The 286,565-nt window shown below is 44.7% G+C and overlaps 9 protein-coding genes and 1 non-coding gene across 20 annotated transcripts in view; 4 read left to right on the forward strand and 6 right to left on the reverse strand.

The window, feature by feature from the left end:
* Positions 1 to 5,395: 5,395 nt before the first annotated feature.
* Positions 5,396 to 11,215, reverse strand: LOC101615883 (serine/arginine-rich splicing factor 1-like). 2 transcript variants are annotated; one of them, XM_045140618.1, is made up of 3 exons: positions 11,197 to 11,215; positions 10,530 to 11,017; positions 5,396 to 5,868 (listed from the first exon to the last, which is right to left on the reverse strand). In XM_045140618.1, exons 2-3 carry the CDS (start codon positions 10,903 to 10,905, stop codon positions 5,456 to 5,458), a joined length of 789 nt encoding a protein of 262 aa, XP_044996553.1. In that variant the 5' UTR covers positions 10,906 to 11,017; positions 11,197 to 11,215; the 3' UTR covers positions 5,396 to 5,455. The 2 variants fall into 2 exon arrangements, with proteins under 2 accessions (XP_044996553.1, XP_004668820.1); XM_004668763.2 differs by lacking the exon at positions 11,197 to 11,215 and having other exon boundaries at positions 10,530 to 11,094.
* A 94,369-nt stretch (positions 11,216 to 105,584) lies between these two features.
* On the forward strand, positions 105,585 to 105,675 carry LOC123456951. Its single transcript, XR_006634809.1, has one exon. It is a non-coding gene; the product is annotated as a small nucleolar RNA MBII-202 (small nucleolar RNA).
* Positions 105,676 to 109,132: 3,457 nt separating this feature from the next.
* LOC101616175 (calcium-binding mitochondrial carrier protein Aralar2-like) lies at positions 109,133 to 111,140 on the reverse strand. The gene is given in 2 exon segments (XM_045139859.1): positions 109,133 to 109,514; positions 109,516 to 111,140. Coding segments are annotated over 2 exon segments (2,007 nt in total).
* Positions 111,141 to 124,825: 13,685 nt separating this feature from the next.
* Araf (A-Raf proto-oncogene, serine/threonine kinase) lies at positions 124,826 to 139,445 on the forward strand. Of its 3 annotated transcripts, none has more exons than XM_045140003.1 (16): positions 124,826 to 124,935; positions 126,528 to 126,682; positions 126,851 to 126,954; positions 128,402 to 128,504; positions 128,589 to 128,746; positions 128,865 to 128,963; positions 130,959 to 131,106; positions 131,209 to 131,236; positions 131,338 to 131,480; positions 131,555 to 131,757; positions 135,932 to 136,108; positions 136,197 to 136,243; positions 136,975 to 137,093; positions 137,348 to 137,479; positions 138,562 to 138,696; positions 138,881 to 139,445. In XM_045140003.1, the coding sequence occupies exons 2-16, from the start codon at positions 126,587 to 126,589 to the stop codon at positions 139,013 to 139,015; spliced, it is 1,827 nt and encodes a 608-aa protein (XP_044995938.1). In that variant the 5' UTR covers positions 124,826 to 124,935; positions 126,528 to 126,586; the 3' UTR covers positions 139,016 to 139,445. The 3 variants fall into 3 exon arrangements, with proteins under 3 accessions (XP_044995938.1, XP_044995940.1, XP_044995939.1); XM_045140005.1 differs by having other exon boundaries at positions 128,592 to 128,746; XM_045140004.1 differs by lacking the exon at positions 124,826 to 124,935 and adding an exon at positions 125,801 to 125,913.
* On the reverse strand, positions 139,424 to 214,277 carry Syn1 (synapsin I). 2 transcript variants are annotated; one of them, XM_004668815.2, is made up of 13 exons: positions 213,764 to 214,277; positions 202,069 to 202,126; positions 201,875 to 201,966; positions 200,769 to 200,925; positions 199,792 to 199,881; positions 146,458 to 146,520; positions 145,451 to 145,593; positions 145,291 to 145,365; positions 145,093 to 145,195; positions 142,617 to 142,763; positions 142,200 to 142,287; positions 141,518 to 142,109; positions 139,424 to 140,487 (listed from the first exon to the last, which is right to left on the reverse strand). In XM_004668815.2, exons 1-13 carry the CDS (start codon positions 214,138 to 214,140, stop codon positions 140,460 to 140,462), a joined length of 2,013 nt encoding a protein of 670 aa, XP_004668872.1. In that variant the 5' UTR covers positions 214,141 to 214,277; the 3' UTR covers positions 139,424 to 140,459. The 2 variants fall into 2 exon arrangements, with proteins under 2 accessions (XP_004668872.1, XP_004668871.1); XM_004668814.2 differs by having other exon boundaries at positions 139,424 to 140,525.
* On the forward strand, positions 150,917 to 156,390 carry Timp1 (TIMP metallopeptidase inhibitor 1). The gene is made up of 6 exons (XM_004668813.2): positions 150,917 to 151,068; positions 151,919 to 152,047; positions 154,250 to 154,329; positions 154,509 to 154,635; positions 154,889 to 155,013; positions 156,126 to 156,390. The coding sequence occupies exons 2-6, from the start codon at positions 151,927 to 151,929 to the stop codon at positions 156,294 to 156,296; spliced, it is 624 nt and encodes a 207-aa protein (XP_004668870.1). The 5' UTR covers positions 150,917 to 151,068; positions 151,919 to 151,926; the 3' UTR covers positions 156,297 to 156,390.
* A 6,096-nt stretch (positions 214,278 to 220,373) lies between the features above and the next one.
* On the reverse strand, positions 220,374 to 226,699 carry LOC101607490 (complement factor properdin). 2 transcript variants are annotated; one of them, XM_004668818.2, is made up of 9 exons: positions 226,531 to 226,699; positions 226,290 to 226,440; positions 224,213 to 224,388; positions 223,635 to 223,805; positions 223,326 to 223,517; positions 222,942 to 223,115; positions 222,546 to 222,737; positions 222,290 to 222,401; positions 220,374 to 220,594 (listed from the first exon to the last, which is right to left on the reverse strand). In XM_004668818.2, the coding sequence occupies exons 1-9, from the start codon at positions 226,595 to 226,597 to the stop codon at positions 220,429 to 220,431; spliced, it is 1,401 nt and encodes a 466-aa protein (XP_004668875.1). In that variant the 5' UTR covers positions 226,598 to 226,699; the 3' UTR covers positions 220,374 to 220,428. The 2 variants fall into 2 exon arrangements, with proteins under 2 accessions (XP_004668875.1, XP_044996550.1); XM_045140615.1 differs by lacking the exon at positions 222,290 to 222,401.
* A 7,969-nt stretch (positions 226,700 to 234,668) lies between these two features.
* Positions 234,669 to 255,620, reverse strand: Elk1 (ETS transcription factor ELK1). Of its 2 annotated transcripts, none has more exons than XM_004668819.2 (6): positions 255,502 to 255,620; positions 242,326 to 242,569; positions 238,171 to 238,599; positions 237,101 to 237,532; positions 235,721 to 235,822; positions 234,669 to 235,634 (listed from the first exon to the last, which is right to left on the reverse strand). In XM_004668819.2, the coding sequence occupies exons 2-6, from the start codon at positions 242,533 to 242,535 to the stop codon at positions 235,536 to 235,538; spliced, it is 1,272 nt and encodes a 423-aa protein (XP_004668876.1). In that variant the 5' UTR covers positions 242,536 to 242,569; positions 255,502 to 255,620; the 3' UTR covers positions 234,669 to 235,535. The 2 variants fall into 2 exon arrangements, with proteins under 2 accessions (XP_004668876.1, XP_044996257.1); XM_045140322.1 differs by lacking the exon at positions 255,502 to 255,620 and adding an exon at positions 245,361 to 245,480.
* A 1,270-nt stretch (positions 255,621 to 256,890) lies between these two features.
* Positions 256,891 to 286,565, forward strand: part of Znf81 (zinc finger protein 81) — an 81,207-nt gene continuing 51,532 nt past the window's right edge. The window contains exons 1-2 of one of the 4 annotated variants that reach the window (XM_045140801.1): positions 256,891 to 256,910; positions 282,737 to 282,938. In XM_045140801.1, the coding sequence (XP_044996736.1) occupies positions 282,813 to 282,938 (126 nt within the window). In that variant the 5' untranslated portion in view covers positions 256,891 to 256,910; positions 282,737 to 282,812. Of the gene's footprint in view, positions 256,911 to 267,460; positions 267,573 to 276,031; positions 276,117 to 282,736; positions 282,939 to 286,565 lie in introns of those variants that run through there. The other 3 variants (XM_045140798.1, XM_045140800.1, XM_045140799.1) reach the window with 3 other exon arrangements.
* Positions 258,364 to 267,450, reverse strand: Uxt (ubiquitously expressed prefoldin like chaperone). Of its 2 annotated transcripts, XM_004668822.2 has the most exons (7): positions 267,303 to 267,450; positions 267,030 to 267,136; positions 262,547 to 262,628; positions 262,324 to 262,391; positions 261,943 to 262,050; positions 258,650 to 258,713; positions 258,364 to 258,459 (listed from the first exon to the last, which is right to left on the reverse strand). In XM_004668822.2, exons 2-7 carry the CDS (start codon positions 267,128 to 267,130, stop codon positions 258,406 to 258,408), a joined length of 477 nt encoding a protein of 158 aa, XP_004668879.1. In that variant the 5' UTR covers positions 267,131 to 267,136; positions 267,303 to 267,450; the 3' UTR covers positions 258,364 to 258,405. The 2 variants fall into 2 exon arrangements, with proteins under 2 accessions (XP_004668879.1, XP_004668878.2); XM_004668821.2 differs by lacking the exon at positions 267,303 to 267,450 and having other exon boundaries at positions 267,030 to 267,289.

Raw genomic sequence — 286,565 nt, forward strand, 5'->3', positions numbered from 1 at the left:
TCTTGGACTGCTGAAATGTGGGGTACCCCCTTCTGGGGCTACTGGTTCTAAGCCTGCCCTTGGCTAGAAATCTCTCTTTGCTCCTTCATTTCAAACTCACATGTAAACTTTTTCCTTACATTGGGTCTACAGCTTTACAAACAAGCACCTTTATTTAGCTCCTGAGCCATCTCTCCAGCACGTGAATATTATATGAAGAATATTATATGAAGTCATATATGTCAGGTACTTGGAATGATGTTAGGCACATAGGCAGCTCTCTGCAAATACAATTTAATGACAATGGTGACTTGAATGCAAAATGCCCTCCATGTCTTTGACACTCAGTCACCAACAAAATTACGCTATTTGCAAAGGTCCTGTAAATTTTAGGAGGTGGAGTCTTGCTGGAGGAAGCTTGCCACTAGGCAAGCCTTGAGCCTTTATGGTACAGCCTGCTTCCTGTTCTGTCTTCCTTCCCGCTCATGTGACTACGTGACAATGGTTTCTGGCTCCAGCCATGATGAACTCCACCCTCTGGAACTGTAAACCAAAATAAAATCATCTTTCCTTCCCTAAGCTGCTTCTTGTTATTTTGTCCTGCAATGAGAAAATAAGTGATATAATAATTTATGATTACTTAATAATGTTACCAATGATGTATAAATTGAAATAATTGATAATGCTGAAAAATACAAAAAAAAATCTTAGCAGTAATTTCATGTAGACGGTCAACTTCAATTTTTTTTGGGGGGGGCACCAAACATGACTTTTTAAAAAAGTTTATTTGCGCCAGGCGTGGTGGCACACACCTTTAATCTTAACATTTAGGAGGCAGAGGTAGGAGGATCACCATGATTTGGAGGCCACCCTGAGACTAATTCCAGGTCAGCCTGGGCTAGGGTGAAACACTACCTCAAAAAAGAAAAAATATTTATTTGCAAGGAGAGAATAAGAAACAAAGAGAGACTGGGCACGCCAGGGCCTCTAGCCACTGCAAACAAACTCCAGGAGCATGTGCCACATTGTGCATCTGGCTTCTGTGGGTCCTGGGGAATTGAACCTAGGTCCTTTGGCTTCACTGGCAAATAGCTGTTAAGTCATCTATCCAGCTCTTACCCATGATTTTGACAAGCTCTAATAAAGCTAGTATACATGTGTTCACTTGTAATGTTTTTTTTTAATTTTTATTTATTTATTTATTTGAGAGTGACAGACACAGAGAGAAGGACAGATAGAGGGAGAGAGAATGGGTGCTCCAGGGTTTCCAGCCTCTGCAAACGAACTCCAGACGCGTGCACCCCCTTGTGCATCTGGCTAACGTGGGACCTGGGGAACTGAGCCTCGAACCGGGGTCCTTAGGCTTCACAGGCAAGCGTTTAACTGCTAAGCCATCTCTCCAGCCCACTTGTAATGTTTTTCTTCTCCTTGGAATTCTTGAGTCTATACTGTTTAGTTCCTCTCACCAAAGAAACCAACCAAACCTGGTGTCTCAACATTTCAAAGACTTCTGAGGATGCTTATTCCCCCAGCATTCCTGTTTTTTAAAATTTTTTTATTCATTTTTATTTATTTATTTGAGAGTGACAGACAGAGAAAGAGGCAGATAAAGAGAGAATGGGTGCGCCAAGGCTTCCAGCCACTGCAAACAAATTCCAGATGCGTGTGCCCCCTTGTGCATCTGGCTAATGTGGGTCCGGGAGAATCGAGCCTCGAACCAGGGTCCTTAGGCTTCATAGGCAAGCACTAAACTGCTGAGCCATCTCTCCAGCCCCCCTCCCCTTTTTGGAGGTAAAGGTTTTGGTCTAGTCCAGGCTGGCCTGGAATTCACTATGTAATCTCAAGGTGACCTTAAATTCATGGCGATCCTCCTACCATTGCCTTCTAAGTGCTTGGATTAAAAGTGCATGCCACCATGCCTGGACTCACATTCATTTCTGCTAGTAAGGCCACATTCTGAAGTCCTGATGGCTAGCATTTCAGCACCTCTGCCAGTAGAACACAATTCAGCCCACAACAGTTCCTCAATGTGCAAGTCTCCATGTTTCTAAATATCTACTGTATTAGGGTTCTCTAGAGGAGCAAGGCTAATAGAATAAGTCTGTATTATTAATACTTACTAGATTGGCTTACACAATATAGGTTGGGCAGTGGACAATGATTGCAGGAGAGTCTGAATGCCTCAGCAGTCAGTCCCAATGATACTGAAGGCCTGGAGAGCTACTGGTCTTCGGTTAAACAACCAATCTTGGAAGGCCAAAAAACTGGGTTCTAAGGACTGGAGAGATGGCTCAGTGATTAAAGGTGTTTGCTTACAGAGCCTGATGGCCTGGGTTCAATTCCCCAGCACTCATATAAAGCTAAATGCAGGGTGGTGTATGTGTTTGGAGTTCACATGCAGTGGGCAAGAGGCCCCAGTGTGCCCATTTCTTCCTCTCTCTCTGCCAGGCATGGTGGTGCATGCCTTTAATACAAGCACTCAGGGGGCTGAGCTAGGAGGATCACCATGAGTTCGAGGCCAGCCTGAGACTACATAGTGAATTCCAGGTTAGCCTGGGCCAGAAAAAGAAAAAAAAATGAAGAGCTATAGTTTGGCGTGGTGGCATAAGCCTTTAATTCCAGCACTTGGGAGGCTGAGGTAGGAGGACCACTGTGAGTTCAAGGCCACCCTGAGACTATATAGTGAATTCCAGGTCAGCCTGAACTAGAGTAAACCCTATCTTGGAAACAAAAAAGAAAAAGAGCTAGGCGTGGTGGCACACACCTTATCTTTTGGCACTCAGGAGGCTGAGGTAGGAGGATCACTGTAAGTACAAGGCCAGTTTAGGCTAGAGCAAAACCCTATGTTGAAAAATCAAGTATGTGTCTGAAACAAGGAGGCTCTTATTTTTGAGAGAGAAAAAGGGCACGTGAGGGATTCTAGCCACTGCAAAAGAACTCCAGATGCATGTGCCACCATATATATCTGGCTTAGGTGGGTTCTGGGGAATTGAACATAGGTCATTAGGCTTTGCAGGCAAGTGCCTTCACCATCTCTTAGTGATCTCTCTAACCCAAAATACGTTTTTTAAAAAAAATTATTTGATAAAAAGAGGCAGAGAGAGAGAATGAGCACACCAGGGCTTTTAACCACTGCAAACAAACTCCAGATGCATGTACCCCTTGTGCATCTGGCTTACATGGGTCTTAGAGAATTGAGCTGGAATCCTTTGGCTTTGCAGGCAAATGCCTTAGCCACTAAGCCATCTCTCTAGCAACCAAAGCACTTTTTTTTTTTCTTCGAGGTAGGTTTTCACTCTAGCACAGACTGAATTGGAATTCACTACTGTAGTCTCAGGGTGGCCTCAAACTCATGGCGATCCTCCTACCTCTGCCTCCCATTTTGAACAATCCCCACTTTCCCCTTTAAATGTTTACCATCTACTCATGCTGACTCCTGCCAAGCAGACTGCTTCAGCATATATCTCCGGGTCCTTGTTTTGCTCCTTTCACCAAAAAAATGCAAAACAATTCCATCATGTATCATAAGGCCTCCAGTCTCCAAAAGGGGGAAAAAAATCCTTGAAATCCGCTGTGGGGGCAGGATTCCTGTGTTCCTGGTTATCTGTAATTCATCCTCCCTATTCATCCACATTATTTGAATTCAATGATCCAGCTCCAAGGATTGGTATCCAGTGAGCCGTCTGCAATCCAAACCTTTATAACCAACAAAACCAAAAAAGGAGGCGAAATGTTAGATATTGTTATCAAGAAAAGGTTGCTGGAGCATGATGAGTTATGTGTCAGTTTTATAGATGTACATCAGTAATTACAAATTCCCCCAAAACAAGCTTCTGTATGGTGTTTAGGTTTTAGAAACTTAATCATTATAGACACTAATTGGAAGAAGTGTATTTTATTTATAATTCAACTGATAATGCCAACACTTGTTATTATATAGTGTATCACAGGTTTTGTGGTTGCAAAAAAGAGCTAATGTAATTGAAGTTGACATATTGCTCCCACTTGCAATTTACGTTGCAAATAAAAGTGTTTTAAACAGGAGTCAATCATGGATACTAAAGAGGAAGGTGAGACTTAAAATGTACTCCCAACTAGATTACCTACATTACTAAATTGGAATTCTATAGTTTGCTGTCTTTTAAAAATGAAATAGCAATGCTCTATCAGTCACACAGAGGGCATGCAGATTTAACAGAATTTTTTGGTTTTTTGAGGTAGGGTCTCACTTTAGGCCCAGGCTGACCTGGAATTCACTCTATAGTTTCAGGCTGGCCTCAAACTCATGGCATGCACTACCATGCTTGGTGACAGATATAATTTTTAACCCTTGCCTTTTAGCATAAGGTCAATACTGCTAATTTTATTTGTGACAATAGCACTAGGAATCATACCATTGCCTATATTACTGATCTTCCTCAATCCTCCTTTTGACAATCCTAAAATGGTTGAAATGTGTTCTACAATCCTTAATCCATCTCTTCAGGTATGTCTACAGAAAGAGATTGAAAGCAAGATAAATGTTAAGAACTTTCCCAGGTAAGATAACCACAAACACCCCCAAACATCCCAGTTCACACAAACCAGAGCAGAATAGACATTTACATAATTATCACAGGCTGAAGAGCATGGAAGTTAACTAAATTTAAGCAATCCTGTCTAAGATGTTACTTAAGACTATAATTTACCAAGGACATGAGGGGAATGTAAATGTTAAGAGCAATAGGATTTTACACAAGAATGCAATGCAATACTCTAACCCATTCTAAACTAAACAGTTTGAGTTAAAAAAAATGGAAAAAAAAAGGGCTGGCATAGCTTTTAATCCCAGCACTATGGGAACACTGAGTTCAAGGCCAGTTAGGAAATACTGTGAGCTCTAGGTCAGCCTGGGCTAGTGAAACCCTACCTCAAAAAGAAAAAGAAAAAAAAAAAGGAAAAAATGCCAGGCATGGTGGCACACACCTTTAATCTCAGCACTCTGGAGGCAGAGGTAGGAGGATTGCTGTGAGTTTTAGGCCAGCCTGAGACTATAAAGTGAATTCCAGGTCAGCTTGGGCTAGAGTGAGACCCTATCTCAAAAAAAGAAAAAAAAGGGGGGGGGGGGAGCTGGGCGTGGTGGCGCACCCTTTAATCCCAGCACTCAGGAGGCAGAGGTAGGAGGATTGCCGTGAGTTCGAGGCCACTCTGCAACTACCTAGTGAATTCCAGGTCAGCCTGGGCTAGTGTGAAACCCTACCTTGAAAAACAAAACAAAACAAAACCAAAAGCAAAAAAAAAAAAACCCTAAGCTTGGTGGCACATGCCTTCATCTCAGCACTCAGGTGACTGAGAGGTAGGGAGGATCACCAAGAGTCAAGGCCAATCTTGGCTAGAGTGAGACCCTACCTTTAAAAAGAAAGCAAGATAAAGATTGTACTGGGTAAAGGAAAACTTTATTACAACAGAAATTCTACAAAAAGCGTCACCGGTCATCTTATGTACGAGAGCGAGATCGATGACGGCGAGAAGAGCGCGGAGATCCGCCGCTTCGCCTTGGGGAGTAGCTGGGACTTCGGCTGTAGCTCCGGCTGCGGCTGCGGCTCCGGCTCCGGCTCGGACTACGACCTCTGCTGCGACTGCGGCTCCTGCTGCGGCTGCGGCTCCGAGACCGAGATCTTCCGTAACTTGGACTTCGGGGCCCATCAGCCTTCACGCGGATGTAGGCAGTTTCTCCCTCATGAGATCTAAACTTGGTGTTATCCAGTTTTCGAAGCGCATAGGTCATATCTTCTTTCCGCACGAATTCCACGACCCCAGTGCCATCTCGGTAAACATCTGCATAACATACATCTCCTGCTTCCCTCATGTGATCCTTTAAATCCTGCCAGCTTCCACTGGGAGGCAGTCCTGAAAAAAGATTTTTTTCCCCTTTGTTAAGATCACTTTTACTGTTTCACATTGTTTAAAAAGCATAGAACAGGGCTGGAGAGATGGCTTAGTGGTTAAGCGCTTGCCTGTGAAGCCTAAGGACCCCAGTTCGAGGCTCGGTTCCCCAGGTCCCACGTTAGCCAGATGCACAAGGGGGCGCACGCGTCTGGAGTTCATTTGCAGAGGCTGGAAGCCCTGGCGCGCGTGCCCATTCTCTCTCTCTCTCCCTCTATCTGTCTTTCTCTCTGTGTCTGTTGCTCTCAAATAAATAAATAAAAATTTAAAAAAAAAGCATAGAACAGGGCTGAAGAAATGCCTTAAGGCGCTTGCCTGCAAAAGCCTAAGTACCATAGCCAGCTTTGGTGGTGCACTCCTTTAATCTCGACACTTGGGAGGCAGAGGCAGGAGGATTGCCATGCGTTCGAGGCCACCCTGAGACTACACAGAAAATTCCAGGCCACCCTGGACTAAAGTGAGACAAAAACCACAATTTTAAAAAAAGGGCTGGAGAGATGGCTTAGCGGTTAAGCGCTTGCCTGTGTAGCCTAAGGACCCCGGTTCGAGGCTCCATTCCCCAGGACCCATATTAGCCAGATGCACAAGGGGGCGCACGTGTCTGGAGTTCATCTGCAGTGGCTGGAGGCCCTGGCGTGCCCATTCTCTGTCTCTCTATCTTTGTCTGTTGTTCTCAAAAAAAAAAAAAAAAGCCTAGGCTGGAGAGATTTCTTAGCGGTTCAGGCACTTGCCTACAAAGCCAAAGGACCCAGGTTCAATTCCCCAGGACCCACCTAAGCCAGATGCACAAGTGGAGCATGTGTCTGGAGTTCGTTTGCAGTGGATGCTCTGACAAGCTCATTCTCTCCCTCTCCCTCTTAAATATTTTATTAGCATAATTTATTTATTTAGTGACTTAGTTAATATAATAAAATAATAAACTTTTTCTTAAAGCCTAAGGACCTAAGTTCAATTGGTTAGGACCCACGTGAGCCAGGTGCACAAGGTGGTATAGGCCTCTGGAGTAAAATTTGCAGTGGCTGATAGGATCTGCCAAGACCATTCTTTCTCAAATTAAAAAAAAAAAGAAAGAAAACTTGAGCCAGGTGTTGTGAGTTAGAGGCCAGCCTAAGACTAATTCCAGGTCAGCCTGGACCATAGCAAGACCTTGAAAAACCAGGAAAAAAAAAAAAAAAGTTTTTTTTTTTTTTTTAAAGCCTAGAACAAAGATCATTATTTGTAGTAAACATACTTGAATTTTTCCAGGTAAAAAGCTGGTAAGATTGAGAGTCCAGAGTTCTTTGCAAAGAGCCATCACATTCTACTATGGCCACCTAATTTGGGTAAATCCCACCACAGTAACTCATCCAAAGATTTTAGTAACTTAAGAACCAGATGGCCCATGGAGACATGTTTTCCTAAAAATTTTTAAAAGACAACAAATAAATTGTGTAAGTCCTGAGCACTTCTATCTCCTTGACCTGAACATATCTCCTCATAAATCCACATTACAATTTTATTTACTAAGATAAATCCTTTAACTTTTTTTTTTTCAAGGTAGGGTCTCATTCTAGTCCAGGCTGACCTGGAATTAACTATGTAGTTTCAGGGTGGCCTTGAACACATGGTGATCCTCCTACCTCTGCCTTGCGAGTGCTGGGATTAAAGGCGTGTACCACCACACCCAGCTCAATCCTTTAATTTTTTTAAAAATTTAATTGCAAGCAACAGACAGAGAGAGAAAGAGGCAGATAGAAAGAATGGGCACACCAGGGCCTCCAGCCACTGCAAACTAACTCCAGACACTTAAGCCCCCTTGTGCATCTGGCTAACGTGGGACCTGGGGAACCGAGCCTCAAACCGGGGTCCTTAGGCTTCACAGGCAAGCGCTTAACTGCTAAGCCATCTCTCCAGCCCCCGATCCTTTAATTTTTAACCTCGCTATGGATTGTATTGTAAATGCTACTGAAGAGGTGATTTCTTAGCAACCTTTTTTTTAAATTTAAATTTTATTTATTTATTTGATAGAGAGGCCAGAGGACAGAGAAGGCAGAGAAAGAGGTGCACCTGGGCCTCCAGCCACTGCAAATGATCTCCAGATGCATGGGTCCCCTTGTGCATCTGGCTTACATGGGAATCGAACCTGGGTCCTTAGGCTTTGCAGGCAAGTGCCTTAACCACTTAGTCATCTCTCCAGAACCCCCCCCCCTTTTAATGGTTTTTCGAGGTAGGGTCTCACTCTAGCCCAGGCTGACCTGGAATTCATTCTGTATTCTCAGGGTGGCCTTGAATTCACCGCTATCCTCCTAACTCTGCCTCCTGAGTGCTGGGATTTAAAGGCATGGGCTCCCATGCCTGGCCCTAGCAACCTTTAGTGATATAACTTTAGAATCACCAAATCCCAGGGCTGGAGAGATAGACTGTCCAGTGGTTAAAGGTTCTTGCTTGTAAAGCCTCATAGTAAGTGTTCAATTTCCCAATACTCAAATAAAGCCTGAATCACAAAGTGGTGCATGTGCCTGGAGTTCTTTTGCAGTATCAGGCAAAGTAACAACTTTCTCGAGCCTGACATGGTGGCGCACGCCTTTAATCCCAGCATTTGGGTGCCAGAGATAGGACTGCCTTGAGTTCAAGGCCACCCTGAAACTACACAGTAAATTCCAGGACAGCCTGGGCTAGAGAAAAACCCTACCTCAAAAAAACAAGAAAAAACAAAGAATTTTTTCTCTCAAAAAAAAAATATTTTTAAAAATTCAAGCCAGGCATAGTGTCACACGTTCTTAATCCCAAATCTCTGAAGGCAGAGGTAGGAGGTTTGCTGTGAGTTGGAGGCCAGCCTAGAACTACAAAGTGGCAGATCACTTTGGGCTACGGTAAGATCCTATCTCAGAAAACAAGAAATACTTTGGGCTGGACAGATGGCTTAGCGGTTAAGGCACTTGCCTCCAAAGCCTTAAAACCTGGGTTTGATTCCCTGGCACCCTCGTAAAACCAGAGGCAAAGTGGCACATGCGTCTGAATTCCTTTGCAGTAGCTAAAGATCCTGGAGCGTCTTTACTTGTAAATAAAAAATAAATAAATAAAAGTACGGACTGGAGAGATGGCTTAGCAGTTAAGGTGCTTGCTTGCAAAGCCAAAGGACTCAGTTTGTATTGCCCAGGACCCACGTAAGCCAGTTGCACAAGACAGCGCATGTGCCCAAATTCCTTTGCACTGGTGAAGTCCATGGCGCACCCATTCTCTCTTGGCCTTTTTTTTTTGGTCTCAAATAAAAACAATAGCAGGCGTGGCCATGAATTAGAGACCACCCTGAGAGACTACATAGTGAATTCCAGGTCAGCCTGGGCTAGTGGGAGACCCTACCTCTTAAAAAAAAAAAAAAAAAAGGGCTGGGGAGATGGGTTAGCGATTATGGCACTTGCCTTCAAAGCGAAGAAAGGACACAGGTTTTATTCCCCAGGACCTATGTAAGCCAGATGCACAAGGGGGCACATGCGTCTGGAGTTTGTTTGCAGTGGCTGGAAGCCCTCCTGTGCCCATTTTCTCCCTCTCCCTCGCAGTCTCTCTCTGCCTCATTCTAATAAATAATTAAAGATAAAAATATTTTAAAAATAAACCCAATACAAAAGATCCATCCAGGCATGGTGGCGCACTCCTTTAATTCCAGCACTCAGGAGGCAGAGGTAGGAGGATCCCTGTGAGTTCGAGGGCGCCCTGAGACTCCATAGTGAATTCCAGGTCAGCCTGGGCTAGAGCGAGACCCTACCTCTTGGGGAGATGGGTTAGCAGCTAAGGCGCTTGCTTTCAAAGCGAAAGGGTCCAGGTTTGATTCCCCAGGACCTACATAAGCCAGATGCACAAGGTAGTACATGCGTCTGGAGTTCGTTTGCAGTGGCTGGAGGCCTTCCTGTGCCCATTTTCTCCCTGTCCCTCGCTGTCTCTCTCTCTCTGCCTCATTCTAATAAATAAAAATATTTATAAAATAAAAATAAACACAAAAGATCTAGCCAGGCATGGTGGTGCAATCCTTTAATGTCAGCACTCCGTAGGCAGAGGTAGGAGGATCCCTGTGAGTTCGAGGCCATCCTGAGACTACACAGTGAATTACAGGTCAGCCTGGGCTACAGTGAGACCCTACGTATTAAAAAAAAAAAAGGCTGGGGGGGATGGGTTAGTGGTTAAGGTGCTTGCCTTCAAAGCGAAAGGACCCACGTTTGATTCCCCAGGACCTACGTAAGCCAGATGCACAAGGTGGCACATGCGTCTGGAGTTCGTTTGCAGTGGCTGGAGGCCCTCCCGTGCCCATTTTCTCCCTCTCCCTCGCAGTCTCTCTCTCTGCCTCATCCTAATAAATAAAAAAAAAAATATTTTAAAAACAAAAACAAACACAAAAGATCCAGCCAGGCATGGAGGTGCACTCCTTTAATCCCAGCACTCCGGAGGCAGAGGTAGGAGGATCCCTGTGAGTTCGAGGCCATCCTGAGACTCCATAGTGGATTCCAGGTCAGCCTGGGCACACTGCCTCGATTAAAAACATCAAGAACAGCCCCCCCCCAAAAAAATCCAGCGTGGAAAAACGTGGCCATTGTCCTAGCAGTCATGCAAGAAAATTATTTGTTTTTACCCACGCCGCGCCGTCAACTCACCGGAGACGATCACTCGGTTTTCAGAGCGTCTGAATGGCGGCCCATAGCGGCCTCGAGAAGCTCCGCCGCCGCCGCCGCCGCGGCCGGGGCCGGCGCCGCGGCCGCTTCGAGGAAACTCCACCCGCAGACGGTAGCCATCGTAGTCGTAGCCGTCGCGGCCCCACACCGCGTCCTCCGCGTCTCGCGGGTCCTCAAACTCCACGAAGGCGAAGGGCGGTCCCCCGCGGCGATTCTTGAGGTCGATGTCGCGCAGCGCGCCGTATTTATAAAAGACGTCCTCAATGTCCTTGGTTCGGATGTCTGGAGGTAGGTTACCCACGTAGATGCGGCAATCGTTGTTCCCGGCCGGGCCACGAATCACACCACCTCCCGACATGGCGGCGACGACAACGCGGACTGGAGACAGAGGCCTTCCCACCAAGCCTTGCAGAAGGCAGAGGGAGTCGACAGACGCACCACGTCTCCCAGGCAGACTTTTAACTGCGCTCCTGGAACAGCAAAAAACAAGTTAGAGCTGGGCGTGGTTCCTCACACCTTTAATCCCGGCCCTCTAGGGGCTAAGAGGATCTCGGGAGTTTGTAGCCAGTCTGGGGCTACCTAGTGAATTTCAGGTCAGCCTGGGCAGGGGGGGGGGGAATGAAAGCCCTGCGTGGGTGGTGTTGCTCACCTTTAAAACCCAGCACTTGGGAGGCAGAGGTAGGAGGGTTGCTGTGAATTCAAGGTCACCCTGAGAGAACATAGTTAATTACAGGTCAGCCTGGGCTAGAGCGAGACCCTGCCTCAAAAAACAAAAACAAAACATTGTGTCGGGTTTGGCGGCCCCCCGCTTTGAGTCTCAGCACTTGGGAGGCAGAGTAGGAGGATCGCAAACATTTCAAGGTCACCCTGAAACAATATAGTGAATTCCAGGAAAGCCTGGGCTAAAGCTGAGACCCTAGCTCAGGGGAAAAAAAAAAAAAAAGAAAAGAAAAGAATTTTTTTTTTTTTTTTTTAAATATGAGCCTGGCGTGGTGGCGCGCGTTTTTAATCCTAGTACTCAGGAGGCAGAGGTAGGAGGATCGTCGTGAGTTCAAGGCCAGCCTCACACTACAGAGTGAATTCTAGCTTGGGCTAGAGTGAGACCCTACCTTCAAATAAAAAAAAAAATGAAAAAAAATATGGGAGCTGGAGACATGACTTAGTACTTGCCTGCAAAACCAAAGGACCCATGTTCGATTCCCCAGGACCTATGTAAAGCCGAATGCACAAGGGGGGGGGTGCATGCATCTGGAGTTCGTTAGCAGCGACTGGAAGCCCTGGGATGCCCATTCTGTCCCTCTCTCTTTCTTTCCCACACATAAATGAATAAAATACATACAAAAATAAAAAATAAGTAAACCAAAGGAGCTGGACAGATTGCTCAGTGGTTAAGGTGCTTGCCTGCAAAGCCTAACAGCCCAACAATGCGGGTTCGGTTCCCCACTATCCACATAAATCCAGATGCAGAAAGTGCCACATGTATCTGGAGTTTGTTTTCATCAGCTAGAGGTCCTGTGGCATGCTCATTCTCCCTCTCTCTCTCTCTCTCTCTCTCTCTCTCTCTCTCTCTTATATCTCTCACTCTCCCTCTCTCTCCTTCCTTGTAAATAAAGACAAAATTTTTAAAGTAAACCAAACTGAGCATGGTGACACATACCTTTAATCCAAGCACTTGGGAGGCATGAGTTCAAGTTCACCCTGAGACTACATAGTGAACTGCAGGTCAGTCTGAGCTAGTGTGAAATCCTACATTGAAAAACCAAAAATAAATAAAAAGTAAATCAATAGCTGAACACTGCTTCCTCACTGTGGACTTAATGTGACCAGTTCCTGCCTCCGTGGCTTTCCCCACCATAATGAATTATAATCGGGAAATGTAAAGCTGGAATAAACCCTTCTTCCCTTAAAGTATTTTTTTTTTTTTTTTGAGGTAGGTCTCACTGTAGCCCAGGCTAACATGGAATTCACTATGTAGTCTCTGGATGGCCTCGAATTCTTGGTGATCCTCCTACCTCTGCCTCCCTCCTGCTGAGATTAAAGGTGTGTGCCACCACGCCCAGAGCAATTTTTTTTTTTTTTCCCCTTAACCTGGTTTTTGTCCCGACAATGAAAATCTTGGGTAGCTCCAACTGTGCTGCTGTAGCCTCTCTCATGGGCAAAATCTGCCCTGAACTCACAGCTTTTCGTGGCAGATGTCCCATGATCCTTGATTCTCTATAGAATACTAGAGTCTCCATTGCAATTTATAGCTATTTTTACAGCCTAACACAGTGGCCTACCATAGTTTCCATATAAAGACTCTGACTTTGCCTCATATTGCCTCAGTTGTTCTCAGGACCGAAGGTGAAATACTCCACGTCTCCCTGCACCTTGCATCTTTCATTCTTCTAAACCAGTACCATGGTGAGCAATGCAGCAACGTTCTGTTTGTTACCTCAGGCTAACCTGGAATTCACTATGTAGTCTCAGGCTGGCCTCAAACTCACAGCAATCCTCCTGCCTCTGCCTCCCAAGTGCTGGGATTCAACACCCAGCTCATGGACACTATTTTGATTATGCTGTCTATCTATGATGGTAAGTACTCTTTTATTTATTTATTTATTTTACTTTTATTTATATTTATTTCTTTGAGAGAGAGAGTGAGAGAAAAAGAATGGGTATACTAGGGTCTCCAGCCACTGCAAACTCCAGACACATGCACCACATTGTGCATCTGGCTTATGTGGGTCCTGGAGAATCGAATCTGGGTTCTTTGGGTTTGCCGGCAAGTGCCTTAACCGCTAAGCCATCTCACCAGCCTTCCTTTAACTTCTGAGCCAACTTTACAGCCCCAGTTTACAGTCTTGAGGGGAAGTTTTTATCACAGAAAAAAAAGCATGACAGGGCAGGGCGTCACTTCTTGCACAGCAGCAGCTGGCAGACAGTAGCAAAAGTAAGCTGAGCTACTTCTGGCAAAGAGAACTGGGCTCTAACACCCCTAAACCCACCCCCCAAGCAACACACCTCCTCCAGCAAGGCTCCACCTCCAAACTTGCCACCAGCTGGGGACCAGACATTCAAAACACACAAGGCTTTAGGGGGTATCTCATTCAAACCACCACAAGTCTCAGAAAAGTGGCTGACTACATGTGCTACCTTGTGCATCTGGTTTATGTGGGTGCTGGGAAATTGAACCTGGGTCCTTAGGCTTGGCAGACAAATGCCCTACCTTCTGAGCCATCTATTTATTTAATTTTTTTGGTTTTTCAAGGTATGGTCTCATTCTAGCTCAGGCTGACCTGGAATTCACTATGTAGCCTCAGGGTGGTCTCGAACTTGTGGTGATCCTCCTACCTCTGCCTCCCGAGTGCTGGGGTTAAAGGCGTGCGCCACCATGCCCAGTTATTTTTATGTTTTTTTTTTAATTTATATTTTTATTTGAGACAGAGAGAGAAGGATACAGAGAGAGAATAGATACACCAGGGCCTCTGGCTACTGCAAATGAACTCCAGAGTCATGCACCTCCTTGTGCATCTGGCTTACATGGGACCTGGGGAATGGAACCTGGGTCCTTAGGCTTTGTAGACAAGCACCTTAACTGCTAAGCCATCTCTCCAGCCTTCACTGATATATTTTGAAAGGGAAAGATGGAAAGTCATAAGAAACCAGAAATAATACTAATATTCTTTTCTGAACCCAAATACATGACATGCTTTTGTGTGTGTGTGTTACTAGTGCACATATGTGGATGCACATGTACATGTGTGTGCATGTTATGAAAGCCAGAGGACAACCTCAGGCACTGTCCAGTTTTTTGTTTTTTTTTTTTTTTTTTTTAATCGAGGTAGGGTCTCACTCTGGCCCAGGCTGACCTGGAATTAACTATGTAGTCTCAGGGTGGCCTTGAACTCATGGAAATCCTCCTACCTCTGTCTCCTGAGTGCTGGGATTAAAGGTGTGCGCCACCATGCCTGGCTTGTCCATTTTTTTTTTTTTTTTTTTTTTTTTGAGACAAGCTCTCTCATTGGAACTTGCAAAGTAGGATCCTTTTGTCTGTCTCCCTAGGCCTGGGATTACCAGTGTGGGCCCAGGATTATAAGCACATCACTTGGCTTTTAATTTTTTTGGGGGGGTGGTTTCAAGGTAGGGTCTCACTCTGCTCAGGCTGACCTGGAATTCACTATGGAGTCTCAGGGTGGCCTCGAACTCACGGTGATCCTCCTACCTCAGCCTCCCGAGTGCTGGGATTAAAGGCGTGCGCCACAATGCCCGGCTTAATTTTTTTCTTAATATTTATTTGTGAGTGTGCATGTATGGGTGTGGGTGCATGTGTGCACGGTGGATATGCGGAGGTCAGAGGACAACCTCTAGGTGTCTTTGCTCTCCTTCTACCATCCCTGAGACAGTCTCTTGTTGCTGCAAACACGATGGCCCACGAGCTTTAGATTCTTCTGGCTCCCTCTCCCACAGTCTAGAGGCAGTGGGATTACAGACACATGTGTCACTCTGCATCTGGCTTTATGTGTGTGCTGGGGAGGATCAAAGTCAAGAATGCTGGCAAGGGCTGGAGAGATAGCTTAGCGGTTAAGCGCTTGCCTGTGAAGCCGAAGGACCCTGGTTCGAGGCTCGGTTCCCCAGGTCCCACGTTAGCCAGATGCACAAGGGGGCGCACGCGTCTGGAGTTCGTTTGCAGAGGCTGGAAGCCCTGGCGCGCCCATTCTCTCTCTCTCCCTCTATCTGTCTTTCTCTCTGTGTCTGTCGCTCTCAAATAAATTAAAAAAAAAAAAAAAAAAGAATGCTGGCAAAAAACTTTAGGAGCAATCAGGGAAGTACAAGTACAGTTACTGTTCAAATTAGCCAATCATGTCAGAAAAGACTAAGCCCAGCAAAATTCCCCTAGCTGTGCTTAACAGGGGCCTGCAAGCTCCTATCGGGGTCGCTTTTTTGCATGAATGGTCGACCCCTGCATACTGGCTGATTCTGTAGAACAAACGCTCTTGGCTTTTACATTAAAAAAAAAAAAAAGAATGCAGGCAAATACCTTTAGCTGCTGAGCCATCTCTCCAGTCCCTAGCTATTTTTTTTGTTTGTTTATTTACTTTTATTTATTTGAGAGCGACAGAGAGAAGGAGGCAGAGAGAGAGAGAAGGAGAGAGAGAGAGAATGGGTGCGCCAGGCTTCCAGCCTCTGCAAACGAACTCCAGACGTGTGTGCCCCCTTGTGCATCTGGCTAACGTGGATCCCGGGGAATTGAGCCTCGAACTGGGGTCCCTAGGCTTCACAGGCAAGCGCTTAATTGCTAAGCCATCTCTCCAGCCCACCTAGTTAATTTTTTAAATATTTTTAAAAGTTTTTTTATATTAATTATTTATTTATTTAATATTTTTTAAAAATTTTTATTTATTTATTTGAGAGCGACAGACACAGAGAGAAAGACAGATAGAGGGAGAGAGAGAATGGGCGCGCCAGGGCTTCCAGCCTCTGCAAACGAACTCCAGACGCGTGCGCCCCCTTGTGCATCTGGCTAACATGGGACCTGGGGAACCGAGCCTCAAACTGGGGTCCTTAGGCTTCACAGGCAAGTGCTTAACCGCTAAGTCATCTCTCCAGCCCAATTTTTTAAAATATTTTTTATTAACAACTCTCATAATTGTAAACAATATCCCATGATAATACCTTCCTTCCCCTCCTACTTTCCCCTTTTAAACTCCATTCTCCATCATATCCCCTCCCCATCTCAATCAGTCTCTCTCTTATTTTGATGCCATGATCTTTTCCTCCTATTATGATGGTCTTGTGTAGGTAGTGTCAGGCACTGTGAGGTCATGGATATCCAGGCCATTTTGTGTCTGGGGGGAGCACACTGTAAGGAGTCCTACCCTTCCTTTGGCTCTTACATTCTTTCTGCCACCTCTTGTGCAATCCTGAGCCTTGAAAGGTGTGATAGAGATGTTGCAGTGCTGAGCACTCTTCTGTCATTTCTTCTCAGCGCCATGATACCTTCTGAGTCATCCCAAGGTCACTGCCATCTGAAAAGAGAAGGTTCTGTACTAAAAGTCAGAGTAGCATGGTAAGTACTCTTTTTAAAAATAGTTTATTTTAATTAATTTTTTTTTATTTTTTTGAGAGAGAGGAGGAAGCTGGAGAGAGAGAATGGGCACACCAGGGCCTCCAGCAACTGCAAACAAACTACAGTTGCATGCACCACCTTGTACTTCTAGCTTGTGTTGGTTTCTGGGAAATTAAACCTGGGTCCTTTGGCTTTGCAGACAAACACCTTAACCACTAAGCCATCTCTCCAGCTCTGTGTGGTAAGTACACTTACACAGCCTTTGGTGATTTGGTGCTGGCAGATTTAGCACTTAGCAGCAGCAGCTAAAGCCAGGTCAGCCTTAGTGGGTAGAAGTCAATGTTGTTGAATCCATGCTTAGCTTCCATCACTTTGACCATGGCCACTTTGTTCATGGGCCCACTGGGCAATGACAGGGATGGCCAGGGAAAAAGGTTGATTGCTATCCACAGAATGGGTCATGTCATCTTCCCTACCTTGAAAGCACCCCCCCCCCAAAAAAAAGTTAAAGTATTTATCTTGCTAAATAAAATTGTAAGGTGGATTGATGAGGGGTATTGTTCAGGTCAAGGAAAGGAAAGTGCTCAAGACTTACAGATTTTTTTTTTAAAATATTTTATTTGGTTATTTATTAAAGAGAAAGAGGCAGATAGAGAATGGGCATGCCAGGGCCCCTAGTCACTGCAATTGAACTCCAGACATATGCACCACCTTGTGCATCTGGCCTTACATGGGTACTGGAGAATAGAACTTAGGCCCTTTTGCCTTGCTGGCAAGCACCTTAACTGCTAAGCAAATTTTCCAGCTACTTACAGATCATTTTGTCCTGAAGTAAGCCCAATGTATTTATTGTCTTTGAAAAGGTTTTTGAAAAACATCTTGGGCTGGAGAGATGGCTTAGTGGTTAAGCACTTGCTTATGAAGCCTAAGGACCCTGGTTCGAGGCTCGATTCCCCAGGACCCACATTAGCCAGATGCACAAGGGTCACACACTTCTGGAGTTCGTTTGCAGTGGATGGAGGCCCTGGCGTGCCCATTCTCTCTCTCTATCTGCCTCTTTCTCTATCTGTCTGTGGCTCTCAAATAAATAAATAAAATTTTAAAAAAAGAAAGAAAAACATCTCCATGGCCCATCTGCTCTTATTATCTGTGCTGTTATATCACTGGCACCTGATGTTTCTTGCTCTTATCAGCAGAGAGGGCAAGTCAGACCACCAGGAAGGTGTTTTTTTTGTTTATTTATTTTTACAATGGCAACATAATTTCTCCCTATTTTTCTATACTGCCTCAATACCAGGAGTGGTTCTAAAGAAAGAGAATTGTTGGGCTGGGGATACCGCTCTGCAGTTAGAGCAACAAAATCGTCATGATCTCACAATGGCTACCTATACAAGACCTGCATAATATGGAAAAATGATGGCATCAAAAAAATCCACACATTGCTGGAGGCCCTTGCACACCTGTTCATTTTCTCACCCTGTCTCTCTCTCTCTCTCTCTCTCTCTCTCTCTTTCTCTCTCAAATAATAAATAAATAAATGAAAATGAAAATAAAAGTGAGAACCTAAATATCTATCTAAAACCACAATTCTCATAGCCATTTCACTTCTAAGAATTTATTTATTTATTTATTTTTTGGTTTTTCAAAGTAGGGTCTCACTCTAGCCCAGGCTGACCTGGAATTCACTATGGATTTTCAGGGTGGCCTCAAACCCATGGCAATCCTCCTACCTCTGCCTCCCGAGTGCTGGGATTAAAGGTGTGCGCCACCACGCCCGGCTAAGAATTTATTCTTAAAGGTGTATATGCACGTGTCTGCAACAATGTCTGTACAAGACTATTCATTTGAATCACGTAATAGCAACCTTAGGTGGAGTAGTATCACTAAGATGCTGACTAAATAATACATCTTTTTTGTTTATTTTTATTTATTTATTTAAGAGCAACAGACCAAGAGAGAGAATGGGCACTCCCAGGCCTCCAGCCACTGCAAATGAACTCCAGACACGTGTGCTCCCTTGTGCATCTGGCTAACGTGGGTCCTGGGGAATCGAGCCTTGAACTAGGGTCCTTAGGCTTCACGGGCAAATGCTTAACTGCTAAGCCGTCTCTCCGGCACCTAAATAATACTTCTATACAAAGAAACACCATTGCATCTCTAATAAGAACAGGAAACTTCTTTAGGGACTAAAATACACTGATTTTGAATGTGTACAAGTTAAAGCAATTATGAAAATGAAATAAGGCACAGAATGGGGGTATGATGTTTCAGTCTTGATACAGAAATGAAAACATAGCTGTCCCACCTCATATACTGGGGACACATTCTAAGATGCCCGGTGGATGTCTGAAACAAGGATAGAACTGAACCCTTTATATATTCCATTTGAGGACTGGGGTAGATTATGTGCTTAGTATATGATCAATCTCCTGTGCCAACTCAATAAAATGGTTTCCTATATCTACAAAAAAAAAAAATCCTCTCATTGGTTCCTTTATCTTTGGAATGGAGGCTGTTGTGGTTGGAAAGGTCAAATGGAAGCCATTAGGGCTGCTTCTGCAAAAGAAAATAGTGAGTCAAAAATAATATCACAGCCGGACATGGTGGTACACACCTTTAACCCCAGCACTCAGGAGGCAGAGGTAGGAGGATTTCTGTGAATTCAAGGTCACCCTGAGACAACATAGTGAATTCCAAGTCAGCCTGGGCTCAAGTGAGATACTACCTCAAAAGACCAAAAAAAAAAAAAAAAAGTAATATCACATCCCTAGAAGAATTGCAAAGTTTAATGCCACCATGAAGGACTTAAAAGATGTAGGGGGGGCTGGAGAGATGGCTTAGCGGTTAAGCGCTTGCCTGAGAAGCCTAAGGACCCCGGTTCGAGGCTCGGTTCCCCAGGTCCCACGTTAGCCAGATGCACGAGGCGGCGCACGCGTCTGGAGTTCGTTTGCAGAGGCTGGAAGCCCTGGCGCGCCCATTCTCTCTCTCTCCCTCTATCTGTCTTTCTCTCTGTGTCTGTCGCTCTCAAATAAATAAATAAAAATTAAAAAAAAAAGATGTAGGGGTGGTGATTCCAACAACATCTCCCTTCAACTCTCCTATTCGGCCTTTTCAGAAGACAAATAAATGGACCATGAAAACTGACAGTTGATTGCTGGAAACTTAATCGGGTAGGTGCTCCAGTGGTAGCTTCTGTTTTTATCTTTTTTTAAAAAATATTTTATTTATTTATTTGAGAGAAAGAGGCAGAGAGAGAGAGAGAGAGAGGGAGGGAGGGAGGGAAGGTGGGTGTGCCAGGTTCTCTAGCCACTACAAACGAATTCCAGACGCACGCGCCCCCTTGTGCATCTGGCTTATGTGGGACCTGGAGAGTCGAACCAGGGTCCTTTGACTTTGCAGGCAAGCTCCTAAACCGCTAAGCCATCTCTCCAGCCCCTAGCTTCTGTACTAGATGTGGTAACCTCACTTGAACAGACTAACATGTCTCCTGGTATCTGGTGTGAAGCTATTACTGATCTTGCAAATGCTCTCTTCTCTATACCTGTCCACAAGGACCACCAGAAGCATTTGCTTTTAGCTGGCATATCTAGCGCTACACCTTTACTGCTTTACCTCAAGGTCATATTAGTTCTCTAGACCTGTGTCATAATTTCTTTCTCAGGCATCTTGATCACCTGTTATTTCCACAAGGTAAGTTAAAGGCCCATTATATTGATGGTATTATGCTTCTTGGACTAAATGAGCACATGTAGCAACCATTTTGGAGTTATTGGTACAGCATATGTGCATTATGGACTGGGAAATAAATCCAACCAAAATTCAAGAGCCGGGCTGGAGAGATGGCTTAGCGGTTAAGCGCTTGCCTGTGAAGCCTAAGGACCCCTGTTCGAGGCTCGATTCCCCAGGACCAACGTAAGGCAGATGCACAAGGGAGTGCACACATCTGGAGTTCATTTGCAGTGGCCAGAGGCCCTGGTGCGCCCATTCTCTCACGCTCTCTATCTGCCTCTTTCTCTGTCTGTCACTCTCAAATAAATAAATAAAAATAATAAACAAAAAAAAAATTCAAGAGCCTTTTACCTCAGTGAAATTTCTGAGTCCAGTGATTTGGAGCATGCAGAAAATTTTCTTTATTTTTTTAAAAGATTTAATTAATTTATTTATTTGTGAGAGGGAGAGAAAAAGGCAAAGAGAGAGACAATGGGCACATCAGGGCCTTTAGCCACCACAAATGAACTCCAGACATATGCACCACCTTGCGCAGCTGGCTTACATGGGTATTGGGGAATTGAACCTGGGTCCTTAGGCTTCGTAGGCAAGTACCTTAACTGCTAAGCAATCTCTCTAGCCCTATTTTTAATTTTTTTTAAAAAATATTTTATTTATACTTTTTCTTTTTTTTTGTTTTTTTGTTTTTTTTCAAGGTAGGGTCTCACTCTGGCTCAGGCTGACCTGGAATTTACTATGTAGTCTCAGGGTGGCCTCAAACTCATGGCGATCCTCCTACCTCTGCCTCCCGAGTGCTGGGATTAAAGGCGTGCGCCACCATGCCCGACTTATTTATATTTTTATTTGAGAGAGAGGGACAGACAGAGGAGAAAGAGGCAGATAGAGAGAAAGAGAGAGAATGGGTGCACCACTGCAAACAAACTCCAGACACATGTGCTACCTTGTGCATCTGGCTTACATGAGCACTGGAGAATGTAACCTGGATCATTAGGCTCTCCAGCCCAGAAAAGTTTCTTTTAAGGTGAAGAATAAATTATTTTACCTGGACCCTCCTACCACCAAGAAACAAGCACAATGTCTAGTGAGCCGAGTTGTTTTAAAAATCAGATGTCATAAAATGAATCAAATGTCACCCATGAGCTGTGCATGATGGCACATGCCTTTAGTTCTAGCACTTGGGGCTGCAGAGTGAGTTCAGGTCAGCCTGGGCTACAGTAAGACATTGCCTTGGGAAACACATACAAACACACACACACACAACAAAACAAAGCAAAACAAAACAAAAAATACCTATAGCCTCAGGTATTTGTGATTAAGCTTATTCCTTGGTCCTCCGCTAGAGGAGCCTTAGGAAGGTGGAGTCTTGCTGGAGGAGATGTATTGGTGGGTAGACCTCCGGGTTGGTCGGTCCAGTCTACTGGGTGCTCAGTTCCAGCTTGTGCTTGCTGTTCTTTCTCTGCTAGGAACGTGTGTTGTTGTGAGCCGATTGCTTTTAGCTGGCAAGGTGTAAAACAGCACGATGAAGCTTGCCTTTGAAATAAACCATCTCCTTCCATAAGCTGTTCCTAGTTGCGTGCTTTGTCTCCGCAATAAGAAGCTAACTGATACCTGGGCCAAGTTGGATTGTGGAGGAAGCACATTCCTCATTTGGGTGTTGCTATTCCTGCCCATATATACCAAGAGTCTCAGAGAACGTCCAGTTTTCCGTAGGGCCCAGAAGAGGAGAGGGCTTTTCAACAGGTCCTGACCACAGTGGAGGTTGCTCGGCCACTTGGGACATATCCAGCAGACCCAATGGTACATGAAGTGGCAGACAAGGATGCTGTTTGCCCCAACAGGTTAATCACACCAGAGGCCCTTGGGATTTTGGAGCAGGAACTGATTGTCATCTACAGACAACTATTCTCCCTTTGCGCGACAGCTCTCGGCCTTTACTGGAAACTGAATGCTTTATGAGAGACCACCAAGTCACCATGTGAGCTGAGCTGCTCCTCATGAGCTGGGTGTTTTCTAACCCGCCAAGTCATAAAGCAGCATTCCATCATCAAATGCAAGTGGTTCATAGGTAATTGGATCCAAGCAGGTCCTGAGGGCACAAGTACATTACATAAAGAAGTGGTCCAACTGTTTATAACTCTTATTTTTGTTACAATGCCTTGTGTCCCCAACATGCATCATGGAGTGTGCCCTCTGATCAATGCACTGAGGAAGAGAAAACCAGGTCTTAGTTTACAGATAGTTCTATACACTTTGCAGGAACAACCAAGAAGCGGGCAGCAGAGGGCTGGAGAGATGGCTTAGTAGTTAAGGCACTTGCCTGCAAAGACAAAGGACCCAGCTTTGATTCCCCAGGACTCACGTAAGCCAGATGCACAACATGGCACATGCATCTGGAGTTCATTTGCAGTGGCTAGAGGCCCTGATGTACCCATTCTTTTTCTCTCTCTTAAATAAATAAATAAATAAGAAAATAAAATGTTAAAAAAGATTTAAAAAAGAAGTGGAGCCGGGCGTGGTGGCGCCCACCTTTAATCCAGCACTCAGGAGGCAGAGGTAGGAGGATCACTGTGAGTTCAAGGCCACCCTGAGGCTACGTAGTGAATTCCAGGTCAGCCTGGGCTAGAGGAAGACCCTACCTCAAAAAACCAAAAAAAAAAGTGGACAGGCACAGCGTCATAACCCCTTTCTGGGACATTCTTTTTTCTTTTTTTGATTCCCCAATAACATTTTTCTATTTAGAAATACACAAACATCTGTTTTTTTCATTTTATTTATTTTAAATATTTTTTTAATTTTTAATTTTTTTTTGTTTTGTTTTTTTGAGGTAAGGTCTCACTCTAGCCCAGGCTGACCTGAAATTCACTATGGAGTCTCAGGGTGGCCTCGAACTCACAGAAATCCTCCTAATTCTGGCTCCTGAGTGCTGAGATTAAAGGCATACGTCACCACGCCCAGCATTTTAAAATATTTTATTTATTTATTTAACAGAGAAAGAGGGAGAGAGAGAATGGACATGCCAGGGCCTCCAGCCACTGCAAACGAACTCCAGACTCCCCCTTGTGCATCTGGCTAATGTGGGTCCTGGGGAAATGAACCTGGGTCCTTTGGCTTTGTAAGCAAACGCTTTAACCACTAAGCCATCCCTCCAGCCCATTTTTTAATATTATTTATTTATTTATTTGAAAGAAAGAGAGAGATACAGAAATAGACAGGCAGAGAGAGAGAGAATGGATGTAGCCTCCATTTTATTTATTTACTTATTTTTCTTTGAAGTAGGGTCTTGCTCTATTCCAGGCTGACCTGAAATTCACTATGTAGTCTCAGGGTGGCCTTGAACTCATGGCGATCCTCCTACCTCTGCCTCCCGATTGCTGGGATTAAAAGCGTGCGCCACCACGCCCGGTGAATCTTATTTATTTTTAAAAGAGAGAAAGGGATGGAAGGAGAGAATGGAAGCATCAGGGCTTCTAGCCACTGCAGACAAACTACAGATACGTGTGCTACTTTGTGCATCTGGCTTTATGTGGGTAGTGAGGAATCAAACTTTTCATTAGGCTTTGCAGGCAAGTGCTTTAATCATTGACTCATCTCTCCAGCCCCAAGGGACATTCTTTTCTTTAAATATCTTTATTTACTTGCAAATAGAGAGGAAAAGAGAGAGAGAATCTGGCACTGCAATGAAACTCCAGACACATTTCACACTTTGTGAATCTGGTTTTAAATGGTGTTGCAGTCAGGTTGGCAATGCTGGCAGAAATCACTTGACTAAAAGGAGCTTGTGGGGAAAAAAAAAAAAGTTTAATTAGGCTTACAGATTTGAGGGAAAGCTCCATAATGGCAGGGGGAAATGATGGCATGAGCAGAGGGTGAACCTCACCTCCTGGCCAACATCAGATGGACAACAGGAATAGGAGAGTGTGCCAAACACTGGCAAGGGGAAACTGGCTATAACACCCATAAGCCCGCCCCCAACAATACACTGCCTCTGAGAGGCATTAATTCCCAAATCTCCATCAGCTTGTGTTGCAGTTGGGTTCACATTGCTGGCAGAAATCACCCGACCAAGAGCAGCTTTGGGAAAAATAGAGGTATATTTTGGCTTACAGACTCAAAAGGAAGCTCCATGATGTCAGGGGAAAACAATGGCATAAGCAGATGGTGGACATCACCCCCTGGCCAACATAAGGTGGACAATAGCAACAGGAGAGTGTTCCCAACATTGGCAAGTTCACTGGCTTTAATACCCATAAGCCCCGCACCCAACAATGCACCGCCTCCAGGTGGCCTTAATTTCCAACTGCCACCAGCTGGGGAGACTAGCATTCAGAATGCCTACGTTTATGGGGGACACCTGAATCAAACCACCACATTCTGCCCTGGCCACCATAAACTGATAACCATACATGATATAAAATGCAATGCATTAAAAAAATTCAATGCATTCATCCAACTTTTAAAAGTCCCCATAGTTTTTCACTTCCAATGACGTTCATGCATCCCCATAATCCAAGGTCTTTTAGCTGAGACATTAAAAAAAAACAAAACAAAACATAATGGGCCAGGCATGGTGGTGCATGCCTTTAATCCTAGCATTTAGGAGGCAGAGGTAAGAGGATTGTCATGACTTCGAGGCCACCCTGACACTACATAGTGAATTCCAGGTCAGCCTTAGCTACAGTGAGACCGTGCCTTGAAAAACCAAAATAATAATTATAATAACAATAATAATGGCACAAAATAAACACTCATACTGGCATAGCAAAGAAATAATTAGGCAACGCAAGATTTAAACAGAGCAAACACCAAACTCTGTAGCTCAAGTCCAAAAACTCTAGTCAGTAACAAATCTCCAAGTCTGATAATTCTAACCAGCAACAAGTCTCTGGAGTTCCAGTTCCAATTCCATCCCTCCAGCTAGGCTACTCACAGTCCTGGAAAACTACATTGGGGTTGGCAGCTTTCCTTAGCCACTATCTCGTGGTCCTGGCATCTCCACTGGGTCTGCACTGCAACCCACGGTTCATCCTCATGGCTCCATCGGCTCTCCATGAAGGCATCCAGCAAACCTGCTTCACACTGCCCATGGCCATTTTTTTAAAAATTTTTATTAGCATTTTCCATGATTATAAAAAAATATCCCATGGTAATTCCCCCCCCCACACACACACTTTCCCCTTTGAAATTCCATTCTCCATCATCCATGGCCATTTCTAAAACACAACACCGTGTTGCAAACTCAATGACCCTCTTTCCTGCATTTCTTATACTCCATAATACAGGTAGAGTGCCAATTTTTTAAATTTGGGGGGGGGAAGAATAAAGCAGACTTTGAAGAATGGAACACTCCTTCAGCATTCAGGCCCCTTCAAAAAAGTCTACATTCTGGCTAGACGCCTTAGCATACCCACTCTCATTCTCTCTCTCTCTCTCTCTCTCTCTCTCTCTCTCTCTCTGCTTGCAAATAAATAAATAAAATATTTTTAAAAATTAAAACATTACCAAGATGTAGCAAGTCAAAAAGCATCAGAGGCCAGGCATGGTGGCACACACCTTTAATCCCAGCACTCAGGAGGCAGAGGTAGGAGGATCACCGTGAGTTTGAGGCCACCCTGAATCTACATAGTGAATTCCAGGTCAGCCTGAGCTAGAGTGAAACCCTACCTCAAAAAAACAAACAAACAAAAAATCATCAGAGATAAAAAAAAAATAATAATTTATTTATTTGAGAGAATAAATAATAAATTATTTATTTGCGAGAGAATGGGCATACTTGGGCCATTAGCCATTGCAAATGAATTCCAGACGCGTGCACCACCTTGTGTATCTGGCTTACATGGATCCTGGGGACTCAAACCAGAGTCATTAGGCTTTGCAAGCAATTGCTTTACCCAATAAGCCATCTCTCCAGCTCTGAAAAAAAATCTTTTTTTTTTTTTTTTTTTTTTTTGGTTTTTCAAGGTAGGGTCTCACTCTAGCCCAGCCTGACCTGGAATTCACTATGGAATCTCAGGGTGGCCTCAAACTCACAGCGATCCTCCTACCTTTGCCTCCCAAGTGCTGGGATAAAGGTGTGTGCCACCACGCCCAGCTTGAAAAAAAAAATCTTTTTTTTTTTTTTTTTTTTTTTGTTTTTCGAGGTAGGGTCTCACTCTGGCTCAGGCTGACCTGGAATTCACTATGTAGTCTCAGGGTGGCCTCGAATTCTCGGAGATCCTCCTACCTCTGCCTCCCGAGGGCTGGGATTATAGGCGTGCGCCACCACGCCCGGCTAAAAAATCTTAATAGATTTGATGTATGTATTTTAATTTTCTTTTTTGGGGTAAATCTTTGGCCTACACAGATTCTGGTGTGAAAGCTCTGGAGCACACCACGTCTTTACTTAGTATTAATAAAGGAGCAATTCTTCTGATTTACATAAAAACAAAAATTAAAAAAAGTCTACAGTCTTCCTTTTGCCCCAGTGCAGGTCAGCTGACCCAATCTCAAAGGTTGTAATCTCAATTGCAGCTGAAAAGGCAGCAGTTCATGCAGAGATTTCTTTTTCTTTCTTTCTTTTTTTTTTTTTTTTCCTTCAGTTTTTCGATGTAGGGTCTCACTCTGGTCCCGGCTGACCTGGAATTAACTATGTAGACTCAGGGCGGCCTCGAACTCACAGGGATCCTCCTACCTCTGCTTGCAAGTTCCTCCTTCCTGCTTCTCAACACTGGCTCGGTACTGGGGAAGGTACTATCTTCCAGGTTTGCTGGTATAATTCATCTCCCAGTCTCTCTGGTCTCTTTGTTTAGCTTGACTTAGTTTTGGTTCCATATTCTAAGAACACAAGGTCTTGTCTATTTCTTCCTGGCTTAATGATTCAAAATTGTACCTGTGCCTGTTCATACAGGCAAGCTGTCAATAATTCTTATTTCTGGGACTAGACAATGGAATTTGGGTAGAAGGAGACTTATTGCTTTCTGCTTATATGTACCTTTGTAGTTTATAAACTCAAATCTTTTCCAGGACATTCTTTTTTTTATTAAAAAAATATTTATTTATGGGGGGGGGAGTATGGTATGACTAGTGCCTCCTGTCACTGCAAACAAACTCCAGACACAAGTGCCACTTTGTGCATCTGGGAATCGAACCTGGGCCAACAGACTTTGTATGCACGCATTTTTAACCATTGAACTATTTGCACATCTCTAGGGCATTTTTTTCCAGGTAGGGTCTCGCTCTAGCCCAGGCTGACCCGGAATTTACTATATAGACTCTGGATGGCCTCAAACTCACAGTGATCCATCTACCTCTGCCTTCTGAGTGCTGGGATTAAAGGCGTGCGCCACCCTGAGACTACACAGTGAATTTTGGCTCAAACAACCAAAAAACAAAACAAAAAAAGCGTTAATATGTCTCCCATAATAAGAAGGTGGATATAGAGCTTGAAAAACATAAAGGCTAAGGGATCTTGACATTTGTAGAGATGAGTAGTCAATCCCATGGAAGAGGTAAAAAAAAAAATCAAAGGCAGGTTAGATATTGATACAATATTTTGGGGTTCAGGAAGCCTCACAAATTTATGAACCCAATTTTTTTGTCTTATTCTTTTTTTTCAAAGAAAATTATTAACAATTTCTGTGATTATAAAAAAATCCCATGGTGACCCTCCCTCCCCCCCATTTTCTCCTTTGAAACTCCATTCCCCCCATCTCAATCAGTCTCTCTTTTATTTTGATGTCATCATCTTTTCCTTCTATTATGATGGTCTTGTGTAGGTAGTGTCAGGCACTGTGAGGTCATGGATATCCAGGCCATTTTCTGTCTGGGGGGAGCACATTGTAAGGAGTCCTGCCCTTCCTTTGGCTCTTACATTCTTTCCGCCACCTCTTTCACAATAGACCCTGAGCCTTGGAAGGTGTGATAGAGATATTGCAGTACTGAGCACTGTGGTCACTTCTTTCCAGAACCTTGAAGCTTTATGAGTCATCCCAAGGTCACTGCCATCTGAAAAGAGAAGATTCTCTACCAAAAGTGAGAGTAGCATTAATATAAGGGTATGAACATTAAGAGAAGTGCTTACTGGGCAGTTTGATAAGCATAGTATATACATTATGATAGACAGCAGCAGATGTTACACCCCTAGGGCTCATGACTACCCCTGTTTTAAGTTTTCACTATCAGGGATGTATTCCCTCCCATGGAGGGACCTCCAGTTCAATTATAGGGCAGTTGGTTTCCACCATGACAGATGTGCCACTATTGCACCCGTTGGCTCATTTGGCCTGGCTGGCTAAATATAAGGCTTGCAGTGTCCACTGTCGAGTATCTTCACTGGTAATTTCTCTTTCTCCCATTGAACTGCATGCAGAATGACTTCTTTGAGCTTTCTGTCAGCTGGTCTACATGGAGGAGGTTATCAGCTCAGTTCCAGCAGGATTTCTCAGTGGCCTTGCAGCCCAAGTATGTGGAGTCTTCAGCAATAGGGTCTTACCACCTATTCCTGGTGGGAAACCAAGGGCCTCAGCAATGGCCTATAATGTTTTGGGGACATCAGGGACCTCCCTGGCCAACAGCTCACTGGAAGTTATCCCCTCCCTGGCACTGAAAATTTTCTAGCAACAATCTAAGGCTCCTGAGTATTCCATTGTCCAAAAAAGTAGATTTCCATATAACTTTTTTGTATCCTCTTAGATTTTGATTAGCCCTCCCTCCGACTTTCTTTACTCAGTCTCTTCCCCTGACCTCACTTGGGACTTTTCACCCCCATTAATCTATTCTTCTACTTACATATATACAATATCATTCTATTAAGTACTCCCCTCCCTTTCTTTCTCTTCCCTTTATATCTCTTTCCTAGCTTACTGGCCTGTGCTAAGTCTTATTCTTTTTAAACAAAGTATTGATAAAAATGGACTTAAGGTGGATAAGTTATGAATTATTTATAAGTTATAATATAATAATATAAACTTATAAGTTTATTTAGGAAGAAATCATATCATGAGGTTCATTTAAGAGAAACTGGGATCTAGGAAAAGGCTGGAGTAGAGTCACAAGCACATAGAAGATGGATCTAGAAGCCCATGTAGAGAGATTTAGAAGAAATAAGCAGTCATGTGGGAGGCACAGCATCCACCCTGAGTCTCCCCATGTAAGAAAGTTAAGAGAGTGGGTGCAGGGCGTGGCGGTGCACACCTTTAACCCCAGCTTTCATCTTGGAAAGTGGAGGTAGGAGGATTGCTGTGAGTTCGAGGTCAGCCTGAGACTACATAGTGAATTCCAGGTCAGCCTGGGCTAGAGTGAAACTCCATTAAAAAAAAAAAATCAAGCCGGGAGTGGTGGCGCACGCCTTTGATCCCAGCACTCGGGAGGCAGAGGTAGGAGGATCGCTGTGAGTTCGAGGCCAACATGAGACTCCATAGTGAATTCCAGGTCAGCCTGGGCTAGCGTGAGACCCTACCTCATAAAACAACAACAAAAAAAATCAAGAACAGAAAAGAGAGTGAGTGGTGATGGCTTAAGGAAAAATAGCAGAGGGAAAGTACTACAACAGAGTCCAGGAAATTCAGATGTGAAATGGGTAATCGAGACAGCTACACCCATCGTTACCCAGAGTTTAGAGAAATTACACATATAGAAGGCCCAGAGTTTAGAGGAAATAGCCACATGGTAGATCCAGAGTTTAGAAGTATCCATGTGGTAGACTCAAATCGGAGAAAAATCATACATGGAATCAAAGTGAGAAGGTACCCCAAAAGATAATGCAGGTAGAGACAAGGACAAAACTACCCAGGTGAAGAAGCAGTGCTCTGCTCTCCCCTACCCAGGCTTGGGTGGGAGGAGCCAGGCTCATTGTGTCCTTGCAGAGATCACAGGGCAGAGAGAGGACTGAGATCAACATATTTATAGTCAATTAAAAATAGATTCTCGGGCTGGAGAGATGGCTTAGCGGTTAAGCGCTTGCCTGTGAAGCCTAAGGACCCCGGTTCGAGGCTCGGTTCCCCAGGTCCCACGTTAGCCAGATGCACAAGGGGGCGCACGCGTCTGGAGTTCGTTTGCAGAGGCTGGAAGCCCTGGTGCTCCCATTCTCTCTCTCTCCCTCTATCTGTCTTTTTCTCTGTGTCTGTCGCTCTCAAATAAATAAATAAAAAAAAAAATTGCCAGGCGTGGTGGCGCACGCCTTTAATCCCAGCACTCGGGAGGCAGAGGTAGGAGGATCATCATGAGTTCGAGGCCACCCTGAGACTCCATAGTGAATTCCAGGTCAGCCTGAGCCAGAGTGAGACCCTACCTCGAAAAACCAAAAAAAAAAAAAAAATTAAAAATAGATTCTTCTGGCCATGGTGGTGCACACCTTTAATCCCAGCACTCGGGAGGCAGAGGTAGGGGATAGCAGAAAGTTGGAGGCCATCCTGAGACTACATAGTGAATTCCTGGTCAGTCTGGGCTAGGGTGAAATCCTACCTCGAAAAACAAACAAACAAAAAAGATTATGGGGCTAGAGGTATGGCTCAAGTTGCCTCCAGAGCCTAACAACCTGGGCTTGATTCCCCAGTACCCACATAAAGCCAAATGCATCTGGAGTTTGTTTGCAGCGGCTAGAGGCCCTGACACCCCCATTCTCTTTCTCTCTGCTTGCAACCAAACATATAAATAAGTAAAACTTTAAAAACATGGATTTTTGGGGAGGGGAAATGATGGAGAATGGAATTTCAAAGGGGAAAGTGGGGGGGAGGGAGGATATTACCATGGGATATTTTTTATAATCATGGAAAATGTTAATAAAAATTGAGAAAAATTAAAAAAAAAACATGGATTTTGACAGGCGTGGTTGTGCATGCCTTTATTCCCAGCACTTGGGAGGCAGAGGTAAGATCACTGTGATTTTGAGGCCAGTCTGGAACTAGAGTGAGTTCTAATCCAGTCTGGGTAGAGTGAGACCCTACCTTGAAACACCAAAAAAAAAAAAAAAAAAAAAAAAAAGATTCTTTCCTTAGACTCTGGTATGTAAGGGGAAGACCAAATTTGTTCTGTTTTGTTTTCTAAGGTAGGGTCTCGCTCTAGCCGAGGCTGATCTGGAATTCACTATGCAGTCTCAGGATGGCCTCGAACTCTTGGCAATCCTCCTACCTCTGCCTCCCGAGTGTAAATGGGCATTATTCTCAGTAAGTGTCCTTCACAGGTTGGGCTATTCTCAGGCTTATCCCAGGCTACACCCCTCGCCCACTTCTGAGCACCCCAGGTCTCAAGAAAAATGCACTCTCAATACCTCAGGTCTCTCTTTCTCTGGACTACTGAGCCCTAAGGGGTGCTTTTTGTCTTGGTTTTCTAGCTTCAGGACACTTTCCTCCTTCCTTCTCTGCTTCTTTCCTTCCATCTATGCTTTCCTCCTCTCCTGTCTTCTCATGATGTCTGCGCCCTCTCCCTCTCACATGAGATGGGAAACAAGGCCTATAAATCAGTCCCCATCACCCCCATGGCTTGTCTCATTAAGAACTTAAAATGGGGCTGGAGAGATGGCTTAGCGGTTAAGCACTTGCCTGTGAAGCCGAAGGACCCAGGTTCGAGGCTCGATTCCCCAGGACCCACGTTAGCCAGATGCACAAGGGGGCGCATGCCTCTGGAGTTTGTTTGCAGTGGCTGGAAGCCCTAGTGTGCCCATTCTTTCTCTCTCTATTCCTCTCTCTCTCTCTGTCTGTCACTCTTAAATAAATAAAAATAAAAACTAAAAATATTTTTAAAAAAGAACTTAAAATGGATTGAGAGGGGGAGGGGATATGATGGAGAGTGGAGTTCCAAAGGGAAAAGTGGGGTGAGGGAGGGAATTACCGTGGGATATTGTTTACCATCATGGAAGTTATCAATAAAAAAAAAAAAAATAAAGAAAAAAGAGAACATAAAACAACTGGGATTACAGGGTGATATTAAGCCTCACCAACTAATTTGTTTTACTGTAATACAGCTTGGCCACAATATAAATTGGACAAGGGGTGTATATGGCTCAAAAATGGTACTTTCAATTTCCAAATTCTTATTGATTTATAGTTAATTTCTCCCACTGCACAGGCATATGGTCCCAAATTCTCTATATTCAAGCATTTTTTCGCTCTAAGTGCCCGTCCTTCTCTGTGCTCTGCTTGCCCGAATCACCAGATTCTTCTGGTCAAGGTCGCAGGGACAAAATCAAGTTCAATACCACCCCCGCTTATTCTTCTGCACCTTCAGCTCTCCATCCTGATGCTATCAACAACCTGACTCTGCTGCTCCTCCTCTTCCTCTCTTTAGCTGCCAACTCATTTTCATCCTCTCTGTACCCCACTTCTCAATGCACTCGCTCACACCCAGATGGGGTTTTTCCTCTATTGGAGGTGGCAGGGACATACAGAATTGTACATGTCCCATTTAATATGCCTGACCAGTCTCAAACTGAAGTGTATCTAGGATCATTTTCTTCTGACCCTGTCCACTATACGAAAGAATTTCACTACCTGGGCTGGAGAGATGGCATAGCGGTTAAGCGCTTGCCTGTGAAGCCTAAGGACCCCGGTTCGAGGCTCAGTTCCCCAGGTCCCACGTTAGCCAGATGCACAAGGGGGCGCACGCGTCTGGAGTTCGTTTGCAGAGGCTAGAAGCCCTGGCGCGCCCATTCTCTCTCTCTCTCCCTCTACCTGTCTTTCTCTCTGTGTCTGTCGCTCTCAAATAAAAAAAAAATAAAAAAATTTGTTTAAAAAAAAAAAAAGAATTTCACTACCTTACTCAGGCCTACAACCATCCCTGGCATGTTTTCCGTCATCCTTTCTACCTCTCTCACCCCAGATAAACACAAGCACACAGTGGTGGCTGCCCAGGCCCACACCAACTATATCCATCTATCTGAACCAACCTGTCTAATCTGCACTGTGGTAGTTCCCAAGGAAGACCCAAACTGGAGCTGCCAAGTCCCTGTCCCTTACTACTCAAAACCCACACCCCAACTTCCACAGGGAGGGTGCCCCAGGACTTGACTGTTGTCTGTCTCTTAGAGGGCCTCCAGAAGGCTTCCTACAAGGTGGTTAACTTTAATAAACTCCTCTCAATAATTCAAAAACCTGATGAAAACCTGGCAAAGTTCATGGGATGCCTAAAAAAGGCATTTAGGGTTTCTTTTCTTTCTTTTTTTTTTTTTTTTTTGGTTTTGCAAGGTAGGGTCTCACTTGAACCTAGGCTGATCTGGAATTCACTCTGTAGTCTCAGGGTGGCCTTGAACTCAGGGTGATCCTCCTAACAGAGGCATTTAATACACCCATCTCAATTTCACTTCCCAGGAAGGTATCTTGATTCTTTTTCCTTTTTTTTTTTTTTGGTTCCTCGAGATAGGGTCTCACTCTAGGAATTCACTATAGAGTCTCAGGGTGGCCTCAAAATCACAGCAATCCTCCTACCGCTGCCTCCCCAGTGCTGGGATTAAAGGCATGTGCCACCACACCCGGCTAGGTATCTTGATTCTTTTTTTTTTTTTAAATAATTTATTATTTTTTATTTGAGAACAACAGACAGAGAGAGAAAGAGGGGGAGAGAGAGAGAGAATAGGCCTGCCAGGGCTTCCAGCCACTGCAAACGAACTCCAGACGCGTGCGCCCCCTTGTGCATCTGGCTAACGTGGGACCTGGGGAACCGAGCCTCGAACCGGGGTCCTTAGGCTTCACAGGCAAGCGCTTAACCGCTAAGCCATCTCTCCAGCCCAAAGGAGGGACTTTTTAAACGAAGAATACTGCTGTTATATTAACCAATCAGGCAAGGTGGAACTTGAAATTAAAAGAAAAACAAAAACAAACTTAAGCTGGCCGTGGTGGTTCACGCCTTTAACCCCAGCACTCTGGATTCAGAGGTAGAGGATCACCATGAATTCTAGTGAAACCTTACCTCGAAAAAATAAAAAAAAAGTTTAAAATCTGGTAGATAGATTTCATCACCCACTGCAGGATCATGGAATATTTTTAGATTGGATTGGCCCTCGTTCTGCAACCCTTGATTGGAATATGTCTACTGTTCCTCCTGGCCCCCTGTGGCCTGAAGCGCATCTAAAATCACGTAGGCAAACTCCCTCATCAAGAGTTTAACAAACTGCCAGGTGTGGTGGCACACATCTTTAATCCCAGCACTTGGGAGGCAGAAGTAGGAGGATGACCGTGAGTTTGAGGCCACCCTGAGACTACATAGTGAAGTCCAGGGCAGCCTGGGCTAGAGTGAGATTCTACCTCGAGGAAAAAAAAAAAAGGAAGTTTAACAAACTGTTACTGACCTCTCCCTCTCCTATGACATTACATTAGCCACCACGGGAGCTATCTTCCCATTGCTGCCTCTGAGGTGACCCATCAACTGCAGGATCCTGCATCCTTTAGAATACTCATCACCCTCACTCGGCAGGAAGTAGATACTGAAGCTTGAATGACACACCATTATCAAGGGTGGAATGTTAGGTTGGACCAGGTCCTAAGATGGAGTCTCCGGGGAGGACAAAATGTGATGAGAAGAGGCCTTATGGGAAAATAAAAGAATCAAGCTGGCCAGGCAAGGTGGCACAGGCCTTTAATCCCAGCACTTGAGAGGCAGAGGTAGGAGGATTTCCGTGACTTCAAGGCCACCCTGAGACTACATAGTGACTTCCTGGTCAGCCTGAGGAAGAGCGAGACCCTACCTCAGAAAACAGAAAAAAAAAAAAAAAAAAGAAGAAGAATTAAACTGATTACATGCCTCAGAAACCACCCCACCCTTTGTTTTTCCTTGTCCCTAGGACACAGTTTCCTGTTTACTTTATCTCAACAGGCTCTGTTTTGGTGCTATACCCTAACTGCCTGACCATAATCTTGGGACTCACAGGAAAATTTACCCTGAAGAAACCCCACTAGTAACTTCATAAAGAAACCACCCATTCCCCCATGGTCCACCCAGCAGATAGGCCTTATAAAACCTAACCTTCCCAAACCCAAGGTGGTGTGCTCTGCTCTTATGAGGCAGCCTGACCTGTGCCTTCCCCAAAGAAAACTTTTACTTTGCTTTAGAGCAGTCTTGCATGGTCTGATCATTCCTGAACCATACAACTTCCAATTCACAAAAAACCCCCATCCCTCTGTCAGAGTTTGGAGAAGAAAGGGACTGTTTCAGAAGCTGCAATTTCTCGGACTATAAAGACATGGCTTGAACTGCAACAAGAAAAGACTCCAGCAAGGAACAACCAGGGAATTACCCACACCCAGGCACTCAGATCCCAAGAAAGGGAAGTTCACAACTGTGTGCCATGGCCTGACCTCATAACTAACACTCCAAACTGGGGAACTGCCTGTCCCAGACAAGAGAGGAGGTCCCAGCACAGGAGTCACTATTCTAGGAGCTGGAGAAACTCTAGACCAGAGCCAAATACCAGGCCACTCAGTTTGTAATTCCTGTGTCTTCACCTGCTCTTTATGTATACTCATCCTGTTTCCAACACTCATTGTCATTTTAGCAGGCCAGTTTAGCCCGTATGGTACTGTTACCCTTCTTTGGTTTGTGTGAGTGGGGGGATTGAGGGGATATACTTTGCTTTTGTTTTCTGTGTGGTGTTTAGATTTAGTTTTTTTTCCCCCTTATTTATTTATTTATTTATTCTCAATTTTTATTAACATTTTCCATGATTATAAAAAATATCCCACAATAATACCCTCCCTCCCCCCACTTTCCCCTTTGAAATTCCATTCTCCATCATATCCCCTCCCCCTCTCAATCAGTCTCTCTTTTATTTTGATGTCCTGATCTTTTCCTCCTCTTATGATGGTCTTGTGTAGGTAGTGTCAGGCACTGTGAGGTCATGGATATCCAGGCCATTTTGTGTCTGGAGGGAGCATGTTGTAAAGAGTCCTACCCTTCCTTTGGCTCTTACATTCTTTCCACTACCTCTCCAGCACTTGATTTTTTTTTTTTTTGTTCATTTTTTGTTTATTTATTTGAGAGTGACAGACACAGGGAGAAAGACAGATAGAGGGAGAGAGACAGAATGGGCGCGCCAGGGCTTCCAGCCACTGCAAACGAACTCCAGACGCGTGCACCCCCTTGTGCATCTGGCTAACGTGGGACCTGGGGAACCGAGCCTCGAACCGGGGTCCTTAGGCTTCACAGGCAAGCGCTTAACCGCTAAGCCATCTCTCCAGCCCCCCTTGATTTTTTCGTGTTAGGATTTCATCTCACTGTACAGCTCAGGCTGGCTCTGAACTCCTAATCATTTTACCTCTTCCTGTTGTTTTTTAAACATTTAATATAATTTATTTGGTTAGTTATTTGAGAGAGGGAGGAAGATAGAGAGGGAAGGGAAGAGGCACATAGAGAGACCGGCCACTACAGATGAACTCTGAATGCATGTGCCACCTTGTGCATCTGGTTTATGTGAGTTCTGGGGAATTGAACTGGGGTCCTTCAGCTTCTAGAACAAGTGCCTTAACAACTAAGCCATCTCTCCAGCCCCTCTTTATTTTATTTTAAAGAAAGATATAGTTGGTGCACCAGGGCCTCAGCCACCGCAATTGAACTTGATGCTTGTGCCACCTAGTGGACATGTTCAACCTTGCACTTGCCTTGCCTTTGTGTGTCTGGCTTAAGTGGGATCTAAAGTGTTTAACACAGGTCCTTAGGCTTCACAGGCAAGTGCCTTAACAGTTAAGCCATCTCTCCAGCCTTCTACCTCTTTTAATTTTTTTTTTTTTTTTGGTTTTTCGAGGTTGGGTCTCACTCTAGCTGAGGCTGACCTGGAATTCACTATGTAGTCTCAGGGTGGCCATGAACTCATGGCTTGTGATCCTCCCATCTCTGCTTCCTAAGTGCTGGGATTTTTTTTTTTTAACAGAGAGAGGAGAGAGAGAGAGAGAATGGGTATGCTAGGGCCTCTAGCCACTGCAAATGAACTCCAGAAGCATGTTCCACCTTGTGCATCTGGCTTACATGAGAATGAGCGAATTGAGGCTGGGTCCTTAGGCTTCACAGGCAAGTGCCTCAACCACCAAACCATTTCTCCAGCCCTACCTCTACTTCTCAAGTGCTAAAATTATAGGTATGTGTCCCCATACACAGTTTTATACTAATTTTGTTTGTTTTTCAAGGTAGGGTCTCACTCTAGCCCAGGCTGGCCTGGAATTCACTATGTAGTCTCAGGGTGGCCTCAAACTCACAACAATGCTCCTATCTCTGCCTCCCGAGTGCTGGGATTAAAGGCGTGTGCCACCACGCCTGGCTTCCTTTTCATATTTTAAAATCAGGTTATTAGGCTTTTTTGCTAGTTCATTTGTGAGCGCCTTATATAATTTGTATTTTGTCCCTTTATCAGATATTTGTTGTAAAATAGTTTTCCCAATCCCCAAATTGCCTTTCCATTTTTAAATTTTTTTATTTATTTGAAAGAGAGAGGCAGATAGAGAATGGATACACCAGGGCCTCCACCCACTGCAAACAATTCAAGAGATGGCTCAGCACTTATGGCACTTGTGTGCAAAACCTAATGACCCAAGTTCAATTCCCCAGTACCCACGTAGAGCCAGAAGCACAAAGTGGCACATTCATCTGAATTTTTTTTGGCAGCAACTAGAGTCCCTGGCATGCTCAGCATGTCTCTCTCTCTCTCTTCTTGCAAATAAATAGAAAAAATACTTTTTTTGTTCATTTTTTATTTATTTATTTGAGAGCGACAGACATAGAGAGAAAGACAGATAGAGGGAGAGAGAGAGAATGGGCGCGCCAGGGCTTCCAGCCTCTGCAAACGAACTCCAGACGCATACGCCCCCTTGTGCATCTGGCTAATGTGGGACCTGGGGAACCGAGCCTCGAACCGGGGTACTTAGGCTTCACAGGCAAGCGCTTAACCACTAAGCCATCTCTCCAGCCCGAAAAAATACTTTTTTTTCTTTTAGTTTTTCGAGGTAGTTTCACCAGCCCAGGCTGACCTGGAATTCATTATGTAGTATCAAAATGGCCTTGAACTCACGGCAATCCTCCTACCTTTGCCTCCCGAGTGCTGGGATTAAAGGCCTGAGCCACCACGCCTGGCTATGGTACATGCCTTTAATCCCAGCACTGGCAAGGCAGAGGTAGGAGGATCGATGTAAGTTAGAGGTCACCCTGGTACTACGTAGTGAATTCCAGATCAGTCTGGACCAGAGTGAGACCTTACCTCAAACCCCTTCCCCCCCCCTAAAAAAAAAAAAAGATAAGTGGGCCAGGCATGTTGGCACACCTTTAATCCCAGCACTTGGGAGACAGAGGTAGTTGTATTGCTGTGAGTTTGAGGCCACCCTGAGACTACACAGTGAATTCCAGGTCAGCCTGGGCTAGAGTGAGACCCTACCTGAACCCCCACCCCCGCAAACGTAAATGAACTAAGAAAGTAGAAAAGGACAAAACATTTGTGAGAAGCACAATAGAGGCAAATAGGAAATATATACATGCATTTATGACACCTGTATTGATATATTTTTCAGGATGAAAATGGACTGTGAAGTGCTCAAAGTGTAGAGATGATCAAAATAACTTAATAAAGAAAAAGTTCTTGGGCTGGAGACATGGCTTAGCGGTTAAGACGTTTGCCTGTGAAGCCTAAGGACCCAGGTTCGATTCTCCAAGTCCCATGTAAGCCAGTGGCGCATGCGTCTGTAGTTTGTTGCCTGTGGCTAGAGGCCCTTGTGCACCCATTCTCACTCTCTCACTCTGTTTCTAATAAATAAATAAAAAATAATAAAACATATTTAAAAAGATAAAGTACTATGTGCAGCTCTGTGAAAACATAAAATCCTAGCAAACATAAATTACCAAAATTAATTTCCTCAAAACTAGAACTCTGTAAAGGCCAGTAATCAGAGTAAAGAAAATAAAATTTGGGCTGGAGAGATGGCGTAGCGGTTAAGCGCTTGCCTGTGAAGCCTAAGGACCCCGGTTCGAGGCTCGGTTCCCCAGGTCCCACGTTAGCCAGATGCACAAGGGGGCGCACGCGTCTGGAGTTCGTTTGCAGAGGCTGGAAGCCCTGGCGCGCCCATTCTCTCTCTCTCCCTCTATCTGTCTTTCTCTCTGTGTCTGTCACTCTCAAATAAATAAATAAAAATCTTAAAAAAAAAAGAAAAGAAAATTTACCATTAAAAAAGGGGGGAACACACTCTCCTGTCCCTGTTGTCCACGGGGTGATGTCCACCCTCTGCTCATGCCATCGTTTTCCCTTGTGTTTTGGAAATGGCCATGGGCAGTGTGAAGTGGGTTTGTTGATGTCTGCATGGAGACCCCATGGGGCCATGAGGATGAACCGTGGATTGCAGTGGAGACCCAGTGGAGATGCGGGACCACGAGATGGCTGTCAAGGAGCTGCCGGCCCTGATGAAGTTTCCCAGGACTGTGAGTAGCCTAGCTGGAGGGGCGGAATTGGAACTCCAGAGACTTGTTGCTGGCTAGAATTATTGGACTTGGAGATTTGTCACTGGCTAGAGTTGTTTTGTTTTTTGTTTTGTTTTGTTTTTGTTTTTGTTTTTCGAGGTAGGGTCTCACTCTGGTCCAGGCTGACCTGGAATTAACTCTGTCATCTCAGGGTGGCCTTGAACTCATGGCGATCCTCCTACCTCTGCCTCCCGAGTGCTGGGATTAAAGGCGTGCGCCACCACTTGAAGCTACAGTTTGATGTTTGCCCTGATTGTTCTAAATCTTGTATTGGCTGAATATTTCTTTGCTATGCCCAATGCCATTTTTTTTTTGCAGTGTGTTTATTCTGTGCCATTATGGGTTTTGGTGCCATTTTTTTTTTTTTTTTTGCAGTGTGTTTATTCTGTGCCATTATGGGTTTTGGTGCCATTTTTTTTTTTTTTGCAGTGTGTTTATTCTGTGCCATTATGGGTTTGGGGAGATTTTTTTGGTAATATGGCTCAGAAAATTTTGGACTATGGGGATGTATGAACATTATTGGAACTGATAAAAACTATGTGGACTTTTAAAGTTGGATCAATGCACAGCATTTTACATCATGTATGGATATCAGTTTATGAGGGCCAGGGGCAGAATGTGGTGGTTTGATTCAGGTGTCCCTCAAACTTAGGTGTTCTGAAGGCTAGGTTCCCAGCTGATGGAGATTTGGGAATTAATGTCTCCTGGAGGGAGTGTATTGTTGGGGGCGGGCTTATGGGTGTTAGAGCCAGTTTCCCCATGCCAGTGGTTGGCACACTCTCCTATTGCTGTTGTTCACCTGATGTTGTCCAGGGGGTGATGTCCACCCTCTGCTCATGCCATTGTTTTCCTTGCCATAATGGAGCTTCCCCATCAAGCCTGTAAATAAGAGGCTGGAGAGATGGCTTAATGGTTAAGGCATTTGCCTGCAAAGCCAAAAGGATCCTTTTTTGATTCTCCAGGACCCACATAAGCCAGATGCACAAGGGGACATATGCATCTGGAGTTTGTTTGCAGTGGCCAGATGCTCTGGTGCTCCCATTCTCTCTCTCTCTCTCTCTCCCATTCTCAAATAAATAAATAAAATTTAATATTGTCCCAGAAATGCTTGCATTAATGTTGCTTAAATAAAAGCAAAGCGCTGAAAAAAAAATAAAAAAAAAATTAAAAAATAAGGGCTGAAGAGATGGCTTAGTGGTTAATCACTTGCCTATGAAGCCTAAGAACCCTGGTTCAAAGCTCAATTCCCCAGTATCTACATTAGCCAGATGCACAAGGTGGCACATATATCTGGAGTTTGTTTGCAGTGACTGGAGGCCCTGGTGCACCCATCCTCTCTCTCTCTCTCAAATAAATAAAATAGAAAATAAAAGCTGGGCATGGTGGTGCACGCCTTTAATCCCAGCACTTGGGAGGCAGAGATAGGAGGATCACCATGAGTTCGAGGCCACCCTGAGACTCCATAGTGAATTCCAGGTCGGCCTGGGCTAGAGTGAGACCCTACCTCGAAAAACAAAACAAAACAAAAGGTAAGGTCTCACTCTAGCCCAGCCAACCTGAAATTCACTATGTAGTCTCAGGGTGGCCTTGAACTCACGGCAATCCCCCTACCTCTGCCCCCCCATGTGCTGGGATTAAAGGAATGAACCACCATGCCTGGTTTACCCTACCTTGAGAAACAAAAACAAAAACAAAGAAATAAAAACCACTAGCCAGGCATGTTGGCACACACCTTTAATCCCAGCACTTGGAAGGCAGAGGTAAGAGCATTGTCATGAGTTCAGGGCCAGCCTGGGACTGCAGTGTGAGTTCCAGCTCAGCCCAAGTTAGAGTGAGAGCCTACCTCAAAACAGTGACAATAATTGCAACAAAAATTCCCACCAGTTCTAGCCAGGCATGGTAATAGATACCTGCAATCCCAATCCATAGAAGGCTAAACCAGGAATTTCATGAACTAGCTTGGACTACATGGCAAGTTCAAAGCAAGCTTGGTTTATTTTATATAGACCCTGTCTCAATTCACACCCTGAAAGCAATTTTCTTGTAGTGGTATTTTTTTTTTTTTTGAGGTAGGGTCTCATTCTAGCCCAGGCTGATCTGGAATTTACCATGTAGTCTCAGGGCAGCTTTGAACTCGTGGTGATCTTTGACCTCTGCCTCCCAAGTGCTGGGATTAAAGGTGTGCACTACCACACCCAGCTCCTGACAATTTTTTTTTTATCTTCTTCTTGAATTTTATAGTCCATGTTTTTTCCACTCCAGATAACTCATGCCTGACAGCATTTACACATATCTGACTCACAAAGTAAAAACGTTTGAAAAATAAGTTCTATTTTCAATAACCATTAGGCACACAGTAGAAGTAGAAACAGAATGCAAAAATGAGTGTGTACATGCTTCCTACCAAAGCTTCACCTTAATCACCTAATAAGAAATGAAAAATAAAATCAGGCTGGAGAGATGGCTTAGTGGTTAAGGCAGCTGGATCTAGGTTTGATTCCCCAGGACTCACATGAGCCAGCTGCACAAGGTGGTACATACATCTGGAGTTGGCAACGACAGAAGGCCCTGGTGTGCCCATTCTCTCTCCCTCTCCTTCTCTTTCTCTCACTCAAATACATAAGTGGTACATGCACTTGGAGTTCCTTTGCAGAAGCAGGAAGCCCTGGTGCACCAATTCTCTCTGTCTCTAATTCTCTGTGTTCATGGATTCTTTTTAAATTTATTTTTAAAAATATTTTATTTTTATTTATTTGTTAGAGAGAGAGAGAATGGGCACACCAGGGCCTCTAGCCACTGCAAATGAACTCCAGATACATGTGCCACCATGTGCATCTGGCTTATGTGGGACCTGGAGAATCAAACCTGGGTCATTAGATTTCACAGGCATGCGCCTTAAACACTAAGACATCTTTCCAGCCCATGAATATATATATATATATATATGTATGTATGTATGTATGTATGTATGTATGTATGTATATGTATATGTATATGTATATGTATATATATTTTTTCGAGGTAGGGTTTCTCTCTAGCACAGGCTGACCTGGGATTTACTATGTGGTCTCAGGGTGGCCTCAAACTCATGACGATCCTCCTACCTCTGCCTCCTGAGCGCTGGGATTAAAGATGTGCGCCACCACACCCAGCCATCATGAATATTTTTTAAAACAAAATATATTTTTTAAATGTTTAAACAAAGATATTTCAGGCTGGAGAGATGGCATAGCGGTTAAGGCATTTGCCTGCAAAGCCAAAGGATCCCAGTTCGATTCTCCAAGACCCACGTGGCACATGCATCTGAAGTTCATTTGTAGTGACTGGAGGCTCTAGCATGCCCATTCTCACTCTCATTCTCTTGCCTCCTTCTGTCTCTCAAATAAATAAAATATTTTTAAAAATGTTTAAATAAAAATAGGCTAGGAATGGTGGCACACAGCCTTAGTCCCAGCACTTTGGAGTTAGAGGTAGGAGGATTGTTATGAGTTTGAGGCCAGCCTGAGACTACGTAATAAATTCCAGGTCAGCCCAGATTAGAGGGAGATCCTATCTCAAAAAAATAAAAAATAACCAAGCATGATGATGCATGCCTCTTTTTTAAAAAAAATAATTTTTCTTTTTCTTTATTTATTTGCGATAGGGAGGGAGGGAGGGAGGGAGGGAGGGAGGGAGGGAGGGAGGGAGAGAGAGAGAGAGAGAGAGAGAGAGAGAGAGAGAGAGAGAGGGAGAGAGAGGGAGAGAGAGAGAGAGAGAGGGAGGGAGGGAGAGGGGGAAGGAGAGAATGGGTGTGCCAGGGTCTCCAGCCAGACACATGCACCACTCTGTGCATCTGGTTTACATGGGTCCTGAAGAATTGAACCTGTGTCTTGGTTTTGCAGGCAAGTGCCTTAACTGCTAAGCCTTGTCCCCAGCCCAGTGCATGCCTTAAATCATAGTACTTAGAAGGCAGAGGTAGGAAGATTGCCATGAGTTTAAGGCCAGCCTGATACTACATAGTGAATTCCAGGTTAGCCTGGGCTAGAGTGAGACCCTACCTCGAAAAACCAAAATAAATAAATAAAATAAACAAGATGAAGGATTTGAACACATTGTTTTCCAAAGAGGATATACAAATGGTGATAATGAGAGGGGTCAGGTAGCTTTGTTAGGCAGTTAGGGTGCCCTGAAATGAAAGTAAAGTAAAAAGGCAGAAAAGGTCTGCTAGAGATCAAAGGATGATCTGACGTTTTTGTTTGTTTGTTTTGTTTTGTTTTGTTTTTCAAGGCAGAGTCTTACTCTAGTCCAGGCTGACCAGGCTGACCTGGAATTCACTATGTAGTCTCAGGCTGGTCTTGAATTCCCACGGATCCTCCTACCTCTGCCTCCCAAGTGCTAGAATTAAAGGTGTGTGCCACCATGCCTGGACTGACTTCTTATTTCTTGCCTAAAGGAGATCTGTTTTTCCTTAAACAACCTGGGTCTTGGCTGGGAGGGAGGTCCCCTTTCCTAATCCTGACATTGTGGTTGGTCAACTTTAGCCTCCAGAACTTGGCATCATGGCTAGACTCTTCCTGAGATAGCATCTAGCCGAGACTAATCAGTGACTCTTTGGTTCACCTGAGCTGGAAGGTAGGACCCAACACCATAAGGTTCTAAATATGTTTGCAGGCTGGAGAGACAGCTTAGAGGTTAAGGTGTTTCCCTGCAAAGCCAAAGGACCAATGTTCAGTTAGCCAGGACCCACATCAACCAGATGCACAAGGTGGCACATACATCTGGAGTTCATTTGCAGAGGCTGGAGGCCCTGATGTACCATTCTCTCTCTGCCTCTTTCCCACTCTCTCAAATAAACAAATAAAAATTAAATAAATAGGGCTAGAGAGGTGGCTTAGTGGTCAAGCGCTTGCCTGTGAAGTCTAAGGACACAGGTTCGAGGCTCGATTCCCCAGGACCCACGTTAGCCAGATGCATAAGGGGGCACACACATCTGGAGTTCATTTGCAGTGGCTGGAGGCCCTGGCACGCCTATTCTCTCTCTCTCCTCTCTCTCTCTCTCTCTGTTGCTTTCAAATAAATAAATAAAAATAAACAAAAAAATTTAAAAAATGTTTGCAAGCAGAGGGCAAGCTCTCTGTGCTCCCTGAGTTTTTCCTCAGAACCCCTGAAGCCCTTACTTTCCTTCCACATGGGCTCTTCACCCCTCCTGCTCTCCACATGGCAGAAACTCATTGCACTTTCTTTTCTGTCCTCTCCACAGTTTTTCTCAGGCCCTCCATGTGGGATCTCAAGCTATGTGGGTGTCCTTCCCCGTCTCTGTACTTCCCTAAAATATAATAATTAAATAATTATCCTTCTCAGTCTTATTTAATTCTTTGGTTAAAAGTAGATGTGAAGCTAGGGTTTAGAGTTCAAGGTCTGGGCTGGAGAGATGGTTTAGCGGTTAAGCGCTCACCTGTGATGCCTAAGGACCCCGGTTCGAGGCTCGGTTCCCCAGGTCCCACGTTAGCCAGATGCACAAGGGGGCGCACGCATCTTGAGTTCGTTTGCAGAGGCTGGAAGCCCTGGCGCGCCCATTCTCTCCCTCTCCCTCTATCTGTTCTTTCTCTCTGTGTCTGTTGCTCTCAAATAAATAAATAAAAATTGAAGAAGAAAAAAACATTTTAGAGTTCAAGGACTTACCTTAACCCCTATAGCACCGTGTTATAATATATACAGGAAAGATGCTCATGCATCTATCTGTATATGAATGAAATGAAATGAAACTATGAAATGAAAACTATGGCGAGGGGCTAGTGGAATGGCACATTGTTTATAAGTCCTTGTTATACAAGCCTGATGACTGAGTTTGGATACCTAAAACCCATGTAAAGCCAGAGGCCAGTAGCTCACATCTGTAATCACAAAACACAACAATGGGACACAGAGCCAGAAGTATCGCAAAGCTCATGGGCCAGCTAGTCTGGCGTTAACAGTGGCAAAACAAACAACAAGAACAACAAAACCCTTTCAAACAAGGTAGAAAGTCAGAAGCCATAGATTGTTACTAGAAAATTTTCAGTGCCAGGGATGGGATACCTTCCAGTGAGTTGTTGGCCAGGGAGGTCCCTGGTGTACCAAAAACATTACAGGCCATTGCCAAGGCCCTTGGTTTCCCAATAGGAATGGATGGTAAGACCCTATTGCTGAAGACTCCACATACTTGTGCTGCAAGGCCACTGAGAAATCCTGCTGGAACTGAGCTGATAAACTCCTCCATGTAGACCAGCTGACAGATAGCTAGAAAAAACCATGTTGCATGCAGTTCAATGGGAGAACAAGAAATCACCAATGAAGATACTCAACAGTGGACACTGCAAGCTTTATATTTGGCCAGCCAGGCCAAATGAGCTAATGGGTGCAATAGTGGTACTTCTGTTATGGTAGAAACCAACCACCCTCTAATTGGACTGGAGGCCCACTCCTTGGGAAGTGAATACATACCTGATGCTGAAAACCTACAATGGGGTAGTCACGAGTCCTAGGGGCATAACATCTGCTGCTGTCTGGCTAAATGTACATACTATGATTATCAAACTGCCTAGTAAGCACTTCTTTTAATGTTCATACCCATATATTAATGCTACTCACTTTTGGGTAGAGAATCTTCTCTTTTCATATGGCAGTGACCTTGGGATGACTCCGAAGGCACCATGGTGCTGAGAAGAAGTGACAGAGGAGTGCTCAGCACTGAAATATTTCTATCACACTTTCCATGGCTCAGGGAACATTGTGGAAGAGGTGGTAGAAAGAATGTAAGAGCCAAAGGAAGGGTAGGACTCCTTACAACGTGCTCCTCCAAGCACAAATTGGCCTGGATATCCATGACCTCACAGTGCCTGACACTACCTACACAAGACCATCATAAGAGGAGGAAAAGATCATGACATTAAAATAAAAGAGAGACTGATTGAGAGGGGGAGGGGATATGATGGAGAATGGAGTTTCAAAGGGGAAAGTGGGGGGAGGGAGGAAATTACTATGGGATATTGTTTACAATTATGGAAGTTGTCAATAAAAAATAAAAATAAATATTTTTTTAAAAAAAGAACAAGGTAGAAAGTAAGAATCAAAGCCTAGAGGTTGTCCTCTGACCTCCATCTGTGTGTTGTGGTACAAGCATGCCCATACACACAAATATACACAGTTACATATAAACATATGCCACACACACACACACACACACACACACACACACACACACACACAGTGAGGGCTATCTGTTATAGCTATATGGTAGAATAATGAGATAACATTTCACACCTACTAGGATGGCAGAGATACAAAAAATAACCCAACAATACAACAGTCAGAGAATCATTCCATTTATATGTTGAACCTAAAACAGTCAATCTCATAGAAGCAGAATGGTAGATGCTAGGGGTTCCACTGAAAGATGGGGTAAAGGAAATGGGGAGATGTTTGTCACAGGGAACAAAGGTCCATATATGCAGATGAGAAAGTTCTAGAGATCTAACAAGTTACAGCATGTGATTAAAAAATATACTACACTATGGGATGGGCATGGTGGCGCATGCCTTTAATCACAGCAGTTGGGGCAGAGTTAGGAGGATCGCCATGAGTTCAAGGCCACCATGAGACAACATAGTGAGTTCCAGGTCAGCCTGGGCTAGAGCAAAACCCTATCTTGAAAAAAAAATACACACACACACATACAGATAGGGGAGTGAGGTGATAGGTGTGTGGTGTGTGTATATGTATAGCTAACTTATTAATTGATTGATTTGCAAGCAGAGATACATAGAAGAGAAACAGAAAGTATGGACATGCCAGGGCCTTCAGCTGCTGCAAAAGAACTCCAGATGCATGTGCCATTTTTGTGCATCTGGCTTTACATGGGTACTGGGGAATCAAACCCAGGTTGTTAGGCTTTGTAGGCAAGCACATTAGCCACTGAGCTATTTCTCCAGCACCAATTTTGAACTTAAGAAAGTAGAATTAAAAAAGAGAGTCCAGGGCTGGTGTGCATTCTCTCTCTCTCAAATAAAAGTACTATATATAAAGAAAGTACAAGCAGGGCATGGTGGTTCATGCCTTTAATCCCAGCAGTTGGGGGGCAGAGATAGGAGAACTGCCATGAGTTCAAGACCACCTTGAGACTACATAATGAGTCCCAGGTTGGCCAGGGCTAGAGTGAGACTCTGTCTCGAAAAACCAAAAATAAATAAATAAATAAATAAATGGCAGTACAAAAAATAGCAAGGGTTAGCAAGGATATGACAAATTGGAACCACCACACATTGCTGGTGGGATATAATGCAGTGTGGCCATTTGGCAAGTTTGGCAGCTCTTCAAAATGTTAAACATAGAGAAACCATGTGATCTCCTGAAGGAGTTAAAAATATACCACTCTTGGCATGGTGGAGAGATGGCTTAGTGGTTAAAGCGCTTGCCTGTGAAGCCTAAGGACCCTGGTTGGAGGCTCAGTTCCCCAGGTCCCACGTTAGCCAGATGCACAAGGGGGCGCACGCGTCTGGAGTTCGTTTGCAGAGGCTGGAAGCCCTGGCGCGCCCGTTCTCTCTCTCTCTCCCTCTATCTGTCTTTCTCTCTGTGTCTGTTGCTCTCAAATAAATAAAATAAAATAAACTATTAAAAAAAATAAAGACAAACAAACAAACAAAAAAACCCCAAAACAGGTAGTAGTTGTAATGTACACTTGTAATCTCAGCAATCAGAAGGCAAAAGCAGAAGGATTAAGCATTCAAAGCCAGTTTGGGCAACATAAAATAAATTTCAGGTAACCAGGGTTATGGGCTACATATTTAGACCTATCTCAAAGCCATTACCCCAAATAGCAAGGCACACAAAAAAATCAGAAAAAAAACCTGACTTTAAATTAGAAAAATGAGTCAATCAAAACTGGCTCAGGGCTGGGCATAAGTGGTGCACCGCTTTAATCCCAGCATTTGGGAGGCAGAAGTAGGGGGATCACTGTAAGTTCGAGGCCACCCTGAGACTACATAGTGAATTCCAGGTCAGCCTGGGCTAGAGCAAGACCCTACCTCAAAAAAAACAAACAAAAAATAAAACCTTAAAGACCCAAATAGAACTGTATAAAAATGCATTGGACGGCATGAACAACAGATTAAATAATACAGAAGAAAAGATTAAGGAACTTGAATACAGTAATAGAAGCTATACTGAAATGCAGAAGGAAAAAAGACAAATATTAAACAGAATATCAAGTTGGATGACTTTTTTAAGACTTAGAGAGGCCTTTATTAAACTAAGAGAAGCAAGAACAGAGAGAGCCCCTGCCATGTGGAAAGGCAGGAGCGGGTAGAGAGCCCACGTGGGAATTAGGGACCCCCCATCTCATGAGCAGGGCTTTCTACAGCAGGAACCTGGAAGTTCAGGAGAGGTGAAGTGGGATAACTTTCTTTTTGCTTGTTTTTTTTTTTTTTTTTTGATTTTAATGAAAAGGCCTTTAATTATTTGATAAATTATAATGATTATGTTACATTAGTAATCATATCAGTAATCTGCAACTTTCAAACTTCCTCAATAGACATTTACAGAATCTACAATAGCAGTTTCAAGTGATTTTGATCTATTGGATCATTGACCTGAAATATACTAAGTTGTTAAATGCATATTTACATAACAAGCTAGCAAGCTCTTCCTACAAGCCAATGTTCTGTCTCATAGGATAGCTTAAATGCACATTTACATGAAAGACCCTAGTCTCTCTTTTATGTCAACAGCTTTCAGAATGCATTTCCTTTAAGGCAGAAGGGTTACCATGTCATGTCTTTTCCTTGTCCATGTATTGTCTACCTGGTCTTGTTTTGAATGAGAATCTCTTTTGATTGTTTCTGATTCTTGTGGGGGCCTCAGAAATTCTCGTCTCTGCTCTCCTCGGTATTGGGGTTACAGGCCCTCATGGCCATGCCCAGCTCATTTTCATAGCACTGAAAATTTGAATTTAGGCAGTTTGAGGCCCCTCAGGCCTTTATGCTTACATTGAAAGTGCATTGAACTGCTGAGCCATGTTTCCAGCCCCAGATATCGCAATGTTTAAATAAACAGGAAGGTATATATTTGCTTATCAAGCATATTTGCATATACCCTTTTTGTCTCATAATGTATTTCACCATAGCATATTATCTTGCACCTGTATACTAAAATCCTCAGTCAATTCCACAAAATTACATAAAACTTCATAGACATTTTTATTAAGTTGCATTTTCCTCAGAAAACCCATTTACATTTTATATTATTTTAATTTTTTATGTTCTGTTTAATCATGACTTATCAGTGGTTATTATGCTATTTCTATTAAGTTATTTCCTTTTTTTTTAATTTAATTTATTAGTTTTCTTTTCAGTAAATACAGGCAGTTTGGTACCATTATTTAGGCTCATCTGTGATCTACCCCCTCCCATTAGACCCTCCTTGTTATTGAAAATGGGTCGTGCATTGTGGAGTTAGCCCCCAGTTATTAGTATGATAAATGTCTCTGAAAATCATGACCCAACATGTAACTCTGACATTCTTTCCGCCCCCTCTTCCGCAAGATTTCCCTGAGCCATGTTGGGTTCATTTTTGGTCTGCTTCAGTGCTGAGGTGTTGGGGGCCTCTGAGGCTCTGGCTCTCTGATTTGGTAGGAGTTGATTTTTCTCTGCATTGATCTCCTTCCCCTTTGTGCTGGTATCCAGTTCACAGGAAAACATCACCCTTGCTTATTTCGCCAGTTGTCCTTAGTTTCAGTTGGGCCCCTTCTGAGGTATGTTGGGGCAGCTCTCTTCTTAGGATCTGCATCTATCTGGAAAAGAGAAGCAGAATCTCCAAAGGAGAGTAAGTTAGCACCCAGAAAATTGAGATAACACTTACTTTTTTGATAGACAGTTTGATAGGTGTAGGCCCTCTTATACCCCGTGATTGATGGTAGCTTGATATTGTAGAGTGGGCTTGTGTTTGGGTATGGTTCTGACTTGTTTCCCAGCTCCAGCTATGGGTCTAGTACCACTGAGGGGATCAGTTAGCCAAATCAAGAGCAATTGATTCCTCACCATGGCTGTGTACCACTATTGCACTTGTGTGGGTATCACATCCGGTTAATTGTTGCTACTTAGGTTAAACAATGTGTTGCTTGGACAGATCTTGGTCACTTCCCCCAGTCGCCTATGTAGCGCCTTCTGGCACTAGACACGCTGACTGTCTGGGGACTGACTCTCTCCTGGCTTCCAGCCATGTCATTCCATTTTACGTGCCAGCTGCGTATGCGTATGCGTATGCTTGTTTTTTTTGAGGTAGGATCTCACTCTAGTCCAGGCTGACCTGTAATTCATTATGTCTTCTCAGGCTGGCCTCGAACTCACAGCGATCCTCCTACCTCTGCCTCCCCAGTGCTGGGATTGAAGGCATGCACTACCATGCCTGGCTGAAGTGAGATAAATTTAAGTAGTGTTTCTCCTTTTATTCTTCTATTTCTCTGTTTTTTTTTTAAATATTTTTATTTATTTTGGTTTTTCGAGGTAGGGTTTCACTCTAGCTCAGGCTGACCTGGAATTCACTATGGAGTGTCAGGGTGGCCTCGAACTCACAGTGATCCTCCTACCTCTGTCTCCCCAGTGCTGGGATTAAAGGCATGCGCCACCATGCCCAGCTATTTCTGTCTGTTTTTATTTTTACAAAGTAGAATCTCAGCCAGGCGTGGTCACTCATGCCTTTAAGAAGTATATTATTGGCATCTTTAGGGTGTGGGGCAGGAACAATATTTGAGAGCGTATATACCATATACCTGAGAATAGACTACTCACCCAGAGTGACCAACAAGAAGTAGAATTCTCATCAATTTTTAGAAAACTAGGCCATCATCAGATTTGACAGAAACCCTTTGTGCCAGAATAAAGTGGTTATACCAGGAAAGAAAATGCGAGCCAAGGAATTCATATCAAGCAAAACTTTTTCAACTTTAAAGGACCCAAACTATTCCCAACACGCAAGAACTCAAGGACTGTTGTCCTTATAAGTCCTTCCTGGGGAAGCTATTGAAGAACAGGACATCAGGACTGAGGGTGGGCAGCAGACCAAGAGCTAAGCCAATACAAATTGAAAAGGAGATGTGGGGCTGGAGAGATGGCTTAGCGGTTAAGTGCTTGCCTGTGAAGCTTAAGGACCCCGGTTCGAGGCTCGGTTCCCCAGGACCCACGTTAGCCAGATGCACAAGGGGGCACACACATCTGGAATTCATTGGCAGTGGCTGGAGGCCCTGGCACACCTCTTTTTCTCTTTCTCTCTCTGTCTGTCACTCTCAAATAAATAAATAACAATGAACAAAAAAATTTTTTTAAAAAGGAGATGTGTAGGGCTGGAGAGATGGCTTAGTGGTTAAGCGCTTGCCTGTGAAGCCTAAGGACCCCGGTTCGAGGCTCGGTTCCCCAGGTCCCATGTTAGCCAGATGCACAAGGGGGCGCACGCGTCTGGAGTTCGTTTGCAGAGGCTGGAAGCCCTGGCGCGCCCATTCTCTCTCTCTCCCTCTATCTGTCTTTCTCTCTGTGTCTGTCGCTCTCAAATAAATAAATTTTAAAAAATTTTAAAAAAAGGACATGTGCATATAATGGCTCTGATATGGTAGCTATTGTACAGCTTTGAAAGCCATTGGGAGATAATGATTTTAAGCTATTCTCAATAATTCTATCAATGGTGTTAGTATTGCTATTCTGAGAATGAACTATGTGGGTGCCCAGAAGAAGGTTGAGAGCAGACTTGAGATTGATATTGGCACAAGTCCTGTCCACAAGGTTGGCCCCTCAGCCAGCATCTGGGAACGTGGACTTGTGGATGTTTTGACCCTTTCTTAACTGATCAGTGTGGCCCAGTGTGCCTAGCCTGTGCTGACAGTACGCTTTATACTTGCATCTACTTTCCTCCTAGGGGTCTACATTATTGGCACATACAAGGCAAAGGGTGCCTATCGAGTAACTCCTAATAACAATTGTGGACATGGAGTCTGTAAAGGGTTTGTTGTTGCATTTAGTTGGGATGGGGTGAGGTATTCTATATGAAGGTGTCAGCATGAAGATGCCTGCGCATGGATTCCTTCAGATTTTTCTTGTTTTTGTTTTTCTTTCTTTTTTTAAAAATTTATTTTATTTTTATTTATTATTTGAAAGTGACGGACAGAGAAAGAGGCAGAGAGAGAGAGAGGATGGGCGCGGCAGAGCCTCCAGCCACTGCAAATGAACTCCAGACGCGTGCGCCCCCTTGTGCATCTGGATAACGTGGGTCCTGGGGAATCGAGCCTTGAACTGGGGTCCTTAGGCTTCACAGGCAAGTGCTTAACCGCTAAGCCATCTCTCCAGCCCTTTCTTTTTTTTTTGTTTTTTTTTTTAATTTTTATTAACATTTTCCATGATTATAAAATATATCCCATGGTAATTCCCTCCCTCCCCACCCCCACACTTTCCCGTTTGAAATTCCATTCTCCATCATATTACCTCCCCATTACAATCATTGTAATTACATATATACAATATCAACCTATTAAGTATCCTCCTCCCTTCCTTTCTCTTCCCTTTATGTCTCCTTTTTAACTTACTGGCCTCTGCTACTAAGTATTTTCATTCTCACGCAGAAGCCCAGTCATCTGTAGCTAGGATCCACATATGAGAGAGAACATGTGGCACTTGGCTTTCTGGGCCTGGGTTACCTGACTTATAATACTTTCCAGGTCCATCCATTTTTCTGCAAATTTCATAACTTCATTTTTCTTTACCGCTGAGTAGAACTCCATTGTATAAATGTACCACATCTTCATTATCCACTCATCTGTTGAGGGACATCTAGGCTGGTTCCATTTCCCAGCTATTATAAATTGAGCAGCAATAAACATGGTTGAGCATGTACTTCTAAGGAAATGAGATGAGTCCTTTGGATATATGCCTAGGAGCGCTATAGCTGGGTCATATGGTAGATCAATCTCTAGCTGTTTTAGGAACCTCCACACTGTTTTCCACAATGGCTGGACCAGATTGCATTCCCACCAGCAGTGTAGAAGGGTTTTTTTTTTTTTTTTTTTTTTTTTTTTTTTTCGAGGTAAGGTTTCACTCTAGCCCAGGCTGTCCTGGAATTCACTATGGAGTCTCAGGGTGGCCTCGAACTCATGGTGATCCTCCTACCTCTGCCTCCCGAGTACTGGGATTAAAGGTGTGCACCACCACTCCTGGCTAAAAATATTTTAAGTAAATATTTTATTTTTATTTATTTATTTGACAGAGAGAAAGATGGAGAAAGAGAAGAGAGGGTGTGAGAGAGAGAGAATGGGCATGCCATAGCTCCAGCCACTGCAAACTAACTCCAAAAGCATGTGTCCCCTTGTGTATATGGCTTATATGGGTCCTGGGGAATTGAACCTGGATCCTTTGGCTTTGCAAGACAAACGCCTTAATTGCTAAGCCAGCCCTCCAGCCCTTGTTTTTGTTTGTTGAGGTCGGGTCTCACTGTAGTCCAGGCTGATCTAGAATTCATTACATACTCTCAGGGTGGCCTCAAATTCATAGTGACCCTCCTACCTCTGCCTCCCAAGTGCTAAGATTAAAGGTGTGCCTGGCTCCTCCAGATTTCTTTTTTGAAGATTTTATTTATTTATTTAAGAAAGTGAGAAAGAGGCAGAGAGAGTGAGAGACAGAATGAGCATGCTAGGGCTTCCAGCCACTGCAAACAAACTCCAGACACATGTGCCACCTTGTGCATCTGGCTGGGGAATTGAACCTGGGTCCTTAGGCTTTGCAGGCAAGCACCTTAACCACTAAGCAATCTCTCTAGTCAGGATTCCTCCAGATTTTGCGTTTTTCTTCTTCAGACAAGGTCTCATTACATAGTCCAGACTGGCCATAAACAGATGATCTTCCTGCCTCTGACTCCCCAGTATGGAGATTACAGGCATGGACTACCATGCCCAAATGCCTAGGTCTTTTGCTTCACTAAGTCTGTTGCATATCCTTTATGTGTTGTGAACCTAATGTCCTGAATCCTATAAATCCTTGTAGTGAGCAAATCATCAAATGTGGGTGCGAATTGGAATCCAGTGACACAGTGGTGGTGATGGGATTCGATAGGTTTTCTCCACCTCATTGAAATGAGGCTAAACTGTTACTTGGAAGGGAGAGAGATGAAGGAAGGATGGGCAATGAGAAATTCCTGGTGACTTAAGTGGCCATGGGTTACCCATAGTATAAGGTAGCCACTAAATTGCTTACCTCTCTTTTTGAGAAAGGGCCTTGATGTGTTGCCCCAGCTGCCTCTAACTTCTGTGCTGAAGGGTTCCTCTTGCCTCAGCCTCCCAAGTAGCTGCCATTAAAGGGCTGCATTACCACACTAAGCTCTTATTTATAGAATATCAAAATGAAAGCCACGGGCTGGAGAGATGGCTCAGCGGTTAAGCACTTGCCTGTGAAGCCTAAGGACCCCGGTTCAAGGCTCGATTCCCCAGGACCCACGTTAGCCAGATGCACAAGGGAGGCGCATGCATCTGGAGCTCGTTTGCAGTGGCTGGAAGCCCTGGCCTGTCCATTCTCTCTCTCTCCCTCTGTCTCTCTCTCTCTCATTCTGCCTCTTTCTCTCTGTCTGTCACTATCAAATAAATAAATTAAAAAAAAAATGAAAGCCAGGCGTGGTGGTGCACTTGGGAGGTAGAGGTAGGAGGATTGCCATGAGTTCAAGGCCAGCCTGAAACTACATAGTGAATTCCAGGTCAGCCTGGGCTAGAGTGAGACCCTATCTCGAAAACAAAAACAAAAACAAAAACAAAAACAAAAACAAAAACAAAAACAAAAACAAAAACAAAAAAAAAAAAAGAATATCAAAACCAGGGCTGGAGAGACGGCTTAGCAGTTAAGGCATTTGTCTGCAAAGGCTAAGGACTCATGTTTGATTCCCCAGTACCATAGGCTTGACTGACGGGAGGAAGCAGATCAGTAAAGCTCGTTCAGGTTTATTGGCACAGCTGTCAGGTGAGGTTCACCGAGCCAGCGAAGTTGCATCCAGGACCTAAGAAGGAGGTCTTTTAAAGGAGAGGGTGGGGGAAGATGATGTGTTAGTTAGGAACCAGGGGCAGGCAGAGGAAAGTAACTATTTCAAGGATGGGAGTGCTGGAATTAAGGGCATGTGTTACCACGCCCGTCTCTCTCTCTTTTTTAAATGTATTGATTTTTTTTTTTTTAAATAACAACTGTTGCACAAGCCGGACATGGCCACCCTGAGACTGCATAGTGAATTCCAGGTCAGCCTGGGCTATAGTAAAACCCTACCTTGAAAAACAACAACAACAACAAAGGTCACACATATAACACCCCCTCTCCCCTGCCCCAATTCTGCTGAGGGTCACTGGTGGGGTTATCAGTCAGTCTCTGCAGGGATGGGGGGAAACACGGTGTCTCAGGCTATTCTCAGCAAGGCTCTTACAATCTTTACACAGCTTGGCAGCTGCCTTTGCAACATGACAGCCCCTGTTTACACTGCAGCCTGGAAATGCTGATTTTATAGCTAGGATTTGAAGAACAGAGGGGAATCGTTTTACAGGCCTTGTAGTTTGTGTCTGTGGTAACTGTGTCTATAATAAAATTGATGTAAAATGCTCTATGGATCATATCATCAATATAAGATGGATCATTCTGAAATCTGAACCGAAACAAAGCCAGTATAGTGGCTCAGAGAGCCAGCTCCCTAGCTTCCTGCCATCTGTGGGAGGATTGCAATTTCAGCTGAAAATTGGAAGCCCAGCAGGTCTTAATAAGTCATGATTTTTGTCTATTGCAGCCTGTAGGAAAAGGAAGGCCACATGAAAAAAGTGATCTCTATGATGGAATGCACTTAGGGAGTCTTCAAAATTGGCTTTTCGTTTGCTAATGTGCTCCCGTCAGAAAATGCCCGGCCCCGGTGGCTGATGGGTTTTCAGCCCCGTATGCATCCGTTTTGAGTGTATCTATTGGTATTATCCACCGGGCAAAAGAAGTTGTAGGGGAGTCTACTTTGCTGTTTGAACTTGGAACACAAGGGTCCGATCCTTCCTAGCCTCAGCTTTGCTGCTATGGAAGAAAAGCTGCTGGCTTTTCAAACGATCTTGGATTCCTAAATGCAACTCCCTGGCCCTTGACTCAGAGCTGCAACCTGACAGTGAGTTTCCGCCTAGCTGCGGCAATGCGGAAGCCGTTTCAACAGCGCACTCAGCTTCAGCCAGACTCTGTGGGGCCATAAACTATGAAAATACGAATGCTGACGAAAATATGGATGCTGACGGAACTGTCTGGGTCACAGACAGATGCTGACGGGAAAGGGCATGCTCCCAGGAGATCATTTGAAATTGTGCTGCCAAATGACTGTAGAATTCTGCTCCAGAGACAAATTGCATTCCTTACCTCTTTTTTTTTTTATTAGCATTTTCCATGATTATAAAAAAAATCCCATGTTAATTCCCTCCCTCCCCCCCACTTTCCCCTTTGATATTCCATTCTCTATCATACTACCTCTCCCTCACAATCATTGTACTTACATATATACAATATCAACCTATTAAGTACCCTCCTCCCTTCCTTTCTCTTCCCTTTATGTCTCATTTTTAACTTACTGGCCTCTGCTACTAAGTATTTTCATTCTCACGCAGAAGCCCAGTCATCTGTAGCTAGGATCCACATATGAGAGAGAACATGTGGCACTTGGCTTTCTGGGCCTGGGTTACCTCACTTAGTATAATCCTTTCCAGGTCCATCCATTTTTCTGCAAATTTCATAACTTCATTTTTCCTTACCGCTGAGTAGAACTCCATTGTATAAATGTGCCACATCTTCATTATCCACTCATCAGTTGAGGGACATCGAGGCTGGTTCCATTTCCCAGCTATTATAAATTGAGCAGCAATAAACATGGTTGAGCATGTACTTCTAAGGAAATGAGATGAGTCCTTTGGATATATGCCTAGGAGCGCTATAGCTGGGTCATATGGTAGATCAATCTCTAGCTGTTTTAGGAACCTCCACACTGATTTCCACAATGGCTGGACCAGATTGCATTCCCACCAGCAGTGTAGAAGGGTTCCTCTTTTTCCACATCCCCGCCAACATTTATGATCCTTTGTTTTCATGATGGTGGCCAATCTGACAGGAGTGAGATGGAATCTCAATGTAGTTTTAATCTGCATTTCCCTGATGACTAGTGACGTAGAACATTTTTTTAGATGCTTATATGCCATCCGTATTTCTTCCTTTGAGAACTCTCTATTTAGTTCCATAGCCCATTTTTTGATTGGTTTGTTTGATTCCTTATTATTTACCTTTTTTTTTTTCTTTTTGGCTTTTCAAGGCGGCGTCTTGCACTAGCCCAGGCTAACCTGGAATTCACTACGTAGTCTCAGGGTGGCCTTGAACTCACAGCACTCTCCCATCTCTGCCTCCTGGATGCTGGGATTAAAGGCGTGCGCCATCATGCCCAGCTAAGAGACTAATTGCATTCCTAACCTATGATTTGTTTGTTTGTTTTGAGGTAGGGTCTCCCTCTAACTTAGGCTGACCTAGAATTCACTATGTAGTCTCAAGCTGTCCTCGATCTCATGGCGATCCTCCTACCTCTGCCTTGCTTGTGGTGGGATTAAAGGAGTGCTCCACCATGCCTGGCATAACCTGTGATTCTTGACAAAAGTTAAAGGACACATCATCAGGAGAGTGGCCCATGTAACCCACTCCACACAATTCTGACTTGGGCCCCCTCTTAGAAATGTTTATTTGCTGTTGATGAGTTCACTTTCTAGATTAGTTGCAGCTTGTCCTAGATTACTTCCTTCCTCTCTACTGGGGTATACACCTTATGTAGGCAGTTTGATTATCCCAAGCAAAGACATATTTTTTTCCTGAAAATTTATTTATTTATTTGGAGAGAGACAAAGGGGATGGGTGCACCAGGGCCCTTTGCCACTGCAAACGAACTCCAGATGCATGCACAGCTTTATGCATCTGGCTTTATGTGGGTACTGGGGAATTGAACCTGGGATGGCAGGCTTTGTAAGCAAGTGCCTTTTACCGCTGAGTCACCTCTCCAGCACCAGTTTCAATTTTTTTCTAGGTTACCCATTTGGTAAATGATCTGTACAAAAGCAATGGGAGGGCTGGAAAGACCTTACCTAGAAAACCAAACCAAACCAAAACAAAACAAAATAAAAAAGCCTGGCGTGGTGGTGCATGCCTTTAATCCCAGCACTCGGGAGGCAGAGGTAGGAGGATGGCCATGAGTTCAAGACCACCCTGAAACTACATAGTGAATTCCAGGTCAGTCTGAGCTAGAGTGAAACCCTACCTTGAAAAAAAAAAAAAAAAGAAAGAAACTGTAAGGAAAGTGTAAGAGAAAAGCAAAAGAAAGCATTGGATTTGATCTCTACAGCCAAGACTGATTATTGAGAGAAACAGCGAGGGGCCTCAGCTTTCCCACGGGGTGAAGGCTGAAGCACTGGGCCAGGCTGGGGTGCAAGTTTATAAGGAGGATCCTAAGAAAAACAGACTGGACCATGTGAAGTTGATAAGAAAATTGTAGCTGTTTGTGTCCTTGTTCAGAATAGGCTTCTTCAGCCAGGAGTGTCTAAGGGAGGATACTCAGATGGTCTCTGGTCCTTCAAGGCCATCTAGGCTAAGGGGAGTGCATCAATCAGGAAAGGGTGCCAACTTCTTTATTGCCCACAAGTTTTCTGGATAGTTATTAACTCTTTACTTTGCTTTAGTTTTCAGGGAAGGCTATTAACCCTTCACAAACAAACAAATAAAGTGTGGGAGTTTATAGAAACCCATTTTGAAAAAAAAAAAATCAGAACTCTTTCTGACCAATTCCTGAGCACAATTTGTTTTTATTTTTCCACAACTGTTCCTGTAAGTTCTTCCTATAGAAAAAAATGCCTTATACTTTTTTCCCAAACTGCTCACCTTTGGATTAAAACTAACTAGCAAGCTGCTCATCATATCTGGCAGCACAGACTATAAACAGCTGGGTTGGCACCTGCTCCTACCCTTGGCACAGAGCACCTCTCAAAGTCACCCACACATGTCGGAAAGATGCGCTGAGGTGATATAGAACGTGTGCACCTTTGGGCAGTCACTCTGAAACCAAGGACTAAAATGAAATTGTTGGAATTGAATTACATAACAGGCTCCACCAGTTAGTACCTAACTGGGGGTTATATCATGCTGGGAGGTGCTCTCCAAAATTCTGCTTGTGTGTACACTTGCTTATGCCGGCCCTGCCTTGCCACTTGGAGAACATACAGGTCAGCTTCCTTTCTTTCCTGTCTTTTTGTTGTTGTTGTTCATTGTTATTTATTTATTTGAGAGTGACAGAGAGAGAGAAAGAGGCAGATAGAGAGAGGCGCCAGGGATTCCAGCCTCTGCAAACGAACTCCAGACACGTGCGCCCCCTTGTGCATCTGGCTAACGTGGGACCTGGGGAACCGAGCCTCAAACCGGGATCCTTAGGCTTCACAGGCAAGCGCTTAACCGCTAAGCCATCTCTCCAGCCCAGGTCAGCTTCTTTTCATTGGCCAGAGTTGAACTGTGCTGCAATTGATGCTTTGAGCCAGGCAAAAAAGCTATTTAAGAGGGAAGGACCTGGCTTTCTGAAGTAGAGTTTGGTGGCTAATGAAAATTTTAAATCCCTTGGGGATATAATGAAGGTCAACACCGTAGGTTGGTCTCATCCTGCTACTGGGTTTCTAGTGATAATGGTGCTGTCAAGATGCCTTGGTCCTCTGGACATGGTGCAATGCACAACTGTAAGCCCAGTTACTCTGCAGGCTGGGGCAAGTGGATCTCTTAAGGACTTTGGGGCCAGCCTGGGTTGACCCTTATGGCAAAAACAGCCTTTTCCATCAGCCAAGGGATGGGATTTTCACAAACGGGTTAACATGGCAGTCCTGGCCAAGGTTGGCATTTGGCTGGCAGCTAGGGAATTTGGCTTTCATGAATATTTCCAGTGTCCCTCCACTGATAAGGATGGATAACTGTGCCTAAACTGCTGGTGAAGATGGTGGGTTATGCTGAGCATTGGCTTGCATTCTGGAAGCCCAGCATTTTTATTTTATTTTATTTATTTAATTTGTTGTTGTTGTTTATTTTCGAGGTAGGGTCTCACTGTAGTCCTGGCTGTCCTGGAACTCTCTCTGTAGTCCGAGGCTGTCCTCAAACTCACAGTAGTCCTTCTACCTCTGCCTCCCAAGTGCTGGGATTAAGAGTGTACCACCGCACCTGGCAAGGGGTATTTTTGTTTGTTTGCTTGTTTGGAGGTAGGGTCTCATTCTAGGACAGGCTGATGTGGAATTCACTATGTAGTCTCAGGGTGGCCTTAAACTCTTCATGACCCTCCTACCTCTGCCCCCCCCCCCCCCGAGTGCTGGGATTAAAGGCGTGCGCCACCACGCCCAGCTGAAGCAACTTGTTAATAGTCTCGTGTCTCAAAAGGAGAACTGGAATTGAAACTGCCACTGACTTTACCCAGAATTTCACTGGTAATTCCAGTATTTGTGCATGATTAATGTCAACAGTTGTTTCTTACTAAGGTTTAGATATTGCATTATTCTAACACAGTGGCCTATATCAATTATCCCTAAGATATCTTTGCCAATCAAATCTTTTTTAAAAAATATATTTTTTTTAGGGCTGGAGAGATGGCCTAGCGGTTAAGTGCTTGCCTATGAAGCCTAAGGACCCCGGTTCGAGGCTCGGTTCCCCAGGTCCCACGTTAGCCAGATGCACAAGGGGGCGCACGCGTCTGGAGTTCGTTTGCAGAGGCTGGAAGCCCTGGCGCGCCCATTCTCTCTCTCCCTCTATCTGTCTTTCTCTCTGTGTCTGTCGCTCTCAAATAAATAAATAAATAAATTTTAAAAATATATATATTTTTAAAATTTAAGCCGGGAATGGTGGCACATGCCTTTAATCCCAGGGCTCGGGAGGCAGAGGTAGGAGGATCATCATCAGTTCGAGGCCACCCTGAGACTACATAGTGAATTCCAGGTTAGCCTGGACTACAATGAGACCCTACCTCGAAAAACAAAACAAAACAAACAAACAAACAAACTATATATATATATATTTAGAAAGACAGAAACAAAGAGACAGACCAAGAGTGAGTATGGGCACACCAGGACCTCTTGCAACTGCAAATGAACTTGAAGTGCATGTGCCACTTTGTGCATGTGCCTTTATGTGGATACTGAGGAATCAAACCCAGGCCTATAGGCTTTGCAAGCAATTGCCTTTGGTCACTGATCCTCTCTCTAGCTCGCCAATTAAGTCTCTCTCCATTCCAGATCTTAAAACATTTAAAACATGCTTTGTGACAAAACACACATAAAATGTACCTTAAACCAGGTTTAATTGGTTAGCTCCCTAGTGTTAAGTACTCACATTATACAATCTCCATAATTTTGTCATCATGCTAAACTAAAATTCTATATTCATTAAATAACATCTACTCATTTATTTCTTCCTTTCTTTAGTCTGTGTTTTCTATGAATTTGACCACTCTAGAGACCTCACATAAGTGGAATCCTATAGTATTTATCTTTCTTTGACTAACTTATTCATTTCCATAATTGCCTAAAGATCCATCCCTGTAAAATAATTTTTGGGAGGGAGTTATGAGGTAGGGTATCACTCTAGCCCAGGCTAACCTGAAATTCACTATGTAGTCTCATGGTGGCCTTGAACTCTTGGTGATCCTCCTACCTCTGCCTCACAAGTGCTGGGATTAAAGGCGTGCGCCACCACATCCAGCTTGTTTTTGTTTTGTCTTACGGTTTTTGGTTTTTCAAGGTAGGGTTTCACGGTAGCCCAAGATGACCTAGAATCCGAAAATATTTTTTAGGATTTTATTTATTTATTTGAAAGAGAGAGAGAATGGGCACACCAGGGCTTCCAGCCACTGCAAACGAACTCCAGACACGTGTGCCTCCTTGTCCATCTGTCTTACATGGATCCTGGGGAATTGAACTGAGGTCCTTTGGCTTTGCAGGCAAATGCCTTAACCACTAAGCCATTTTTCTAGCCCTGAAAATATTTTTTGAAATCCGTGTAAATTGGAATCCTAAATGCTTACAATATAAGAGATATAATTCCTATGAAGTATTTGTTGTTTTTGTTTCATATATCTTTGATTTTTTTTTTTTTTGAGGCAGGATCTTGCTGTAGCCCAGGCTGATCTGGAATTCCTATATAGTCTCAGGGTGGCTTTGAACTCATGGCAATCCACAGCAGAATTAGGCAGAGAGCCTCAGTGTGAACATGGCAACCAGTGAAGATTATCCCCAGAGCTTCCTGAATCCAGAGAAATATAATTGCTCACAGGCAGAGACAGAGAACCCAGGGGCAAGAGTTCATCCTGGGAGAAGATATCCTTGGCCAGGCTTCTGGGCATCTAAATTGCATGATGCAGAACTGATGTCTTTGCTCAGAATCTTTTTTTTTTTTTTTTTTTTTTGAGGCAGAATCTAGCTCTAGCCCATGCTGACCTGGAACTCTGTAGTTCCAGGCTGGCCTGGAATTCACAGCGATCCTCCTACCTCTGCCTCCTGAGTGCTGGGACTAAGGATGTAAGCCACCATGTCAGGCTTGCTCAGAACTTTTTTTTTTTTTTTTTTTTTGGTTTTTTGAGGTAGAGTCTCACTCTAACCCAGGCTGACTGGGATTCACTATGGAGTCTCAGGGTGGCCTCAAACTCATGGCGATCCTCCTACCTCTGCCTCCTGAGTGCTGGGATTAAAGACATGTGCCACCATGCCCATCCAGAATTTTTTTAATTAATCAATTTATTTATTTATATGGGCACTCTGGGGCCTCTAGCCACTGCAAACGGACTCCAGACACATGCACCCCTTCTGCATCTGGCTTACATTGGTCCTGGGGAATCAAACATGGGTCCTTTGGCCTTAACTAAGCCATCTCTCCAGCCTCAGAATTTTTTTTTTTATTTTGTTTTTTCAAGGCAGGATTTCACTCTAGCCCAGGCTGACCTGGAATTCACTATGTATTCTTAGGGTGGCCTTGAACTCATGGTGATCCTCCTATCTCTGCCTCCTGAGTGTTGGGATTAAAGGCATGCGCCACCACGCCCGGTTTAGCGCCAGAATTTTTAATTTTTATACTTAAGGCTGGCTTTCAAGGGTTCACACTATATTGGCACAGCTTTGTGACCAGCCAGAGATTTTGATGAAAGGTTGAGCATGAACATGTGAAGTCATGCTTGACTTGGAAACACATTCAACCCTCACGCCTTTTCTTTTTTCTTGTTTTGGTTTTTTGAGGTGGGGTCTCACTTTAGCCCAGGCTGACCTGGAATTCACTATGGAGTCTCAGGGTGGCCTCGAACTCACGGTGATCCTACCTCTGTCTCCCGAGTGCTGAGATTAAAGGAATGCGCCACCACGCCTGGCCCTTCATGCCTTTTCTGAGCCTGACTTGGCTTTTGCTTTTCTTTTTTTAAAATTTTTATTTTATTTATTTATTTGAGAGCGACAGACACAGAGAGAAAGACAGATAGAGGGAGAGAGAGAGAATGGGCGCGCCAGGGCTTCCAGCCTCTGCAAACGAACTCCAGACGCGTGCGCCCCCTTGTGCATCTGGCTAACGTGGGACCTGGGGAACCGAGCCTCGAACCGAGCTCCTTAAGCTTCATAGGCAAGCGCTTAACCGCTAAGCCATCTCTCCAGCCCGCGTTTTACTTTTCACTAAGCATGCTTATGTCTTCTCCATGCAAGCAAATGCGCAATAGGTCAAGGCTAGGCAGACGGCTTGGGTCCGCTCTGACTTCTACGCATGTGCATACTCTGCTAAAGCTACAGCAAAGTTAGGAGAGTTTAGCAAGAGCCCAATGGATCTCTTGCCTTCCAGGTATCTGCATTCAGTTGACTGCTTGCATCACAGCGCCTGTAAGGTCAGGCTAAGGGCAATGCTGCTCCTCTCCACTGGCTCTAAGATAGTGACTGACAATATCCAGGGGCGACAACAGCAACAGTGACACTGGGGAAGCTGGTTCCCATGGGCTGCCCTTGTTTGAACTGTGTCATCACAAAGCTGGAGAAAGGATGGAAGCCCTGCTGCGAAAAACAGCACAGGCTGCACTGTTTGAGGCAATGCTGAGTCATTTTGGTGAGCAAAGCACTTCTCAATTTGTAACCTGCTTTTAGTTGAATGCCAGAGTACTAAGTCAGTTGCTTTTGACAGACCCCATCCCCACCCGCAATATTTAAAGTTACTTTTTTTTTGGGGGGGGGGTTTCGAGGTGGGGTCTCACTCTGGCCCAGGCTGACCTGGAATTCACTATGTAGTCTCAGGGTGGCCTCGAACTCACGACGATCCTTCTACCTCTGCCTCCCGAGTGCTGGGATTAGAGGCGTGCGCCACCACACCTGGCTAAAGTTACTTTTTTTAAAAAATATATTTTATTTTATTTATTTATTTGAGAGAGAGGTACAGAAATAAGCAGAGAGAATAAGCAGAGAGAGAATGGGCACGCCAGGGCCTCCAGCCACTGCAAACGAACTCCAGATGTGTGCACCCCCTTGTGCATCTGGCTTACATTGGTCCTGAGGAATTGAACCTGGGTCCTTTGGCTTTGCAGAATCACCTTAACCACTAAGTCATCACTCCAGCCTTTGATATTTAATTTATATGAGTACTCATGAGTCAATGTTATAAAGTTACTTTTTCTTGAGGTAGGGTCTTGCTCTAGACCAGATTGACCTGGAACTCACTCTATAGTCCCAGGCTAGCCTCAAACTCACAGTGGTCCTTCTACCTCTGTCTCCTGGGATTAAGGTGTGCACCACCACACCTGGCTATAAAGTTGATTTTTTTTTTTTTTTGTGAGAGGATTTGTTAAGTTCCTTCCTCCATCATGCCTCAAGTTTTCTACAAGCAAAAATAATACAAGAAGGCAGCTCATCTGCCCCATTCCTAAACTTCAATTAAATAAATAAATTAATTAATTTGTTAGAGAAAGAGAGAGGGAGACAAAGGAAAAGAGAGAGAATGGGTGTACCAGGGTCTCTAGCCACTGCAAATGAACTCCAGATGCATGAGCCACCTTGCTCATCTGGCTTACATGGGACCCAGAGAATCGTTTCCAGCAATGCCTAGAGGCCCTGGCATGTCCACCCCCCCACTAATAAGTAAGTAAATAAAAATAAGATATTCAGCTGGGTGTGGTGGAACATGCTTTTAATCCCAGCACTCGAGAGGCAGAGGTAGGAGGATCACTGTGAGTTCAAGGTCAGCCTGGAACTATAGAGTGAGTTCCAGGTCAGCCTGGGGATAGAGTGAGACCTTACTTTGAAAAAACAAAACAAACCAAAAGACATAAAATATTTAAAATCAAAACAAGACCTGTGCATGGGAAGTAGAAGCAAAAGGATCACAAGTTTCAGGACAGCCTGAACAACTTAGTAAGACTCCCCCAAAAAACAAACCAATAAAATTAAAAAGATAAAATCAAGGGCTGGAGAGATGGCCTAGCAGTTAAGGCATTTGCCTGCAAAGCCAAAGGATCCTGGTTTGACTCTCTAGGACCCAAGTAACCCAGATTCACAAGGGGGTGCTTGCATCTGGAGTTCATTTGCAGTGGCTGGAAGCCCTGGCACACCCACTCTTTCTCCCTTTCTCTCTGTCCCTCTCTCTCTCTCTCAAGTAAATAAATAAATAAATTAATTAATTTTAAAAAAAAGATAGCATCAAGACAGTCCTTAGAGGCAGGGTTGTTCACAGGCATCCTCGGAATGATACCACTACTGGCCACATGACCAAACTCCATCAAAAGTACACTCTTCCTGAATACTCTGCCTCACCATTTTCTTTTATATCCTAGAATTTAACTCCTGTGATTTCTAACTTCTAGACATTTAGTCACTTCCACAGAGCCGGGTGTGGTGGCTCACTCCTTTAATCCCAGCACTCAGGAGGCAGAGGTAGGAGGATCGCCGTGAGTTCGAGGCCACCCTGAGATGACATAGTGAATTCCAGGTCGGCCTGGGTTAGAGCAAGACCCTACCTCGAAAAAACTAAATAAAAAAAAAAAATTCATGTAACAGGGAATAGCAAACTCTATAACCAGATCTAATGTTTACAAAATATTTTTCATTGTATTATTTAAAAAAATTACTTTTGGGCTGGAGAGATGGCTCAATGGTTAAGGCACATGCTTGTGAAGCGTAAGAACCCAGGTTCAATTCCCCAGTACTCACGTAAAGCAAGATGCACAAGGTGGCGCATGCCTCTGGAGTTAATTTGCAGTGGCTAGAGGCCCTGAAGTGCCCATTCTCTCTCTCTCTCACCTCTTTCTCTCTATATATATGTCTCTCTGTCTCTCATAAATCAATAAAATATTTAAGCTGGGCGTAGTTGCGCATGCCTTTAATCCCAGCACTTGGGAGGCAGAGGTACATAGTGAATTCTGTTTCGGCCTGGGCAAGACCCTACCTCAAAAAAAAAAAAAAAACATTAGTAAATAAAATATTTTAAATTATTTTTATTTATTTGCATACAGAGAGAGAAAGAGGGGGGCGGGTGAATAGGCATGCCAGGGCCTCTTGCCACTACAAAGGCACTCCAGATGCATGGTACCACATTGTGCACCTGGCTTTACATGGACACTGGATTTGAACCAGGACCATCAGGCTTTGCAAACAAGCACCATGACCACTGGACCATCTCTCCAGCCTCCACTGTATCATTTTACACTTTCCATTTTGTTTGAAGTGTTTCCATTTTATTTTATTTTTTAAAATTTTTGTTTATTTGAGAGTGACAGAGAGAGAAAGAGGCAGAGAGAGAAAGAGACAATGGGCATGCCAGGGCCTCCAGCCACCGCAAATGAACTCCAGATGCATGTGCCACCTTGTGCATCTGGCTTATGTGGGTCCTGGGGAATCGAGCCTTGAACCGGGATTCTTAGGCTTCACAGGCAAGTGCTTAGCCACTAAGCCATCTCTCCAGTCCCTGTGTTTCCATTTGAAAATGGATATAGCTGTGCATCACTCATATCCAGTCTGAGATTCGCTGCCCTTGATAGGGAAGTTTAATTACTTATAGTCAGTGTGATTCTTTAGTCTCTTTAGAGAGAGCAGTGAGCCTCAACAGTGGTCAGTTTTGCCTGCTCCTCAAAGGACATCAGTAATGTCAGGAGACATTTTGTTTTTTACAGTGAAGGAATGGAGATACCACAGACATCTAGACACATGATCTAGGCCATAAACACTACCACATGTCCCTCACTGCGTGGCCTGGTCCCCACGAAATTTTAAATATTTATTTATATTATTTTATGGGGCACTTCACATGTTCATATGTATGAAAACTACTTTCAGGGGCTGGAGAGATAGTTGAGCAGTTAAGGCGCACGCCTGCGAAGTCTAAGGACCCAGGTTCAATTCTCCAGGTCTCACGTATGCCAGATACACATAATGGTGCATGTGTCTGGAGTTCGTTTGCAGTGGTTAGAAGCCCTGGCGCGTCCATTCTCACTCTCTCTTTCTCTTCCTCTGACTGTAATAAATAAATAAAAATAAGATCTTAAAAACAAAAAAACACTTTCAGGCCCATCCTTGCTGGTCTGTCTCATTTGAAGCACAGTTTATCTCAATCTTCCTCTGCTGCTCTTTTTTTAGAGGGGCCGGAGTTGAGGCAGTCTCACTGTAGCCCAGGCTAACCTAGACAGCCAGGGGACTAACTCACTATGTAGCCCTGGCGACTTCAGCCTCCCAAGTGCTAGAATTAAAGATGGGAACTGCTGCCGGGCGTGGTGGCGCACGCCTTTAATCCCAGCACTCGGGAGGCAGAGGTAGAAGGATCGCCGTGAGTTCAAGGCCACCCTGAGACTACAGAGTGAATTCCAGGTCAGCCTGGACCAGAGTGAGACCCTACCTCAAAAAACCAAAAAAAATAAAAAATAAAAAAATAAAAATAAAGATGGGAACTGCTGAACCTGGCTCTGCAGTTCTTTTTGCTGCCATTGCCAAGAGATTCCCCAAAATTCTCTACCACCCATTTTTTTTCTGTCAGAGCGCTGGGATTACAGAAGCCTGGCACGGCTTCCAGCTTTCCAGCTTTAGTTATTTATTTATTTTGGTTTTTCGAGGCAGGGTCTCACTCTCGCCCAAGCTGATCTGGAATTCACTATATAATCTCAGGGTGGCCTCGAACTCATGGCGATCCACCTACCTCTGCCTCCCAAGTGCTGGGATTAAAGGCATGCACCACCACGCCCGGTGGCTTCCAACTTTTTAATGTGCTATCTGGGAACTTCCAGTTACTCAGGCTTGAGCGGCAAGGGCTTTATCCACTGAACTGGGCTGTGCATCATTGACCCTCTTCACAATCAATAAACAACCGCCACAGAATGTTCCTTTTGCTTATCTCTAAAGACTTCTAATTGTTGCTCACAAAACTCAGCAACACTGGCCCCAGACTCTGGTGTTAAGTAACAAATATTAAGAGTTGCCCGCATCTACTGTCCTCTAGGAAACGCCCTATAGCTTGACCCACAAGCCCCTTGCCGATCTGTAATCACTAAGAGACTAAAGCTCCGAGCTGACCATGGTGGCACATGTCTTTAATCCCAGCACATGGGGAGGCCAAGGCAGGAGGCTCACTGTGAGTGAGTTCGAGGCCACTCTGGGACTATGGAATGAATTCCAGGTCAGCCTGGGCTAGAGGGAAACCCTACCTGAAAAAAAATTAAATTAGCCGGGCGTGGTGGCGCACGCCTTTAATCCCAGCACTCGGGAGGCAGAGGTAGGAGGATCGCCGTGAGTTCAAGGCCACCCTGAGACTACAGAGTTAACTCCAGGTCAGCCTGGACCAGAGTGAGACCCTACCTCGAAAAAAAAAATTAAATTAATCAAAACTAAAGTTCCAAGCCAGGTGTGACAACTCATGCCTATAATCTTAGCATTTGGGAGGCTGAGGTAGGGGGATTGCCATGAGTTCAAAGACAGCCAGGGCTAGAATGAGACCTTGCCTCTAACTAACTAACTAACTTACAAACTAACTAACTAACTAACTAACTAACTAACTAACTAACTAACTAACTAACTAACTAACTAACTAACTAACTAACTAACTGGGGCTCCTCATAGATTACACAGAACATATGTCACTAGTCCTATAGCCTTGAAGCATTCATGGGGCATCCACGTCCCACTCACTCACCAATTACTACCTTGTAGCTTGTAACGAGTTGTCACATTTTTTCTCACAATAAAAAAATGCTAAAAATGGGCTGGAGAGATGGCTTAGCGGTTAAGCACTTGCCTGTGAAGCCTGAGGACCCCGGTTCGAGGCTCAGTTCCCCAGGTCCCACGTTAGCCAGATGCACAAGGGGGCGCACGTGTCTGGAGTTCGTTTGCAGAGGCTGGAAGCCCTGGCGCGCCCATTCTCTCTCTCTCCCTCCCTCTGTCTTTCTCTCTGTGTCTGTCGCTCTCAAATAAATAAATAAAAAATGAACAAAAAAATGCTAAAAGAAAGAAAGAAAGAAAGAAAGAGGCATGTAGAACCAGCAAAAAAAAAAAAAAAAAAAAAAATGCTAAGAAAAAAAAATTGGGGGGGGAACCCAACTCTTTTGGAAAGACAAAATCAGAACAGCACAATTTACCAGGAATAGAAACTGCAAGAGTCACAGAGCAGCAGAAAAAGTTAAACTTTAATGAGTGAGCTGAACTGCTGAACTTGGAACTGATCTGCTTGCTGGGTATGGACTTCCTCTGTCGCTCGTTTCCATCCACACTCCAGTTTGGGATAATTTAGCGTCTATATGAGTGATGTATTACTGTTGCTTTAAAGTTGCATCTCTATGACTATTAATGAGTTCAAACATCTCATCTGGGTTGCTTTTTTTTTTTTTTTTCCGAGGCAGGGTCTAGCCCAGGCTGACCTGGAATTCACTATGTAGTCTCAGGGTGGCCTTGAACTCACAGTGATCCTCCTACCTCTGCCTCCTGAGCGTGTGCGCCACCACACCCCACTTAGGTTTCTTTTTTTCTTCCTTTTTATAAATATTTTTATTTATTTGCAAACAGAGAGAGAGAAAAGACAGATAGAGAATGGGTGCACCAGGACCTCCAGCCACTGAAAACACTCATGATGCTTGTGCCACTGTGCATCTGCCTTGACCTGGGCACTGGGGAATCGAACACATGTCATGAGGCTTTACAGGCAAGCGCCTTAGCCACTGAGCCATCTCTCTAGCCCTCGTCTGGGTTTCTTAGTATCTCACTTGTGAGCTACCTGCCATATGCTTTGCCTATTCTTTTTTTTTTAAGATTTATTTATTTATTTATTTTATTTATTAAGGACAGAGAAAGGGTCCTGGAGAATTGAACCTGGGTCCTTAGGCTTTGCAGGCAAATGCCTTAACCATGAAGCAATCTCTCCAGCCCTTGCTTTGCCTATTCTTCATTTGGAGTTTCTGCCTCTTTGTTTTGGCTGCAGACTTGCAGGAGTTCCTTGCATACTCTTAGTTGGTGTAAAGCATTTAGAATATCTTCTGGTTTTTCATATGTCTATTAAGTTTGCCCAAGGTTTTCTTCCTTGAGCAGGCATGCTTCCATAATGTAATGACATCAAACTTTGTTGTATAGATTGCACATTTGTGATTCCCTTGAAGACTTTCTTCACTCCAAGCAGAATTTTTTTAAAGATTTAAAAAAAATTATTAACATTTTCCATGATTATAAAATATATCCCATGGTAATTCCCCCCAAGCAGAATTTTATTCTGTATTTCTCATTATTTATTCATTCATTTAAAGACAGGGTCTTGGTATGTAGCCCTGGATGACCTCAAACTCAACTCAGAGAAATCCTTCTACCTCAGACTTCTGACTCCTGGGATTACAGACATAAATCACTAAATCTGGCTCAGCAGTTGGAAGGTTGAAACAGGAGGATCACTTGCATCCAAGAGTTCAACACCAGTCTGGCCAATGTAGTGAGACCTCTCTCTCTAAATATTTGCTCTTATAGAGAGGATGGGGACTCGCCCATTAACTTAAATTTAGTGGGTTTTTTTTTTTTCTTGGGTTTTCAAGGTAGGGTCTCACTCTGGCCCAGGCTAACCTGGAATTCACTAGGGTGGCCTCAAACTCATGACGATCCTCTGCCTCCTGAGTGCTGGGATTAAAGGCATGAACCACCATGCCCAGCTTTGAATTTTAGTTTGTAAAATAGTTTATTTATTTACTTGAGAGAGAGAGAGAGAGAGAGAGAGAATGGGTATACCAGGGCCTTCAGCAGCTGCAAAAGAACTTCAGACACATGTGCCACCTTGTGCATCTGGCTTACATGGGTACTGAGGAATTGGACCTGGGTCATTAGGCTTCACAGGCAAGCACCTTAACCACTAGGACTTTAGGACTTCACTCCAGCCCCCTTTAACTTAATTTTAAAACAAAATATTGATATGTCAGTTCAACTATGCCATATTAGATAATAAGCACTGAAAGAGTTATAATTTTTATCTCTTTTTTTGAGGTAGGGTCATGCTATAGTCCAGGTTGACCTGGAATACACTAGGTAGTCTAAAGCTGGCCTTGAACTCATAGCAATCCTCCTACTTTGGTCTCCAAAATGCTAAAGGTGTGTGCCCCCATGCCTGGCTCATGAATAAATATTCTTTTTATAATTTTAATTTTTTTTGTTTTGTTTTTCGAGGTAGGGTTTCACTCTAGTCTAGGCTGACCTGGAATTCACTTTGTATTCTCAGGGTGGCCTCGAACCCATGGCAAGCCTCCTACCTCTGCCGCCTGAGTGCTGGGATTAAAGGCGTGCGCCATCACACCTGACAATAAATATTCTTTTAAATGTCAAGAAAGAGGAATGGGGAAGGCTACAATGATCAAATGTTAGATTTATTCCTTCACTTAAATAGATGGGCCTCAACAATGCTGTTTCACAACCTAATCCGCTCTGCTTCAGAACCTGATGTACGCTGGATGGAGAGGGAGAAAAGTCCTGCAGAGTATTGGAACAGTGGGGCTGGATGTCAGGATGCCCTGACACATAGGGAAGAAATAGTATTCACAGATAGTGACAAAGGCTAAGGAAAATAATAAATATCATCTCTTGGTCCCTTTGATGCCCTCCTCCAAGCACAGGTCTAGGGCCACTAACTGATCTGGAGCCCCGTGGCCAGAAAAAGGAAACAGTGCAGACAGGTTCTGCCCCTCCCTTCAGTGGCTGATTCACAGCCAAATCCTGACTCACCCCTCTATTTAGTCCAGTCACAGTGACTAGGTGGAAGAGAAAGGACAAGCCAGGTTCAGAGAACAAAAGAGGATGACACTTTCCCTGGGAGGGAAAGGACGGGGATGAATCAGGGTGGCTTCATCGCCCACCTCCACTTCCCCAGCTGACTTTACTGGCCTCAGAGCAAACAGGCAGATGTGTTGGGAAGAGGTGTCAATAACGGGAGGCTCTTCCATCAGCTTCCACACCCAGCCCTGCTGCAGCCACCACTGTATATAAATCAAGCCCCTTGTACATCAAGAGATGATTCTTGGGCTGGAGAGATGGCTTAGCGGTTAAGTGCTTGCCTGTGAAGCCTAAGGACCCCGGTTCGAGGCTCGGTTCCCCAGGTCCCACGTTAGCCAGATGCACAAGGGGGCGCACGCGTCTGGAGTTCGTTTGCAGAGGCTGGAAGCCCTGGCGCGCCCATTCTCTCTCTCTCCCTCTATCTGTCTTTCTCTCTGTGTCTGTCGCTCTCAAATAAATAAATAAATGAAAATTAAAAAAAAATAAATAAAAATAAACAAAAAAAAATTTAAAAAAGAGATGATTCTTGCCGGGCGTGGTGGCGCACACTTTTAATCCCAGCACTTGGGAGGCAGAGGTAGGAGGATTGCCATGAGTTCGAGGCCACCCTGAGACTACATATTGAATTCCAGGTCAGCCTGGGCTACAGTGAGACCCTATGTCAAAAAAGAGGTGATTCTTGCTCTAACACACACACACACACACACACACACACACACACACACACATAATTTTAAAAGAGAAGGCTGGAGAGATGGCTTAGCTCTTAAGGCATTTGCCTGCAAAGCCAAAGGACCTCACTTTGATTCCCCAGGACCCACGTTAGCCAGATGCACAGGGGGCGCATGCATCTGGAGTTCGTTTGCAGTGGCTGGAAGCCCTGGTGCGCCCATTCTCTCTCTCTCTCCCTCTTTCTCTCTCTCTCAAGTAAATAAATAAAAAGAAAGTTTTAAAAGAGAGAGACAGGGGGTGGAAAATGTCCCGAAGCTGTAGGTTGTTACAGAAAATTTCAACTGCTATGGGTGGAATAACTCTCAGTGATTTGTTGGTAAGGGAGGCCCCTGAGGCACTCAAAACAATACAGGCTATTGTTTGCTCATCAGAAGTAGATGGTAGAACCCTATTGCTGAAGGCACTATATGATTTGCCTGTGGAGGACGCTGAGAAATCAAGCTAGATGTGAACTGAAAGCCTCCTCCCTGCTGGAAAGTGCTATATTGGCAGTGGTGTTTGTGTGGTGGCAGAAACGCCATCAGCAGTCTTAAAGAGCAAGTTACACAACTGGCCAGCTAAGCAAGATGTGCTCACTAGTGCAATACTGGTGTGTCTGTTATTGGGGTAAACAATTGCTCTCTGGTTGGCTTTGAGGCCCACTCCATGGGAGGGAATTCATGCCTGGTATTTATCACCTCAAAAGTCTATGGTTAGCTGGGCATGGTGGCACACATCTTTAGTCCCAGCACTCAGGAGGTAGAGGTAGGAGGATTTCTGGGAGTTCAAGGCCACCCTGAGATTACATAAGGAATTTTAAGACAGCCTGGGATAGAGTGAGACCCTACCTCAAAAAAAAAAAAAAAAAAAAAAAGACATTAAAACAGAAGAGGGGCCCAGGTGTGGTGGCACACACCTTTAATACCAGCACTCTAGAGGTCAAGGTAGGAGGACTGCTGTGAGTTTGAGGCCAGTCTGAGACTCCATAGTTAATTTCAGGTCAGCCTTGGCTAGAACAAGACCCTACCTCAAAATAAAATAAAATAAAATAAAATAAAATAAAATAAAATAAAATAAAATAAAATAAAATAAAATAAAATAAAGAGTCAGGCAAGGTGGCACATGTCTCTAATCCCAGCATTTGGGAGGCAGAGGTAGGAGGATCACCATGAGTTCAAGGCAACCCTGAGATTACATAGGGAATTCCAGGTCAGCCTGGGCTAGAGCAAGACCTTACCTTAAAAAAAAAAAAAATAGGGCTGGAGAGATGGCTTAGCAGTTAAGCACTTGCCTGTGAAGCCTAAGAACCCTGGTTCGAGGCTCAATTCCCCAGGACCCACGTTAGCCAGATGCACAAGGGGACACACGCATCTGGAGTTCGTTTGCAGTGGCTGGAGGCCCTGCCGCGCCCATTCTCTCTCTCTCTCTCTCTCTCTCTCTCTCCCTCTCTCTCTCTCTCTCTCTCTGCCTCTTTCTCTCTCTGTCTGACTCTCTCAAATAAATAAATAAATAATAAACAAAAGATTAAAAAAAACAAAAATAAAATAAAATATAACTAAATAAATAAATGGAATGAAAAGAAATGTAATAGGGGCTAGTTGAAGGGTGCAATAGTGGCATGTTTGTTATGGGGGAAACCAACTGCTCCCTAATTGGACTGGAGACCCACTCTATGGGAGAGAATATATGTCTGGTACTGAAAACCTAATCAAAAGCTATGGCAAGGGAGATCCTGAGTCTTAGGCATGTAAGCCTGGTCTTGTTTGGCTAAATGCATATAGTATGCCCACCAAACTGTCCTGTAAGCACTTAAAGTTCTTACCCACATATTAATGCTACTCTCCCTTGGTTAGAAAAGCTTCTCTTTTCAGATGGCAATGACCATTGGGATGACCCAAAAGGCACCATGGTGCTGAGAAGAAGTGACAGAGGAGTGCTCAGCACTGAAACATCTCTATCACACCTTCCAAGGCTCAGGGTCCATTGCAGAAGAGGTGGCAGAAAGAATGTAAGAGCCAATGGAAGGGTAGGATTGCTTACAATACAATCACGCAGACAGAAATCGGCCTCAATATTTATGACCTCACAGTGCCTAGTACTACCTTCGCACGACCCTCATAATAGGATGACATCAAAATAAAAGAGAGACTAATGGAGAGAGGGAAGGAATATGATGGAGTGGGGATTTGTGAGGGGGAAAGTGGAGAAGAAGGAATGATCATGGTTTATTATTTGTAAGTATGGAAACTGTCAGTAAAAAAATATTTTTTAAGCTGGCAATGGGGGTGCACATTTTAATCCCAGCACTAGGGAGGCAGAGGTAAGAGGATTGCTGTGAGTTCAAGGCCAGCCTGAGACTACAGAGTGAATTCCAGGTCAGCCTGGGCTAGAGTGAAACTCTACCTCAAAAAACCAAAAATAAATAAACAAATAAATAAGATAAAATAAAAAGGGGAAGGGAGCTGGCATAGTGACACGTGCCTTTAATCCCAGCATTTAGGAGGCCAAGGTAGAAGGATCGCTGTGAGTTCAAGACCAGCCTGAGACTACATAGTGAATTTCAGGTCTGTCTAGGCTAGAGTGAGACCTTAACACGAAAAACTAAAAAAAAAAAAAAAAAAGAAAAGAAAAGAAAAAAAAGTGGGGATGGGGAGGAAAGAGAACAGAGAGGCAAGACAGGAAGGGATTAAACAGGTTCAGCTGTACCCAGAATCAGAAATGGTTCCTTCACAGAGGAAGAAAAAACTTTGACCAACATAGAGGTGGGTGCTGGGCATGGTGGTGCACACCTTTAATCTCAGCACTGGGGAGGCAGAGGTAGGAGGATCACTGAGAGTTTGAGACCAGACTGATACTACATAGTGAATTCCAGATCATCCTGGGTTAGAGCAAGACCCTACCCCAAAAAACAAAATAGCAACAATAACAACAACAAAAAAAAAATAGGGACTAGTTGGAAAGAGGAGGGGGTTCAAGTGGAGGGGAGTTAGTAAGGGGGACAAAGGAGTCTGATGAGAGGGGATTATGATCAGGGTTTATTGTGTATATGTATAGAGCTTTTTGAGACTGGGTCTCACTCTAGTCCAGGCTGACTTGGAATTCACTATGGAGTCTTAGGGTGACCTTGAACTCATGGTGATCCGCCTACCTCTGCCTCCCAAGTGCTGGGATAATAAAACAAGTTTTAAGAAAGAATTCTCAGGGGCTGGAGGGATGGCTTAACTGTTAAAGCCTGCAAAGCCAAAGGACCCTGGTTCGATTCCCCAGGACCCACGTTAGCCAAATGCACAAGGCGGCACATACATCTGGAGTTCGTTTGCAGTGGTTAGAGGCCCTGGTGTGCCCATTCTCTCTCCCTCCCTCTCTTTCTCTATCAAAAGATTAGATAAGAAAGGAAATAAACAATTCTCGGGCTGCAGAGATGGCATAGCGGTTAAGGTACTTGCTTGCAAAGCCTGATGACCTGGGTTCAATTCTCTAGTACCCACGTAGAGCCAGATGCACCAAGTGGCACATGCATCTGGAGTTTGTTTGCAGTGGCAGAGACCCTGGTGAGCCCATTCTCTTTCTCTCTCTCTGCTTGAAAATAAATTAAAAAGTAGAAATAAGTATATATAAAAATAAAAGCAATAAATAAATAAATAAAAGCAATTATCTGGTACACATATACTTTTACCATTTTTTTTTTTTTGGTTTTTTGAGGTAGGATCTTGCTCTAGCCCAGGCTAACCTGGAATTTATTATGCAGTCTCAGGGTGTCCTCGAACTCAGCAATCCTCCTACCTCTGCCTCCGGAGTGCTAGGATTAGAGGCATGCACTACCATGCCTGGTACTTTTACCATTTATTTTTTAAAGATTTATTTATTTTATTTTTTACTTATTTATTAGAGACAGAGGGAGAGAGAGAGAGAGAAAGAAAGAATGAATGGGCATGCCAGGGCCTCTAGCCACTGCAAACGAACTCTAGACATATGCCCCACCATGTGCATCTGGCTTATGTGGGACCTGGAGAATCGAACTTGGGTCCTTAGGCTTTGCAGGCATGCACCTTAACTGCTAAGCCATCTCTCCAGACCCATTTATTAAAGACAAAACTTTGCACATTAATGAGATGGATGTTTTGTTTTAGTTTTGCATAAAATATTTCATTTTCACTGAATAATTTGTTCTACAGGACATTCATTTTTACTTTTCTTTCTTTGTTTTTAAACTTTTCAAGGTAGGATCTCACTCTAGCCCAGGCTGACCTGGAATTCACTATGTAATCTCAGGGTGGCCTTGAACTCATGGAGATCTGCCTACCTCTGCCTCGCAAGTGCTGGAATTAAAAGATATGCCCCACCACACCCAGTTTAGAACATACATTTTAAATGTTTTTCAGATTTGACTGATATTTTCATTTTGTAATTGTCAATTCTGAGAATGCTGTGTTACATAAATACACAGTAAAAATGCCAAAAGCATTTTAGGGCCATTTCATAAATTGTTGAAGTCTGCTCTGGTCCGAAGTCAAAATTTATTGAACAGATTTTTAAAATTAAATTCAAGTCAGCAACTCAACCAGCTTCTTTTAAAAATAAGAATTATAGCACAATACAACAAAAATATACCAATTTTAGCTGGGCGTGGTGGCGCATGCCTTTAATCCCAACATTTGGGAGGCAGAGGTAGGAGGAATGCAGTGAGGCTGTCCTGAGATTACATAATGAATTCCAGGTCAGCCTACCTCGGAAAAAGTACATATATACCAACTATACATGCTAAGGCATGTTGGTAGGAAAATATTAAGGTTATTTTTTTCCAAAATGACACCATTATGTTTTAAAATGTTCTGATTTTCATGGAAACATTTAAGAAAGAGAGAAAGAAAGAGGCAGATAGAGAAAGAGAGATTCGGTGCACAAGGGTCTCTAGGCCACAGGAAACAAACTCCAGATGCATGTGCCACCTTGCGCATCAGGCTTAAGTGGGTCCTGGGGAATTGAACCTGGGTCCTTTGGTTTTACAAGCATGCACCTTAACTGCTAAGCCATCTCTCCAGCCCTCAAATCAGTTCCTAACTTCCAGGTAGTTTTTCCCTAATATGTGAAAAGCTTCTGCAGCATATTACATATTTATGTATTCAGCTTCCTCTAGAAAATCGTTATGTCTTTGAACTTTAGAAGCTAGCCCAGTCTGCAAGGGGATGGGTTAACAGCTCTACACCATTGCGTAGATTTGTGGCAGAAGAAAGGTTATATTTATTGCTCTTTTCCACACACAAAAAAACTAATGGCCTATCCTTTATCCTTTGCTCTGCTTTCATTTTTCTACATTGTTGCTTGTGCCTAGAAGCCAGTGTCTCTGATGACTGCATGCGCGGCTCAGCACAATTGGCGCTCGGGGGAGCTGTCATGGGCCCAGCGCTGCAGGAGTGCCCCGGGGGAGAGAGAGAGAAATCCAGCTGGGGAGAGGGATATGCAAGCAAGCCTTCGACAAGGACGAGAAGCGTGTGTCAATTAAAAAACAAATACACAAAGAATAATGCAGGCTGTGGCTGTGGAGCTAAGAGACCAAGGCCAAGTCGGACCGGGTTGGGGCGGCTGCCCCGCCCGCGGACTGCGGACTATTGGGCGGTGCCCGTGCTGCAGTGGCGATGGGCCTTGGCCTCAGGCGGTCTCTGGCGCCCCCTGCTGTTCATGCTGCAACCCTGCACCGAGCCCGCAGCTCCTGGTTCCCTCCCTCCGCCTCTCCCTCCATTTTGCTTGTCCACCGATTTCCCTTCGCCCATCCCTCCCCTGTCTCTTTCCAGCCCTCCACGTGGTACTTTAGGGATCCCATCCAGAGGAAACCCTGCATGGAGGGAATTGAGCAGCCCGAAAGGGGTCGGAGAAAACAGATCACTGAGGCCTAGGCTAATCTGAATACCACTCCCTGCCTATCCCTCCCTCCCTCCCTTCCTTCCGTTTTTCCTTTCCAGGCAGGGTCACAACTCTAGGTCACTCTGTAGCCCCGGGTGATCCTACCTCAGCCTCCGGAGTGGTGCTGAGGCTATAAAGTCACGCTCTACCATTCCTGACTTAATTTATATGTCTGTCTATCTATCTATCTATCTATCTATCTATCTATCTATCTATCTATCTATCTATCTATCTATCAATCATCTATCTATCTATCATCTATCGATCTATTATCTATCTATCTATCTATCTATCTATCTATCTATCTATCTATCTATCTATCGTGTGTGTGTGCACGCGCACATGCTAGGGTCTCTGGCCACTGCAAACAAATGCCCATTTAGCTTTATTGGATGGCTGGGAGAATTGAACCCAGGCTGTCAGGCTTTGCAAGCAAGCATCTTTACCCACCGAACAGTCTCCCCAGCCCCTCACTTTCCATCCTCTATCCCGTCTTCCTCAAATCCAGCCAGAGCTCCTAGCACCACAGCCTTCTCTTCATTCAGGCGGAGTGATTCCAAACAACACCCTCCACAAATCCCCCGGGCATAATCACCCAAGCAGAATCCAGTTAGCATTCTGAGCATGACCAGATGGGGGAACTGAGAGAGCTCTGGGACTCTTGCAGAGTGCTCCTTTACCGTGCCTCTTCATGCCTCGGCTTGGGCCACACTACCTCTCCTGGATGGCTCCCCTCAAGCCTCTCAGAAAAGGAGACATAATGTTCAGCAGTTAGGTGTACGGGCCAATTCCAGACCACACCCGGCTGCTGCTCCAAGGACCCCAGAGCCTTACAAAGTACAGCCAAAGTAACCAGAAAGCCTCTTGCAGGGGAAGGAAAGCAGGGCCCAGGGGCTTTGATCTGCCACTGATGCACTGATACAACTTATAATCTCAGAAGTGATACTCTTGAGGGGAGCTCACAAAGACCTACCCATTTATTCTGTTATGTACATATTCACCATATACTTTCTTGGCTGTCCACATAAACACACACCTATAAGCTTAGTGGGAACAAAAGACGCTTTATTCTGGAGCCAAATATGCACAACCACAGGCTTGGGAACATAAATTCTGGTTACTCCTAAATCCCATGTTCCAATGTGTTAACAATTTTGTGAAGTTATTTATTTATTTATTTTGGTTTTTTTGAGGTAGGATCTCACTCTAGCCCAGGCTAGCCTGGAATTCACTCTGTATTCTCAGGCTGGCCTCGAATTCACAGTGATCCTCCTCTGCCTCCTGAGTGCTAGGATTAAAGGCATGTGCCACCTCGCCTGGCTCCTGGAGTTTCTATTGTTAGGTTTAGGGTTCGAAGTGGAGGACCAAGATGGATGGCTTCTTGGGTTTAGTATCTTGGTCAAGATAGACTGGTGTAATCTGAGCAAAAGAGGGAACCTTTCGGTCAAGTGACTCACAGAGAGAGCTGCTTGGATCCAGACTACTGTAATGAGGGAGAGGCAGAGGGAGAAGGGGGAGAGACAGAGACTTCCATTTGCCCTGCACAGTGAGAGACCCATCCTATAGGTCCTAACTCTGGAGCTGCCCAGCTCTAAGAGGGTATGAGGCAGGTTTGGGGTCATGGAGGTCCTGGACCTCTGCCCCATGAGGAGAACAGGAGAGGAAAGTCTGGAGAAGAAGTAAGGAGAGAGAGCATGAAAGTCAAAGTGAGTCAAAGTCATACAGAAAACAACTTCATATTGCAGATCAAATGTCTTTGCATCTCTATTGAGTTCAGAGCAAGGGTCCTGGAGCCTGCCCAGAGAGAATTACCTGACTCAACATTGAGATTTTTCCAGAATCGGTTGTCCAGCTACCTGATTCACCAGAAAATGAAGCTAGTATGTATATAGTCTCAGGCTGGCCTCGAACTCACGCTGATCCTCCTACCTCAGCCTCCTGAGTGCTGGGATTAAAGGCGTGCACCACCATGCCTGGATGAGAATGAGTTTTGCCTCATGGGAAATAAGGAAGATCTCATGCATAGGTCGAGTATGTCCAGAAGAACTATAACCCAGAGCAATGGATGTGTCAGTTGGTCACAGAGATAGCTGTCTGTTTTAAAAGGCTAATACAGCCCAAAATAATTTTGGCTCTAGACCTGTAACTTTTTTTTTTTTTTCGAGATATGGTCTTGTTCTAGCCCAGACTGACCTGGAATTCACTATGTAGCCTCAGAGTAGCGTTGAACTCATGGTGATCCGCCACCACGCCCGGCTTTATTTTGCTTTTTTGAGGTAGGGTTTCGCTCTAGCCCAGGCTGACCTGGAATTCACCATGTAGTCTCAGGGTGGCCTTGAACTCACAGCAATCCTCTTACCCCCCCCCCCCGAGTGCTGGGATTAAAGGTGTGGGCCACCATGCCCAGCTAGATCTGTAACATTTAACTTCCCACAATTGCTGGAGTTAGTTGTTGACATTCTAGTAACATAGGCGTGACTTGTGGGAGCTTCAGCTTTCGGTTCCCTTTTGTGCAAAACATCACATCACACTTTGTGCACATGGCAAGCTGTTGCTGTCATCCAACATTGCTATCAGGCTTAGTCCTAGAGTCTATTCTAGATAAAGCCGAATAGGTAGGGAAGCAGCTCTTTAGGAGAGAGAGAATTATCAGAGCCATGAGAAAAGGAATTTCTGGATCACATTAACCTACTAGCCATTATGATCCTGTCTACACACACACACAACTGGCTCTGTAGCTGACATGATGCAAGTGACACATAATAGGAGTTACTGAACAAAAAAAGGTCATAAACCGAGGCATGTTTCAAGTACATTGGTGGAACTCTGTAGGCAGGTTACATACAGCAAAGTGGGGAAATCTCTGCTATAGGTTTCAGATGCTGTCTGATGACGTTCTTAGTCTTTGATTTAGTGAAAGCTTCTAAATGGATTTATTTGGTTCCAGGATGTTAGGTCAGACACAGAGGTGGCTATCAATGGTGCCAAGATAGCCCAAGATAATTTGGCTGTGGACATGCAACATTCCAGTCTCTCCACATTGAAATTCTAATCATTTAAGGCTGGAGAGATGGCTCAGCAGTTTCCAGGTGCTTTCTTGAAAACCCTGACAGGCCAAGTTTGAAACCCCAGTACTCACGTCAAGCCAGATACACAAAGTGGCACATACAACTAGAGGTCATTTGCAGTGGCAAGAGGCCCTGGTGTTCTTATTCCCATCTCTCTGGTTTCAAATAAATAAAAAAAAAATTTTTGAGTTAGGGTCTCACTCTAGCCCAGGCTGACCTGGAATTCACTAAATTCACTATGTCGTCTCAGGCTACCTTTAAACTCACAGCAATCCTCCTACCTCTGCCTCCTGAGTGCTGGGATTAGAGGTATTCGCCACCAGGCCCACAGAAACATTGAGAAGTAAAACTGGCATTGTATTCATTTGTACTGATTCATCATGATGCAGTCAAGCATGAAGCATATTTTTTTTTTGTTTTGTTTTTCGAGGTAGGGTCTCACTCTGGCTCAGGCTGACGAAGCATATTTTTTTTAAAAAAATTAAAGGGCTGTAGAGATGGCTTAGCAGTTAAGGCATTTGCCTGCAAAGCCAAAGGACCCCGGTTCAATTCCCCAGGACCCACATAAGCCAGATGCACACGGTAGCACATGCGCCTGGAGTTCCTTTGTAGTGCCTGGAGACTGTGGTGTGCCCATTCTCTCTCTCTCTCTGTCTCTTTCTTTCTCTCTCTCTCTCTCAAATATAAAAATAAATATATATATTTTTAAATTGAGCTGGTGTGGTGACACATGCCTTTAATCCCAGCACTCGGGAGGAAGAGGTAGGAAGATCATTATGCGTCCGAGGCCACCCTGAGACTAATAGTGAATTGCAGGTCAGCCTGAGCTAGAGTGAGACCCTACTTCAAAAAACTAAAAACAAATATATAAATAAAAATAATAATTATTGAAGAAGCCAGGCATGGTGGTGCATTCCTTTAATCCCAGCACTCAGGAGGCAGAGGTAGGAGGATTGCCATGAGTTCAAGGCCACCCTGAGACTACGTAGTGAATTTCAGGTCAGCCTGGGCTAGAGTGAGACCCTACCTTGACCCAAACCAAACCAAACCAAAACAAAGAGGCTGGAGACATGGCTGAGCGGTTAAGGCGCTTGCCTGAGAAGCCTAAGAATTTAGGTTCAAATCTCCAGGTCCCACATAGCCAGATGCAGTGACACAAGCATCCAAAATTGCACATGTGCCGCAAGGGAGCACACATGTCTGGAGTTCATTTGCAGCTGTCTGAAGGTCCTGGTGCATGCATTCTCTCTCTCTCCCTCTTTAAAAAAATTAAAGAATACAGTAGTGGTTATGGTGGAATACAGAACCCACAGTAGTAGAGAAAATCAATGGCGCACATGATAGCTTAACCATATGGAACAATTGGCTTTTTTTTTCTTTGTTTTTTTTTGTTTGTTTGTTTGTTTGATTGTTTTTCGAGGTAGGGTCTCACTCTTCCTCGGGCTGACCTGGAATTCACTCTGTACTCTCAGGGTGGCCTCGAACTCTTGGCGATCCTCCTACCTCTGCCTCCCGAGTACTGGGATTAAAGGCATGTGCCACCATGCCCAGCTTCTTTTTATTTCTTGAGGTAGGGTTTTACTCTAGCCCAGGCTGACCTGGAATTCACTATGTAGTCTCAGGGCGGCTTCGAACTCACAGCGATCCTCCTACCTCTGCTTCCTGAGTGCTGGGCTTAAAGGCGTGTGCCAGCATGCCTGGATTTTAAAAATATATATATATTAGAGAGAGAGAAAGAGAGAATGGGCACGTCAGGGCCTCCAGCCACTGCAAATGAAGTCCAGATGTGTGTGCCCCCTTGTGCATCTGGCTAACGTGGGTCCTGGGGAATCGAACCTGGGTCCTTTGGCTTTGCAGGCAAATGCCTTAACCGTAAGCCATCCCTCCATCCCACAATTGGCTTTTTAATAGGTAAAGTCTCCTGATAGCTAAAACCAGGAATGATTAATCCTTCATCACACATCCTGGTACTTTGCTTCCTACACTTGAGGTTGGAGTCTATATCCTAAAGGTATCCAAGCTTGTTCTAGAGTTTCAATTACATTCCCTGCTGTAGACAAGATGTCCCTGAAATTGAAAACCTTCTTAGATCCAACCTCAATTATGTGTCACCCCCAACACACACACACACACACACACACACACAGAAACAGCAGGCACAATGAGGTCCAGGATGTTAAGGAAGAGACACATGACTCCCAAACAAAACAAAACAAAACAAAAAATTCTCTAAGGAAGGAAGGAAGGAAAGAATTCAGCCATGCCCTGACTGAAATTGAATGAAGTACGCATCACACATCATCAGGCTGTGTATTCACTGGAATCCTGGGAACAAACCCAACGCGTGAGTAGCGTTAACTATGTATGGCTTTGTCCAGTGGCTCCAAGGTAGCCTCGACATAAGCACTTTTTTTTTTTTTTTTTTTGGTTTTTCAAGGTAGGGTCTCATTCTAGCCTAGGCTGACCTGGCATTCACTATGGAGTCTCAGGGTGGCCTCGAACTCACGGCAATCCATCTTTCTTCTGCCTCCCGAGTGCTGGGATTAAAGGCGTGCGCCACCACGCCCGGCTTGACATTTGGTGGTTGTTGTTGGAACCGCACATGGCGCTGCAAAAATCCTCACCGCAGTAATGGGATGGATTTTTCCAATTTTGCCAAGACCGGTTGTTCCAGATCCAGTTGCTCCAAGTTAGCTTGCTCTGGGCCTGGGTGCTCCACATTAGAAGACTTTCAGAAGTGTTCATTGCTTCCTCCTGGGGGGTGTGGGGGATAGTCAAAATGGAGACCTGGATATTTTGGAGGTGTTGAGCCCTGACCCACCTGGCCCATTGCTTTTCTGCCATCTCTTCTATTCCGTTCTCTGGCTTTCAATGAGGTCTTACTTAACCTGTTTGTAGGTAAGGCTCAGACTGCTACAAAGTTCCCGCATCTGCTAGAGGCAGAGGTATTTGAGCCTCAGAACCCTATCATTGACGCACGGCTGGGTGCGAGAGAACACATTGCAATTTCTGTGTCTTGTCCTGGCCCTTAGCAACCTGCCTTCAGGACTGGGCTGAGGCGTGCTTACTTGAGACTGGTGTGAGAATCAAGACTCTAGAATAAGCAGGTCTAGGGAAGAGGGAAGAGGAGAGGCAGCCCCTGTTTGGAGTACCTCAGCGGAGGATATCAAGCACAGGTATTGATGAGCAGTCTTTAGAATTAGATGTTTCCAAACACGAGACATTGGGGACAAACCGGATCCATGCTCAGGTTATTCAAAAGGAGGGGACAAATGCAACTCAATAGTCCTTTTTGTTTTAATTTTTTTGAGACGAGCCCAACAGACTAGCCTTTTGTATGCTTGCACGTACGCGCGTGCACGCGCACACACGCAAATGAGAGAGAGAGAGAGAGAGAGAGAGAGAATTAGCACACCAGGGCCTCCAGCCAGTGTAATCAAACTCCAGATGCACGTGCCACCTTGTGTGCATGTGCACTCTTGCACTTGGGTCACCTTATGTGTCTGGCTTACGTGGGACCTGGACAGTTGAACATGGGTCCTTAGGCTTTACAGGCAAGTGCCTTAACTGCTAAGTCATCTCTGCAGCTCAATTTTCCTATTTTTACATCTAGGTTCAATGAAGCCTGGACAGCCAAATGGCAAAAAAAAAAATAAAATAAAATAAAATAATACAAAAGGCTAGGAGAGCCAGGCATGGTGGCACACGCCTTTAATCCCAGCACTTGGGAGGCAGAGGTAGGAGGATTGCTGTGAGTTCGAGGCCACCCTGAGACTCTATAGTGAATTCCAGGTCGGCCTGGGCTAGAGTGAGACCTTACCTCGAAAAACCAAAAAAAAAAAAAAAAAAAAAAAAAAAAGGTTATGAGCTGCTGGCTGGGCATGGTGGTGCACACCTTTAATCCCAACACTTGGGAGACTGAGGTAGGAGGATCACTGAGTTTGAGGCCAGCCTGAAACTATGTAGTGAATTCCAGGTCAGCCTGGGCTAAAGAGAGATCCTATATTAAAAAAAAAAAAAAAAAAAAAAAAAAAAAAAGGCTAGTCGCTGCTAGTAATAGACTGAGGGAGAAAACAGCTAGGATTCCCACATCCTTCTTGGCCTCACAGTTGTAGTATTTCTTCCTCCTGGGTACGGGCCAGCACTCCTATAGTATTAAGGGCTTAATTTCTTTATGACTGGCTCCCAGATAGGCAGGGGAAATGAAAGGAATGATCTTGGTTTTAAAATCATTTATTTATTTATGAGAGAGAGAGATAGAATGGGCATGCCAGAGCCTCTAACCATTGCAAAGGAACTCCAGATGCATGCACCATCTTGTACATCTGACTTACGTGGGTACTGAGGAATCAAACCTGGATACTTTGGCTTTGCCAGCAAGCACCTTAACCACTGAGCAATCTCCAGCTAGGAATAATCTATTTGTTTGTTTGTTTATTTATTTATTTATTTATTTATTTATTTATTTATTTGAGACAAAGATAGAAAGAGGCAGAGAAAGAATGGGCATACCAGGGCCTCCAGCCACTGCAAAGGAAGTCCAGAAGCATGTGCCATTTTGTGCATCTGGCTCACATGGGTTCTGGGGAATCAAACCTGGGTCCTTGGCTTTACCAGTAAGTGCATTAACCACTAAGTCATCTCTCCAACCCAGGAATAATATTGATTGGTGCTTGTTTGTCTTGCAGGGCTGGGGATACCATACCCAAGGACTTGTGCATGCTAAGTGTCTATCAATGAGCTTATAGCTCCGTCATTTTTTTAAAAGATAGGATGTTGCTTTCTACTCCAGGTTGATCTTAAGCTTATGATCTCCCTGTCTCAGCCTTCTGAGTGCTGGATTACTGGAATGTTCCACCACCCTTAGCTACAACTCTAGTTGTTATGTTTCGTTTGGTTGCAGATGGGCTCCAACTTTTATTGCTCACCTTAAGGCAAAGGAATTCTAGTTTCCATGGCTTGTTTAGGCAGAGCAGGAAGGGCAAGAGAAAGTAAGCCAGGAGAAAGAGAAAAACTTTATTTCCTAGGCTGCTTTTGAGGGCTTCACTTTGGGATATCTTTTGTGGGCCGGGACAGAAGCATTTTTAGGGGGAGCTGGGGGCACAACCACGCTGTCAATAAGTCCTTTAGAGCCAAGAATGTGCAGGCCTGATATCCCAGCACTTGGAAGGTGGAGGCAGGAGGATTCTGAGTTCTAGATCAACCTGGGCTATACAGTGAGTTGGAGGTCATTCAGTGAGACTCTGCCTCAGAAATCCATAAAAAAAAAAAAAGAAGTAAGCCATGAGATATGATCGGCCCAGTAGACAAAGGAGGCTTGAACTTTCTTGACAAAGAAAGCAAGAGTGATTGCACTGGCCCTCAGGCATGTCGCCTCTGTCACAGTCAGACATGGGGGAGGGGGAAAGAACCCCGAGCCTCAGGAGTAGAGGAAGTGTTTGGTGTGTCTGGTGAGACTTGTATTTTGGAAGATTGACCGCAGACAATGGGGGATGGGACCCCAAGAGGAGAGAGACTGGGTTAAGTTAAGAGGAGACTTAGAACAGGTGTGGAGCTCTGAAACAGACGTGATCTTTTGTGCCTCGAATGGATTAGTTTTTCCCCAGGCTTCCTTGCACACTGGGTCTGTCTGACAGGTTTAAACATTCCAATGCTCCCAGGAATCTAAGGGTGAGTCATTTGTTAGGATTTTTATGAAAGTATTTGGCCCAAGCCATCTGTTAATCAAGTAAGTATCCTTTCATTCCTTTTGGAGGGCTTAGAGTCTAATTATAGAGCCTGGGCTGGTCTTTAGCTCACACTCCTCCTTCCTCGGCCTCCCTAGCGATGAGATTTACAGATGTGAGCCACCACAGAACTTCCCACAGCATTTGCCTCAGGGAAGGGGAAAGATGGCAACCTGATTGTATGCCAGGCAATCTTCTGTAGTTTATCTAATTCATTGGAGTTGGTGTAGGAGGAGTCCAGTTTTCTCTTAGTATATTCTCCGGTGGATATCAAAACCCAAATCATCACGTGTCCAAGTCCCTTACATGAAAGCAGTATAGTATTTTCATAGAACTTATGCCCATCCCCCTGTATTTATTTATTTGAAAGAGAGAGGCAGAGAGAAAGAGAGAGAGAGAGAGAGAGAGAGAGAGGATGAGCACTCCAGGAACTATTACAAACGAACTTCAGCCACGTGCGCCGCTCGGTGCCTCCAGTTTTACATAGGTAATGGGAAATTAAATCTGGGCTGTCAGGTTTTGCAGGCAAGTGCCCTTAACCTCTGAACCATCTCTCCATACCCCCCCCCTCAATTTTTCTTTCTCTTTTCTGTATTTTTATTTTCAAGGTAGGGTCTCACTCTACCTCAGGCTCACCTGAAATTCACCATGTAGTCTCAGGGTAGCCTGGAACTCACGGCGATCCTCCTATCTCTGACTCCTGAGCACTGGGATTAAAGGCATGTGCCACCATGATCGGCTCCAAAGAACATTCTCTTTTCTTTTTTTATTATTTGCAAGGAGAGAGAGAGACAGAGAGAGAATTAATAATGAGAATGGGCACACCAGGGCCTCCAGCCACTGCAAATGAACTCTAGATGCATGTGCCACCTTGTACATATGGCTTACGTGGGTCCTGGGGAATAAAACCAAGATTCTTTGGCTTTGCAGGCAGATGCCTTAACCACTAAGCCATCTCTCCAGCCCCCGAAGAATATTTTCTAGTTGCTTGTATCTACAGATGTAAAACCTCCACATACGAAGGGGCTAATCCATCAGCCTTCCAGTGCTTCCTGCTTTAATTCAAGTTTTCATCCCCTCCCACCTGGATTATAATTTGCCCTGTCTAATGATTTTCTTTGCTTCTCTCTCACCTATATTGATCTATAGGTTCAATGCATTTGTGGGGGTGTTTTGCTGAAGATTGAACCCATAGTCCTGTGCAGTCTAGGCATGCATTCCACCACTGAGCTACACCCTCAGCCCTAATGAAATTCTTATTAAAATGCCAGTGAGATTGTTTTGCATATCATTTTACTCAATTTTTTAAAATTTTTTTGTTCATTTTTTATTTATTTATTTGAGAGTGACAGACATAGAGAGAAAGACAGATGGAGGGAGAAAGAGAGAATGGGCGCGCCAGGGCTTCCAGCCTCTGCAAATGAACTCCAGACGCATGTGCCCTCTTGTGCATCTGGCTAACGTGGGACCTGGGGAACCGAGCCTCGAACCGGGGTCCTTAGGCTTCACAGGCAAGCACTTAACCGCTAAGCCATCTCTCCAGCCCAACTCAATTTTTTTAAAGAGAGAATGGGTGTAGCAGGACCTCCAACCACTGCAAACAAACTCCAGATGCATGTGCCACCTTGTGCATCTGGCTTACATGAGTCCTGGGGAGTCCAACCTTGGTCCTTTGGCTTTGCAGGCAAGTACCTTAACCACTAAGCCAACTCTCCAGTCTCTTACTCTAAAATGTATACATAGCTTGGCACAGTGTTGCATACCTATAATCCCAGAACTTGTGAGGTTGAGTCAGGAGGATTGTGGTGAATTTGAGGACACCCTAGTCTGCACGGTGAGTACCAGGCCAGCCAGGGTTGCATAAGACTCTGTCTCCAACCAACATTGCCTTTTCCAACAAAAAGTTAAAGTTTACATAGAAATGCATAGATCCTAGAATAGATAAATCAATCTTTGAAAAAAGAATAAAGTAACTTAGGCTGGCCTTGAACTCAGGATCCTTCTGCCTCTGCCTTCTGGAGGCAGTGTATTGTTGGGGGCGGGATTATGGGTGTTATAGCCAGTTTCCCCATGCCAGTGTTTGGCACACTCTCTTGTTGCTATTGTCCACCTTATGTTGGCCAGGGGGTGATGTCCACCCTCTGCTTGTGCCATCATTTTCTCTGCCATCATGGAGCTTCCCTTCGAGTCTGTAAGCCTAAATAAATGCATTTTCCCAACAGCTGTTCTTGGTCGGGTGACTTCTGCCAGCAATGAGAACCTGACAACAATACTGAAGTTGGTACTGAGGAGTGGGGTTGCTGCTAGACACCTGACTGTGTGGCTTTGGCCTTTTGGAGCTGATTTTCAAGAGGAATGTGGAAGGATTTGAAACCTTGGCCTAAGAGATGCCTTGCAGTGCTGTAAGTACAGATTGATGAACTATTCTGGTTAGTGTTGAAAGATCTGAATGCAGTAAGAACTATGTACTGTGAGGTTTGGCTTATGAGGATGAGAAAGAACATTTCTTGGACTGGGCTAGAAGTAGTTTGTGTGAGAGGCTTGCTGTTATACCCATGTCCTGAGAAGTTGTGCAGGGCTGCTTTGTGTAGAAATGGACTGGTGTGAGTAGAGGGATATGGCACAAAAATGAAATCTTTGGGCTGAAACTCCTGCCCATATAGTTGCATCTATATGAGAGATCACAACCTTTGAGATTGGGCCAGCTGACCTGCATTGGGGCAACAGGAAGAAGGAGACTCTTTTGAAGGGGCCTGAGTGCTCAACGAGTGTCCAGTTCTACAAAGTCTTCTTTATTCCCTCCTGGATTAATAAATTGGCACCCCACCTGGTATTATGGAGTATAAAAAATGCAGGAAAGAGAGGGTCATTGAATTTGCAACACAGTCTTGTGTTTTGGAAACAGCCATGGGCAGAGTGAAGCAGATTTGCTGGATATCTGCATGGAGACCCCATGGAGCCATGAGGATGAACCGTTGGTTACAGTGGAGACCCAGTGGAGATGCGGGGACCACGAGATGGCTGCTAAGGAGAGCTGCCAGCCCCGATGAAGTTTTCCAGGACTGTGAGTAGCCTAGCTGGAGGGGCAGAATTGGAATGCCAGAGACTTGTTGCTGGTTAGAATTATCGGACTTGGAGATTTGTCACTTGCTTGAGTTGTTGGACTTGGAGCTACAGAGTTTGATGTTTGCCCTGTTTAAATCTTGCATTGGTTGAATATTTCTTTGCTATGCCCAATGCCATCTTTTGCAGTTTGAGTGTTTATTCTGTGTCATTATGTTTTGTTTTTTTTTTTGAGGGGGGGAGTTGGTATTATGGCTCAGTTAAAAGACTTTGGATGATGGGGATGTTTGAACATCACTGGGATTGATAAAAAATATGGAGACTTTAAAATTTGATAAATGAGGGCTGGGGAGATGGCTTAGTGGTTAAGGTGCTTATCTGCAAAGCCAAAGGATCCAGGTTTGATTCTCCAGGACCCACGTAAGCCAGATGCACAAGGGGCACATGAATCTGGAGTTCGTTTGCAATGGCTGGAGGCCCTGGCGTGCCCATTGTCTCTATTCCTCTCCCTGACTATTTCTGTATCTCTCTCAAATAAATAAATAAGTGAAATATTAAAGTTTGATAAATGCATTGTATTTTATATCATGTATGGTTATCAGTTTATGGGGGTCACGGATGAAATGTGGTGGTTTGATTCCGGTGTCCCCCATAAACTTGGTTGTTCTGAAGCTAGGTTCCCAGCTGATGAAGATTTGGAAATTAACGTCTCCTGTAGGAAGTGTGTTGTTGGGGGCCGGCTTATGGGCATTATAGCCAGTTTCCCTTTGCCAGTGTTTGGCACACCCTCCTGTTGCTACAGTCCACCGATGTTGGTGAGAAGGTGATGTCCACTCTCTGCTCATGCCATCATTTTCCCCTGCCATCACGGAGCTTCCCCTCAAGTCTGTAAGCCAAAATAAACTTTTTTCTCCCCAAAAGCTGTTCTTGGTTGGGCAATTTCTGCCAACAGTGCAAACCTGATCACAGCAGTGTGGTACACGGAAGTGATGGTGGCTACAGACTAAACAAACAGATTCCTAAACTAGATCCTTTTAGTATAATGGGTGCTACTGCGACAGCAGGTGAACCATGCTGGTGACTGAAGGTCAGATGACAGTTATGAGAACTTTTTGGTTTTACTGATGTCCTGGTGCTATACAGAAGGTTCTAGCTGGATGTGGTGGTTCCTGCCTGTAATGCAGCACTCAGGAGACAGAGATAGAAGGATCATTGTGAGTTCAACACCAGCCGAGGCTGGAATGAGACCCTGCCTCACAAAAAGAAGGTTCTTGTTCTTGTGTGTAGAAAACATTAAGGTATTCTTTTAAGGATCAACTATGGGAACAAACTATAAAACCAAACTGGGAAATTAACTATATTAATGAAATATAGGAATGAACTATAGGAAATAACTCTGGGAATATGTCTTATGAATCTTACAAATAACTTTATTGCTGTGAGAAGCTAAATTCCTGACTTGTAACTTGCCTTGAAGTTAATATTACAACCATGGAATTCACTTGCTTAAAGCAATTTGACTAGGTTTCCTCTGCCTTGGTGAACCTTTGGCCTGAACAGCACAGATGATCAATATTTACCAGCAATGTTTAGAGATGCTGAATGATCTTAAGCCATGCTCTTTGCCCAACATCCTCAGTGTCCTGGTTAGACTCTTGACCCAGAACAAGCATGCATGTGTGAGAAGTGATGGCCATAGTGTTGAAGACAACCAGGTCAGCAAGGAGGTGTTCACAGAACTTCCACAGACAACAGGTGGGTTTAGTGGGATTACGTTTGGGAACTGTGTGTGTTCTGAATCAACAGTCCAACAGGTCAGATCCCCAAATCCCTCCCTTTAACAAATGTTTAAGGATTATCCAAAGTTGAAAGTTCCTTACCCTTTGCTCATGAAATGTTCTACTTGTTCAAGTATTTTTTTTAACATAAAAAAGTATTCAAGGGTGATAGGAAATTGAGCCAGCAACTTACTTTCAAATGCTTCAGAAAAAAAAAAAAAAAAAAAAGGATTTTTACTATACTTGCAATTCTTGGTAAGCTCGAGATAATTTTAAATGCAAAATATGAAAACAAAGCAAATTCTATTCATAAAGGTGCCACTAAGAAGACAAAATAAGCCAGGAATGGTGGCACCGGCCTGTAATTCCAGCGCTCAGAAGGCTGAGGCAGGGGGATTGCCAAGAGTTTGGGGCCAACATGAGCTACATAGCAAAAATTTGCCTGAAACACACACACACACACACACACACACACACACACACACATGCCAACCCCAACCCAAACAAAACAAAAACATGCTTATAAGGCTTCATTAATAAAACCTATGAAGAACCAAAGGTGGTAGTCTTTATACTAGTTGTCCAGTATTGGAGATTTCCCAATACTGTGAAACTCATTTACTGGAAAAGGATTATTTTCCTTGTTACATATTGATAAATGATTTATTTTTAAAAATATTTTATTTATATTTATTTATTTATTTGACAGAAAAAGAGGGAGGGGGAGGGAGAAAGAGAGAGAAAGAGAGAATGGGTGCGTAAGGGCCTCCAGCCACTGCAAATTAACTCCAGACGCATGCGCCCCCTTGTGCATCTGGCTAATGTGGGTCCTGAGGAATCAAACCTGGGTCCTTTGGCTTTGCAGGCAATCATCTTAACCACTAAGCCATCTCTCCAGCCCTGATAAATGACGTGTACTTAATATGTTCAGTGTCCCATATGAGTAGATGTCTGCCATTGAGCTACATCTTCAGCCTTCAAGGTAATTTTTTTTTTCCCCCGAGGTAGGCTTTCACTCTAGTCAGGGTGACCTGGAATTCACTATGTAGTCTCAAAGTGGCCTTGAACTCACAGTGATCCTCCTACCTCTGCTTCCCATGTGCTGGTATTAAAGGTGTGCCCCACTATGCCTGGTTCCAAGGTAGTAATTTTTAAAAAAATGAAAATGATATCAGTGAGCACTTATTGTTTTGCAAATTATTTTTGTTCACTTGGTAATAATATGATATGATGACATCTTTTCAAGTTAGTGCATTCCTTTTAATGAATATGGAAGTCTATACAGTAATGCATTTAGCTATTGCTCTGCTGTTTCTTAGATATTTTATTGATTTATTTGTAAGGAGAGAGAGAGGAGGGAGAAAGGAGAGCAAATAGATGTGCCAAGGCATCTAGCCATTGCAAATGAACTCCAGATGCATGCACTACTTTGTGCATGTGGCTTTATGTGGGTACTGACGAATCAAACCTGGGTCATTAGGGATTACAGGAAAGTGCCATAACCACTGAGCAATCTCTCCATCCACTCTTTACTGTTTTTAAATATGTTAGCCAAGGGTGGATTAGTGGCTAAGGCACTTGCCTGCAAAGCCAAAGGACCCAAGTTCAATTCCCCAGGACCCATGTAAGCCAGATGCATAAGATGGGACATGCATCTATAAATAAAAATAAAATATTTTAAAATATGTTAACCAAGTTATGTGAGGACCAAAGAATGAGTAAAGGATGCCTAAAGATTCTTATCAAAGGGTTTCAGGCCCCTGAGCTAATGGTTTTATGATGTCCTCTGCTCCAAAGTGTTGTTAGATATGAGTGATTCTGAGGAAAACTGTCAGAACATATTTTACATTACCCAGGTAAATTCAGGCCAGTATATGTATACTCACAAAAGTTCATTAAGATTCTGAAGATGGGGGCATGGTGTTACTCGCCTTTAATCCTAGCATTGGGGAAACAGGTAGGATAATCACTGTGAGTTTGAGGCCAGCCTAGGACTACAGAGTGAATTCCAGGTCAGCCTGGGCTAGAGTGAGACCCTACCTCAAAACAACAACAACAAAAGCTAAGACCAATTATTGAGCTGGAGAGATGGCTCACAGTTAAGGCGCTTGCCTGCAAAGCTTAAAGATCAGGGTTCAATTTCCCAGTACCCACATAAAGCCAGATGTATAAGGTAGCACATGGGTCTGGAGTTTAGAAGCAGTGGTTAGAGGCTCTAGTGTGCCCATTCTATCTCTCTCTCTCTCTTCCTCTCTTTCTGCCTTTCTCTCTCAAATAAATAAATTATATTTTTAAAGGAAGGGAAAGTTTTTAAAATGATTTTGAATGCTAGAAAATTTTCAGTGCCAGGGATGGGATACCTTCCAGTGAGTTGTTGGCCACAGAGGTCCCTAATGCTCCCAAAACACTATAGGCCATTACCAAAGCCCTTGGTTTCCCACCAGGAATAGATGGCAAGAACCTATTGCTGAAGACTCCACATATTTGGGCTGAAAGGCCACTGAGAAATCCTGCTGGAACTGAGCTGATAACCTCCTCCATGTAGACCAGCTGACAGAAAGCTGGAAGAAGCCATTCTGCATGCAGTTCAATGGGAGAGAGAGAAATCACCAGTGAAGATACTCAACAGTGGACACTGCAAGCCTTATATTTAGCCAGCCAGGCTAAATGAGGCAATGGGTGCAATAGTGGCACATCTGTCATTGTGGAAACCAACTGCCCTCTAGTTGGACTGGAGACCGGCTCCATGGGAGGGAATACATCCCTGATGCTGAAAACCTAAAACAAGGGTAGTCATGAGCCCTAGGGGTATAATGTCTGCTGCTGTCTGGCTAAATGTATATATTCTGCTTATCAAACTGCCCAGTATGCACTTCTCTTAATGTTCATATGCCTTATATTAATGCTACTCTCACTTTTAGTAGAGAATCTTCTCTTTTCAGATGGCAGTGACCTTGGGATGACTCAGAAGGCATCATGGTACTGAGAAGAAGTGACAGGAATGCTCAGCATTGCAATACCTCTATCACACCTTCCAAGGCTCAGGGTCTATTGCAGAAGAGGTGGCAGAAAGAATGTAAGAGCCAAAGAAAGGGTAGGACTCCTTATAACGTGCTCCCCCCTAGACACAAAATGGCCTGGATATCCATGACCTCACAGTGCCTGACACTACCTACAGAAGACCATCATAATAGGAGGAAAAGATCATGACATCAAAATAAAAGAGAGACTTATTGAGATGGGGAGGGGTATGATGGAGAATGGAGTTTCAAAGGGGAAAGTGGGGGGAGGGAGGGCATTACCATGGGATATTTTTTATAATCATGAAGGTTGTCAAAAAAATTAAAAAGAAAAAAAATTATTCATCACTCACATAAACAATAAACTTGTGGAGTTAGAGTGATGGCTCAATTGTTAAAGCTCTGACTATCTAGGCATGAGGACCAGAGTCTGGATCCTGGGACCCATGCAAGAGCTAGGTGTGGTGGCACACACCTGTAAATCTTGGTGCTGAGGAGACATAGGTGGGTACCAAAGGCTTGCTGGCCAAATAGTCCAGCCAAATCAGTGAGCTCCAGGTTCAGAGAGAGCCCCATCTCAAAAAAAAAAAAAAAATAGGGCTGGAGAGATGGCTTAGCGGTTAAGCGCTTGCCTGTGAAGCCTAAGGACCCCGGTTCGAGGCTCGGTTGCCCAGGTCCCACGTTAGCCAGATGCACAAGGGGGCGCACGCGTCTGGAGTTCGTTTGCAGAGGCTGGAAGCCCTGGCGCGCCCATTCTCTCTCTCTCCCTCTATCTGTCTTTCTCTCTGTGTCTGTCGCTCTCAAATAAATAAATAAAAAATTTAAAAAAAAATAAGATGGAGGGCTGGAGAGATGGTCTAGTGGTTAAGGCACTTGCCTGTGAAGTCTAAGGACCCAGGTTCAATTCCCCAGTATCAACATAAGCCAGATGCACAAGGTAGTGCATGTGCCTGGAATTCATTTGCAGTGGTGCACCCACTCTCTCTCTCTCTCTCTCTCTCTGCCTTTTTCTCTATCCCCCTGTCTCTCTCAAATACATAAATAAAGGCTGGAGAGATGGCTTAGTGGTTAAGGTGCATGCCTGTGAAATCTAAGGACTTGGGTTTGATTCTCCAGGCTCCATGTGAGCCAGGTACACATGGTGGCACATGCATTTAGAGTTTGTTTGCAGTGTCTCGAGGCCCTGGTGTGCCAATTCTCACTCCTCTCTGTCTCTAATAAATAAATAAATACAAAATCTTTAAAAATAAATAAATAATATTAAAAAAAAAACAGGTCCAGGCCCAGTGGCACACACCTTTAATCTCAACACTCAGGAGGCAGAGATAGGAGGATCACTGTGAGTTCCAGACCACCCTGAGACTACAGAATGAATTCCAGGTCAGCCTGAGCTAGAGTGAAACCCTACCTCAACAAAACAAAAAACAATAATAATAATAAATAAATAAATAAAACAAACAATAAAACAAGATGGAGAGCCAAGGAAGACACCCAACATTTACCTTTGGCCTCCACACACATGCTCACACACATGCATGTGTACCTACGTATGTGTCACACACACACACACACAAATTAAAAACTTAGATACAATAGCCCAGCATGGTGGCTCACTCCTTTAATCCCAGCACTCAGGAGGCAGAGGTAGGAGGATCACTGTGAGTTTGAGGCCACCCTGAGACTACATAGTGAATTCCAGGTCAGTCTGAGCTAGAGTGAAACCCTAGCTTGAAACGATCCCCCCCCCAAAAAAAAAAAACCCTTAGATACAGTATATTCCAGGTGTTCCTAACAAAAAGAAGGGAGGGAATGAGCTTTGTAATTTGATGACTGAAATAAATCTTCCCGGTAGTTTCCAAACTGAAATGAATACTTGCTTCTTTTTCTTTGGTTCTCAGCGTCTTGCCAGTACCTTCTCCATGGCTTGTTTCTTTCCAAAAAGAATTCTCTACATGGCATTTTTGTTCATGGCCCAGCAGAGGGCCCCGTATTCTGAGTGACATTCTAGAATGTGACAATCAGGCACACACCAAAGACACTGCAGACATGGATCAGCGAATCAGCAATGAGGACGCCTGTCCTCCTACACTCTACCCACGGGGCTATCGGGTTCCAATTCCAGCTGCTCTGCTGAGGACAGATGGTGTTTGCACTTCCTTTGAGTTATGGAGGCGGAGGTAGCCGTGGTTTCTAAGAATAACTAGTGGCTCTGGGAAAATAATCCTATTATGTGAAAAGCACGCGAGTCATTTATGTTGCAGCTTTTATTCCTCTAAGATTCCTTTTCTCCTCTCAAAATGTATTTAAAAGATCTAGAAGCATGTAAATACCTAGCAAAAATAATGAAAAGACATAGATGTATAACGGCTTAATGAATCAGCTCATAACTGGTACACTAAAGAGATTGTGCAAAGTGACCATGGCATTCATGACCTCACGAGTGAAGCTACCTACACAAGACCTGCAAAATAGGAGGGGAAAAATGATGACATCAAAATAGAAGAGAGACTAGTTGGAAAGAAGGGACTTAATGGGCTGGAGAGATGGCTTAGTGGTTAAGCGCTTGCCTGCGAAGCCTAAGGACCCTGGTTCGAGGCTCGATTCCCCAGGACCCACGTTAGCCAGATGCACCAGGGGGCACACGCATCTGGAATTCGTCTGCAGTGGCTGGAAGCCTGGCATGCCCATTCTCTCTCTCTCTCTGCCTCTTTCTCTGTCTGTAACTCTCAAATAAATAAATAAAAATAAAGAAAAAAAAAAAGAAGGGACTTAATGGAGGAGAGATAAGGGAGGTAGAAAAGAGAATTATGATCATGATATGTTGTCTATATATATGGAATTTGTCCAGAAAAACTTAAATAAATAAGTAAATAGAAAAAAAGAGACTATAGTTGAGTTTGTTAGCCTGGTTTTTAATTTTTTTTTTAAATTTATGTGTGTCTTTGCATGCATGTGTGTGTGTACCCACCACACGTCCTCTTGCTACTTTAAAATAACACCAGATGAGCCACTTTTAAAATGTATTTTAGAGCCGGGCATGGTGGCACATGCCTTTAATCCCGGCACTCAGGAGGCAGAGGTAGGAGGATCACTGTGAGTTTGAGGCCACCCTGAGAACACAGAGTGAATTCCAGGTCAGCCTGGGCTAGAGTGAGACCCTACCTCAAACAACAACAACAACAAAAATGTATTTTATTTATTTATTTATTTGAGAGAGAGAAAGAAAGAGGGAGGGCGAGGGAGAATGGGTGTGCCAGGGTCTCTACCCACTACAAACGAACTCCACATTCATGCGCCCCCTTGTGCATCTGGCTTACGCGGGTCCTGGAGAGTTGAACCAGGATCCTTTGGTCTTGTAGGCAAACACCTTAACTGGTAAGCCATCTCTCCAGATGAGTCACTTTTTGCATCTGGTTTACATGGGTGCCTTGAGAATTAAACCTGGGCCAGCAGGCTTTGCAAGCAAACATCTTTAACTGCTAAGCCATCTTACCAGCACCCTTGTTTTTGTTTTTTTTTTTTTTGTTTTGTTTTTTTCTGTTGGTTTGAGACAGTCTTACTATGTATTCCAGGCTGGTCTAGAACTCATGATTCTCCTGCCTCAGCTTCTGATGTGCTGGGATAATAAGGCCTATACCTCTTCTTTATGAAGTCACCCAGTTTGTGGTATTCTGTTATTAGCAACAGAAAATGGATTAATATACACATCAATAATATGAAAAAAGTTCTGTCCAACTAGTAATAGGGAAATGGAAAAATTTAAGACTGATATAACATGAAAAGATATGCTACATCACTGGAAATAGCTTGGCATTACTTGATAACCTTAAAGATCTGAAAAATCCACAATGTGGACATGCAAAGACAGAGCAACTAAGTTCAAGAACCATCTGTAAGGGCTAGTGAAGCAGTTCTCCATGTACCTCAGTTAGTATTTTTGAATCCCCAGTCATTTCTTTTTTTTTTTCTACATTGTCTTACAGTATATTTAAAAAATGACAGTTACAAATGTTTTTTGTTGTTGGTGAATGACATATCCATTTTCATCTAATAGGGTCTTAAAAAGCAACAATATTTTGTTCAAACTCAATTTATACAATTGCACAAGTCATACAAAGCATTTAAAAATGACAAAGACCCAGGGGCTAGAGGATGGCTTAGTGGTTAAGGTGCTTGCCTGTGAAGCCAAAGAACCCAGGTTTGATTCCCCAGTACCCACGTAAGCCAGATGGCACATGTATCTGGAGGTCGTTTGCAGTGGCTGGAGACTCTGGTGTGCCCATTTTACTTTTTTCACTCTTTTAAATAAATAATTAATTAAATAAGATATTTTAAAAATTACCAAGATTATAGTTTCCTCAACTTTTCTTTTTCTTTCTTTTTTTTTTTTTTTTTGAGGTAGGGTCTCACTCTAGCCCCAGCTGACCTGGAATTCACTATGTAGTCTGAGGGTGGCCTTAAATTTACAGCAATCCTCCTACCTCAGCCTCTGGAGTGCCAGGATTAAAGGCGTGTGCCACCACACCCAGCATTCCTGAGCTTCTTCTAGAGCACATCCTGCAGCCTGGAGTCCAGGGGTGACCCATGACCCAAACAATACTGATACTGATTTCAAGTTCTTCAGTGACACAGAGAGAGACAAGAGCCCAGGATCTACGCAGTTCGTGACCATGGGATTCTGTCAATAATGTATTCACATTTTCATTATCCTGAAAACACTTAAGAACACTTTAAAGGATATTTTTGAGGCTTAACAATTACCTTGCCTGCTAAAATCTTGTACTATTGATCCCACTTAAGGAAATCAAAAATTAAAAAAAAACAAGCCTGGTGTGGTGGCGCAGGCCTTTAATCTCAGCACTTTGGAGGCAGAGGTAGGAGTACCACCATGAGTTCGAGTCCACCATGCCTGGCTATCTCTCTTTTATTTTATTCTTTAGTTTTTGGTTTTCAAGGTAGGGTCTCACTGTAACTCACACATACCTGGATTTCTCTATGGAGTCTCAGGCTGACCTTGAACTCATGGCAATCCTCCTACCACTGCCTCCTGAGTGCTGGGATTAAAGGTGTGTGCCACCATGCCTGGCCTCTGTCTTTTATTTTGATGTCATCATCTTTTCCTCCTCTTATGATGGTCTTGTGTAGGTAGTGTCAAGCACTGTGAGGTCATGGAGGATATCCAGGCTATTCTGTGTCTGGAGGAGCATGTTGTAAGGAGTCCTACCCTTCCTTTGGCTCTTACATTCTTTCCACCACCTCTTCTGCAATGGACCCTGAGCCTCGAAATGTGTGGATAGAGATATTTCAGTGCTGAGCACTCCTCTGTCACTTCTCAGCACCATGGTGCCTTCTGAGTCATCCAAAGGTCACTGCCATCTGAAAATAGAAGCTTCTCTAACCAAACGTGACAGTAGCATCAATTATATATGGGTAAGAACATTAAGAGAAGTGGTTTCAGGGCAGTTTTGAGCATAGACAGCAGCAGACATTACACCCCTAGGGCTCATGACTATCCCTGTTGTAGGTTTTCAGTATCAGGGATGTATTCCCTCCCATTGAGCGGGCCTCCAGTCCAATTAGAGAGGTTGGTTTCCCTCATAACAGATGTGCCAAGATTGCACCCATTGGCTCATTTGGCCTGGCTGGACAAATTTAAGGCTTGCAGTTTCCACTGTTGTTTATTTCTCTCTCCCATTGAACTGCATGCAGCACAGCTTTTTCCATCTTTCCAGTCAGCTGGTCTACATGGAGGAGGTGTTCAGCTCAGCTCCAGCAGAATTTCTCAATGACTTTGCAGCCCAAGTATGCGGAGTCTTCAGCAATAGGGTCTTACCATCTATTCCTGGTGAGAAACTAAGTGCCTCGGCAATGGCCTGTAATGTTTTGGGGGGCGTCAGGAACCTTTCTGGCCAACAACTCACTGGAAGGTATCCCATCCCTGGCACTGAAAATTTTCTAGTCACAATCAATGGCTTCTACCTCCAGTGATTCCTAACGCCCATAATCTAATTAAAAATCCTAATTTTGGGGGTAGAGAGATGGCTCCGTTGTTAAGGCACTTGCCTGCAAAGCCTAACAACTCAGGTTTGATTCCCCAGTATACACAATAAGCAAGATGCACAAGTGGCACATGCATCTGGATTTCATCTGTGGTGGCCAGAGGTCCTGTTGTGCCCATTCTCTCTCTCTGCTTGCAAATGGATAAATAAAAATATAAGAAAAATATTTTTAAAATACTAATTTTGAGTTAAATGGCTCAGTGGTTGAAGGTGCTTGCTTGTAAAGTCTGCCGGCCAGGTTCAAATTCCTCCAGCCAGGTTCAATTCCTAAGTACCCTATGTAAAACTAGACACACAAAATGGCACATGTGTCTGGCATTCTTTGCAATGGCAGGAAGCCCTGGCATGTCCATTCTCTCTCTCTCTCTCTCTCTCTCTCTCTCTCTCTCTCTGTCACAAATAAATGGGAGAGAGGCAGAGACGGAGAGAGAGAGAGAGAAAGAAAGAAAGAATGGGTGCGCTAGGGCATCCAGACACTGCAAATGAACTCCAGGCACATGCGCCACCTTGTGCATCTGGCTTATGTTGGTCCTGGGAATTGAACCTGAGTCCTTTGGCTTGCAGGCAGGTGCCTTAATCACTAAGCCATCTCTCCAGCCTATAAATTTAAAAAAAAATCCTAATTTTGTAAATATAAAGACATTTAAAATATTCAAACAAATTAGCAAAACCTCTGGTTTTGTTGTTTAGAGAAAATGATAGATATATAAACAGCAGCCTTCCACACTGAGGCTTTTCTGATCAAATGCTTTGTCCCTGCTTCTGGTGTAGGAATTCTCAATTAGTATGACTCATTTTCCTCACCTGTCAACAAAGGCCAACAGACATTCTCTCCTGCTGCCAAGGGTTCCCTTCAAGCAAGGACTTGTTGCTCCAGCAGCTGAGAGTGCTGTAAGCAGATACGCCTCAAATGTGAGCCCCTTCAGGATGGCCTCAGCTGCAGAAAGCCTCTTTGTTCAAGAGCACACCCTTCCCAGGGCAGCCACATCCATGGATCATCTTTATCCCTGCTCAGAACATTTCTGATAAGCATAGTTAGCTCCAGGCTTTCCTTTGGAATCAACCAAGATTGTCTCAGGGACTGAATAACAATTCAATTGGTCTCTCTACCCTACCTAATCCTCCTCATCCCTCTTCATGCAGTGTATTCCTGACAAGACCACCCTGAACCCCGATCAAGTCTGTACACTAAAGGCCATTGCAAAGTCTGCTGCTTAGAGAAGTCTATGATACCACCTTCCAATCCTGGTGCCTAGGCTGTCAGATTTTAGTGAAATGACAAGCTAGTTTTTTTTTTTTTGTTTTGTTTTTTTAATGGGAGGAACATTGTTTATTTTAGCTTACAGTCTCAAAGGGAAGCTTCATGATGACAGGGAAAAGATGGTGGAGCAGAGGCTAGACATCACCTCCTGGCCAATATCAGGCAAACAGCCATAGGAGAGTGAGCAGAACTCTAGCAAAGCAGGGCTGGTTATAACACCCATAAGCTGGCCCCCAGCAACACACCTTCTCCAGTAAGGTTCCACCTCTTAAATTGCCATCAACTGGGAACCAAGCATTCAAAGTATATGAGTTTATGGAGGACACCTAATACAAACCACCATAACATTTGTAAGTTCTGAATCTCTGTAAAGGGAGTCCAGTAATTTATATTTCATTCTAATGTCTAAATCACATTTCTAGGTGTGATGGTTTGACTCAGGTGTCCCCCATAAACTTAGGTGTTCTGAATGCTAGGTTCCCAGATGATGGAGATTTGGGAATTAATGCCTCCTAGAGGTAGTGTATTGTTGGGGGTGGGCTTATGGGTGTTATAGCCAGTTTCCCCATGCCAGTGTTTGGCACACTCTCCTGTTGCTGTGGTCCACCTTATGTTGGCCAGGGGGTAATGTCCACCCTCTGCTCATGCTGTCTTTTTCCCTGCCATCGTGAAGCTTCCTTCTCTAGCCTATAAGCCAAAATAAACCTCTTTTTTTTTCCCACCAGCTGCTCTTGGTCAGGTGATTTCTACCAGCAATGAGAACCTTAGTGCAACAGTAGGTTTCTCAGTTTAGAAAGAAAACACTGAGACACATTATTTTGTTTGATGGTTTGCACTAATATTCAGGAGTAATTCCAGTACATAGATAAAAACAACAGCATTATTTGTTAATAAACTAAATGTATTTATACCTTGTCCACTAACAGGGAAAATCTACTTTATAATGGACAAGCTAGTTTTGTAGCTTTAATCCCAGCACTCAGGAGGCTGAGGGAAGAGGATCGTGAATTCAAGGCTAACTTAGGGTACACAGCAAGCCAGCCTGAGACTGTCTCAAGGAAAAAAAACATGAGATTGGGTACATTTAGGGTGGTATGGCTACAGACGTTGCTGCCAAGAAAAGAAATGGAAGCAAGAAGATAATAACAGTTTGTCTCAGCTGCAGAGTGAATTCAAGGATAACCTGGGTGATTCAAGAGACCCTTGCTCGCCTGGCATGTGGTGCGCACCTTTAATTCCAGCACTCAGGAGGTTGAGGTAGGAGGATCACTGTGAGTTCAAGGCCAGCCTGAGACTATATAGACAAAGACCCTAAGTCAAAATAAATAACAAATAAAAAGAGGTCCAGAGATGTTGCTCAGTGGTAGAGCACTTGTGAGTGGCCCTTGGTTCAATCCTCAGTAACATGCGTGCACACAAACACTAATGGAAATCCCCTGCTTCAAGGAACATGGTTTTAGGCTGGGCATGGTGCATGTGCCTGTAATCCCAGCACTCAGGGGGTTCAGGCAGGAGAATGAGGGCATTTGAGTCCAGCCTGGGTTTTATGAGGAGATTTTTGTCTTTAAAAAGGTGGAAACAGCCTGGCATGGTGGCTCACGCCTTTAATCCCAGCCCTCGGGAGGCAGAGGTAGGAGGATTGCCGAGAGTTCAAGGCCACTCTGAGACTACATAGTTAATTCCAGGTCATCCTGGACCAGAGTGAGACCCTACCTCGAAAACCCCCCAAAAAAAAGGTGGAAACAGGGACAGAGAGATGGCTTAGTGGTTAAGGTGTTTGCAAAGCCTAAGGACCCAAGTTCGAGTCCCCAGTACCCATGCTAAGCCAGATGCACAAGTGGCCCATGCGTCTGGAGCTTATTTGCAGTGGCTGGATGCCCTAGTGCACCCATTCTCTCTATCTGCCTCTTCTCTTTCTCCCTGTCTCTCTCAAAAACATAAGTAAATAAATAATATATTTTTATTATGTGGAATAAAGACCTTTCTCTGGAATCGCTGTACTTACTGTCTTGATGAAAGTACCTTTGAAACCTTTTCCATCTGACACCACTAAGCTTCCTCATCGAGCCCCATCCCCACCCCATAGCCAAGAGGCTCCCCAGTACTTCATGGGGTTCTCCCTCTGAGCAGGGGGCCAGCATCCACAAAAGGTGGTCTAGGGCTGGAGAGATGGCTTAGTGGTTAAGTGCTTGCCTGTGAAGCCTAAGGACCCCGGTTCGAGGCTCGGTTCCCCAGGTCCCACGTTAGCCAGATGCACAAGGGGGTGCACGCGTCTGGAGTTCGTTTGCAGAGGCTGGAGGCCCTGGCACGCCCATTCTCTCTCTCTCCCTCTATCTGTCTTTCTCCCTGTGTCTGTCACTCTCAAATAAATAAATAAAAAATGAACACAAAAGGTGGTCTAGACTATTGGTATCTCTGTGGGCCTGAGGAGACAGAACAAGTCCGTGGGGTCTCTGCAGGCCGATGTGCAGCGCCTGAGGGAGAACCACTCTGAGCTCATCCTCTTCCCCAGGAAGCCCTCAGTCCCCAAGAAGGGCGGCAGCTCTGCCGAAGAACTCAAAGTGGCTACTCAGTTGACTGGACCCATGATGCCCACTCGCAACGTTTATAAAAAGGAAGAAAACAGAGCCATCTCAGAGGAGGAGAAGAACTTCAGGGATTTTTCAAGTCCATGCCAATGCCCATCTCTTCAGTATCTGAGCAAAAAGGGCCAAATAAGCTGCAGAACAGCATGTTGAAAAGAAAAAATAAAGTTCTTTTGAGGCATATTTAAAAAAATAATAATAGAACAGGCGTGGTGGCTCATGCCTTTAATCCCAGCACTCGGGAGGCAGAGGTAGGAGGATCGCCATGAGTTCAAGGCCACCCTGAGACTACACAGTGAATTCCAGTTCAGCCTGAGCTAGAGTGAAACCCGACCTCGAAACCTCAAAAAATAATAATAAAAAAATAAGGTGGAGGGCTGGAGAGATGGCTTAGCGGTTAAGCGCTTGCCTGTGAAGCCTAAGGACCCCAGTTCGAGGCTCGGTTCCCCAGGTCCCACGTTAGCCAGATGCACAAGGGGGCGCACGCGTCTGGAGTTCGTTTGCAGAGGCAAGAAGCCCTGGTGCGCCCATTCTCTATCTCTCCCTCCATCTGTCTTTCTCTCTGTGTCTGTCACTCTCAAATAAATAAATAAATAATGAACAAAAAATATTTAAAAAATAAAAAAAATAAGGTGGAAACAATATTATGATGTCTCCAGGTAGAGCATTTGGGAAAGCATTAGAATCAGAAAAGTCATCAAGACCAAGCCCTCATGATTAAATTCTGGTGACTTTCTAAGCAGACATAAGAGACCAGAAGAGATACACATAGTCTGTGCTGCCTTAGGAGTTTGCCAGCAAGAAGTCCATCATCAGATGTAGCCATGTGCTTTCTGGCAACTTAAGAGGACACTAATCCACTGGGCCAGTGTCCCACCCTTATGACCTCATTAAATGTTAAATTGCTTTCATAGAGCACACATCTCTAAATACAGCTCTACAGGGGTTTTGTGAGAGTATCCACGTATGAATTTGTGACGGACACAAATACACAGTCATAGCATATGGCTAAGGAGCCTTCTCTGCCATAAATAAACTGAATGTGCTAAGTGCACTGGTTCACAATAAACACATTGGCAGTTTTTCACATGCTGCTCGGGATCCAAACTAGGACGTTGTATCGGCCAAGCAAGTGTTCTGTCGCTGAGCTACATTGCCAGCAATTAAGTTTTCTTTAAAAAAAAATCATGTATTTATTAGGGAGAGAGAGAAAATGGGAACACCAGGACCTTTAGCCACTGCAAACAAGATCCAGACACTTTTGCCATCTTGTACATCTGGCTTTACATGGGTACTGGGGAATCAAACCTGGGTCTTTTGGCTTTGCAGGCAAGCGCCTTAACTACTAAGCCATCTCTCCATCCCAAGTAAAGTTTCTTTACCTCTCTTCAATCCTTCTCCTCCTTATTTATAGACAGACATGTACTTTCTTTGCCCACACGTGATGCCCTTTCTTTGTGTGCATTCTATGTTGTTCCTCCTCTTATTTTTCTCAATTTTTATTAACATTTTCCATGATTATAAAAAATATCCCATGGTAATACCCCCCCCCACTTTCCCCTTTGAGATTCCAGTCTCCATCATATCCCCTCCCCATCTCAATCATTGTGCTTTGGGATTTTTGATGTAGGATCTCACTCTAGCCCAGGCTGACCTGGAATGTAGTCTCAGGGTGACTTTGAGCTCACAGGAATCCTCCTACCCTGCCTCCCAAATGCTAAAGGTCTGTGCCACCCCACCTGACGAAAATTTGTCACTTCCTAAAATCAATCAGTCTCTCTTTTTTTTAGCTTTAAAAATAGTTTAGGGCTGGAGAGATGGCTTAGTGGTTAAGTGCTTGCCTGTGAAGCTTAAGGACCCCCGTTCAAGGCTCGATTCCCCAGGACCCACGTTAGCCAGATGCACGAGGGGGCGTATGCGTCTGGAGTTCGTTTGCAGTGGCTGGAGGCCCTGGCCATTCTCTCTCTCTCTCTCTCTCTGTCGCTCTCAACTAAATAAATAATAAAAAAATAGTTTATTTCATATTCATAAACACATGTGTCTCTGTCCATGATATAAGGCACCCCCAATTAAATAAAAACTTCGAGTAGATTTGTCACACATGATTCAAAATAAATTGGTTTTTAAAGCCAATGGTTGCCAATGATGGGATAAGATTAGGGATGGTGCCAGCAATAAAAGTATGCACATTTTTCTACACTATTGAAATCGGCAATAATCAGCATGTGTGTCATACAAGTAATTACCCAAAACTTACACATCCAGTAGTGGGCAGTGTCTCAGTTTCTCTGTGTATAAAGTAAAACTGCCAAAAGCACTTCCTTCTAGTGAAAAAACTGGTCCCTAGGAATCTCGATACCAGTAACAGAATATGATTACTAAACATCTCCAATGTGGTTTTCATTACAGAAAAACATGTTTCACATAAAAGCTGCATAATGTAATCCAGAAACAAAATTTGTGCATGTTTAAAATTTGAATCCAGGCTGGCTATTTCTGGTATTTCTTCCAGTATGTTTTTTTTTCATTTTTATAAATATGTACCTAGTTTCCTACCAGTTAAAACATACTTGGGACACTGTTCTAGGAACCTGCCTTTCAGCAGTCTCCTTGAGACTGATATCCTAGTGCAGGTGAGGGTTCTCTAACTTCCCTCAGGCTTGTTCCTTCCTCCAAATCATCTTAGTGCTGACCAAATCCCAGTCAATGAAGGACACAAACATAGGTGTGTGGGCAGAATTCCAAAGAATAATTAGAAATGATTCCACATGATCTTGTTACCAAAAAAATACAATGAATGATTTCACTTTATTAAAAGCCTTGACCTGAATTTAAGCAAAGATGGATGTGGAAGGCATGAAGCCTTGCATCATCAGAGACAGGACCTTCTCACTGCAGTAGCAGCCATTCCAGAGCCACATTCCAGGTCCGTCCTCTTACGGGCCTCCACTGGTCACGTTTGAGGTAGATGCTGATGGTTTGAAGAGAGGTAGGTAAAGTCCAAATTTGTTTTCAATTCCTGCAAAGGTGGCAATTGCCAGTTTGGAACCCCCAATGTGGTCAGGATTGGGAGCAGGCAGAGTCATCCGGGATTTAGGAACTGGCTCAGATCCCACAGGTTTTACTCCTCCAAAATCAACGTAGAACCACCGCTGCAGCAACTCGTAAGTCAGCAAAGTGACACCAAACTGAGGTACACGAGCCCCAGCTCCTTTCCACAAGGCTTCCGGGCCTTCTTCCCTCAGTATCTTCCTGAAGCAGTCGGTCACTCCGCTGTAAGTGGTTTGGCCAGCCTGGGCAGCCACCTGCAATCTCGTCATCAGCAGGGGTCACTAAAGATGCTGCAGGCAGACCAGCTATAGCACCAGCTAAGAGCAAGCTGCCAGGGCTGATCTGCCCATCTTGGTTTGCAAAGGAAGCCTTCACATGAGCATAGCAGGGGAAGTGGATGGCCGAGAAAGGAATGTCCCGCAGAAAGCATGCTTTGGCTCCCTTGTAGATACCGAAGAAGCCGAGGTCCCGGACAACAGACAGAGCACTGACCCTGGGACCGGTGGTGATCTCTCCAGCCACTTGTAGACGGATCTTAACAATTTCTAAAGGATTTGTGAAAATCACTTGGGAACCTCCTGCACAACCTCCTGCAAGAATTTCTGCTGCAAGCGGGACCGAACCATCTCTGTTCATACCTTTATCCCTCACAAAATCATTCGCTGTAAGTTTTATGGCCTTCTCTGGGGCAACGCCCAGTAACTGTGGCAGCAAACCTCTATACAGTCCAAAGAAGCCTTCATAACGTAGTACTTTCTTAAAACAGTCAAAGCTGTTTTTATACATGAGCTCTCCCACAAAAGAGCCAGTTGGGCGTTGGTTCTGCATTTGAGTTTTTACAAAGTCAATAGGATACACAGCAGTAGCTCCCACAGCTCCAGCAGTAGAACCCAGGCCAAACCTGTAGGCTGACTCTGCAACTTGTAAGAGAACTGGCCGAGCTGCATCACCCAAGGCCTTCTGCCTCTGGGCCTCAGCTAACTTGAAAGGAAGAGTTCCCTCTTCCAGAGGAGCAATCCGACCAATGTCTGCTAAGGTCATACGTCCCCTTGGTTCATATATATCTGCTAACTGAAATAGAATGTCAACTTCCATGGGTGTAACCTGACCAAATTTTTGAGCCACCAGAGCAAACTCTTCCTTGGTCACCTGTACATCTTTCCTGTTGCCAGCTAGAGTGTTGTACACCTTCCTAATAAGCTCCATGTTGTTAAGCAGCGAATTAAATCCAGTGAAGTAGGTGAAACTAACTTGAGGAGATGTGGTGCCTCCAGCAGCAGCTACTAGACACTCTTCTACAAAAGGTGTCAACACATGGGGGCGGATGGTGACCAGGATGTCTCGGAAGTCAATGGCAGTGACTTTTCCAGTCTTGGCAGTGTCCCGTTGCACAAAGGCTTGCTTTGCGTGCTCCAGCTGTATCTCCAGCAAAAACTGAGTGAATTCTGCATATGTCAGGTGCCTTCTCCTTTCTTTTCCAAAATGTAGTTGCACAAATTCTGAATCCCAGTTAAATGGAATATGCTGATGAATTGTGGTCTGTCCAAACACTTGCTTGACATCCTCAAAAGTCACCTCGCCTTTGCCCGCTTTGTCAAACGGCTGAAAGGCCACCATGAACAAGGCACCCGGGGCACACAAGACAGACTCGAAAGCTACAAATTCTTGAAACGATATTAACCCATCTTTGGTCTGATCCACTACACCGCTCAACAGCTCCACAGTCTTCTGGTTAGGCTGGCTTTCTCCAAAAAGATTCAAATATCGAGCGACAAAATCACTGGGAGACATAAAATATTCACCATTTTTTTCAACGCTTGCATACTTCAAAAATGCTGTGCTAAGCTCAGTTGGATCTGCTCTCTTGGTTAAAGCCACCTTGGTGGCCGCCATGCTCTCGGCCGCGTTCAGGTGGCTGCGGACCCGCGATCGGCTCGGGCCCCTGCGGCTCACTTCCCGTCCTGGAGCTGCAGCGGCGGCGTGTGCGCCCAGCCTGCCCCAGTCTCTCTTTTATTTTGAGGTCATGATGGTCTTGTGTAGGTAGTGTCAGGCACTGTGAGGTCATGGATATCCAGGCCATTTTATGTCTGGAGGGAGCACGTTGTATGGAGTCCTACCCTTCCTTTGGCTCTTACATTCTTTCCGCCACCTCTTCCGCATTAGACCCTGAGTCTTGGAAGGTGTGATCGAGATGTTACTCGGTACTCCACTCACTTCTTTCCAGCATTATGATACCTTCTGAGTCATCCCAAGGTCACTGCCATCTGAAAAGAGAAGATTCTCTACCCAAAGTGAGAGTAGCATTAATATAAGGGTATGAACATTAAGAGAAGTGCTTACTGGGCAGTTTGGTGAGCATAGCATATACATTTAGCCAGACAGCCGCAGGTGTTACAACCCCAGGACTCATGACTACCCCTGTTTTAAATTTTCTGTATCAGGGATGTATTCCCTCCCATGGAATAGGTCTCCAGTCCAATTGGAGGGCAGTTGGTTTCCACCATGACAGACGTGCCACTACTGCACCCGTTGGCTCATTTGGCCTGGCCTCCTCTTCTTTTTAAATTCTTTTATTTTGAGGTAGGGTTTTGCTCTAGCCCAGGCTAACTTGGAATTCTCAGGGTGGCCTCGAACTCACGTCGATCCTCCTACCTCTGCCTCTCAAGGGCTAGGATTAAAGGCATATGCCTCCATTCCTGGCTTTAATTTTTTTTGTTGTTGTTTTTTAGTTTATGAGAGAGAGAGAGAGAGAGTGTTCATGGGCACACCAAGGCCTCCAGCCACTTCAAATGGACTCCAAACACATGTGCCACCATGTGCATCTGTAATACATGAGTTCTAGGGAATCAAACCTGGGTCTTTAGGCTTTTCAGGCAAACGCCTTAACTGCTAAGCCATCTCTCTAGCAACCCTCCTCTTCTTATGAGGACAGACCCACTTCTTATATGAATGACACACCCACTCTCTTTTTCAATTTTTTTTTTTTTTTTTGGTTTTTCGAGGTAGGGTCTCACTGTAGCCCAGGCTGACCTGGAATTCACTATGGAGTCTCAGGGTGGCCTTGAACTCATGGCAATCCTCCTACCTCTGCCTCCCGAGTGCTGAGATTAAAGGCATGCGCCACCACGCCCGGCTTTCAATATTTTTTTTATGAGAGAGAGATTGAATTGGCATGCCAGGGCTTCCACTGCAATTAAACTTCAGACACATGTGCCACTTTGTGCACATGTGCGACCTTGCATGTGGGATCTGGAGAGTCAAACATGGGTCCTTAGGCTTCATTGGCAAGTGCCTTAACCATTAAGCTATCTCCAGCCCTCTTTTTCTAATATTTTATTTATTTCTTTAAGAGAGAGAGAGAGACGCAAACAGAGAGACTATGTACATGACAGGGCCTTCTGCCACTGCAAACAAACTCCAGATGCATGCCCACCTTTGTGCATCTGGCTTTACATGGGCTCTGGGGAATCAGTCCTCAGCTGTCAGGCTTTGTAGACAAGCACCTTTAACCACTCCCAGATCCACTCTTTTTTTTTTTTTTTTTTTCAAGTGAGGGTCTCACTCTAACCCAAACTGACCTAGAATTCACTATGTAGTTTCAGGGTGGCCTGAAACTCACAGCAATCCTCCTACCTCCTGTGTGCTGGGATTAAAAGCATGTGCTACCATGCCTAGCTTTAGAGCCTGTTGCAGTGAGGTTTGCATTGCTGGTAGAAATCACCCATCCAAGAGCATCTTATGGGAGAAAAGAGGTTTATTTTGGCTTATAGGCTTGAGGGGGAAGCTCCATGATGGCAGGGAAAAATGACGACATGAGCAGAGGGTAGATATCACATCCTGGCCAACATAAGGTGGACCATAGCAACAGGAGAGTGTGCCAAACACTGGCAAGGGGAAGCTGGCTATAATATCTATAAGTCCACCCCAACAATACACTGCCTCCAGGAGGTGTTAATTCCCAAATCTCCATCAGTTGGGAATCTAGCATTCAGAACACCTAAGTTTATGGGGGACACCTGAATCAAACCACCACAAAGCCACTCTTAATATCTCACTTTAACTCTAACTTTATGTTTCTTCCAAATTTTTATTAACAACTTCCATGATTATAAAAAATACCCCATAGTAATGCCCTCCCTCCCCCCACTTTCCCCTTTGAAACTCTCTTCTCCATCATACCCCCTCCCCCTCTCAATCAGTCTCTCTTTTATTTTGATGTCATCATCTTTTCCTCCTATTATGATGGTCTTGTGTAGGTAGTGTCAGGCACTGTGAGGTCATGGATATCCAGGCCACTTTATGCCTGGAGGGAGCCCATTGTAAGGAGTCCTACCCTTCCTTTGGCTCTTACATTCTTTCTGCCACCTCTTCTGCATTGGACCCTGAGCCTTGGAAGGTGTGATACAGATATTGCAGTGCTGAGCACTGCAGTCATTTCTTTCCATCACCATGATACCTTTTGTAACTCTAACTTTTAAAAGTCCCATCTCTAAATACAGGCAGTGGGGATTAAGATTTTGACATATGGTTTTTAGGGAAGCATAATTCTATCCATCACTACTATTATCAGCCAGCACTGGCTAATCTGGATTCCTAAAAGCCTTTAAGATTGGTAAATATATAGCAATTTTGGTACTGTGCCTTCTGAAATGAAACTAGCCTTCATATTGATTTCTTAGGCGGTGTTTATTCTGTGTAATCCTATCAATGCCCTTTCATTTGGATCATATAACAAACGACCTTAATAATATCACTGGTAGGGTTGAGGATATAGCCCAGTGGTACAGCATTTCCTTAGCGTGTGCAAAAAATGAAAAATAAAAGAAGGCTCCTGGACTAGTGCTCACCCTTGTCTCTGCAATAGTGGATGAAATGTGGGATCACTTGCAGGAGGAATGACTGTCCCAGAGTTTTCCAGTAGGAATAATATTAATGGTGATAATGATAATGATGACAGGAATAGCTACCAAGTACTGCACAGTCACCATGCATCAGGCCCTGTGTAACGTTTGCTATTGAGCTGTTGTGTGGAGAAGCAAAAGGACACTCTCCTTCCTGACCATCATAAAAGGTCATGACAGGCATCCCTGCAACAGACAGATTAACAAGAGAATACACTGAGCACGTGGTGGCGCACACCTTTAATCCCAGCACTCGGGAGGCAGAGGTAGAAGGATTGTCATGACTTCGAGGCCACCCTGAGACTACATAGTGAATTCCAGGTCAGCCTGAGCCACAGTGAGACTCTCCCTCAAACCACCCCCTCCCGAAAAAAAAGAGCACACTGGTTTGACATGGAGACCTTCAGATAGAAATTCAGAAGAAATTCAGAAGGCTCAGGATCAACTGTCCATTTTTATTTTTAGGTTCAATGAAGCTTGGATAACTGTGTAGAAATATGTTTGAGCAAAAATGTTTCATGTAATAGTAGCTGAGGGGAAGACCCATAACCTTTCAGACTGTTCTTAGTCTTTCTCTGCAGAATTCTCTCCTCTCAGGAACATGGCAGGACCCCACTAGAATGCAGGTCTTATGGGCTACTATCAGAAAAGGAAGATCAGAGGCTGGAGAGAAGGCTGGAGGTTAAGGCCCTTGCCTGCAAAGCCTAAGGACCCAGGTTTGATTCCTCAGTACTCACATAAGCCAGATGTCCTAGGTGGCACATACATCTGGAGTTTGTTAGCAGTGGCTGGAGGCCCTGGAATCATGCTCATTCTCTCTCTCCTTTCTCTCTTTCTTCTCTCTCTCATAAATACATAAATAAATAATAATTTTAAAAAAGAAAGAAAAGAAAAGGTGAGAGAGCCTGGTGTGGTGGTGCATACCTGAAATCACAGCACTTGGGAGATGAAGGCAGGAGGATCAGGAGTTCAAGGTCATCCTCAGCTTCATAGTGAATTAAAGGAAGCCTCGGCTACATGAAATCCTGTCTTTATTTTTTTTTAACATTATTTATTTATTTATTTGAGAGACAGAAACAGAGAAAGATGCAGACAGGAAAGTATGGGCATGCCTGGGCCTCCTGCCACTGCAAATTAACTCCAGATGCATGTGCCACCTTGTGCATCTGGCTCTATGTGGATACTGGGGAATTGAACCCCTGGGCCATCAGGCTTTGCAAGCAAACACTTTTAACCGCTGAGCAATCTCACCAGTTCTTTTTTTTTTTTTTTGTTTGTTTTTTGAGGTAGGGTCTCACTCTAGCCCAGGCTGACCTGGAATTCACTATGGAGTCTCAGGGTGGCCTCGAACTCACAGCGATCCTCCTACCTCTGCCTCCCGAGTGTTGGGATAAAGTGCCCATATTCACCACTGTCAAGTAAGTGATAGTTAAATAAAATATTTTTACAAAAGAAAAGGATGATCAGAGATGGCCAACTCTTTTTTTTAAAGTACTTTTATTTTTATTTATTATTTGAGAAAGAGAGATATACAGAAATAGGCCAGTAGAGAGAGAGAGAGAATGGGCACGCCAGGGCCTCCAGCCACTGCAAATGAACTCCAGATGCGTGCACCCCCTTGTGCATCTGGCTTATGTGGGTACTGGGGAGTAGAACCTGGGTCCTTTGGCTCTGCAGACATGCGCCTTAACTGCTAAGCCATCTCTCCAGCCCCCAACTCTTATATAGAAAGCTAGGGAAGGGGCTGAGACATGGTTTAGCAGTTACGGCACTTGCCTGTGAAGCCAAAGAACCCAGGTCAGATTCCCCAGGACCCGCGTAAGCCAGATAGATGGTGGCGCATGTGTCTGGAGTTCCTTTGCAGTGGCTGGAGGCCCTGGTGTGCCCATTCTCTTCCTCTTCCTCTTTTTCTCTATCTCTGTCATAAATTAATAAATAAAAATTTAAAAAAGAAAGCTAGGGAAAATTAAAATGGCACTTGTAGGGTTTTTTAAAAAAATGTTTTTATTTATCTGCAAACAGAAAGAGAAAAAGGAGAGTCAGAGAGATAGAGGGAAAATGGGTGCACCATGACTTCCAGCCGCTGAAAACAAAGTCCAGATACTTGCACCACTGTGCATCTGGCCTTACGTGGGTATCGGGGAATGGCACTTATGTAGGTAGGCTTTGCAGGTAAGTGCCTTAGCCACTGAGCCATCTCTCCAGCCCAACATTTGTAGGCTTTATGTCTGCCTTTGTGGGAAGAGGGATTCTAGCTTGTGTAGCTTGCTTTAAGGAAGAATGAGGAGGAGAGACAGGAAGACAAGATGTCTGAGAGCATCTGTGTTTGGGATGCTGCTTGACCTGTATCATTTTTGGAGTCCCAGCAGTTCACAGAATTTTACAACAACTTTATGGCAAAAGTACTTTAAAATATTAAAGGTGGGCTGGAGAGATGGCTTAGAGGCTAAGGTGCTTGCCTGTGAAGCCTAAGGACCCATGTTCTACTCTCCAGATCCCACATTAGCCAGACGCACAAAGGTGAGGCAAGCGTAATGTGACACAGGTCCAGTAGGTGGTGTAAGCATCTGGAGTTTGATTTCAGTGGCTGAGGTCCTGGCATGCCAATTCTCTCTCTCTAGCTGTCACTGTCTCACATAAAAAGGCCAGTCTGTTGAGTTTGTCTCAAAAAATAAAAGTAAAATATTAAAGGCGAGTAGACTGAGACCCTGAGAGGGAAACAACTTTTTTTCAGGGTCACACAACAGGACATAGGTACTCACACAATCAAGATGAGTATTAATGTATTGAAGCATTCTGAGTAAATTCAGAATGGATTTTCTCATACCACAAGATGATAAACAACCTTTATATGGGTGGCACAAAAACTAGAAGTAATTATTTCATGTATAGACAAGAATACATATAGTATCAATGATATAACTAAGAACTCATGTTCTCATTTATTCAGAAATACCAAGAATTATATTTGTCAGAAATTTCATTTACGTTCATTTGATAAACATGTGTAATATGACCCACTATATGTTAAATTTTTTTTCTACTTGAGTGGTAAAACCCACTGTGGACTGTTTTTTGTTTTTTTTGAGGTAGGGTCTCACTGTAGTCCAGGCTGACCTGGAACTCACTATGTAGTCTCAAGGGTGGCCTCGAACTCACGGCAATCCTCCTCCCTCTGTCTCCTGACTGCTGGGATTATAGACGTGCACCACCATGCCCAGCATTTTTTTGTTTTGTTTTGTTTTGTTTTTTTGCAATGTAGGTGGACCAGGCGTCTGGAGTTCCTTTGCAGTGGCTGGAGGCACTGGCACGCCCATTATCTCTGTCTCTTTCCTTCTTTTTTTGAGGTAGGGTCTCACTCTAGCCCAGGCTGACTTGGAATTCACTATGGAGTCTCAGGGTGGCCTCGAACTCACGACAATCCTCCTACCTCTGCCTCCTGAGTGCTGGGATTAAAGGTGTGCGCCACCATGCCCGGCTTTGTCTCTTTCCTTCTCTCTCTCTGCTTGCAAATAAATAAGTGGAAAAATATGAATAATTATTATAGTTAAGTTGCGGCTTGTAGCAAGCCTCAGGCTCACACCAACTCCCATTGGTTAGGATAGCCCCAAGGCCTCTCCTCTGCATAACTGTTAGTCGTCAATGTTCATTAGTGAAGTAGGATCTATCAATGCATGTGGCTTCATAACCACCCCCCCCCCACACACCCCGCTTTCCACTACGCTATCATTGGTTGTTCTCGCTGCCAGTCATGGACCTGGCACAAAGAGAGGCTTCCTGGATGGTTGCGTTGGGAGCCGATTGTTGAAGACAGGGGAGTCGGGCTTTGGGGAAGTTGCAGCGCACTGTCAATTCCTCCGAAATGGGTAGTGAAAGGGAAGTGGACACTCTCCAAGCTGCGACTGGGTCCTGTGAGTTCAGCAGCGCTAGAAAGTGAGAGTGGATTTTTTTTTATATTTTTTGTTCATATTTTATTTATTTATTTGAGAGCGACAGAAAGAGACAGATAGAGAGAGAGAGAGAATGGGCGAGCCAGGGCCTCCAGCCATTGCAAACGAACTCCAGACACATGCGCCCCCTTGTGCATCTGGCTAACGTGGGACCTGGGGAACCGAGCCTCGAACTGGGGTCCTTAGGCTTCACAGGCAAGCACTTAACCGCTAAGCCATCTCTCCAGCCCGAGAGTGAATATTTGGAAGAGGCCTTCAGGAACGCAGGACAGTTGGGTGGAACTGAGATTCCTTGACTGTGATGTCCCCGTCCTGCGTCTTTGCTACCGAAACCCTCGGGTTTGGCAATCGGAATTTCAATTTCTTCATCTGTAACATGGGCAGCATTACAAGAGTTGTTGGTGAATTCTTCAGATTGAATTTTTTCAGCCATGTTCTTAAAATTGTATCTTTATTTACACACACACACACACACACACACACAAACACACACATACAAACACACACACACACACATACAAACACACACACACACACGGGGAGGGGGAGGATTGATTGATTGATTGCGAGAAAGAGAATGGGTGCTCCAGGGCCTCTTGCTGCTGCAAATGGGTTCTAATTGGGCTCTGGCTTTACTGGGTACTGTGGAATCAAATGTTTCTGAAAATGTTAAATTAACCAGAGTAAACCAGCAATAGTGGTGCTCGCCTTTAATTCCAGAACTCAGGAGGCAGAGGTAGGAGGATCGCTGTGAGTTCAAGGCCAGCCTGAGACTACATAGTGAATTCCAGGTAAGCCTGGGCTAGAGGGAGACCCTACCTGACAAAAAAAAAAAAAAAAAAAAACTAAAACAAAAAAGAAATTCACCAGAGTGAAAATTAGCAACTCCTTTGAATTTTTGAATGATTCTGAGTGGATGATTATGAAGAAGAGTTCAGAAAACCATGATCAGTTAGTTCAGTGTTTAAACTGAAGATCCTCTTGCCTCAGCGTCCAAGTGCTCCTAATATGCCCAAGTTTCAAATTTTAATTTTAGCCTAATACAGATAGTCTTCTACATAAAATGGTTCCATTTAGGATTCTGTTCACTTTTATGATGGCTTACAAAACTATAGGTACTCAGTATAAACCAACTGTTGAATTCGGATCTTTTGGGGGAGGGGGCAGTATCAAGCAGCTGGATCCTGTACTGGGTCAGCAACCCCTCTTCATGAGGGGGGACAATGGAAGCTCTACAGTATAATATGCAGTATTGAATCAATTACATGTGACATTCCATCCCTTTTATAAAATAGGTGTTGTTAGGTGACTTTGCTCCACTATAGGCTTGGAGGAAGGAGCATGTTTAAAGTAGGTCAGGAGAACTATGATAGTTCTGAAGTTAGATGAATGAACTGCATTTTTAACTTATTATATTTATTTATAATGGGTTTATCTGGACATAACCCCATTTAAATTGAGAGGTACTTGTAAATGGTGTTTCTGAGAATTTTTTTTGCTGTTTTTTTTTATTTTGTTTTTTGAGGTAGGGTCTCACTCTAGCCCAGGCTGACCTGGAATTCACTATATAGTCTCAGGGTGGCCTCGAACTCACGGCGATCCTCCTACCTCTGCCTCCTGAGTGCTGGGATTAAAGGTGGGTACTACCACGCCCGGCTTTGCTATTGATTTTGAGGTAAGGTCTCTAACCTGGAACTCACTCTATAGTCCCAGGCTGGCCTCAAACTCACAATGATACTCCTACCTCAGTCTCCTGAATGCTGGGATCAAAGGTATGCACCACCATGCCCAGCTGAAATTTTTTAAATATATTATTTATTTATTTGCAAGGGGAGTGAGAGAGGAGAGAGAAGGGGAGGGCATGGGAGAGGTAAGGAGAGGAAGAGGAATGGGTATGCCAGGGCCTCTTGCCACTACAAAGTCCCAATCTTTGTGCCACTTTGGGCATATAGCTTTACATGGGTACCAGGGGAATTGAACCCCAGCTAGCAGGCTTTGCAAGCAAACACCTTTAATTGCTGAATCATCCCCTCAGGCCCCTTCTGAGATTTATTTTCGAGGTAGGGTCTCACTCTAACCCAGACTAACCTGGCACTCACTTTGTAGTTCCAGGCTGGCCTCAAACTCTCAGCAATCTTCTTACATCTGCTTCCTGAGTACTGGGATTAAAGGTGTGTGCCACCATGCTTAGACCCTCATGAGATTTTTTTTTTTTTTGAATTTTGAGGTAGGGTTTCACTCTAGCTTAGGCTGTCCTGGAATTCACTATATAGTCTCAGGATGGCCTAAAATTCATGGTGATCCTCCTACCTCTGCCTCCCAAGTGCTGGCATGCGCCACCCCACCCGGCCTGAGATTTTTAATATGATGATGATGGTGAAACTCAAATTTACTTTGAAGGACTTCATGTATTATCAGGTGCTTTAAGGTTCTTGGCTAAAGTCTTGTCAGTTCGAATGGCTTTGAAGTAAGTTTAGAAAAGGTTGCCCTTAGCCGGGAGTGGTGGTGCACGCCTTTAATCCCAGCACTTGGGAGGCAGAGGTAGGAGGATCACTGAGACACCATAGAGAATTCCAGATCAGCCTGGGGACTAGAATGGAACCCTACCTAGGTGGAAAAAAAAAAAGAAAGAGAAGAATTCTTAAGAAAGAAAGAAAAAGAAAAAGATTGTTTTTAAGTGGATGTGACTTCTACCTTTCCATACCCCTCTGCCCCTCTTCCTTCCCTACCTCCGCTGCCTTTACAATGAGAATGCACTGGGCACGATCTGAGATTTTGCTCATCATCATTTTGTTCTTTTCTTTTTTTTCCTGAGGTAGGGTCTCACACTAGCTCAGGCTGACCTGGAATTCAGTATGGAGTCTCAGGCTGGCCTCAAACTCACAGCAATCTTCCTACCTCTGCCTCCCAAGTGCTGGGATTAAAGGCATGCATCACAACACCTGGCTTTGCGCCTGACTTAAAAAAAAAATTTACTTGCAAGGAGAGAAAGAGAATGGGCATGCCAAGGCCTCTGGCCACTGCAAACCAACTCTAGATGCATGCACCACTTTGTGAATCCAGCCTTACATGGGTGCTGGGAAATCAAACCCTTCTCAGGAAAGTGCCTTAACCACTGAGCCATTTCTCCAGCTCCTTGTGCCTGACTTCTTTCCCTTAACCTTAGGTCTAGGAGATTCATCTATGTTGTTTTTTGGTGGCTGAATAGTATTATTTTATCTGATCACCATCATGTTTTTGGCCCATTATTTTGTTGGCCAGCCATCTGGGCTGTTTCTAGAATAAAGTGAATCTGAACATTTATGGATGCTTTTTGTGTGGACATGTCACATGCTGTAGCTGACTCACCACAGCCAATTTTGTATCTCTTCTGAACTCTGGTTCAGTGATGTCATATTGTAGTTTGAACTAGCCACAGTATGAGTTTTTATACCTCAATTAGCAAATGCTACAAATTAAAGCCATTTTCTTCCTGAGAGCTGGTTGTTAACATTTACCAGCATACCACTGGGCATATGTTTTCATTTATCTGGAGTAACATTGCTGGAAGTGACATTGCTGGATTACTTTTTTTGTTTGTTTGTTTTGTTATTTATTCTTAGTTTGTTTTCTTTTCATGTTTTTGGCTTTTGTTTGTTTGCTTTTTTTTTTTTTTAAAGACAGAGTCTCAGTATGTATCATCCCAGGCTGGCTTTGAATTCATAATCCTCCTTCCTTGGTCTCCTGTGTGCTAGGATTACAAGCATATGCCACCACATCCAGCTCTTAAATTTTTTTTTACATTTTATTTTTATTTATTTGAGAGAGAGAGAGAAAATGGGTGTACCAGGGAATCCAGCTGCTGCAAATTAACTCTAGACACACCACCTTGTACATCTGGCTTATGTGAGTCCTGGAGAATCAAACTTGGGTCCTTTGGCTTTGAAGGCAAGCACCTTATTTTCTCAGCCATCTCTCCAGTCCCCAGCTCCTATTTTTTTAAATATATATTTATTGGGCCAGAGAGATGGCTGAGCAGTTAAGGTGGTTGCCTGCAAAGGCTAAGGACCCAAGTTTGAATCCCTGGTACCCACGTAAGCCAGATGTACAAGGTAGCACATGCATCTGGAGTTCATTAACAGTGGCTGGAGACCCTGGCATGCCATTTTTTTTTCTTTCTGCCTCTCTCTCTCAAATTATATGTGTGTGTGTGTGTGTGTGTAATGAGAGTGAGAGAATTGACATGCCAAGGTCTCAGCCACTGCAATCAAACTCCAGATGCTTGCACCACTTAGTGGGCATGTGCAACCTTGCCCTTGCCTCACCTTTGTGGGTTTGGCTTACATGGGATCTGGAGAGTTGAACATGGGTCCTTAGGTTTTACAGGTAAGCGCCTTAACTGCTGAGCCATCTCTCCAGCTATGTATATGTATGTATGTGTGTGTGTGTGTGTGTGTGTGTGTGTGTATACATATATATATATGATATTTATTTATTTGTTTTAATATTTTATTTGTTCATTTATTTGAGAGAGGAAGAGGCAGAAGAAGAGAGAAAGAATGGACATGTCAGGACCTCTAGCCACTGCAAATGAACTCCAGAGACATGTGCCACTTTGTGCATCTGGCTTACATGGGTACTGGGGAAATCAAACCACAGTCCTTAGGCTTCACAGGCAAGTGCCTTAGCTACTAAGCCATCTCTCCAGACCCCAGCTCTTAATTTTTCTTTTTAAATTCTTCTTTTTTGAAATGGTGGCTTCATGCTGGCCAGGGTGGCCCTGAACTCACTATGTAGCTGAAGATGACCTTGAACTCCTTATCTTTCTGCTTCTACAATCAAAGTTCTGAGATTTCAGGTGTGTAACTATGCGTATCTTTTTAATTTTTGTGTTGTTTTTGAGACAGGGTCTTGTCTTGTAGCCCATGCTGACCTCAAAACCTAGATCTTCCTGCTTCTGCCTCCCAAGTGCTTACAACACAGGTGGCTCACATGTAAATTGTAACAAAAATTTATACATAGGTGACAAGCTATTGTGATTATACCATTTTACACTCGCAATGTATGAAAAATGTTCCAGTTGCTCCACATTTCATCAATATGTGACACTGTCAGACTTTTTTAATTTTACACATTAGTTGCTGGGAACATTAATGGAAAGGAGGCACAGTGAGAAGGGGAGGTTATGACAACCCAGTAAGCAGATGTTTATGTCTTTTCAAGTAGGTAGAGAAAGTTGAAGCAAGTTAGGTGCCACACCAGTGACCTTCTTTGATCTCCACCATTTTATCATAGAAGAGTGCTGGGTTTCTATACAGGAAAGGTTTTTATTACAAAATGAACATTAAGCCAGAATGTATTGTACATTATAAGCAAATCCCCTAAGGAGAATTAAAAGACACAAAGAAATCTCATCCTTTTATAATAGCCAGGCAGACTCAAACCAAATCTCAAAATAACTAACTTGTCCTCAAGGAGGAAATCGTGACAGCACCATTTGGGACACAGTTCGTCCCAAATTCACTCTGGTAATTGGGAGTTGGCCACCTGTTAGTTAACTGCATTTATCCAAAGGAAAATTTGAGACTTGTGTCTCTATGACAAGCAGATACCAACCCACAGCAGAGCATATAGAAGAAACTACCACTGGAGAGATTCTTTAAAAAAAATTAAATTTATTTGCATGTGTGTATGTGTGGCCAGGGTCTCCTGCTATTGCAAATGAACTCCAGGGGCAATTGCCATGCTGTTCATCTGATTTATGTGGGCATTGGAGAATTGAACCCCAGGCTGGTAGGCTTTGAAAGCAAGTGCCTTTAATTGCTGAGCCATCTCACAGCCTCATGAAGGGATATTTTTATTGTTGCTATTGTTTATCTTAGATGGCTTTAAGGCCCTTAAGGAAAAAATTTCAAAGCTGTAAAAAACTGCATGAGACCTAGCTAGCGTTCCCTCTCCCATTACTGGGGTTTGAAACCAGGGTCTTGTGCTTGACTCTACTGCTGAGCTACATCTCCAGAACAACAAAGCTTTTAAGAAAGATTTGCAAATATCTCAAATGGACAGGGGACATTTTTACAAGCTTTCGGAAGGAAATGCTTCAAGAAAAAGGAGGGGGTCTTTTAAAATTTTCTTCTGACATCTGGGAGAAATTAACCTAAAAAAAAAAGGCACTTATCCTAAAATATCTTCACATATTGGCTGCTTCTGTGCTCCATTCCAAATCCACTTCCTTCTTCACCTGGCCACGTATGGCCTTTTAAAATCCTCATGAACCCCTTTCCTAAAGGAAAGCTCCCCTCCTAGAGGCAGATCTCTGTCACAGATCTGCTATTATCAAAAGCTATGACTACAGTCTCCTAGAGTTAGTAAATATTGACCACCATTTGGTCTGATTCCAACTCATCTTAAATACAATAAAACTAATACAAAGGGAAACCCTAACAGGGTTTTTAGAGTACTGCTACTTATTCCATATTGCATTTAAGGATGTCTCCCGCCAAGATTCCAAAGACCCAGATAAACTGGAAAAACAAAACTAAAACACAGCGTTCTTTATTCCATAGCCCGTCGGGGTTAAAACACTTGGCACGCAGTTGTCGCCCCGACTGCGCCTGCGCCAGTCAGGACGTACGAATTTGCCCCAGACCCTGGCGTTTTCGGCCGCCCTCAATCCGGAACACGACTCACATTCCGCTGGTCCTGTCTTGACAGGCGCGGCCCTTATCCAATAAGAATGGAGGGCTGAGTTCCACTGAGCCAATAGTGAGAATCCGAGGTGCGGTGGAGGCGGACTGTGTGAGGAAACAAGAAGACTGGCCCAAGATGGAGGCGGTGGTGGCTGTAGCGGCGTGACAGGTGAGGGCGGGCCCGGTGGGGCTTGGATTTTGGAGTGGCCACCAGGCTCGGGCAGGGAGCTCGGACCAAAAACTCAGCTCTAGGATGGTTGCATTTGAATACCGGAGCCCCCCGCCCGGAACCGAAGGAATGGTTTGACCCGGGGCGAGACCATCGACAGCGGGGGGGGGGGGAGACGGCTGCCGTGATGGTTTCACCCACTGTGAGTGGGCACGCGCTTGCGCAGAACCCGAAGACCTTCGGGAGGCAAGACCAGGCCAAATGGGGCTTGGGGTTTGGGGCTTGGGTACACTGTTAAATCCCTCGGAGTGTCACCTTTACCACGTCCAGAGAGTGATTCTATAGGGAAGTGTTTGAGGATTACCCTATTCTCTCCCCTTCACCTCCAACCTCCTTCCTTCATTCTCTAAAGAGTTCGTACCCGTAATCTGTGAACGTCAGTAATTATCAGGGAGAGTTTGGGAGACCTTCTCCTCAACCGTACCTACATTCTCCTCACCTAGATATCATTGTCTTCCTTTTCTTTTCCTTACTAATATGTGTTTTGGTTAGCCACCATTGCCACTTAGGATTGACTCAGTAAGTAATGTGGCACAGTCTTGAGCTACTCCTATTACATTTCCCTTCAGCATACTGTCTGGTGACCCCCTCTGTGAACTCAACTCAGTCTGGTGATTTCCATTAGCCACCTGTCAGTGTCTGTGATCCTACCATCAGCATTACACCCCAGTGTTCAGGGCTGTCCATAGTGCCCGTTAAGAATTAAGCGCCATATCTAACAATCCTCTATTTCTCACCTCCCTGCCTATGCCTCCCTTTTCACTCCATTCTCCATTAAAATCCAGGCCAGCCTGTTCGTGCCCATTATGTATGACGCCTCCAGTCACCAGTATAGTGCATGCTGACTTCTCCATTAGTTTCCAGAAGAGTCTGTGCACTGAACATTCCAGGACAATGTGCTGCTCCACCACTGTGGATGTAAGATCTTACCATCCAATAGTGAGACAAGCAATAGGAGAGTTTGAATAGAGAAGGGAGGGGCTGGAGAGATGGCTTAGCAGTTAAGGTGCTTGCATGTGAAGCCTAAGGAACCAGGTTTGATTCCTCAGTACCCTCATAAGCAAGATGCATAATGTGGCACATGCATCTGGAGTTCATTTGCAGTGGCTGGAGGCCCTGGCGAGCCCATTCTTCTCTGTCTGTCTCTCTGCCTCTTCCTCTCTCTCTCTCCCCCTCCTGTAAAATAAATAAATAATGTTTTTTAAAAATTAAAAAAAAAAAAAGAAGGGACTGGGTAGACGTCAGTTGTTAGCTTCCTTGGGTTGTTTCATGAAAATTGGGCTATAGGGGTCAATGGTAGAGGGAGCCTGGAAATGGAATTTTTTGTGTTGTTTTGTTTTTTTCAAAGTATAGTCTTGCTCTAGCCCAAACTGACCTGGAATTCACTATGTAGTCTCAAGCTTGCCTCAAATTCCAAAGGCATGCACCACCACACCCGGCTAAAAGTGGAATTTTATTTTGTCCTCTGCCACTTTGGTTCCAGGCTATCATTACGAGATCTCTGAATTTCTCCCATGCCTTTCTTCTCCTAGGAGCCCCATGGCACCTGCCCAGCCCCACCTCAGCCCATCTTGACAAAGTCTTAGGCTCCATGGAGCCACCACGAGGCCCCCCTGCCAACGGGGCTGAGCCATCCCGGGCAGTGGGCACTGTCAAAGTGTACCTGCCCAACAAGCAACGTACAGTGGTGAGTCATAGGAGCAAAATTAGCAGGGGGCTGTGGATGGTCATAGTTACATGTCTAGGATTGGAAGGGTGACAAGGGCTGGGGTATTGCTACTCCAGAGGGATGGAAAAATCAGCTTAGATACCTGTTAGGTACTGAGAACCCTAACGCATGTTCACACATGCACAGGTGACTGTCCGGGATGGCATGAGTGTCTACGATTCTTTAGACAAGGCCCTCAAGGTGCGAGGCCTCAATCAGGACTGCTGTGTGGTCTACAGACTCATCAAAGGGTAAGTGTGGTAACCCCATGTCACCTATTCTTCCTAATGTCATCATATTCCTTCTTTTTCTCACTGTCTTAGAGGCTTCCATTAGTTCAGGTTACCCAGGAGCTTTATCTTTTGCTTCATTTCTTTTTTTTTAATTTTTTATTAGCATTTTCCATGATTAGAAAAAAAATCCCATGGTAATTCCCTCCCTCCCCCCCCACTTTCCCCTTTGAAATTCCATTCTACATCATATTACCTCCCCATCTCAATCATTGTACTTACATATATACAATATCAACCTATTCAGTACCCTTCTCCCTTCCTTTCTCTTCCCTTTATATCTCCTTTTTAACTTACTGGCCTCTGCTACTAAGTATTTTCCTTCTCACGCAGAAGCCCAGTCATCTGTAGCTAGGATCCACATATGAGAGAGAACATGCGGCGCTTGGCTTTCTGGTTCTGGGTTACCTCACTTAGTATAATCCTTTCCAGGTCCATCCATTTTTCTGCAAATTTCATAACTTCATTTTTCTTTACCGCTGAGTAGAACTCCATTGTATAAATGTACCACATCTTCATTTTCCACTCATCTGTTGAGGGACATCTAGGCTGGTTGCATTTCCCAGCTATTATAAATTGAGCAGCAATAAACATGGTTGAGCATGTACTTCTAAGGAAAATGAGATGATTCCTTCGGATATATGCCTAGGAGTGCTATATTTTGCTTCATTTCTTCATTGATGCATTGACCTGGAAGGCTTGTAACTTATTTTCCATTTGGCCCCCATGTCCTCACTCTGCTCTGTCACCCTAGAGTTTATCTATTTTGCTCTTTCATGATTTCAGGAACTTATCATTTATCTCTCTTTCCTCACTTTTCCTACTTGCTGAGGAGTTGGGCCTCACTGACTTTCCTTTTTTTTTTATTCCTATGTTCTGTGGTTCCTTAATTTTTTATCCAGTTCATGTTTTGCATTTTATCTATTATCCCACTGCCTTATCAGCCCCTTTCTCAGAGGCTGGCTTAGTACTTCTGACATTTAGTTTCCTTTGCCTCTCATCTCATGGTTAAGAGCATGGACTGAGATTAGGCATGGTGGTATGCACTTTTGATCTCAGCACTTGGATAAGTACTCTCTCTCTAAGCCTGTTTCCCCATCTATAAAGTGAGGTCAAGAATAGTGATGGTTAGCTGGGCCTGGTGGTGCATGCCTTTAATCCCAGCACTCAGGAGGCATAGGTAGGTGGATCTCCATGAGTTTGAGGCTGCCCTGAGACTACATAGTTAATTCCAGATCAGCCTGGACCAGAGAGACCCTACCTCAAAAAAAAAATTATGATAGCTTCATGTGAAATAAACATGCCAGAGATTAGTCCACTGATGGAGGCTGAAAGGGACTTTGGGTTTTTACTGCCTATTCTGACCCCTGTCCATCATCTCACTCATTCCCTCCTATGCTCCCTGAAGGCGAAAGACAGTCACTTCCTGGGACACAGCTATTGCACCCCTGGATGGTGAGGAACTCATTGTGGAGGTCCTGGAAGATGTACCGCTGACCATGCACAACTTTGTGAGTACGGTGGGGTGTGGGGCAGGCCCTGGTGGTGGCTGGGAGGACCCTTGGTCATGCTGGACCTTTCCCGCTCTGTGGCAGCAGGTACGGAAGACATTCTTCAGCTTGGCCTTCTGTGACTTCTGCCTTAAGTTTCTGTTCCACGGCTTCCGCTGCCAAACCTGTGGCTACAAGTTCCACCAGCATTGTTCCTCCAAAGTCCCCACAGTCTGCGTTGACATGAGTACCAACCGACGACAGTGAGCCTAGCCTGGGATGGCTGAGGGGGATGGAGAAGACAGAGGCCCAACTACCAGGCCTTTATAGACAGCTGGCTCAGACTCATGTTCTCTTGTTTCATGTTCTTATGCCCTCAAGGTACTATCACAGCATCCAGGATTTGTCTGGCGGCTCCAGACAGCAGGAGGCTCCCTCAAACCGCTCCCTGAATGAACTGCTTACCCCCCAGGAACCCAGGTAGGGATGCCTTAGGCTATAGACAGGAGGTTAAGGAAAAGATCTGAGACCCCTGTAGACCACAGGCAGACTTTTATTCATTTGTTTACTTGATATATATTCAGTGAGCACCTCCAAGTGTGAGTAAGGCCATGGAGGTGTGGAACTTTGGGTGACTTAAATCCTCTGAGCTTCATTTTATTTTTCTCTTTAAAGAGGGAGTGCTAATTTATAGTGCACAGGGTTCTGATGAGGATTAAAAGAGTTGCGCCATGTCCATTACATAGAGTAGGATCAGGTACAGGGTAAATATAAGCATGTAAGTACTTTGTTCATTCTTCTAGTATAACCATGCCCCAAATCTTTCTACCTTGAAATAATATTATTGTATCATAAAGTACTTCACTTTTATTTCTTTTATGTTGCATATGATGCAATGACATTTATGTATGAGTAATATAAATACTATGTTGTACTACATACTATTTTTGTAAAACGTACAGCACCATATAGTTTTATGTAGTATTTGAAAAAGGGTATTATTGTTTTTAATTATGAATTTTTAAAAATTTTATTGACAACTTCCATAATTATAGACAATAAACAATGATAATTCCCTTCCCTCCCCCACTTTTCCCTTCACAAATCTACTCTCCATCATATTCCCTCCCCCTCTCAATTAGTCTCATTTATTTTGATGTCATCATTTTTTCCTTCTATTATGATGGTCTTGTGGAGGTAGTGCCGGTCTCTATGAGGTCATGGATATTCAGGCCATTTTGTGTCTGGAGGAGCACATTGTAAGGAGTCCTACCCTTCTTTTGGCTCTTGCATTCTTTCCGCCACCTCTTTCACAATGGATTGTGAGCCTTGGAAGGTGTGATAGAGATATGAGTGTTTTTAATTATGTTGATAAATTACTTGTGAGTTTCATCTCAGGATAGTAGAGGGACATAAAACATATTTTTGTGTGAGGCATGGTGATGCAGGGAGGTGGAAGCCAGAGGATCTAGAGTTCAGGATCATCTTCTAGTAAATAGCAAGTTTAAGACCAATCTGGGCTACATGAGACCTTGTTTCAACCAAAACAAAGCATTTGTATAGGTTGGATAGATGACTTAACAGCTAAGGTATTTGCTGGCAAAGCCAAAGGACCCAGGTTCAATTCCCCAGGACCCATATAAGCCAGATGCACAAGGTGGCACATGCATCTGGAGTTCATTTGCAGTGTCTGGATGCCCTGGTGTGCCCATCCTCTCTCTCCCTCTCTCAAATAAATAAATAAAAATAAAATATTTTTTAAAAGACCATAAGAAAAAGATCTAAAGCCACCTTTAACATGAGAAAAAGAAGTCATGTAAGAATTTAGAAAAATGTAATAGTATGTTGTCTACATATAACATGTATAACATATATGAGGGACTCAGTAATTTTTTATTTTTGTGTGTGTATATGTGTGTGCACATGTGTGTGGTGGACAGAGGACAACTTAAGGTGTTGTTCATCAGGAATGTTGTCCATACCTGTTTTTGTGACAGGGTCTCTCATTGACCTGGAACTCACCCACTAGGATAGACTGGCTGACCAGCAAGCCCTAGGGATCCTTCTGTTCCCTGCCTCCCTGGCACTGGAATCACAAGCATGCACCACTATCCAGCATTTTTATGTGGGTACTGGGAATCAAACTCAGGCCCTCACTGCAGCAGCTGAACTATCTCCCCAGCCCTCAATAGATATTTCTTTGTTTTTCTTTCCTTTTTTGGTCCTGGGATTCACTCTGTAGATTCAGGGTGGCCTTGAATTCACGTGATCCTCCTACCTCTGACTCCTGAGTGCTGGGATTGAAGGCGTGCACCACCATGCCTGGCTAATAAATGTTTCTTGAATACACAGACATTGGTAGGATCAGTAGACATCTGCTGTAACTGCTGTAAACACACATTCAGGGTGGTAGGGGTGGATTATTTTGGCTTTCTGATTCATTTCATAGTGATTTCACCATTTTTCCTCCATCAGCCCTTGCACCCAGCACTGCAGCCGTGACCCAGAGCACTTCCCCTTCCCTGTCCCAGCCAATGCCCCCCTGCAGCGCATCCGATCCACATCTACTCCCAATGTCCACATGGTCAGCACCACAGCCCCCATGGACTCCAGCCTCTTTCAGGTGGGTGCCAAGAGGGCAGTGGTAGGAACACGGGACGGTGGTGAGAGCTATTCCAGTTGGTCTCAGCAACTTCACTTTGACTCCTGTCTCCCTTCCTTCTAGCTCACGGCCCAGAGCTTCGGCACTGATGGTGAGAGAGCCCACCCCCATCCCGCCCCCTGCCTGTACACTGTGTCTTCTGTGTCTTACCACCCCATTTGCTTCCACTCCCTGTCTTCTGCACTACTGCAGTTGTTAGTAGAAGTGGTGGTGATGGAGCCCTCCGGGGGAGCCCCAGCCCAGCCAGTGTGTCCTCGGGGAGAAAGTCCCCACATTCCAAGTCACCTTCAGAGCAGAGGGAACGAAAGTCTTTGGTGGATGAAAAGAAGAAAGTGGTATGCAACAGGGGATCCTTGGGTGGGGGGGTACAGGCTAAGTGACCCTCTGATGCCTTTCCTCTGGCCCACAGAAGAACCTGGGATATCGAGACTCAGGCTATTACTGGGAGGTGCCACCCAGTGAGGTACAGCTGCTGAAGAGGATTGGGACAGGCTCATTTGGCACTGTGTTTCGGGGGCGGTGGCATGGCGATGTGGCTGTGAAGGTGCTCAAGGTGGCCCAACCCACTGCCGAGCAGGCCCAGGCCTTCAAAAACGAGATGCAGGTGCTCAGGTGAGGTTGCCGTTGTGGGGATGGGGTGGGGGTGGTGGCTGGCAGGGTTTGGCACCTCTGGGGGAAAACCATGCTGGGGCACTTCTTGGCTATCTGCTGCTTTTTGTCATATTGGAAATGTAACCAAACTTCTTTTCCCTGTCATGGATGCCCCCTTTTCCCCTAAGCAGTGTTTAGAGAACCTCCGATGACGATGCTTATGTTTAGATTAATATGGTTACTAGTGGCTCTGCTGCCAAAATGTGGGTCTTTTCATTTGCCCACTGTGAACTAAATCTAGCCTTAGGCTTATTTCTGTGATTAGGAGTACTTACATAAAGACCATGCTAGGAAAACGTGGGGCCAGGCAGGCTCCCATTCTTCCTTTCCTTCTACTGCATCATTCATGTTTATAATGCTTTAATGCAAAGAACACTATTGTTAATCACAACCAGAATCTAATTAGTATAATTGCTATAATTAATGTGTAATTAACACTATATTAATTAATTTACACAGAAACCCAGGGGCAGTACCCTTTTAGTCACTGTAGCTATTGTTTAGCATAGTACTATATATCTCTATTACATATAGGCAAGACGTTATAGTTGTTGTTTTTTTTATAGAATCCAGGGTCCTGTTCATGGTAAGCAGCTGTGCTGCCTCTGAGCTGTGCCCAGCCACCGGGATGGTATAGATTCTGCCAATCCTGGAGATGCCAGCATAGGCTTTTCCCCATTTTCAAATGGATATAATAATGTTACAGAGTTGATGTCATCATAATTGCTTTGCTATACCATGTACTATTACTCATTCTCACAATGGATGCTACAGTAAGAACGCTCATCTCTGAAATGGTGATGATTTGAGCACACAGTATTTTGTACTGTAGTCATATTTTAGCTGCAGGCTTGCCAATATTAAGAATCTTCAGCACTGGGGAGATGGCTTAGTGGTTAAGGCGCCTGCCTGCGAAGCCTAAGGACCCATGTTTGACTCTCCAGATCCCACATAAGCCAGATGCACAAAAGTGAGGCAAGCACAAGGTTGCACATGCCCACTAGGTGGCGCAACCATCTGGAATTCAGTTGCAGTGGCTGATGCCCTGGCATGCCTATTCTCTCCCTCTCTCTGTCTCTCACTCAATCTGTAAAAATAAAAGAATCCACATTGAGCTGGCTATGGTGGCATATGCCTGTAATCCCAGTGCTTGGGAGGCTGAAGCAGGGCTAACCTGGGCTACCTGAGACCATGTTTCAATAAAAATAGTCAAGAACATAGTTCAGTGGTAAAGCAAATGCTTACATGTGAGGGCCCTGGGTTCCAGCTCAAGCACCAAAACAAAAACAGGATGCTCATGTGCTCTGCTATACAGCATCGTCAATGTTATTTGAATTTCTAACTGTAGTTAATACCTATAAAGGAGGTTGGAGTGATGGCTCCGTGGTTAAAGGCACTTCCTTACAAAGGCTGCTGGCCTAGGTTCAATTCTCTGGTACCCACATAAAACCAGATGCACAAAGTGGTGCTTGTATCTGGAATTTATATGCAGTTGCAAGAAGCCCTGGTGTGCCCATTCTGTCTCTCTCTCTAAAATAAATAAATAAATAGGTTTTTAAAAAGAAATACTTAGAAAGGAATGAGGTTCTTTCATAATGTAGAGTAAGAGGATTATTAGTATATGAGAGTTTCTGTGAGATAGACCCAGGTACCCAGACGCAATGATAGCAAAAATTGAAATTTTGATAGGTGTGGTGGTGCACACCTTTAATGTTAGCACTCAGGAGGCAGAGGTAGGAGGATTGCCATTAGTTCAAAGCCACCCTGAGACTACATCGTGAATTCTAGGTCAGCCTGGGCAAGACCCTACCTCAAAAAAAAAAAAAAAAAAGAAATTTTCTGAGTACTGTGTTTGGTTCCAATTTTTATTTATTTACTTATGTGCAAGCAGAGAGAGAGAAAGGTATAAAATAGACAGAGGTGGCTTTACGTGGGTGCTGGGAAATCAAACCTGGGCCATTAGGCTTTGTAGGAAACCACTGAACCATCTCTCTAGCCTGCCTGCTACCCATTCGGCTCCATTTTAAGGGCCTTATATGTTACTTACTTTCTTATCCCTTTTAACATCTCTGTAAAGTAGTTACTATGATAATTAGTTTTAGAGTTTAGGAACACGAGGACTAGGGAATTTAAATGTCTTCCCTAGTGAATAATAAAGCCTGAAATTGAACTCAAGATGTGAGTCCAGACTCCAAACTCTTAACCTCTAAGCCTCTTATAGTGATTAATAAATAAACTATATGCTGGATATGGTGGCACACACCTTTAATCCCAGCACTTGGGAGGCAGAGGTAGAAGGATCACTGTGAGTTCAAGCCCACCCTGAATCTATATAGCGAATTCCAGGTCAGCCTGGGCTAGAGTGAGACCCTACCTCAAATAAATAAATAAATAAATAAATAAATAAATAAATAAATAAATAAATAGGGGCTGGAGAGATGATCCAGTGGTTAAGGTGCTTGCCTACAAAGCCTAATGACCAAAGTTTGATTCCCTAGTACCCATGTGAAACCAGATGTGCAAAGTGACACATGTGTCTGGAGGCTTTGGTACCTACATTCATTCATTTATTTTCTTTCTCTGCTTACAAATAAGTAAAATAAAAATATTTAAGCTGGGCATGGTGGTACACACCTTTAATCCCAGCACTCAGGAGGCAGAGGTAGGCCAAGAGTTCAAGGTCACCCTGAGACTTCATAGCAAATTCCAGGTCAGCCTGGGCTAGAGTGAGACCCTATCTCGAAAATAAAAATAAAAAAATATAAATAGGGCTGGAGTGATGGCTTAGCGGTTGGGATGCTTGCCTGCAAAGCTTGATTACCCAGGTTCAATTCCCCAGGGCCCATGTAAGCCAGATGCACAAGGTAGCTCATGTATCTAGAGTTTGGTTGCAGTGATGGGAGGCCCTGGTATATCTATTCTTTCTCTCTCTTAATAAATGAATATATATATATATATATATATATATATATATATATATATATATATATAATATCCTCCATCTCACCCATGTTCCAGTTTATGTTTATCAATACTAGTGAGGTAGGCTGTCATTCTACTTTCTGGTCTAAAATAGCCAGTGCTGGGTGTCATGGCTTATGCCTGTAATCCCAATACTTGGGAACTTGAAGCAGGAGGCCCACTATGAATTTGAGGCCATTCTGGTCTACATAATGAGTTTCAGGCCTGCTTGGAATGCAATGTGAAACCCTGTTTCCAAAAAAAAAAAAAAAGAAAGAAAAAGAAAAGAAAGAAAGAAAGAAAGGAGCCTGGCGTGGTGGTGCACACCTTTAATCCCAGCCCTTGGGAGGTAGAGGTAAGAGGATCGCTGTGAGTTGGAGGCCACCCTAGACTACATAGTGAATTCCAGGTCAGCCTTGGTTAAAGCTAGACCATACCTTCAAAAAAACCAAAGGGACGCCGGGCGTGGTGGCGCACGCCTTTAATCCCAGCACTCGGGAGGCAGAGGTAGGAGGATCGCCGTGAGTTCGAGGCCACCCTGAGACTACAGAGTTAATTCCAGGTCAGCCTGGACCAGAGTGAGACCCTACCTCAAAAAACCAAAAAAAAAAAAAAAAAAAAAAACAAAGGGAAAAAAAGGAAAGGAAAGGAAAGGAAAGGAAAGAAAAATAATCAAATAGAATTGTCACAGGCATAGGCAGCAGTGAGTGTCCAAGGTGTGGAGGGTGAGGGTTAGAGATGCTGCTGGTGAGTAGAAGGACCGGGCAGTGATCTTTTTCACCTGCTTTAAAAAAAAAAAAAATGTGTGTGCATGCATGCTTGCGAGGGTCTCTTGCTGCTGCAAACAAATGCCAATCCAGCTTTGTGTAGATACCTGGGAATTGAACTCGGCTGAGCAGGCTTTGCAAGCAAGTTTCTTTTAACTGCTGAGCCATTTCCCCAGCCCCTATCCCCTGTTTTTTGTTGTCCAATGTGGAAGGTCAGAGCATTATACACCAGGAGATAATCAGCCCAGCAAACATCTCACAGATTAGTACCTGATAATGGTCTGGCCCTGAGCACCCTAAAAGACAGGGTGAAATAAGTGACAGAGAAGGGAACAGACAGTGCTTTTCCTGATGCTCAGTGAATGCATGATACTTGTTCTAACCCCTCCCCTCCCCACTGCCTGCAGGAAGACACGACATGTCAACATCTTGCTGTTCATGGGTTTCATGACGCGGCCAGGGTTTGCCATCATCACCCAGTGGTGTGAGGGCTCCAGCCTCTACCACCACTTGCATGTGGCTGACACACGCTTTGATATGGTGCAGCTCATCGACGTGGCCCGCCAGACTGCCCAGGGCATGGAGTGAGCCTCCCATCTTGTGGACTGGGGAGGAGGGTGGGAGAAATGGAGTAGCCTCCAGCCAATTTACCACCTGCTTCCACCTCTACAGCTACCTCCATGCCAAGAATATTATCCACCGAGATCTCAAGTCCAACAGTATCTACATGTCTCTGGCTGGGATTGGGATAGCATGTTAAGCTTACAAAATGTCTCTTATATGGTTTTTCGAGGTAGGGTCTCACTCTAGCTCAAGCTGACCTGGAATTCACTATGTAGTCTCAAGGTAGGCTCAAATTCACAGCGATCCTCCTACCTCTGCCTCCCAAGGGCTGCGATTAAAGGCATGCACCACTGCGCCTGGCTAGTGAGGACCTTTAAAGGAAGATTTTTGTAGCCGGGCGTGGTGGCGCACGCCTTTAATCCCAGCACTCGGGAGGCAGAGGTAGGAGGATCACCGTGAGTTCAAGGCCACCCTGAGATGACAGAGTTAATTCCAGGTCAGCCTGGACCAGAGTGAGACCCTACCTCGAAAAACCAAAAAAAAAAAAAAAAAAAAGGAAGATTTTTGTTTATGATTAGATACAGATGACTTCAGTGCTGCTCTTGGGGACTCTGGTCAGGGTGTGAAACATGGCAGTTGTAAAGGACAGCACAGAAATTCATGATCAGTGTCAGGCATGACAGATTTGGATGCCATTCAAGTTGCTTCCTGGTCAGAAGTTAAAATGACACCAAGTGTGAAGGGCATTAATTATATATGATTTGTGTGAAATTGGCAGGTTTCTGATCAGGCATGACTCACTGGCATGAGGGCTAAGGGGAGCCTCCCAGTCAGGGTGAGAGGCATGGCTATTGGGTGTCTCATTAGTGGTCCTTGACTGTGGTGGACATCTTCCTACATGAGGGACTCACAGTGAAGATTGGTGACTTCGGCCTAGCCACAGTGAAGACACGGTGGAGTGGGGCCCAGCCCTTGGAGCAGCCCTCAGGTTCCGTGCTATGGATGGTGAGTTGGGTCAGGCTGGTTAGGGGGCAGGGGGCAGAGTTGGACATGGGCTCCTCCATTGGGACATGCATGTTTGACCCACAGGGATGGGGATGTGTATGTCAGGTGAGGGTGTCTGGACTGTTCATGTTTCACCTTGTGTGTGTGAGACTCTGAGGTATATCCAGTGTGATTGCTGAGATCTGGGACTGTGGGCTAGCCATTTGCTGATCCCCATGGTTCCTGGTTCCCCTACCCTGTCTTGTCTATGAAAGGCAGCTGAGGTGATCCGTATGCAGGACCCGAACCCTTACAGCTTCCAGTCAGACGTCTATGCCTATGGGGTCGTCCTTTATGAGCTCATGACCGGCTCACTGCCTTATAGCCACATTGGCAGCCGTGACCAGGTGAGCCTCACTTTACCCTCAGTTCTCCTTGGGCCTCCACTCCAGATTCCCCTAACACAGACCAAGAATGCTATGCTTCCCCTTAGCTCTAGAATTTTCTCCATAAGAACTTCAAAAATCGATCTCCTAGGTGTCCCATTGCAACTCCCATCCTTCCCTCACATCCACCCTTGGGAGTCCAGATGCTTTGGTTCCCAATACTCAGAATGCTCCTAAGCCCCCCAGATACCTAGAAGCCCTCCAGATTGCTCAGTACCTACAGTCTTCTGATGTGTATACTCAAAATATCCCAAGTCCCCCAAACTTGGAATTCCATTTCTCCCAGAATCAGAATCCCTCTGTACTTCAAGAATACTCAAAGAGGACTTGGAGAGGTGGCTTAGTGGTTAAAGGTACTTGCTTCAAGCAAAGCCTGATTGCCCATGTACCCACATAAAGCCAGATGTACAAAGTGGCACATGCATCTGAAATTCATTTGTAGTGACAAGGGGACCTAGTGTGCCCATTCCCCCTCTTTCTGCTTGCAAATAAATAAATCAATACATTTAAAACAAGAATACTAAAAGATACCCACAATCACCGAGGCTTTGGCTATTTGGCAGGCTTTGGGGCCTTGACACCTATGATGTTCTAGATTCTAGACCCTCACAATTTTCTAAATTTAAGGCCCAGAATTTCACTGACTCTCAGTGACCTGGATCTTGTAGGTTCCAGATGCCAAGTGTTTGGGCCCTGTGTACTTAGCAATCATACAGACTACATAGACTCATACGTATCTATATGCTAGTAAGTTCCCCAAGCATTCCGTGTTTCCATGGAGTACTTTCAGGTCCCTGAGCTCCTTAGAAAACCAAGGATTCCCAATCGTCTGGGCCCCACATACTTAAAATTCTGATACCCAAACTTAAATCTCTCTGTTGTATAAGCAGAGAATCCTAAAGTCCTCAGAGACTCATATTCTTGTGGCCCTTAATAATAGAACACTGCAGTTCACAAAAATTGAGCCAACTACATCCCTTGAAATCCAGAATTCCCAGGGCCTCCAAGCCTGAACTCAAGATCACCCTATTCCCCCATCACAGATCATCTTTATGGTGGGCCGTGGCTATCTGTCTCCAGACCTCAGCAAAATCTCCAGTAACTGTCCCAAGGCCATGCGGCGCCTGCTATCTGACTGCCTCAAGTTCCAGCGGGAGGAGCGGCCTCTCTTTCCCCAGGTGGGCCTGGTCGGAGGGCTGGATATTTTGGGGAGAAACACTGTGAGATAAAGGGGGAATGAATGTGGTCCATGATGAAGGCTTAGAGGTACACAGTGTATGTGTGTGCTTCCCCCATTAGGCTGGGGGTATTGGAATCTCCACAGGTCTCTGGACACCCTTTCTCATTCTTACCCACCCCCAGATCCTGGCCACAATTGAGCTGCTGCAACGGTCACTCCCCAAGATTGAGCGGAGTGCGTCTGAACCCTCCTTGCACCGCACCCAGGCTGATGAGCTGCCTGCCTGCCTTCTCAGTGCAGCCCGCCTTGTGCCTTAGGCCCGATCCCCAACTACCAGGGAGCCAATCTCAGTTTGCCATGCCAAGGAGCTCTTGCCCACCAGCCAATCAATGTTCCATATCTGCCTTGATACTGCCTCAGGATCCCTCCTCTTCCACTCTGGGAGATGTGTTCTTCCAATTTCCCTGGAATTGGGGGGACCCTCCAAAGACTGAGATTCCCTGATTCCTCCATAACTTTGTTTCCTCTTGGCATTGGGGATACTTCTAATTTGGGAAGCTCTTCCATCTCCAGTGGCTGGGATTTGTGGCAAAAACCTCTCTGGGATTTGTACCTGATGTGCCTTCACTGGATTTTGGGGTCCCCAGCACCCCATATGGATTTGGGGAGTCCCCTATGTCTCCCCCACCATCCATGGACTTTCTTCTTTATCAAGAAGCACAGAATTCTGCTGGGCCTTTGCTTGTTTATTTTGTTTCCCGACTCTTCTCTTGGGGTTCAGAGTCGCTGAGGGGTGGGAAAAAGTCCAGGCAAGGAGTAGAGGTTGGGGGAAGGTGCGGACCACACAAACAGCGCCACTGCACGCATCACCACAGGCGGCACAATGAACGAGGACCACATATGCCAAGCACGGCACAAGAGGAGGCCACATCAGTCACAGACACAGACATCACGGCAAAGGTGGGGAAGTTGGAGACCACTGGCCTTCCATGTGCAAAGGATTCTGGGAGGATGAATGGAGTTTGCATATTTAAAGACAGCTGTCAGAGGCAGGAAACTGGAGAGGAAGTTCCTGGGGGAACTGAGGGGTCCTAGAAGAGGAAGGAAGTTCCAGTGTGTTGAATAAGGTTGAGGGGAACCAGTGAAGGAAAATCCTTGAGGGCCTATGTGGCAGGTGGCATTTGAAGATGGGGAACTCCAGGTAGATAGAAGATCCATGGAAAGGGGCTTAAGGGCAGGGGCTTCTTGAGAAATTGGAAACTTTTGATTAGGAACAAGGAGTACTGGAGAGTTTCAGGACCAGGAGTAGGGTTTTCCAAGGATTTCAGAGCTCCAAGAGGGGGTTCAATGGCAGCAGGGCCAGAAACAGGTTGCCTTGTATTTGGGTGCCTCCAGGAAAGAAATCACCCTTTACAGGTACCAGAAGTGGAGATCTTCAGGAATTTGGATGTTCTAAAACTGATCTTGAGGTGACCAGGACCAGGGCTCTAAAAGGACTCAGGGATCCCGGATGTAAGAACTGGATTTAGGATCTGGTTTCTTAAGGGACTTGGGTGTCTTCAGGAATGAGAAGTGGGATGTTGGAGAACCAGGAGAGGGTTCTCAAGGGATTTGGAGATTCCAAAAGTGAGAAATGGACTCAAGACCCAGAGAGGGTTGCCCAACGATTTAGGGATTCTCAGGGTGGGGTGTCAGTCGGAGAAGAGGCTGGCGAAAGACTTCCTCAGGCTGCGGATGGTCTCAGCTTTCACCTCGTCCTGGCTAAGGCTGGGCCTGGGCGGGGCTGGCTCTGGAAGGTTGAAGGCATTGGTCAGAGACTGGGATTTGCTAGAGAGAGACAAGGTGGAGGCATGGGAGGAAGGGGGGAAGAGGAAGGGGAGGAAGGGAGAGAAACATAATGTTACCCTAGGCCCAGCCCCAGCCCTGCCCCTCTGATCCTGGGGCTGTGCCTGTGACCTTCCCACCCCCAAGCATGGGCCTTGACTCTGATGGATTGTCCAGGCTGGGAAGACTTGCAGCAGGTAGAGCAGGGGCCAGGGAGCTGGGATATAGAGTTGCCTGGGCAGTACTTAGGTGCAAAGTAAGAAACGGTGTGGGATTAATAGGAAGAACCCTGGGCCCAGTTATAGGCTAGTTGATATGAAGGGGGAAGTGACAGGAAGGTTGCTAGTCAAAGGGTGAGGATTCTGTGAGAGTCAAGGTAGGGACCTGGGCCAATGACAGGCTGATAGGGATAACTCACTCTCTGAGGGAGCGAGTGGGTGAGCAGTGAGGGATTTCGAGACAAGGTGGGATGATGCAGACCGAAAGAAGCAGAGAGGATGGTGTAATGATCTGGCAGGGGACCGAGAGATTTCAAGAGAATTTGAGGATGGACCAGAAAGGATCCTAGTCTGGGAAAGTCTGAGGGGATACTTAAAGTGCAATGGTGACTATGAATTGGCCCGAGGCAGGCAGGGATGGCTGGGAAGAGGCTGGTCCCGGTAACTAGGGCTGGGAAGCTGGTTGTGCAGGGAAGTGCTAGAGGTGGGCAGGCGGCTGGGATGTGTAATGGGGACTTTCCCAGGGCCTGGAGGGAGGAACCCGATCTAGAAGTGGATATTCGGGGATTCTGACACAAAACCCTGGGCTGGAGACAAAAGGAGCTGGAGGGAGGGAAGAAGCAAAAGCCCAGAGGAGGGGTTCGGCTCAGGCTGGAGGGCGTTCTGGGGCAGATAGGCCCTGGGGTCGTACAGCCTGGTGGTTAGGGCCGCCCAATTGGGACTAGTGCCATCTTTATGTGAGCAGCAGGACCAAGGCTGCTGTGGAGGTCCCCTTACTTGAGCTGGGGATGTGGAGGTCCCCCTGCAGCAGCGGTGGCAGGTGGTGGCACATCCTGGCTGGATTTCTGGGCCAGCTGTGGCTTGGCAGGACGCCCTGCCGGGCTGGGGCCACTGGGCCGGGGCTGCTGCGTGGTGGGCGGCCCACTACGGGGTCCAGGACCCGCCTGGCTGGCCTGGCGTGTGGGGCCAGCAGGGCCTGGGGGTTTCTGGGGAGGGCCCTGGCGCTGCTGCCCACCCGGTGGGGCCCCTGAGGCCTTAGGCGGAGCTGGACCAGAGACAGATGCCTGACGGGGGGCCTGCGGGGGTCCCGCCTGGCGCTGAGGAGACGGGGAGGCAGGCGGGCGGGCTGTAGGAGGTGCCCCTGGGCCTCCCGCCACTGGCCGGGACTGGCGGCCTTGACCCTGGGTCATCGGTGTGGCCTGGGACACGGGCTGCTGGGGGGTTGATGTGGGACTTGGTAGGCGCTGGGGCAGAGGGCTGCCAGCGGGGGGTCCAAGGCCGGAAAGGTGCTGCTGGCCCTGTGGGGGTGGGCGCTGCTGCAGTGGGGGTCCCTGGCGCTGAGGGCCTGGGCCAGGCTGCGGAGGGCCACCTGGGAGGACACAGAAAGAGAATGTGCAAGTGAGCGAGGTGAGGCTGATTGGGATGGTAAGGGACCCTGAGAAGGCCTTTAGAAACTTACCCTGGGGTGGGGGTCGTTGCTGAGCCGGAGGTCCCACAGGCTGCTGGGAGGTCTGGCGGCCCAAGGGCAGGGCCCCTGGGGATGGAGTCTGCGGCAGAGGAATGGAGCAGGAGAGGTTAAAAATAGTTACCAGCCAGTGGAGCACCAGCCAATCAAAATTCCATGAGTTGCCTGTGTGTGTGCTGGGTGTTGCCGGGTTTGTGGCCAGCTGAGGGGATATGCGGTTGGGAGGTCCCGTATCCAAGAGACACTCTAGGATGTCAGGATAGCAACTATTTATCACTATTTCAAACAAATGTCAGTTGAGGCCACATGTGCATAAAGGTGATGCTGGTAGCCTACTGATTATCTGTTCAGTGGCGCCAACCTGATCAAGGACTGACCTCTTTCCCACTAGCTCAATGCTAAAGGCCTGACCTGGCTGTGGGAACCCCTGCCAGGGGAGGCATCCCGCGGTCGCTGCCGGGGCAAGGCCTGAGCCATCTTGTTGACCACCAGCTCCACGATGAGCTGCTTGTCTTCATCCTGGTGGTCACCAATGAGAGGCATGGAGGAGCCCACCACCTGTGGGAAGAAAAGGGATTCAGTGAGGGGAGAGGTAGGAAGTGCATATGAGTCCGCAATGACAGGCTTTGGTTTAGCAAAAAAAAAGCATCGTTTCTTTTTTTTTTTTTTTTTAATTTTTTCTTTAAATTTTGTTTTCTGAGGTAGGGTCTCACTGTAGCCCAGGCTGACCTGGAATTCACTATGTCGTCTCAGGGTGGCCTCGAACTCATAGTGATCCTCCTACCTCTGTCTCCCGAGTGCTGGGATTAAAGGCGTGCGCTACCACGCCCAGCTCATCGTTTTTTTAATATACATATTTATTTATTTGAGAGAGAGAGAGAATGGGTGTACCAGGGCCCCTTGCCTCTGCAAACAAACCTCAGGGAATCAAACCCAGGCCCGCAGGTTTTGGAGGCAAATGTCTTCTCTCCATGGCAAGAGCCATCTCTCCAGCTCAAAAACACGCATGATTTCTAAGAGACACTGATTATGTACTATAAGGAAGGCTTACATAAACAGATAAGGCCCTGGACAGCATTGGGAGGACATTGGAAATGGGTTTGCAAATCGGAATTCACAAACCAAATCTGTCCTACCACCTGCTTTTGTATGGCCCACAAGCTAAGGGTGTATACCACTGATAATATCTTTTTATTTTGTTTTGTTTTTCTGGGTAAGGTCTTGCTCTAGCCCAGGCTGACCTGGAATTCACTCTGTAGTCTCAGGCTGGCCTCCAACTCACAGTGATCCTCCTACCTTTGCTTCCTGAGTACTGGGATTAAAGGTGTGTGCCACCATGCCTAGCTGATAATATCTTTTAAAAATTATTTTTATTTGTGTGTTTATTTAAGAGAAAGAAAGAGGCAGATAGAGAGAGAATGGATGCACCAGGACCTCTAGCCACTGCAAACGAACTCCAGACACATGTGCCTCCCTGTGCATCTGGTTTACGTGGGTTCTTGGGAATCAAACTGGGGTCCTTTGGCTTTGCAGGCAAATGCCTTAACTGCTAAGCGATCTCTCCAGCCCTGATAATATCTTTTAATGGTTGAAAAAAAAATCAAAAGATTTCACATGTGCCAAGGATATGAAATTTAAGTTCAATGTCCATAAACATAGTTTTAAACCCAAGTTGCGACCATAAGCAGAGCCATCCATGGATGTTTTTCCATCTTGTGTATGCTGTGCAGAAGTCAGTTAATGCAACACAGGTTGCCTAGCACACAGAGCGTACAATATGTGCCAACCCATCCTTCACAGAAAATGTTTGCCAGTGCTTTGGGGAGATGGTTTAGTGGGTAAAGTGCTTGCATTTAAGCATGAGGACCCGAGTTTGCTGTCCAAGTAGCCATGTAAGATGCTGGGTGTGGTGGTGCCTGCCTGTAATCCTAATGCTAGGGAGGCAGAGAGAGGGAATCCCTGGACATACTGGCTAGCTTGTCTATCAGAATCAGTGAGTTCCAGGTTCAGTGAGAGACCCTTGTCTCAAAGACTAAGGTAGAGAATGATGGAGGAAAACACACTATGTTGACCTCTAGCCTCCATATGCACACACACACACACACACACGTAAAAAGAGAAAATATTTTCCAGTCCAGCCAGCTTTATAGTTTACTAGGTACTTTGTCTTTTTGTTGTTGTTCTTGGGTGTGTGTGTGTGTGTGTGTGTGTGTGTGTGTGTGTACATATGCCCACACACATGTGTGCATGCATGTGCAAATGTGCATATGTGGGCATTTGCTTGCCATGGCATGTGTGTGGAAGCCAGAGGACAACTCTTGGGTGTTGGTCTTTGCCTTCTACCTTGTTTGAGGTAGGTTCTCTCTCGTTCACTGCTGTACTCACCAGGCTAACTGGCATACAAGCTTCTAGCAGATTCTCCTGTGGAGACTGAGCTCCCTTCACGACACAGGTGTGCTGAAATATAGATGCTTGAGCTAAAGCACCCAGGTTTATGTGAGTACTGGGGATCCGAACTCAGGCACATTTGTGCAGCCAGCAGTTTATCTACTGAGTCATTTCCCCAGCCCCATGCCTTGTCTTTTACAAAGTGCTTCATTGTGGCTCCCAGGACACATTAAAGGTGCTTTGTCATCTACTCAAATGTCTCCACTCACAGAGCACTTTATAACTTACTAAGTTTTACCATTCACCAAGGATGTCCAAATTCACAGCACACATTCAAATTTACTGTGTGGTTTGCCATTTGTCAGGGTCATTCCATTCACAGGGAACTTTACAGTTTAAATTGCTATTAATCTGAGGACTTTGTGAGCCATGGGTGCTCTACAGTTTGGGTGGTTGCTCCATGGCCCATCATGACCCACGGACCCCTGGGGGTTCCCACCTCAATGATGTGATCTCTGCCGTCCTTGCCGTGCAGTGCTTCCACTGCGCAGATGTCGAGTCCCCCAAAAATCTCTGAGCATGTGTCCACCCACAGCTTGTATCTGCCAAGACAAGAAGCAAGGCAGCCTGTCAGTACCTTGCCCAGGTGGCATGCTTATACTCTTCCTCTCCACCCTCTTCTTTTAGGCCATCTCACCTGTCAGACATGGCAATCTGTTCAAGCATTGCAGACCCTGTGTTGGTCTTCCAGTTCCCTGACACTGACGTCCTCCTGGATGGGGGGGGGGAAGAGGCTTAGGAAGGCCTGAGATGCATGGGGAAGGGGACCCCTCTGCAGGCCCTTTCGCTCCACTCACATGTAGGCCTTGTAGTTTTGCCCAATCTTCTGGACACGCACATCATATTTGGCATCAATGAAGGGCTCGGCAGTGGCATATGTTTTGGTCAGCGCCACAACACTTGCAATATCCTGGAAGTCATGTTGGTTGTCCACCTTGACCTGCGGGCATAGAGTTGGGAGTCAGGACAGCAGCAGGGAGGGAGTGGAAGTGCCTAGGGGTGTGTGTACACTTGATACACAGGTGAAGTGAGCACACAAAAACTAAGGGAAACCCACCAAGACACTCAACCATGCATATTTGCGGATCTCCTGTTACAAACATTGCACGCAAAGTTGATTGCATACAACTCCACGAGATACTCAAAACCACTGAAGTTGTCTATTTCTTTTTCTTTCTGGACTGAACACAGGGCCTTGCACATGCTAAGCAAGCTTTCTTACCACTGTGCTATACCCTCAGCCCAAATTATCCACTTTCAATGGAGAAGTTATATGAAGTATGAATTATATCTCAAGAAAACTATGGGGAAAAAAAACTACATGGGGCATTCACATGGGGAACCCAGGCAAAAACTCAGTTGTACCCATAACATGTAAACACAAAGAAGCTGGGACACACTCAAACTTACAAATAATAAGTCTGCTTGCTACATAAACACAGACAAAATCAGCTGGATGGAAAGCATACTGGACCTCAAGCGCCTGGAACATAAAAGGTGACATGATGTGTGTTCTGCTCAGAGGCATGCATATACACACACAGCCACAACGCTGCATGCACTAGCGTAATAATGCGACACCCAACTTGTGGGAACACATGAAAGGAAGATGGGCTGACAAGATCAGCTGAATATGAGGAAACCGTCCACATATACGGGGATAGCCCAGGATCCATCATTAAGCAGGCATACTGGTGTGTACTGAATGCACAGACACACATCTGCCTGTCTATGCACCGTGCCAAGAACACACATGGAACAAACATGCATGAGTGCAGCCCCCCCTCCAAATCTGGAGACTCACCTTGCCCATCCCAGAGTGTGCATGCCCCATCTTCACGACCACGGGGTATGTTGTGCTACTGAGCTGGTAGAGATGAAGGCAGAAGAGGCATGGTCAGGACAGAAGTGCTGACCTCCAAGGGTTGGAGGTGCTCAACAACTCCATACAGTGTGAGTCATATTGGGTACCACTTTGGCAGTAAAAAGGGTCAAGGAAGCAGGCATGGTGGCACACGCCTTTAATCCCAGCACTTGGGAGGCAGAGGTAGGAGGATCTCTGTGAGTTCAAGGCCACCCTGAGACTACAGACTGAATTGCAGGTCATTCTGGGCTAGAGCGAGACCCTGCCTCGAAAAACCAGACAGTTGGGAATCACACAGCCCTTCTGAGCCCAGAATCTTTCCTGCCTGATTCTTGCTCCATTCCCAGAGTTCTAGGGCTTCCCACACTTGCTTTTCCAGGCAGAGGCATGGGTTAAAGGTGAGGGACTTACCAGAAAAGATAAAGTTTGTTTTTACAATGAGTGGACATTAGAGTGAGTATTCGTGTGTGTTTGGGGCTATGGTAGTTATCATGTGGCAATGGGACCTCTCAGCCAAGCCTTGCGTGTAAGCCTCATATACACTCACACCCACTTAGACACAAACTCTCAGTACTCAGATCTCCCCAGCCAAAGCCAGAGGTGTCCAAGCATATTGAGTCAGACAGTCACCATAGGCTCAGATCTGGAGACGCCCTGCATCATTCTGGAGCTGCATAGAGACCCACACAGCGGGCTCATGCGCTCATTCTGCCTCAGACCCATGATCAGCACTTTGGGGCTCACATCCACAGGACACAGAAGGACACACGCAACAGAAAGGGCCACCCACGCAGTGCAGACACACACACAACTCTCCAGGCACACAGAACAACTGCCCATGTTTTCAGCACTGTGTGCACATATACAACAAACACACGGATCTACGCAGCATCGAGGGAGTGCATACTCCTTCAGGCAACCACATCACCAGAGCCCCATAACTGAACTCCTGGGCCCATGAATAGTATACCTAAATATTTGTATTTATTTACAAGCAGAGAGAGACAGAAGAGAATGGGTGTGCCAGGGCCTCCAACACCACCTTGTGCATCTGGCTTTATGTGGGTAACAAGGAATCGAACTTTGGTTGTTAGGCTTTGCAGGCAAGCACCTTAACAGCTGAGCCACCTCCCTGGCCCCCCAAAAGTGTATCTAGACACACATACACAACATGCCTTATATACAATAGAGACAGATCACAAAACAAGAGATACCCAGCTCTTCTAAGTACATAGACAACCCTCTTGTGCACGCACACATTCAGATGAAGATATGTTAAATCTCCCTGCATCCTGTATGGAGTAAAAGGTTCCAGGTTGGAGGAGTCCAGCCCCTCCACACCCCATATGCAAGTGAAGACCCCCTGCTTTCTGTTGAAAAGGTGGAGATGCCATTACACAGGGATTCTTGGGGTGGTGTCATTTCCCAAAAGGCACAGGAAGCCTAGAGACTGAGGGTGACCAATGGATCTTCAGGCCTTACCCTCCCACTTGCAATTTACCTCCCTCCTCCTCATTTCTCAAATGACTGATGTCATTATGCAAGTGACGGGGGAGGACCTGGGGAGCGTGGATTTGGGATGTGAGTGGGAGTGCTCAGGATATCTTCTGGGCAGCATGTCAGGGAAACTGCCAAGATGTGTGTACGTGTGTGACATTCCACTCAGGCATCTGCAGAGTGTTCAGAGGAGAATGAGACATTCCAAATTCTATTTGCAACCATCGACCCTCCGAAGCAGCACGCAGCTTCAGAAAGGGGCATCGATACACACAGAGGCATACGCACCACTTCCAGAGGCAGAGACCCACCAGAGAACTATGAACACACACACATGCCACCCCAACTTGCTGAGCTGTCTAGGTCCTTCTTTTTCAGTCCTTTTTATAAACCAACTTTGCATCCTCTATCCCTGAGTCTGAACACAATGCTGTGTATGTGTGTGCCTGGAATGTATCTCTACAGGGGTCTTTGGATCCTCTGGAGAGTCTTTGACTGGTCTCTTGATCTTTCTTCTTCCTCCAGCTACATGAGACTTCAAATAGGTCACTCTTCTCTGGGCCTCAGTTTCCTGATCTGTACAAAGGGCACAATCAAGCCCAAACACTTGGTACCCTGTGGGACTCATCAGATATCTGCACATGCTAGCCTATGGGCTACAGCTTCCCAGATGGTTACAGGCCAGGCGCCCCTCTGTGAATCCCACCCCACCTTCTTTCAAACCTACACAGAAACCTGAATCCATACACATGCAAATAGTTAGCCAAACTCTGTGCTGACTCAGGTTTCAGAGCTAAGACTGGCGTCAGAAGCAGGGTCAGTGAGGAGCCGAGACAGGACTTTCCCTGTCTTCACTTCTCCTCAGTCTGCCACCCAGTTACTCAGCGCCCTGTCTCATCCACTCTTACTCCCCACTTTCACAATCAGCTGCTTGAAATTTTTGGTTTCCTTCCCTTCCTCCATTGCTTTGCACCCCCTACCCCAAGGCATTTCTTCACTGTCATTCCTGGTCAGGTCACTCGACCCCTTTGTGTCACAGTTTCCTCATCAGATCAGAATATACCTAACTCACAGGGATGTTATGAAGAATATGCCTGCTATTTCAGGGGAAAATTCTCTCAGCACACTATGTGGCACATAGCAAAGTTCAGTCTTCAAATCATTATTGGCTCAACGTAGTTTCATTAACATTAATGAACAAGGAGGTTATTGGGACTGACTGAAAGAAAATGGCACAGGCAAAGACTTTAGGACAGTGTTTGCATACAGTAAGCACTCTATAAGTGCTGGCAGTAGTTTTTATTGTGCTGTTACGAGCAAATCCAATTATGAAGGGGGTAGTGATTTAACATGAAGGTCTTAGCACATAGCACACAGTAGGTGCTCAGTAAGTAACTGTGGTCAACACTGTCATCATCATTCTTACTGGTCTCTTCTCCCTGAGTTAATTGGGGGTGATAATTAGCCCTCAGAACCGTTCCCCAGGACCCCAAGGAATATTCCTGCATCACCAGGAAATTAGTGGGCAGTAGTTGCCTCATCCCACCCCCCACCAGGGGTGTGGGCTGGTTGGTGGGGAAGGGGCAGGGCAGGATGGGGTGCGGATGGGTTTTCTACTGACTCACTAGCTTCTTTCACCACCATTCAACCCCCCCTTCCAATACTCTCACCACACCAGTCTTGCTTGCCAGGACTGTGCCACGCCTGGGTTAAGATCCTAGGGGTCAACGAGCCTATGTCTGAATCCCAGCCATGCCGTGTGACCCTGGCAAAGGTCTTCACTCCAGCTATTTGCGTGCGTGTGTTACCCTGTGTGTTTTCTTTCTTTCTCTTTTTAAAAAATTTTATTTATTTATTTGAGACAGAGAGAGGGAGAGAGAAAGAGTGAATGGGCACGCCAGGGCGTCCAGTCACTGCAAACGAACTCTAGACGCATGTGCCACCTTGTGCAGCTGGCTTACGGGGGTCCTGGGGAATCGAACCTGGGTCCTTAGGCTTCGCAGGCATGCGCCTTAACCACTAAGCCATCCCTCTAGCCCTCTCTTTCTTTCTTTCTTTCATTTATTTATTTATTTATTTATTTATTTATTTATTTATTTATTTATTTATTTATTTGAGAGCGACAGACACAGAGAGAAAGACAGATAGAGGGAGAGAGAGAGAATGGGCGCGCCAGGGCTTCCAGCCTCTGCAAACAAACTCCAGACGCGTGCGCCCCCTTGTGCATCTGGCTAACGTGGGACCTGGGAAACCGAGCCTCGAACCGGGGTCCTTAGGCTTCACAGGCAAGCGCTTAACCGCTAAGCCATCTCTCCAGCCCTTTTTTTGTTTTGTTTGAGACAGGGTTCTCATATAGCCCAGGCTGGCCTCGAACCTCTCAAGTGCTGAGTTACAGAAGTGCCTCACCACCAGGGGTTCCTGTCTGTTGCCCTTTGAGAAAGGTTACTACTAGGTTTTGGCTCCGTGCCACAGTTCTGGACCCAGTTCTGCCACTTAACCCTATGATCTTGGATAAGTAGGAGAGTCTCTGTATCAGTTTCCCCACTTTGTATTTCTTCCTCTTCACCTGCCTTAGATCCTTCTTTTCTTTCTCGATTTCTTTCCTCTCTGTTATCCCTCACCACAACGCCGGCCATACAAGAAAAATGATTCTGGTGGGCTAGGCACATGGTAGATGTGCAATAAATGACAAGGGGATAAGCTAAATGAGGCTTCAGCTATGGGGACTTCGGGGGTCTGGAGAGACAGGGTTTTAGGGGCTTGGGTTCAGCTGTCCTTTGAGGCTGCTTGGAAGGAATGTGCACAACGTGGAGCTGGGGGAGGGGGTGGCGGCAGCCCGCGGGGCGGCTAGCGGAGGAGGGAGTATCTTCTTTGGTCTGCCCTTAGGCCCGCCCCTAGGCCCCCGCTCTGATGGTGGGCGGATGAGTAATGCATCCAGGAAGCCTGGAGGCTGTGATTTCCGCGCCAACCCCGCCCCTCGCGTGGACATTTATTCTCTACAGCTCAGGCCCTGCCGCCATCGCCGCGGATCAGGCGTCTAGAAAGACACGAGAGGTAAGCAGGGGTGACCGGAGTCCCAGCAAAGCTGGGCCTTACCTGGCCTATGTGGCTGGAAACCAGGCCTGCCCAGTCTCCTGCCAGCCTGGCTGCTCAGCCTGGCTTGCGGGTACCAAGATCCCGGGTTGGCCAAGAGGGAAGGAAGGGGGAAGGCTTCCACTCCTGTCCCAAGCTGGACTTTCTAAACTCCATCGAATCCCTGGTATCCATCCCCAATTATCCTAAACCCGCGAACCCCTAACTACTACCAAGGCCTGCCAAGTCCCCCTGAATTTCCTCATTGCCCCCAACCCTTATACCTCCCTAAACTTCCGCTGTCCCCCAGCTCCTCAGTCACCAATTCCGTAAACTTCAAATTTTCTTCTGCCCTCAAATCCCTCAAGTATTCCTATTACTTTAAGGTAACAATTCTCCTGGCCCTTTAACTCCCTAGCTCCCCCAGCTCCCTAAATCTCCAAAATTCTTCCATTTCCCTAAATTCTCCTAGCCCAAATTCTCCTAGCCCCCTATATCTTAACATGCATAACCCTAAACTCCCACCCTCCCTTAAACTTCTTCTGTCTCCCCCAAATCCTAAAATCCTCAATCCAAACTCCTGGTATCCAGACATCCCCAATTCCCTGAACTCATTCTTACTAGCCTATCATCCTCCATTCACTCCATCCCTAAGTCTATCTCCTAAGTCAATGGGACGCCACAGGCCTCAAAACTTTCCCAACTCTAAGCCCTAAGCAATTTGAGATCCCCAGACTCTCCAGCCCCAAAGAGTCCCCTAACCCTCCTAAACTACCAAAGCCAGCAGATCAGCTGGGCTTGAGGCCAAATGACACCTTGCTTCACCCAACAGCTTCCACCATGGCCCTGTCTGCACCTCTGGCTTCAGGCATCCTCTTGTTGCTGTCACTGACAGCTTCCTGCAAGGCCTGTACCTGTGCTCCACCTCACCCACAGACCGCCTTCTGCAACTCCGATCTTGGTGAGTCTGGCTCCTTCGCTGCCCCATGCACTGATGAGCTTTCCCTTTCAATCCAATATGGCTCATGGTGGCAGCTACTTCTAGAACACTTCTTTTATTTTATTTTATTTATTTGAGAGTGACAGACACAGAGAGAAAGACAGATAGAGGGAGAGAGAGAGAGAATGGGTGCGCCAGGGCTTCCAGCCTCTGCAAACGAACTCCAGACACGTGCGCCCCCTTGTGCATCTGGCTAACGTGGGACCTGGGGAACCGAGCCTCGAACCGGGGTCCTTAGGCTTCACAGGCAAGCGCTTAACCGCTACGCCATCTCTCCAGCCCCCTCTAGAACACTTCTATCCATCCCTGTATAGATCTGTTTTGGCCATGTTCATATCCTCAGGCCTAAGCCCATCTTATGCCCTTTGTGCTAGATGCTCCTTCTGCCTGTACACACTTCTGCCGTGGTATCCAGATGGGTGGCCATTTCAAAAGTCACCTTGTTGGGGTGCTTGAGTACTCTGTTTAAGATTTTAACCCAGCTCCCTAGTACTCCTAATCCTCTATTAAAGAAAAAAAATCATGATAATTGTTAAGGCACAGTAAGGCAGACTTTATTCAGGACCATCTTGATTTGTTAGAGGGACAATGGCAACATGGGATTTTGCAGTCATGGAAAGAGATTGGCTAAACACATACATAATGTAGAGTGGGAAGTAGGACTCTGTAGCCAATAAGCAGCTTAGGGGTAGCTGTATGGAAAATTACTAAGAAGCAATGCCAGGGGCAAGGAATACGATTTTGGCTAAATCCACTGAACAAGATTTTTTTTTGTTTTGTTTTGTTTTTTTGAGGTAGGGTCTCATTCTAGCCCAGACTGACCTGGAATTCACTATGGATTCTCAGGGTGGCCTTGAACTCACAGCGATTCTCCTACCTCTGCCTCCTGAGTGATGGGATTAAAGGCGTGCGCCACCATGCCTGGCTAAGATTATTTATTTGAAACAGTCTCTCATCATGTAGTCGAGGTTGGCCTCAAACTTTCAATCCCCCTGCCTTCACCTCCCTAGTGCTGAGATGATAGGCCCGTACCACGAGGCCCAGCTCAGGATTCTTGCAGAAGATTGGCCAGTATACTTAGATTATCATCTGGGGAACAATGGAAGATGAGGAACTCTATATATTAAGGGAATCAGATGAGGAGGTCTCACTACTTTATCTTTGGATTCTTTGCTACTCTAGGATTTTACAAGAAATTGCCCTGATGGGTTTGGAAGGAGATTCATGACCTGACTAAGTTATGGTCAAGCAAAGAATCTTTGTCACTACTTATGGCTCTGTAATTCCCCATCATACTTAATAATGTCTAATATTATATGTACTTAAAAACTTGCAATACTGAGGATTGAAACTAGGACCTGTTGCATGCTGGGCAAGTACTCCACCACTGAGCCTTTTCTGCATGTTTCTTTAAAATATTTTTCTCAATTATTTATCTATTTATTTGAGAGAAAGAGGGAGACCGGGAGGGGAGGGAGGAAGAAACGGGCATGCCAGGGCCTTCCGCCACTGTAAATGAACTCCAGATGCAAGAGCCACCTCATGCATCTGGCCCTTTTTGTATGTTTCTGTTTTGAAGTAGGGACTCCCTAAGTCACACAGGCTGGCCTGGAACTCACACTGTAGCAATCCATCAACTTCATTCTGTCTCAGTGTAGCTGAGATTACAGGACTATACCACCATGCCTGGCTACTTGTTTTATTTTTAGTTTGTCTCCTCCTGGATTGGATGTGAGCTCCCCAAGAGAAGGGACTCCTGTTTTGCATTCATTGTTAGCCCTGACAGCCCAAACGGTGCCTCTACAATATTTGTTTTTTGAATAAAGTGCTATATGAAAAAAAGCTTAGCCAGGTGTGGTGGCTCATGCCTTTAATGCCAGCACTCGGGAGGCAGAGGTGGGACGATCACTGTGAGTTCAAGGCCACCCTGGAGCTACAGAGTGAGTTCCAGGTCAGCCTGGACCGGAGTGAGATCCTACCTCGAAAAACCAAAAAAAAAAAAAAAAAAAAAAAAGAGAGAGAGAGAGAGCTTAAATCAGTGCCTAACGGAGTAGGATGGATTAATTAACAGGCGTGTAAACCGTTTATTATTTTACTGCATATGTACTTTGCTATCGTCTACGCACTTGACTCCTTATTTTCCCTCTCTTGTCCTCTCTCTAGTCATAAGGGCCAAATTCGTGGGAACTGCAGAAGTCAACCAGACCACCTTATACCAGCGTTATGAGATCAAGATGACAAAGGTATTCACACTGTTCCCTCCCTGGCAGTCCCTAACATCTTTCTCCTCAAAATAGGTGCCTCTGGCCAGCCGTTGGTGAAGTTTTCTGTAATCTCAGGATTTAGGCATATTGACTTCAGGGAAGAGAGCGGAGTGGGAGGATTATGTCAATAAAAGAGACTTTTCTTTACTCATCAACAGATGTTTAAAGGATTCGACGCCTTGGGGCATGCCACGGATATCCGGTTCGTCTACACCCCGGCCATGGAAAGCGTCTGCGGATACTTCCACAAGTCCCACAACCGCAGCGAGGAGTTTCTCATCGCTGGTGAGCCCGAGCCCCCGCCCCCCGCCCCCCCTCGCCCCCTGGGCCACACCCACCCGTCCTCAGGCTCTGCCAAGCCACCGGGGAAAAGGGGCGAGGCTCTGAAGATCCTAGTTGACATGGAGACGTCCCAATTTCAGAAGGCAGGGACTTTGCTCTGGGGGGGGGGGGGTCTGTACGCCTATGACACCAATCGGGCGACCTCCTTCAGCCAGCCGATCCAAAGGTGTCTGTTGGCTTCCCTCTGCCCCCTTAGGCCGCCTGAGGAACGGGCACTTGCACATCAGCACCTGCAGCTTCCTGGTTCCCTGGCTTAGTTTGAGCTCTGCTCAGCGCAAGGGCTTCACCAAGGCCTACATTGACGGCTGTGAGGCGTGCACGGTGAGTTCCTGGGCCCTGCTTTCCACCTGGAGATCGTTCTTGGGGCTTGTTTCGTCTCTTGGCTATTCCTAGCCATTGTTTCTGCTCCCCAAACCAATTGCTGTCTGTGACCTCTCTTGCCATATTCTCCAACCTGAGATTGCTCTTTTGGAAACTCTGCTTGTTTAAAATTTATTTGAAAGTGACAGACAGAGAAAGAGGCAGAGAGAGAGAGAGAGACAGAGAGAGAGGGAGAGAGAGAGAATGGGCACGCCAGGGCCTCCAGCCACTGCAACGAACTCCAGACGCATGTGCCCCCTTGTGCATCTGGCTTACGTGGGACCTGGGGAATCGAGCCTCGAACCAGGGTCCTTAGGCTTCACAGGCAAGCGCTTAACGGCTAAGCCATCTCTCCAGCCCTCTGGTTGTTTTTTTGCCCCATGACTGTCAGGCTTGGATTGCTGGTTCACTGGTTAGTTAGTCTAGCTGAACTGGTGAACTCTAGGTTCACTGAAAAACCCTACGTCAAAGAATACTGTGGGAATAATTGAGAAAGACCCTCAACTTGGACCCCAGGTCTCCACATGTACAAGCATACATGTGCCCCTGCAGCCCGCCTCCACACAGGCAAGATAAAGAGAACCCAAAATGCTGTTCCCCAAACCCATTGACTCTCGCCCAGTACATCTGCAGAGTACATTGTTGCTCTACAAGTCTGTTTGTTCCAAACACCATGGAGACATACTGACCTTCTGGCAGTTCCAATACTATTTCCCGGATGGTCTCAAATATCCTCTGGCCCCAGTGACTATCTTGGATCCCACCGACTGCTTCTGTGTTTAAGCTTTTTGGTGTACGAGCCGTCACCTATGAGTACGAGCTGTTCTCTGCCCTATGGGAGAGTTCCACAGGAGATCTGCCTCACTGTCTCCTCATCCACCATTCCAGGACACTGCTCCTTTCTTGGGCTTTCTGTTCTCTTAATGGGAGGGCTGTTCTTAACCCTGATGGGGCAACAACACAAGTCTACTCAGCAGCTTTGTGTTGACAGAGGAAGAATGGAACATTCTCCTCCATTTAAGAGGGAGGAGAGGAGGAGAAGCACTCAGATGAACCTCTCACCTCTTCTCCAGGTGTTTCCTTGTTCAACCATCCCTTGCAAACTGGAGAATAACACTCATTGCTTGTGGACAGACCAGCTCCTCCTCGGCTCTGAGAAGGGCTTCCAGAGTCGTCATCTTGCCTGCCTACCTCGGGAGCCAGGGTTGTGCACCTGGAAGTCCCTGCGAGCCCAGATGGCCTGAAGTCCACCCCCAGTGGAAGGAGAAGCCAGCACATTGTCTCTTTCCCACTTCCACCTTTCTCTCAGATGGTGAAATAAAGAACTACCACACTGCAGACACCGTATCTGTGTAGTGCCTGAGAATTAACCCCAAACACTGGTATCTGGGTAGGAGAGGGGAGAGATGCACGTTAGGCATGGGGGCTTGGAACGTAGTACAGTGGTAGACCACTCGCCTAAACAAGCACAAAGCCCTAAATTCAGTCTCCACCAATAAAAGATGTTAGGTTTTTATACTTTCCCTAAGTTTTTGATGTTTTTGTTTTGGTAATGAATCTCAACATTGGTATTAGCACTAGTGACCCGCAAAATCAGTAATGGTAATTTACTCTGCATTATCAGCTCCAATGTATTGACTACTTCCTCTCAAGACTTTGAGACATTTTACTGCGATGATTGATTTATTTTGGTTTTTCAAGGAAAGGTCTTGCTCTAGCCCAGGCTGACCTGGAATTCACTGTGTAGTCTCAGGGTGGCCTCGAACTCATAGCATTCCTCCTACCTCTGCCTCCTGAGTGCTGGAATTAAAAGGTGCACGCCACCACAGGTTTTCTTTTACTGAGATGGTCTTGCTATGTAGAACAGGCTGGCCTCAAACTTGTTATCATCCTCCTGCCTTCCAAGTGGTGGGGATTATAGGTGTGCACCACCCTAACCTGCTTGTCTAATTGTCATGTCTAATTCCTATAGTTGATAAATTATCCCACAGCTGGGTAGTCCACTATGCACAAATCTCAACAGTAAACAGTTTGCCTTGCCTCAGGCATTGTCCTAGTTCCTAATTTTGTCTAGTGAGGATGCCCTAACCCAAACCTTTGTACTATTTCAGTTTGACCTTAGAGCTGAGAATGCCTGTAATTCCAATATTTGGGAGGTGGAGGTAGAAAAATCAGAAGTTCAAGGTTATCCTCAGCTAGACACTTGCAGGACAGCTGGGCTGCTTGAGACCCTGTTTCAAAACAACAAAAAAGTCTGAAAAAGGAAGGGAAGAGGATCCAAGGCCCCATTGAAACCCCGCCAAGAACTAAGAAAGAGGTAACCATGGCCCCTCCCCCATAGCCTGCAAGGGATTTCTCTGGAGAGGTTATTTAGGAGAAGTGAAATGTCCTGTCCCCTCCTTCCCCCACTACCTGTCACTCTGTGTCTCTGTAGCTATATTCCCTGGCCACAGGTAAGATTTAAAACCAAAACCAGCTGGCTGTGGTGGCGTGCACCTTTAATCCAAGCACTTGGGAGACAGAGGTAAGAGACTACCCTGAGTTTGAGGCCAGCCTGAGACTACATAATGAATTTCCAGGTCAGCCTGGGCTACAGTAAAATCCTACCTTGAAAAACAAAGAAAAAAAAAAGAACCAGGTCTCAGGACTTAATCCTCACCTCTGTGGATCATCTTCCTCCATAGAATTTGTGAAACTACAAAAAACTTCCTAGGCCCTCTGGCTCCCACAGGTGGGCCTAGGTCTGTCCAGCCTAGGTTCCTACCCTGTGCTCCAAACACTCACTGTAGCAAGGTCCCTGGAACTAGAATTTCAGATTGGGGAACTCAGGGGAGCATCCAAGTGTCCCATTAGTATGGATCTGTGTGGGAAAAAGGCTCCAATGTGTCTTCTTTGGACCCTAAAATTCAGGTTACCCATTGCTCCTACCAATAAGCCCAGCCACGCATGGTGGCTTGCTCCTGCAATCCAAGTACTTGGGAGGCTCAGGCAGAAGTATCTCAATTTCAAGGCCAGCCTGAGCTACATAGGGAGATCCTGTCTCAAAACAAACAGTATAGGCTCTCTCCAAACAATAACACAACAAAAATAAAGGGGGGTGGAAAAAAGAAAGAAAAAGCCCCATAGGTCTTAGGCTGGAGGTACAAGTCAGTGCTTGTAAAACAAACACAATCTTCTGCAGGACATTTTAGGTCACTGAGTACAGACCCTAGGTCCTTTATGGACCCGTCTGCTTGTCTTGTACCCTCTGGCAGGTTCTGCCTAGCCTAACATACTCTCTATGAGGATGGGCACTTGCTTTTTTCCTCCCTCCCTCCCTCCTTCCCTCCCTTCTTTCCTTCCTTCTCTCTTTCTTTTTGAGATAGCATCTTACAGTATAGCTCAGGCTAGCCTGCAACTCGCAATGTAGTTTAAGCTGGCCTTGAACTCACGATCCTCCTGCAGCAACAACTGTAGTGACATCTACACTTTGGTTATATCTGGGAGGGTCGAACCCTGTTCACTAAGCAGGGATGAATGGCAGCCTTTGCTGATGGCTATAGCTATAAAGGAAAGGCCGAGGGCCTGTTTGGCTGTCCTCTCAAGCTTCCTGATTCCAGCAGCTCCCAACAACTCATCAACCCCTGGTATCAACTCCCTGAATACTTGTAAGGCTCAGGACTTCATTGTAACCCAGCCAAGAACCTTTACGTAGCTCAGACTGGCCTCAAATTTGAGATCCTCCTGGCTCCTCTCCCCTCTGGTCTCTTCCTGTCCTTGACTTCAGGGTGTGATCCCCAGAGCCCTCAACTATCCTAGCCCTTGGCAGGAAGTAGAAATTGGCAGAGTAAGGACAAATCCCAGCTTAGAGTCCATTTCCCTGCCAACCTGTCCTGTCCATCCTGCAGGTAGGACCTGTATGCTGACCCAGTTCAGCATGGACAGGGCTGACCAGTATGTACCTCAAGGTACACAGAGCCCTGAACAGCATATAAGGCCACCGGCCCCAGAGACCGTGCATGAGCTCTTTGCAGTCCTTAGTAATCCCACCACCCCCCATCACTTTCTTGAAAATCCAGTAAAGAAGATATCCCCAGCTCTCAGTGCCTGTGTGTTTGATTTTCTTTGGGCGAGATTCTGTGAGAGCTGAGGAGAAGGACATGGGGCTTGAATAGAATGCAGTCAGTGGGTGACCTGGGGATCAGCCTTTCCCTCGCTGGTTCTCACTCCTTCTCTCTGAACAAATGGTCGTCACAGTCCCTGCCCACAATCCTTTAGAGTGCTGCGGTTTGGGGGATGATTATGAAGTATATTTGCCCTTTTGACATTTTTAGGTCAAAACACATGAACTTTTCAGCTTGAAGATGTGGCAGAGCACTTACCTAACAGGCACATAGGCCTGAGTTAGATTCCCTGACCCAGCACTGAAAAAAAACAAAAAAAAACAAACCCAAAACACCCCGACACTCATAGCAATAAATAGATGTACAATATTGGTAACTGCTACCTAATTTCTAGACAGAGAATGTAGTGTACTGCAGAAGCCTGAAGTCAGGTTATCTGCTTTCAAATCCTGCTCCTGTTGTGTCCTAGCTCTGTATTCTTGAGCAAATCATATTGCCATTCAGTGCCTCAGTTCCTGCATCTGCAAAATGGGGATAAACCACACCTAACTCATAGGGAAAATGTGCATATTAAATGATGCAATATATGTAAAATAGTTAAAACAATGGTAGGCATGGAGTACTTACAAGTAATAGACATGGTAGATATAACTTAATGTGCAACTTTAGCAGTGATAATTATCAATGGTGATTATTTCAATATTGCAAATAATGTTTTATATTAGGAATAATAAACAATATTGGAAATAATGTATAATATTAGGAGTAATAGTTCAACGTACCTCAGAAACAAAGTTCAGTTTAAATTCAATTGTGACTATCTCCTCGAGAGATACAACAGGTATTTAATATGCTCATGTCATACTCTTTTTTTTTTTCCTGAGGTAGGGTCTCACTCTAGCTGGAATTCATTATGTAGTCTCAGGCCTTGAACTCACAGCAATCTTCCTACCTCTGCCTCTGAAGTTCTGGGATTAAAGTTGTGCGCCACCACACCTGGCAAGACTCTTCTGATTATGATGATGCTTATGTACTGCTTTCAAGTGTACAAATCCCCCCACTTCCAAAAACGGGAAACTGTTCTCATTCCCTACAATATTACCCACTGTGCCCTCATTGTGGACAAATACCTGCTTTTATAAATCTCTACTGTTGTCAAGGTTATAGATGACAAATCCCCAAGGTCTTGGTCAATTCTTCTTGTGATTACTCCCCTCTCCTAAGTGAGACAAAACCTGTCACAAATACCTCACTAAGAAATATCATTTTGGAGAGCCCATTGTGGGCACACACCTTTAGTCCCAGCACTGGGGAGGCAGAGGTAGGAGGATAGCCATGAGTTCAAGACCACCCTGAGACGACATAGTGAATGCCAGGTCAGTCTGGGCTAGAGTGAGACCCTATCTTAAAAAAAAAAAAAAAAAAAAAAAAGCCAAGCATGATGATGCACGCCTTTAATCCTAGCACATGGGAGGCAGAGGTAGGAGGATCCCCATGAGTTTGAGGCTACCCTGAGACTACATAGTGAATTGCAGGTTAACCTGGACTAGAGAAACCCTACCTGCAAACAAACAAACCGTGTGTGTGTGTGTGTGTGTGTGTGTGTGTGTGTGTGTGTGTGTGTAAATTGGCTGGAGAGATGGCTTAGTAGTGAAGGCATTTGCCTGCAAAGCCTAAGGACCCAGGTTCAATCCATCAGTACACATGTTAGCCAGATGCACAAGGGGGGGTGTATGTGTCTGGGGTTCGTTTGCAGTGTCTAGAGGCCTTGGCATGCTCATAATCTCTAACTGTTTCTTTCTCTCAAAATAAATAAATAAATTATAAAATTATATAGAAAAACAACTATCTTTTTATTCACAAACATTCCACAGCAATCTCACCATCAATCACCCTGACAGTTCTCCCCATTCACAAATACTTGCTGATGGACCCTAGCCACAAATGTCTTTCGTGTTTTTTTTTTTTAATTTTTTTTTGTTTATTTATTTATTTGACAGTAACAGACAGAGAGCAAGCGAGAGAGAGAGAGAGAGAGGCAGAGAGAGAGAGAATGGGTGCGCCAGGGCTTCCAGCCACTGCTAACGAAATCCAGACGCCTGTGCCCCCTTGTGCATCTGGCTAACATGGGTCCTGGGGAATTGAGCCTTGAACCGGGGTCCTTAGGCTTCACAAGCATGTGCTTAACCACTAAGCCATCTCTCCAGCCCACAAATGTCTTTCTTTAAAATTGCCTAGCTATTGGCATCTCCCCTGTTGATATACACCTCTATTCATGGATATTTATGATGCCATTCCAACAACTGACAATTTCTGTTGGGAAATTTTCCCATTTACGCATCCTGACTCACTGGCATATCTCCCCATTTTTCAGTAGGAATGATAAACTTCCCCATTTATACTATCCCTCAAATAGTATCATTGATGAACCCCCTTATCAAATCTAACCAATCACAAATATCTGCCATTAATATTTATCCCAATGATAAGATTTTATAAATTTCATTAAAGGACTGGAGAGATTGCTCAGTGGTTGAGACTCTTGCCTGCAAAGCCTAAGGACCCAAGGTTGATTCCCCAGCACCAACATAGAGCCAGATGCACAAAGTGGCACATGCATCTAGAGTTTGTTTGCAGAAGTTAGAGGCCCTGGCATGTCCATTCTCTCTCTCTGCTTGCAAATAAATAAACCATATGCTGCAGTCACTTTTTTTGTTGTTTTTTGAGGTAGGGGTCTCACTCTGGCCCAGGCTGACATGGAATTCACTATGTAGTCTCAGGGTGGCCTTGAACTCATGGCTATCCTCCTATCTCTGCCTCTCAAGTGCTAGGACTAAAGGTGTGTGCCACCATGCCCCGCTCTCTGGTTCAGTCACTTTTATCTACGGAGCCATCCCCTCCTTTTCTTTTTTCATGGTGCTGGGAATCAAATTCAGAGACTTTTTCATGCTAAGCAAGTTATCTACCAATGAGCTACATGCTCTGTCCTGTTCTTGGTTGTTTTTATTTATTTATTTTCAATTAATTAATTGATTTAAAAGAGAGAGAAAGAGGCAGATAGAGACAGAATAGGAGTGTCAGGGCCTCCAGTTACTGTGAACGAACTCTGGATACATGTGCCACCTTGTGCATCTGGCTTGCATGGGTTCTGGGAAGTTGATCCTGGGTCCTTAGGCTTTGCAGGCAAGTGCCTTAACCACGGAGCCCAGGCTGACCCGGAATTCATTATGTACTTTCAGAATGGCCTCAAACTCACAACAAGCCTGCCTCCCAAGTGCTGGGATCAAAAGGCATGCACCATCATACCTGGCAATTTTTTTTTTCTGTATTTTTGAGGTAGGATCTCTAGCTCATGCTGACCTGGAACTCACACTGTAGTTCAGGCTGGCCTTGAACTCACAGCGATCCTCTTACCTCTGCCTCCAGAATGCGGGGATTAAAGGCATGTGCCACCACACCTGGCTCCAGCTTGTTTTATTTTTATTTTTTGTTGTTGTTTGAGACAGGATCTCACTCTGTAGTTCCGGTTGCCCTGAACTTGTTGCATAGCCCAGGCTGGCCTTGAACCCCTGGCAATCAGCCTTCTTCAGTCTCCCAAGTGCTGTGATTACAAGAATGAGCCACCCTGCCCAACTTGTCCTTATTTTTGTAGACAGGGTCCCAGGTTGCCCTGAAACTCAAAATCTTCCTGCCCTAATTGCTGGAATTACAATCATGTGCCACTGAGCCTGGCTACCAAGTTTTTTTTTTTTGTTTTGTTTTGGCTGCCTGTATGTGTGCATGTGTGGTGGTGCATGCCTTTACTCCCAGCACTCAGGAGGCAGAGGTTGAAGGATTGCCATGAGTTCAAGGCCATCCTGACACTACAGAGTGAATTCCAGGTAAGCCTGGGCTAGAGCGAGACCCTACCTTGAAAAAAAAGAAAGTAAAAAAACAAAATTAAATTCTTGGGCCCTCTTGCTCTTTTTCCATGGTGGGTGCGCACTCTCTCTCTCTCTTACCCTTTCTCTTTCTCACCCTGCTCCTTTCCCAACTGCACCTTCCACTTCTCCCTCTCTGGTTCCCTATGGCTTTGGATCTTGCCAGTCTCTCCTGGCATTAAAATAGTCTTAAATTGCCAGGCATGGTGGTGAACGCCTTTAATCCCAGCACTCAGGAGGCAGAGGTAGGAGGATCTCTGTGAGTTCAAGGCCAGCCTGAGACTACATAGTGAATTCCAGGTCAGCCTGAGCTAGAGTGAGACCCTACCTCAAAAAACCAAATAAATAAATAAATAAAGTGAAATAAAATAGTCTTAAACTAAAAAAACCAAAAGTCAGACATGGTGGTACATGCATGTAATCCCAGCACTTGGGAGATGGAGGCAGGAGGATCAGGATTTTGAGATCAACCTGGACTATATAAGACCCTACCTCAAAAAAACTCAAATAGGAGCTGGAGAGACGCCTCAGTGGTTAAAGTGCTTGCTTGCTAAGCATAACGACCCAGGTTCGATTCTCCAGTACCCATAGTAAAGCCAGATGCACAAAGTGGCACATGCATCTGGAGTTTCATTGCAGTGGTAGAGGCCCTTGCCTATTCTCTCTCTCTCTGCTTGAAAATATAAATAAATAAATATATATTTTTTAAATATCAAACTTAAACTGAACATAGGTTACGTGCCTATAATCCCAGGATTCTAGAGACTGAGGCAGGAGAATCAACACTTGGAGGGCAAGTCTGGATTACATAGCCAGACCCTGTCTGGGGTTGGGGGGAGACGGATGTGGTGGCGCATGCCTTTAATCCCAGCACTCGGGAGGCAGAGGTAGGAGGATCGCCGTGAGTTCGAGGCCACCCTGAGACTACATAGTTAATTCCAGGTCAGCCTGAGCTAGAGTGAGACCCTACCTCGAAAAACCAAAAAAAAAAAAAAAAAAAAAAAAAGGCACTTTATAGCTTTACTCTCTCTCTCATGCAGATCAAATTTGGGCCCTAACCTTTTCTATGGCAGAAGTTCTGCAATATAATTCAAATTAGTCCTCAGATTTTTACCACCTCTAGAGACAGAGAAGGTGCCCAGAGCTGGGAAGGGAGGGAGGTGTCACTATCAATCACTATTAGTTGAAAGGAAGGGCTGGTCTTGTGTAAATCAATTATTCTCACTGGAAAAAATGGGGATGGCTCAGCAGATAAAAGTGATCGCAACAGCAAGCGGGGCGTGGTGGCGCACGCCTTTATTCCCAGCACTCGGGAGGGAGGCAGAGGTAGGAAGATCACCATGTGTTTGAGGCCACCCCGAGACTACATAGTGAATTCCAGGTCAGCCTGGACCAGAGTGAGACCCTACCACGTAAAAAAAAAAAAAAAGTGATTGTAGTATCAGCATGAGTACCTGAGTTCTCACCCCATAATCCATGTAAAGCCTGACAGTGCTGAGATGCTGTGATCCCAGCATGCTTCCAGAGAGAAGGTTGGCAGCAATAGGAACATTTTTCCAGAAGCCTGTCAAATGCAGCCATGAATGATGAGAGATCTTGCCTCAAACAAGGGGGAAGGCAAGGACAGTCACCCAGTGTTGTCCTCTGAATGCTAAATGAGCATCATGACACAAACATACATGCGCATGAACACAAATGTACACCCCGCCCCAAATAGATAAAAATAGAAGAGAAAGGAGTCTGTAAAAATCAGTTCAAGTTGCAGATGCATTCTCTAAAGCAACTCCCTGTGGAGGCATGATCTGAGACTGGGAGCTGGTTCATGCAGGCAGCAAGGCCTAGGCTGCACCTCCCATTGAGCTTGGCCTCCTGATGAGCTCCCTGCGGAGCGTTACAGCATCTCCTGATGTGGTGGGATCCCACACTTGTGTATCCTCCCTTTGCAGCAGTATGAGAACCTCTCTTTCACCCCAGGAAATGAAACAGATGCTCCCAACCCCTGCTGATTTGAGTGAGCTGGGCCAGGAAAATGTCATGTTTTCCCACTCCCTCCCATGTCTCTCAGGCCCCTGACATGAATCCTGCCTTTCTTGCTATCTCCTCATGTGCTCTTGGCTGTACCTGAGACCCGTCCTGAGGAGGTCTTTGGGAATCACCAACCATACTTCCATGCTGCTTTTTTTTTTAAGTATGTATTTATTTATGAGATATTATGAGATTGAGAGGGGGAGAGAGAGAGAATGGGCACACCATGGCCTCTAGCCACTGCAAATGAACTCCAGATGCATGCGCTACCTTGCACATCTGGCTTACGTGGGTACTGGGGAATCAAACCTGGGTCCTTAGGTTTTGTAGGCAAGTGCCTTAATCGTTAAACCATCTCTCCAGCCCCCATGCTGCTTCTTATAGCTCCGACAGGAAGTCTCTAGAAGACTTTATAAAGGTCTCCAATGCAGGGGCTCACAGTGAAGTTCCAGAAAGTTGGGGAAAACTCCCAGAGCATAGAGGGGAAGGGCTCTGCAAACATGTTCTAGGAGTCTGGGATGGGAAAAATCTTGAATGTCTGAACCCCAAAGGATCTCTTCACATCTTTCCCAGTCTTTTTTTTTTCCTGGGAAAAAGCGATTTATTTTGGCTTACAGACTCGAGGGGAAGCTCCACAATGGCAGGGGAAAATGATGGCATGGGCAGAGGGTGGACATCACCCCCTGGCCAACGTAAGGTGGACCACAGCAACAGGAGGGTGTGCCAAACACTGGCAAGGGGAAACTGGCTTTAATACCCATAAGCCCGCCCCCAACAATACACTCCCTCCAGGAGGCGTTAATTCCCAAATCTCCATCAGCTGGGAACCTAGCATTCAGAACACCTAAGTTTATGAGGGACACCTGAATCAAACCACCACATTCCACCCCTGACCCCCATAAACTGATAATCATACATGATGTAAAATGCAATGCATTCATCTCATTTTAAAAGTCCCTAACACCATTGCTTCTTAAGCTTTTCCAGGAAATAGAAAAAGAAGGAATTCTACCAAACTCCTTCTATGAGGCCAGCATCACCCTGATACCAAAACCAGGCAAAGATAGAACAAAAAAAGAAAATTACAGACCAATCTCCCTCATGAACATAGATGCAAAAATTCTCAACAAAATATTGGCAAACAGAATACAAGAGTATATCAAAAAGATCATTCACCCTGACCAAGTAGGCTTTATCCCAGAGATGCAGGGATGGTTCAACATACGCAAATCTATAAATGTAATACATTACATAAACGGGTTGAAGGACAAAAATCACATGATCATCTCATTAGATGCAGAGAAAGCATTTGACAAAATCCAACATCCCTTCATGATAAAAGTCCTACAGAGACTGGGAATAGAAGGAACATATCTCAATATAATAAAGGCTATTTATGACAAGCCTACAGCCAACATATTACTAAATGGGGAAAAACTGGAAGCTTTTCCACTAAAATCAGGAACAAGACAAGGGTGTCCACTGTCCCCACTTCTATTTAATATAGTTTTGGAAGCCTTAGCCATAGCAATAAGGCAAGAGACACACATAAAAGGGATACAAATTGGAAAGGAAGAAATCAAGTTATCATTATTTGCAGATGACATGATTCTATACATAAAGTACCCTAAAGACTCTACTAGCAAGCTGTTAGAGCTGATCAAAACCTACAGCAATGTAGCAGGATACAAAATAAATACACAGAAATCAGTAGCCTTCATATATGCTAACAACAAACACACAGAGGATGAAATCAGAGAATCACTCCCATTCCCAATTGCATCAAAAAAAAATAAAATACCTTGGAATAAACCTAACCAAGGAAGTAAAGAATCTATACAATGAGAACTTTAAAACACTCAAGCGAGAAATTGCAGAAGACACTAGAAAGTGGAGAAACATCCCTTGTTCCTGGATTGGAAGAATCAGTATCGTGAAAATGGCAATCTTACCTAAAGCAATCTACACATTTAATGCAATCCCTATCAAAATTCCAAAGGCTTTCTTCATGGAAATAGAAAAAACAATCCAAAAATTCATTTGGAATCACAAAAAACCTCGAATATCTAAAATAATACTGAGCAACAAAAAAGAGGCTGGTGGTATCACCATACCTGATTTTAACCTATACTACAGAGCCATAGTAACAAAAACAGCATGGTACTGGCACAAAAACAGACATGTAGATCAGTGGAACAGAATAGAGGACCCAGATGTAAGCCCAAGTAGCTATAGCCACCTGATATTCGATAAAAATGCCAAAAATACTCATTGGAGAAGAGACAGCCTCTTCAGCAAATGGTGTTTTGAAAACTGGATAAATATCTGCAGAAGGATGAAAATAGATTCTTCTCTCTCGCCATGCACAAGAATTAAGTCCAAATGGATTAAAGACCTTAACATCAGACCGGAAACTTTGAAACTGCTAGAGGAAAAAGTAGGGGAAACCCTTCAACATATTGGTCTTGGCAAAGACTTTCTGAATACAACCCCAATTGCTCAGGCAATAAAACCACAGATTAACCACTGGGACCTAATGAAATTACAAAGATTTTGCACCGCAAAGGACACAGTGAAAAAAGCAAAGAGGCAACCTACAGAATGGGAAAAAATCTTCGCCAGCTATATATCTGATAGAGGATTAATATCTAGGATATACAAAGAACTCAAAAAGTTAACTAATAAGGAATCAAACAAGCCAATCAAAAAATGGGCTAAGGAGCTAAATAGAGAGTTCTCAAAGGAAGAAATACGAATGGCATATAAGCACCTAAAAAAATGTTCTACGTCACTAGTCATCAGGGAAATGCAGATTAAAACTACATTGAGATTCCATCTCACTCCTGTCAGATTGGCCACCATCATGAAAACAAATGATCATAAATGTTGGCGGGGATGTGGAAAATAAGGAACCCTTCTGCACTGCTGGTGGGAATGCAATCTGGTCCAGCCATTGTGGAAACCAGTGTGGAGGTTCCTAAAGCAGCTAGAGATTGATCTACCATATGACCCAGCTATAGCACTCCTAGGCATATATCCAAAGGACTCATCTCATTTCCTTAGAAGTACATGCTCAACCATGTTTATTGCTGCTCAATTTATAATAGCTGGGAAATGGAACCAGCCTAGATGTCCCTCAACAGATGAGTGGATAATGAAGATGTGGTACATTTATACAATGGAGTTCTACTCAGCGGTAAAGAAAAATGAAGTTATGAAATTTGCAGAAAAATGGATGGACCTGGAAAGTATTATACTAAGTCAGGTAACCCAGGCCCAGAAAGCCAAGCGCCACATGTTCTCTCTCATATGTGGATCCTAGCTACAGATGACTGGGCTTCTGCGTGAGAATGAAAATACTTAGTAGCAGAGGCCAGTAAGTTGAAAAGGAGACATAAAGGGTGGAGAAAGGAAGGGAGGAGGATACTTAATAGGTTGATATTGTATATATGTAATTACAATGATTGTAATGGGGAGGTAATATGATGGAGAATGGAATTTCAAACGGGAAAGTGTGGGGGTGGGGAAGGAGGGAATTACCATGGGATATATTTTATAATCATGGAAAATGTTAATAAAAATTAAAAAAAAAGTCCCCATAGTTTTTATCAATCCCAAGGATGTTCATACATCCCCATAGTCCAAGATCTTTTAACTGAGCCATAATACCAAAAAATAACCTCAAAAAACCCATAATGGCACAGAATAAATATTCACACTGCCAAAGATGGCATTGATCTTTCCCAGTCTTGATCCTTGTCACTCAATTCTTAATCCTCCTCCTCACCATGCAGCACTATGAGTTCAAAATCACTGGGAGAGGGGTAGAGTAGCGTTCCAAGGTACGGTGCTTGCGTAATATGAACAAGGCCTTGGGTTCCTTTCTCAGCACTTCACTTTCTTCTTCTTCTTCTTGTTTTGCCAGGATACCTTGTCTACTTCTCCCTGATACCTGTCTCTTCACTAAAATAGAAGCCCCCACCAACCTTGCTCTGGCTAAACAAATAGAGTTTTTATTTTTATTTTTGTTTATTTTATTTATTTGAGAGCTACAGAAAGAGAGAAAGAGAGAGAGAGAGAATGGGCGCGCCAGGGCTTCCAGCCACGGCCAACGAACTCCAGACGTGTGCGCCCCCCTGTGCATCTGGCTAACGTGGGACCTGGGGAACCGAGCCTCGAACCGGGGTCCTTAGGCTTCACAGGCAAGCGCTTAACCGCTAAGCCATCTCTGCAGCCCAACGAATAGAGTTTTTGAGGTAGACCGCTTGCCTTGTATGTACAAGGGCCTCTGTTAGATCCTCAGCACCGAAATATAAATAAATGATAAATAAGCAAGCAAGCTGCTGATGTGGAACTAAGACCTCAGCCCCTTTCCCCATAAGCACGCCCAAGTTTCGGTGTCCATCCCTTTGCAACCTTATAGACTCTAACCAAGTCCTACACCTATGCAAAATGGAAACACCCCAAAATAATAAGCAGTGTGGTTATAGCTATTTATGCTCACCAAGACCAACTGCTGTGACATATTTTCTTTTTTCTTTCTTTTTTTTTTTTTTTTCGAGGTAGGGTCTCACTGTAGCCCAAGCTGACCTGGAATTCACTCTGTAGTCTCAGGGTGGCCTTGAACTCACAACAATCCTCCTACCTCTGCCTCCCGAGTGCTGGGATTAAAGGCGTGCACCACCACGCCCAGGTCTTTTTTCTTTTTTGGTTTTGCGAGATCGGGTGGCACACTACCCTAGGCTGACCTGGAATTCACCATTGTAATCTCCTACTCCTGCTTCCCAAGTGCTGGGATCAAAGGCAGAACAAAGAAATCTTCCTCTGAGACACTCTTGTCATCAAGGGACACCCAGTAATGTTTCTGTGCTCCCAATATCAGTCTACCTCAGCTCATTCTGTTTCCAATTCAGAGTGCCCTAAATCTTTGAGATTTGGAGATAATGGTGCATCTTAGCCAAAGCATGCTCGATCACACTTTGCTGACCCTCAGGGCATGGCCTGTCTTCCTAGGCTCTTCAGGCTGACAAGCAGCACGTTACAAGATGCAGGGCCAAGTATTTGGAAAGGGCTGGGGTGGGGGGGGAAGCTGTAGCATGAAAGGGGATTCCTGAATATCAACGGGAAAGGGTAGGACTGGGCTCAGATTGTCATTCCTGAAGTCACCCACATTCTCTGAGTGCTCCAACTAAATTTCTCTCTCCCTCCTTCCTTCTCCTTGCCTCCTCCCTTCATCTCACTCTAGCCAGCTCAGGGTGACTTGGAGCTCATTTTGCAGCTTAGCTTGGTCTCAAATTCACAGTGATCAACCTACCTCAGCCTCTTAAATGCTGGGATTAACTGTTTGAGCTAACATGCCTTCCTAAATCTGTTCTTTCGGTTCCCTGCTCCCCTTTGCAGTTCCCCATGTCCTCTTCTTTTTCTCTGCTCCTTTTCCCTGTGACCTAATCCCTGCCACATGCTTTTCCTGCATAGTTCCAACTTGCAGTCCCTGTTCCTGCTGCAGCTGTCTGCTCCCTTTCTGTTTCTGAATATCTTCACTGTTCCCTGGGCCCTGGGTCTGGCCTGGATCCCTGATGCCCTTAACGGCCTCCAGGGGCTTGGCAGCCTCTGCTGAAGCCCAGTCTTGCACAAGGTCTATGGAATACAACATGCCTCTCTGAGCACTGGCAAGAAAATGAAGCCATGAACCTGGCTGCCTTCCCTGATGACCCGATGTCTGCTACTAAATCCTCCTGGGCATCAGCCTTCTGCTTTCAACCTGGACTTCTACTCAGTCACACTGAGCTGGGGACCCTCCATCTTCTCATGCTCCTAAACCTCTTGTAAGTCCACCAAGACCTGCACCATAGCCTCAAGCCTGCAGGATACCACCAGCTTCTAACTGAGCTGCAGTTCTGCTTGTATGTGGTTTCTACTTTCTTTTTAAAAAAAAAAAAATGGGCTGGAGAGATGGCTTAGTGGTTAAGTGCTTGCCTGTGAAGCCTAAGGACCCTGGTTCAAGGCTCGGTTCCCCAGGTCCCACGTTAGCCAGATGCACAAGGGGGCGCACGCATCTGGAGTTCGTTTGCAGAGGCTGGAAGCCCTGGCGCGCCCATTCTCTCTCTCTCCCTCTATCTGTCTTTCTCTCTGTGTCTGTCGCTCTCAAATAAAAAAAAAAAATTAAATTAATTATTTGCAAGCAGAGAGAGATAGAGAGAAGAGAGGAGAGAGAGTGAAATAGATATATAGAGAGATAATGGGCACACCAGGGCCCCAAATCATGGCAAAGGAAATCCAGATGCATGCACCACTGTGCATTTGGCTTTACATGTATACTGGGGAATCGAACCCTGGTCATTAGACTTTGCAGGCAAGAGCCTTAACTGCTAAGCCATCTCTCCAGCCCCCCTTTAAAAAATCTTTTAAAATATTTTATTTATGTATTTGCAAGCAGAGAGAGAGAGAGAGAGAGAGATTTTTTTGTTTATTTCTTTGTTTTCAGTGATAAGGATTGAACTCAGGGCCTAACGGGCTAGGCAAGCATGCTACCACTGAGCTATATCTTCAGGTCTTGGGTTTATTTATTGATGTAAATTTTTATGAGAGAAAGAGAGACAGAGAGTGTGTGCACGAGAGAGAGACACACAGAGAGAGAGAATTGGCATGCCATGGCCTCCAGCCTCTGCAGTTGAACTCCAGACGCATGCACCACCTTTGTGTGCATGTGCGATTGTGTGCACTTGCGTCACCTTGTGTGTCTGGCTTATGTGGGAGCTGGAGTGTTGAACATGGGTTCTTAGGCTTTGCAGGCAAATGTCTTAGCCACTAAGCCATCTCTCCAGCCCCCAATTGGAACTTTATATCGTGCAAGATGACCTTGAACTTCTGTTTCTCCTGGTTACTGGGATCACAGGTTGCACCACCATGCTTGATTTATGAGGGGGTATTGAACCCAGAGTGTCTTGAAAGATAGTAAGCACTCTTCCAATGGAACTCCATCTCCTAGGCTTGGTTTTTGGAGACAGGTTCTCACTAATTTTCCCAGGCCGGTGTCAAATTCTAATTTCTCCTATCTCACCTTCCTGGATGCTGGTATATACAGGCATGCACCACCACACATACTCCTGTTCTGTTTCCTAATCTGGGGGGGTGGGGGAGGGTAGACAGCAAGAGTCTACTCACTGTGAAAATTCAATGAGCTATATGTTTGGGATGTGTTTCCTTTCCTAAATTTACGACATCTCTATAAAAGTGGCCACTCCAAAGAAAGTCCTTTGAAGTCACCTTGAGAATACATAATGAATGCCAGGTCAGGCTGGGCTACAGCCAGAATTTACCTTGAAAAACAAAAACAAAACAAAGAAAAAAAGAAAGAAAAAGAGACTCCTCGCCCCACTGATATTTCTCCTTCATCCTTTCTTTCTAATTCCTCATTCCTTCCTGTCCTCTCACTTCTACACAATTTCTACATACATGACCTTGCTTATTATTGCCTCAAAACATCCTTTCTTTCTCTACAATGACTAGGAATTGGGGACTCGGAGAAGGGACTAGAGAGGTCTTGGAGTTACATACTTAAATCCTCCACAAGTCCTTGCTACACCATCAACCACCTGAGGCAAGATAGAAAAGGAAGGGAATTCCCTATTCCCATCACAGCTCTCTCAGGTCTTAGTAACAAGGCTGTTGTGAACAAGTCACAAAACAAAGGGACTTGAGGTGAACAAAAGCCAAATTGTACTTCATGGTTTCTTCCTATGCCTTCCCCTCCACTGGTGACTATTTGGATACAATGAGCTAAGCAGCTGTTAGAGAATTCCCAGTAACCTGTACTCTGATTGAAACACATGAGATATTAGAGTTTAAGTCCTAATATGTGACTCTAACCACATGATTGAGTCTGAACATCCTTCCCACCAGTTTCACGGTAGAAGACAGGGGAAGATGGCTTCTACAAATCCAGATCTAGCATTTGCTCTCCCATGCTTCACAGTGAGGGAGACAAAAGGAGAAAGTGCTGGCAAGCTAGCCCATGGAGAGTTAAATAGTTCTGCCACTTCATTTCTCGTTACCCACTATTAACTCTGACTTCTTGCTAAACTTGTAAGACTTGCCCTGCTCTCTTTGTCCAAGACCAAATAGCCTCTACACAGTTATGCACTAGCCAAGAAGCAGGACTGTCCTACCAGATATCAGAACTTAATGAGAAAATGTTGTTACTAAAGAAGATTGGTGTGTGGGCTGGAGAGCATGCTCAGCAAATAAAGGCGCTTGTTTGCAAAGTCTGATGGCCTGGGTTCGATACCCCAGTGCCCAGATGCACGAAGTAGTGCATGTGTCTGGAGTTTGTTTGCAGAGGCAGGAGGCCCTGACATGCCCATTCTTTCTCTCACTCTCTCCTCCTCTCTCATAAATGAATGAATAGATAAATAATTTAAAAAAGATGCTGTGAGGGCTGGGGAGATGGCTAAGCGGTAAAAGGTGCTTGCTTGTAAAGCCTGCTGGCCTGGGTTCATTTCCTCAGGACTTATGTAAAGCCAGATGCACAAAGTAGTACATATATCTGGGGTTCATCTGCAGTGGCACAAGGCCCTGGCACACCCATATTAACTTCCTCTCTGCTCACAAATTAATAAACAACAAAAAATTTGTTTTTGTTTTTTCGAGGTAGGGTCTCACTCTGGCCCAGGCTGACCTGGAATTCACTATGTAGTCTCAGGCGGCCTCTAACTCACGGCGATCCTCCTACCTCTGCCTCCCCAGTGCTGGGAGTAAAAACATACACCACCATGCCCAACTCAAAATATTAAAAAAAAAAAAAAAAAGATAGTGTGGGGCTGGAGAGATGGCTTAGCGGTTAAGCTCTTGCCTGTGAAGCCTAAGGACCCTGGTTCGAGGCTCTGTTCCCCAGGACCCATGCTAGCCAGATGCACAAGGGGGCGCACGCGTCTGGAGTTCATTTGCAGTGGCTGGAGCCCTGGCGCGCCCATTCTGTGTGTGTGTGTGTGTGTGTGTGTGTGAGAGAGAGAGAGAGAGAGAGAGAGAGTGTGTGTGTGTGTGTGTGTGTGTCTGTGACTTTCAAATAAATAAATAAAAAAAAACAAAAAAAGTAAAAATAAACAACAAGATAGTGTGGTACAGTATGTGGTGGTACATGCCTGTAATCCAAGCACTTGGGAGGTGGAGGCAGGAGGATCAGGAGTTCAAGGCCAGTTTTGACTACATAGAAAGTCCAAGGCCTGTCTGAGCTATGAAACCCTGTCTGAATAAGAAAAGAGAGATGGTGTGGCATTAGTATATGTATAGAGACAGTGACCAAGAGAATAGAACAGAGTCCAGATTTTCCCCACACATATATGCAATAGTAATATGTCAGTGGTGGGGGAAAAGAATCACAAGGAAAGATGAGCTGGTATCTACATACTTGCTACAGTTTAGATAGTTTGCATCTCTTCCCCTCTCCCCAGTAAAGGTTCATGCTGTTGGAAGCTTGGTGTTCTCACTGTGGTGGTGTTGAGAAGGTGGAACTGTTTTGTTGTTGTTGTTGTTGTTTATTTTTAATTTATTTGAAAGTGACAGAGATAAAGAGGCAGAGAGAGAGAGAATGGGTGCGCCAGGGCCTCCAGTCACTGCAAACGAACTCCAGACGCATGCACCCCTTGTGCATCTGGCTAACGCCTCGAACCGGGGTCCTTAGGCTTCACAGGCAAACGCATAACCGCTAAGCCATCTCTCCAGCCCGAGGAGGTTGAACTTTTAAAAGATGGGACCCAGTGGAAGATGATTAGGCCATTGGGTATACAGCTCTTGGAAGATATTAATATCATTCTTATGGGACTTTGTTTAGCTCCCTAGATGGGTTGTTATAAAAAGAGTGAGCCTGGTCCCTGAATCTCCCTGGCTTCCTGTCTTGCCATGTGATCATTCCCTCTTGCATGTACTCCCCAGACAGCCACACGCTGTGTATAAAACTGATTTTAGATGAAGAATTTTAACATCAAAGCCACTTTTTGTTTTAGTAACTTGAGCTGCACTTTTATCATATACTAAATTTCCATATATACATGGAATGATATCCATTCCCTTTAATCTGTCATTCTGCCTGTTCATTTTAGCGCTATAAAGTTTAAATGCGAAAAGTTTCCTACCATGTTTGGTGACATAGGCACTGGAGACTTCCTGTTGCCGTAGGGTTAGTGTCTTTATCAGGGTCCTCCTGGTTCTTCATGTGTGCTTGTTTTCTCTAGGTACTTTACTATCAACCTGTTTAGTCCCAGATAAAAGTTTGTAGGTGTATTTTTAGGAGTCATAGTATTTGTAAATTGAATAAGGATCTGAGGACATGAACTGACATATTTAAAAAATTATTTATTTAAGAGAGAAAAAGACAGAGAAAGGAGGGAGGGAGGGAGAGAATGGATATGTCAGGGTCTCTAGCCACTGCAAATGAACTCCAGATACATGCACCACCTTGTGTTTCTGGCTTATGTGGGCACTGGGGAATCAAGCCTGGGTTCTTAAGACTTTGCAGACATGTGCCTTAACCACTAAGCAATCTCTCCAGCCTGCATCTTTATATTCTAGTTAAAAACAAGGAGTGCCTTAATTCCTTAGACAGCCCTCCAGTGCCCACCTTGATTTTTCCTGCATCTGGCTTAATGTAGGTCCTGGGAAATCAAACTCAGGTCCTTAAGCTTTGTAGGCAAGAGCCTTAACTGCTGAGCCATCTCTTCAGCCCTTCTTTTCTTTTTTTTTTTAATATATTTTATGGGCTGGAGAGATGGCTTAGTGGTTAAGGTGCTTGCTTATGAGGCCTAAAGGCCCAGGTTCATGTCTCCAGGTCCCACATAAAACAGATACACATGGTGGCACATGCATCTGAAGTTCGTTTGTAGTAGCTGGAGGCCCTGTAGCACCCATTCTCAACTTTCTCTCTCTCTAGTGAATAAATAAAAATAAATCTTTAAATAATTAATTAACTTATTTATGGGAGAGAGAGAAAGAGGCAGAGAGAGAGAAAGAGAGAGAAAAGGATATACCAGGGCCTCTAGCCACTGCAAATGAACTCTAGATGCATGTTCTACCTTGGGCATATGGATTTACATGGGTATTGGGAAATTGAACCTGGGTACTTTGGCTTTGCAGGCAAGTGCCTTAACTGCTAAGCCATCTCTCCAGCCCAATAACTGCTTTGTTTTTTAGGTAGGATCTCACTCTACCCCAGGATTTCACTATGTAATCTCAGGCTGGCCTTGAACTCAGTGATCCTCTAACCTCTGCCTCCCAATTACTAGGTACTGTGCCACCACGCCCAGCAAAACTGTGTATTTTCTTTCTTTTTTTCTTTTTTACTTTATTTATTTATTTATTCTTTTCACAATTTTTATTAACATTTTCCATGATTATAAAAAAATATCCCATGGTAATTCCCTCCCTCCCACCCCCGCACTTTCCCCTTTGAAATTCCATTCTCCATCATATTACCTCCCCATCTCAATCACTGTACTTACATATATACAATACCAACCTATTGAGTACCCTCCTCCCTTCCTTTCTCTTCCCTTTATGTCTCCTTTTTAACTTACTGGCCTCTGCTACTAAGTATTTTCATTCTCACGCAGAAGCCCAGTCATCTGTAGCTAGGATCCACATATGAGAGAGAACATGTGGCGCTTGGCTTTCTGGGCCTGGGTTACCTCACTTAGTATAATCCTTTCCAGATCCATCCATTTTTCTGCAAATTTCATAACTTCATTTTTCTTTACCGCTGAGTAGAACTCCATTGTATAAATGTGCCACATCTTCATTATCCACTCATCAGTTGAGGGACAACTAGGCTGGTTCCATTTCCCAGCTAGTATGAATTAAGCAGCAATAAACATGGTTGAGCACGTACATCTAAGGAAATGAGATGAGTCCTTCGGATATACGCTTAGGAGTGCTATAGCTGGGTCATATGGTAGATCAATCTTTAGCCGTCTTAGGAACCTCCACACTGATTTCCACAATGGCTGGACCAGATTGCATTCCCACCAGCAAAACCTGCTTATTTTCTTAATGTGGCTTTGAATTTGTTAATGCTTCTGGACTTTCACATTCATATTCACGGGTAAAAATGGCATATGCTTTTCTTTTTGTGCTTTCAATGGTATAATTGCTTTAGAAAATAATGTGCATGCTTCTTTTCACTTTTTTTTGGTTTTTCTTTTTTTTAATTTTTAAATTTTTATTAACATTTTCCATGATTATAAAAAAATACCCCATGGTAATTCCCTCCCTCACCACCTCCCACACTTTCCCCTTTGAAATTCCATTCTCCATCATATTACCTCCCATTACAATCATTGTAATTACATATATACAATATCAACCTATTAAGTATCCTCCTTCCTTCCTTTCTCTTCCCTTTATGTCTCCTTTTTAACTTATTTTTTTCGGTTTTTCAAGGTAGGGTCTCACTCTGGTTCAGGCTGACCTGGAATTCACTCTGTAGTCTCAGGGTGGCCTTGAACTCATGGTGATCCTCCTACCTCTGCCCCCTGAGTGCTGGGATTAAAGGCGTGTGCCACCATGTTCGGCCTTTTCACTTTTTCTTAAGATTTATTTTATTCATTTACTTATGAGAGAGAAGAAAGAGAGAGAGAGAATGAGTGCGCCAGGGCCTCTAGCCACTGCAAATAACTCCAGACACATGCACTACCATGTGCATCTGGCTTACGTGGACCTGGAGTGTCAAACCTGGGTCCTTAGGCTTCACAGGCATGTGCCTTAACCACTAAGCCATTTCTCCAGCCCTCAGTTTTTATAATTTGGAACAATTTATATCTGGCATGTAAAAACATAAAATTAAGTCAGAATAAATAGGAAAGATATAATTTTTGATTTTTGAAACAGGGTTTCAACGTAGCCCAGGCTGGCCTTGATCTCTGTAAAAAGCTGAGGATGACCTTGAACTCCTGTTTTCACCTTCCAAGTACTGTGGTCATAGGCAGTTCCACCTCTCATGGCTTAAGAACTAATTTTGTTGTTGTTGTTTTCGAGGTAGGGTCTCACTCTAGCCCAGGCAGACCTGGAATTCACTATGTAGTTTCAGGTTGGCTTCAAACTCATGGTGGTCCTCCTACTTCTTTCTCCTGAGTGCTGGGATTAAAGGCGTGCACCACACATCTGGCTCAAGAACTAAAATATAATGAAAGATAAAGTACATTTGAGCCAGGCAAGGTGACACATGACTTAAATCCCAACACTCGGGAGGCACAGGTAAGAGGATCACCTTGAGTTCGAGGCTAGTCTGGAACTACAGAGTTAGTTCCAGATCAGCCTGGGCTAGAGTGAGACCCTACCTCAATAAAACAAAAACGGGGCTGGAGAGGTGGCTTAATAGTTAAGGTGCTTGCCTATGAAGCCTAAGGACTCATGTTCTACTTTCCATGTCCCATGTAAGCCAGATGCATAGTGATGCAGGTGCGCAATGTCACACATGCACACAAGGGGGCACACACATCTGGAGTTCGATTGCAGTGACTGGAGGCCCTGGTGTGCCAATTGTCTCTCTCTCTCTCTCTCTCTCTCTCTCTCTCTCTCTCTCTCTCTCTCACATAACAAAAGGCCAGTCTGTTGGGCTTGCCTCAAAAAACAAAAAAGAAAAACAACAAAAAGTGTATTTGAAATAAAACAAATAATATAAAAATGTTGAATTAGGAAGAAAGTGAAGTAAATCCAAGAGAACACTAGCAGCATTATCAAAATTAAATGGTGTTGGGCTGGAGAGATGGCTTAGTGGTTAAGCGTTTGCCTGTGAAGCCTTAAGACCCTGGTTCAAGGCTCCATTCCCCAGGACTCATATAAGCCAGATGCACAAGGTGGCACATACATCTGGAGTTCGTTTGCAGTGGCTGGAAGCCCTGGTGTCCATTCTCCCTCTCTCTTTCTCTCTCACTCTGTCTCTTTCTCTCTCTGTCTGTCACTCTCAAATAAAATAAATAAATAAATAAATGTTGTTATGTTGCTTTGAGATAGGGTCTTTCTATGGAGCTCATAGAGGCCTCGAGTTCACTATGGAGCCCAAGTTGGCCTTGCATTTGTGGGAATACTTCTGCTTTATCTTTTTATTTTTAGGATTTTTTTCCCGGTTTTTCAAGGTAGGGTCTTATTCTTGTCCAGGCTGACCTGGAATTAACTACATAGTCTCAGGGTGGCCTCGAACTCTCAGCGATCCTCCTACCTCTGCCTCCCAAGTGCTAGGATTAAAGGCGAGCGCCACCACGCCCAGCCTTACCTGCTTTATCTTTTTGAGTGCTGGGATTATAGGCATGCACCACTAAACTCAGTAGAAATTAACTTTCTTTTTTTTTTTAAAAAAAAAAAACAGGTAATCTTTTTTTTTTAAATTTTTTATTTATTTATTTGAGAGCGACAGACACAGAGAGAAAGACAGATAGAGGAGAGAGAGAGAATGGGCACGCCAGGGCTTCCAGCCTCTGCAAACAAACTCCAGACGCGTGCGCCCCCTTGTGCATCTGGCTAACGTGGGACCTGGGGAACCGAGCCTCGAACCGGGGTCCTTAGGCTTCACAGGCAAGCGCTTAACCGCTAAACCATCTCTCCAGCCCGAAATTAACTTTCTTGTACTATGGAAAGTTACCCAAAATTTACAATCATTTAAGAAAATTGTCTGGATCTCAGAAAGTACAGTGAATTAAATAAAAAATTATAGGAGGCAATTATTTTGGCTAAGCTCCTGCACTGGGTAGAGGTCAACAGATCAGAGAAAAAAAAAATCCAAATGGCGTCATCTGTTCCAACATTTGTTATCACCAAACCAAAGTGGAGATGTTTTTTGATCTTCCAAGAAGTCAGGAGGAATAATTAAATTTTCCATGCAGGCTATTTTTAACTTGGCATGATAATGAAGTGCCTCTGTTTTAATTTTTATTAAAAAAAAAGAAAAAAAAAACCTACTCAGTTGATAGAGCTATAACCCTAGCCTTCAGTTTTCTAACAAGCACAGAGTTCCTAGTTCAACCCTATGCATTGCATAAAACCACACTTGGAAGTACATGTCTGTAATCCCATCACTCAGGAAGTGGTTGTATAAGGATCATACATAAATAAAATAGATTTTTTTTTTTTGAGGGAGGATCTTGTTCTAGCCCGGGCCAACCTGAAATTCACTGTAGTCTCAGGGTGACCTCGAACTCATGGTGATCCTCCTACCTTTACCTCCCAAGTGCTGGAATTAAAGGCGTGCGCCACCATGCCTGACAATAAATAAATATTTAAAACAAAAGTTAACATGAAGTAACCTTATTTAACCAGATTTTTATTTATTTGAGAGATAGAGAAAAAGAGAATGGGTGTACCAGGGCCTCCTGCTATTACAAACAAACTCCAAATTCATGTGCCACTTTGTGCTTTGGCTTTACATGGGTATTGGGTAATCTAATGCAGGCCATCAGGCTTTGTTAGCAGGTGCTTTTTAAAAAATATTTTTTATTCTTCTTTATTTTTTGAGAGAGTGAGAAATATGGAGGGAGGGAGGGAGACAGAGAGAGAGAGAAATATGCAGGGAGGGAGAGAGAGGAAAGAGAATGGGTGTGCCAGGGCGTTCAGCTGCTGCAAATGAACTCCAGATGCATGTGCCCCCTTGTGCATCTGGCTTACGTGAGTCTTAGGGAATCAAACCTGGATCCTTTGGCTTTATAGGCAAGTGCCTTAACCACTAAGCCATTTCTTTAGCCCATAAGCAGGCACTTTTAACTGCTGAGCTGTCCTTCTAACCTTGACCCAGTTATTTTTCTATGGTTCTACTCTTCTGACAAAAACAAATTCACTTGTTCTTTATTTCTGCTTTCTTCAGTCCTTTCATATCAATCTTCTCTGCTCAGCTCATCAGAACAGTTATTCTATTACATGGAATAAAGTGTTCCTGATTCTAGTATTGAAAATAAAACCAATTAAACAATCATTACACTAAATTATTGTAATTTTATCTTTTAACATTCGCAACCACTGGATGAGACAGAGCAGGGTTGGAGTTTCTCCAAGGCCCTATTCCAAGAGAATTATCTGACCTTGAAACTCTATACAAGCAGAAAATGAAGGTTAAGGCAAAGTTGTAAACAACTTGCCTAAGCATTAAAGGCATGCCCCAGCACGTACACAGAGCCCATTAACAAAGTCTGATGTTCCAGATGTTTAGAAAGCATCTGGCCTGGCATGGTGGCATATCCCTGTAATCCATGACTCAGAAGGCCAAGACAAGATTGTGAGTTTCAGGTCAACCTGGGCTACGTAGTGCGACCCTGTCTCAAAAAGAAAAAAAGAAAGGAAGAATTATCTGCTTAAGGACTGGAGAGATGACTCAGAGGTTAAAGCCACTTGCTTGCAAAGCCTGAGGTTCAGCCTGGGGTTAGGTTTCCCAATACCCACATAAAGCCAGATGTACAAAGTGGCACATGCATTGGCAAAAGGCCCTGTGCTCCCAACTTGTCTCTCTCTCCTTGAAAATAAGTAAAAAAAAAAAAAAAGAAAAAGAAAAAGAAATATCTTCTCAGTCTACAGCCATACCACCTAGAATGGACCTGATCTCATAAGCTAAGTATGATTGGGCCTGGTTAGTACCTGGATGGGAGAAATATCAGTTTAGTCATTAGCTGACCATTATACAATAGAGTACAGGTTTCAACTGGGACACAAGATGAAGAATACAGACTTTAAAGAAATAGCTCATAACTCACTAAAAAAGCAATAGAGGGCTGCAGAGCTGGCTCAGTGAATAAAGCAACGGTCGCACCATTCTGGGTAATTGAATTCAGATCCCCAGACTCCAAGAAAAACTAGAAGCGGTGGCAAGCTTCCGTAATCCCAGCATACCTACAGCAAGAAGGGAGGCGGAGACAGGAGAATTTCCTGAAAGCTCATGCATCAGCTACCCTGGCAAACAGAACGGTGAACACCGAGAGACCCTGAATGGCGAGGACCAACCCAAAAGTTGTTCTCTAACCTGCACATGTGCATTGCGGCACGTGTGTGTCCACACTTACAAACATGTACACACACACGCATGCGTACAAATGCATCACAAACACCTCCAAAATATTTTTAATATTTATTTTATCATTTATTTATTTATTTGAGAGAGAGAGGAAGAGGGAGAAATAGAATGGGTGTGCCATGGCTTTCAGCCACTGCAAACAAACTCCAGACTCATGTGCCACTTGATGCATTTGGCTTACATGGGTCCTGGGGAATTGAACCTGGGTCCTTTGGCATTTCAGACAAGTGCCTTAACCACTAAGCTATCTCTCCAGCCTGACCCAAAATAATATTTTTTGATTTGTATTTATTTATTTATTTATTTATTTATTTATTTATTTGAGAGAAAGAATGAGGAAGATAGATGGGGGGGGGGGTATGCCAGGGCCTTCAGCTGCTGTAAACGAACTCCAGGAGCATGTGCCACCTTGTGCACCTGGCTTTATGTGGGTCCCGAGAAATTGAACCTGGGTCCTTTGGCTTCGCTTAGCCATCTCCCCAGTCCCCCCAATCATTTCTTATAGTAATGAGTAAAGTAATAATTTCTTAAAATAATAAAAATAAAACCCTGAAGAAATCTGACTCCCAAAGGTACTACGTACTACATTATATTAATAAGATGCCCAGTAACAACAAAAAGTATGTGACATGCAAAGATGGGCAAGACTACACTTTAACCAGGACTGCTTAGTTTTGCATGCTTCTTGACTTTTGTTTAAATCTAAATCTCATGACAAGACCCCAAATATGGACTTGGATTGTCACTAATCTCCTGTTCCATTTCCCAATGTGGTCATCTTAGATCTCCTTTTTCTGCTTTTCACTATTACTTGTCTTTTTAATTGAGAATAGGTGGCCAAGCATAAGTTATTAGGGCTTCCAGGGCCTAAGCTCTAACCCTAAAAGTTCCAATAACACAAGCTGGCCTTAAAACTTGTGGCCGTTCCCTTGCCTCGGTCTCTTGAATGCTGGGATTACAATCATATGTTACCACAACTAGCCTTCAGAGAAGTCAAACAGTGATGTAAGGAAATGTTATCCTAATAAATAGATTATGTCAATAAAGAGATAAAATTTATTTAAAACATTGGAAATTCTGGAATAGAAAGGCACAAACCTGAAATAAAAAATTCATTAAAGTAGCCAGGCATGGGCTGTACACCTTTAATCCCAGCACTCAGGAGGCAGAGGAGGGTGGATCGCCATGAGTTTGAGGCCACCCTGAGACTACACATTGAATTTCAGGTCAGCCTAGGTTAGAGGAAGTCTTTACCTTGAACCCCAACCCCCCAAAAAATTTACTAAAAAGCTTCAATGGTAGATTTGAAATGTCAGATTTGAATTAGTGAACCTGAGGAAAATTAAATTGAGATTATCCAATCTGAGGAACAGAAAAAATTAAGCAAAATGAACAGAATCTTAGAGGCATCTGTGACACCATTAAGCATATCAGCACACATATTATGATTCCAAAAAAGAGAAGGGAGTAAGGAAAAGGTACAAGAAAGAATATCTCAAGGAATAATGACCAAAAACCTCCATTTTGATTAAAAAAGAAAACCTAATACATGCATTCAAGAAGCCCCCTGAGGGCTGTAGAGATGGGTCAGCCATTAAAGTGCTTGCCTGCAAACCTAACTACTCGAGTTCAATTTTCCAGAATCCACATAAGGCCAGATACACAAGGGGGCACATGTACCTGGAATTTGTTTGCAGTGGTTAGAGGTCCTGGCATGCCCATTCTCTATGTCTTTATCTGTCTCTCTGCTTGCAAATTAGTTAACTAATCAATTAAAAGAAGCTCACTATGCCAGGCGTGGTGGCACATGCCTTTAATTCCAGCACTTGAGAGGCAGAGGTAGGAGGATCGCCATGAGTTTGAGGCCACCCTGAGACTACGTAGTTAATTCCAGGTCAGCCTGGGCTAGAGTGAGACCCTGCCTCGAAAAACCCCAAAAGAAAAAAAATAAAAAGAAACTCACTGAACTCCAAGTAAGATAAAGTAAACACACACACACATACACACAGATGCATTACAAATTTATGAAAGGGCTGGACAGATGGCTTAGCGGCTAAGCGCTTGCCTGTGAAGTCTAAGGATCCGGTTTGAGGCTCGATTCCCCAGGACCCACGTTAGCCAGATGCACAAGGGGGTGCACACATCTGGAGTTCGTTTGCAGCGGCTGGAGGCCCTGGCGCACCCATTCTCTCTCTCTCTCTCTCTCTCTCTCTCTCTCTCTCTCTCTCTATCTGCCTCTTTCTCTCTCTGTCTGTCGCTCTCAAATAAATTAATAAAAATGAACTAAAATTAAAAAAAAAACAAATTTATGAAAGACAAAGAGAAAATCTTGATGGTATTAGAAGTACACAAAGGATTCTGAATAACATTAGCAACTGCATCTATCTCATTAGAAATGTTGGAAGTTAGGAGACAGTGAAACAACAGTGAAATGCTGAAATACAAAGCCTGCCAACCAAGAAGTCTATACCCAGCAACATTATCTATCAAAATTGAAGGAGAAATTAAGATATTATCTGATAATGCAGGGCAAGGTGGCATGCCTTTAATCCCAGCACCAGGGAGGCAGAGGTAGGAGGATCACCGTGAGTTCGAGGCCACCCTGAGACTACATAGTGAATTCCAGGTCAGCCTGGGCTAGAGTGAAACCCTACCTCAAAAAACCAAAAGCCAAAACAAAACAAAACAAAAAAAATCCTCAAGCTACTATCAGATAAAAACTGAAATAATTAATAACTAGACATCTATTATAGAAAAATATTAAAGGCAGTCCTTCAATCTGAAATGAAATGGCAATTAATAATAACTGAAATATGCATGGAGAAATAAATATCACCTCTAAAGGTAACTACATATTTTTTAAATATTTTATTATTTATTTATTTGACAGAGAAAGAGGGAGAAAGAGAGAGAGAGAGAATGGACGCGCCAGGGCCTCCAGCCGCTGCAAATGAACTCCAGATGCGTACGCCCCTTGTGCATCTGGCTAACGTGGGTCCTGCAAATTGAACCTGGGTCCTTTGGCTTTGCAGGCAAACACCTCAACCGCTAAGCCATCCCTCCAGCCCGTAGCATGTTTTTTTTTTTAAACAGTCTTTTATTTATTTATTTAACTCTCTTAGGGGGTATTTGTGCAGTTGTGTAGTATGGAATTTGTGCAGTATGTGCATGCATGTGTGCATGTGCAGAGGCCAGAGGAAAGTGGCAGATGTCCTCTTTTTTTTCACTTATCTGTATTGTTTCCTTGAGACAGAGTCTCTCACCTAACCTGGAGTTGCTGTTTTTTTTAATTGTCAGACTGGTTAAGCAGTGAGTCTCCAGTCTCTGTTCTCCATAGGACTGGGGTTATAGGTATGTGTGGTCATGTCCAGATGTTTACATGGGCACTGGGGACTTGTACTCAGGAACAATTAGGCCCCTGTAGGTCCTCATTGTGAGGCATTGTGAGGCAAATAAATGTTCATACCCACTGAGCCATTTATTTTTATTTTTATTTTATTTTATTATTTTTTCTCAATTTTTATTAACACTTTCCATGATTATAAAAATATTCTATGCTAATACCCTCCCTCCCCCCACTTTCCCTTTTGAAATTCATATCCCCTCCCCTTCTCTGTCTCTCTTTTATTTTGATGTCATGATCTTTTCCTCCTCTTATGATGGTCTTGTGTAGGTAGTGTCAGGCACTATGAGGTCATGGATATCCAGGCCACTTTATGTCTGGAGGAAGCACATTGTAAGGAGTCCTACCCTTCCTTTGGCTCTTACATTCTTTCCACCACCTCTTCCGCATTAGACCCTGAGCCTTGGAAGGTGTGATCAAGATGTTACTCAGTACTCTAGTCACTTCTTTCCATGAGCCTTTTTTTTTTTTTTTTGAGGTAGGGTCTTACTGTAGCTCAAGCTGACCTGGAATTCACTTTGTAGTTCCAGGTTGGTCTTTAACTCACAGCGATTCTCCTACCTCTGCCTCCCTAGTGCTGGGATTAAAGGTGTGCACCACCATGCCTGGCTCAATACACACACACACACACACACACACACACATACATTGGGTTTTTCAAGGTAGGGTCTCACTCTAGCCCAGGTTGACCTGGAATTCACTTTGTAGTCTCAGGGTAGCCTTGAACTCACAGCAGTTGTCCTACCTCTGCGTCCCAAGTGGTGGGATTAAAGGTATAAACCACCATGCCTGGCTCAATACACATATTTTTTGAGATAGAGTCTCATGTACCCAAGGCTGGCCTTGAACTCCTGTTAGTACTAACTCCATATCCCAAGTGTTGAGATTATAGGCATGTGCTACCATGTTTGGCTATACAGGTAAATATAAATGATGATATGAATGCTATGCTCGATTTGGTATAGGTTTTTTCTTCCCCAATTTAAAAGACAACTATGCAAGAAACAAGTATATTTGTGTTCATGGACATGCAATATAAATGCATAAATAAGTTATTTGTGCCAGGTGTGGTGGCACACATCTTTAATCCTGGCACTTGGGAGGCCGAGGTAGGAGAATCACTCTGAATTTGAAGCCAACATGAGACTACATAGTGAATTCCAGGTCAGTCTGAGCTAGAGTGAGACCTTACTTCAAAAAGCAAATAAAAAAATGATGTCATTTCTGTGAAAATAATAACATAAGGAAAGGGCATGTGAATAAAGCTTTAAAGCTATATAAAGGCAAAGGTTTTTTTTTTTTTCTATTGAAATTAATTTTACTTAGAGTTCTATAAATTAAGACGCCAACTGCAATTCCCAGTAAAGCTACTGCAAATTTATTTATCCAGGGCCTTGTGCATGCTACACATCAAAAAATAAATGAAAATAGGAAAGAGGGCTGAGGGGATATCTCAGCAGCTAAAAGTTATTGTTCGCAAAGACTGCTGGCCTAAGTTCAATTCCATAGCACCCATGTAAAGCCAGATGCACAAAGTGCCACGTGCATCTAGAGTTTGTTTGCAATGGCTAGAGGCCCTGGTGTGCCCATTCTCTTCTTCTTCTCTCTCTCTTATCCACACACAAATAAATATAAAAAACATATTTATAAAAACAGGAAAGAGAAGCCAGACATGGTAGTGTGCACCTTTAGTCCCAGTACAAGGGACGCTGAGATAGGAGGGTTGTTGTGAGTTTGATGCCAGCCTGGGGCTACATAGTGAAGTCAGCCTGGGCTAGAGCCTTGAACAAAATAAACACAAATAACATGGGGATTAGAAAGATGGTTCACCAGTTAACAATGCTTGCTTGAAAAACCTGACTGCTGGGCTGGAGGGATTGCTTAGTGGTTAAGGCATTTGCCTGCAAAGCCAAAGGACCCAGGTTCGGTTCCCCAGGACCCACATTAGCCAGATGCACAAGGGGGTGCACAAATCTAGAGTTCGTTTGCAGTGGCTGGAAGCCCTGGCACACCCATTCTCTCTCTCTTTCTCTGTCAAATAAATAAATAAAAATAAAATATTTAAAAAAACCTGACTACCCAGGTTTGACTCCCTAGTACAGATGCACAAAGTAGTACATACACCTGGAGTCTGTTTGTAGTGGCTAGAGGCCCTGATATGCATATCTCCCCCTCTCTCATTCTCTTTCTCTCAGCCTGAAAATATTAATAAGTATATGCTTTATTTAAACCAGGAAGAGATAGACAAGAAGGATGAAAAACGTGAACTAAACTATATTCCGTCTACAAGATACACATTTTAGATTCAATAAGATGTACATGAATTGGTGGGGAAAAAAACCATGTAAGTTATAATAAAAAGAGAACTGAAATAGCTATGCTGATATCAGATAAAACAAAATTTAAAATAGAAATTGTTACTAGAAAGCTGGGTGTAGTGGTGCATGCCTTTAATCCCAGCACTCATGAGGCAGAGGTAGGAGGATCACCATGAGTTTGAGGCCACCCTGAGACTACATAGTGAATTCCAGGTCAGCCTGGGCTAGAGTGAAATCCTACCTTAAAAAGAAACAACAACAAAAAATGTTACTAGAGATAAAGAACAGTTTATACTCATAAAAGGGTCAATCCAGGGCTGGTGAGATTGCTTAGTGGTTAAGGTGCTTATCTGCAAAGCCTAAGGACCCATGTACAACTCCCCAGATCCCACGTAAGCCAGATGTGCAAGATGACATATGCACAAAATCACGCATGCACACAAGGTGGCACATGTGCCTGGAGTTCGATTGCAGTGGCTGGAGGCCTTGGCATGCCAATTCTCCCCCTCCATAAAATAAAATAAAGCAAAATAAAATAAAAAGGGTTAATTCATCAAGAATATGTAACAATAAAACACATGTACATAATAACAGGTCTGAAATACATAAAACAAAACCTGGAAGACTGGATAAAGAAATACACAAGTCAGCAATAGTTGGAAATTTTAATACCCCACTTTAAAATGGATAAAACCAAAGCCAGGCATGGGGTACACACCTATAATCCCAGCAATGAAGAGACTGAGGAAGATGGGCATGGTAGCACATGTTGGTAATCCTAGCATTCAGGAGGATAGGTAGGAGGATTTCCATGAGTTCAAGGCCAGCCTGTACTACAGAATGAGTTCTAGGTCAGCCTGGGCCAAAAAGGGGATAGGGGAGATGGCTCAGCATTTAAAGGCACTTGCTTGCAGAGCCTGCTGGCTCAGTTTGCCAGTACCCATGTAAAGCCAGATGCTTAAAGTGGCACATGAATTTAGAGTCTCTTTGTAGTGGCAAGAGTTCCTGCTACACACACACACACACACACACACACACACACACACACACACACACACACAAACATTAAAAAACAGAGGCTGAGGCAGGACTCTCCTTTTTAGGAGAATCTCTCCTTTTAGGTCAACTTGGGCTACATAGTGGATACCAGGCTAATATGTAGCAAGATCCTGTCTCAAAAAAAAAAAAAAATCACGTTGGAGAGATGGCTTCGTGGTTAAGGCACATGTCAGGTTTGATTGTCCAGTACCCACATAAAGCCAGATGCATAAGGTGGCACATGCACCTGGAATTCGTTTGCAGTAGCTAGAGGCCATGACATGCTCATTGTTTCTCTCTCTCTTGCAAATAAATAAATAAAATATTTAAATGATATAAAATAAAATGCCTCTGGATATTCCCTCCCTTCCCGTGGCTCTTACAAACTGACTGATGCTCTCACAACTCAGAACCCACAACCCCATGGATGAGGGCCCTCAATGGAATGGGGCTAGGGAGGAGGGAAATGGTATGAACACATGATGAGTCTGTAAAAAGTTTCTACTTAATAAAATAGAATAAAATAAATATACAGAGGATTAACAAAGAAAGAGCGAAGACTTGACCATACTGTAGTAGAGGTAAAAATACAGCAATGGAAGATACATTCTTGTGAAGTGCACATGGAACATTCTCCAGGACAGTTTATATGTTAGACTCGAAAACAAATTCAATAAAAGTAAAAGGACTGACTTTTACATCTCAAATGAAACAACCAAAAAAGGAAATGGCAGTAAGGATTAGGGGAAAAATACTTGCAAAGCATTTATCTTATAAGGGGCCAGTAACCAAAATGTATAAAGAATGCATACAGATTAATAGTAGAAAATGATTACTTAATTAAAGTGGGCAAATAACCTGAGTTGACATATTTTCAAAGGAAATACAGAAATGGGCAACAAATATATGAAAAGGTACTTCATTAATCATCAGGGAAATTCAAATCAAATTCACTATGAGATTATCACCTCATATTCATTGGGATGGTTCCTCACAATAAGTCAAGATTTAAAAAAATGTTGGTAAGAGGGTTGAGAAAAAGATTTTCATACTGTTGGTGGGAATGTAGATTTGTGTACCCAAGGAAAACAGTATATAAGTTCCTAAAGTAATTCAAAGAAGCCCACCAATTTCTTTCCTGAATATGTACTCAAAGAAAACGAGGGCTGAAGAGATGGCTTAGCGGTTAAGGTGCTTGCCTGTGAAACCTAAAGACCCAGTTTCAATTCCCCAGTACCCAGGTAATCCAGATGCACAAGGTGGTGCATGCATGTGGAGTTAGTTTGTTGCAGTGGCTGGAGGCCCTGATGTGCCCATTCTCTCTCTCTCTCTCTCTCTCAAATAAATAAAATATTTAAAAAAGAAAATGAAATTGCTACATCATAAAGTTATCCACACTTCTACGTCTACCACAGCACTGTTTATAATAGCCACAATATTGATCAAAAGATAAGTGAATAAAGAAAATGTGATGTGATGTGATATGATGTGTGTGTATGTGTGTGCACGCCCAGAATGTCATTCAGTCTTAACCAAAGGAGAGCTCCCATTTGCCATACCACGGATAAACCTGGAGCACATTATACTAAGTGAAATAAGCCTCATATAAGAAAAATATTACATGATATCACTTACTTGCAGACTCCTTTAAAAAAGTCAAATATATAGAGATAGAGAGTAAAAGAATAGTCATCAATAAGTGGAAGTGAGAGAATGGGGAAATGTAGCTCAGAGAATACATGGTAACAGATAAGGGTAGAGTGCCATGCCCAGCATGTGTGAGGCCCTGGTCAAACCCTAGCACCACAGAGTAGTAGCAGATACAAATGACAAAAACTTCTAGGAATTTAATATACAATATGAAGACAATAGTTACCAATGTTATACTAGGGGTTTTAATACTCCATAAGTAAATATTACCTTAGGCTGCTACAAAAATGCAAATATGTGAGATGGGATAAGTTTAGTGATTATTTTATTGTGTGTGTGTGTGTGTGTGTGTGTGTGTGTGTATATATATATATATATATATATATATATATATATATATGCCACATAACATCATGGATATATGTTTTAAATATAAGCAATATTTTTTTTTGAGTCAGGGTCTTACTATATAGCCCAGGTTGGCCTGGAACTCATTTTTTAAAAATATGTATTTTATTTATTTGAGAGAGAGAAAGAGGCAGAGAGAGAGAGAGAGAGAGGATATGCATACCAGGGCCTCCAGCCACTGCAAATGAACTCCAGATGCATGCACCCCCTTGTGCATCTGGCTTATGTGGGTCCTGGAGAATCGAACCGGGATCCTTTGGCTTTGCAGGCAAATGCCTTAACTGCTAAGCCATCTCTCCAGCCTGGCCTGGAACTCATTAGGTAGTCTAGGTTGTCCTTGAATCCATAATCTTCCTACCTCAGCCTTCTAAGTGCTGAGATTTTATAGGCCTCTGCCACCATGTCCAGCTTATTACTATTATTTTAAAAATTGATAGCATTGAAATAGAATAAAGTTATGTTTTTCGTTTTTTTTTTTTTTTATTTTTCAAGGTAGGGTCTCACTCTAGTCCAGGCTGACCTGGAATTCACTATGGAGTCTCAGGGTAGCCTTGAACTCATGGCGATCCTCCTACCTCTGCCTCCCGAGTGCTGGGATTAAAGGCGTGCGCCACCTAAAGTTATGTTTTGAATACAATAAAATATAAGTTAAAACCACCAACTGAAAGAACTTTGGGAACTTAACAAATATGTAGAAAGTAAATGCCATATTCCTAAGTAACAAATAAATGAAAGAAGAAATCACAAGGTAAATGAGAAGAAACTTTGTGATGGATGAAAATGAAAAGACAACATGCCAAGACTTAAGGGAAGCAGTTAGTGTTTAGAGAAAAATTCATAATTATGCCTATGAAAATGGTTTTGGACTTGTAATGGTTTGGCTTGGACATTTTTGACTTTACAATGGTCTAAAAGCGATGTTCACTCAGTAGAAACTGTACTGTGGATTTGGAATTTCATTCTTTTTTTTTTTAATTTTTTTTAAATTTTTTATTTATTTATTTATTTTTTTGAGAGTGACAGACACAGAGAGAAAGAGAGAGGGAGAGAGAGAGAATGGGCGCGCCAGGGCTTCCAGTCTCTGCAAACGAACTCCAGACGCGTGCGCCCCCTTGTGTATCTGGCTAACGTGGGACCTGGGGAACCGAGCCTCGAACCGGGGTCCTTAGGCTTCACAGGCAAGCACTTAACCACTAAGCCATCTCTCCAGCCCTGGAATTTCATTCTTTTCCCAAACTCATGATATGCAGTACTGAACTCTTTGCAGTGCACGCATGAGGGTGAGCAATGATACTGTACAGTGCATTGTATGGACAGCAATTTTGATAATGTATTTTGTGTTTTTGCATTCCCTCATGTATATAAATGCCTATCTGTATGTATATACAAGGTATTCAATATTTTACTAAAAATAAGCTTTATGTTAAACGATTTGGCCCAACTAAAGGCTAATATAAGTGTTCTGAGAATGTTGAGAGTAAACTAGGTTCATCTATGGTATGAGGTAGGTTAAGTATCTTAAATGGACATTTTTGTGGGGACTTTGTAGTGGGACTGAACCTAGGGCCTTTCATGTTACTAGGGAAGTGCTCCATCACTGACTTATATCCCCAGCCTACTTAAAGCCCCCTTTGAATTATGATATTTTCAATTTATGAGGGTTTATTGAGACATACTCCCATTAGTAGAGGGGTGGAGTATCTATATTTAAAAGAAGATATCAGTAACTAACCTTCCTTCTTAAGAAATTAAGGCCAATTAAGGTAAACTAAGGCCAAAGCCAAAAGAGAAGAAAAGAAGCAATGAGAATGAAAGTGGAGATGATTCTTACAAAGATAGAGGGCTGGAGAGATGGCTTAGTGGTTAAGGCACTTGCCTGAGAAGCCTAAGAATGCATGTTCGAATCTCTAGGTCCCATGTACCCAGACACACAGTAATGCAAACATACAATGTCACACATGCGCACAAGGGGGTGCACACATCTGGACTTGATTCACAGCAGCTGAAAGGCCTTGGTACTCCCATTCTCTCTCTCAGTGTCTTTCTCTCTCTCTGTCTCTCTCTCAAAAATTTAATAATAATAATGATAAAAGACAGCGGGCTGGAGAGATGGCTTAGTGGTTAAGGCACTTGTCTGCAAAGTCAAAGGACCCAAGTTGGAGTCCCTAGGACCCATGCACATGCACAAGGTGGCACATGCCTCTCAAATTCATTTGAAGTGGCTAGAGGCCCTGGCAAACCCATTCTCTGTCTCTCTCTTTCTTAAATAAATAGAAAAAAAATTATTAAAAAATAGAATGGAAATAAATAGAATAGAGAAAAGAGGAATAACAGAGAAAAAAATGAAATAAGCATGGGTTGTTTGAGGGCTGGAGAGATGGCTCAGTGGTTAAAGGTATTTGTTTGCAAACCCTGATGGCTCAGGTTCAGTTCTCCAGTACCCACATAATGCCAGATACACAAAATGCTGCATATGTGTGGAGTTCATTTGCAGTGGCAGAAGGCCCTGGCAAGCCTATACCCACTCTCTGTCTCTTTCTTTCCTTGTCTTTCTCTCATTAATAAATAAAAATATTGTAAGGGCTGGAGAGATGGCTTAGTGGTTAAGGCGCTTGCCTGTGAAGCTGAAGGACCCATGTTCAAATCTCCAGATCCCACATAAGTCAAATGCAAAAAGGTGAGGCAAGGACAAGCTCTCACATGCCCACTAGGTGGCACAAGCATCTGGGGTTCCACTGCAGTGGCTGAGGCCCTAGTACACCAATTCTCTCTCTATAAAATTAAAAAAAAATGGGCTGGAGAGATGGCTGAGCAGTTAGGGTGCATGCCTGTGAAACCTAAGGACCCAGGTTCAATTCTCCAGTACCCACGTAAGCCAGATGTACATGGTGGCACATGCATCTGGAGTTCATTTGCAGTGGCTAGAAGCCCTGGTGTGCTCATTCTCTCTCTCCCCCCCCCAAATAGATAAATAAGTAAAAATAAAATTAAAAAATTTAAATTAGAAAAACATGGGCTGTTTGAAAAGATCAACAAAATTCACAAGCTTTTTTTTTTTAGTTCACAAGTTTTTAATTAAGAAGGAGACATAGGGGCTAGAGAGATGGCTTAGTGGATAAATTGCTTACAGTTCAAGCATGAATACCTGGTTCTCAGAACCCAAATACAGCCTGGTGCAGTAGTGCAAGCATCTGTAATTCCAGTTTTGCTCCAGCAAGGGTAGGTGGAGATAGAAAATCCCCAGAAGACCATGAGCCATCTAGACTGGTATCTGTAGCAGTGAGGCTCCACCTCAATCAGGATAGTAAAGGAAGATCCATACCTGAACTTGTCTGACTTTCACACACTTACCATGCATGTACCCACACATATAGAAACACACATCATATATACACAAAAGTAAATATATATAAATTCAAATTACTAAAATCAAGACTAAAAGGAGGCATTGCTATTGACATGGAAGAAGTAGAAGGGATTCTAAGAGATGACTATAAACAACAGTATGACAAATTAAAAATCACAAATGAAATTAATAAATTCCTAGAATGACAGACCTCCAAAATTGACTCAAAGGGCTAGAGAGATATCTTAGCCGTTAAGACATTTGCCTGGGAAAACAAAAGACCCATGTAAGCCAGATGCACAAAGTGGTGCATGCATCTGTAGTTTGTTTACAGTGGCTGAAGGCCCTAGCACACTCATTTTCTCTCTTTATCGGCCTCTTTTTCCCTATCAAAATATTTTTTTTTTAATTTTAAAAATTTTTATTAGCATTTTCCATGATTATAAAAAAAAAATCCCATGGTAATTCCCTCCCTCCCCACCCCCCACACTTTCCCCTTTGAAATTCCAAAATATTCTTTTGTTTTGTTTTGTTTTGTTTCTCAAGGTAGGGTCTCGCTGTAGCCCAGGCTGACCTGGAATTCACTATGTAGTCTCAGGGTGGCCTTGAACTCATGATGATCCTCCTACCTCTGCCTCCCAAGTGCTGGGACTAAAGGCACATGCCACCATTCCTGGCTTCTCTCTCCAAATAAATAAACAAACCGGGTAAATAAATAAATAAAATTTACTTGAAAGAAATGGAAAATCTGAGTAAACTTGTAATACATGAAGAGACTAAATAAAAATAGAATATTAAAATCTTCTTACAAAGAAGCTATAAACCCAATCTCTTAGAAGTTGGGCAGGAGGATTTCAGGAAGACCAGCCTGAGTTACATAATGAGTTCCAGGCCAGCCAGGGTCTCAAAAAAAAAGGGGAGGGGGCTGGAGAGATGGCTTAGCGGTTAAGCGCTTGCCTGTGAAGCCTAAGGACCCCGGTTCGAGGCTCGGTTCCCCAGGTCCCACATTAGCCAGATGCACAAGGGGGCGCACACGTCTGGAGTTCGTTTGCAGTGGCTGGAAGCCCTGGTGCACCCATTCTCTCTCTCTCCCTCTACCTGTCTTTCTCTCTGTGTCTGTCGCTCTCAAATAAAAAAAAAAAAAAAACTTTAAAAAAAAATGGGGAGGGATCTGGAGAGATGGCTTTAAGGTTAAGGCACCTGCCTACAAAGCCTAAGGACCCAGGTTGGATTCCCAGTACCCATATAAAGCCAGATGCACAAGGTGGCACATGTATCTGGAGTTGCTTGCAGTGGCTAGAGGCCCTGGCACACCCATTATCTCTATATGTATCTGCCTCTTTCTCTCTAATAGATAAATAAATAAAATACAAAACAAATAAAACCAAACTAAACAAATGCCCATACTGGATGTCTTCCTGGTGAATTCTATCAAATGTTTAAAGAATAAATAACACTGATTTTTCCCAAAGATAGAAGAGGAGGAAATACTGTCGAATTCTATGAGTTCAATAGCATCCTGGTACCAAAATTAGAAACATCATGACAGAAGAAAATTATAGGCCAATATCCTTTATGAATACAGATACCATGATCTTCAACAAAATACTGAGTTCCACAAAGGATTTATGCTATGAACAAGATCTAGTCCAGTAATGCAAATGCCTGTGTCCAGACACATTACAAACACATTTATGAACCTATAATTTACCTGAAAATTACTTAATACAATATAGCATATTCAAAGAACAATGGACAAAATCCACATGATTGTGTTAATCAGCAGCTAAATTTTTGGCAGAGTCCAACATCTTTTCATGACAAAACCAATAAAATAGGAAGAGAAGGAGAGCTTTATCAACACAAGCAGCAGTTAAACTATACCAGACTCAGGATTGTAACCTCATTACATTTATTAAGTAATTTAATTCTCATAATCTATGAGGTAGGAAATACTGTTATCTGCATTTTGAAGATGGGTAAAATGAGGCACAGGGCATTTAAATAACCTCTACAGTAAGTAGCTACTAGTTGTGGAGCTAGGATTTCAATACAGAAATTCTGGCTACAGAGCCCAAGCTATTAATTGCATTCTGATGAACTGGCTCAAAGAATGTAGAATAAGATCTGGGCGTGGTGGCGCACGCCTTTACTCCCAGCACTCGGGAGGCAGAGGTAGGAGGATCGCCATGAGTTCGAGGCCACCCTGAGACTACAGAGTGAATTCCAGGTCAGCCTGGGCTAAAATGAGACCCTACTTTGAAAAGCCCCCCAAAAAAGAAAAAGAATGTAAAATAATAATCACGATAAACATATTGAATTTCCTTAAAACTAATGATTTGATCTGTTAATTTGTATCAACAACCATAATATGTGCTACATTCAGGATTTTCAATATTAGTACCAATACTGGATTATCACTGATATTTAATTGTAATTTAGGTCATAAAATTAATCATTTTTATTTATATAAATAAATATAATTTGTAACATCAGTAAAAATTTGCAAAATGGTTGTAAACTCTCATAGTATGACTAACAATAACTATTTATGTGTAAGTAAAGTTTGACTCATAATCGTGGTACTCTTAATTTACGTAATTAGTTAGAACTTAAATATTAGTAATTATAATAGCAATTAAAGTGTTAATCACATTATTATTATTATTTTTTTGGTTTTTTGAGGTAGGGTCATGCTGTAGCCCAGGCTGACCTGGAATTCCCTATGTAGTCTCAGGGTGGCCTCGAACTCACAGAGATCCTCCTACCTCCACCTCCCGAGTGCTGGGATTAAAAGCGTGTGCCACCATGCCCAGCTAATCACATTATTTTCATTTAGAGAGAGGAAGAGACAATTGGCATGTCAGAGCCTCAGCCACTGCAATTCAACTCCAGACACTTTCACCACCTAGTGGACATGTGTGACTTTGCTCTTGCCTCACCTTTATGTTTCTGGCTTATGTGGGATCTGGAGAGTTGAACATGGGTCCTTAGGGTTTACAAGTGCCTTAAGTGCTGACCTATCTCTCCAGCCCAACCACATTATTTTTTTAGGAACAATATATTAGTAATTTTAATTTGTAACTTTGGCAATAATGTGTATCTATAACAATATATGTGGGAGGAGGGACATGCATGTGCCATGGTGTGTATGTGGAGGTCTGAGTACAACCTTTGGTGTCAATCCTCATCTTCTATTTTTTTTTCAAGGTAAGGTTTCGCTTTAGCCCTAGATAACCCGAAATTCACTATGTAGTTTCAGGCTGGCCTCAAACTCACAGCGATCCTCCTACCTCGGTGTCCCAAGTGCTGGGAGTAAAGGTGTGCTCCATCACACCCAGCTTTCATCTTTTTTTTTTTTTTTGGTTTTGGGAGGTAGGGTCTCCTTCTAGCTCAGGCTGACCTGGAATTCACTGTGTAGTCACAGGGTGGCCTCGAACTCACGGTGATCCTCCTACCTCTGCCTCCCGAGTGCTGGGATTAAAGGCATGTGCCACCACACCTGGCTTTTCCTCTTCTATTTTGAGGCAGGTTCTCTATTGTTTGCCACTGCATACACCAGGCTAGTTCTATGATTCTCCTATTTCCAACTCCCATCTGGTCTATGTGGGCTGTGGGGATCTGAACTTAGGTCATCATGCTTCTGCAGCAAGTACTTTACCCGATGAGCCACCTCCTCAGCCTTATAATGTCTTATACGACATGAATAGTTTGATTTATTTTAGTAATTATACCTTAATTCATAACATAAATACTAATCACTTATATTGATAACTGTAGTCCATAAGAGTAGTAATAAATTGTTATTTGTTATGTTTGATATTAGTAATGATGATTTGTATTTGGATATATTTCAAAACAGACCCTTATAGCTGAGCGTGGTGGCGCACACCTTTAATCCCAGCACTCAGGAGGCAGAGGTAGGAGGATCGCTGTGAGTTGGAGGCCACCCTGAGTCTACATAATGAGTTCCAGGTCAGCCTGAGCTCGAGTGAGACCCTACCTCGAAAAACAAAACAAAACAAAAAAACCAGACCCTTATAATTTGTAATATTGGCAACAATTCATAATAATGCCTATAATCTTTTTCTTTTAATTAATTTATTTATTTGAGAGTGACAGACACAGAGAGAAAGACAGATAGAGGGAGAGAGAAAGAATGGGCGCGCCAGGGCTTCCAGCCTCTGCAAACGAACTCCAGAGGCGTGCGCCCCCTTGTGCATCTGGCTAACATGGGACCTGGGGAACCGAGCCTTGAACCGGGGTCCTTAGGCTTCACAGGCAAGCGCTTAACTGCTAAGCCATCTCTCCAGCCCTTCTTTTTTTTTTTTTTTTTTTTTGAGGTAGGGTCTCACTCTAGCTCAGGCAATTCATTATGTAGTCAGGCTGCCTTCCAACTCACAGCGATCCTCCTACCTCTGCCTCCCAAGTGCTGGGAATATAGGTGTGCATCATTACACCTGGCTATAATCTTGGTGAGGCTAGTAAGATTATTTGATTTCTATATAGCCATGCCAGCTTCAAACTTGGAATTCTCCTGCCTCCATCTCCCAAGTATGGGGATTACAGTCTTGTACTACCATACCTGGCTGATTATTTGATTTCTATTAGGAATTATAATCAAATTCATGACATTGGTATTCATAATTCAAATTAATTACAATAATTGGTAGTATTTATGATAACTTATAATGCTAGTTTTATAATATGAATCAGTAATTAAATCTGTTTATAAATAATTTAATATATAACAGTGCTACTGACAATTTTTCTTGGTAGTGAGAGTTTGAAATATGCGTGAAATTTCTATCAGAAAGAATATTTCATATCAGTAACAATGATTTATTTGATTTCTATATACACCATAACTTGAGTCTATGTTAACTCTATCAATTTACAGTATAAATGCATTTGAATACTGCAAGAGTAGAAAATGTAAGCAAAAGATTTGATAAATACTGGGATCGATGTCTTAGTTCATACTTGAAACCATTAGAAAATTCATGGTACAGGTTGTCCATCCCCAATCCAACATTCCAAAATTTGAAATGTTCCAAATTCTGAAAGCTTTTGAGAATAAACATGATTCTACAAGTTTAATACTTTACATGTAACCTCATGTGGCAGGTAGCAGTCAAAACATATGCTCACTAAAAATACTGTATAAAATTAACTTTGGGCTCTGTGAATAAGGCATATATGAACCAAATTAATTTTGTGTTTAAACTTGGGTTTCATATCCCAAATATCTTATTTTGCAAATACTTCAAAATTCAAAAAACAACTGAAATTTGAGGAACTTAGTGCTCTAAGGAGTTTGGACAAAGGATACTTAACCCGTATGATATAACCCTTATCACAGAGCAACTTCATGCCTCCACATGCTTGTACCAGCAACACTGTGATATCATATCATTGAAGATGCAACCATTGGTAATATTGTAGTAGTCCTGATTTTTCCCTCCTGCCCACTTTAATCCCCAGACTTACCATCTCTTTGTGATTGGGGTAGAAGGTCTGATCAATTAGAGGGAATTCCTCTGTCCCCAGTTTCTTGTGCAGTCGAACCATCTGGGCAAACTATGAGAATCAGGAGACATGGATCAGTGGGCTCTTTACCTCAGAATAGTCTCCAAGCTGGCAACCCAAGTGCTATATAGTTTGGGCATGGAATGTTATCTAAAGAAGCATTTATTGAATGCTTATTCCCCAGAGTGGTAATATTTGGACATGGTAGATACTTTAAGAGTTAGGTCCTAGTGAGATGTCTTTTGGTTCACTGGCGGTTCATCCTCCAAGCAGTCTCTTCCTCTTTCTCTTTTACTTCCAGGTCACAAGGGGAGTGGCTTTTTCCTTCTTCCCTGCACATCCACCATGATGCCCCTGCCTTACTACAGGCCCAAAGCAACTGGGTCAATTCATCATAGACTAAAACCTCTAAAACTGTAAACCCAAATAAACCCTTTGTCTCTTTTTTTGAGGTAAGTTCTCGCTCTAGCCCAGGCTGACCTGAAATTCACTATGTAGTCTCAGGGTGACCTCGAACTCACAGTGAGTCTCCTACCTCTGCCTTCTGAGTGCTAGGATTAAAGGTGTGCACCACCATGCCTGGTTACATCTTCTCTCTCTCTCTCTTTCTCTTCTGGTTTTTCAAGGTAGGGTCTCACACTAGGCCAGGCTGACCTGGAACTCACTATGTACTCTCAAGGTGGCCTTGAACTCATGGTGATCCTCCTACCTCTGCCTCCCGAGTGCTGGGATTAAAGGTGTGCACCACCACACCAGGCTCTGGTTATGTTTTCTCTTTATAAACTGGTTTATGTCAGACCTTTGGTACAGTAAAGGAAATCTAACTAACACATTAGACTTCTAACATTTTACTTTCCAAAAGTCACATAGTGGCTCTAAGCTCACATATGCACACATGAGCTGTCCCATGCGCAATAGCAACCTTCCTTGACACTTACCACCCAGGGCTTGTCACAGAAGTTGTAGACAGAGTGCAAAGAGTTAACACTGGGGATTCCAGCATACTGCAGCCCGATAACCAAACTGCGGTAGTCTCCATTGCGTGCCATGCTGAAAGCGTGCTGACGGATCAGCACAAAGTCTGGCTTCAGAGACCTGGGGGAGGAACATGGGTAGGAGTGTTGAGCACACCCCTCCCATAAGTTCCCCACCACCCTTCGGAATCAAGACTGAGTTTCGAAGTCTTCACAGCTCCAAGAAACTGCAAAGTGGTTTCTTTCCTGCACACATGCACAAGCTGGTCCTTCTGCCTGGAGCATGTTCCCACCCTTTCCCCATCTGGTGATTCCTTTTCAGCTTTCCTGTCTGACAAAGGTCAGTAGCTCAACCCACTCAGCTCTGGCATCTCCCTGATCACAGTCTCTGAGACTACCAGCTGTCTTCCAAACATGCTGCCCAGAACAGATCCCAGCCTCAGAGCCTGTGTGGGCTGCTCCTTCTGCCTGCACCCCCCTGCCCCTTATCTCCTGCCAACCATACCTGCATGGATCTCTCCTGCACCTTCTAGAGGTCTCCCTCAACTTCTTGTCATGGTACTGGACCACACTATACAAATTTCAGACCCCACCATTATCAAACAAGCCTTACATCTGCTTTACTATTCTGCTTTTTTCTTTGCACGTCTACATTTTCTTATTTATTTGTTTATTGCCTATGTCCCAGTGGAGGACATGTTGTGAGGAAAGAGGGTTCTTGTCTTGGGGCGTTGCTTTGTTCACCACTAGGTCCTTCAACATGCAGAACACCTCTTGACACAAAACAGTTGTTCAATAAATGTTTGTTGGGTGCCAAGTGCAAAGGGCAGCACCTGACATGCATGCAGTAGATGCTAACAAATATTTGATGACTAATAATTGAAAAGTTTGCCTTGTGGCCTGCTGGGATCCTTGGCTCTTCAGAAGAAAGGTTCTTTCCTCCATATTCTGTGCATAAGGTTTTGCTCATGGAAGGGTAGATGGGGAGCTGATAACTCGCCCTTAGCTCTAAGAGAGTTTAATGACTTTACACCTCTCCCATAACAGCAGTGTGCTTTCATGATACTCACCGCACAACTTTGACCCCATTCCGAAGAACCTCCATGTCCACAGAGAATCCACCATTGGCATGAGCCACGAGGTTAAGATCAGAGAATTCCGCCTGGGAAAGAGTAAACTTGGTGATTTGTCCTCGTATTATAAAAGTCACTGTTCAATTTGCAGTCTAGACAGTTGATCCCCAAGTCCACCCACCACAACTTACCTGTTCTACTTTAATGTCAATTTCTCCATGGATTTTCTTCCCTTTGAAGTATTTTGCCCTGGAGAGGAAGGAAGAAGGGCACATGCATCAATGCTCAGACCTCAGAAAAGAAAACTACATCCAGGTTGGTCCCGTCACCCCTTTTCCCCTTCAGTGCTGCTACAGGAAACCATGTAATGCTTTGCAATTGTTGAAGTACTTAGAAAAAAATCAGCCATGCATTGTGAACAATAAAGTCCACTAGAATAATCAAGGAAGCATATAAAAGATATTGTAAACAATGAAGTGTGTTTGTAAACCAAAGGCAGGAGAATTTCCCAAAATATGGTCTGCTCATCACATCACTATTGTAAATGTTCCAGTGAAAGCTTTGCAAAATGAATGGAGCCATGTCATTTATAACAGACTTTGAACTGCATAGAAGCCTGTAAGTGGCAAAGAACCTCAGAGAGAATAAATGCATGACGTGTGTGTGTGTGGTTTAGTGCCTTTCAGCGCCTGTGTGTGCGTGTGTGGCCCAAAGCTTTTCTCTCTTCTCCTTTCCTAAAGAGAAGCCCCTTGCTCATGGGCGTCATCTTCTGTGAGGGACACAACAGCCATGGGTGGGCGGTTGCACCTGCACAGGAGCAGCAGTTTGAGGGGTGCAGGCTAGGGGTGGTTGTAAAGAAGCTGTAGCTAGCAATGATGGGGGAGGGAGGAATGTAGCCAAGGAAGAGGGGAAGCCACAGGAAAGGGAGGAAGAGCAGTAGCAGTTAGGCACATCACAAACTGCTACGTCATTGTCCCCAGCTAAGCTCAGTTTCCAGCAGCTGCCTCCTACCCGAGGCTTAGAATTCCTCCCAGAAAGAATTCTTCACAGCTGGAAGCTTGTGCCCAGTCAGGGTTTTCATGGAAGTGGGATGGCAAGAGGAGGTACACCCCCCTGGGGCCAGGGCCACTGGTCATTGGTATGTACACAGTTAGGGTCTCTGCCACATACACACTACACAAATAGGCTTTGATGGTATCACTGACATACCCAAGCACAGCTATTTCCTTTTTCTTTGTATCCTTCTTTATGCCTCCCGTTTGGGCAGTCTCTCTCTCCTGGAAATTATCACTGTTCCCACACAAGAAACGCAAGAGAATTTCTCTCATATGTACCCATTTTTTTCATCTATAAACTGATGGTGAATGCGAACATACAGCAATGATTTTCAAGGGTTTTTGTTGTTGTTGTTGTTTTGTTTTTCGAGGTAGGGTCTCACTCTATCCCAGGTTGCCCTGGAATTCACTATGTAGTCTCAGGGTGGCCTCAAATTCACAGAGATCCTCCTACCTCTACCTTCTAAGTGCTGGGATTAAAGGCATGTACCACCATGCCTGGCCCACTGTTTCTTTCTTTAAAAAAAAAAAAACTATATATTTTTTATTTTCAAGGAGCAAGGAAGAGAGATTGGGCATGCCAGGGCATCTTGTCTCTACAAACGAACCCCAGATACATGTGCCATTTTGTACATCTGGCTTTCGGTACTAGGGTACTGGGGGTCTGAACCCAGACCAGCAGGCTTCTTGTGACCACTTTGTAACCACTGAACCATCTTCCCAGCCCACCAGATCAGTTGGCCAAAGTACCATCCTACTTTGGGTACAACCTGCTACAGAGCACTTTATGTGGTTATAGCAGTGCCTCATGGGCTGACACACCATTCTCCCCCCTCTCTCTGCTCACAAATAAATAAGTATATATATTTAAAAGATGTAATGTGAAACATTTCCTCCTGTAATGGAGAATAATATAGCAGTTACGGGGATTTGAGCGCAGCGGTGACTTTCTGATGGGGGACTGTAATAGGAATCTGGTGTGGGACTGGAGAGACAGCTCAGCGGTTAAAAGTGCTGGCTTACAAAGCCTGATGGCCAGGGTGTGATTCTCTAGAGCCCATGTAAAGCCAGATGCAAAAAGGGCCACATGTCTGGAGTTCGCCTGTGGTAGTAGGAGCCCCCCCCCTTTCATTCTCTCTCAAATAAATAAGATTTTTTAAAAAGTCCTGGAATCTTGTGTGAATCAGCTGGTGAAACATCCTTAATCCTTGACAAGTGTGAGGGACATGGTAACCAGGCTGGTGCTAAATGCCACTGACTAACTGCAGAAAGATTTTACAGGCTGGCTTGTGGACAATAATCACTAGTTCAAAGCAAAATGTGAAAGGAAGAGGACCTCCCTGGCTACATTTAAGGAAACCCTAACCTACAGCCAAAGGGCAGTCAGAAGGAGGGACCAAAATTCAGGCTTAATTGTTACGTGTGGAAGAGCTTCAGAGAGGGGTAGATTTCTAGGTTTCTCTGTCTCCTACACCATGCTGAGAACCCTAATAAGATAGGTACGGGATCCTGAAGACACATGCAGTTAGATTCTTCTTGTTCTTCAAGGTAGAGTCTCACTCTAGCCAGGTTGACCTGGAATTCACTCTGTAGTCCCAAATTGGCCTTGAACTCATGGTGATCCTCTTACCTATGTCTCCTGAGTGCTGGGATGAAGGCTGTGTACCACCGCACCCAGCTTGCAGTTACACATCTTGAACTTACACTGACCAGAATCGAGTGTGCCTTCAGAAGCAGCCCATTCCCCTTATCAGAATCTAAACCTTCATTCTGCATGAAGACAGTGTAGAAGACTTTGAATAAAATAGATGCCTTATAAGTCAGGGGTTGCCTTCTCAAGATCAACTCTCAGTTACTATACTGGAAAACAGACCAGTAACCAGGTCCTGCTCACAATGGGTTCATTGGATACAGACAGTCACCCACTAGTCACTTTCCTGGCCTACTCCATTGGAATAAAAGCTATTGCAACAGAGAAATCAAATGACAGCCTCTGAAATTATATATAAACTTTCATGCCCCTACCAAAACAGTAAATTATGGTTGGAGGTATATGTCAGTGGCAGAGTACTGTTCTATTTTAAATATATTTTTAGATTCATTTTTATTTATTTATTAGAGACAGAGAAAAAGGGAGAAAGAGACAGAGAGAGAGTGAGAGAGAGCGAGAATGAGAATACCAGGGCCTCTGGCCACCACAAAGGAACTCCAGATGTATGTGCCACCAGGTGCATCTGGCTTACATGGGACATGAAGAATTGAACCTGGGCCCTTAGGCTTTGTAGGGATGTGCCTTAACCACTAAGCCATCTCTCTAGCCCCAGAGTACTATTTTTTTTCAAGGTAGAGTCTCACTCTAGCCCAGGCTGACCTGGAATTCACTAAGTAGTCTCAGGTTGGCCTCGAACTCACGGCGATCCTCCTACCTCTGCCTCCCAAGTGCTGGGATTAAAGGTGTGCACCATCACGCCTGGCTCAGAGTACTATTTTTTTTAAATGAACCCCAAGATGTATGCATCCCATTGTGCATCTAGTTTACATGGGTCCTGGGGAATTGAACCGTGGTCCTTAGGCTTCACAGGCAAACTCCTTAACCACTAAGCCATTTTCCCAGCCCTCAGAGTACTATTTTAACATGTATGATTTCTGGTTTTCAAACCCAACACTGGAAAAAAGAAAATCTAAAGCAATATTGGAGCTGGAGAGATGGCTCAGTGGATGGATAAAGCGCTTGCTATACAAACACAAGTATGTGAGTTCGGATCCCCAGAATCCACATAAAAGTCTGAGGCTTTGGCAGGCATCTGTAATTCCACTATACCTACAGTGAGGTGGAGATGGGAGAATTTTCCAGAAGCTTCATGGGCCAGCTATCCTGGTGAGTGCAGTGGTGAACAATGATAAGAGATCCTTCCTCAAGCAATGTGGATGGTGACAACCAATAACTGAAGTTGTCCTCTGACCTCCGCACGTTCACACACACATACATAATATTATACGTATTCTGGGAGGTGATGACTGCCCAGAAAGGTCTAGAGGATGTCAAGTGTTAGCCTCATCTTATCTCCACTGAATTAACCAGTTTCGTCTCTGAGGAAGTGGAACAGATCTAGAGAATGCTTGTAGACTAATGTTAGAGTCACATAGTTCCCCTGGTTGCAGCTGCCATACTGGACATACTGTCATTGCTATAGTATATTAATAAGACATCAAGGATAGCAGGTGGCCGCCAATTGGGCAAATGCATTCTTTTTCAATTCTAATTTAAAAGAGGACCAGGGCTGGGTGTGGTGGCGCATGCCTTTAATCCCAGCACTCAGAAGGCAGAGGTATGAGGATCGCCATGAGTTCAAGGCCATCCTGAGACTACATAGTGAAGTCCAGGTCAGCCAGGGGCTAGAGTGAAACTCTCCCTCGAAAAATCAAAGCAAACAAACAAAAAAGAGGATCAGAAATACTTCACATTCACATGGGACTAACAACAATAATACAATATTTGCTGATAGTCTCACCATAGGCTATATCCTTCCTTCCTTCCTTCCTTCCTTCCTTCCTTCCTTCCTTCCTTCCTTCCTTCCTTTCTTTCTTTTTGAGGTAGAGTCTCACTCTAGCCCAGGCTGAGGTGGAATTCACTATGTAGTCTCAGACTGGCCTTGAACTCACAGTGATCCTCCTACCTCTGCCTCTCAAGTACTGGGATTAAAGTTTAAAAAAAATTTACTTATTTATTCATTTGAGAGGAGAGATGGGGAGGGAATGAACATGGGTGTGCCAGGGCTTCTTGTGCCACTTTGGTGCATCTGGCCTTATGTGGGCACTGGGGAATTGAACCCAAGCCGTTAGGCTTTACAAACAGGAACCTTAATGGCTAAACCATCTCTCTAGCCCTATATTATCTCTCTCAATCTGTGTCCTAATGTATCCCAAAGGAATCTTCTCCATCTGGACATCCCACAGAATATCACACTGGACCATTATATCATTTACATCATGCTGATTATGCAAGATGAGTAAGAGATCGTTAGCTTACTGCCTTGATAAAACACATGGACTTGGAGCCCAGAATGGTTGCATATGCCTCTAGTCCTAGCACCCAGAAAGCTGAGGAAAGAAGATTGTGAGTTTGATGCTAGCCTGGGCTGTATAGCAAGTTCCAGTCCATCATAGGCTACATAGCAAAATCCCATCTCAAAAAGAAAAATAAAAAAAATCTACCCATATGCTGCAGAGGGCAGGAGGGAAACCATACAAAGACTCAAGGGTCTGCACATTAATACTACTTTTAGGGATCCAGTGGTCAAAAGCATGCCAGGACAGCAACTCCAAAGAATAGGGCAACACAATGTATCTCATACCTTCCACTGTGAAGAGAGCACAGCAGCAGGCAGGCCTCTTTCTGGTTCTGGAAACATCACACTCTATGCCTGGAAATACTGCTCTGACCCATGTTTCAGGTGGCATGTAAAGCTGTCATGTCTGAGTGGAAGATCAGAGTATAAAAGGGCTCTGCAGCAGATCTACGATGTGGTGCACAGTCCTGTCACTTAGACCATATTATCTGGCAGGTCCTTTATTACTGGAGGTGCCAGCAGTGGGGAAAGATGCAACTGGAGTCTATGAGGAGCCCCAGTAGGAGACCCCGGGGTTCTGGAGCTAGGCCATGCCATGTGTAGCAGAAAGTTAAATGCCGTTTTTGTTCTTTTTGAGGCAGGTTCTCATTATGTAGTCCCAGATGTCTTGGAACTTGCTATGTAGTCCAGGCTGGCCTCAAACTAGTGATCCTTCTGCCTCAGCCTCCCAAGTGCTGGGATTACAGGCTTGTGCCACCATGCCTGGTGGAATTATGTGCCTTTTGAAAACTAGAGTCTACTGCAATAGTGCATCCTAATACAGAGACAGAATACTTGATCATAGAGTACCAAGTGACTGTGCATCCAGGACAGCACACTATGAGCTGAGTCTGGCCACACCCACTGAGAGGTCAGATGGGCTCAGCAGCCAGGATGGAGCCTATGCAAGGCCAAACAAGTTGAATGAACAGGTAAACTAGATCCCCACGTCATCCACAATTGTTATGTTGATACCTGTCCCTCAGCTAAGGGACTCCTTCCAACCAACTGATGTAAGAGAGAAAAACCTAAGCTTGGTTCACAAATCGATTGTCTTGGTCTGTGGGTGGGTGCCCGAAACAATGTCCACATTGGCTGTACTAGAGTCCCACTTTGAGTTGCCTTGGACGATGATGACAGAGCTGCCAATGGCAGATCTTCAAGCTGTATACCTGGTAAACTATTTCATCTGAAAAAGAAGTGGCTCAAGATTAGAATATGCTTATGGACATGGTGCATGGCTTTGGCCAGTTGTTCAGGAGCCTGGAAGGAAAGTAATTAGAAGGTCACGGCAGGCAGGTCTGGAATACAGGACTGTGGGTGGAACGTATGGGAGTGGGCAAAAGGGAAGGAGAGAACATCTTCATATTGTGTGCTAACACCCACTAGGCGCCATCTACCATAGAAGTGGTACTAGGCAACCAGGTAGACAGAATGAGTCAGCCAGATGATGTCAGCCAGCCTCTAATCAGCCACCCCAGTGCTAGCAGATGGGCACACAAATGAAGTGGTAATAGCAACAGAGATAGAAGCTATGTGTAAAGCCAACCTTCCAGCCTTCTAGCAGCAGAGACCAACATTAGATTGCTGATATGACTCCATCCCTCAAGACCAACCAGCCACTTGGGGAGAGCCGACTACTTTGGGCTCTTCTATCCTGGAAAGAATAGTGATCTATTTTGACTGAAATATTCCATATATAGTTCTTCTTTTCTGACTGTAAGACTTTAGCCAGCATCATTGTCCAACGGTTTAAGTAATGTTTGATCAAGCAGAATGGGATCCCATATACAAATAACATTGCATCAAACCAAAGGACACATCATTATATCAAAGTAAAGGAATGCAAAGTAAAGAGGTGCAAAAGTGGTCTGTGACCATGGAGTCAGCTGACGAGGTTACATACCACACCGCCCAGAAGCTGCTGGCCTGAGAGAATGATGTGGCTTCTTGCTTCTCTAAGACCTTATTGTGGAGATGATATCATGCAAGAATGGTCACTGTCTTCCTAAACATGATGTAAGCCCTAAAACCGACAGCTATCGTATGTGCTGTGTACCTAATAGGTGGAGTATATGAGTCTGGGAAGTCAAAGGTCAAAGTGGGAGTGGCCCAGCTTACCATCAATCCCAGTGATCCACTTTTGGAATCTGCTTCCTGTTCGCTCAGGGCTCTGCAAGGTTAGAGGTCCTGGTTCTTCAAGGGGGGGACACTGCTACCAGGGGACACAGCAAGAATCCCATTAAACTCTAAGCTATGATCACCACCTGGCCACTTAAAGTTTCTCATGACAAGAAGACCTTGATAGGAGGAGGTAAGGCTGCTGGTACACATCAGGGGCAAGGAAGACTATATTTGGTGTCCAGGTGATCCACTTGGACATCTGTTGAATTCCTTGGTCAGCTTTCCTGGTCAGTGGACAAGGGAGAAGCCAGAGTCTGAGAAGGGTATAGGGAGATGGGCTCAGGACCCCTTCAAAGATGAGGGAATGGATTGCCCACCAAGTAAGCCACTGAGACCAACAAAGGTACTAGCTGAAGGTGAAGGGTCTGCCTCCAGGGAAGCTTATCTAAGGAAAGAAGCCATAATAAAAATACAGCTTAGGGCTGGAGAGATGGCTTAGCTGTTAAGCGCTTGCCTGTGAAGCCTAAGGACCCCGGTTCGAGGTTCGATTCCCCAGGACCCATGTTAGCCAGATGCACAAGGGGGCACACACATCTGGAGTTCATTTGCAGTGGCTGATAGCCTTGGTGCGCCCACTCTGCTCTCTTTCTCTCTGCCTCTTTCTCTCTCTGTCTGTTGCTCTCAAATATATAAATAAAAATAAACAAAAAATTTAAAAAATACAGCTTATATGACTCACTATAATATTTACATAACCACCCATACTATATATATTATATAAGACATGTTTTACAACAAATAAGATACATGATATGCCTTATATAGCACATAAAATATATGTGTCTCTAGGATATATAGTAGAATCTACATAAGGATACACATATAATTGGAATTAAAGTTTCAGATGGACATGGTAGCATCAGTTAGTAACCCAGGACTGGGGAGACCGAGGAAGGAGGGTCATGAATTTGAGGCCAGCCTGAGCTATATAACAAGACCCTGCCTCAAAAAATCCTCATTAAACAATTATCTTTATAATGCAATGCAGGTTTATATTTCCTACTCTATTTTGTTCCATTTTGTGAAGAAAATCATGCACTTGTAGGTGCATTATACAACATAAAGCCATTATATAATGCATGCAATATATAGGATATGCCATATGTAATATATAGCATATATCGTATATCTTATTGAAATAACAGTTTTATCAAATAACTGCTTACTATGTGCAACATACCCCATGTTATTTTCTATTTTCATTCATTATTTTCTTCATGAAGAAAGTGTTCATGCTGGTCATAAGGCAACAAGTGACCCACAGTTTGAAAAACACTGGACTAAATTATCTCTAAAAAAAGAGAAATGGAGTTGGGTGTGGTAGCATGCAGTCAGGAATCTGATACGGGCGGATCATAAGTTAAACGCCACCCTGGTCTGGAGGGTCTGGTGAGACCCTCATTTCAAAAAGCCAAAAACTTAAAAAAGAGAGGTGAGCCTCAACTTAGAGGTCATAGACTCAAAGCACAAAGGAGCCAAGGCTCAGGAAGAAATGAAAATGGTGATGTTTTCAGCATGGGACTGTACTTAGGTGACATGTACTTCTTACAGCAATGCAAAATCCCATGAAATCCCTGAAGCTTTCATGGTTCTGAAGGTCTGCAACTTGGTGTTGCAGGCTCCCACACTGAGCCTGGTGTACGTGGGCTCTCTTCCTCTGTCCATGTCATCCCACGCCTAACAGACACCAAATAAATCTGTTCTAGATTACCTGGAAGAAAAGGCTGGATGAGCTGTTGTGATAAAGAGGAGCATATGGGATGCTGAAGGAAAGGGAATTCAGAAGGTGCTCAATAAATGTGTGCTGGACAGGTTAGAAGAAAAAAAATGGAAGCCATTAGAGTTGTGATTACAGAAAAGGGAACGGCCTCACCAGAATTCAACAGATCAGGCATGCGTGATGGAATGGAAGGGGGGGAAAGTAACAAATAACCTGCCTGGAGGGTTGGAGTAGAGAAGAAAAGTCTACGGGAGGGACTCCCAATATGCAGCATGGACCTTGATAATGTTTGCTGACTTCAGTGGAGCAGATTGAGTCAGGAAGAGAGCACCTTGAGGAGTGGCCTATGGTGATAAAGGAATTAGGGCACATGCTCAGTCCATGCTTTGCAGCTTGCTGGCGGAAGACTGGAGCAGTCAGCTGCATGGATGAGCATGGGGCTAGCTGAACAGAATGCAGTGCAAGATTAGTAAGTGCTTTCTGAATTGATGGAAGAGGTGAAGGACAGATGAGGAGGTGGGCCACAAAGTGGGGAGGGGAGCTGGATCTACCTAGAATGAAGGGGGAATTAAGACTCTAAGAGGAGGAAGAATACAAGGTTCTTCAGAATACACAATTAAGTGTTCATTAAATGCTTGTGGGGGAAAGCCAACTGGTGGTTGGGATGAAGGAAGGCAAGTTGAGGAAAGGTTCTTCCTAGTATAGCATAGTGCTTAACAAATGCCTCCCTCCCCACATTCTTACACATAGGACATATGCAAGAAATACCTGTATAATGAATAAATGAGCTTGAGTAGAGAGAAGGCCTGCATGGTAAAGGATTTTAGGAGAAGGGTGATCAAAGTAGTAAACAGATGGTACTTAATAAATTCTGAGATCCCTGGAGAATGAGCTTTTACAGCAGCAGCAGGAACTTGCCGAGACATGGAAAAAGGAGACTGAGGATGACTCAGACAGTAGGCATTCAATAGGTGTTGACTGGCTTATGTAGACTAACAGTCCTTTGGCATATGGACTTAAGGTTGGGAGAGAGAATCCTAGGAGTACTGAGAGGATGGGAAAGGGGTAACCAGTACATATGGGCTCTGGATTTACTAAAGGGAAAAGCTAGTGAAGAGTCCTCACAGTGGGGGCAGGTTTTCCTAGTGGTAACAAAGGGAAATGCACTACCTATACACAACAGGCACCAAATAGGTGTGCTGAGCATCCACAACACGAAAAGGTGCGAACACACAGAAACACTCAATAAATGCTCATGGGAGCCACTAAAGGGCTTTGGGGAAATGTAATAAGAATGGAACACATGATAGACGAAATCGGTGTTCACTGGACCCACTAAAAGAAATGACCTTTGATGAAGGAGGCTAGATATGAGCATATAATCATTTGATAAATGCTCACTGGGTCCTTGGAGTAACCACCCCTCCTCCCCCGTGTGATGGGCACAGAAACTTGATCTATGCAAGCATGATTCTCCATCCATGGCAGAAAGGCTTGTGTGAAGAAGGCATAGAGCAGGTGCTACATAAATGCTCCAAGGAGTGATGAAAAGAAAGTAAAAATCTTTGGCAAGAGTGACTATGAAATGGTGCCCACAGCAACTGCTAGATATCTGAACACTGGATTAACTCAGAGCCACAGGCCTTCGTGGAGATGTCTAAGGTTGGATCATGCAAAAAGTGCTCAGTATATACTGAGGGAAGCCACTGGAGAAAATGGCACTGGGCAATGATTTGGGAGTGGGGTATGTAGCAGGAGCTCAATACATGTGTGCTGAATATAATGCAGGGCAGAACAGTTAGAGAAGGCCCACACTGCAGGGAATTGGTCAATGCTGGATGGGTCCACCAAAGAAAAGGTCTTTGAAGAAGTAGCTTGGGTGTGGGTGCTGCAGGAGGCACTCAGTAAATACCTTCTAGATTCATGATAGGAAAAAAGGTCATCAAGGAGAGACTGACAATGAGTCATACACGGAAGGCTCAAAACACACATGGGATTCACAGGAGGAAAGCGATTTGTTGGAGTGGGGCTTAGGGATGGAACACATGTAAGGCATGTAGTAAACACTTCCCAGATCCGTTGGAAAATATAGGTCCCCTCAGAGAACATGCCTGGGCGTGGAGTACACGGAACATAGTGGAGTACATGGAAGGCATTCTGTGAAAGTTCACGGGGTCCATTAAAGGCAAAGCTGTGCTGAGAAGTTAGGGTGGAATACATAGCAGCCAATCAATCAATATTTTCAGACTAGCTTGAAAGGTCTTCAAGGAGGGGACGAGGGTAGGAGAAATAGCACCAACTGGATACATGCTCACAAGATCCATGTGACATAAGGCCTTAGCGAGTGGGGTGAGGCCAACAGGGCACTTCTTATGCTCTAAAAACATGCTCACAAAATTCATTGATGCCAAAGACTTTAAAGGAAGGGCTCTACAATAAGGCATATTGTAGGTACTGGATAAATGCTTACACGACTCACTTGGGGAAAGGTCTTCCAGGCAAGGGTCAGGTAGGAAAGGCTGGACACATTGGGCCCTTGGAGGGTCATGGGATATATCAAAGCCAAAGGCTTTTAGGAAGGAAGATTAGGGAAGAGGCATACCGCAGGCAACTGATAATTAATCCTGTGCCCATCAAGGTTTTGGGGAGGCAAGGGCATGGTGCTCAAGAAAGGCCAAGTATGAGTCATTTAAAGGAAAGGGTTTTGGGTGAGGGGCCAGATGCCAGGTACATAAGTGGTGCCCAATAATTGCTCATTCACTGTTAAAGCATCTGGAGACCCAGGCCCCACAGGGAGGCAGGCGCAGCAGTGGCTTACCAGTCGGTGTGCGGCTCATCGATGACCAACAGCACCCTGGCGGCGGCGCCCCCGCGGCCTGCGCCCCCAGAGCCGCCGCCCACCTGCTCGCTGAAGGTGGCAGCTGCAGCTGCTGTGGTTTGCTTGACAGCGTTGGACAGCGACGAGAAGAAGCCACCGCCCCCCGATGACCCTGGACTGGGGGCTGCCTGAGAGGCCACCGGCGCAGCGGTGGATGCCCTGTCAGTCGAGGCGGTCGCGGAACCGGGTGTGGCTCCGGGACTAGCGGCCGACGGGGGCGGCGGGGGAGGTTGCGGGCGCTGCAGGTCTGTCATGTACCCATTCGGCAGATTGGCCATAAAGTTGCTGTCGGACAGGCGACGCCGCAGGTAGTTCATGGCGGCGGCTTGGGGCAGAGGGTCCTAGGGGCAGTCAGTTGAGGAGCCGCGGGGGCGGACCGCGAGGGGCCCAGGAGCACAGCCGCGCTCGCAGGCACGACGCGACTCCTCTGCTGCCCGCCGCAGACTGAGGCAGCGCTGAGTCGCCACCGCCGCAGCGCGGATGGTCGCGCCCGTGCCCCCCTATCTCGCGCCTCGCGTGGTGCGGTCCAGCTGGGCCCACGGCGGCGCGGATGCGACCAAGACGGCGGGGAAGGGGAGTTTGTTGGAGGGCTGGCGAGTGACGTCAGTGCGCCTTCAGTGCTGGGGCGGCGGGGGCGAAGGCGCTGTCCGCGGTGCTGAAGCTGGCAGTGCGCACGCGCCACGCCGCATCCTGTTCCCCTCCCCCCTCCTATAGGGGATGCGCAAATTGGGGGCTGGGGGTAGGGTGCTTGTCCGGAGGGTTGGGGTCCATAGTCGGGCCGCCACCCCCCACGACCGACCTGCCTCCTCCTGGTACTGACATCCACTCCTTCGTAGAGATCGCCTCAGGTACTTGGTTTCCAGTGTTGATATCACCATTGAAAGCATTTGGGAGATGGGGCAGTGGAAACATGCTTGGAGTCATGACAGTATAGAATTCCCTCACCGTGAGGAGTGAGGTCACACGCAGTGTCCCTGAGGAGGCTAGTCTACGTCTCACCCAGTCTCGGGCAAAGAGAAGGACATGAGGGTGGCGTAGACATCACCAGACAAGCTGAGGTGGACACTAGGGTGGTGTCAATACCCTTGCCATGGATAGTGGAGGGGGGGGTGTCTGAAGGTACACTGGGAATAACGCACACACGTAAGGAAACGCACAGGGCATGGACGTCACAGAACACACATCCAACCAGGTATACATACAGACACACAAGCCCAGTGCAACACACATGAGCATATTGTACATACATATGCATACTCATTACACACAGGGGCAACACACTGACTCACAGAGACCCAGAAAAACTCGAAAGCATGTACACCCAGACAAAACACATACCCCCAGATGATCATGAAAAACCTGGAAATAATGCAGACACGTTGCCTGCAGCTCTATCCATGATGCGTCCACCCTCCTCCTCACACACACTCAATATACACTGTCATCAGTGTCCACAGCTTTCTTCCTCCACACCTAAGAACTCTTCACAGACAGAGGCAGGATGCCACATGAGCAAATGAGGTAGTCCAGACAGTAAGAGGATGGAGAAGCCATCATGCTCACTTGTAAGATTGTCAGCTACAAGAAAAGCACAAATCCGTGACCATTTGATAACTGACTGCATCCAGTATTTAACGGCACTGGCTTATTCAAATTTACAATCCTATGGATGGATAACCTGTACCTTATAGATAAAGGAATTCAGGACCTCCAAATCATTCCCTGAGTAATGGTCACTTTGTGGTCTGTATTTTTTCTTTGAATAATGTGTCAGGAAGATGGAACAGCCAGTGTCACTGTAGCCAGAACAAAGTGGAGGGGGGGGGGGTTATAATAGGAGCTAGAGCCAGAGTGAATATCACCTTGAGTAGTGAGTAGGTAACAGAAGATATATAATAGATCTGGGGTTTCTTTTGCCTGCAGAATTTAAAGGTGAAACATCCATCTCCTCATTTGTTCATTCTTGATTTGTTTGAGACAGGTTCTTGCTACCTAGCCCCCATTAGCTTGGTACTTTCTATGTAGTCCAGGCTTGCCTCAAGCTCACAGAAATCTTCCTGCCTTGGCCTCCCAAGTACTGAGATTACAGGTGTGCAACCCCACACTAGAACCATTGTAAATTCCTTATTCATTAAATCTCTAGTTTGTCTAAAGATGGCAGTAATAGGGCTGGAAATAAGATATCAGATAAGGCACTTGCCTGCAGAGCCTAAGGACCCAGGTTCGATTCCCCAAGGTGGCACATGCATCTGGAGTGTTTGTAGTAGCTAGAGGCCCTGGCATGCCCATTCTCTTTCTCTGTCTCTTTCTCTCCTCTCATAAATAATTGAATAAATCAAATATTAAAAATAATGGCAGCAGCCGGGCATGGTGGCACATGCCTTTAATCACAGCACTGGGGAGTCAGAGGCAAAAGGACCACCATGAGTTCGAGGCTACCCTAAGACTACATAATAAATTCCAGGTCAGCCTGGGCTAGAGCAAAACCCTACCTCATAAAAAAAAAAATAGATGGCAGTAATAATGTAGGTTCTGGAGTCCAGCTTCCACCATATGACTTAATACCTCGGAGTTGGTTTATCTGTAAAAAGGGGATGGTAACTTGCCTTATGCCTAAAGAGAAGGAGTAGTAACCTGTGCCTTTAATGTGCTTGTGACTTCATCAGAAATGTCTTTGTTCAAAGGATTCCACTTGTCAGTCTCCAGGATCCACACTCCCACTCCTACCAAGTCTGATTCCAAACCTCTTTCCCTAGGTTTCCAGAGTACTCCAAGATAAACCTTTCCCAAACTATACTCTTGCTCCCTGGTCCATCTACCCAGCTCCAGACCTTTGCCTCTTTCTTTCCCCTAGGGGGTCTTCTGGCATTCCATATAGGAACTCCCACATATTGGAAATTTTCCAATAATTTGAAAAATGTTCTTTCTGTTGCTAAGCAAAAACTTTGGGGTGGGGTGGGGAGATGGTTCAATGGGTCAGAGTGCTTGACATACAAGCATGATCCCCAATTCCCATGTCAAAAGCTAAATGTGGACATGCATGTGTATAACCCCATTCCTGAAGAGGGGCAGAGACAGGACAGTCACTGAGATTCAGCTAGTCTTGAGTGAAAAACAGCAGCTCGAGGTTCAGCGAGAGACTCCATCTCAAGGAGGTAAAGCAGAAGAGCAATAGGGGAGGACACGTGATATTCCACACCTGTAGATGGGCCACACACATTTGCACACATGTGCCTATAGTATCCACATCATGCAATCTTTATACATGAGTTCATGTGAGTGCAGACATGAATGTGTCATGGTGTGTGTGCAGGTCAGAGGATAACTTTCAGGTCCATCCTTGCTGGGTTTCTCTGGATCCCATTCTACCGTTGTTCTTTTTGCTGTGCTTCTGAGAAATTCTCCTGTCTCTGCCTCCCATCTCATGGTCAGATTACTAGGATTAGAAGCTCACCACAGTTTCTGCCTTTATGTTGTTGTTTGTGTCTTTCAAGGTAGGGTCTTCTTCTAGCCTAGGCTGATCTGGAATTCATTATGTAGTCTCAGATTGGCCTCAGACTCACAGAAATCCTCCTACTTCTGCCTCCCGAGTGCTGGGATTAAGGGTGTGCACCATCACAGCTGGTTGCTTCTGGGTTTTTATGTGGTACCTAAGGACCGGACATGGGTATTCAAGCTTAAGTGGTGAGTGCCTTATCCACTGAGTAATCTCCCCAGGTCCTCTTTGTTTTCCTTTCCTTTTTGGGGGGCTTATTAACAGCAGTCAACAAGCTGGGCCTAGTTTGTGGTGATTTCTCTGGGGTATAGGAGCAGCTTCAGGTCTCCAGACTGTTCTGGCTCCTTTGGGTCTAAATCTGGGCTCCTCAGGATCCTATCTCAACTGTGGCTCTTCGTGGGAACCTGGTAGGTTCGGAGTACTTGTGGTCCCTCAGTGCCCTTCTCTTTTCCCAGGTGACTCAGTTTTCAGAAATTGCTATTTTGTAGGTTGTCGATTAGAGGAACACACACCTGTCCCTTCCTGGACTATTTCAACTCTCCAAGGCAGAGGTAAGCTTCTCTACATAAGCTTTATATTCTTCAACAGGAATGGTCATACAGTCTTTAAAAAAGTTTTTCTTTGTTGTACATTAATTAACAACAACTTCAGTGTATACCCTTGATGTACGTTCATGCTCAGCGTTGAACCCACAACACACACACATATCCATGACACTCATGTCCTAGTGCACAGCAATAACTTCATACACTGCATTCATCCTTACTTTTTACAAGCTCAGGTCTACATCACACGCAGAGATATATACCTTAAAATGCAGGCATGCATACATAGCCGAGCTTCTTTCTTGTAAACACACCTCTCATCCCCTATAGAAGCAACCAGAAACTCTCACCTTGACTCAGTCTTTCCATAACAAGTGCTCATTGATTTGTACTTCAACCCATCAACTGGCTCATTTTATGTCAGTGTACTGACATGATTCTGGGAACCACAAATCTCCCACTGGAACCTGCCTGAAGAGGAATGCCTTTCACACACAGTGTAGTCTTGAACTCCACTGCCAATATTTACCACTGCACTGTAATCCATGGTGCTTCAAAAATGTCTAGATTACTACCTTTCTGTGCCTGTTTCTTCCTTTGTAAAAATGGGGATAACACCGACTCTCATGGGATCATTGTAGATCACAAGTCCATGCTGTGGGAAGCCTTACATTACTGGGCTCACAATTCCGTTAGCCATTACAGTGATGATGATTCCTATACGTGTCATCACAAAGAGGCTGGGCACTCAGTGAACAGCAAATGAATGAGCAACGCTAAAATCACTGGTGTCTGGGCTTTTCCCCTTTATTATAGAGACATGTGCAGCTCTGATTCCTCTTCTTCCCCATGTCCAGTACTATTGTTAGTATTCAGTAGGTGTTTAGTGCTAAATACATTCTTTTTATTTTTGTTTATTTTTATTTATTTGAGAGCAACAGACAGAGAGCGAAAGGGGCGGAGAGAGAGAGAGAGAGAGAGAGAGAGAGAGAAGGAGAGAGAGGGAAAGAGAATGGGCACGCCAGGGCCTCCAGCCACTGCAAAGGAATTCCAGATGTGTGCGCCCCCTTGTGCATCTGGCTAACATGGGTCCTGGGGAATTGAGCCTCCAACCGGGGTCCTTAGCGCTTAACCGCTAAGCCATCTCTCCAGCCCCGAATACATGAATAAAAGGAATGCCTATTCTGAGTCTGCTCACTAGTTCAGATGTCATCTTCTTCTACTAGCCCTCCTCCATACCCAGATGCTCAAACTTATCTCTAGCTCTTTATACTCAATTGTTAAATGAAATGATCAAATACAAAAGGAAGATGCATCTGGATTTGTCCTAGGGGCTCCTCCAGGCAAGATTCTGACTCTAGCTTCTCTTTGCTCCTGACCCAGCTCAGAGCACAGCATAGCCGCCTCCTCAGTGGTCTCCCCGCCCCCAACTATTTGTCATTGGTAATTGTGGTGTTGGAGCTAGGCTGTTTTGAGTGGGTGGGTGCAGGTGCTCCCTTAGCAGGGTGCCAGCACTGGCCACGCCTCTGCCGAGTTCATCACTGAGGCAGATCTGCCAGCTGAGAGGCTGTGGTGGGTGGGTGGGAACCTAGGAAAGAAACCTCGTGAGGCAGGAGACAGCAATTAACCAGCACACTGGCTGATCCAGAAGTTCCTGGTGGGGCGAGTAGCCAATGGCCTAATCCACAAAGCAGAGGGACTTGATGGATAGCCCTGGGGCACTAGAACCACACACTCAGGGAAGTGGAGAAGAGACTGCACCCTTCAAGTGTTCTAAGCTGCAACCACAGTGGAAAACACTGTGTTCCACAAACATGCCACTGCAACTTTCACCTCAAAAGTGTAGGTTGCATTTGCTCCTTTAAAGAATCTTTCAGGCCAACCTGGAATTCACTATGTATTCTCAGGCTGGCCTCAAACTCACAGCAATCCTCGCCCCTCTGCCTCCCAAGAGCTCTGGTATTAAAGGTGTGCGGGCACTGGGTGTGGTGGCACATGTCTTTAATCCCAGCGTTCGGGAGGCAGAGGTAGGAGGATCGGCATGAGTTCGAGGCCACCCTGAGAATACATAGTGAATTCCAGGTCAGCCTGAGCTAGAGCAAGTCCCTGCCTTGAAAAACAAAACAAAACAAAAACAAAATAAAATAAAGGTGTGCGGCGAGCGGGGAGAGAGGAGGGACACAGAGAGAAAATGGGTGCAGCAGGGCCTCCAGCCACTGTAAATGCGGCTTTACATGGTACTGGGGAATGGAACTCAGGTCTCTCCAGCCCTTCTTTAAGCACTCTTAAGAGAGCCAGATAAGGGCTGGACAGATGGCTTAGCAGTGAAGCCACTTGCCTGTGAAGACTAAGGACCAAGGTTTGATTCCCCAGTACCCACGTAAGCCAGATGCACAAGATGACACATACATCTGGAGTTCGTTTGCAGTGGCCAGGGGCTCTGGCATGCCCATTCTCTCTCTCTTTCTCCCTCTCTGTCAAATAAATTAATTTAATAAGGGCCTGATAAGTTTGGTTTATTGAGGCCTAGGTCAGGGGGTCAGAATGGAAGCAAGAGGTATGTATTAGGGCTTCTTCTCTGCAGGGTCTATGCAGGCAGGCACATGTAGACATGGCCGTTTCTCTTCTACCACCAGCTTCTGGCCCTGCAGCGCCTCGCACTGAGGCCGTGGGGTCCCCCAGAAGGTAACATTCTTCTCACCCCGACCTTCAACCATGGAAACGGTAGGCCTAGGGTATTAGGGGAACAATGGAGGACAGAAGCTCAGGAAAGGCAAGAATGCATTAGAAAAAGATTTTTTTTTTTTTTTGGAGGTCGAGTCTCACTATATAGCATGAACTAATCTCAGACTTATGATCTTCCTGCCACAGCCTTCCAGAGATTACAGCATTTCAACAGACTTTTTTTTTTTTCAGTAACATGGGTTAAATCTATGTCCTTGTGCTTTCTAGGCAAGAAGTCTACCCCTGAGAAATATCCCTAGCTTTCTTTTTACTTTTCACTGAGAGATAGGATCTCACTCATTTTTCTCAGGCTGGCCTTCTCACTCTTCTGCCCAGGAAGGCCTTGAACTTGTTATCCTTCTGGGCTCAGCCTTCAAATAGATGGGATTACAGGACAGCACCACCATGCCCTGGCCTAACAAGCTCCCAATGCCCACTGTGTGCCCATTGCTACATTTTAGCAGTGACACAAGGCTGATAAACAGGACAGGAAATTTCCCAAGTCTGTTTCCCTCACCTACAAAATGGCAAGATTAGGAATAATAGTATCAATACCCACATAACAAGGCCACTAAGTAAGGATAAATGAATTCAGATAAAGTGCTCAGATTGGTATCTAGCACACACTGAATGTTCAATAAATGTTGGTGATTGGTAATTTTTGACATGAACTGCCTTCTCTTACCTATAAAACCTTTCATATCTTTTCCCATATCTACCTCAAAACCCTATCATAGTCCTTCTCTTTGTCTTCCTCCTCTGCCCCTATCACCCCACTTTATCCAAACAGAATCCTATGCCCAGAAAGGTCATCACCAGGGTTATTTCTCCTACTAGGCAACCCCTCCATTCATTTTCACCCAGATTCTCTGAACGGATCCTTCTCCACACAGACTCTTATTTACTCTAGTCTTTTGTGCCTCCACCTAGCATCTCCAGATCCTTCAGGTCTCAGTAGGAGTCTCACAGCTAGGAGATACCATTCCAGGAGGCAGACCTCCCATGATCTGAGAAAAGTTCATCTACTTGGCCTTGATCTATGTGGAAATTAAGGAAGGGATTGGTATTATAAACCTCTCTAACATCTGGGCCACTCTGATCACCAGTAAGCACTTTGGGGGGGGCTGGTAATCATCCATGTCCAGGATACTGTCACAGTCTCAATGCCAGGAATGCCTTTATCAACCCCTACCTGCCTAGGAAAGTCTAATCAGGCTTTTGGGCCTAGGGTACACTGACAGTACCTTTGCTACATACCAATCATTCCTCAAATGTCTTGTCAGGATTCATATTACCCAGCTGGGCCCCTTTGACCCATGGATCTCGGTTCTGTGTGTTTGTAACTGTTGCTTAAAAGGTTTTCGAGTGCCTCTGGGCAGAGAGATGTGGAGCAAATGAGTGGGCATTTGAAAATGTAACTCAAAGCATGGTAACTGAAGGTGTGGGGGGTGAAGGAATGAAGAACTGAGTGTATTGAAGCAAAACTGAGTGACTGCATGTGTGGCTGAGGGGCACAGAGGCTGTGAATTCTTCCCTCATAGCCTCCTCTCTTGATTTCTCCTCTTGTCCTGTAGTCGGGAGATGGCTCTGCCAAGGCAGGCACCTTAGACCCAGTTGTGAAGCCCTGGTTGGGTGTTAACAGACTTCCATCCTATCCTTCAATATCTTGACCCTTTCTTAGAGGCCCTGCCCTCTACTCACGAGTACTTGGGGAGCAAGGCTGTGCAGAGGCGCTGGCGGACACGTGTAGGGTTGGGTCCACATGGGGGTGTGCACAGCCCCCAGGTACTCCACTGTGACCATGAGCCTTTCACTGCAATGAGGGGAGGGGCATCACAAAGTCAAAACCGGAGGTCTCCGTGAGAAAGTCAGAGGGAGGCTGCGGGCACACGTGATTCCCAGCAAAGGTGTAAGGGCTGTCCACCCTCACATTGTTCTCGTCTGTGTGGGCACTCACAGATGCAGTTATGAATGTCATAGCAATGTCGTATATCCTGTGGATCCCCAGGACATCGCTGTCCATCAAACTTGCGGCCTCTACAGATCCTCATGCGTGACTGCTGGCCCGGGATTTCATCACAGCTGATGGATTCCATGTTTACACGGGTGCAGCTGCTCCACTTCCCCCAGGCTTCCCACTCCCCATTCACTGCAGAGACAGGGTTCAAGGGGAGGCTCATAGCCAGTAAGGTGTCTCAGGGAAAACAATAAATGTTTCTGAAGGGAGTGGGGGCAATGGGATGTAGGAATGGGATGGGGGAGCAGAGGTGAGCCAAAGCATAAGGGCCAGGAAATGGGGAATCAGAGGCAGGAGCAAGGGCAGCAGAGGGTTAGACATGAACCTGGTGCTAACCAGGACAATGCTTGGCGGTGTTACAGATATGGATCCGAGTAGCATCACCAGCGCAGGGGAGACCTCCATGACGGGGCACAGGGTGATCGCAAGTCCGTCGCTGTAGGGTCTGGCCCAAGCCACAGGTCACAGGGCAGGGGCTCGCAGGGCCCCATGGCCCCCAGCCCCCAGCCACTGTTAGATAGGGAAAGGGAGTGAGGAAAAAGATCACCTCAATTGTGCCTCCCTCCTTCCCACCTCCAGATCCTTGAGACAGACTATCTCCAAATGAAAGGTTCCATGATCACATGGTGTTATGAACTCTATTCCCTGAAAGGTCATAGCATCTGTGCTGGGAATCAAGAGCTCCACTGGCAGAGGGCCAATTGCCTCACCCCTGCCTACCTGGGCAGGGTGGCAGGCCAGTGCAGTCCCGATGCTCAGAAGCTGATCCCAAGCAGGGCTTCCCAGGAGGTTGCCTGGACGGCTCTGGTGCAGAACATTTACGACTTCGTGTCTCCTTAGGTTTTTGAGCTCCACCAAGGCAGGAGCCTGAGCAGGGACTCCAGGGACCCCAGGCTGCCCAGGCCCCATGTGCTGAGGTAGGAGTGGAGGAGGGAACATATGTGGTCAAGCATGCTCACCTCTTCTTTCCCTGGCAGTTGACTGCTATAACCCACAGGCCCACCCTGTTCCGCAGCTGTCCTTACTCACTGGGGCAGACCTGCTGAGTGTCACAGGCCTTTGACTCTTGGGCCTCTCCTAGGCAATGACCCCCACACTTGGGGGCAGGGTGATTACATACTCTCTTGCGAGTCTGGGTTCCTTTGGAGCAGGTGACAGAGCAAGGCCCCCAGGGTGCCCAGTCAGACCAGCCACCCATCTCTGTGGGAGAGAACAGAGAGATGGGAGGGAGAGGTGGGTGTCACTTAAGGCTCCTGGTTTACTTGTGTGCCCCATATAGGTCATTTCTGTCCCCACATCTGACTCCACAAATGGTCCACCAGCATGGTTCATCTGGACCATGGTAGTAGCCTTGACATTGGTCCCTCTGCTTCAGGGACAGGCTGGCCTCTTCCCAAATCAAGTCAGTACAATTCTCCCTTGCCTACAATCCAAATCACTCAAACTAAAGCCACTGTTCTCACCTTCTCTCATTCTCCTCCAGCCATGCTAGCCTCTTTAGTGTCCACCCCAATGGCAGCTATAGGCCCACCCTTGGGATCTCTGTACTTTTACTCCCAGGGCAGGGGGATGGGTGCCAGGGAGCTGATGGCCTTGTTGATCCTCACCAGGACAACATGGCTGGTCCTCACAGGCTTGTAGCTGCCACTCAAGGGTCCCAGGATCTACCTGATCAGGGCACTTCCCACCCCTGCCCACACAACGTCGGTGTCGCAGCTGAGACCCCTCAGAGCAGGTCACTGAGCACGGGGCCCACAAGGACCATGGTGACCATCGTGGGGACCTGTGGAGAAGAGTCCATGTCACATCCAGGTATTAAATGACAGGATAGCATGTGCGTAGGCACAAGAGGGGTGATAGATAAATGTGCAGGCAGGATAAATGGGTACCTATCTACTACTTAGAAATGCTGGGAGAATTAATGGGAACATTAAATATATGATAAATGGCATTTCCCTTCATGACCAGGGAAATCCCTCGAGGACAAATCTAGACACAGATACAAGGAACAAATGTGCGATCTAGGAGCCTAGAACTGCTGCCAGAAACCTAATAGGTCACCACCCTGCAATGGTAGCCGGCACACAGGAAGTACTTAGTGAACAGGAGCCATTATCCCAATGAGCTCAGAGGCCTCCTTAGAAATACCCTAGATCTGGGCTGGAGAGATGGCCTAGCGGTTAAGCGCTTGCCTGTGAAGCCTAAGGACCCCGGTTCAAGGCTCGGTTCCCCAGGTCCCACGTTAGCCAGATGCACAAGAGGGCGCACGCGTCTGGAGTTCGTTTGCAGAGGCTGGAAGCCCTGGCGCGCCCATTCTCTCTCTCCCTCTTATCTGTCTTTCTCTCTGTGTCTGTCACTCTCAAATAAATAAATAAATAAAATTTAAAAAAAATATTAAAAAAAAAAAAGAAATACCCTAGATCTATCTCTAGCTCCCTTCACAGTCCTGGGTATGCATACCAGTGCTAAAGAGATGTGAACTGTTGGCATGACTAGGGGCCCAGAGCTGCTCTCCAAAGTCCCCAAGCCTAAGCTCCTCAAACTCACCCCATACCTGGAATAGAGAGTAAACAGAAAATATGTGTAGAAGGCTAAGAAGATGGCTCAGTATTAAGTGCTTGCCATACAAATATGAGTACCCAACTTTGGAACCCCAGCACTGACATAAAAAGCCAGATGTCAAGCTGGGTGTGGTAGCACACACCTCTGATCCCAGTACTTGGGAGGCAGAGGTAGGAGGATCGTCAGGTATTCAAGGCCAGTCTGAGACTACATAGTGGATTCCAGGTCAGCCTGGGCTAGAGGGAGACCCTACCTTGAAAAAAACAAAACAAAACAAGCCAGATGTCATGGCAGCTGTTTTTCATCCAAGCCATGCCTATAGATGAAGAAGGGAGGCGGAGATAGAATATGCTGGCAGCTGGCAGCTGGCAGGGCCAGCTAGCTTGGCAAAAGTGATGGTGAGCATGAGACCTTGTCTCAAAAGGAGGTGAAAAGGTGATGATAACATATATGCCATGGTATGCATGTTTGCACTCACACACATGAATGCCCTCTTTCTCCCTCACCCTCTCTCTCACATAAACACATATATCAAAAAGGAACATATACCTAGAATACAGCAAAGGCTTAACATATACATGCTAGAAGTCATAATTAGGCCCTGCAATGTGTCCAGCAAGGAGGAAGTGCTCAAACAATGTGAGTGTCATCATAATTAGAGGTTTGGTGTTGCCTGCAAAATTCCCCCAAACTCTTCCACTCCCATGATATGCCACTATACAGTAAGCGCTCAATAAATATGAGCAGTTATCACAGTTAGGAGAATGCAGCTACCTTTAGAAATACCCAGGTCACACCTTACCTGTAGTGCATACAGGAAGCACTGACAGTGGTTTCTAACCAAGGCTGATTTTGCCACCCCCAGGGGACATTTGGCAATGTCTGAAGAGTTCTTGCTTTCTCACCCAGGGATATAGCAAAACATCCTTTAATACACAAGTCAGCACTCATATTCTCCACAACAACAACAACAAATTTCCTAGCTCTAATGGCAACAGTGTCAAGTTTGTGAAAGCCTGAGCTATGGTCATGATCGGGCCCTTGAGAGACACCCTAGGAAGCCCCAGGGAAAGAAAGAGTCCAGTTCTGGGTCCCAGACCCCAGTCCAGGTTTCCTCCAGACCTGCATGCCTGACAGAGGCCATTGCTGTGCTCCTGGAAGGCATAGGCAGCATTGAGACAGCAGTCTTCCACACTGATGCCACCCCCAAGCAGGCCCTTGCACCTGCCGGAGGACTCCTCATACTGGGTGAAACAGAGCACGGGGTCAGAGCCTGTAACAAGATTGGGGGAGAAAGATGGACAGTCAGGAGTGTGGTAGGTCTGGGCTCCCATGGGGGCCAGCTGGGCCCTCACCCACTCACCTGTGGCTGGCAGAATGAGCAGCAGTAGTATCAGTAGGGACTGAGGGTCTTGCATTTGAAAAGTCATGTTGAAGATTGAACCCCTGTACTTTCCCAAAGAGGCCTGGCTTTATCTGGGCTGACCTGCTGTTCCTGGAAAGAGGAACCAACAGCAGGAGGAACTGGGAGGGGTACTGTGCACGCCTTTTCAGCTCTGGACTCTCCCTCCCCCACCCCCCCCGTCTCCTCCTCTTCTCCCCTCAGTTTCCTGTGTCATCCTTGGTCCTGTTTTATGTCATGCAGTCTCCAGCACCTAATATTCTACTCGGCCCTACAACCTTTCAGGACTCAATCAATGCTCCTAGGAGAAATTGTCACTGAGGGCTGGAGAGATGGCTGAGCAGTTAAGGCACTTGCCTGCCAAGCCAAAGGACCCAGGTTCGATTCTTCAGTACCCATGTAAGCCAGATGCACAAGACGTATGTGCATGGAGGTCGTTTGCAGTGGCTGAAGGCCTTGCTGTGCCAGTTCTCTCTATCTGCCTCTTTCTCTTTATCACTCTCAAATAAATAAATAAAAATTAAAAATTAAACAAAAAAAGAAATTCTCACTGAAGGGCAATGAAGTCTGAGGGTTTGAAGCAAAAATGTCAGAGCCATATAATGTTGGGCAAGTCACTTCAACTTATCTGTAAAAGGCATAATTTGACCAGTGATAGTATCAACCTTAAGGTGATACTAAACAAGGGTGAAATGAGGGTATCTCTCTTCAGATAGTCTGCCCAAAGGCATGAAAGCAACTTCTTGGTCTTCTACCTTAAAGCCCCACCCCTCTTTCCTAAAAGTGAGGATATCAGCATGTGGGGTGGGGGGAAGGAAATGAGAAGAAGAAGTGGCTTAGTATGGGGAAGGATTCAGAAGGGGGAGGGGACTGCGCATGTACAGTGCCCAGGGTGCCCATCTGAAGACACCTATGGGACCTAGAATAGAGGATGAACTGGCTGGGGCCATGTTCCATCAGAGTACCTGGGACAGGTAGCATTCCCCTCTGAACCTGCTTCCTTGTCTGTAAAATGAGCCATTGGTGACACAGGCCTGTAATCCCAGCTACTTTGGAGGCTGAGGCAGGGAGATCAGAAGTTCAAGGCTTGCCTGGCTAACTTAGCAAGACCTTGTTCCCCCGGCAAAAAAAAAAAAAAAAAATCCTTCTTTCTTTTAAAATTTATTTTAAGGCAGGGTCTCAGGTAGCCCAGCCTCGCCTTTAACTTGAATATGTAGCCGAGGATGACCTTGAACTCATGATTCACCTGCTTCCACATCTAAAGTGCTAGGATTACAGGGATATACTACCACGTCTGGTTTTATGTATGTGCTGGGGATTGAACTCAAGGGTCTGTTCATGTCAGGCAGGTGTTCCACCCAGTGTGCCACATCCCCAGCTCAAAATATGAAAAAAAAAAACAACTAAAAGGTATAGAGTAGAGTGAGGGAGATGCCTTAGTGGTTAAGACTCTTGCCTGCAAAGCCTAAGGACCCAGGTTTGACTCTCCAGAACCCACGTAAGCCAGACACACAAGGTCACACATGTGCACAAGGTTACACATGCACACACATCTGGAGTTCGATTGCTGTGGCTGCCCATTCCCTCTCTTTCTCTCTCTCTCTCATGAAAAGGTATAGGAGTAGGCTGGAGATGTGACTCAGTTGGTAGAGTGCTTGCCTAGCATGTATGAAGCTCAGGACTGGATGTCTTATGGCATATGGCACTAAGGAGGTGGAAGCAGGAAGATCAAGTTTAAGGTCATGCTCAGCTACATGGCTAGTCTAAGGTCAGCATGGGATACATTATATTATCTCTAAGTAAGTCAATAAATAAGTCAGGGTGGGAGCCTTAGCTCAGGAATAGAGCATTTTCCCTCACACCAGAGTGTACTGGGATAAAAAGTACCCATTTATAGCACCTATGACATAGGTTAATTCTGATGTAAAGTTTGGGAATTAAAAATGTTGAAACTTGGGCTGGAGAGATGGCTTAGCGGTTAAGCGCTTGCCTGTGAAGCCTAAGGACCCCGGTTCGAGGCTCGGTTCCCCAGGTCCCACGTTAGCCAGATGCACAAGGGGGCGCATGCGTCTGGAGTTCGTTTGCAGAGGCTGGAAGCCCTGGAGCGCCCATTCTCTCTCTTTCTCTCTCTCTCTGCCTGTCACTCTCCAATAAATAAATAAAAATTAAAAATTAAAAAAAAAATGTTGAAACTTGCCAGGTGTGGTAGCGCATGCCTTTAATCCCAGCACTCGGGAAGCAGAGGTAGCAGGACTGCCATGAGTTCAAGGCCAGCCTGAGACTCCATAGTCAATTCCAGGTCAGCCTGGGCTACAGCGAGATCCTACTTCAAAAAATTAACTCCCCCCGTGTTGAAAGTACTTAAAAAAGTACCTAGAATACAGTAAATGCTCTGTTCATTAAATTCATTCAGCATTTATTGAAAGTCAAATGTGGTTCTCAGCATTAGATGGCAGGACAGACAAAAATGGCTCCTGAATGACTTATCCTCTACTAGGGGAGATAGGCAATAGACATAATTCATGGACGTCTTCTCCAGTGACCCTTCTTGGATGGTTTCCTTGTCATTCTCTAGCCTTAGTATGCATCAGATTCACCCACAAGGCTTGACACAATGGCAGTCTGCTGGGTCCTACTTGAGTTTCTGATCCAGCAAGTGTGGAGCGGGGCTCCAGAATGTGCCTTTCTAACAAGGTCTCAGATGACCCTGATGCTATTTTGGAGATTGCACTTTGAGAACCAATATCTTAGTACCTGAACCCTCCTCAGTTTTCTTTTGCTTCCTCTAGAGTAAACATAGTTATCTGTTTCTTGTTTCACTGTTAACAATTAATTTATCACTTTCTAGCAGGTAAACCTGAGCTCCATAGTCCTGTTATTATTTTTTTCATAAGCCTTAACGAGTGAAATTCCAGAGCCTGCTTTAAAAATGGCACTCTTAAGCCGGGCGTGGTGGCGCACGCCTTTAATCCCAGCACTCGGGAGGCAGAGGTAGGAGGATCGCCGTGAGTTCAAGGCCACCCTGAGATGACAGAGTTAATTCCAGGTCAGCCTGGACCAGAGTGAGACCCTACCTCGAAAAACCAAAAAAAAATAAATAAATAAAAAAAAAATAGCACTCTTGTGGGCTGGGGATATAGTTCACTAGTAATTACTTAGAATATACTAGGCCCTGAGTTTGATCCCTAGCACCACAAACATTAAGTAAATAAGAACAACCTTTTCAATTAACAAAAAGGAAAGAAAGGTGATTCTTCAGTTCTCCTCTATGCACTGAAAAATGTTGTCTTGCAAATTAAAACAAGATAAAATAATTTGGTCAGAGGTTCAAAGAGAATTCCCTCCAGAATGCTGCTCTTACTGTCTGGGCAATAAGATGTATATTAACATTTGCATCACAGAGGTATTCTGTCTCTGAGAATATAAGCTTGTCTTTGAATATGTGCTTTAAACAAAGGGTCCTGTTAATATTCTAAGACTTCAGGGCTGGAGAGATGGCTTAGCGGTTAAGCGCTTGCCTGTGAAGCCTAAGGACCCCGGTTCGAGGCTCGGTTCCCCAGGTCCCACGTTAGCCAGATGCACAAGGGGGCGCACGCGTCTAGAGTTTGTTTGCAGAGGCTGGAAGCCCTGGCGCGCCCATTCTCTCTCTCTCCCTCTATCTGTCTTTCTCTCTGTGTCTGTCACTCTCAAATAAATAAATAAATAAAATTATAAAAAAAAATATTCTAAGACTTCAGCTGTCAGTGCTGTGCTGTCTTGTAAAAACAAACGTGCAATTGTGCCTGACTGCTTTATTTAATCACCTGTTGCCCTGGAAATGACGTTATAATCGATATTTCCTTTGTTCCTAAATGGCATAAATATTCATAAAATTCCCTGTGGATAAGGATTGTTGGCACTTTTTCTCCCACATACATCTAGGCATTCAAATGACTTGGAAGATTGCTTATCTAAACAAAGGGTGAGATTCTGGTCTTAATTATTACTGCATGGCATAATGTTTACCTATGTCTTGTCAGTCTCCTGCATTGAGTTTCATAATAGCAGAGTTGTTTTGGGGGAGGGGGAGGAAGGGTTGATACAGGGTCTCGTTATATAGCCTAGACTGGCCTTGAACTCATGGCAATCCCCCTGCCTTAGCCTCCTGAGTGCTAGAATTACAGGCTTGAGCTATCACATGTAGCTGCTACTGTTTCTGAAATGGGGTCTTGCTATGTAGCTTAGGTGGGCCTTGAATTTATGGAAATCCACATCTGGCAAGGACAGGGTTTTCTGTTTGATTTGTTAACTGCTAGGTCTTTGGGGCACCTGACAGGCACCAGCAAACAATAGATGATCAAGAATATCTGTTTCAAGAATCAAAAAATGAAATAATCGAAAGTTGAGTTTCTGGTAAGTGCTAACAGGAAGAATCTGAACTTGAGATAAAAAACAAAAAAACTGGGGAGTGTACTGGAGAGATGGCTCATCAGTTAAGGCTCTTGCCTGCAAAACCTTACAGCCAGGGTGATTCCCCAGTACCCACGTAAAGCCAGATGCACAAAGTGGTACATGCATCTGGAGTTTGTTTGCAGCAGCTGGAGGCCCTGGGAGACCCATTCCCCCCTCATCTCTGCTTGTGAGTAAGTAAATAAAAATACTTAATAAAAACTGGGGAGGGGGAGCTCATGAGACCTCACCTCTCCCTGAGTAGGCAATTAATGGTTGCTGGGGAAGGGAGCAAAGGGAGTGGGAGGGGAACAAGGAGAGGTACATGTAAGAAAATATAACAAAACTCATTATTATGTATACTTAACATATGCTATTAAAGGGAATTAAAAAAAAAAAGCAGGCATCACCTTTAAGAGCTAGGACCAGATGATATCATCTAGAGATGGTGCATAAGAAAGGAACCCTGGGCAAAGTCTGGGGGAAGCCCACAATTTCAACTTTCGGAGAACTGGAAGAAGTCAGCCCAGAAAACTGAGAAGAAGGAAGGGCTTGTGGAGATCTGGCAAGTTCATCGTGACCTCTCACACATTGCTTTATTTGTTCGCACTCTCTCACAGTTTACTTTTTTCACCTATATACATATATTTCTACTATAGTCAGTTATAAAAAAGGCTCACATATGTACTTGTTTACAAGACAGGGTTCCATGTAGTTCAGGTTGGCCTCCCTATGCAGACAAGGATGGTCTTAAACTCTGATCCTCCTGCCTCTGCCTTGTGAATGTTGGGGTTACAGGCATATGCTACCACATTCGGCTTACATAATCACACAACCTCTCAGTGTCACTCACTCATTTTCTCTTCCACTGATCTATAGCTTCACCACTCTCCTACTAAAAGTTTCACATACACAATCATGTCTTATAGCTTGTCTCATTTGGCCAGTATCACCAATATTTTTCTCACTAATAAGTCTTTCCACATATACACAAATATAGTCATACCATCACATGAGCCATTTCCTCACATATACAAATCACTAATTTAAAGTTAGCATTAACGAGTTTCTCTCACATACACGAAGTCATTTCTCCCCCTTCTCGTTTAAACCACTCAGTAATACCTCCAATAATTCCCATTTGTAGCCTCCTATAGCCTCTTTTGAACATTTTCACATGAACACACAATGATGTAATATCTCAGCATCTTCCTCACCTAGCGTTGCATTGCTTCCTCTGCCCCAAGGTAGGGTCTCACTCTAGCCCAGGCTGACCTGGAATTCACTATGTAGTCTCAGAGTGGCCTCGAACTCATGGTGATCCTCCTACCTTGGCCTCCCAAGTGCTGGGATTAAAGGTGTGAGCCACTTCACCTAGCTTATTTTTTTATGTTTTATTTTTTGAGGCTAGGGTCTCACTCTAGCCCAGGCTGACCTGGACTTTACTATATAGTCTCAGGCTGGCCTCAAACTCACAGAGACCCTCCTACCTCTGTCTCCCAAGTGCTGGGATTAAAGGTGTGTGCCACCAAGGCCAGCAATGGCCTTTATTTTTCAATTTTTGGGTTTTTTGAGTTAGGGTCTCACTCTAGTCCAAGCTGACCTGGAATTCACTATGTACACTCAGGGTAGCCTTGAACTCCTGGTGATCCTCCTACCTCTGCCTCCCGAGGGCTGGGATTAAAGGCATGCACCATTACGCCCAGTTTAGCATTTTATTTTTTGAGACAAGATGTCATTCTTTATCCCAGGCTTGCCTTGAACTCATGGTGATCCTCCTGCCTCAGCCTCTTGAGTGCTGGGTTTACAGGTATGAAACACCATGTCCAGCCACAGCCTGTAATAATGTCTCTTACAAAGAGTTTCATACATATGCACAGTTTCTCAGGCAATGGCCCATTCAGCCATTGAGTCTCACCATCATTTTTCCTTAGTTCACTTCTGACATATATAGCTACCAATTCACAATTGCTATTAGGTGACCAATAAGTCTCCCGCAATCAATCTCCCCTGCCCTGGCCAGCCATGCATGTCGTCACTTTCCTCATATAGTCAACTATTATGGTCATGTGCACAATTATAGTCTCTCAGGCTTCTCACATTCCCTAATCATGCGGTTGCTCAGTGTCTCATTGACTCGATCTTATTTTCTGAGTGTTTTCCATGAACATAGCCTGTAATTTAGTTTTATGAAATGTTTCATGGACTCACACACTTTGCGACACCACTCTGAGACACCTCAGCCATTAACTTGAGTCCTTGTGACTGGTGGTCTACAGAAACAGTTCCTCTTTTCTCTGCCTTACAGAAGGAGTTCTGTGTTTCAGCTCCTCAGTCTCCCTAGAACCTGTGGGAAGGCTACAGTTGTAATAGCAAACCAGTTTGCCTCTGGGCTCTGGATCACACACACATGCACACAATTACAGCCTTTCACACTCTACCAGCCATAGCTAAACTGTTCCTCAGAGGCTTCACCACAGTATCCATGAAACATTTCCATGCATACATTCTAATACCTTGTGTCTCATGTCACCTCTTGGGCCCCAAAGTCATTTGATCCCCAACAATCACCTTCTCACTCTACATCCCTGTGACTTGATACTTCAGCCCTGAAAAACAATTTTACATACAAGCCATTTCTCAAATGCTGAGTTGCCTGCTTACATCCAGTGAGGTTTCTCCCTTACACATAGAGCCTGACAATCTCCACCAGCTTCCTGCCCACACAATCTTTCACATATGGTTTTGATCACTAAGTTTGTCACGTTCACATAAATCTGTCAAACTGATCTGCAGTCTCCAGCCCCTACTCATAAGCAGCATCATACATATACCATGTGTGTTCTTGCATAGTATCCTTTGTTTTGAGACAGTCTCGCAATGTAGCCTAGGCTGGCCTCAAATTTACAGTCTTCCTGCTTCAGTCTCCCAAGAGCTAGAATTATAGGCATGTGTCACCACACTTGGCCCTTATATAGAACCACAGCCACTCATTCAGTTTTAGTTTTAGTTTCCGAAATGAAGTCAAAACTCACAAAGTTTGTGGTCACAACCTCTGGCCTCTTTCACATGCATAACACGCAAAACCGCAGCTTTCTACTTGTCACTATGCTGGTGACCAGTCAGCAGTCTCTGCTGCTGTTTGACACATGCATCACACTGTCTTTCTCACAAGCAACCACTGCCTCATGTTTGCCACACTCAGCTCATCCCGACGACATCAGGGGAAAAATGCCAGCAGTCTTCAGCAACACCTTTAAAAATATATATTTACAGGAACAATTCCCCATTCTCTGGGACTCTTAGAAAAAAAGATCCATGTTGGGGAAGTAAAACAAACAGTGGAGACGAGTGTAGCACCGTCCCCCAAATCACCAGCCCCCAGGTCTCCAGGCCTGGCCGGGCTGGTGCTGACAGGAGGTGAGCTCAGAAGTCTTTTGAATCCACCCTTCTCCAGCCTAGAATTGTTCCAAGAAAGGCTTCATATCATCCATTCCTCCCTCCCAACTCCAGGGACACTTAAAAGAGTCCTTTGTACCCGCCCGCAGGAAATTGGGGGGCTGGGAGGGAGGGAGCTGAAAATACATGTTTGGTATCAAAAATAAACACTTGGGGGGTGGCAGGAAGGTCCCCTTCAAATCCCTTACTTTCCACCCACCCACCCACCCACCTATCAGATGTAGGAAGAGATGCCTCCCTCTCCCCTATTGAAAAGCCCCATTTAAAAATAGATTATACTATCAAAATGGCAGGGGATGGGTGACCTGGAGTACTGACTGGAGGGGCCCCCCAGACGGGGACCACCCCCCAAAAAACCCTCCATTGGGAGGTAACAGGCAAGACCCCAGAAAATTTGGCAGACAAAGGAATGGCTTCTTAGGGGGGGGGGTGAAGAACAAATTCATCCCTGGCCAATAGGTTAGTTGGTCAAAGGACAAGTTGACTGAGAGAAAGGCAGGGGAGGTAGAAATTCCTGTCCCAACGGTGTGATTCCTCCTTGGCCAGGACCCCAAACCATAAAACCATACAAATTCTCCCTGGACCTTTAGGTATTGCCAGGAATAATGAAACAAAACTAGCTCTTCTACCCACACCCCAAAATGGAGACAGGGGTTCCTCAACTCCCCAAGGGCAGGCTGAGAAATAAATAAAGAAAGGTTCTTCTCAAGCCAGACCCCAAGTGTCTTGTATTGGGGAAAAAATGTGGTGAGATGCGGGAGATGTCTTACCCACCCTCCTAAAAATGCTGGGCCAGACTCTTCCCAGTGGCCTTCAAAAAATAAATAAATAAACCGCCCCTACCACTGAGGTAGGAGACGTGGAAGGGCGGCCACTGGGTGACTGGCGAAGAAGAAAGAAGTTGTGTGTTTTTGGTGGACAAATTAGTGAGGGATCCTTTTTTCCCAGGAATCCCCACCCCACCACAACCAGAATATCAGTCTGTCAGTTGAACTATGATTCTCCTTGAGATGGCTGGCTGGAGAGAAGTTCAGGAGCATGGATGAAGTGACTCCAGAAGGGGGTGGTGGTGGTGATAGTCATGGCTTCTGGGGCCCTGGGGAGAGCACCACGGGGGTTGAAAGGCCATCCACGCTGATGGAAGGAATGTGCACCTGCGCGCTGCCACTGGACGGAAACTGGGGGCGAAACCAGGAAGAGGTCATGGGTAGGAACTGTCCTAGTGTCTTGCACCTTTCCCCAGATAAAGGGGAGCAAATCCTACCTGGAAGGAGAGTTTGGCTGGGCTACGGGGCGCAATGGGGCTCAGGGTGCTCCAGAAGTGAATGCTGGGAGGCAGCGAGCTGGGTGTCAGCAGCACCGGGGTCTGTGGGGAAGAGGTGATGAGAGCTCAAGTGAACAGAGAGTAGGTATGGGAAGATGGAAGCGACTGGCTTTCAGCCCCAGCACATATTTCCCATGCAGACTCCCATGGCCACTCCTCGAAACATCCCCTAGAGTGTAACTATCAAGGCCATCAAGCCCACGTCCTTGGCGTCTCTCAAATATATAAAGATACCCCACCCTAACTCCTAACGCCTCCAGTTGCTGAGTCCTCACTGGACAAGAACCAAACACCAGATGCTCTCCATGCACTGATCTCAAACCTCACAAGCGACCATCCCAACAACTCAGGGCCAACTTCCTATTCTCTCTTTAATTTTTGTGATTTTTATTTATTTATTTGAGAGAGAGAAAGAGAGACAGGTAGAGAGAGAATGGGTATACCAGGGCCTCCAGCCACTGCAAACGAACTCTAGACACATGTGCCACCTTGTGCATCTGGTTAACGTGGGCCATGGGGGAATCGAACATGGGTCCTTTGGCTTTGCAGGTAAGCGCCTTAACTACTAAGCCATCTCTCCAGCCCTCAACTTCCTATTCTTTACTTAATTATTTATTTGAGAGAAAAATAGGCCGATAGAGAGAGAATGGGCATGCCAGGGCCTCTAGACACTACAAATGAACTCCAGAGGCATGCACCTCCTTATGCATCTGGCTTAAGTGGGTACTGAGGAATCAAACCTGGGTCCTTAGGCTTCACAGGTAAGCACCTTAACAGCTAGGTCATCTCTCTCACCCCTCAACTTCCCATTTTTAAGATTCTTCCCATAGCTAGAGAGATGGCTGAGTGGTTAGAGGTGTTTGCTTGCAAAGCCTGACAGCCTGGGTTCAATTACTCCCCAGTACAGAAGTAAAGCCAGATGCACAAAGTAACACATGTGTCTAGAGTTTATTTATAGTGGCAGAAGGCTTTGGCATATCCATTCTCTCTCAAATAAATACACAGAATATTAAAAAAAAAAAAAGATTCTGCCTATATAGCTCACCAGGAAACTTGATAAGCAAATCCTGGACCAAAGAATCCCTGAAATTTCCTTCAGTCCCATCCTACCAAGAAGGGGTTCCCATGGAAGGTCTCAGGGACTCAGTCTTGCCCCCTAAAGTCTTCAGAACTGCTCCTTCTACGCCCCATCATTCTAGTCAAAGCCTTAGAGTAGCTAATCAGACACAAAAGCTCCATCCTCTTTGGATTCAACCACATTCCTCCAGTCCCTCACTAATGTGCACTAATTCCACCTATGCAGGCTGTACAGGAACTCACCAGTGTGTGCGCAGGTAGCAGAGATGGTGTCAGCGCTGGCCCAGGCGCCTGTAGACCAGAGCCTGTTCCTGATCCTGGAGTCCGTTCGGGTCCTGGCCCACCCAGCAAGCTTGGGCTAAGTGGAAGTTCCAGGTCCCGGGGCTTGCGGCCCTTCTGTGGCTGGGTGACCTCAGTGTTGGAGGCTGCAAGGCCACCCACCTGTGCTGTATTCTCCATAAGGACTGCTGGTAGCCGTCCCAGCAGGCCTTCGGAGGGAGGGATTTCCGGCTCAGCCTTAACAGCCTCCGGACCAAACCCTGCCTCCCTGGCAGCTTCCAACTCTTCCTTAGGCCCCTCCACTTTCACTTCGGGGGGCAGTGGACGGCCCAAACCCGGCTCCATATTCAACTCTTCTGATTTCTGGTTTGGGGCCCCAGGTGGAGTCAGGATAACCTGGGAGGGGAGCAGGCACAGAGGCAATGCATAAGAGTTGTTGGAGTAGAGAACCTTTTTCCTGTGGGGTACCCGAAGGCTTCCCTGGGAAGATGGATTTGATACTGGAGTCATGAATGTGTATCATGGGACTTCTTCAGAGAGGTGGGAATTCCTCTAGGGCAGGAGATACGGGCTGAAACAACTTGACAGGGACAGTACCCTCATTTGCCAGATCAGTGGTTCTCAAACACCGAGTTTACAGATCAGTAACATCGGCTTCATTTGGAAACTATGAGAACGCAAACTTTGGACATCCTCCCCAAACCCATTCACATAAATCAAACTCTGGACGTGTGCTTGGAATCAGCTAGGTGATTCTGATGAGCACTGAAGCATGGAGAACTACCAGGGCATTAAGTCTGATCATGTTAAGTTTTAACTGTACAATGCTTACTCTCCCTTTTCCTTCTAAGGATTTGTTTAATTCTCCTCCCCATCAGTTTCTCTGAGGGGATTTCTGTACCCTTCCTTCCACCATTATGTCCTTTAACAGGACTTCTAAGTCTCTTCTATCAGTCCTGTTACTTCACTGCAGAATGAACTGTGTGCTCATCCTCTTCAATCCCTTTGCTGAATTTCCAAACTCCAATACTTGCCTGTAGGGGCAGGCCAGCTTCCTCTGCCTCCAAGGGGTTTGGACTGGTGCTTCTGCTCCCGCTAGGGGGCACTGCTGCTCCTGCAGGAGTAGTGTTGGGGAGCATCGAGGCGGGCCGAGGATTAGAGGGTGGCTGTGGCTGCAAGGACTGGATTGTGAAGGTGGAATAGAGGCCCGAGCGCATGTATTCATTCCGGCTGCTGCGTGCTAAAGCACCTGGGCCTGCCATTCCTGCACTCTTGGGTGCGCCTGGCTTTCCAGTGGCAGTATCCCCAGGGGCCACATGTACAGCAGCAGGGGTCATTGCCATGGTCGAGGTCACAGACACCTCAGGCTGGGGTGGGCAATCCTCAGTGGAGCACCCTGCAACCTCTGGGTAGGACACAAACTTGTAGACGAACTTCTGGCCGCTCACCTTGCGGATGATATTCTAGGAAGGGAAGAAAGAACTGAGGGCCTTACAAGAAAGGAGCAGGGTAGAGAGAAGATATTAAGGGATGTTTCTCTTTTCCAATTATATTTTCCCCTACTTGCCTCCATTTCATTCCGCTCTTTCTTATTTGTGGGCTCCTCTCCTCTCTGTGTTTATCCCTCCCTTTCTTCTGTCCCTCTCCAGTTTTCCCTCTTTCTTTAGTCCCCTTCAATAATGTTTTTCTTGGGCTGGAGAGATGGCTTAGCGGTTAAGCGCTTGCCTGTGAAGCCTAAGGACCCAGGTTCGAGGCTCAGTTCCCCAGGTCCCAAGTTAGCCAGATGCAGAAGGGGGCGCACGCGTCTGGAGTTCGTTTGCAGAGGCTGGAAGCCCTGGCGCGCCCATTCTCTCTCTCTCCCTCTATCTGTCTTTCTCTCTGTGTCTGTTGCTCTTAAATAAATAAATAATTTAAAAAAAATATGTAAAATGTGATCTTTACTTTAAAAAAAATTATAATGTTTTCCTTTGAGGTAGGAACTCACGGTAGCCCAGGCTGACCTGTAATTCACTCTGTAGTCCCAGGGTGGCCTTAAACTCACGGCAATCCTCCTACCTCTGCCTCCTGAGTGCTGGAATTAAAGGTGTGTGCCACCAAAACCAAAACAAAACGATCTGGGTTCAATTCCTCAGTACCCTCGTAAAGCCACATACATGTACAGGGTGGTACATGCATCTGGAGTTTATTTGCAGTGGCTGGAGGCCCTGGTATGTTCATTCTCTCTATCCCTCTCTCTTTCTCTCTGCCTCTTTTTCTCTCTCTCAAATAAATAAAAATTTTGAATCATTAAGAAAAAAAAAAGTGTGCACCACCATGCACATCCCCCTTCACCAATTCTTTCCTTAATCTCCCAACCATCTATCTCCCTTCAAGTTGTTTGTCATTCACTTCCATTGGTCTAATACCCTTTCTTCCAGGGGCTTTACTTCACAAGGAGATGCATTTAAGGGAGTAGGTAAGGATTAAGGATTTGGGGTTAACATGATCAGGTTTTAGAGTGGCTGCTAAGATAGTTTTGAAAATTCGCTAGTGTAACAGAAGAATGAAGTAATTGATGTAAATGGTGGAAGAGGCTAAATTAGTGTAGATAGGTAGGGAGATGGATTATTATTATTTTTTTATTTTTTTAATTTTTATTAACATTTTCCATGATTATAAAATATATCCCATGGTAATTCCCTCCCTCCCCACCCCCACACTTTCCCATTTGAAATTCCATTCTCCATCATATTACCTCCCCATTACAATCATTGTAATTACATATATACAATATCAACCTATTAAGTATCCTCCTCCCTTCCTTTCGGGAGATGGATTATTGATAGAGTAACAGGTAGAACAGGGAAAGGTCACTACAGCGGACTAGTGAGGAAACTTAAGCTAAAGCACTAAGAAAAATAACTGATAGCAATTAGAGAAGAAAATCAAGATTTTTAAAATATTGGTGCAAACTTGGGCGGAGGCTTAAGGCTGGCTTGCAAGGGTCAGAAAGCATGTTTGGGAGTACATCAGGACATGCCTGGCCTACATGGTCTCTGAGATTTTCTGGTGGTTGGTCTCAGAGGGTCTCAGATAAAGGTGGCATCAATACTACTGTTTTAGAGGTTCAAATTAAAAGAGTAACCTATGAAAATGGAATCTGAGCCAGGTGTGGTGGCGCATGCCTTTAATCCCAGCACTTGGGAGGCAGAGGTAGGAGGATCGCCAAGAGTTCAAGGTCACTCTGAGACTACACAGTGAATTCCAGGTCAGCTGGGCTACAGTGAAACCCTATGTTGAACAAAATATTAATTAATAAAAAAGAAAGGAGCCGGGCGTGGTGGCACACGCCTTTAATCCCAGCACCCCTTTAATCCCAGCACCTGGGAGGCAGAGGTAGGAGGATTGCCAAGAGTTCAAGGCCACCCTGAGAGACTACATAGTGAATTCCAGGTCAGCCTGGGCTAGAATGAGACCCTACCTTGGGGAAAAAAAAAGAGAAAGGAAAATGGAATGGAGTCTGGAGGACACTAGGGTACTCTGCCGGACGTCTTAATGCTCTGTAATTATTTTACAGGGTAAACTTGTGTTTTCAGAAGAGGAATGAAAAGGCATATTCAATAACACTGTTTTGAAGGTTTATACTTAGGAAATAAAATGAAATAATTGGCATAAATATTGGGGGTAGGGGATATATAGTATAGGTCTAAGAGTCTGGGAGGAACAGATAAGGGAAATCTAAAATTTTCACTACAGGAGTAAAATGTTGAAATAAAACAACTATGAAAATAAAAGAGTGGAGAAAGGATAATAATAGATTTTTTAAAAAAATGTTTGGGCCGGGCATGGTGGTGCACGCCTTTAATCCTAGCACTCGGGAGGCAGAGGCAGAGGAATGCCATGAGTTCGAGGCCACCCTGAGACTCCATAGTGAATTCCAGGTCTGCCTGGGCTAGAGTGAGACCCTACCTCCAGAAAACAACAAAAAAAAAAGTTTGGTATGGGCTAGGAGATGGCTCAGTGGGTAAAATGCTTGCTATGCAAGCCTGATGACACAAGTTCAGATCCCAAGAACCCATGCAAAGCTTACTCGTAATGCTAGCATTGGTAATCCCAGCTCACTTTTATCAAGAACTTGAGATGGAGACAAGTGAATCCCACAGCTCACTTGCCAGCTATCCTGGGGTACATAGTAGTAAATGATAAGACCCTGCTTCCAACAAGGTGGAAGGTGAAGACTGACACTCGAAGCTGTCTGTTGATTTCCATATGTGCACTGTGGCTCACATGCACCCACATTTACACACACACACACACACACAAATATTTGGGGTTCTAAAGAATGCAGTAGGGAAAATTAGTTTTACTCTTTCATGATGGCTCTCATTTTAGGAATAAGAATATGGAATGAATGTTCTGGAGTAATAGAAGATTATGACTGGGGGAACCCAGCATTGGTTTAAAGGTTCCCCAAAACAGGGGACTGGGCATTATTAATGTTTTCCAAGTTTTAGCTATTAGAATAAGGCACAAAAAATGAAGTATGCAGGGCATAACAGGACAGTATCCTTTGGGGATCGTGAAAAAAGAGTAAGGAGTGGGTATTAGCATTGCTCTAAAGATTTCAGGGGCTGGAGAAATGGCTTTGTGGTTAAGGCATTTGCCTGCAAAGCCTAAGGACCCAGGTTTGATTCTCCAGGTCCCACATAAGCCAGATTGTACATGGGGGTGCATGCATCTGGAGTTCGTTTGCAGTGGCTAGAAGCCCTGGTATGTCATTTTCACTCACTGTCTCTCCCTCCCACCCCTTTCTCTTTCTTTAATAAATAAATAAAAATAAATCTTAAAAAAAAGGATTTCAGCCAAGCAGTAAGCAGTAGTAAATAAAAAGTAAAATAAAAAAAAAGTAAAAAAATAAAAATAAAAAGTAAAATGGGCCCAGTGGTCTGAAGGTAATGGAGGAGGGGATAAGAACTGGTAAATTTTCATAATATTTTCAAAGTTCTAGCTATTGTAGTTAAGAAATGAAAATGAAATTTCTAGGCCAAGAATACAATCAGGAGGCAGAGACAGGAAGACTATGAAATTTGAGGCTAGCCTAGGATATATAGTGAGTTCTAGGCTAGTCAGGGCTACAATGAGAAACCCTGCCTTGAAAGAAAAAAAAACTGGGAATATGTATGATAGGAATTTCAGGGGCTCCAGCATACCTTGTCATAGTAGTACCGCAAAGCCCGGCTGAGCTTGTCGTAATTCATGTTGGTCTTGTTCTTGCGTAGCCCCCACAGCCGGGCCACCTCCTCAGCATCCACCAACTTGAACTCACCACCATCCCGAGAGGTCCACGAGATGATGTGGCCATTCCCCTGTTCTCTCAGTAGCTGCAGCAGAAACTGCCACAGTGTCACAGATGGGTCCATCACTGAGGGAGCACTCACGCCATCCCAGGGGTACCTAGAAGGCAGACAGTTCAGAACTGAAAGGCCGTGGATAGAGGAAGAACCAGGGGACAGTAAGAAGAGGACTGCTTTTTTTGTCACCTTGCCTTTATCTCTGTCCCCAAATCCTGCCAATATTTCCTTTTTTTGTTGTTGTTGATTTTTATTTATTTATTTGAGAGCCACAGACAGAGAGAGGCAGATAGAGAGAGAATGGGCGCGCCAGGACCTCCAGCCACTGCAAACGAACTCCAGACGTGTGCGCCCCCTTGTGCATCTGGCTAACGTGGGTCCTGGGGAATCAAGTCTTGAACTGGAGTCCTGAGGCAAGCGCTTAACCACTAAGCCATCTCTCTGGCTCCCATTATTTCTTAAATACACTCAGAAAACTTCAAGCTCCCTGTCTAGCTTTGGATTCTCCTTGGAATACAACCTTTGGGGATATGATGGTATGAATGCATTTTACATGTGGGATAAATGTGATTGGTTGTCAAGATACACCACCTGGGTCTCATACTCTTTCTAGTCCCTGGAATTTATGACTGTTATGCTCCATAGCAAAGAGCTGAGATGAAATTAAGGCTACAGACCTTAAGAGAGGGTGATCATTCTGGTTTAGTCAAGTGAGCTCAATCTAATCACATGAACTTTTAAAAGCAGAAACAGCTTAGAGATGGAACAGCACACGAGAAGGAGATTTCCAAATGTCAGAGACTTGCCCTGCCATTGCTAACTTTGAAAACAGGGCATGTTTGTTCCAAGCTAACTAATGTGGGCAGCCTCACAAGGCTGGAATGGCCCTCAGATAATAGGAAACAGGATCTCAATATTCCAACTCAGGGAACTGAATTTTGCCAACAACCCGAATGAGCAGGATGACACTGCTGTTGACACCTTCATTTTAGTCTGGCGAGACCAACATTGGCTTTCTGAGCTACAGAGATATCAGATGATAAATGTGTGAGTTTGCTCTTTTGAGACAGAATCTTGCTATGTAACCCAGGCTAGCCTTGTACCTCCTCCTGCCTCGGCCTCCCTAGTGCTGGGATTACAGGCGTGCACCACTCATCCAGACAAGTGAGTTAAGCAACTACGTTTGTAAAACTGTATTACAGCAGGACATGAAAACCAGTGTAACGGTTCTCACTTGGCTCCTACAATCTGCACCTTCTACCGCATCAAGTTTTTCAGGTGGTACCTTTTGCCAGACCCTTGAAAACACTGGCCCCTGCATGTGGAACTTCCTTCCTCTGGTGAGGAGTCATTCTCACTTTTAAAAATCTTTGTGTAGGGCTGGAGAGATGGCCTAGCGGTTAAGCGCTTGCCTGTGAAGCCTAAGGACCCCGGTTCGAGGCTCGGTTCCCCAGGTCCCACGTTAGCCAGATGCACAAGGGGGCGCACGTGTCTGGAGTTCGTTTGCAGAGGCTGGAAGCCCTGGCGCGCCCATTCTCTCTCTCTCCCTATATCTGACTTTCTCTCTGTGTCTGTCGCTCTCAAATAAATAAATTTAAAAAAAAAATCTTTGTGTATTGTGTGTGTGTGTGTGTGTGTGTGTGTGTGTGTGTGTGTGTACATGTGCCATGGCATGTTATGTGGGCATTAGAGGATAACCTAGGGTACCAGTTCTTGCCTTCCTGCTTGTTTTAAGATAGGGTCTCTTTTTGTTATTTGCTGCTGTGGTTTCCTGGGATTCTCCTGTCTCCACCTCCAATCTTTTTTTTTTTGTTTTTGTTTTTTTGTTTTTTCAAGGTAGGATTTCACTCTAGCTCAGGCTGACCTGGAATTCACTATGGAGTCTCAGGGTGGCCTCGAACTCATGGCAATCCTCCTACCTCTGCCTCCCGAGTGCTGGGATTAAAGGCGTGCGCCACCATGCCCAGCTCCACCTCCAATCTTTCTGTAAGAGCTGTGGGATTACAGAGCCTTGTGTTATTGTGGCTAGCATTATGTGGGCTACAGGGATCCAAACTCAGGTTGTCACAATTGCCCAGCAAGGGTTTTTATCCACTGAGCCACCTCCCCAGACCCCTGCGCTCATCTATAAGTCTCTGACCAAAGTCCCTTTCTCTTATGAAGCCTTACTGAATCTAATGACTGCTCTTCTCTTTCACTCGATCAACCCATTTCTCTGACCTGTGGCTAACCGTATATGATTTGAGGGATTGTTTTTGAATTTTTTTTATTGCTGTTGTTTTGAGACAGGATTTTGCTGTAGAGTTAGAATAGACTGGTCTCAAATTCATGGTGTAGCCAGGCTGGCCTCAATCTCATGATCCTATTGCCTCCACCTCCTGAGTGTTGAAATTACAGCTACATACCACCATATATTCTGTGTGTGTGTGTGTGTGTGTGTGTGTGTGTGTGTGTGTGTCCCCATATGGAGGCCAGAGGACAATCTCAGGAATGCTGTCCACCTTCTTGAGACAGGGTCTCTTAATGGCCTAGAACTCACCAATTAGTCTAGACTGGATAGCCAGAGAGTTCCAGAGATCCTTCTGCCTTTGTTTCCCCAGTGCTGAGATTTCAGGCATGTGTGTCACCAAGCCCAGCATTTTACATGGGTACTGGAGATCAAACTCAGTACTTTATCCACCAAGTTTTCTCCCCAGTCCTATGGCTTCTGTTTTTTTTTTTTTTTTTTTTTTGCAGTTTTGGGTTGACTTTAGTACCTTCTGCATATTAAGCACATGCTTTACCAGAGTTTCAGCCCCAAGCCTGTGTCCTTTTGAATACATCAACAACTAACATGAACTGATTGCTTCATACATGTAAGACACTGCTTTAAGCAGAAAGGTAATCTGGCTTACCGGAAATCACCCAGGCTCTAATGCGAGGATTTAAACCAGTTATTAGCTTTTTGGCCTTGGGCATATTCTTTAACCTCTTTGTACTTCAAATTTTTTCATCTGTGAAACAGGGATAATGACATGGCCATCTGTAAAATAGGGATTATTAATCACTATTATTGAGTGGATTAAATACAATATGCCCAGGGTTAGGTAAGCTCTAAATAAATATTTTCTGATTTGTTCCTAAATCCTTATCTGCTATCCCAAAATTCAGAAAGCTCTATATAAAGTTCCTTTGTGATTCTTTTGGCAACAAACTCTGATATAAATGAAAGCAGGGCCCATTCTGCTCTTTATTGAGGCTTGTTTAATGTGGATGCTTACACATCCAGCTGTAGAAACATGAAAGCAGCTGATAACAGAGCTGGCTGAGGGTATCATGTAACACACTGGATGGTACCATTTTACTTCCCTAAACTCTTAAAACTATGCAATCCTGAAATATCTAGCCCCTGGGATTTTGGATAAGGGCATGAACTGTTAATTTATCAGCACCGATTCATTTATCCCTTACCCCAAGTCTGATAAGTAGACATTCTTTCTCTTTGTCTTTTCCTTTCAGAAAGGAGGTATTCTTATTATCACTAATTTATAGGTGAGGCAGCTAAGGTACAAGATGTCTGAGTGACTTCTCTGTCACACACACAAGCAGCAAAGCTTGTTCTTGGACTAGGAGCCTAAACCTTTTTTTTTTTAGTTTTTTTTGTTTTTATTTTTATTTATTTATTTGAGAGCTACAGACAAAGAACGAGGCAGAGAGAGAGAGAGAGGGAGAGAATGGGCATGCTTCTAGCCACTGTAAACGAATTCCAGATGTGTGCGTCCTCTTGTGCATCTGGCTAAAGTGGGTCCTGGGGAATCGAGCCTCGAACCAGGGTCCTTAGGTTTCACAGGCAAGCGCTTAACTGCTAAGCCATATCTCCAGCCCACTTTTTTTTTTTTTTAAAGGAAACAAGGTTTCAGGGGCTGAAGAGATGGCTGAGCAGTTAAGGCACTTGCTTGCAAAGCCTAAGAACTCAGGTTCAACTAACTCCCCAGTACCCACATAAGCCAAATGCACAAGGTGGTACATGCTCCTGGAATTAGTTTACAGTGGCTAAAAGCCCTCTACAAGCATTCTCTCACACACTCTCTCTTTCTCCAATAAATAAATAAGGGATTGGAGAGATTGCTTAGTGGTTAACACTTGCCTGTGAAGCCTAAGGACCCCGATTCAAGGCTCGGTTCCCCAGGACCCATGTTAGCCAGATACACAAGGGGGCGTATGTGCCTGAAGTTGGTTTGCAGTGGCTGGAAGCCCTGGCGCGCCCATTCCGTCTCTCTCTCTCTCTCTCTCTCTCTCTCTCTCTCTTTCTATCACTCTCAAGTAAATAAAAATGAGCAAGATAAATAAGTAAATAAATAAATATAAAATAAAAAGAAGTAAGGTCTCACATAGTTCAGGCCTCCAACTCCCATGTAACTTAGGTGACCTTGAACTCCTGATACTCTTGTCTCCATCTACCAAGTGCTGGGATTTCAGGCATGCCCTACCTTGCTCAGCTGAACTGGTCTAGGCTTTTAGCTACCAGGCTAAACTGTACCTCAACTGACTGTTCCCTTTTGGCATGCCCCTCAGAGAAATGATCCCTCATCATTCCAAACAGCAAACTGAAAATAACCCTGAATCTCCAAGTCCCTGTAGGAATGAGCTCCAGTTAATCAACTGATGGGGATTGTTGGATTAAGAATAAACCTTTTAGTCAGATGCACAAGGTAGCACATGGGTCTGGAGTTTGTTCGCAGTGGCAAGCGGTCCTGGTGTGTCCATTCTCTCTCTCTCTCTAATACATAAATATTAAAATAAAAAGAATAAACCTTTTGCCTTAATCCCAGCACTTAGGAGGCGGAGGTAGGAGGATCATCATAAATTTCAGGCCAGCCTGGTGCTTCAGAGTGAGTTCCAGGTCAATCTGAGCTAGAGTGAGACCCTACCACAAACAAACAAAGAAACAAACAAAAATAAACCTTTAAAGTGAGGTTTTTGAAGAACCTTTCTACTATTTATAGCTTTGTTCTTTAATCTGCAATGAAACAGACTATTTGATTCTCTTACATCTAAGCTAGTTTAAAGTCCATTCAGCAGACGCAATGCTAGGCAGTAACTATTCAAATAAAAAAGCCAGGGAGTGCCCGAGCAGTCTCCTTCCAAGAGCCCTGTCACTGAGTAGCCAGAGTGCCTCCTAGTGGTGAAGAGAGGTAATTTCACCACCTCTTCTGAGCTGTACAAGCAAGATGAGTGGAGTCAAGGCTGTGCTGGATTACAGCTTCTACCCCTAAGAGTTCTGGTAATTTCCCTTTCCTGGATGGATTTACTTCCGCCCTTCCCTTCATTCACTGGGCACTCACCAACTGCCTTCTGTGGACCAGGAACCACAGGGCAACAGACATGGACAAGTCAGACAAGAGGCCCTGCACTAGTGATATTCACATGAAACTGGGCAGACCAATAAAAAAGGCGTCAAGAGTATAGAAGGCGGGGATCAGAATCAACCAAGGAAAAAACTGTTCTTCTAAGGATATTCAGGGAGGGGAGGCAAGGACGAGGTAACATTTGAGCAAAGTGATAAAGGAGGTGAATACCTTAGGGTAGCCAGGGTCTGAGGCAGGCGTGCTGGTGGGCACAGGCTGGCTAGGTGAAGGCAAGAACTAGGCACTAGGGGCCAGGCCAAGTAAAAGCTTTTTCAGGCACCTTTAGGACTTGGATTTTGTGTGAGACAGGGCCCTGACAGGGTTGTGAATACAGGGGTGACAAGTTGTGACTTAACTTTTTTTTTTTCCTTTTATTTTTGAAGTAGGGTCTCACTCTAGCCCAGGCTGACCTGGAATTCACTATGTAGTCTGAGGGTGGCCCCGAACTCATGCCGATCCTCCTACCTCTGCCTTCTGAGTGCTGGGATTAAAGGCATGCACCACCATACCCAGCTGTGACTTATATTTTTAACAGGGTCCTCTGGCTGTTGTGAAGAGAACAAACAGCTGATGTAAAGTGGCTACTGTCATAGTTCAAGTGAGTGACAACAGTGACAGCATTGGAAGTACTGAGAATTAGATTCTGGCTAAAATCTAAAGATAGAACATAGATTTGCCGATAGCATAGAGGTAGAGGTGAGAGGAGTTAACAGTGATTCTAGGTTGCAGCCTGATCATATGGAAGCATGATGATATGACCAAATGAGATGGAAGCACTGAGGTAGACTAGGTTTTGAGAGATCAAGAAGCCAGCTTTGGAGATAAGAAGCTTCAGAGGCTTGTCAGACACCTGTGGATATGCTATGAACAATAATGTTGAAAATTAGTAAACAGGAGCCGGGCGTTGTGGCTCACGCCTTTAATCCCAGCACTCAGGAAGCAGAGGTAGGAGGATTGCCATGAGTTCCAGGCCACTCTGAGACTACATAGTGAATTCCAGGTCAGCCTGGGCTAGAGTGAGACCCTACCTTGAAAAACTAAACAAACAAACAAAAAAAAATTAATAAAAAGGGACTGGAGAGATTGCTCAGGTGTTGCAGGCAAATGCCTAAGTACCCAGATTCAATTCCCAAGTACCAACATATATAGCCAGATGCACAAAGTGGCACATGAATTTGGACTTTGTTTGCAGTGGCAAGAGGCCATGGAGTGTCCATTCTCTTTTCTTTCACTCTCCCTGTTTGCAAATAAATAAATAAAAAATAAGCTCAAAACAGAGCTGAGCATTGAGGGGCATGAATTTAGTCCCAGCATTCAGGAGACTGAGATAGGAGGATTACTGTGAGTTCAAGGCCAGCCTGAGACTACAGAGTGAATTCCAGGTCAACCTGGGTTACAATGAGACCCTGCTTTTGGGTGGGGGGGGGGGCTGTTATGCAGCTACACAGTAGATTTTGTTGCTTACTTTTCTTTTTAAAAAATATTTTATTTTTATTTATTTCTTTATTTGAGAGAGAGAGAGGGAGGGAGGCAGATAGAGATAGAAAGAATGAGAGAATGGGTGTGCCAGGGCCTCCAACCACTGCAAACAAACTCCAGATGCAAGCACCACCTTGTGAATCTGGCTTACATCCTGGGGAATCGAACCGTGGTCCTTTGACTTTACAGGCAAGTACCTTAACCAGTAAGCCATTTCTCCAGCCCTTGTTGCTTACTTTTCTTAGACAAGCTCTCACTATGAAGCTCAGGATGGCTTCCTAAGTGATGGAATTACAGGTCTGAACTACCAGACCTGGCAATGAATGTTGTTTTAATCATTTAATCTTCAAACCAGTACTAAAAGGTGAGTAGTATTATTTCCTGCATTTTCCAGATGAGGCAGTGAAAGTACAGAGAACTTAACTAAATTGGGCTGCAGAGATAGCTTAGCGGTTAAGGTGCTTACCTGCAAAGCCAAAGGACCCAGGTTTGATTCCCCAGGACCCATATAAAGCCAGATGCACAAAGTGGTGCATACATCTGGAGTTCGTTTGCAGCAGCTGGAGGCCCTGGCCTACCCATTTTTTTTTCTCTCTCCCTCTCTCAAATAAATAAAAATAAAATATTAAAAAACGAAGTTAAGTAACTTGCCCAAGGTCACACAACTGGAAGCTGACAAAGTTGGAATTTAAATCTAGGTAGTTTGTAAAGCGGTACATGCATCTGGAGGTCTTCCCTCCCTCCCTCCCGTTACCTACCTACCTTCCTTCCTTTCTTTCTTTCTTTCTTTCTTTCTTTCTTTCTTTCTTTCTTTCTTTCTTTCTTTCTTTCTTTCTTTCTTTCTCCCCCCCTCTCTTTCTTTCTTTCGCATTTGCAATGGCAAGAGGACTTTGCTTGCCCATATTCATTCTCTCTGCTTATGAACAAATACAAATAAATAAATGTAAGTGGTTTGTTGTCAGTCAGCATTCCTAGCCACTGAAGAGCACCAGTTCTCTTTGCAGAGAAACACAGAAGGATGAGATCCTACACAGCGACAAATATGCTATTCTACACAGAGTGAACAGGTGGGCTTCCCTGAGGAAGTGACATATGACCTGAAGAAATGGGGGTAGGAAGCCATGTGAATGTCTATAGGAAGGGTACTTCCAGCAGAGGGAACAGCACCTACAAAGGCTCTGAGTGAGGTGCCCTAAGCAATCCACCATTCTCAGGGGAGTGCTCAATTCTGAGGCACGTGGTGTTTTCCCCTGTGCCTTATCCATTAAGCAAGGCTGTTTTCTCCCTCCTTGGACAAAGTCAATCACACCATCAAGTTTCAGTACCTCCCAGGTAGGATTAATTCTGCTTCAGCATGATACATGGTATTAGATAACCTATTTGCCCTTGAAAATCTGTTCTCTCCTGAGCCTCAGACTTACACTCCTCTGCTCTGTTCTGTCTGTATGGCATACACTCTTTGTACCTGTTTGCTCATCTGTAAAATGGGGATATTTTACTCAAAGAGAATTTAAAAGTATACCTAGAACTGGAAAGTAGGCTGCATGATTAAGTACATTTCCTGTACAAGTATGAGGGCCTAAGGCTGCCCAGATCCCATGTTAACAGCTGGGTGTGCAGACATATGCCTGTACCCCTGTCCTACAGGGAAGCAGAGACCCAAGAATCACTGGAGCCCCAAAAGCTCCAGAATCAGTAAAAATAAGACAGGGATGGAGAGGGGGTGGGGAGATGGCTCAGTGGTTAGAGGCATTTGTTTGCAAAGCCTGCCAGCCCAGGTTTGATTCCCCAGTAAAGCCAGATACATAGTGACATATGCATCCAGAGTTCCTTTGCTGTGGCAAGAGGCTGTGGCATCTCCCTCTCTCAAATAACTAACTATACCAGGAGGAAGAGCAATGAGTGAGACACCCAATGTTCCGCCACATAGACAAGTGCCTCCCAACCACAGATGACCATATGGGATGCCACACCACACCACACCTACCACATTACACACATACACACACACATATGCACGCATGCACAAAAAATGTATGTACCTACTCTCAAAGGCTTTTATGATCCTGAAGTTTTCTATTTTTTCATAAGCTGTGGTGATTCCTGGGTCTCTGCCACACCCAGCTATTTAGCATGGGTTGTAGAGATTTGAACTCAGGCAATCTCAGAACCTCACACTTGTACAAGAAGTGTAACTTAACTGCTGAGCCATCACTCCAGCTCCCCTACTCAATCTTATATCTCACCAGATCCTACATCATCTGGCTCCCATCACTACTATGGCCTATCTTCTAATCCTCCTCTCTTCAGCTTCCCTGGCCTGCCTGATGTTCTTTGAACATGGCAGGCACAATCTCACCTTAGGATCTTTGTAATGACTTTTCTGTCTGCTACATTCTTCCCCTACACATTGGGGTCCCCTTTCTTATTTCTTCCAGGAGTCACTGGAGTCACCTTTCCAAGTGTGTCCTACCCTGTGCTTAAGATTTCAACCACTTCAGTAATCTACTCATATCTGCCCTACTTCATTTTTTTCTTGTTCACACTCAAACACACCATCTTACAAGCTTACAATCTCTCTCTCTTAATTTATTTTAGCTTTTATTTTTGGTTTTTCGAGGTAGGGTCTCACTCTAGCCCTGACATGGAATTCACTATGGAGTCTCCGGGTGGCCTCAAACTCACGGTGATCCTCCTACCTTTGCCTCCCGAGTGCTGGGATTAAAGGCGTGCACTAACACACACAGCTTAATTTTTTTTTTTTTTGAGGTAGGGTCTCACTCTAGTCCAGGCTGACCTGGAATTTACTATGTAGTCTCAGGGTACACTCAAACCCAAAACGATCTTCCTACCTCTGCCTCCCAAGTGCTGGGATTAAAGGCGTGCGCCACCACGCCCACACCAGAGCTTCCTTCCTTCTTTTTTCTTTCTTTCTTTCTTTTTTTCTTGTTTTTGTTTATCGAGGTAGGGTTTCACTTTAGTCCAGGCTGACCTGGAATTCACTATGTAATCTCAGGGTGAACTCAAACTCAAGGCGATCATCCTACCCGTCTCCCAAGTACTGGGATTAAAGGCATGTGCCCCCATGTCCAGCCCGCTCTCTTGCTCCTTCCTTTCCTTCCCTTCCTTCTCTCTCTCCCTCCCTCTCTTTCTTTCAGGTTTTTCAAGGTAGGGTCTCACTCTAGCCCTGGCTGACCTGGAATACACTATGTAATCTCAGGCTGGCCTCGGACTCTTGGCAATCCTCCTACCTCTGCCTCCCAAGTGGTAGGATTAAAGGCATGTGTCACCATGCTTGTTCCTGTTTTATTAAATGTCTACATAATAAATGGCGGGGATTTCTACTTGTTTGCTCCTTCATACCTCTGGCATCTAGAATGAATGCCTAGTGAACACTCACTAGGTGTTCAGCAAATATCTGTAAATATTTGAATAGTGTATGCTCAAATCATATTTCCAACTCAGGTCTGAGATAATTTGGGAGGGGATTTTTGAAACAGGGTGATAATTCTCCTCCCTAAGCCTTCTGAGTACTGGGATCACAAGTGAGAGCTACCCCACCCTAATAATCTACTTTTACCATTTATTCATGCAATACATTCTTTTTTATATTTGTAAAATAATTATTTTTCTTTATTTATTTGAGAGGGGGGGGGGAGGGAGGGAGAGAATGGGTATACCAGGGCCTCTACTGACTGCAAATGAACTCCAGATGCATGCAGCCTCTTGTGCATGTGGCTTATGTGGGTCCTGGGGAATTTAACCTGGATCCTTTGGCTTTGCAGACAAGCGCCTTAACCACTCAGCAATCTCTCCAGCCCCAATACATTCTTCTTGAGCACCTACTCTATATAAGGTGCATTTTTAGATGCTAAAGACAGAGCAGTGAATAAGCAAACAAAGCAAGCCCTCTTGGGGTCTCCATGCTAATGTGTTGAGACAGACAATACACAAACAGCACAGCGTGTCAGTGACAGAGAGCAAAGGGACAAAGCAAACAGGGGAAGGGGCCATGCCAAGCATGTCAGATCAGATGTTCTGGGGATTATGGACTACAGTGCAGTATCCTCTGAAACATTTTTATACATGTGCCTTTATATAGTATATTCTAGGCACCACAGTATGACAGACAAACATATGCTCTACTGGATAACATTGCCCACATGCAATGAAATGAAAGAAACATCTTTACTGTTTCTTTACAGAGCACATTACATATATCACATTTCTGTGAATACATCCTTTTGATAAAATAACGTTCATCTTATTCACAAATCAACTGGAATTCTTGGAAACCTCTTTACATAGTATGTTCCCTGCATAGTGTGGCTTTAGGGGCTGACATTTGAACAGGGCCCGGGAAGGTACCATACAGAGATGTGGGAGTAGTGTTAACGCTGAAAGAACAGCCAGTGTAAAAGCCTTGAGGCTGCCCTGCACCTGCCTTTTGAGGAGCAGTGAGGGGCCAGGCAGCATAGCTCACAGATAGTTTTTTTCTTTACACTGGACAGTACTCTAGTTCTGACCACCTCATTTTAACAATAAGGAAACTGGTGCAGGGAGAAAGCAGTTAAATCATTCATATACATCACTGCTGCGACGGGGGGGGGGGGGGTCCTAAGACCAGGTGTGTAGTGGAGACAGCTCTGCCAGCTAAGCAAACAGCAGAAACAAAAGCTTGGACGTGGGAACTAATTTGTGTATGTGAGTGTGTGTGTGTTTAAGAATTGGCCCTCATTGTGGGGTCCAATGAAGTGAAAGAGGAGCACTTCCAAAATGTCCCTGTGTCCTGGGAAGTCACTGGACCATCTTTGAGTTTAGTATTTAACTTCCCTATGCCCCAGTTTTCTAAGTTACCTGTCTCACAAGGTCATGATGAGCATTAAGTGAGAATGGGGAATATAAAACACTCTGCCTGGTACGTAGCAAGTGCTCAGTAAAGTTCTCATCGCTATTAACATCAGTACCTCTACAATACCACTTACTGTACTAAGGAAGAATGTTTAGGTGGTTAGGAGTATTTATGAGTGAGCACGCTGTACAGAAAAAAAAAAGCCATGGGTTCCACAGGTCTGAGCTTTTGTTTTTGCTGTATCCTCTGCTGACAGAACTGCCTCCATTGTACACCTGGTCTCTGACCTCCCCAACCCCAGTTCCAGCAGTAAAAGATGGGGTGCAGGGAAGACTGGCACAACACATGGAGAAGAGAAGGGAAGTCAAAGTACGGGCTTACCAACTTTCCTGGGGAGGGACTACAAACAGTGGACTAAGAGGAGGATATAGGGGGCGTGAATGCAAGCACAGGGATAGCAGGAGCCACAGAACACCACATTACAAAGGGAGAGGGGTACAGTTTAGCTTACTGAGTCTGGCACAACGGTAGGGAGGAAAGCCCATCCCATAGTGATTAAAATGAGGGAGCCACAAGGTAAGATCATGGACTGGGTTACTGCAAATAGTAATACAAAGCACTAAACAGACTCACTATTGAAAGAACGGGAGGAGCCTAGGGACTGTAGTCTAAGAATAAGGGAGGAAAGTTAGAGCAGTGGACTGATAACCAAGGGGATGTGAACGCAAGCATGTAGTGACTGACTAATCCACTAGAAGATGAGGGGGGGGCAAAGTGTTGGGCTTATGCACCATGGGTTTAAGGAAGCAAGAATGTACAAACTCAGTTGGATTCACTGGTGAAAGCGGCATTGGTGGTGGGGTGTAGGTCGCCCCGGATTGATTCGCTACAACGAACATGAGGGGTGCAATAAACAAGGCCACAGATGGGTCCCCTGAAACTTGAGGCTAGGAGAAATGCCACTTAGACGCACCTACTATTAAGGAAGGGGATTGGACAATGACACAGACTTGTTCCCAGTAAGGGGGGTGGGGGAGCGACAAGACCACGGACGAGTCCACTGTAAGTTGGGGTGGGGAAAAGCACAAGCACGCAGACCAATCCATTACACAGCGGCAGCGGGAGGTTAGGCCACGATCAGATCCACCACAAGGGGCGAAGGGAGAGGGCAATGCACATGCAAGTCCGCCAATCGCGCCCGTGGCAGTGGAGTCGAACACCAGCAGGCCACGGGCCAAGTCACATCCCCTGTGCGGGGGCGGGAAGGATACGTGGGGTCACCGACAGAGCCCTCCACCCTTCAGGCCTATGGCTCACCTGCGTGTGGCGCGGCGGCGGCGTTGGCAGCTCCGGGGGGCGGGGGCTCCATACGCAGCCCCACCGCCCCCCAGGCACCGGTTCTGAGACTGCGGCGGCGGCGGCGGCGGTGGCGGCGGCAGCACCTAGAAGCCGCCCCTGCGTTTCTTCACGGCTCACGTGGGCCCGTGGAGGAGGAGCTGGGGCTTACGGCGCTTACTGATTGGCCAATGCACCAAAAATCTACCATACTCTTTCCCGGCTTGGAGGAGGGCCCTACCTCAAAATTATGCCGTGACTGGCTCAAAGAGATTGATGGACTATTAAATCTGGAGGAGGTGTTGGGCCTCGCCGGAGGTTGACGCTGATTGGCTCCAGGAGGATTGATAGACCCTGGGAGACTGACAAGGTTCTGAGGCGCCCCTTTCACACTGATTGGCCTAACCGCGATTGATGCCAGACTGCCAGCCTCAGAGGATAGGGTTGGGAGGGGTGGGGCTTTGGATGGGCCTTGCTTCCAGCTGATTGGCCGATCGCCTAGACAGCTGCCAAAACACCAAAGTGGGCGGTGCTGTAGGCCACGCCACTCAACGGAAGCAGGACTCATTTAGAACTGGGTATAGCAGCAGGGTCGGGGCCTGGCTATGCGTAGGAAGGTAGAGCAACTCTATGGTGACTGGCTAGGCAAGACAGATTTAGAATTGAGCAGAGGTGAGAGCTGCCTGTCCAAGGAGCTGAATGGCAGAAGTTAACTGTCCACAAGAAGGGAAGGCTCGAGCTGCAGCCAGAGATTTGAGAGATGGGAACCTGGATCTTGGTTATCTAGATAGGACTCAACCTAAATAGGCTGTGGAGCAGGAAGGGCGGGGTCTAAACCTATTGGTGGAAGCTGGAACTATTTTTTGGCGGAGGTGGGGAGACAAGATTGGGTGCTAGTGATATTTAGGGCACTTCAGGAACCCTTGAGATGTATGAGCAATATCAACCTTAGGGCCAGGAGAGGAAGGATGATGACCATGGGAATAAACCTTCACTTTGAATTGCCCTGACCCTGCTTATTTTTTTTAAACAAGGGCACATGTAGTCCTTCCTGACTTTGAAATTGAACTTAATATGTAGCTGAGGACACTGAACTTCTGATTAACTATGCCTGGTTTATTTAGTGCTGGGAATCAGAGGACTATGTGAATGGTAGGCAAGCACTGTATCAAGCGAATTACACTCCCAGCCCATACCTTATGGCAATGAAAAGGGGGGTGTCCAGGAAAAGGAATTAAAAGGTGAAGTGGGGACTAAGATTGACAAGTGACAGAATAGGGCAAGATATAACGTGGTGTGCTGGTTTGATTCAGGTGTCCCCCATAAACTTATGTGTTCTGAATGTTTAGGTCCCCAGCTGGTGGCGATTTGGATATTGGAACTTCCTGGAGGTAATGTATTATTGGGAGTGGCCTTATCGGCTTGCTCTTACGGTGTTTGAGACGCTCCCCTGCTGCTGATGTCCAACCTCTGCTCATGCCATTGTTCTCCCCTGCCACCATGGAGCTTCCTCTCGAATCTGTAAGCCAAAATAAACCTTTTCCTTCCAGAATCTGCTCTTGATCAGGTGTCTCCTACCAGCAATGTGAACCAGACTGTAACAGCAAAATTGGTTCCAAGAGGTCATTGCTAGAAACCTGTGTGGCTTTTGACCTTTTGGAATTAATTTGTGGGAGGAATGTGGAGGGACTTGAAACCTTGGCTTGAGAGATACTTTGCAGTGCTATTAGTACAGCTTGATGGACTATTCTGGTCAGAGTTGAAAGACCTGAATGCAATAAGAAGTGTGGACTGTGAGGTTTGGCTCATAAGGATGAGAAAGGGCTTTGCCTGAACTGAGCTTGAAGTTTACATGAGAGGCTTGTGTTCTGCCTGCCTGTGTCCTGACAACTTGTGCTTGGTTGCATTGTGTAGAAATGGACTGGTGTGCTGAGCATGGTGGTTCATGCCTTTAATCCCAGCACTCAAGAGGCAGAGGTAGGAGGATCGCTGTGAATTTGAGACCACCCTGAGAATAAATAGTGAATTCCAGGTCATCCCGGGCTAGAATGAGACCCTATGGGGGGGGGGGCTACAGGGACTTTTTAAATTTACATAACAAGGGAGGAAGAGAGAGAATGGGTGCATTAGGGCCTGTAGTTGCTGCACATAAGCTCCAGATGCATGTGCCACCTCGTGCATCTGGCTTTACATGGGTCCTGAGGAACGGAATCTGGGTCTTTTGGCTTTACAGGCAAGTGCCTTAACTGCTCCAGCCTGAAACTACAGGGACTTTTAAAGTTGGACTGAATGCATTGCATTTTACATCATGGATGGTTATCAGTTTATGAGAGCCAGGAGTGGAATGTGGTGGTTTGATTCAGGTGTCCCAGTTATGTGTTCTGCTTAGGTCCCCAGCTGGTGGCAATTCGGATACTGGAGCTTCCTGGAGGTGATATAATGTTGGGGGTGGACTTATGGGTGTTATAGCCAGCTTCCTCTTGCCAGTGTTTGGCACACTCTTCTGCTACTGTTGTCCACCTGATGTTGGCCAGGAGGTGATGTCCACCCTCTGCTCATGCCATTGTTTCCCACTGCCATCATGGAGCTTCCCCTTGAGTCCGCAAGCCAAAATAAACCCTTTCCTTCCACAAGCTGCTCTTGGTCAGGTGTTCTCGGCCAGCAATGTGCACTTGACTGCAAGAAGTGGCAAATACTGCCACACTACAAACTGGAGGAAGGACTTCAAGTATGCTTTAGGTTCCATACAGAAAATGTTTTTTGGATCACCCAGAACTTTGGTCTCTAGAAGCAGGACACCTTGGCAACCAGCAGGGACTAGGAGAAAAAGAAGGGTCATGTGACTCCAAGGCATTCAGGTTTTTAATACCAGAGGATGGGACAAAGTCAATGGTGAGGTTGTTCTGGGAAATTCTGCAGGCCTTGCAGTTCTCTAAGTCCCTGCAAAAGAGAACAGAACAGAGTAAGAAGAGGTTGGGCCAGGCCCTGCCCCTGGCTTGCTTTGTCTTCCTCTCCCTTAGCTTCAGTGTAGAAGGAAAATTGGTCCTTCTCTTCTCTGGCTTTCTCAAAACCTCAAGTTACCACCCAACCAAACACATCTGAAGGGTAAAGAGGAATGTGCTGCTCTCACCTCTAACAACATGTGGATATGAGCCTTGATATTCATGGAGTCCTTGGTGAGACTGTCACTGAGCCTGGAAAACAGAAACAAGAAAGGGCAAACTGGGTGCCACTTATGATTATGAGAATGCCTTTTCCACATCACTTTCAGAACTGCTTGCATTCTGGATACCTTCCACCTGGTTTGCTCCTATTTAGAGATGGTTGGCCACCACTAGGAATTTACTGATTTAAAGATTTTTGAGAGCCGGGTGTGGTGGCGCACACCTTTAATGCCAGCACTCGGGAGGCAGAGGTGGGAGGATCACTGTGAGTTTGAGGCCAGTCTGAGACTACACAGTGAATTCCAGGTTAGCTTGGGCTAGAGTGAGACCCTACCTCGAAAAATAAAAACAAACGAACAAAAAAAGATTATTGAGTCGTACATGACTGCTACAGCAAAGTAAGAAGAGTCCACTGGTGCAATCAATACTGGCATGACTGCTACGGGCATAACCAACTTTCTGACTAGTTTTGAATTCATGCCTGGTACTGTACACCTGGCCAAAAGCCCTGAGAGGAGGAAGCTACTACTGTTGTTTTGTTAAGTGGACACGTTGTGTTGTGTCAGCTAAACTGCCTGTCTAGAATGTCAGCTGTGTGAGAGAAGAAATTTTGGTCTCTTCTGTCCCTTGCTGTATATCTAGGAACCAGAACAGTGTGTGGCACAGAGAAGACATCCAATGTCTACACTGCTCAGAGGAACCTGACATCCTCAAAGACAGCTGAGTCTGTGTTTAGGGACAGGAAATGAATCATGGTATTATTGCTGGAGAGTAAGAATACTTTCAGGAATAGCTGATATGTTGTTCAAAGAACAGAGGAATTAACCTGATCATTTCCCAAGGGATAATCTGAAGATGAAAAAGAGAACAAAATTAATTAATAGCACAATCTTAGTGAAAACCTATGAGACCACTTGAAAAGAGGCCTAGGACTACAGTTTGGTGATAGAACTAATGGTTGGTATGTGCTAGGTCCTAGTTCAATTCCCAGTACCAACAAAATTTAAAAAAGGAGAAAAATAGCTGGGCATGGTGACATATGCCTTTAAGTCTGACACTCAGGAGGCTGAGGTAAGAGGATTGTTGCTGTGAGTTTGAGGCCAGCCTGAGACTACATAGTGAATTCCAGGACAGCCTGGGCTAGAGTGAGACCCTACCATAAAAAGAAAAGAAAAGAAAAGAAGCTGGGCATGGAGGTGCACACCTTTAATCCCAGCACTAGGGAGGATGAAGTAGGAGGATCACTGTAAGTTCTATTCCAAACTAAGAATACATAGTGAGTTCCAGGTCATTCTTGAAATGTTTAAAGCAGCATGTGAAGACCAGTGTGGAGAGTCCAGTGAATGAATAGGAAAACTGGAGCTGAAGCTTCATGGATCTGGTCACAGTTGTATGTGTGTATAACAGCATAGGCCCCCTGGAATGCAAGCCTTCTAAGACTCTTCTATCATGTTTACTGCTGCATCTCCACCACCATACAGCATACAGCCTGGCACACACAAGATTCTCAATAACTGATTGTGTGAACAAATAAAACATGGGTGATTAGTAAGTGCTTCATCAGGGTTGGATTTTGCATCGTTACTTTCCTCAGCCCCATTTCTGATAAGGAAGGGGTATGGTTCCTTAAGTACCATCCCAAGCAGCCAAAGAGAAGAATACTAAAAAACTGTAGTATTTTGGGGCTAGAGAGATGGCTCATTGGTTAGAGGCACTTGCCTACAAAGCCTGATGTTTGATTCTCCATTACCTACCTAAAGCCAGATATACAAAGTAACACATACATGTCAAATTTATTTGCGGTGGCAGGAGACCCACCAAGCATGCCCATTTTTTCCTTCTCTCTCCAAATAAATAAATATTTTAAAAAGAACTTTTTTTTCCAGGTGTGGTAGTGCATGCCTTTAATCTCAGCACTCAGGAGACAGAGGTAGGAGGATTGCTGTGTGAGGCAAGCCTGAGACTACATAGGGAATTCCAGGTTAGCCTGGGCTAGATCGAGCCTCTTAATCAAAAAACCAAAGGACAAATAAGAGAGGGGAGGAGAGGGAGGGAGAGAAATGTGGTTTTAATTTAATGATTTTTTTTTTGTTGTTTTTTTGAGGTAGGGTTTCACTCTAGCCCAGGCTGACCTACAATTCACTATGTAGTGTCAATGTGGCCTTGAACTCACGGAGATCATCCTACTTCTGCCTCCCAAATGCTGGGATTAAAGGCAAGCACCACCACACCTGGATTAATGATGTATTTTTAAAATTAATTAATTTATTTATTTGAGAGAAAGAGAGACACAGAATGGGAGCACCTGGGCCTCTAACCATTACAACCAAACTCTAGATGCATGTACCATTTGTGCATCTGGCTTATGTGAGTACTAGGGAATCAAACCTGGATCATCAGGCTTTGAAGGCAGGTGCCTTAACCACTAAGCCATCTCTCCAGCTCCAATTGATATACTTTTATTTTCCTAAATATCTTTAATTAATTTACTTAAGAGAGAGGGAGAGAGAAATATGAGCATGCCAGGTCTGCATGCCACTGCAAACGAACTCTAAATGCACCACCACTTTGCACAACTGGCTTTATGTGGGTACTGGGGGTTGGCAGGCTTTGCAAGCAAATACCTTTAACTACTGAGCCATTTCCCTAGCCCTGCTTTTCTTCAAATTGTGATATTTATTTGTTCATTCTGCTTTTTGAAACAGGGTCTTTTTTTCTTCTTTTCTTTTTTAATTTTTTTTCCCAATTTTTATTAACATTTTCCATGATTATAAAAAATATCCCATGGTAATACCCTCCCCCTCCCACTTTCCCCTTTGAAATTCCATTCTCCATCATATCCCCTCCCCATCTCAATCAGTCTCTCTTTTATTTTGATGTCATGATCTTTTCCTCCTCTTATGATGGTCTTGTGTAGGTAGTGTCAGGCACTGTGAGGTCATGGATATCCAGGCCACTCTATGTCTGGAGGGGGCATGTTGTAAGGAGTCCTATGCTTCCTTTGGCTCTTACATTCTTTCCATCACCTCTTCTGCATTAGACAGGGTCTTTTTGTGGCCCAGGTTGACCTCAACCTCTCAAATTCTGGAATTACAGGCATGTACCACTACATACCTGGCTTTTATATATTGTTGGGAGAATGTGCTGGGGATAGAATCCAGGGGTTCACAGTTGCTAGGCAAGTGCTCTACCAATGATCTGCATACACAATCAAAATTGCTATTTTCAGAGACTAGCCTCATGGAATAAGTCTACTTACTCTGTGAGGAGAGAACTCTTACGATCAATGAACTTGAGAGCTTCTTCCAGTGTCAACTCCAGGAAAAAACCGTATCCCAGGGCCACATAGATGCGTGAGGAATCTGGGCTGAGGAACGAAAGGTCAGAAGTGGTGGAAGAAGTCCTTATTATTGTTTGGTATACTGTATGTTTATGGAGTTTCTTACTCCCTCCCCTTCCCCAAACTGAGGCTCTGGAAGGGCAAACATTTTGCCCTATTTTATTCAGTCACATCCTCAGCATCTTGCTTATATCTAGCTTAAAGCCAGCAGAGTCTAGTGTATAAAAAGACTCATGTATATTTGTTCCATGAAGAGGGAAGCTGACCCTTGTGGCTTCAAAGGGATGGGTAGACACTCACACCACTGTGTCAACGAAGAAGTTACAGCCCAAATCCACCTGCATATATAACTCCGGGTGCTTAGCTTCCTGTGGGGCCAGGGAAAAAGAGGTAGGGGTCAGTGGTCATTTTTTAGGACAGGTGACAGGTTTTGATTTGGGGCCTCTCTTCCAATCTCCCTCTTTTACCCACACATATATGTACGTGCCCACCTACAACTGACACCTGACTTACAAGTCTTTACCTGGAGTCGCTCAATGACATTTCTCAGTTGGAGGTATGTGGCCAGCTGCTCATATACCTTGTCTCGATGGTCCAGCACCTTTCTGATTAGATGAAAATACAATGGTGAACAATTCCTCTTAGGATACCTCACATTGTGTCCTAAGAATTATCTTAAGCTAGGTGTGGTGGCACTCCTGCCCCCACCTCCACCACAGGAAAGGGCATGGTGTATTGCAAGGGCATATACACGTGCATATACCATACACCCACCACACCACTTGGCACCCGTCACACTACACACAGAAGCAAAAAAAGACAAGGAAAGCACACAGCACACAGATATCACACACACACTAAAATTCTGGACTTTGGGTTAGACTGTATGCATTTGATTCTAGGCTCTATTTCTTTTCTTTTTTTCTTTCTTTCTTCTCTCTCTCTCTCTTTTTTCAAAGTAGGGTTTCACTCTAGCCCAGGCTGACCTGGAATTCACTATGTAGTCTTAGGGTGGTCTTGAACTCATGGCGATCCTCCTACCTCTGCCTCCCGAGTGCTGGGATTAAAGGTGTGCGCTACCATGCCTGGCTAAGCTGTATTTCTTAATATGTAACTTTGGCAAGTAAGATACCTGTTAGGGATTTCCTTCCTGCTTATAAAATAGATGGCAGTATTATTCCATAGAAGTCATTAGGATTAAATGAGTGTTTATTGCAAAATGCTTAGACTACCAGCCAAATGGTAAGCATGATATACTTGCTACCTATTACTCTTTACCATTATTATATCACATTCTACTCCAATGCTACATGGTACTCAAAATATCCCACCCTCAACCTAAAAATATCCTCCATCCCTTTTAGTATGCATACACAGCTTTGGTTCTGAACACCTAACTTCCTGTTCAGATTAATAATGTCAGTAAGTAATAATTAGTCATCAAGTCTTTAGTGTGTTTCAGACACGTGAGCTAAATTCCTTGATCCAAGAAAGTTACTTTTTAAATATTTTATTTTTAGTTATTTATTTGACAGAGAAAGAGGGAGAGAGAGAGAATGGGCACACCAGGGCCTCCAGCCACTGCAAACAAACTCCAGATGCGTGTTCCACCTTGTGCATTGGACTAATGTGGGTCCTGGGGAATTGAACCTGGGTCCTTTGGCTTTGCAGGCAAACACCTTAATTGCTAAGCCACCTCTCCAGCCCAAGAAAGTTACTTTTTTAATATTTTATTTAAACCTAGGCCCAGAAAGCCAAATGTCAATGTTCTCTCTCATATGTGGATCCTAGCTACAAATGATTGGACTTCTATGTGAGTAGGAATAAAACTCAGTAGCAGAGGCCAGTAAGCTAGAAAGGACATATAAAGAGAATAGAAAGGGGGGAATTAATAGGATGGTATTGTATATATGTAAATAGAAGAACAGATTAATAAGGGTGAAAAGGTCTGAGGTCAGGGGAAGAGAATGAGTAAAGGAAAGGTGAAGGAGGGCTAATAAAAATCTAAGAGGATATAAATAAATCATATGGAAACCTACTTTTTTTGTACAACGGAACACTCAGAAGCCATAGATTGTTACTACAAAATTTTCAGTGCCAGGGATGGGATGCTTTCCAGTGAGTTTTTGGCTAGGGAGGTCCCTGATGCCCCCAAAACATTACAGACAATTGCTAAGGCTCTTGGTTTCCCACCAGGAATAGTTGGTAAGTCCCTACTGCTAAAGACTCCACATACTTGGGCTGCAAGGACACTGAAAAATCCTGCTGTAGCTGAGCTGAAAACCTCCTCCATGTAGACCAGCTGACAGAAAGCTGGAAAAAGCCATGCTGCATGCAGTTCAATGGGAGAGAGAGAAATCACCAGTGAAGATACTCAACAGTGGACAGTACAAGCCTTAAATTTGTCCATCCAGGCCAAATGAGCCAACGGGTGCAATAGTGGCATGTCTGTTATGGGGAAAACCAACCCTTCTCTAATTGGATTGGAGGTCCGCTCCATGGGAGGGAATACATCCCTGATACTGAAAACCTACAATGAGGTAGTCATGAGTTCTAGGGGTGTAACATATCCTGCTGTCTGGCTAAATGTATATACTATGCTCACCAAACTACCCAGTAAGCACTTCTCTTAATGTTCACAGCCATATATTAATGCTACTCTCACTTTTTTTTTTTGAGGTACCATTTCACTCTAGCTCAGGCTGACCTGGAAGTCACTATGTAGTCTCAGGGTGGCCTTGGACTCACAATGATCCTCCTACCTCTGCCTCCTGAGTGCTGGGATTAAAGGCGTGCACCACCACGCCTGGTACTACTCTCACTTTTGGTTAGAGAAGCTTCTCTTTTCAGAAGGCAGTGACCTTGGGATGACTCAGAAGGCATCATAGTGCTGAGAAGAAGCAACAGAGGAGTGCTAAACATATCTCTATCACACCTTTCAAGGCTCAGGGTCCATTACAGAAGAGGTGGTGGGAAGAAAGTAAGAGCCAAAGGAAGGGTAAGACTTCTTACAACGTGCTCCTCCAGACACAAAATGGCCTGGATATCCATGTCCTCACAGTGCCTGACACTACCTACACAAGACTATTATAATAGGAAGAAAAAATCATGACATCAAAATAAAAGAGAGACTGATTGAGACAGGAAGGGGATATGATGGAGGGTGGAGTTTCAAAGGGGAAAATGGGGGGAGGGAGGCAATTACCATGGGATATTGTTTACAATTATGGAAGTTGTCAACAAAAAATATAATTAAAAGCCGTGCGTGGTGGTGCACGCCTTTAATCCCAGCACTCAGGAGGCAGTGGTAGGAGGACCACCATGAGTTCAAGGCCACCCTGAGACTACAGAGTGAATTCCAGGTCAGCCTGAGCTAGAGTGAGACCCTACCTTGAAAAACAGAACAAACTAAAAAGTAAAATTAAAAAAAAATATTTATTTGCAAGCAAAGAAAGTATAAGAGAGACATAAATGGAGTGGGGGGAGGAAAATGAGAGAATGGGCACATCACAGCCTCTTGCCACTGCAAATGAAGACCAGATACCAGTTTGTGCATCTGGCTTTATGTAGGTACTGGGATATCGAACCCTGACTGGCAGTCTTTGCACAAACACCTTTAACCACTTAGCAATCTCCCCAGCTCAGATTGGGGTCTTTTAGAGCTTCAGAGAATAATACAGAGCTTCTGCCCAAGGAGGCAAGAGTGGGGCTCCTGTAAATGGGACCCCCCCTTTGAAGGCATGGTTTTTACTCTAGCCCAAGCTGTACTAGAACTTACTGTATAGTTTAAACTGGCCTTGAACTCATGAAGATCCTACCCTAGGCTCCCATGTGCTGGTATTAAAGGTGTGGGCCACCATGAGCAGGCTCAAATTCCTCTCTAAATAATTACCAGGTGTGGTGTTGGACATCTTTAATCTCAGCACTCCAGAGGCAAAGGAAGGATTGCCTTGATTTTAAGGCCATCCTGAAACTACATAGTGAATTCCAGGTGACCCTGGGATAGCGCAAGACTTTACCTCACAAAACACACACACACACGCACACACATGGAGAAAGAAAAACAAAATCTATGGCTGGTCTTGAACTCATGAAGTTAGTTTTCCCACCTCACTCTCCGGAGTATTTTGGTCTACAAATGTGTGCTAGAGCACCCAGCTGAGTTGTCTTTTGTATTTTTTAGCCTTTTTTTCCCCTTAAAGACATGGTGTACTGAAGCTCAGGCTGACCTTGAACTCATTATATAGCCAAGAATAACCTTGAAATTCTGATTCTCTCATCTCTGCCTCACAAGTGCTGGGTTACAGGCCTGTGCTACCATGCCTAGTGCTGGATGGCTCATTTCTCTTTGTTTGTTTGATCTCTCTCCCGCCTCCCTTCTGCTCCCCTCTTTCGTTTTCTTTTTGAGATGGTGTTTACATCTACTGCCAAATCACCTGGGCTCCAGGGATCTTCCTGCCTCAGCCTCCCCAGTGGCTGGGACTATGGGCTACTAACCAAGTCTGGCTTCACGCTAATCCTCCACCAGCCCAAGTCAATGCCTCACTCTGTGACCCTGACTGGCCTGGAACTCCTAATAAAGCCAAGGCTGGCTTGCAACTAACCTCCCGCCTTTCCCTCCTAGATTGTGCCACCACAGCCAGCTTCGTGCTAAAGATTAAGATTACAAAGATTAAACACAGTAAAGCTTAAAACTACCACATAAGAAAGGTTCCATAAACCTTTCTATTTCACATGAGTTAAAGTTTGTAAGGCACAGAGGTATGAGAATTCCCACGTGCTGGTTAAGCAGTCCAGCCAGGATTCGAACGCAAACACTAGAGCTCTTGAACGATAGCTTTAACCTAACATATTGTTGGAGGCTTGACTAGGAAAGCCACATCCTAGCCAAATTGCTCCCCCTTCTATTCTTTGGGCCCGCCAATCCAAAGGCTGGCCAGGATTCTGCACGCCCTACCCACCACGTGGAATGTTCCAAACGCCCCGCCTCCCACGTAGTCGCTCACCGCAAGTCCCGATGCAGTACGTCACTGATAAAGGCCTCATAACGCAGTACTTTCTCCGCCGGGGCCTCCAAAGCCCGCCGTTTAGGGGGCGTCGCCATCATGGGTTCCTGGGGAGCGAGGAGGGGGGGGAAGGCATGTTGACCACCAATTCGGCCTTATATAGTTATTTCCAATCTCTCAACGTAGGGCATTGGTCCGTTCAGCTCGTGCTGGAGTGTTGCACCTTTTGCCCAACCACTTGTTCACCCACGGTCCCCCAAATGCGGGCCTTACCTTAGGGCCGCCGGCAATAAGAACGATTGGTATAAACCGCAGCTTCCGGGTGGCGCGGGTGAATGACGTAGGAGCAAGCACGCTGGTCTAGCCCAGTCAGGCGGGGAGGGGTGGGACCTAGGAGAGCGGACGGAGCGAGACTTTACGGAAGCCGAGGGGAGCGCGGAAGGCCGCGCAGCGTGGGAGCAGAGACAGCCGGGCGGTCAGCCGACCAATGAGGGACAGCGGAAGTGGCGCGTGGAGCCTGGGCGGGAGGGACGTGCGTTGCAGGTGGGGTGAGGTTTGGTACCATTTGGCGGGTACTTGGGGAGGTTGTACGCTCCAATGGAGCTGGAGTCGGGGAGCGGAGGCTTAACAGTTTAAAAGGCTTGGAAAGGCCCCAGCGAGAACTGATTATGATTCTAATATATATAGAAGACAGTACAGCCTGTGTGTTCTGGCAGTTTGAATGTTGATTCTCCTCTTTCCCCCACAAAAAAATGGTTTAGGTTTCATTCCCGGTAAAAGTGCATGAGCATGAACATTTAAAAACTCTTCAACGGAGACAAATTTCCTCAAATTCTTCCTTGATGACTGGGGATCAAATAGAGAGTGGCCAAGCATAGTGTCTAATCACCTCACTTAAGAGGCAACTGGTCGTCGCTGAAGTCCCCTGCTGAAGGTCCGTTTGCTTGTAGTTAGGAATAGTTATGTTTTTATTGAAACGTGTAAGTTTTCTATGGATTTCTGTGGAACTCGCGTGGCTGAAATGATTTTCCGTGTTTTGTGAGGTTTTTCTTGAAATACTCAAAACCTAACCTAAGCAAGCTTTTCTTTGCAGTCTGTGGGGGTGGGGGGAGAATGGGTGCATCAGGGCCTCTAGCCACTGCAAACAAACTCCAGACGCATGCACCACTTTGTGCTTCTGGCTTTGCGGGGGTCCTGGGGAATGAACCTGAGTCGTTAAGCCGTTAAGCTTTACAGGCGAGCGCCTTAACCACTGAGAAATCTCCCCAGCACCTGTAATAGCAATTCTAACTGGGATGAGATGGCATCTTGTATCAACTACTTCTCGTTGGTGGGACAGAATAACTGAGAAAAAAATCAGTTTAGGCGAGAAAAGGTTTATTTCAGCTAACATTCTAGGTTACAGTCCATGAGGTATTATTCCATGGTGGTAAGAGCTGGTCATAATCCAATAGTGAGAGCAGAGGGATAACTCATGCTGCCCAGCCAGCTTGCTCAAGACCCCAGCCGTGGAATGGACTGCTCACAGTTAATGTCTTTCCACTGGAATTAACCTAATCAAGGTCAGCCCTAGGGCTGGAGAGATGGTTCAGTGCTTTGATTCCCCAGGACCCATGTAAGCCACATGTACAAAGTGGCACATGCGTCTGGAGTGCGTTTGCAGTGGCTGGAGGCCCTGGTGTGCCCGTTCTCTCCCTCTCTCCCACTCTCTCTGCTTGCAAAAAAAATCGAAAATAGTAAAAAAATAAATAAATAAAGGTAAATAAAAAGATAATTCCTTATAGATGTGTAAAAAGTTTAACCTAATCTACATAATCCCCCACCTGTGATTCTAGGTTCTGTCAAGTTGACATAAACCATCATACATCTCATTTTTTTGAATGTGTGTGGGTGTGTGGGGGGGTGCGCATGTACCCCATATATGTGCACACAGAGCCAGAGGAGAATGTTGGGTGGTTCTCCTCTGTATCATTCATCCACGTGTTTACTTGAGAATTGTATCTCATGGAATCTGGAGCTGCCAAGTTTTCTTTTTCAGTCACAATCTGCTCCCCACAGGATTGACTGTACAGGTACACATGGCCACACCCAGCTTTTTGTGTGGGTGCTGGCAAATTGAACTCGGGGCAAATCATCCCTCTCAGAATTTCATGCTCCTGCAGCAAGTGCTCTTACTCACTGAGCCATCCCCCATTCTTTTGTTATTTTTTAAAAATATGTATTTTTATTTTTATTTATTTATTTGACAAATAGGTAGGAAGAGAGAGAGGGAGAGAGAATAGGTGTGCCAGGGCCTCCAACCACTGCAAACATACTCCAGATGCATGTGTCCCCTTGTGCATCTGGCTTTCGTGAGTCCTGGGGAATTGAACCTGGGTCCTTTGCTTTGTAGGAAGTGCCTGAACCCCTCTAAGCCATCTCTCCAGACCTTGCTCTTTTTTTTTTTTTTTTTTTTTTTTTTTGAGGCAAGTTCTGTCTATATAGCTCAGGCTGGCATAGTACTTGCTGAGTAGCCTTAGGCTGCTGTTAATTTTTTAAAAATATCTTTTGTTCATTTTTATTTATTTATTTGAGAGTGACAGAGAGAGAGATGGATAGAGAGAGAATGGGCGTGCCAGGGCTTCCAGCCACTGCAAACGAACTCCAGACGCGTGTGCCCCCTTGTGCTTCTGGCTAACGTCGGTCCTGGGGAATCGAGCCTCGAACCGGGGTCCTTAGGCTTCACAGGCAAGCGCTTAACCGCTAAGCCATCTCTCCAGCCCTGCTGTTAAATTTTTGATTGTCCTGCCTCAGCTTCTCAAGTGCTGAGGTTACACACATGCATTACTATACCTCAACAGTGTTTTTTTTTAATTCATTGTATATTCTGGATATTAAGTCTATGAACATTTTTTATAGAGAATCAAAAATTTTGATTTTTTTGGTGTGTATGTGCTTAGGGTGCACGTATGTGTGGTGCATGTGCATGTGTGTGCATGCTTACAGACGCCAGAGGCTGATATCAGATATCTTTCTCAATAATTCTCCACTTTATTTATTTTGTTTTTTCGGGGCAGGGTCTCGCTGTAGCCCAGGCTGACCTGGAATTCACTATATAGTCTCAGTGTGGCCTGGAACTCATAGTGATCCTCCTACCTCTGCCTCCCAGAGTGCTGGGATTAAAGTTATGCACCACCACGTCTGGCAATATTTTTCAGACAGGTTCTCTCACTGAGCTTGGAGCTCACTAACTCAGCTAGATTAGCTAGGCTGCAAACCCCAGGGATCCTGCCTCCACCTGTCTGGTGCCAGGATTACAGGCATGTGCCACCATGCCCAGCTTTTACATGGGCGCTGGAGATTTGAACTCAAGTCCTTAGGCTTGTACAGCAAGCACTTTACTGAGACACTCTAGCCTAGGTTGACCTGTATTTCACTCTGTAGCCTCAGGCTGGCCTTTACTCACCTCACAGTGATCTTCCTACCTCAGCCTTCCAGTGATGAGATTAAAGGTATACACCACCATTCTCAGCTGTACAAGAGTTTTTTTTTTTTTTTTTTTTTTTTTTTTGTCTTTTGAAGTAAGATCTCTGTAGCCCAAACTGACCTGGAACTCACCCTGTAGTCCAGGCTGGCCTTGAACTCATGGTAACCCTCATACCTCAGCATCCTGAGTGCTGGAATTAAAGGTGTGTGCCACTATGCCCAGAAGCAATAGTGTTTTGAAAGGCTTACCTCATACAATAAAATATAAAGATGAAATAAGCATATTAACCTTTTTTTTTGGTTTTTCAAGGTAGGGTCTCACTCTAGTCCATGCTGACCTGGAATTCACTCTGTAGTCTCAGGGTGGCCTTGAACTCATGGCGATCCTCTGCCTCCCGAGTGCTGGAATTAAAGGCATGTGCTACCACAGCCGGCGCATATTAACTATTGAGAAAAATAATTTTTATTTGTAGGTGTTACATTGTGTATCTAGAAAAACAGCACTGGGAATTTGAATAAGTTGGTGGGATACAAGAAAATATACTAGATTAAAAAAAAGAGAGGGAGAGAGAGAGAGCCGGACATGGTGGCACACACCTTTAATCCCAGCACTCGGGAGGCAGAGGTAGGAGGCTTGCTCTGAGTTCAAGGCCACCCTGAGACTACAGAGTGAATTCCAGGTCAGGCTGGTCTACAGTGAGACCCTGCCTCGAAAAATAAACAAATAAGTGTATATGTATACCAGATTCAAGTACATGGGAAGGGAAGAAGCTATCCCATTTCCAATAATGGTAACCATTGTGTGGCAAATTCCTCCTAATTGAAGGGAGAAAGGAGGCCCTTGGGATTTAGGAAGTAAGTCTGGGAGACCACTCCCAAGGTTATGTTAGCTAGAAAGGGAAACATCCCTTTCTGGGTGGGGTCAGGAAGTGAGTTCCAGAGACTCTAGGAAGTCCAGAAGTCTGGGAAAGTCCCTGCCCTAAGGCTATATAAAGGGGAAACAACTGTTTGGGGATGAGAGACTCTCCTTTGTTATGTAGCTGCCTGCAAGGGTGCAGTGTGCTTGACTCTCCAATGGAGCTGCTTGCAAATGGTGTGGTGTGCTCCAGAGATGGAGCTTCCAAAAAAACGGTCACCTAGGCTGAGATGGGCTTTCTGGTGATGCAGTTGCCTTTGAGTCAAAGCATCTATGGGGAGATTGTCATCCAGGACAGAATTAGATTTATGGTGTGGCCGCATTTGAGTCACTTAGTGCTCCTGCCTGTAAGCAACCCCACTAAATTAATTGGTTCACCCATCTAGTTTTGGTGTAATCGTCCTTTGGTCTGTCATCTATACCATATTTGGGGAGAAGATGTCTGTTTGCATCACCCCAGGGAAAAGGTTTCCAATGAGAGCAACAAACACAAAATACCTAACAATCAATATAACAAGAAAGATGTTGGACTTAAGAAAATGAAAATTATTCTAAAATATACTATAAAACTTTAGGGGCTGGAGAGATGGCTTAGCTGTTAAGGCACTTGTCTGTGAAGCCTTAGGGGACCCAGGTTCAATTCCCCAGTACCCATGTAAGCCAGATGCTCAAGGTGATGCATGCATCTAGAGTTTGCAGTGGCTACAGGCCCTGGCATGTCTATTTTCTATCTGCCTCTTTCTCTCTTTCTGTAAAATAAATAAATAAAATTTAAAAACAAACTTTACAGAGATGTATGTATGTATGTACATATATGTATGTGCATATGTGTGTATGTATGTCTATATATATACACACACACAAGGAGGATAGGAAATGCAATAAAATTAAAACACCAGTGGAAGCATGTTTATCCTACTTAAGGAATGAATGTACAAGTATAATTTATTTTCCAACTTGGTAAAACACTTTCAAACTTTATGTGGAAGTATCAACAACTAAGGAAACTATGTCAAGGAATACTGAGAAGATGCTTGTATTATCATATAGAGACCCTGGTATGTCTATTATCTCCTTCTCTACCTTCCCCCCCTCTCACCTCTCCTTTTAAATAAGTAAATAGGGGCTGGAGAGTTGGCTTAGCGGTTAAGGCGTTTGACTCTCCAGGACCCACGTAAGCCAGATGCACAAAAGGGTGCATGCATCTAGAGTTCATTTGCAGTGGCTGGAAGCCATGGTGCATCCATTTGCTCTCTGCCTCTTTCTCTCAAATAAATAAATGAAATATATTTAAAATTAATAAATAAATAAATATTTTAGGGCTGGAGAGATGGTTTAGCAGTTAAGGCATTTGCCTGCAAAGCCTAAGGAACAGGTTTGATTCCCCAGGACCTATATAAGTCAGATGCACAAGGTGGCATTTTTTTTTTGAGGTAGGGTCTCACTGTAGCCCAGGATGACCTGGAATTCACTCTGTAGTCTCAGGGTGGCCTTGAACCCACAGTGATCCTCCTACCTCTGCCTCCCAAGTGCTGGGATTAAAGGTGTGTGCCACCATGCCTGACTTTTTTTTTTTTTTTTTTGAGACAGAGTCTTACTATGTAGCTTAGGCTGGCCTTGAACCCACAATCCTCCTATCTGTGCACTGTAAGTGCTGGCACCACAAACATGAACTACCACCATACCTGGCTCTTGTTTCCAGGTTTGGCTGTTTTGAATGGCCACCCTAGGTTTCTTGCATATTTTTTTTTCCTTAGGTATATCCCTAAGGCTGGACATGCTAGATTGCGATTAGTGTGAATATTCACTGTAAGAGAGATGACCAAACTTTTTTGTTTGTTTTTTCAAGGTAGGGTCTCACTCTTGCTCAGGCTAACCTGGAATTCACTATGTAGTCTCAGGGTGGCCTCGAACTCACAGCAATCATCCTACCTTTGCCTCCCAAGTGCTAGAATTAAAGGCATGTGCCACCACGCCCAGCTCAAACTATTTTCTAATGTGACTGCACTGACTTATAGTCCTTCAACAGCACACAAGACCCTGGTAGGTCCACAAATTCTCCAACTCTTAGTCTTGTCAGACTTCTACAACTTCGAAAAGGGTGTAGATCGTTATGTCATTATGTGTTGATGTATTTTCCTGATGACTTTGAAAATTTCTTCATCTGTTCATTGATTCTACTCTTCCTTCCTCTCCAAAAAAAAAGAACAGAAACACCTACTTGTCCTAAAATAACCATAGTACTATTATGATACAAAACAACATTACCAACAAACCCTCACACTGTTATTAGAAGTAGACTCATACCAGACTGAGGATGTAGCTTTGTGATAGAGAGCTTGCATAGTATATGCTAGGCCATGGTTCAATCCCCAGTACAAAAAAAAAAAAAAGTACTATGTACCCGTGCCAAATGTGCTTATACTGATTCCATTTCTTTCACTAATTCACTCAACAAACACTTATCCAGACCAGGGATTCGGGGGCAAAAAGAGACTATGAGAAAATCAGAGAGCCCTCCCTGCTAAGAAGGAAAAAGTGAATTCAGGTTATAAAACTTTGTCCTGCAACTCCTCAGGATGTGAGAATAGACCCAGATCAAGCCAGATGCAAAATTAACAGAAAACATTTTGCCTAAAGACATGCTGCCACTGTAATGCCATAAAGAACTCTATTTTGCGTGGCTACTATTTCAAGCCAGGGCTTAAAAAAATGTATTTTTATTTCCTTGCAAGAGAGAGAGAGAAGAGAAGAATGATGCACTGGGGCCTCTTGCCACTGCAAACAAACTCCAGATACCTGTGCCACCTTGTGCATCTGGCTTTACATGGGTAGTGGGGAATTGAACCTGGGCCAACAGGATTTGCAAGCAAGGACCTTTATTTTTTGTTTGGAAATAAAAAAAAAGGTTCATTTTGGCTTATAGGCTTGACAAGAATCTCTATGATGGCAGGGGAAAACGATGCCATGAGCAGAGGGTGGACATCACCCCCTGGCCAACGTAAGGTAGACATCAGTAAGAGGGTGTGCCAAACACTGGCAAGGGAACACTGGCTATAATACCCATAAGCCCTCCCCCAACAATACACTCCCTCCAGGAGGCGTGAATTTCCAAATCTCTCTCAGCTGGGGATTTAGCATTCAGAACACCTAAGTTTATGGAGGACACCTGAATCAAACCACCACAGAGATGCATGTCTCAGTAGTTGAAGTTGTGAGGAAATAGCCTTCCAGGTGGCTGTGGTTGTGAGGAGCAGATGACTATCCAGGTACTGTGATTGTGAAGAGATGCAAGCAAGTACCTTTAACCGCTTAGCCATTTCCCCAGTCCAGGGCTTTTTTTTTTTTTTTAATATAGCAATATATATAGTTGGTTTTTCAAGCTAGGGTCTTGCTCTATCCCAAGCTGACTTGGAATTCACTATGTAGTCTCAGGGTTGCCTTGAACTTATAGCAATCCTCCTACCTCTACACTTCCTCTTAAGTGCTGGGATTAAAGGCAAGAAATTTCATAACCATGCATTTAAAATATTTTATTTGAGAGGGAGAATGGGCATGCCAGGGTCTCTAGCCACTGCAAAGGAACTCCAGACACATGTGCTACTTTGTGTATCTGGTTTATCTGGGTCCTTGGGAAATTAAACCTGGGTCCTTTGGCTTTGCAGGGAAATGCCTTAACTGGCCCAAAATTCTTTTCATATTTGACAATTCAGAATGGCCTTGAGCAGGGCACAGTCTTCTGCTTCTTACAGCACCCCGTGGAGGCAGAGATATAAGTACTAACTTCTGAAGTTTTGTCCCAGTGACATCACTGCCCAGGCAGGCAGGGTTACCTCCAGAATAACGTATTAGAGGTGATAAAGGGCAGCAAACTGGTGGAAGGTCAGAATCAGAGTCTTATATTTAAAGCTACATTGGGAAAGGAAGAACATTACTATGTAGAATCTATGTCATAGATCTTACATTGAGAAAAATCAAAATAAGTATTAAAAATATTTTTGAAAGCTCATTGGATTAAGGACACATTAAAATTGTTATGAGTTCATATGTTTGAGTTGGGGTAGACGAAGTGGGAGATAAGGAGGTAGAATGTGGGATCAGACTCACAGCCAAGCCCCACAAGCAGAGGTTACAATCTTAATATTGATCTCAGACCCATCTCCCTCCTGATTTCTCCCTTTTATTTCTCTCGTGGTATCTTCCAGCCTGATTTCACCGCACTTCCTATCCTGTAGTGTCTGGCAGGCGCCGGGATGTCTAAGAGACCCTTTGCGCCTCTAAAGGTATTACATAGATCCAAATAAATCCAAAGAGCCCTCCTTCGAGTCAACCACTCCAGAGAAACGTCCTCATTCGCGCTCCCCGCCAGGGAGACATCTCCACATCCAAATATGGTGTACCCCGTGGAGAAGTGAGAGACCCAGGCGCGACCATGTTCCCCACCTGATAAAGCTGCTGAGGGGCACCGAATGTCCCAAAGTGCCAACTCAACAACAGCTCCCCAATCCTCTCCGGGTGGCGTGTGAAGTGGCTTTGCGCATGCACAGAACACTCCCCTCCCCTCCGGTGCAAAGCTCCAAATACCAAGAAGGGGCGGCGCTAGGGTGCTGACCGGAAGCGGCTGCGCTGCTCGCCGCCCATGGTTAGTTGTCAAGCGGATTCAAGTCCAAGGTGAGGACTGTGGAGGAGATGGGCGGCCAGGGAGGGTGAGTGCTGCGAGATTCTGGGTGCCCAGCGCGGGAATCCCTGGTCTAACTTGAGTTGGACGATCCGCCAATTATTTTGCAGGCTTTTTCAATTTTCCAAGGTCTCTGTTAAGGTCTTGAACTTCATTAACACCCACTGGTTTGGTGCATTATGTTTTCAGTGCTTTTAAAGCGTTAATAATGTATTCCCTCCCTCCAGGAGTTATTTAGATGTGCATTTTCAATTCCCCAAAGTTTACCTGTTTAATGGATTTTTAATGTTAGTTTTGGGTCAGAAAAAATGTCTACATGAAGCTTATTCATGAAATATGAGAACATTTATGGCCTAGTCAGTAGTGAATTCTTAGCAATATTTTGTCTAAAATTCGAAAGTAGTAATTATTTAGTTGTCAGTTTTGTTATGCAAAATTCGAGCTTTTTTTGTCTGCTTCTTCCATTACTGAGAAGGGAGAGAGATTCTCCATTAGGATGGTGATCTGTTCATTTCTCTTGCTGTTAATGGTCCATTGTGAGTTCTGTTTTGCATAACGTGAGACTTGGGTTGTGGTGCATTTATTCACTTATGGAAGTCCAGTTACTCAAGCATCATTTGTTGAAAAGATTCTCCTTCCTTCAGTAAATGCTTTACACCTTTATCAAAAATAAATTAGCCATCCTTCTATGGGAGGCTCTTCCTGGAATCTCTATGTATCATGTTCCATTGATTTCTGCCAGCAGTTCTACATTGTCATGATTACCGTAGCTGTGGAGTTAAGTCTTGAATATGGATACAGTGATTCAGTCCACTCTATTCTTTTTCAAATTCATTTGAACTCTTCTAACTCTCTTACTTTTCCATATGCATTTCATAACCTTGCCTCTATCTAGAAAATACCTTGCTGGGATTTTCGTAGTCATTGCATGAAATTTGCATGTCAATTTAGGCAGATTTTTAAAAATATTGTGCATCTGTTTTTACATGGGTAAAGGGGAATTGAATCAAGGCTGTCAGGCTTTGCAAGAAAGCACCTTATCCTCTGAGCCATCTCTCCAGCCCCTAACAGATGATCCTTGTCAAATTGAGAAAGTTTCCTAATTTGCTGTAAGATTTTTATTTTAAATCAAGAATTGCAGTTAAATTTTGTTGATATTATGAATTTGTGTGATCTTGTGATTTTCCTGCTTTAGCCAGTTAATCTCTCTGTGTGTGGGGGGCGGTGGTACTTGAATATTGAACCAGCCTTACTTAGAATAAACTCGACTTGGTCATGTCATATAACTTTTTTAGATACCCCGATAATTCTCTGTTAATTTTGTCTTTTCAGTTTTATTGATTTTTGCTCTTTTTTTTCTTTACTTCTTTTGCTTGCTCTGGGTTTACTTTTCTTTTTTCTTTTCTAGTTTCTTAAAAATTTATAATTTATTTATTTGAAAGGAGAGAGAGAGAGAGAGAGAGAAAGAGAATGAGAATGGACAAATGAGGGCTTCTTTGCCTTTGCAAATGAACTTCAGATACATGCATCACTTTGTGCATCTGGCTTTATGTGGGTACTGGGGATTTGAACTTGGACTGTCAGGCTTTGCAAGCAAGTGCCTTTAACTGGTGAGCCATCTCCTAAGCTTTTTCTATTTTCTTTTTCTTTTGGCTATTTTCTTTCTTTAAAAAATATATATTTATTTGAGAGAGAGAGAGAGAGAGAGAGAGAGAGAGAGAGAAAGAGGCAGAGACAGAGGGAGATAATGGGTGCACCAGGGCTTCCAGCCACTGCAAACAAATTCCAGATGCATGTGCCCCCTTGTGCATCTGGCTTACGTGGGTCCTAGGGAACTGAACCTGGGTCCTTTGGCTTTGCAGGCAAATGCCTTAACTGCTAAGCCATCTCTCCAATTCCCTTTTCTGTTTCTTGATGTGGTAACTTACATTATTTAGGTCAGTCTTCTAATATAAACTTTCAGTCTTCTAATATAAACTTTTAGTGCTAAAAATTCCCATCTTATGGCTTAGCAGTTAAGCGCCTGCCTGTGAAGCCTAAGGACCCCAGTTCGAGGCTCGGTTCCCCAGGTCCCACGTTAGCCAGATGCACAAGGGGGTGCACGCGTCTGGAGTTTGTTTGCAGAGGCTGGAAGCCCTGGCGCGCCCATTCTCTCTCTCTGCCTCTATCTGTCTTTCTCTCTGTGTCTGTCGCTCCCAAATAAATAAATAAAAAATTAAAAAAACAAAGGTGTGCGCCACCGCACCCGGATTTAAAAAAAAATTCCCATCTTAATGTTTTATTTGCATTCTACAAATTGTTATGTTGTATTTTCATGTGTTGCTTTTTAAATTTTCCTTGAGACTTCTATGATCCATAGATTCTATGAAAATGTGTTTTCAGGGACTGGAGAGATGGCTTAGCGGTTAAGCGCTTGCCTGTGAAGCGTAAGGACCCAGGTTCAAAACTCTATTCCCCAGGACCCACGTAAGCCAGATGCACAAGGGGGCACATGCGTCTGGTGTTCGTTTGCAGTGGCTAGAAGCCCTGGTGTGCCCATTTTCTGTCTCTCTCTATCTGCCTCTTTCTCTCGGTTACTCTCAAATAAATACAAATAAACAAAAAAATTAAAAAAATAAAATATTTTAAAATAAAATGTATTTTCAACTATGTGGAGATTTTCTTGTCTTTCTATTTATTTATTTATTGAGGCAGGGTCTCATTCTAGCCCAGACCTGGAACTCACTCTGTATCTCCAGGTTGGCCTCAAATTCATGATGATCTTCCTACCTCAGCCTCCCAAATTACTGGGATTAAAGGCCTGTGCCACCATGCCTGGCTAGATTGTTCTACTACTGGTTTCTAGTTGTTGTTTTTTTTTTTAATATATTTACTATTCTACCTAGCTTGCTGCAGGGTTATCTATGACACTCATTTCAAAAGACCAGCTTGTTTTTATTTAAGTACTATATTGTTATATTCATTTCATTTATTTAAGATTTTTGAAAAGTCTTTTATTTTTGTTTATTTGAGAGTGAGAGAGAGGCAGATAGAGAGAGAGAGAGAGAGAATGGGCACAATAGGGCCTGCAGCCACTGCAAACAAACTCCAGATGCATGTGCTACCTTGTGCATCTGGTTTACGTGGCTACTGAGGAATCAAACCTGGGTCCTTTGGCTTTGCAGGCAAAGGCCTTAATTGTGAAGCCATCTCTCCAGCTCGATTTATTTAAGATTTTATGTACTTATTTATATATGTGTATGTGTATATATTTGTGCATGTTCGTGTGTGTGTGCATGTACCAGAGGACAATCTTGGATGGCATTCTTCCGGATCCATCTGTCTTTCTTTTCCATCTTTTTTTTACAAAAAAAATTGTTTATTTTTATTTATTTGAGAGCAACAGACAGAGGAAAAGGGAGATAGAAGAGAGAATGGGTGCGCCAGGACTTCCAGCCACTGCAAATGAACTCCAGATGTGTGCGTCCCTTTGTGCATCTGGCTAACGTAGGTCCTGGGGAATTGAGCCTCAAACTGGGGTCCCTAGGCTTCACAGGCAAGTGTTTAACCACTAAGCCATCTCTCCAGCCCCCTTTTCCATCTTTTTTGAATGAGGGTCTCTCATTGGCATGGAGCTCACCAATTAGGCTTGGCTGGCTGGTCAGTAAACTCCAAGAATATGCCTGTCTCCAACTCCCAAGTACTGGGATTACAAATGGGTAATATTAAATCTGGCTTTTTTACTTATTTATTAGAGACAAAGAGTTGGAGAGAAAGAGAGAATGAGAATGAGTGTGCCAGAGCCTCTAGCCACTGCAAATGAACTCCAGACACATGTGCCACCATATGCATCTGCCTTACATGGGACCTGTAGAATCAAACCTGGGTTTTCAGGCTTTGCAGGCAGGCACCTTAACTGCTAAACTATCTCTTCAGCCCCACACCCGTCTTTTTAAAAAATGTGGGTCTTGGGATTTAACTTAGGTACCTATCTTTGCATGACAAGCATTTTACTGACTGAGCTATCTGTCCAGCCCATTTTTCAAAAGTACAAATCCCAATTTTTTTAAACTAATTTTATTTATTTATTTATTTGACAGAGAAAAAGGGAGAGAGAAAGAGAATGGGCGCACCAGGGCCTCCAGCCACTGTAAAGGAACTCTAGATGTGTGTGCCCCCTTGTGCATCTGGCTAACATGAGTCATGGAGAATCGAACCTGGGTCCTTTGGCTTTGCAGGCAAACGCCTTAACCACTAAGCCATCTCTCCAGCCCCAGCCCAATTTTTTTGAGAAAGGATTTCACTATGTAACCCAAGCTGGCTTCAAGCCTAACTCTTCCTGTTTCAACTCACTGGAACCTACTATTATAGGTGTGTGCCACTCTGCCTTGGCCTAAGATTTTATTTTATTTATTATTATCTTTTTTTGTTGTTTTTTTTTTTGAGATAGGGTCTCACTCTAGCTCAGGCTGACCTGGAATTCACTGTGTAGCCAAAGGGGGTCTTTGAACTTGTGGTGATCCTCCTACCTCTGCCTCCCGAGTGCTGGGACTAAAGGCGTGCGCCACCACGCCTGGCAAGATTTTATTTTTTTGAGGCAGGATCTCATTATGGCCCAGGCTGACATTGAACTCACTCTGTAGCTCCAGTCTTGCCTTTAACTTAACAATGATCCTCCTACCTCAGCCTCCCAAGTGCTAGAACTAAAGGCCTGAGCCACCCAGCCTAACTAAGATTCTATTTTTATTAATTACAGATTCCTAGATTTTATTTTTGTTTTACTTAATTTTCTTAACTACTGCTATGCTGTTGAATTAGGCCAAATCATAACTCATTTTTAAGATATTTCTCTTTAATAAACTAACAAATCCATTAAGAGCCAGGAATGATGGTGCATGTTTGTTTGTTTTTTTTTTTCCTTTTTCGAGGTAGGGTTTCACTCTGGTCCAGGCTGACCTGGAGTCTCAGGGTGGCCTCGAACTCATGGTGATCCTCCTACCTACCTCTGCCTCCTAAGTGCTGGGATTAAAGGTGTGCATCACCACACCTGGATTTTTTTTTTTTGATGGTGCATATTTTTAATCCCAGCACTGAGGAGGCTGCCTCCTGAGTAGGAGAATTGCCATGAGTTCAAAGCCAGCCTGGGCTATAGATTGACTAGAGTGAGAAACTTCCTCAAAACACATAAACAAAGAATAAGTCAATAAAGAAACTCATTAAATATCATAAATTTCAGCTGAACTACAAATATATGGTCCTTAATTTCTGGTATATAGATATATATATTTGTATCTTAGGGATGAGATCCAAGTCTATACATGAAATTTTTCTTTCATATATACCTTGCATAATCTGAAAGTAATTTTAGAAAATATTTTTAGGGCAACTTAGTTTTGATTGTGATCCATCACCTGAGGACAGGTGTGAAAATTTCTACTTCTGGTATCATGTCAGTGCTCAAAACATTTTGGATTTTGGAGCATTTTGAATTTGAGACTCTCAAATTTGGGGCAGTCAACCTGTAAAACAGTAGTTGCTAATATACATGAAATGTTTACATTGTGCCAGTTCCTAGCTAAATGCCTTACAAACATCATCTCACATAATTTTCACATCCACTTGAAATAATTTCAATTCTTGTAGCCTAGGCTGGCATCAAATTCCCTATGTAACCAAGGATTGCTTTGAGTTTCTGATCCTCCTGTCTCTACCTCCCAAGTGCTGGGATTATAATTGTGCACCACCATGTCTACTTTATGCAGTGCTGTAGATCAAACCCAGGGCTTTATCCATTCTAGGCAAGCAGTCTACCAACTGAGCTATATCCCCAGCACAGTTTAGGCTTTTATTGTTTTTAAATAAAACTGAAGAAATCTTTAATAACCTCCCATCTAAATATTGGCAGCATTATAAGCCTTTGTTAATCTTAGTCCAAATCATGTTCCTTTTTCTTGTTTGTTTGTTTGTTTGTTTTGAAGTACAGTCTCATTGTAGGTTAGGCTGACCTGAAATTCACTATGTAGTCTCAGGGAGGCTTTGAACTCACGGTGGTCCTCCTACCTCTACCTCCCAAGTGCGGGGATTAAAGGTGTGCACCACCACACCCAGCTCGTATTCCGTTTTGATTAAGGAGAATAGGTATTGCTGAGATTTTGTATCCAGTGGGTTGAACTGTACTTTGGCGTCATGATAAAGTATTTGTGTGGCATCTGCCGAGGCCCAGAAAAAATTGCAGAGGAAATGGTAACACGGATACTACTCTTACTACTAGCCTGACAACCAGTTCCAGGGTAATGGTGACAGACATGGTGTTCAATCAGAGTCCATCAAAGCAGAAATCCAGAGGCTACAGAGAACTCAACACCAAACCAGACTGCCAACAGACCTGCCATTGCTCAGAGAACATTACAGAAGAGGGGACAGAAATACTTAAAAGCCACAGAGTAGGTAGGAGTGCCCTGAGGCACGGTTCCCACCACTACCCTACAGGGACGGACTGAGGCCTTCATGATCCAACAGTGAATACCATAACCCACAGAGGAGGGCCCCTAAGGAAACGGGAGCAGGGGTGAGGGGATAAAAGAGTATAGCCTGTTACATTAAATTAAATTTTAAAAAAGTTTGTATGGCAAGTGTGTGTTTCTGACCACGTACACACTGTCTTTTCAGGTGTCTTGGAGTCGCTGCATGATCCCTGGGTGAAGCCCATTTCTTCCTTCTGACCTCAGCAGCTCTTGACAAGTCCATGGACCTTAAAGAACTTGGGAAGATCAGAGTTGTTAGCAAGACAGCCCTAGGGCAGAGGTCCAGCATGAACATGGCAGTCATCCAGGATCCTCCCCAGCCAGGGGGACGTGGCAAGGCCTATGAGGTGAGGGGGATCATGGGAGGAGGGACAAGGTAGGAATTCATCTATAACTTTAGAGCCTGAAGGAAAGTTACCATCTCATTGGGTGTCTTCACCTCTTCAAGTTTAATTTTAATTTTTAATTTAATTTGAAACTACATCACTAGCTCTAGTAGGCAACTGTTCTACCTTGAAGCAACATCTCCAGCCTGTGTGTGTGTGTGTGTGTGTGTGTGTGTGTGTAGAGAGAGAGAGAATGAGAATGAGAATGGGCATGCCAGGGCCTCCAGCCATTGCAAATGAACTCCAGACGCATGCGCCCCCCTGTGCATCTGCCTTTTGTGGGTCCTGGGGAAGCAAACCTTGAACCGAGGTCCTTAGCTTTCACAGGCAAGCACTTAACTGCTAAGCCATCTCTTTAGCCCTAATATATATGTTTTTATTGACAACTAGTATACTTACAGACAACAAACCATGTTATTTCCTTCCCCTCCCCCACTTTCCCCTTCATAACTTTGCTCTCTGTCATATCCCCTCCCTCTCTCCATTAGTCTCTCTTTTAATTTGATGTCATCATCTTTTTCTCCTATTATGAGGGTCTTGTGTAGGTATTGCTAGGCACTGCGAGGTCTTGAATATCTGGGGCCAAAGTCTGTCTGGACAGTTGTATGTAAGGAGTGGTACCCTTCCTTTGGCTCTTACATTCTTTCTGTCACCTCTTCTGCAATGGACCCTGAGCCTTGGTGGGTGTGAGATGTTTTAGTGCTGGACGCTCCTCCGTCCCTTCTTCTCAGCACTATGTTGCCTTTTATTTATTTTATTGACAAAGCTTTGTCTGGCCATGGGGTACACGGTCAGGCTGGCTGCTTGGAATGACACCTGCACCAGTGGCTATAGCTAAGAGGTAGTCTGCTACATGTTAGGAAACATCCTTCAGATGTCCTTGGCACCCAGATTTGTCCAAGCTAGTGTCATCTGGGTCATGTTGTAGTGGAACAAGCCAGAAGGCTGCTCACCCGAGGACATGATTACCTATACTCTGGAAATTCAGGAGGATAAAGATGATAACCATTTCCACCCAAAATACACTGTACTAAAAAAACAAAACAAAACAAAACAAAAAACCTCAAAAGAAGCACACAATATAAATTCAGGCTGACTGTTTCTAATATGGAAGGGAAAATCTGTCCATTATACTAAAGGACCCCTGGCATCTCATAACTTCAGTGTCATGTGGGACCCTCCAAAAGACAATGGTGGTTCAGAAATTTTCAAGTATTTGTTGGATATTACTGATGGAACTTCTGAAGCCAGTCAGTGGAAGTGGTCTACCGTGGATTGGCTACTGAATATGTTTTCCCTCACTTGAAACCAGGCACTTTGTATAAACTCCAAGCATGCTGTATCAGCACTGGTGGACATAGTGTTCTGAAAGTCTCCTTGTCTGCACACTAAGCATTGCGCCAAGTCAATGTTGGCCACTGAGGATTTTCAGTAGACAGACGCACAAAGAAGCAACTTAGAGTGGGATGTCCCTATATCTAATAGTGGCTGTGAAGTCTGAATACAGCGTGGAGATGATGGAATCCGTGGATGTAGTTTCTGAGATGTAGTACAGGCCCAGGCTGGAGTGCACCCAATAGTTGTGTCATATCTGAAAGATAACATTCCAGAGCACTCCTCCCTATCCTCTGACTCTTGCCTTCTTTATGCTTCTATTCCACAGTGTTCTCTGAGCCTTGAAGGGAGTGATACTGTGGTGGTTTGATTCAGGTGTCCGCCATAAATTTGGGTGTTCTGAAGGCTCGGTTGCCAGCTGATGGAGATTTGGGAACTAATGCCTGCTGGAGGTGCTGTATTGTGGGGGGCGGGCTTATGGGTGTTATAGCCACTTTCCCCTTGCCAGTGTGTGGCACATTGTCCTGATCCTGTTGTCCACCTTATGTGTGCCAGCAGATGATGTCCACCCTCTGCTCATGCCATCATTTCCCCCTGCCATTGTGGAGCTTCCCCTCAAGCCTGTAAGCCAAAATAAACCTCTTTATCCCACAAGCTGCTCTTAGTTGGGTGATTAATACCAGAAATGTGAACCTGACTGCAACAGTAAAATGGTACTGAGAAATGGGATTGCTGTTAGACACCTGTGTGGCTTTGGCCTTTTGGAGCTGATTTTCAAGAGGAATGTGGAAGGATTTGAAACCTTGGCCTAAGAGATACTTTGCAGTGTGGTAAGTACAGCTTGATGGACTGTTCTGGTCAGAGTTGAAAGACCTGAATGCAGTAAGAACTATGGACTGTGAGGTTTGGTTTATGAGGGTGAGAAAGAGCTTTGCTTGGACTGTGCTGGCAGTTTGTGTGGGAAGCTTGCTGTTATGGCCATGTCCTGAGAAGTTGTGCAGGATTACTTTGCGTAGAAATGGATTGGTGTGAGCAGAGGGATATGGCCCAGAAAAAACAAAAAAAACAAAAAACAAATGTTTGAGCCTAAATTGCTGCCTGTTCACCTCTGAATTGTTTGAGAGAGTGCAACCTTTGAGCTTGGGCCAGCTGACCTGCACTGGGGCAACAGGAAGAATGTAGACTCTTTTAAAGGGGCCTGAGTGCTCAAGGAGTTCTCAAAGTCTACTTTATCCCCCACTGGATGAACAAATTGGCACCTTTTTGGTATCGTGGAGTATAAGAAATGCAGGGAAGAGAGGATCATTGAGTTTGCAACATGGTCTTGTGTTTTGGAAATGGCCATGGGCAGTATGAAGCAAGTTTGCTGGATGCCTACATGGAGACCCCATGGGGCCATGAGGATGAACCATGGATTGCAGTGGAAATGCCAGGACCATGAGATGGCTGCTAAGGAAAGCTGCCAGCCCCATGAAGTTTTCCAGGACTATGAGTAGCCTAGCTGGAGGGGAAGAATTTGAATGCCAGAGACTTGTTGCTGGTTAGAGTTACGGGAGTGGGAGATTTGTCACTGGCTAGAGTTGTTGGACTTAGAGCTACAGAATTTGGTATTTGCCCTGTTTAAATCATGTATTGCTTGAGTATTTCACTGCTATGTCTAATGCCATCTTTTGCAGTGTGAATGTTTATTCTGTGCAATTATGTTTTTTGGAGAATTTTTTTTTGATATTATGGCTCAGTAAAAAGACCTTGTTGGATTATGGGGATGTTTGAACATCATTTGGATTGATGAAAACTATGGGGACTTTTATTTATTTATTTATTTATTTATTTATTTATTTATTTATTTATTTGGTTTTTCGAGGTAGGGTCTCACTGTGGTCCAGGCTGACCTGGAATTAATTCTGTCATCTCAGGGTGGCCTTGAACTCATGGCAATCCTCCTACCTCTGCCACCCGAGTGCTGGGATTAAAGGCGTGTGCCACCACACCTGGCTGGGACTTTTAAAGTTAGATAAATGCCTTGCATTTTACATCATGTATGGTTACCAGTTTATGGGGGCCAGGGGCAAAATGTGGTGGTTTGATTCAGGTGTCCCCCATAAACTTGGGTGTCCTGAATGCTAGGTTCCCAGCTGATGGAGATTTGGGAATTCATGCTTGCTGGAGGGAGTGTATTGTTGGGGTCAGGCTTATGGGGGTTATAGCCAGTTTCCCCATGCCAGTGTGTGGCACACTCTCCTGTTTCTGTAA

Source organism: Jaculus jaculus, chromosome X (genome assembly GCF_020740685.1).
Source record: "Jaculus jaculus isolate mJacJac1 chromosome X, mJacJac1.mat.Y.cur, whole genome shotgun sequence".
NCBI classification, from domain to species: Eukaryota; Metazoa; Chordata; class Mammalia; order Rodentia; family Dipodidae; genus Jaculus; species Jaculus jaculus.

Excerpts from the sequence above, each read along its gene's own strand:
- LOC101615883 (XM_045140618.1), bottom strand. The coding sequence starts at position 10,905 with ATGTCGGGAGGTGGTGTGATTCGTGGCCCGGCCGGGAACAACGATTGC. Across the intron at positions 5,869-10,529 it reads AAACCGAGTGATCGTCTCCG|GACTGCCTCCCAGTGGAAGC; the intron begins GTGAGTTGACGG and ends ATCTTTTTTCAG.
- Araf (XM_045140003.1), top strand. The coding sequence starts at position 126,587 with ATGGAGCCACCACGAGGCCCCCCTGCCAACGGGGCTGAGCCATCCCGG. Across the intron at positions 128,747-128,864 it reads ATGAGTACCAACCGACGACA|GTACTATCACAGCATCCAGG; the intron begins GTGAGCCTAGCC and ends TATGCCCTCAAG. Across the intron at positions 131,481-131,554 it reads TGGATGAAAAGAAGAAAGTG|AAGAACCTGGGATATCGAGA; the intron begins GTATGCAACAGG and ends TCTGGCCCACAG.
- Timp1 (XM_004668813.2), top strand. The coding sequence starts at position 151,927 with ATGGCCCTGTCTGCACCTCTGGCTTCAGGCATCCTCTTGTTGCTGTCA. Across the intron at positions 152,048-154,249 it reads CTTCTGCAACTCCGATCTTG|TCATAAGGGCCAAATTCGTG; the intron begins GTGAGTCTGGCT and ends TCCTCTCTCTAG. Across the intron at positions 154,330-154,508 it reads ATGAGATCAAGATGACAAAG|ATGTTTAAAGGATTCGACGC; the intron begins GTATTCACACTG and ends ACTCATCAACAG.
- Syn1 (XM_004668814.2), bottom strand. The coding sequence starts at position 214,140 with ATGAACTACCTGCGGCGTCGCCTGTCCGACAGCAACTTTATGGCCAAT. Across the intron at positions 142,764-145,092 it reads GCAGAGATCACATCATTGAG|GTGGTGGGCTCCTCCATGCC; the intron begins GTGGGAACCCCC and ends TTCTTCCCACAG. Across the intron at positions 140,526-141,517 it reads CCTCCACATCCCCAGCTCAA|CAAATCCCAGTCTCTGACCA; the intron begins GTAAGGGGACCT and ends GTCTCTCTCTAG.
- LOC101607490 (XM_004668818.2), bottom strand. The coding sequence starts at position 226,597 with ATGACTTTTCAAATGCAAGACCCTCAGTCCCTACTGATACTACTGCTG. Across the intron at positions 224,389-226,289 it reads GGCCTCTGTCAGGCATGCAG|GTCCCCACGATGGTCACCAT; the intron begins GTCTGGAGGAAA and ends TCTTCTCCACAG. Across the intron at positions 223,806-224,212 it reads GGACCAGCCATGTTGTCCTG|AGATGGGTGGCTGGTCTGAC; the intron begins GTGAGGATCAAC and ends TCTCTCCCACAG.
- Elk1 (XM_004668819.2), bottom strand. The coding sequence starts at position 242,535 with ATGGACCCATCTGTGACACTGTGGCAGTTTCTGCTGCAGCTACTGAGA. Across the intron at positions 238,600-242,325 it reads TGCGGTACTACTATGACAAG|AATATCATCCGCAAGGTGAG; the intron begins GTATGCTGGAGC and ends TTCCCTTCCTAG. Across the intron at positions 235,823-237,100 it reads TGCTACCTGCGCACACACTG|ACCCCGGTGCTGCTGACACC; the intron begins GTGAGTTCCTGT and ends TCTTCCCCACAG.
- Uxt (XM_004668822.2), bottom strand. The coding sequence starts at position 267,130 with ATGATGGCGACGCCCCCTAAACGGCGGGCTTTGGAGGCCCCGGCGGAG. Across the intron at positions 262,392-262,546 it reads ATGTCATTGAGCGACTCCAG|GAAGCTAAGCACCCGGAGTT; the intron begins GTAAAGACTTGT and ends CTGGCCCCACAG. Across the intron at positions 258,460-258,649 it reads ATATCCACATGTTGTTAGAG|GGACTTAGAGAACTGCAAGG; the intron begins GTGAGAGCAGCA and ends TCTCTTTTGCAG.